The 237,074-nt window shown below is 41.0% G+C and overlaps 5 protein-coding genes across 15 annotated transcripts; 3 read left to right on the top strand and 2 right to left on the bottom strand.

The window, feature by feature from the left end:
• The first annotated feature begins 3,258 nt into the window (after positions 1-3,258).
• On the top strand, positions 3,259-122,455 carry KIF13A (kinesin family member 13A). 4 transcript variants are annotated; one of them, XM_087764395.1, is made up of 40 exons: positions 3,259-3,779; positions 4,098-4,188; positions 49,488-49,500; positions 57,009-57,069; positions 66,423-66,515; positions 67,023-67,203; positions 68,245-68,332; positions 69,638-69,772; positions 70,311-70,423; positions 75,427-75,538; positions 76,026-76,238; positions 77,805-77,915; positions 79,075-79,209; positions 80,374-80,504; positions 83,876-83,962; positions 84,070-84,236; positions 89,942-90,152; positions 94,877-95,039; positions 95,702-95,842; positions 97,516-97,665; positions 98,184-98,348; positions 99,011-99,184; positions 99,734-99,885; positions 100,006-100,138; positions 100,262-100,408; positions 101,414-101,452; positions 102,764-102,863; positions 102,955-103,081; positions 104,122-104,177; positions 105,251-105,375; positions 106,398-106,574; positions 107,578-107,670; positions 108,496-108,648; positions 109,060-109,137; positions 109,683-109,730; positions 110,189-110,300; positions 111,241-111,392; positions 111,935-112,039; positions 119,477-120,572; positions 121,461-122,455. In XM_087764395.1, exons 1-40 carry the CDS (start codon positions 3,725-3,727, stop codon positions 121,745-121,747), a joined length of 5,970 nt encoding a protein of 1,989 aa, XP_087620521.1. In that variant the 5' UTR covers positions 3,259-3,724; the 3' UTR covers positions 121,748-122,455. The 4 variants fall into 4 exon arrangements, with proteins under 4 accessions (XP_087620521.1, XP_087620499.1, XP_087620506.1 ...); XM_087764373.1 differs by lacking the exon at positions 111,935-112,039 and having other exon boundaries at positions 3,260-3,779; XM_087764380.1 differs by lacking the exons at positions 101,414-101,452; positions 111,935-112,039 and having other exon boundaries at positions 3,260-3,779.
• A 2,626-nt stretch (positions 122,456-125,081) lies between these two features.
• On the top strand, positions 125,082-134,841 carry SIRT5 (sirtuin 5). Of its 5 annotated transcripts, XM_087764475.1 has the most exons (11): positions 125,082-125,610; positions 125,770-125,908; positions 126,059-126,243; positions 126,340-126,478; positions 129,000-129,133; positions 130,675-130,900; positions 131,457-131,544; positions 132,496-132,549; positions 133,471-133,594; positions 134,429-134,544; positions 134,699-134,841. In XM_087764475.1, exons 4-11 carry the CDS (start codon positions 126,358-126,360, stop codon positions 134,772-134,774), a joined length of 939 nt encoding a protein of 312 aa, XP_087620601.1. In that variant the 5' UTR covers positions 125,082-125,610; positions 125,770-125,908; positions 126,059-126,243; positions 126,340-126,357; the 3' UTR covers positions 134,775-134,841. The 5 variants fall into 5 exon arrangements, with proteins under 5 accessions (XP_087620601.1, XP_087620592.1, XP_087620583.1 ...); XM_087764466.1 differs by lacking the exon at positions 126,059-126,243 and having other exon boundaries at positions 125,083-125,610; XM_087764457.1 differs by lacking the exons at positions 125,770-125,908; positions 126,059-126,243 and having other exon boundaries at positions 125,083-125,610.
• Positions 134,842-135,052: 211 nt separating this feature from the next.
• On the top strand, positions 135,053-139,086 carry NOL7 (nucleolar protein 7). Its single transcript, XM_087764489.1, has 8 exons — positions 135,053-135,288; positions 135,380-135,440; positions 135,510-135,568; positions 135,778-135,809; positions 136,878-136,965; positions 137,631-137,752; positions 137,833-137,910; positions 138,667-139,086. Exons 1-8 carry the CDS (start codon positions 135,131-135,133, stop codon positions 138,732-138,734), a joined length of 666 nt encoding a protein of 221 aa, XP_087620615.1. The 5' UTR covers positions 135,053-135,130; the 3' UTR covers positions 138,735-139,086.
• Positions 139,087-139,510: 424 nt separating this feature from the next.
• Positions 139,511-182,547, bottom strand: RANBP9 (RAN binding protein 9). 3 transcript variants are annotated; one of them, XM_087764418.1, is made up of 14 exons: positions 181,627-182,543; positions 173,004-173,115; positions 160,452-160,504; positions 158,283-158,450; positions 154,100-154,122; positions 151,905-152,089; positions 150,978-151,090; positions 149,556-149,664; positions 147,953-148,143; positions 146,024-146,171; positions 144,254-144,327; positions 141,690-141,841; positions 140,892-141,003; positions 139,511-140,495 (listed from the first exon to the last, which is right to left on the bottom strand). In XM_087764418.1, exons 1-14 carry the CDS (start codon positions 182,102-182,104, stop codon positions 140,365-140,367), a joined length of 2,049 nt encoding a protein of 682 aa, XP_087620544.1. In that variant the 5' UTR covers positions 182,105-182,543; the 3' UTR covers positions 139,511-140,364. The 3 variants fall into 3 exon arrangements, with proteins under 3 accessions (XP_087620544.1, XP_087620537.1, XP_087620553.1); XM_087764411.1 differs by having other exon boundaries at positions 144,206-144,327; positions 181,627-182,542; XM_087764427.1 differs by lacking the exons at positions 139,511-140,495; positions 140,892-141,003 and having other exon boundaries at positions 141,710-141,841; positions 144,160-144,327; positions 181,627-182,547.
• A 10,471-nt stretch (positions 182,548-193,018) lies between these two features.
• MCUR1 (mitochondrial calcium uniporter regulator 1) lies at positions 193,019-235,235 on the bottom strand. 2 transcript variants are annotated; one of them, XR_015706270.1, is made up of 11 exons: positions 234,879-235,235; positions 233,941-234,054; positions 232,335-232,438; positions 229,891-229,992; positions 228,183-228,224; positions 225,798-225,869; positions 222,183-222,236; positions 220,516-220,630; positions 209,370-209,479; positions 198,270-198,448; positions 193,019-196,554 (listed from the first exon to the last, which is right to left on the bottom strand). XR_015706270.1 is itself a non-coding variant. In XM_087764363.1 (9 exons), exons 1-9 carry the CDS (start codon positions 235,147-235,149, stop codon positions 219,172-219,174), a joined length of 930 nt encoding a protein of 309 aa, XP_087620489.1. In that variant the 5' UTR covers positions 235,150-235,235; the 3' UTR covers positions 217,693-219,171. The 2 variants fall into 2 exon arrangements, 1 of the variants encoding a protein (XP_087620489.1); XM_087764363.1 differs by lacking the exons at positions 193,019-196,554; positions 198,270-198,448; positions 209,370-209,479 and adding an exon at positions 217,693-219,227.
• Positions 235,236-237,074: the final 1,839 nt, after the last annotated feature.

The following is a 237,074-nucleotide window of genomic DNA, read 5'->3' as shown; positions in this document are numbered from 1 at the left end:
TCCTCTTCTCTGGCTCCTGTGACACGAGATGAAGTCAGACACGCAGGTGACAGCGTGCAGCAGTCAGGCCCAGCAAGATATGCGCTGAGCAGGCTGCTGACAAGATGGGTATTCTTGGCAGGCACCATGACCTTTCTCTCTGCCCTTCGCCGAAGAAAGGAGGTCAATGGAACACTCTGCCCTACCGGTGGGGCTTCAGGCATCAACTCTGGGCGCACAGCGTCGCTCCCCCGTTTCCACGTCATGAAATAGAGCAATCGGTCCTCCTGCTCAGAACATATGGGAAGACATGGGCATGCCTTCATGTCAAATCACATTATCTGTGTTATGCCTTGGGAAGATGAGGAGCAGTTGGAACTTCCCACTAGACAAAAGTAAGGAGTGATATTTTCTTTATGGTCGTTGCTGAACTGTGGATCGATGGACAAATGTATGGAAATGCTGAAAGGGAAGAAACAAAAATGAAACAGATGAAAAGCAAGAGACAAAGATTCAATCCTAGCCCTAGTGAAGCTGCAAAATTCCTGTTGACTGCAGTGGTGCAGAACCAGAACAAAACAGGGGGTGGAAGAAAGCAGGGACAGGACAAGGAAATCAGGGAAGGATGGCTTCAGATGACTTTGTCCCTGTGTTCCCATCCCTGTTCCCCTCACCCACCATCACTCTCAACTTTCTCCGGCTCTCATCTTTTTGCATTGCTGAAGCAGTAAGCTGTCATTTCTCATCTGGCATCTCCCATCCATCCATCCATCAGCATGTCTGGGATAGCTGGCAGCTAATTCTGATGGGTGAACGACCCATCAGTATCCCTCGCCAGCTCCCACAGGGCATGTAAACTGATCAAGCTAACAAACGCTGACAGGTGAGAGACATTCATCCACAGTTGCTACCGGTAGCAAAGACAGAGATGTAAAAGGTTCCATATGGTAGCTGTGTTCGATGGGGAAACGCAATGCCAGAAGAGAAACGTCTCCTTGGCCTGAATTGCACTCACTTCCTGCAGTCCTTCACAGGTTGCTCTTTGGGCTACCTCACGATCTCATGGGGCCTCTGTAACGTAACTCTCCTCCTATTCTGCCGTAATGCCAATGGTTTAGGGGAGACCAGAAATATATTCTGCTACATGCATGCTGCCTAATAGATGATGTCGGGTCATGGTACAGATGTTGCCAAAAGCCCTTCCTCAAGAGGACAGAAAAACTTGGTGGAACCAGCACCTCATTCTTGGCAGTTGTTTTTCAGGGCACGTTGATGTGAACGAAAGAGCAAAAATCCTTTTCCCAATTACCTAACACCAGGAAAAAATCAGGACTTCACAAGAAGAGAAAAGCTAGAGTCTATATTAGAACAAACTAGGTCACATCTCCCTTTTCAAATGCTTTTGCATGGATGGCTTTCTGTACCTGCAAATGGTAGAATATAATTCACAAGCCTATTGGAGACATTAGTGAAAATTTCTTCCCAAGACTCTTCCCACAGCCAAAATCATAGTCAATCTCATAAAGGCTCCCTTTAGTTTCTCTTCAGCTAATAGAATTGTTTTTATTTAATCTTGCAATGATGTAGTTTTTCCACTAAGAGGTGGAAAATTGAGACGGAAGGGAGTATTTTCCCTTCCATCTGTTGGCTGTCTTCTCTTTCCCAATAGCGTCCAAGTTTCACTGAACAACTCCATTTCTGCACAGCCATTTCAGACTTCACGCCTTATCTTGAGCCAGCGCTTACTTTGATCTGGGTTCTTACAGTCGACAGTCATAAGTAGGATGTCTCATTTCAACATCGTTCCCTTTCTTTACTCGTTGAGCCACATGCTTACAATGCATTTCATAACGAACTTCATTCCTTACGCCTGCTTCCACAGCCAAGAAATCCACGTGCGCCAGCTTCTGCTAGTGACGTTCTCCAGATGCCCGGCTCTATTTGGTCACATTTCTCTTTTGCTGCACTAAATGCATTCCTGCAAGCCGTGGCCGTTTGCGGCAGCTGAGCCTCCCCCAGAGACATTCCTCTCGGTCGCTTTGCAGGGCCCTTCTGGCTGGTGTGCTGGCAGCTGGGGGGATGTCGATCTTCTAAGCTCCATCCGTTGTTTTCACCTCTGTTTGAAAGGTCTGCTCTTCCTTAGCGCAGCTATCTATTCATCATTTGTTGTTTAGCCCATTCTCCCTATGGTGGTTTAGCCACAGAGTAGACAGAATAATCCCACTTGGTTTTGAGCCTGTCTTTTCTGTAAAGAAAATGTTACAGGCATCGCTGTTGTGCACTGGGATTCCTGCCAGTTAGCTGCATCGATGATAAAGATTGATTCTGTGGAAGATATTTTACTGAAGCTAAGGAAACACTTCTGGGGAGAAAAAGTTTTAACAGGACACTTCAAAAAGAAGGCTATCCTGAGATCATAAGCCTACTGCAGTGTTAACTAAAAATCTTTCTCGGCTCGGAAAGCCAAATCTCGCACCCTTGGAGCTCGTGGTTGCTGGGGTAATGCGCTGCTGTTTGTAACGCTTTGCCCCGACGCTGAACGCGCTGCTCGTAGATGGAAACAACGCTGTCCCGTGGCCTTTGGGCAGGCACGTGTCGACGGCGGCCCGTCACCGCCTGGGAAAGCAGTACGGCACGAGCGGCCTCAGCGCCGTGCGGGCAGCCCTCTTCCCAGGAGGGGAAGCGCGGGCTGGGGCTGGGGCTGGGGCAGGGCTCGGTGCTCCGTCACCTGGAGGCGCAGCACCCAGGTCACCCGTGCCAGCGCCACGACCGTGCCAGGCAGGTCGGTATTTTCTAATCGAGCGTTGCGCGTCTTTTGTCAAAAAAAAAAAAAATCCCCGAGCGCCAGGACGCTTAGCTCGAGGCAGTTTGCGGGCTTTTCTTTGTGGCCTTTCCTCGCCACAAGGGAACTTGGTGTCCAGCCGGACAAGCCAGCGGGGTTGTGGTGACAGCATACATCTGCACAAAGCATGGCGGAGGCTGCCGGGAAGGCCCTGAGGGCAGAGGGACAGGGACAACCCCTCAGCAGCCCCGCTGCCGCCTCGGCGGGCCCCAGGTCAGGCCCTCGCCCCCCAGCAGCCCCCCCGCCAGGCCCGGGCAGGCAGCGCCAGGGCACAGCGCCGGGCCCGGCTTCCCCGGCCCGCTGCACGCATGCGCGGGGGAGGGCGGCAGCGCCACCTTCCCGCCCTCACCGCCACTGCGAGGCGCGGCCCCGCGCGCATGCTCGCTCGGCGGAAGCGGCCGCCCGAGGAGGGTGGGGAGTCGTCTGCCCCCCCACCCCGCCCCCTTCCGAAGGCGCTCGGGTGTTTACGTTCCTTTCCGGCGCCCCGGCCTTTCTCTGCCCCCTCGCCGCTTGCCTGGGCGCCGCAATCCCGGCGGCGCGGCGGGAGGAGGCGGAAGATGGCGTTTGGGATTGGCGGGGAGGCGGCGGCAGGCGCGGCGGCGGCGGCAGCAGTTATGCAAACGAGGCCGTCGGCAGCCCGCGCCAGAGCCGGTGCGGACCGCGGCTGAGCAGGGAGGCGACTGGGGCTGCGCCACCACCGCCCTCCCCGGCGCCGGACCCTCCTCCTCTCCCTCCCTCCCTCCCTCGCCGCCTCTCGCCTTCCCCGCCTGCCCCGGCCCCCCGCCCTCGCCCCGGCCCGGCATGGACGTTGGCGCTCCGCCGTGTCGCTCTGCGCGGCGCTGCGAGGCCGCGAGCCGCCGCTGAGCGGGGCCGCCCGCCGCTCCCGAGAGGGGGGGGGGAAAGATGTCGGACACCAAGGTGAAAGTTGCCGTCAGGGTCCGGCCGATGAACAGGAGAGGTAACCGGCGGGCGGCGCTGGGGAAGGCGGCGGCGGCGGGGTCTCGGGGCGCGGAGGCGGCCGGGGGGGTGTGGGGAGGGGGCGGCACCGGGGCGCGCCTGAGGCGGGCGCGGCGTCCCCCCGCGCCCCCGGCTGCTCCCCCGGGCCGGCGGGAGGGTAGGCCCCCTCGCACGCACCCCCCGCCGCCCCTCGCTCAGGCAGGGCGGGGAGCCTGCCCCCGCCGAGGGGGAGCCGGCGGGGGGCGAGCTGCCCCGGCGTGCCGGGGGAAGGGGGGGCGCTCCCGCCCTGGGTACAGCCCCCCGCCGTGTCGCCTTGCAGAGCTGGACCTGAATACCAAGTGCATCGTGGAGATGGAAGGGAACCAGACTGTGCTTCACCCTCCGCCTTCCAACACCAAGCAGGGAGAAAGGTAAAAACCCAAGGCGCCGTGCCCTAAATAAAGACCCGGCCCCGGTTGCCCTGCCTCAGCCTCGCAGGCGCTTCGCCTGGCGTTGCGAGGGGGGCGGCGGGGTCCGGAGGGTCTCGCTCGGTGCCTTTCGGGGCTGCGGCGGCGAGGAGCGGGCAGGGGGGAAGCGGGCGAGGGCGAGCTCCGGCCAGGGATTGCCGCCTTGGGCTTGCGTCCCTGGGAAGTAAGGGCCAGACCTTCCTCTTTTGGCTTCCTGAGTGGAGTCGAAGGTACCCAGATCGGGATGTGGAGAGAGGAGGTTCCGACCGGCCTCCCAGGCTTAAAAGCTGATTCTTGATTAACTGCTCAAAAAAATAAGCTGTCGATTAGGTACGGACTTAAACTGGCTGTGCATGCTGCTTTCAGAAATTTCCCTTGAGTGCAGGCTGCTAAGAACTTGATGTAACCTGTGGGGGAATAAGACGCAGAATCTGAATTTTAGGCTAGTGATGGTACTTTTTTTTTTTAAGTTTGTTTACTAGGTTTTAACGTATTTGCGTTGGAAAGGCTGTAATTTCTAGATCGTTTATTATTTCAGTGTTGTTCTGTGAAGTAGCCTATGAGAATATGCTAAAATAATTTTGAAATCTGGCATTTAGTTGTGATGCCCCAGTAAAGAATACCCTTGCAAATAATGCAAAATACTAATGCACTAGACTGTAAAAATAGATCAGAACAGGAAAAGATTTCTTTCCTTTGTGGGAGTGTGGGGAAAGACAGGGAGGTGCAAAGGGAATAGTTATGTTGTATGCTTATCTCTTCAGTTACCTGTTGACTGCTCAACTTGAGTTGATCTGTTAAATGTATTTAATGCCGAGGAGTGTGAAATCATTTGCACGGTTATAGATTTTTATCTGAACACATTCCTACTACTCAAGGTTTTATTAAGAATATTTTTGATCGAGTTCATAGTAGTTATGAAGAAACTGTAGTGTGACACCATGGGGTTTTTTCAAAGGTGGTACGTCACGCTTTTATAGTTCTCCAGCAGAAAAGGTTGAGACCTTTTCTATTTTTACATGTCCAAGATGTGAAGGTGCTTCTCGTGTTAATCCACATACTGGAGTATAGCCGTAATCACACCAATTTAGTTTAAATCCAACCTATATTGTCTTCAGAACCATTGTTGTGGCTAATGTGCTGGCCTGGGTCTTGAAAGATCTGTGCTTGTTTCCTGCCCCTTTCACAGATTTTTGTGTGATCTTCTACAAGTCATGCTGCCTCTGTGGGTCTTAGCATCCCATCTGTAAAATGGAAATCTTGTTTTTCTTGAGACTATTCCATTTTAGAAAGTATGAGGGTTTTTTTCCTCCTGTTTATTGAAGTGTATATATGGCCTCTGTCATAACACTGCTATAATAAGAATAATGTTAACTCTTTGAAGTGAGTGGATGTGACAGGTATAAGACATGAAATACAAATACAGTTTACAAAGCAAGAACAGAATTAAGATTTAAAAGTCGTTATTTCAAGAGGCTAAAGAGCCTAAGGGCCAGATGGTTTAATGAAGAGCCTGTAACGTGTGAAATTTGCGTCTTGTGCACATTGGCCTGCAGGTATTCAGTGAGACTGTGCAGTGACTCTCTGTCTTTGAGAGCTTGTGTGGCTTGTGTTTATCTGGCTTTAATACCTGTAACGTGTATAAATTCTCTTACTTGGTTGGAACTGGCTTCTGGTTGTGGGCATAGAGCCTTATGGGTGAGCTGTGACGCTTGTGTGCGACCTCACCGTCGAGGGCTGTGTTGGCAGGTGATAGCTGTCCTGCTTGCAGCCCACTGTGAGGCTGGAATTTGGCCAGCTGTTCCATGTGTGACTTACATGTTTGAAGCAACTGCCTGATGTGAGTGGATTGGAAATACCAGTGAGAAATACTGATCAGAAGTAACTCAACGCTAGTGCAAGCATATAGCTTGGGTGCCTTCTAAATGGCAGATGTTGCATGTAACCTGTTGAGATGCCTAATAGACTTTCTAGTGCCTTGCGAAGGTCCTTACATTTTCTTTGGTGCTAAACTGTTGATTTCTATTTTTTTACTCAAGACAAATAGTTTTAATTTCTCATGATGAAGAACAAATTCTGTTCTTCTATGTGTACGCACCGTAAAATGTCTGTGTAAACTGGCTCTGAATTGCTGAGTAGTTGCTGCTTGTACTTGGATTGATGCTTTGGCAGGGTTAGAGATGTCAAATGGATTTTTGGTTTTCTTTGTGTGGCGTGTTTTTATATAGCTCAACTGGATTTTTCTTTCAGAGCAATCATGTCATTGCAAAAATGATTTCACTTGTTAGGGTGATTAATTGGTCTTTCTCTGCTATATTGCATTGTTTTAATATTCTGTTTAGTCTTACCTTTCCCTTTTTACATTTTATCTTTTTATATGGAAATTTCCCATTTCTAGCTGAATGGAAGTACAAGTTTGTACTGCACTTCGGAATAAGAATAAGTAGCCTTCTAAAGCAAATTTGGTTTCTGGGGCTGCTTTTCTTAATTGAGCTGAGGCCATGAGACTATAGGGTGTGGGGGTGGAATTCAGGACCATGCTTTTTATTTGCTTTGTTCTCTTAGTTATAATTTTAAAGGTATTGACAGAATTTTCTAAAGTAAAATCAGATAACTCTCTAATAATTATAATAATATAAAATTTGCTCTCAGAAGAATATCCATGGCTAGGAAGGTCAAATTTTACTAGCTTTGCCTATTCTGTACGGAGTTTTTGAGTTAAATCTAAGTTCAGATGCATGCTGTTAATCAATCTCTAGGTTTTATTACGGATATTTCTCGAACATTTTAGATGGGCAAGTAATGATAGTTTTACAAGTGGTGAAAAAAGCTTAAAATCTCTGGCAGTGCTGTCATTTGTCCAACTTCCGCTGTTGTATTGGAGGTAAAGCAATAAGTGATAACCATAAATTAGAACAAGGTTCTGACTCCATCTTCTAACTGCTAGGCAACACAGCATCTGCACCTTAACAAACACAGCTACAAACCAGTAATTGTTATTAAATACAAGTGTTCTGGTTTTTTATAAGCAGCAGACCTGCCGTTCCCCACAGACACAGGACTTTTAGCGTTCTAAACTAACAAAAGAGGAAAACCAGAACGTAGTAAAACTGAACAGTCTGAGCCTGAAGGGCACAGGAAAATCTTTATCGACTGAAATAGTAGGAGACAGAGTTCAGAAAGGAATGGTTTTCATTAGCTGGTATCAGGTATAATCTCCAGTGCTGGCAAAGTTTTTGTAAGTTGGTTGTTGGACTTCATACCTTTAACCCTTGTTTTACTGTTATGAGTAGCGGTGCTTTCCTTTATAGCTGCCTAAGTGTGCTTGTGTGTCGTTTCAGCTACCTCTCTCATCCATTTCCTCCCAAAACCACTATAGATTTCCCTTTCTTCCCCAGAAGAAAATCTTGTCTTTCTGGGAACCCTCTGATTTTTTTTCTGTCTTCACCTGGGAATCTGAATTTCCTTTCTCAAAGTACACTCTTCCTGAAAAAATTGTTCTAACTCACAGTCTTTTAGAAATGGGTATTACGTTTCAAAGCCAATTGTATACATCCTACTGTCTTGCTATAAATGTTTGTATTTGGTTGTTGGCAATAAGGTACAGTATTAAAATGTAACTACGAGATAATTAGAGTATGGAATTACACACAATCCTTCAAAATATTTGAGTAATTTTTTACAATGGAAATTTCACACCTCTCTCTAGGTTTATGAAAGATTTGACTTTACGTTAGGGATGTTATTTTTTAGTAGGACAAATTAGGTTTTGCCAGGTTCCTCCTCCGCTTCTGATTGTTAAAATATGCTTTCCTCCAACCTTTCCTTTCAGCTACGCTTTTTAATGCATATGGTCTGAAAAGAAAAGTTTTATTTTGGTTCCCTGACAACAGTTCTTCATGACATGATTTTTCCTTTAGTAAGCAAAATATTTGTCTTGACAGAAATAAACAAGGAACTATGGAGACAGTAGAACTGAAATACTATTTCAACTGTAGTTTTGACTGCAACAAAAATTCATCTGTTGGGCAATTTATTCCATTAGAGCACAGCAGCTTTGTGCAAACTTTGCCTTATTAAAAATCTCGGGGCAGAAAATAAGAAAGAAATCATCAGTGTGTGCAGCTGAACTTAAAATTACCACTTTTCTCCAAAAGTATCTTTCTTGCCTGGCTTAACTCTTTTTTTTAAGAAAAAACATTTTATGACTTGCTTACTCTCTCTTCCATCCTCATTTTGGTAACAGACAAGTAGCACCAAGGCCCAATTCTACGTAGGTAAAACTCTTCTTATTGCTCTAAATTACTAAAGATTCCAGAATATATGGGGGCTTTTTTGAGTAGGTTTAAGGTCTTTAATAAAACAAATAGCTAGGAACAGATGCGTGTATGTGTGTCTATCTAGTTTTTGTAGGTCATGATACTTTCAAAGATGAATATCTGAAGCACAGATTTCATCCCTAGGCAGCTTGTCGTAAGACTCCTGTTTCCAGAAAAGAGCTATTGCTCCCCCTGCCTTGGAGGAAACAGGATTTTGGATGGTCTTTAGTACATAGTCCTACATGTGGTGGTTGTGGCACTTCATCTGTTTTGATACGTTGCTTTGAATAACATGAGAGATGAGAGAAGAGCGCTGTTGTAGGGAGAGGATGCGCGTTTCTGGTAATGGTCGCGTTTTTAAACTGAAACTTGTGGAAGCTGAAATAGGACTGCTGCTAATTATTTCCATATCTGAAGGAATGATCAACGATATCATGTCTTTGATGTGTATACTTGAAATTAGCACCTGTCTGAGGTAGATCATAAAATCATAGCAGGCAGCAACTTTTTGTCTGCAGGAAATTGTAAAAGTAATCTGATTTTGACCTCTTCTGTTAACTTTCCTGTTAGACATCAATGTTCAGGATGTGAACTGTTAGCTTTGAACCTTTACAGAAGAGCTGTATTTGAATTATGAAGTGTGTGGTTGGAAAATGGCATTTTGGAGCTGTTTTTTGCATTGCTTTAATTCATTCATGCCTCAGATGGGACACTAGATGCAGTTCCTTGAAATCGCTGTTCTTAAATTCCATGTAATTTGAAACAAAATGAAACACACAGTATTGTGGATTACAAGTTTGTGGGATGGCTCTTGGTTCTTCCTGAGGTAGCCTGAACTGTGAGTAAATGCAACATCCATTATTTTACCATGTTTATAAGATCCAGACAGCTGTTAGGACCTTGTGCTTTGGTCTTTAAATGGCATTGCTAGAGGAAACTACCACTGGAGGCTGTTGGGATTGTGGATAAGCAGCTAGTAGTACTTAGCTGGCAGTATTTCAGAACAAAAATAGATAAAGTGTTTGAAGAGAAGGAAAATTGTGCTTGGTATTACCATGTTTAGGCAATCATTGCTTTGTAGCCGTTCTCTGCTTTTGGACTACTGAGTATTATGTTCAAATATTTCTGAGGAGAACACAGTAAAATGAGGTTCAGCTTTGAACTTGTCCAGTTTTTCTGTTTTATGATGTTAGAAATGCCCACACTGTGGAACATGAAAAGATTGGTTAAAAAGATTAGTAGGCCTTTAGACATGCTTAGCGCCTGTGTTTAGAAGAGACAGGTATGCATTCGCTTGCCTATTACTGCAGACAGAGGTGTTTTTTGATATATGGATTACTAGTCAATACACCTTGAATAAGTTGTTTATTGAAATGAATTATGAATTTTAAAAATGTGCAGCTCTTTTAAAATGGAATTTTCTTTTGTCCTCTTCTTTGGGGAGATCAGGACTAAAGGAAAAGCTTTATTTTCACCTCCTTTGCCCCCTTAGTCTAAATAGTAGAGACAGCTTTCTTGTTTTGAAAACAAGATTATCTTTGCTCTGTTGTGCATCTGGTAGGTTTATTAAATGTGTGTGTAGTAATTAGATTCACTGTAATTTAATAGTTTAAAAAATTAAAGTTAAATGATATTTGTAAACATTGCAGTGACCCAGGTGTGGGCTACATTCAGAATACTTCAGGAAGTGCTTAAGAAGTCCCTGTTCTGCAGAACCTGAGCTCAGAGAGAAGCGGCGCACACCAGCTGCCCTGCTGTGCGTGTCTGTGCATCGCGCAGAGCTGGGGTGCGAATCTTGGTACAAGGTTTTAGGGATACAGCGAACCCCTTCTTGGTCTCAGGCCTGCAGCACAGCATGTGCAGGCAGGCATCTGTGGTTGAGGGAGTCAACACGGTGCTACTTCCAGTAATAAGGTTAGAGCTAAATCTTTAAATTGACAAACGCACTTGTTGCTGTTGTGTTTGAGACGTTACCAGATTTGAAGTGCTTCACTCTACGCTTGGGTGCAGATTGAGTAGCAGTAGCTGCCTCTGGCTGTGTTGCCGGTGTCTCTTGCATGGACAGGCTGTCCTTAATGGTGGGAAAGTAGTACAGTGTCTTTGCTTATTTGGCCCGCCCTGGGCATGGGTTGAATCTATTAATGGAAACAATTGCTGCCTACTATAGCGAAATGCCAGCTGCTGCAGCAATGCTGTGCAGATGCTGTTGCTTAACTGAATAACTTCTCTGATTGCTTGGTTCCTTGTGTTTTGTGAGGATGTCTGTTACCAGCGGCAGAGTGTGGAGACGGCTCTTTGAGGAAGTGTGAAGGTGTTGGCTGGAGACAGTGAATTTTACATCTTCAGTAAGTGCAGCCTACAAAGAAGAGGCCCCTGCTGTGCAATGATGTGCACCGCAGGACTCGGTGTCAAGTTAACTTGAGACCCGCAACACCAAGTTAACTAAAACAGTCATGCTGTTGCCTGGAAGTGATGTTGCTGGTGTGTCTTTTTACAAGAGACAGTAGAAGGGATATAAGCTTGTTCACTCAGTACCTGACTTTGTATGTTGATATGAAATTGGTCATCAGTTTGAGATCTGCTGGAGCTTGAGCTGCTTGTGTGTCTTTACGATCCTTCTGTGGCATGTGATGGGTGTTCACTGGGAGCTGAGGGAGGAGCTCGGTAAATTAACAACAAGCAGACTGAAAATTTGCTGTATGAAGGTCAGTCAGAAAAATGCATTGCTGACGGGAATTGAAAATCAATGACGTGAGCTCAAGATATCCATGTCGGTGAAGAGCAGGAGTTACACAAGCTGTTTTCAATGCCATGGGAGGATGTCCCTTTATGTCATTTCTTGTTTTTGGGGAAAAGGGAATGAATAGTTTTCTGATGCTGTTGTGCTTTGTTAGTGTTAATTAACTTCTGCAGTTCTGGCCTTTATTTTTGATAGTTGCCTCTTAATCTAAAAATAATAATTAAAAAAACCAACCCTCAGTCACCAAAACATCTGATGAAATTCATAACCGTATCCTGAGCTAATGCATTCCTTAGTCATCAGCCACAACCTTTATTTGGCATTTTGTTACATTCTAAATAGAGATATCCTCAAGCATGTAAATGCTTACCAAATACATGTACATCTTCTTCGGATAATGTGAAGTTAGTGACTTGTAAGGTGCAACTTTTTCAGTGGGAGGTAATCTGAATATTTTGTTTCATTTCACATAGATCACTGTAGGGAAATCTATATGGTAACAGCCCCTTATAGTCACTAATGATTTATCATCCTGTAATAGCTTATTTGCTATTTAAGTGCTATAACTTAGGGCAAAGATTTATACCACAATTATTCTTTTGACAGATTAAGCCATGAATATATTTTGGTGCCTATTAATGGTACAGTACTTATTTTGAGGTATACCAGTCAGCACAGCAGTGGAAAGGTGTGTCTGAAACATTGCTGTGTGCTTGTGTTAGTGCATGGTAACTGTCATGGTTAATGATGATGCTGATGATACGTCAAAGAGGCTCGCTGTGCGCTAGCAACAGGAGACGTACTTAACGGTCTGTTTCCTAGGTGCGAGCCCACGCCAAGCCCATGCTGCTGCCTCTCCATGTTCAGTAACAGCATCGATAGTAGGCTAGTACTGGCTTGCTTTGAGATTCGTGGCGTCACTGCATCTTCTTTTTGCAGTGTATGTATATTCCAAGAATTTTAAGCATTTCATAAACATGAATCAAAGCAGCTGCTGTGGCTGGAATGGCATGCTTATCTCTGCATGTGTTTATGAAGATACTGTTCAATGTGTTTAAAAAACTACCAGGATGCATTGTTAACTGTAAACTTTCTAGAAAGCAATTTGATGCTTTGTTTTAAAAACATTGCTGAAACTGTCAACGCTTAAATATTTGTTCTGATTTTTTTTGTATTATAGGATATTTTAGACTTGCAAATAAAATGAAAAAATGTACATCGTATCCTGTTTATTGAGCTTACATTTTCTTAGTTTATTCCACAGTCTCTTTTTAAACATAAATGTCAATCCCAAGTAAGTAGTGTTCAAAAGCCTCCAGGCTAGATTAAATTTTCTTCTTCTAGTGTAAGGCTTCAAAATTCTGAATCTATCTCTTGAGCTACTGGAATAATTTTTTAACATTAAATACAAGTATGTGGAGCTGTCTGTTTTGCTTAATATTTCTTATATGATGACAAGGAGCAGCAGATCTTAGATAAGAAACTGAAGTACTTGATACTTCTTCCCACGTGGTTTCCACTTCTCATCTGACTTCGATTAAAATCATGTGCAGTGTAGCTGAGAAGGCCTTTCACAAATTTGATTCTTTCACAGTTGAATGAAAAAGAATTGGGTGAGGTGGAAGGGGAAGTTTATCTGCAAAATGAATGGATTTGTACAGTGACTGGCACTAGCTGCAATGTAATTTTTAATACTTCAGAGTTCTTATTTTGTTGATTTTTTTACTTCAAATTTATTTTGTCATTCAAAAGCCAAGGCTTGTTTTACAGTAGATGAGCTTTTGCTAAAGATAAGTCAACAGAGCATTCCAGTGGAGGCTCAGAGCTGGTGGAAGTTTTCTACTGGCAAAGCTGCTTTACAGCCCTGAATGAGCAGCATCCTGGTCTGCTTTGGAAAGTTTCTTTGTCAGCATCTGTCGATGTGAGTTTTCTATGTATGCAATGTGATGTAAGTCTGCAGCTCTCCAGACTTGTTTTGGCTCAGTAGTGCCACCTCCCTGAATGATGCAAGTCCAAAGCCTTTTGATATTTTTTGGTATTTTTTCCTTCCTGTCATACCATGTTGTCATTCCCTATTTTGAGATGTTTCTAAATTTCCTTTAGACTTGAAATGTGTTTTCAGATAACTTTATCTAATAAAATCAGGCTGAAACAAATTGGCCATTTGGTAAAATAAAGAATGTTTCTGTATTCACTATAGGCAGCTGAAGACATGAATACATTACTTATGTATCCTGTGAATGCTCAGCAAGAAGTAATTGAGTTTGAGTATGTTTTTTAAAGAGAACTTTGCAGTTATCTGAACTTTGCAGGGAGTAAGAGCAGAAACCAGTTGCGGTCTTCCTGCACTTTGCCGTTGTACTGTATTGGGATAAAAAAGATGGTTCTGAAGGTGGTGTTAGAAGTGTATCATGGAACATCATCCCAGCCCTCAGGTTTTGCTGTCTTGCAGCTTCTTACCGTGACCACAGCGGATATGCTATTCTGAAACAAACTGTCTAGAAAAACAATCTGGTATTTTCCGCACTGCCCATTACCTTTAAAAAGAAGAAAGTTTTGAATAGTTCTCATTCTTCTGGTGTTAATCTAATCCTTGTACCTGCATTCTTGATTGGAGTGCCCTTGAGAAATGCTGCTTCAGTGTCTACAGAGAAACTGACGCACAAGGAAACGCAAAAGATGGCTTGTTAATGGATTTGTTGCTGACATGGTGGAATACAGGGAAAGGATACTTGGGGACCAGGACTGGAAGGATAACGAAAGGCAAAAGAGAGGTACGGAAATGGATACCCAACAACATGATGAAACTCCTCAAAGCACACGTTGGAGGAAGACAAAACAAGCAAACAGCAAAACCCAACAGCATCCAATAAGCTTTTTTCCATCCTACTGAAAATGCGAATGAGAAACCGCCATTCACTGGGGTGGTACTACAGTCGTCTTGTGTGTTCTGGTTGAGATCCAAGTTGAAAACAAAAAGGAAAATCAGTTCTTGTAAACAGACGATTGAACACTGGACAGCTTGCCCTGTAGTTGCCTTGTCAGGAGCTTCCAAGTCCTTAGTATGTTTATTGTTTGAGGTGTTTATAACATTGCAGCTAAGTTCATGCCATATTCCTAATTTTCATTGCATAGTTGTAACACATATTTTAAGACTGAATTTTTACTGTTTATTATATTAAACATTTGTCGTGATTGAGAATCTGTGTAAATTGGCTGTGAAATATTCCACTTGGAAACACTTGTGTGTCCATCAAAAGGACAATGAAAGTGTGTATGAAGATGCAACATGTAAGTGTTCTCTTAAGGTCTCTTTCAATGGAACAGTATCTTGAATTTTTTTTAATAAATTCAGTAGATGTTCTGTCCCTCTCAGCATCCCAGTTCCATGGTTGGATTCCCCCTTACTGTCAGAAGTACTGTGTACTGAAGGAGGGGGATGTCTCGCTTCCCCATGGTGAAAGTTAGAAGTTAGCTCTTGCAAGTTGTTTTCAGGTGCTCAACAGGGCATAGTGGATGAATACTGAACCTGGATAGGCAGCAGTCTAATCTCTCCTCTCTTGTTTAATTGCTCTTTGGGGCAGCCTACATGCTCTCAAGTAGTTTTTGAAGTCTCAGTTTTGCAGATGTGAATGTGGCGATGGGAAGCTTTTTTCCAGAAATACTAATAGTATGCAAGCTTTGTGCCCTTAGTGTAATCTATCCTTACTGCCATCTACACTTACAGGTAGAAGCTTTGCATATCCTTCAAGGACCGTGGTGTACCTTTATTTGGAATTTCAGAATGGCATCTTGCAACTTTGTACTAGTTTAAACCCAGAAATGCAGATCTGCAGCATTGGGCTGACTGAATGCCCCTCGTGTTTTGCAATGTACATGTGTTTTCTGAATTATGGTTCTTCTGGTGCATGGTCTGACCCATATTATTGGTTGCTATTTGAGAACTTCTTACCTGAATAAGGAAGAAAGCAACAGCTTATGTGCAAGATTGATCAAATAGACTTTGAAAATACTCTTGCACTCACATGACCAAGGTGTAAAATGAGTTTTATAAAAATCTCTCCAAACCAACTCAATCTGTCGTCCTTTGTCAGGAAGGGTGTTGTAGGATGTCTTCTGGAGTATCTCACAGTTTAAACGCTTATGGTATCTGCATCTTCATCATGGTTCAGAAAAGATGAGGGCGAATGAGTCACGTAAGTGACCTCTTGCCTGCTTGCCTTTGCTGTGATTAAAAAGGGAAAGTAAATGCTAGGTCTCTGTCTGCGGACTTTGAAATGAGATATTATAAAATGGAATTGCAGAACTGAATTTTGAGGGAGGAATTTTTCATCAGCAGTGTATATAAATGAGAGAAAATAGAAATACTAATGATGCCGTGCAGTTGTTACGTAGGAAAAGAAAAACTACATTAGCTCATTTTCTTGTTTTCAAGAAACATTTAGGAGTCTGACAATATGTTGACTGGTAGCTGTAATGAGCAATACCAGAGTTCGGTGAGCTCAAGGTGAGTGTTTGATTAGACTAGGAAACTTGCACGTTGTTTCCAAATAATAGTGGAGAAGCTTTGTACTTGAAATACTTTCATAATTATCATTCTGCTTTGCATCCAAAATAGAAGGCAAGTTATAGATTCCCTACAGAACTTTTGCTCTAAATGGAAGGAGCAAAGGGTGGTATGTGGTTTTGGTTGTTGTTTTTGTCTTAAAGTTCTAGATTGGGTAATTCATGATTCTTTTAAAAATCGTGTTACTTTTTTTGTTGTTGTTGTTCTCTCGCTATAGCTGTTCCTGCACATGAGGCAGGTCACTTCTTTGCCCCAGTACTGTTTATCTAAGAGCATTTGAAATGGGATGCTTGCCTTAGCTGCGGCTTCTCTTGTAGCAGGTCCTTCTACTCATGTCTCAGTTTGCAGATGTAGTAGATGAAAATAAATTGAACTGGTCTGGAGTTACTAATCAAACAACATCACTTTTAGCCGTTTTTGGAGTAGAATGGCTGTTTAAGCAAAAAGGAAACATTTGGCTCCTTATTACATTGAAAATGGTTCAGAATTGAGTGCTGCTGCTGACTTCTATTTAAAATATTAGTAATGATGGTCAAAGTGGGAAGGCTACACTGAAAAATTAATGTGATAAACTTTGTGAATAATTTTGAACTTTATTCTGTATTTGTCAAACATGAATTTTGTTTTCAGTATTGCTGCTCATCTACTTTGCTCCTTCACATTCTTATCCTAATATTACTAACCAAAAACTGCCGACCTCAGTAGTATTTGCCTTCTTGAATTGCTAATTAATGTAATGCTTGTCAGAGTTTGGAACCTGTGTACCCTTTCATATGACTTTTCATGGTGTTTCAGACTGAGTCTTTCTTCCCTAATAGATGACTTCTCATTCTCTTCTAAGGTTTTTTGTCAACTTTTTGAGAGACCACATGTAATTCTACTTTTTCTTCTAGCTTGTTTTGTGTAACTCTATTCGCTATGCAGGCAGATCTCTAGGTAGGTCATTTAGGCTGTGGGTTATTTATGACAGCGATAATTAGCTGAGTTGCAGCTCCTGAAACAGAAGAATTGCGTCTCAGTGTCGTGGAGGTTTAGCTGATAAGCTTTGCAGGGCCTCACCTCCTCCCATGCAGAATTAGGTCAGAAGTCTCAACGCTGGACTCCCACAGCCTGCTTGCACAGTGGAAATACCGGGTGTTCACCAAGGCTTCGTTAGCCTGTGCTGTACCTGGTGTTCGTGGCTGTCCTCGTGAACTTGGAAATGGGAGGAGGTGGCGGTGACGGAGTCAAGAGCAATGCCAGTGATCGGGAAGGGCAAAAAGTAGGTGGGTGTGGGCGTCCACTACTGTCTCACTAGGTCAGATGCGGTGCAGGATGAGCGCGTGTTCAGGTCATGAGGCCAAGCTGATGGGCGTCTCCTAAAACTCAGAGTGCAGGCGCTCGCTGTACAGAGGTAACTAATTGACTCCACAGTGTTGATTTGGTGTTTGGGAGTGTCTGCAACATGCTCCCAAGCGTACACTCTCTTATCTGGGGTTTTTTGTTGTCAAGAGTGTTTCAGCCTATGCTCGTTGTGAGCAGTAGACCTGATCGCAGATAACAACACAGATGGTAATGAATGGAATTACAAGGCTGTGTATGAACACTTTAAGTCAAATTTAAAGTACTTCGTTAGGTATTAGAAACAAAGTAGTTGAAAAACTTTACTGAAAAGTGGGGTAAAACTCCCAGTTTGATTTAAATACACCTATTGACCTTACTGATTGAGCTGAATGTTAAATTTAAAGCATGGGTATTTGCAGTACCAGGAAAAGCATGACTTGCGCACGCTTCTTATCCCAATGCAGAAACCTAGATCTCCCTTTTAACTGCCTCTGAACAGATGCCAGCATGGGCCACAGACTGTACTGCAGTCTCTGGGTTAGCGTGCAGATGTCTGGGCCCAGTAGCCAAGGTTGACTTATCAGCGTGCGGGCTCTTTAAACATACACAGCTAATCTTTATACTAAACCTCACCATTTCTGTGCAAGCATATCCATAGATAAAGCTTATGCCTTTCTCTGTTCTTCTCCAATTTAACTTTCTTCTTCTTTTCATCCTCCTGACCTTCTACCTGCATTCTGCCATGCTCTTTAAAGATACTATTTAAAGTGTTACCTGCAGAAATGATGGGGTTTCAGAATAAAGAGATTGAGTGCTGTTAGCAACTCCTGGCAGCACTCTGCTGCTTATTCTAAATTGGAAGCTTTGATTACATTTAATCGTCTGCTGTTGGTGTGGTAGCATGTGTGTGTTGCTCGTGTCTCAGCTCCTTTGCTTTCTGTGCCTCACTCTTTTGAGTAACTTACCTTGTAGTACTCACTGACAGTGGTTGTTATCAACTGCTTTTTATTTGTATTTCTGTGTGCTAAGTGTTAAATATCTCTCTCCTGTTCTGAAACTTGCCAGTGCTGGCAGCTTGATTTTGTTGTAAGATGACCATGTTTCCTCATTTAGAGTTTGGTTGGGTTTTTTTTTCTGCTCCATTAAGGCAAATCTTATGAGGGAATAATTTTTCTTTTTTCACAATGCAACTGTGCTTAGCATGCTGCTGCTGAATGGGAGCTAAAACACTCGGCTAGACCCCAGTGAATTTCTGCAGGGTGATACAGACTCTCATGTTCTCAAACTCTCCCTCCCTTAACTTGGAGTGCTCCTTTGCTCACTGTAGCCAGGCTGGGGCTGTGTGTTCATTTGGTACCTAATCAGGTGCTCTTCACCACGTGAAAGTCTCCATGCACCTTCTCTATTTTTAGACATTGGCTTGTCTCTTTGCCACTCTCTTGCTTTGTTTTGTGCCTGAGCTAATAAAAGCCTAGCTGGACTCAGCATCTGCTTTTTGTCTGCACAATAAACCTGCCACATGGATAAAATTCTCACAGGTAATGGCAGTGGGAAGATATTTCAAACAACTTCTGCCTTTCAGTATAATAATACAGCAGTGTTCCACTCTCTGTAAACAAATGATCATAAAATGAATTCTGGATATAAACCTGGCTCTGCAGTCTGAGATCACAGCTCAAAAAACATTTTGAGGGGATAAGACCATTGGCTGCAAGGCGAGGAGGGGAAAAAGATTCAGGGAGGACTTAAATAAGAATGAATGATTTTTCAAGAAAGAAGGATTATCATATCTTTAAAATATTTGAGCTGTAGATAGACTTCGGGCTATTGGAGTAAAATTCTATTGAGAATACCGCATGTTTTTTGAACACGTCGCGTTTTAAATGTAAAAGTGTATCTGGAGAGAAACAAATTGTGTAAGGAAATGACTATTTTCTGACAGTGGTACGCTGTGCAGGCTGCTGGTCAGAGTTCAGGATGCCTCCACTTGTGTATTTTGTAAAGATTCCTGTGTGATGATGTCTGCCATCAGTAAATGTAAGAGTTACATAGTGTAGGAAGTCAGTTTGGGAAGGTGATTATGATGACTGGCAATCTTTGACTAAACTGTTTCAAGAATTTGGTAACAAAGTTGCTTAGTTCATCAGTATGGCCTTTAAACTATGGTAAGATCTGAAAAGATGCAAAATCAAATTTTTGCTAATAATTATAGCCCTCTGGAATTTTAGAGGCTAGATTCTTAATCTCCTTATTTCCTCTTGTCAGTTAATTGTGTCTGTATTGTCCATCACCATTGCTCTTGGAACTTAACATCTGTTGTTGTGTTGGAAAGGAGTGGACCTGTCAACCTTTCCCATAGCAGCTTTGAGTACAAGAATAGTAATTTTGCTACCAAAGTCAGCGTGTTGCTACAAATTCACTGGGCGAGTTCTGTGGAGAGAGAAGTTGTTGATCTCAGGTAGACAGTTTTCGGAGCAAAATTATCTGTAAGGTCATCTGCTAGGTGCCTATTTCAAGCACATTACTGTGCTTTCATGCAGAGCAATACATGGAATAAATTGATGAGCAGAGGTTTAGTGAAGCATGTGAAAGGAGTTACAGAAGTAGTTGGGCTCGGCACACTTCTGTGAAATGCTGGGGTTTTGGGCAATGGGACAGGCTTGAGTTGAAAACTGAAATAGATTTTTTTTTAATGCTTCTCTTAAAGTTACATTTTAAACTGTTTTTGGTATCAAAGGCTTAAAAAACTTAAATACTTCTTTTCAGAGTTGTTAAGTTTACGGGTCAAAAACCAAAAAGAAGAATCCAGAGACTTTAGTAAGCAAATGTAATAGTAAGTTAGACATCCCTGTAGGTTAGATACAAGTTTTGATTTCAAAAGACTGTAAAAACAGCACTTTTTAAGTATTTGATATAATGATTTTAAAGTAGAGACATCAAATAGCTCCTATTTTCTGTCCCTTTCTAGAATTGCCTTTTCTGAGCACTCAGTTCTCTGGTGAACTCAAAGGCAGGTGAAGAATAATCAGATCTGAGCATGTTCTTGCTGTCAGAAGGATATTTTTCATCATGTTCCCCGTTTCCTTGAACAAAGTATTCCATTTGTCTTTATTCTGTAAAGATACCATCAGTTACAAGTAATTAATAGGGCAAATCAGATTATGATCTGTGGGTTTTCTTTTTGAGAGGTAAGATGATTAAAATGTCTATTGTAGTCTAATAATTACCCATATGGCAGATCTGACCTGAAGTTCTGTTTCTGAGGAAGAAAAACATATTGTGGATGCTTTGTCATGTTGAACATTAGAGTTCAGAAGATCGAGATATGAATGAGTGCTGGAATTCAACAAAAAATGTGTTCAAAATTGTCCTAATCACTTATACCTTACACACTAGAATATCTTTCACATAACCTTGAAATATGAAACATACATTTCAAAGGGGTTAAAATAATTGGTCAAAGCGGCAATGAAATGACGAACCTTTCATCATGTAGCTCCTCCAAATGTATTGCAGGAGTACAAGGGAGAACATATCCCATCTATTTAATTCTTTTTTAGCAACCTGGAAAGGTAAAAGACTCTATTCGCTCCAGAATAAATTCAGTTCACAAATTGCTTCAGGAGACTTGTCTGGTAGGCGTGGATCAGCTATCCAATAAGGTATTTTCCTGACATTCTTCTTACTGCAACATGTTAATAGTAATGAGTATAAAATAACAGCTTTTTCAGGGAATAGATAACAGCTAATTTTGATTATACAGCTGTAGATTTTTAATTTACACATGACTGGAAGGAAGCCTGGGCCTCCAAGCTATTTTATGCATCAGTGCTAAACTTAAAATGTAAAGCTGCCAAAAGGAGCAAGTAGCAAAAAATTAAAAACAAAAGAACAAAACCAACAAAAAACAAAACAAAACAAGACCAAATAAAAAACAACAAACCAACCAAAAGCAAAAATTCCACATGTGTGTGTGAGCTGTCTTAAGTGTCTGTGGGCCAGGCAAACTTTGCTACCTTGCAATTGCTGTTTCCAGCTACTGTGGTTCAGCTGATTCTTGCTAACTTCATTAAGTCTGAGCTTATTCATAATATTGAGATACAGAGAATTAATGGCTGTTTACAACCATTACTATACAACATAAAATAAATTATGCAGAGATAAAATCTGTGAAGGAAATATTCTTTGAAGGCAGTTTATGCACTGAGCACTAGGTTTGCCTAGTGTTAAATCTTTAAATTTGTGTAAAAGGGAGGCTTCCTCCTCCTCACCCGTTTCTGTTGACTGGTTTTGGATGTCTGTAGTTCATGCGGCTTCCTATTTTATAAGATGATCATGAGAGCTCCCCAAATCATGACACAGAGATTTAATATTAGACTCTTTTATTGGAGTTCTCCATTGTTACAATCCCAGCTTTGCTCTTTTATTGACTGATCACATTTTGTGTTGACGTCTTATAAAAATCTGACATAGTGACTTCAGATCAAAGCTGCTATCTGTCTTTCTTGGAGTTGCTCAGGTTATGGTGTATCAGTGTTGGGAGCGTGGTCATTTAAGTTGAGCATTAGGGAATCTATGAATGAAAGCTGGCAAGCTTGATTAGTCCTCTGGTAGTGGTGTTGCCTTCCTTCAGTTTCCATACCTACAAAATAAGGTACGCTACTGGTTTTCAAACTGCACTGCACCTCTGTTGGCAAGGCACGTAGAAAGAGCCATCAAGCACATAAGTTTTAACTGACATTTGTTTGCGGTGTTAGGAATATTTTAGGGGGGTAGGGAAGATGCATTTTTAGAAGGCATTGCAATGGATCACCATGGGAGAGGTCAGTCCTTAATTTCAGTGCAGATTTATCAGACAGTTTGATGTAGTAGCTTAGACGTAAATGTTTGTGATAATTGGAAGTTATAAAATCAGATGAGGTGGCTCTTTAGTATCTTTATCAACATAGATTCTTAAACCTAGCCACAAAAAAATCCCTGTATTTAACTGTACTGTCTTATAATTGTTAGTGTATTAAAAACTAGTAAAACCATTCTGATTTCATAATAGGAAAAGGAAAACCTTTAAAAAATGAAGATAGAGAAGAGTCAATATTAGTTTAACTTTCATTTAATAAAAAGCACACAATCTGACCCTTGCTTTTGGTTTGTGGCATGTTTTCAAAGGCTGAAAGATCTTTACTGATTAGTGTCTTTACCACGTTTAGGAAATTTTTCACTTCCCTACTATATATTCCAGTTGTTCCTGTGCAGTATTAACCTTACAAATCGGTTGTGAAGGGGGAACAAAATGCTGACAAACCTAACGTGATGCATGAGGTATGGGTTACTAAATAGAAATACATGAAGAAAATTGAAAAACAGCATTACTTTTAGCAAAAGTTTTACCTATTCCTTCTGAATGATACCTTTTTCTACATAGTTCATGTGAGGTGCAGTGCTGGTGAATTCCTTGAGTTGGTAAGAGGTCAGATTACTTTGGCATAGTAGCTAAATCTCTCCTGTGCACCTTCTTACTTCTGGCTTCCTACAATGAAATGCTGCCTAACTTACTGAGGACTGAAGGTTTCAGGCTTTTTCTGCAGAAGAGTGAGCAAATCTGTAGACAACTAAGTTAGACTGGATGAACAGCTGACCTTGAACTCAAGTATGATGAGGTAGTGCTTTGCACATCAGCTGAAGTGATGTCAGAAGTTACTACCCTTCAGCTGTTTAATACTGTGCCCTGAGAGTTAATTTCAGTGTTAAGTAGTTCTCCTCTTGACAAAGAGGTGCTTAGTAGCATTTCAATTCATTTTTTTCAAGTGTGATACTTATAAAATGTTTTAATTAAAAATATTACAAAAATAGGTATTTTAGTTTTGCTAATGGTAAATGAATAACTTCACAGATATATTATACCAGGAACAGAATGTACCAAAGACTAATACCTAAAAGCTCAAGTTCAGTGAAGGGGGGGCAGAAGCGCGTAGTTACTTAATTATTGGAAGAAACTGCTAAAGGGAAGAAAGAATGTAGCTGCAAACTTGAGGAAACAAGTTAGGTCTGTTCTTTTGCCTTTGACCATCTCGCGTTTCTCTTCTTTATGGATTATCTGGTGGGTGAGATAAGTCAGCCTCCTTTCTGAAATGTGGAAGGCTTTGACCTGCTGCTGCTGTGGACAAAGCCAGGATGGTGGTTGCCGTCCTCTGGGTTTCTGGTGTCACGGAAAATGTCTTTTGTCTTCAAAGCCTGCACTAAGAAATACACCTCCAACCTTTTCTTTCTTTAATACTGCGTCTCAAGGTGCTGGTGGGGTGGGTATTGGCAAATCAGGAGGAGTATAATATGAAAATTAAAAAATGAACAGTTTCATCTGAGTCACAAAATGGGATTTAATAGGTTTGAGAGGAAGTATGCGATAACACATTTTGGTAACAATCAAATATAAGATGGTTAATTAACCTTTTTTCATTGTCCATGTCTATCAGCTAGGACCACCTTCTTTTAACAGTAGCCTTTTCTTTGGTACTTGTCTGCCCTGGATATTTGGGCTCAACAGTTTACTGAAAGATCAAAATCAGAAATTACTTAGAAATACGGCAAATGGACGCCTCATGCAGGCAGAAGAAGGTTGACCACTCTGAGACAAGTACTGCTTTGGACAGAAGCTGTAGAAGGACAAAAGGTAGAAGAGCATTATGGATTATGAGTTGTGTCTAGAGGGTTTGTTACAAAATGTGTAGATGAGGAAGAAGAGTAGTTTAGTTCTTGGGGTAGCATGACAGAGTCAAGAGCTGGTGACAGTTCACAAGAGAATATCTACTGCACGTGTGCATTTAATAAATAAGATAAAGTTGCACATACTCAATTAAACGGTTCAAGTTGTGTTTCCTTGGTTTTGGTGCTTACTGATGCCTACAGTAACATTGCTGTGACATCAGGGAGAAGGGAGGACGGAAAGCCCACTAAAATTGTGGTTAAATTTAATTTTTAGTATCTCCCAGATCATAGTCCCAGAATTCTGCAATTTGCAAGCAGGGGAACATAAAATTCCCTAGTGTGTATTTAAGATGATGGATTGCTTGAGTGTTCTCCAGTAGTTTGTCTCTTGTCTGCTTAAAATATAAAAGGACATGTAAAATCTTAATCAGTATTCAATTAAGTATTGTTTGAGAGACAGAAAAACTCCTTCCTGAACACTTGCTTCAGAGGTGCTTATTTTCTGACTGCCTCTTGAAGCATTAGGGATGCCTCAGATTTTAGAAATTTATTTCCGTTTGTATACAGAAAACAGCATATTGTCTTGATGTAGCAGCTTTTCATTTTTTTAAGTCATTTTAGCCCAGTTGATAGGCACATTTGAAAAAAAGAAGTAATTGCAATGCTTTGTGAGATTGTTATTAAAAGCAGGTGCCAAATAAATAGTTGTCCTTTTTTTTTAAGTGGTGAAAAGGTCCTGAGAGACCTGTAGTCACTTCTCTGAGATAAGCAGAAACTTTGCTATACAAGGCTGCTGTTAACGAGCTTGACTTTTATTATTGCCAGCTGAATAAGCAGCTGAAAGCAGCTAACAGAATTTCATATTAGTCTTATACCAGCTGGAGTCAGCACAGATGGCAGTAACAGTTTCCATCACTGGGCAAAGATAAATGGCTGCTCTGTTGTAAACGTGGAGGACAGTTGAATAGAAATCCCAAGTAACACATTTGCTACTACTTATTAAGATGTGTTCAGTATCTGTAAGACCAAGTCCCGAAGCAAACAATGTTAAATTTCTGTGAACTTCATTGTTATGGACAACTTTGATGTTAAGAAAAAGCACCTTTTTAATAAATAATGAACTTACTTCCAGAAGACAGAGAAGTGAAGTGTTTGTAATGGGATGAGGTGTGATGGTGCGTATGTGCAGTTACAGTAAATTAGAATCATCCGTGTCTTGGATTTGGAGGAAAAAATGGAGACTGAATTGTTGGGGAAATGTTTTCTTTTTCTTCAGCTTGTGGCAGAGGTGGAGAATAGAGGCAACATCTCACACAGGGGTTGCAGGAGATTGCAAACAGAATGGTCAGTGTTTAGCATTGGAAGAAAAAATCCTGTGATGCCCACTGAAGCTTAGATGAGGTGATTTAGTTGGAATTGGGTCAGAAGGCGCTGGTTTCTGTTGGGAAGGGAAAATTGCTGTAAATCCCTTATCACAATTTTCTGAGATTATGGAAGTAATTTGCAGTAATGAAGAATAGACAGCTTTTAAAATCTCTCCAAGAATTGATTTGCAAAAAAAAAAAAAAACAAAAAACAAAAAACAAAAAACCAAAAAAATCATGAAAGTAACTTGTCTGTTTTTGCTTTCCCTGAATGCAAAAACATTTGAAATGTGTTCTCTGAAGAAATGCATCTGCTTGTGTGTTGGTTTTTTTGAAGTTTATTCCATTTCTTTTTTCCCCCCTCTAAGACATGAGAAAGTAGGCCTTTTTAGTCATGCTTTATGCTCTTACTAAGTTTGGAGGTTTTGTATTGTATATTTTGTATCTTTGTCCTATTTAGCACTTAAGATATTTTTGTTCAGCATTGTTTTAGATCCACAGGTAATACCATCAATTCAAATAACTTTCTGTACTTGGTGGTGAGACAGCTGTGCAGAAAAGATTCTTTTCTGTTATCTTTGAAAAGTGAGTAATGAAGTGAATAATAAAGATATACAAAAGTGACTAGCATAGAAACAGTAGTAACTCATTAAAAAAAAACCCAACCCTTCAGACTTAACTATTTTTTTCAGTTATGGCATGGAGGAGAAGAAACCATAAAATAATTGCTTTGACTGTGGAGCTCTTTGCAGGATGTGGGTAAAGGAAACAATCGAGCAAGACTTGGAGAGCAAAGATGGGCTTTTTCCTTGTTCCCTGCCAAAGCGTCGCCAAGCCTTTCCTTTGCGGTAGAGCAACATTCAGAAGCTCTAGCACCTCATGCAGCCCTACGGGTGAAATGGAGTGAGCATATATATTTGGTACGGCTTTGAATTACAGTTGTTCACATAAGGTGTTAATGGTTCGGATGACATCTTGGAAGAATATTTCTAAGGTTGAGGTGTTTGAGAATTCTTAGCAATTCTCCCACTGTTAATAATCTAGTGTTGCTGTTGGCAATGAAAGAAGAGTGAAGGTAGGCTGGGTACAGGTGTGTCTGCTGCTGTTGGGTGACCAGGGCACTTAAGGCTCTGTCTAATGTTGCCATGTTGTGCCTGCCTTCTGGAGGAGAGTTACTGTGAAGGGATTAAATTCTAACTTTGGTTTTATGTTCCAGGCTGTGCCAGGTTTCGGTACCAAGGTGAGGTGTGAGACCAGTCATCTTTCACTCAGGGAACTCTGGGGTACACTTCACTATGGCTTCCTGGGGGACAACCTGGATCTGACCATGAAAGTACAACGGGGACTCGCAGATTGCTAAAGGATAGTCAGTGTATGGAGTACACTTTTTTCTTTTGTGATTTTTTTTTTTTTCCCCCCATACCTCCCCTCCCCCCCGTTCCTTCATGTGGAAGATGTGTTTCTGGAAGAGTGATGAGGAGAAGAAAAACTGTTTCGAGACAGCTCTTCAAATGGACCATGTAATGAATTTTTTTGAAAATAAGCTTAGAGAGATTTTAGGTTTGTAAAAATCTACTTTTAAGCTGCTCAGTTAGTTGGAAATGACTGTTTCACCCAGATCTTCCTGTATTCTTTTCCCTGCTACTACCTCCCCAAATTAAAACATACATTTCCAAAATCGCTCTTGCAGTCACTTGCTTATATGCCCCTCTGAAAGCTTAACTAGGAGCTAGCTATTCATATGGCAGTAACAATAGGTTTACTTTAGATACTCTCTAGGACTAGCATTGGATGGATTTTCTTCCTTCTTTGCAAAATTAGTGACCAAGATACCAAGTTTACCAAGGGTGCTGTCATTTGTCTATTGTAGTTTTTTATCCTAAACTGTGAAATTGATAAAATGGGACTTCAAAGTTCATGCTGGTTTGGGACCTGATACGGCATATGAAATTTCATTGCATTTTGCAGTCCTATGGTTTTGTAGATAGGCGCCTGTCTACATTGGAAGACTGCACAATAGGGCAGAAGTACCATCAGAAGCAGAAATAATGCTGTGTGTCCATGCTCGTTGTACTATTCAGAATTTAGATATTTTCCTGAAGTTATCTGTTGTTTGTTTCTCTACCTTTTAAACAGAGAAATAAACAATCTCTTCTTTCTGGCCTTTGATTAGCATAGTAAATAAACTTAAGTTGCATCACTTGTTTATACAGGTCTTAATCGGGACATTTTTCACAGCTTTGCTCCATTTCTACAGAGCGTCCCTCTTACCGTAATTCAGTGTTGTGTTTGACCTGAAGTATGAAGCTCTCGTGGGAACAAAAGGTCTGGAGGATTGTTCAAGGACTGGTTTGCTTTTGAAGCAGGATTCCTGGTTAGCTTTCATGCCAATAGTTAGACGATGCCAATAAGGAAACAATTGCTTTTGCTGATAATGGTTCCTTCAAATGCTTGTTTGGGGGTGTTCCTTCAGGAGGAGGGTGCGTGCTTTGATGGAGATGATTACAGCACATTTCTATCACTGTTTTACTGAGGAAAATCTTTTGGGAAAATATTAATCATCTGTGAGGCATTACTACAGTATAAGAAAGAAAAGCTCCTCTCCTGTGCCTTACATATTTAGATGATGCTGACTGTGGAGTTTTTGTGTTGTTTGTGCTGTGGGTTAATCATTAATGTGTAGTGTGTGTGTGTGTGTGTGTGTGTGTATATATATATATATATATATGTATGTAACGTGCCCCGGGACACAGACACATGAGGCAGTTAACCCATGGCATTTCAAGCTCTCTGTTTTGAAAGATTGCAGGCACCTTGTGAAACCCCTAAAGGTGATTTGTCTGTAGATATCGGACTAAGTATATCTCTGGATGAATTCAGGCTGCACTTCTCGTTCTTAAGTTCCTGCCTTTCAAGGCACAATCTTCTGTTTCTCATATTTCTGGTAGTGTCTGGTTTGCATATACACCTGACTTAGTTAGACCTTACCCTTTCTGCTCTGGATTCGTAAAGCGTTATGTCTTTAAGTTCTTGGGAAAGCTGGTAGCCAAATACTGAAGGATGATGAGTCTAGCCAGCCATTGGGTTATCGTTCATGTTACTGCAACTGTAAGTGCTGTGTTACAGTAGCTTTTTCTGCTTTGTTCTGATACATTATGTATTCTCCCTGTGGAACAGACCAGATGATTTACACGTCCTTTTCAGATATTTTTGGGGAAAAAAATATTCTCTCACCTTGTATTTCTTTAATATTGCTCTAAAGTCTGATCCCATTATATGAAACTCTCTATCCTTGCATATCCAGACAGATCCAGTTGCTTCTTTGGCCTAAACAGATTTGTGCTGAATTTCCCATCAAGATCACTGGTGGGTTGCAGAGCTCTCCTGCGCACACCCTTATCTTCTGTTCATCACATCTGACTGGACTGTTGCTCTGGAAACCGTTGTAATGTCACAAGTGACTTCATTATGATTAAATGAGGGGAAAGAAACAGAACAAAAGAGCACATTCCCGTTTCAACATGCAACTTGGAAACTGAAACTCTCACATACTTTCTCTGGATTTCAGAGCACTTTTTCATAACAGGACACAGATCTGTCCTGCTAGTCAGGAATAAAATTATAATTTGAAATTGCTATTATTTATTTCCTTTAAATAGAGTCTGTAATTGACCAACGTAGTTACAAGGATAATTGTTTTAGACTCTATTAAAAGCTGTGCATGGATCTGTCAAAAAAGAACCAATTAGTATTTACACTTATCTCTGCCCCTCACAGAGACTTAATTAGTTGTCTTAAAGACTAAGAATGCTTTAATTTCCAATTATATCTGGGATTATTTTCTATTTATCTCTAGTATCTGTGTAATATTTGAGTTTCTGAAGCAGGTCTGTAACTGCGACGAAACAGAAGATTATAAAAATGTGCCAGGATGCCGCAAAATTATTTGGCACTGGCTCAGGATTGTTACTGATCTAAAGGGAATTCTGTCTTTCGTGGTTACTTATGTGTTGTGTGGTTTTTTCTTTTTTTTTTTTTTTTTTCCCCCCTCAGTTCACACTTAATAGCTTGTCTGGGAAGTTTAAATCTTTAATGCTGTGTGGTTAATAAATAAAACTTATTAATGACTAAAAAAGTGGAATAGAGTTATGGTTTTCTAGACCTGTCTTTTTCTCCCTTTAACTCTCTAGAAGTTGCTTGCTGAAGGTTACCCAGTCTCTACTTTTCTAAACAGCAAACTCTTGTACCCACACAGCTTGCATTCAAAAATGTGTAATGGTTGGGAGTCAGATCAGTGATTCTTGCTTGAAGGTGAGAGGGAGGAGATCAGTAGCTCTGCAGGGGTGCCACCGCTCCCTGGCACAATGGTGTGGTGCCTTTGCAGTGCTGGTTGGATGTCCAGTTAATTAACCCTGACAGTCTCACTGGTCCTCGGCTGCGGGTCTGGGTTACTCCCTGGTTTCTGTAGTAGCGCGGTGTGCTGCTCGTCACGTGCTGGTGCTTTGCTGGGAATCTCTCCAGAACTAGTTTCTGAGCTGTGGCAGCCCGTCCTTGTTCTGGGTCTTACAATAAAGGGGGCTGCCGGCCGCTTGCTGAGGGATGCGCGTTCATCTGCGTCAGTGCTCGGAGCGCTCCTTGCTCTCCTGCTTCTGTGTGGAGGTGAAATCAGAAATAGGTCTGCAAAAGTTTAAAAAGGCTTGGCATATACGTTTCCATTAAGACTTTAAAGGTAATGACAAAGCTGAGGGACATGCGTACCAGGAGAACTGATTTCAGTCATGTTGCTCCCAGGAGCAGCTTGATAGGCGCCACCGAAAATTAAGATAATGAGTGTGGGACACGTGTTTAAACCCATCTTTTTTTTTTCTCCTTCATTTGACTGACTTTTTTATTGTTACTGGTTTGTTACAGCGAATGAAGTAGTTGACCTATGGGACAGTGTAACAGAAGTGGCTGAAGTATAGAAAGTAAGTGGGGTGGGGCATGCTACAGAGACACAAGAGTAGTTTTTTCTTTGGCTATATCCATATGAATATGGACAAATAGCAAATATGCTAAAATGGACATTTGCAGCCATTGAAAGTATTAATAACTTCAAATTTTATCAAGTAAATGTCATTTTCTTCCCTAACAGTGTCTTCCTTTTTTGGCAAAGCAAAATGAGTAAGCCTATCCTGAGTAATACATGAATTATCTTTTCCATTATCTCTCAGGAAGTTCTGATTGTTTCTGAAACCTTGCGCTCTACTGATCTGCTACCTGAGGAATGTGTCCACTCCCTCTCTTGTATAAATATGTGGTGTAGCCATTAATATGAATCTGTTGTTCAGTTGTTCTTTCTGGAAAAATAATTAACAGTATCAAAACAGTGTATTTTCTTGTACAAAGCAATCATTTTCTCTGAATGCATGTTTTAATAATCTATGTAAGTAGATGTAGATGAGCATCTTATCTTTAAGAATCTTTGCATAATATCATGTGTTCCATTGCTTTTGTTGCTGGAATCGTAAGTTAATTTCTGAATCATAAATTCTGATCACAATATGAAGGCAACTACTTAGTCATGCTGTTTCTGAAGAAGCTCTGAAGTAGGACTTCGTTATCAAGGAAATACTGCGAATACGTGTATTCCTGGATGAATCACATACTGGTAACACTGACATGCAAAGTATACATCTGTTCAATCAAAAGGCCATCACAGTAGTCCTGTGAATTATCATCAGTTTAATAAATGAGATAGGGTGTGTAAATAGCTATTCAATTCACAAAATTCGGGCAGACCTATTTTCATTGCATGCTGTTACTGAACATATTTAAGTTGATATTTTTAGCAGGTGCAGATTGTACTGAGGCGCTGTAGTTGTGAGAAGCCAGTTCTTTCTGAATTGCTATTTATAGGCTGGCCTGGAATGCTCACATGATGATATCGTTTGTAATCTTGGGTATTTATATTGCCAGCGATGCTATGGCAAAGAGCTTCTCAGTATTTCCATTATACAATTCTATTTCCAAGCCGTACACCTAGTGTCTAACATAAAGCTTGGCTTGGAGATTGAGGATGTACCTCCTCTGCAAGTGGAATAAATGCTGTCTTCGTATTTTTGAAAGAGGTATGTGGTTGTAATGACTTGTATATTTCATTATCATGTTGCTACAACAAATGTTAAAACACATGGAAGCTAAAACAGGATCTGAAAAGTATCCATGGAAAAATGATCAAAGAATAGACAGAAAACTGAAACTTAAGTATTGCGGTTTGTATGTGAAGTCACTCTAGTACAGTGAAGTTCAGTCAAATGTCCAAGGGACAAACGGTTTGGAGCTCAGTTAGTGAGACCCTGTTGAAAATACAGGCCAAAATTAATGTTGGCAATATGTCAGCATTTTGTTTCCAAGTGTTTCTTAGTTTTATTAGCTTAGGTTCCCTCCAGTTCTTTAGCACAGGGATTTAAAAAAAAAAAAAATCTTCATTTGAGGAGAGTAGAAAAGGAGCAGAAAATAATCAAGCTGGCGGGAAAAGAGTACCACTTATATGTAGTTGTAATAAAATATGTCAGGGCAAAAAGGTGAAAACCAAATTTTTTTTGTCAGCTGCTTAATGGAATTTTTCTGTCTCTCTTCTTCCTATCCTGTTATTTTTTTCGCTGTCCTTTCTGAAATGGTTTGAATTGCTTACTTTTCACTTCAGGATATTGATCTTTGGTTGGTTAAGTGAAGTAAGGCTTCCTTGTGTTTATCTTGGATTCGGGCCTGAATTTTGTGTTTTCTACGTTTACTAACCTTCAGTTTTATTCTCTAATATCCTTTCACCAGCTTAATTTACAGCCCTGCAAGGGATGAAGAAGCAGCTGTGTATAGCAAAGGGTACTTTTGTGCATTTAAACCTGGGCTTTGCAAGCAAATGGACCCGGTCCTTCTTAAGTTTAGTTTAAATTTTGATAAATCTTAGTGGTAAGCTTTTGGATGTTGAGCACTAGCTTTCTGTTTTAAAGAATGTCTTTATTGCCACGCTAGTCTCAGTAACAAACACTGTGAGGGAGGGGTTGGACATTTTTGTGGAATCTCCTATCATCTCTTCTAGTTGTTTTTATAAAGCTCCAAAAGCAGCTTCAAAAATCCACCTGAATTAAAAAAAAAAAAAAAACAACAAACAAACACATTTACTAATAATATGCTTTCAAAATTCTCAGTCACTCAAAAGACATATTTTCCCACCAGTTATGAGTAGAATCTCACCCATGATATTCTCAGAGCAGTGTATTGTTACAACATTGAACAAATTGTCTTAAGACAACAGCAAATATGATACTTGAAAAAAGAATTTTTTTCATAATTAGGCACAGGCTTTTAAACTTGCCTTTGTGAAGATTTCTCCCGACTACGATGCACAGAGCAGTATCTCGGTGCTCCATTCCCATTTGTTTAGCGTCACACCGCTGTGATGGCACTGCTTGTCAAGGCAGACTTTGAAGAGACAATTTTATGGTTGCTCTTTGCCTGTCTCTGCTGCTAACAAAGAGAAAGGTAGCCCTCTGAAGTAGCACAACGGGGGGATAGAAAAGGCGGTAGCTGTGCTTGTGCAGAGCACGAGTCCACAGTGCTGCCACTGTGGGGTCTTGTGTCAAGATTTCAGTTGAGGGGCTGCTGATGCATCTGTGGCCCTTTATACCCCTGCTCGCTAGCCCTCACGCTGCTCCAGCTAGATCCTGCGAGGTAAAAGTTGGGGATAACGAGCGCTGTCCCTTCTGCTGTCTACCACTGTGGTACACTGAGAAATTGCCACTGATTGCCATTTTCTTCTGTAAGGAAAAAAGAATCTTTCTCTTCCACTTGTCCTCCTGTTCTCCCCTTCCCCTGCCCAAAAGGTTGAAGAACTTATTCATTGTGCTTGAAGTAAAGAATGAATTCATTTTAGAAGAGGATTTGAGTGTGGGATCCCCAGTAACCAAAACAAAGTCAGGAGGGGATTTAATGAGACTTTTCTATATACAAAGGAGGCTTTCCCTCCCCCTAAAGGAGGTAGAACAGTACTGATGATTTTTCACTTTGACAAGCTGGGGTTGCACTTGATTTGATGTATGCAATGTTATCTTCCAGAGAATTTTTTGAATGAGAGAGGGTTAGAAAATTCTTGGTGCTTCCTGCAGTGCTCTAAAAAATTATCTCTATTTGTAACTGCCCGAGAGTCAAGAGTTACTGTTCTAAAGTACTGTCCTGTAGCTAAAGTACTTACTTTAAATATGATACAGATTAGTCTAAAAAAGTGCCATTTGGAAAAGCTAGGTTTCTATTAAAAGGTTACTATTTTTATGTATCCTTATTTTGTGCAGTTAACTTATTTTTGGCTTAGCTTGACAGTAATTTTTATACAGCTGATGTGTAACTAAAGGAAATGTTATACTGAGCTTTCGAGTTTTGGGTTGTTAGGGGCAGATTCCATTGCCTAAAAAGAGGGCATTTAGATTAGGAAAGACACATTAAATATGAAATAACAGCTTTTCTGCTTTTCTGTTGACTAGTTAGCTGTAAGTGTTGCACAGAGGAGTAGGTACAGGTGTCTTTAGTAAGACATGCAGAGAACATGCATTTTTGTGGAAGGTAGCACAAGGTACATTAAGTAGAAACAGAATTGCAATCCCAAAATGTAGTCACTCAGTTTATAGTGTAGTAATGTAAATGAAAAGCTGTGTCTGTATTTGAAGGAAGCTTTTGTGTGTTACATTTGTCTTGATCTTCAGTATTCAGAATGTGAGGGACAGAAAAGCTAGGATGCCTGTAAAATTTTCCATTGCAAGCTATTGGGAAGACAACTGAGAATAAAGCAAATATCTTTAGTCCTTTAGATTATGAAGCAAAAATAGTGTCTCGAGCCTTGCTTTTTCCCTGGACTATTATTTCTTGGATGTAGCTTTTGAATTGGATGATGGCACAAATCTGCTTGCAACGTATTTAAAAGAAGTACTGAATATTGCTTCATGTCCCAAGCTTTAGATTTTATTGTGCTGACAGGTCCTCAGGTAGAAGGATATTTTTGCTGTATTTCACAGCTCGGTACTGTTATTTTGGTTTTGGACTTCTGTATTGCCTTTTTTCAAATTGCTGCGGTTTTTAATCTGCAACATTTTCTTCCGAAACAGTGGTAAATGGTGTGTTAGTAATGGCTTCATCATTTCGGATAACTGGAGAAAGCTGATCAAGGGGTTCTGCAGTTTTATCAACACTGTTAATTTAGTTTAAAAATTAGTGTCTAGCAAAAGTATTGATAGTGTTTTTAAGAGTCAGACTTAATTATTTTCTACAGTGCTTTGCAGCAATTCCTGTATGAATGGTATTGGGTGGGTGATTTAGCTAAGGTCTTGCACTTGATTCTTTGTTCCCTTTGGAAGGGATGTATTCTTTCTGCAAGTTTGCTTAGCCTCTTTTTACAAAGACTTCTGGAAGATTCAAGACTCAAAATAATTTTACGGGTTCCAGTGAGTTATTTTAAGCTAACAAGGCACTAATGTTTGCGCTTCAAGTGTTTTGGAGGAAAGGAAGTCAGTCACAACCCATGGACTGTGACTTTTGATTTCTCTTGGTTAACAGAAATCACAGACCCAGCAGGGATGAGCTACGTGTCCAACTAAAATCTTCTCCCGCATGCCTGCACACCTTGTGTGGAGCCCTGAAGAGATCTCTGCTTGGTCTGGTATTTCTTCTTTTACAAATGCACTGGAACAGAGGTGAATACTGGTATGACAGAAGACGGTAGCAGCACTACGCTGCTGCTGTTAGTGTGCCAGCCACAGAAAGTTGTGGGAGGACCTTCAGGTGGGTTGTGGCTGGCTGATAAACGCAGAGCTCTTGTGACCTTACGTGCTCAGCGGTGGTTTCTGGACTCCCTGTTCTCAGGAGAATCATCTTGGAATTATGCGTGTTGGAGGGGTATGGTTAGCGATCTGTACATCTATGGACAGCAGGAGGAATGATTTACTGCCTGTTATCTTACAGGAGCTGTGGGACTTTGCCTTAAATTATCAGGAGATGGGTTCAGGACAAATACAAAGATATGCCCATAATTAAACTGCGGACTTTGTTGCAGGATGGTGTCACTTTTAAAAGTCTTGTGTGATTAAAAAATGGTTAGGTAAATTAATATGGAAGAAAAATCGTCGAAGGCCATTAAGCTCAAACATAGTGGTTAATTCTGTCTGAAGTTTCTCACTGCCTGTGTCCTGCAGCTGCGCTGGGCTGCTGCTGAGTTTTCTGTTGTGTTCGTCAGGTGGCTTGATTAAAGGGTCTGATGACTGCCAGAGGCAGGATCTGCCCCTTCTGTGATATGCCCGCGGCCTAGCAGTCAGTACAACTTCAGCTCTCTCTCCCCAGGTTCATGGTCCCAATTGCACATGGACATTTGCTGTGCACATTCCCTGCATTGGTACAGCTGGTTTCTGGTTCTGTGAACTAAAAAGAATGGCAAAGGAAACTAATGCTCCCCCCCCCAACACTCCAACCCCCCTCGCCCCGTGTTTATCTGGCAGAGGCACAGCCAAATGGGAGAGACTGTGGCACGGAGCTGGGAACAAGAAGCTGGAGAAGAGCAGAAACTTCTTCAACTGGCTTTGCCTCTTGAACAATTACAGTGAGGTGTTCTTAGGGCAGCTGTTGCCAATGTCTGTTAGTCTGAAGCTTACTCATTCTGCCTCAGACCTGAAACAGCATACATGCTTCAAACCCTACCTGTTTTTCCTCCTCCCCCATCCACTGCAGAGATAAAACTATTTTGCCTGCAGCCTAATTAAAGATACAATCTCTGCTTTCAAAGTTTCCCTTTCTCTGTTTCTGAGATGTTCTCAGACGAATATGCTAGCTAATGTAGTTCTTCAGCTTCCAAAAATTAAGCAATTTCTATGGTTCTTGCCTCTTCCTTTCTTTCTGATGTCTAATGCAAACAAATTTGTCATAATTCTTCCCTTTGTAATCCACAGAAGACCTAGGCAATGGCTCTTCAAGAGTACTGTAGGAATATAGCAAAGGCTAAAGAGACTTATGCTTTCTATGCAAAAATATTTTTGTTTCTAAGAATGTTCATATTTTCCAAACTGTTTAAATGCAAATGTTACTTCGTAAGCAATGCAGTATAAATACAACATAGGAGCTATGCCATTCTAAAAGACGCTTGGTAGACCCTCTTTTGGAATATTCTCTACATTTCAGATTCACTCTGTTTTAAGAAATATGAATTCAAACTGATTTGAAGTTAAGATGGCTAGAGGACTGCAGAACCTGTGTACTTAGAACCAGGAGAGAAGTGTAACGTATATAGCGTATGTAGAAAGCTGTGTTAGATTGAAGTGTTGAGTTACAGGACAACGTTGGTACAAGAACAAATAAATGAGATTAAATTTGTTCAATATCACAAATCGGGAAAGCTTTCTGGATAGCAGGAGAATTAATAGCCTTCCATGAGGCAGAACAACATAACTGACTTTGAATTGTTCAGACTCCATCTCCAAAGACTTTATGGCATTGTTGCCTGTGACAGCTGTAGACTATATGACCTGGAGATCCTTACTCTGTGTTTTAGTGCTTTATTCAGCCAGTTAATATATATTGGCAGATGTGACCTCACTTTTTAGCTGTAAGAATAGACATAACTCATTTTTTGTTTCTGTCTTTTCAGGAAATACTGAAAATCCATTTCAGTTCTTGGGTGGTTATTTGATCACATTAATGACTTGTGCACCATAATATTGTGACCTCTTTCTAGACTTTCTTAAAAACCACCAATGTCTAAGAAGTCTGAGATGACTTCTGTTACTCTTATGCTATCTTGTAATGCTCACTAAAACTGCATTCTAGCTGTGCTTGTGATCCTGTGATTCATGTATCCACATTTACTCTTTGAAATCAACATTTCTTATATCAAGAACTGCTTGCAATACTTGATCTGGAATTTTACTTTTGAGTTACAATGTAACATTGCTGTTTGTTTTAAAAAAAAAAAAAAATTGCTGTTTTTATGGGGCAGAGGCCAGCTGTTTGGTGTGTATTGTATAAATTAAGTCTATTGTAACAAAACAAATAATTATAAATTATGCCCCTCTTCTGAGTTTGAATGCTATACTACAATTGCTTGCATTTAGCTGTGACCTCATTCTCCACTGAGGCACTTCAAAGCTGTATCTGTCTTCCCTTAACTTTATAGACAGAGCCTCTGTGTAAAGTCAGCAGTAAATCAGCTTTGTCTGTTTTAACTATTTATGATATTTCTGACTTGCACATACAAACTTTTTTTTGTGAAGAATTATTTGAATTTGTACTTTATGCCTTCTGGCTCTTACTGAGTTTTCTTTCAGTTTGTCTTTTAAGCATTTCATTTGCACTGGAGCTGTGCAGAACCGTCACTTTCTTAGTAATGACTGTGACCATCTGCTTAGAACTAAAGAAAATAAAGATTAACGTAAACCTTCTTTATCTACCACAGCAAAGTAAAAATTGCTACTGCGATGTTAAAGTCGTACTGTCCAAGCTTGTTCACTGAAAATCAATAGGCAAAACCTGGATGCCAGTCCTTGGCTGATAACATCACTTGATGGGCACAATGAATAATATTCTTCACAGCAGACTTGACTGTATCTTTTTGGAGGTGTGAAGACACTTCAGGCATAAAAAAACATGTGAAACCCCACTGAAGGTTGCTGGGCTGCCACAAATTTTATATTTTGTGTTGAAAATTTCTTTCTGTGAAACTGAGATACATGAGTTGGTGTGGGGAGCACATCATCTAAGGATTTTTAGAGGTGGCTTTTATTACTTTTTTTAGTTGACACAAGTCTGGGCTGATAGTAATGGTTACAAATTCCTGAATCACAAACCTTGCAGATCATCTCTTATACTTATGTTCATGCTGCTACTCTATGGTTGAGGTTGGTCGGGACCTCTGGAGGTCACCGGGGCCACCCCCCTGCTCAAGTAGGGCCACCTAGAGCCAGTTGCCCGGGACCATGTCCAGGCAGCTTTTGAATATCTCCAAGGAAGGAGACTCCGCAACCCCTCTGGGCAACCTGTGTAAGCACTCGGTCACCCTCACAGTGAACAAGTGTTCCTGATGTTCAGAGGGAACCTCCCGTGTTTCAGTTTGTGCCCCTTGCCCTGTCACTGGGCGCCACTGAAGATGAGCCTGGCTCAGTCTTCTTTGCACTCTCCCTTCAGGTATTTATATACACTGATGAGATTGTCCTGAGCCTTCTCTTCTCCAGGCTGAACAGTTCCAGCTCTCTCAGCCTGTCCTCACTGGAAAAAAACTTCAGTCCCAAATTTTTAACTTTTTAATTTTTTAATTTTTTTCCTGATTCTATTATTCTCCAGCATCTAAAGCCAGGCTTTCTTAAGAACGTGAATTCAACCATTAATGAAATCTAGAAAAATAATTTACTTAATACTGGATTCAAATATCATTTGGGTCTTTTACTCTGTGATCTGTTGAGGTCATATATTCCAGTCATAAGGTGATCCTTGGGTTTCTTAGCCCTTCAAAGATGTTAGACTCTTATTGTTGCTACAGGTCTAAATATTGCCTATTGTGTTGTATATAAGTGGTGTTGTATTGGGTTTGTATGGCAAAGTTCTGGTAGCAGGGAGGCTACAGGGGTGGCTTCTATGAGAAGCTGCTAGAAGCTTCCCCTGTGTCCGATAGAGCCAATGCCAGATGGCTCCAAGACAGACCCACCGCTGTCCAAGGCCGAGCCCATTAGTGATAGTCCCTTTGGGATAACATATTTAAGAAGGGGAAAAAAACCCCTATGCAACTGCAGCTGGGAGAAAGGAGTGAGAGTATGTGAGAGAAACAGCCCTGCAGACACCAAGGCCAGTGAAGAAGGAGGGGGAGGAGGTGCTCCAGGCGCTGGAGCAGACGTTTCCCTGCAGCCCGTGGTCAAGACCATGGTGAGGCAGGCTGACCTCTGCAGCCCATGGAGGTCCATGGTGGAGCAGATATCCACCTGCAGCCTATGGAGGACCCCACGCCGGAGGAGGTGGATGCCCAAAGGAGGCTGTGACCCCGTGGGAAGCCCACGCCGGAGCAGGCTCCTGGCAGGACCTGTGGACCCGAGGAGACAGGAGCCCACGCTGGAGCAGGTTTGCTGGCAGGACTTGTGACCCCGTGGGGGACCCAGGCTGGAGCAGTCTGTTCCTGAAGTACTGCACCCTGTGGAAAGGACCCATGCTGGAGAGCAGTTCATGAAGAATGGCAGCCTGTGGGAAGGGCTCACATTGGAGAAGTTCATGGAGGATTATCTCTTGCGGGAGGGACCCCACAGTGGAGCAGGGGAAGAGTGTGAGGAGTCCTCCCCTGAGGAGGAAGGAGCGGCAGAGACAACACGTGATGAACTGACCGCAACCCCCATTCCCCGTCCCCCTGTGCCGCTGGGGGGAAGGAGGTAGAGAAAATCAGGAGTAAAGTTAAGCCCAGCAAGAAAGGGGGGGTGGGGGGGAGGTGTTTTAAGATTTAGGTTTTTATTTCTCATTACCCTACTCTGATTTGATAATAAATTTAAGCTAATTTCCCCAAGTCGAGTCTGTTTTGCCTGTGACAGTAATTGCTGAGTGATTTCTCCCTGCCCTTATCTTGACCCACGAGCCTTTCATTACATTTTCTCTCCCCTGTCCAGCTGAGGTGGGGGAGTGATAGAGTGACTTTTGCTGGGCACCTGGCATCCAGCCAGGGTCAACCCACCACAGGTGTGTACTTCATTTTTCAGTCCAGGAAAATGTAGGGCTCTTGTTTATTTTTCCACAGTGCTAGTTGTAGTGGTTGCATGGAAGTCCGGAGTGTTTGTTGCTCCTCTCATTTATACCTTATTATATGGCACGTGATGAGGAGGTGGTTGTCCTTACTGCCCAGTGCACGTTGTTATATACATAACATAATGCCTGCTAGAGAGGTCTTGCCTGAAAGTTTTGCCGAAAGAAAAAAGGAAATGTTTGTGGCTCAAAGTAACATAACATTTATACAAATTGTCACAAATTCACAGCTCACAGGGGAAGGGGGAGCCTGTTAAATTTTGTTGGTCTCTCCCCTGTTGTATAGGATGTATTCTCTGACAAAGTATTGAGCCCAGTAACTCATTTACGTTTCTGGTATCTACCAGAAAGGCATCTAAACTCTGTCTGAAGCCCACTCAGATGGAAAATCTGTGAGTGCCATTGCAGTTGCCACCCTTCTCTGCTGGAAATTATCTGTTCTCGGATCCTAGAAATGAGTTCAGGCTGTGCCTTCCCCTGCAAGGTTCAGTAACTTAGTGCTTGATGTCTTCTCTTTGTGAAGATTGTTAGCCTTGGCAGTTGTTCTCTTTTTGTTAACTGATAAACTTGGAGCACACACTGTGAAGAATTTTTCTAGCCTTTGGGTAACTTTTGTGGTTCATTTCATGGCACTCTAGGTTACTAGAGCTAACTAGAATGCTGCCTAAGCTTTGTAGAGATCAGTGAAGAGATCTCTAGAGATCTCACTTGTATGAGTGCTATATAAGAATAAAGTCTCCTCAGTACTTTTAGGTGTTGGTCTTGCAACAACTCAGGAGACCTTATTCACTTTGTTTATGTAGAGTTGATTTGAGTTTACATTCTTGGCATATTGTTCCACACAGTAAATCTTTTTTATCCCATGAATCATCATCATCTTCCTCTGCATAGTGTCCACTTTCTGGCAAATGGTAGCAGTTGTTAACGCTGTCTGTTAAAGCCAATAATGTAATCTCAAAGTCGCCAAAACAGCTGGTGTTGCAACCAGCTGACATAGACTTTCTTCTGCAAAACCTTTTTAGTGAAGTGATGGAAATTGTTATGCTAATGTGTATTGTCATCAAACCTGGGGAAAGCTTTAATTTTGAATACAAATTAATGAACAGTATTTTCTTTCTGATCAGTTAGTATAATATTTCTGTCACTAAAAACACATTCGGATGAAACGAAAATAGTAATTTGTGAATTTTGCTTAGTCTCGGACACCTTTTTCATACTATAGTTACATTTAAAGAATGCTAAAATGTATTTGCAGAACTGTGGGAAAGGACGAAGTGGTGTGCCCAATTAGCATCTCTTGAAATCTCATTAGTAAGATAAAATAGATGAAATTTGAATGATAATTTTCCCTGTTGTGGTAAAGGAATGTGACAGTGAGACTTGGGGGTTCTTGTCTGTTGTCCAGCCTGAACACAGGGTCAGGACTGTTGCACGTGTATCTTCAGAAACTTCTCAGCTATATCCTTGTCCTGATTGAATAACAAAGAATATGCTTACCTCCCAGTAAAAGGAGTGATATTTTTTTTCCCTTTTTTCCATTTACTGAGGAAAGTAAGGTGTTACAACCAAGGTTCAGATCCAGTTACTCGGTTAACACCTACGGTTTAGTCCTTTCCAGTACATAGTCTTTCCACTGACTAGAGATCTTCTGTCTTGATCCTCGTCAATGAAGCTGCTAATCGCTGTTCATCTCTTTGTAGCAGATTGTAATGCGTGAGTTTTGAACAGGCAAACTAACAAAGTGAAATTTAGTTTATGAAATGCTACATTGCTTAGCAAACCTCCTTCACATGCCTTTGAAGGTGATCTCTTGCAATAAATACTGTACATAGTGATAAATAGGAGTGTATTTTTCCAATAGCTTTGAGCACTGCCTGCAGAAGGGGCGTATCTTCAGTGCAGCCTAGTGTTTTGATGGTTCTTACAGGCAGCATTTCTGAAGGAATTTCTAAGGAGCGGTGGCGTTGAAAGGGAATGTTTTCCATTGACGCTGGAGGCTTATGAGGGAGTTAATAGCTGGGAGCAGCTAATCCAAGTGACTGGCTGGTTGGGTGTGAGAGTTGCAATAGAGTTTGTGCACAGAGTTGAAATGCCAGTTGATGCTCGGAGTGTTTTTCTCCTCAAGAGTGCTAGTAATAAATGTAACAAAATAAATAATGGGTGCCTAATAAATGCCATGGTAATTTTATTAACACTTCTAGCATATGTTTCCACATACTTTCCAGAAATACACGATGTTTTGCTGTGACAGCAGTTCCATTGCATTCAGGCTAAGAGTCATTCATTTGAGACTAGTCTTCTGAGCTACCACATGTTGGCTTCTGAAATCATATTCTTTCTCCTCTCCCTCTTTTCTTCATCCCTCTGAACCTGATTAGTTAGTAAAAATCTCCTTGTTTAGATTCTTTCTCATTCAGTTTTATTGAAAAGGAGGGGAAAAGAATCAGTTTTTTAAAAGGGTCAGGACTACTTGGTGAAGTAACTACTGCTAGTAGGAATCATTAAGTAGAATTGCATTCCTTTGCCATTTTGTTATGAGGCTAGTTGGATGTTAATAAGAACGAGCTTAAAATACTTGTGATTGTGGTTATGCTGTACTTTTGATAGGTGTAGCAGGTTTTTATTGCAATAACTAGTGTCTTGGATAAGCTTTCAATGAGCGTCATTAAAGACTTGTGGAAAATAGATTATTTAACGTGGTAGGTTCTGGAGAGGGTCTCAGCAGTCAGGATGGAGTTAGAGCTCTTATCGCAGAGCAGAAAGACAATTTTAGTCAGTTTTTGCCTTTTCAGTGAAATTAAGCAAATTAACTGAAATGGAATAATTTTTTTTTAAAAAGCTTATTTTATGTGAGAGCATAGGTGGAGAATCTTTTTAAGTGAACTTTCTAGTAAAGTGATAGATTAATCTTTCTGGTTACGGGTGGTGACGGTTCTCCTAAGCTGATCGCTGTTTCAAAGTGGCATGCTGTTGCACGTAGGACAGGTATCAGCCCTTTTTCAGGCTGTCAGCAGAAGTTGTTTTTACATGAACACCAAGGCTTCTATGTAAAGATTAGAACCACTTGAGCTTCAGAATTGCTGGCATTGGAATAATAACAATGCCTTGGGCACTAAAAACAGGCAGAACTTGGGAGCGAAGGTAAGTTAGGGACTAGTGGTGTTCCAGGGCAGTTGTTACTTTCTGTTTTCCATCTTGTAAATGTCAGAATATAATGCTTTTCACTTATTTTAATGAGCTTGTGTTGGTTTCATAACCTGTGGTGCCTTTTTTTTTTTTTGGTAGTTCATCACTGCTGTAGTGAATGAACTTAAGTTCTTGGAATGGAACCCTGTTAGGCTGAAATATCCGTGCATTTTCTAGGTTTATTTCGTGTCATGGAAGTCACTCTGCTACTGTAACGTCTATTTTGTTTAACTTGCACTGCAGTATTTGTCATTTTGATTTCAGTGTCTGACTTTCCTCTCTTTGCCTGTGGTAGGTTTGCAGTGAGTAGCACAGCTTCTTGATATAGTGTTTCCATAAAGCATGAGAGCGCGACGTATTTTTACAGTATGCCTGTGTTTCTGGTGGTGGTTCTGATTATGATCAGCTACTACCTTATTATGCAGGCGCTTGCTCAAATTGCTTTACATGTTAAAATGTTTTTCTCTTGCTGTTCTTCAAAGGATTATTTTGTCTATAGAACAGACTTTTGCTGGGTAGGAGGATTAAAGATACAGGACACGTGCTGCCCACCTTATGCAAGAATATAAAATAACTATCTCTATCTGTGTATGTATGTGTGCTCATACAGTATGTAAAGTAACTCTTCCAGGAATCATAGTATCGAATTGTGGTGCCAACTTCATTAGTGAGCTCTGCAGGAGGTGCCCCAGCCAAGCACAAAGATAGGACACTCTTCCCCTTCAGGGCATTGCCCCTGCCATTTCCTTTGATCTTCTTCTGCATTTAGAAGATTGAAGGGGAAAATGGGCAAATAAATGTCTGTTTTCTGTGTTCTTTGTAGAGAAAATGGTGTACTGCCAGTAGTTTGCAGTACGTGATCATCTGAAACTGTTAGTGTGGCAAACTCCGATCTTTTTCTAGATAGGTGCTTTTGTTAAGTAGTACAGCATCCATTAATAATATATAGGCATGCTTTTTAAGATGCTTGGTGTCAAGCCTGCAAGTAGCAGCCTGCAGTGATAAACTATGAGACAATGAAGGGTCCTAGAGCTGCGTGATCTTACTGTGAAGGATAGGAGAAACATCATCTCTTTGCTTCTACATAATTTACGTTGTTTGCAGTTAGGAGTGCTGAATGTCTGCTGTCTCTGCTGCAGCCACTCTGAAAGCCTTACATACACGGATAAACAAACAACGCAGTTACTTTGATGGAGTAAAGCAAGGCGCGCTCGATACGATGGTCCTACCACTGGTTTGTTCCCTTGCACTCTTCCTCTGAGTGAGGCAAACAGACGCTGCTGGTGATAATTCTAAGCATGAGTTGTGAGGCAGCCTAATTTAAGAAACAAAACAAAATTTAACAACACTCTAGAAATATTACAATATTTGTTTTGAACAGCTGGTCTTTAGATTCCAGGGATGCTGGAGCAGTGGTGAGAGAAGAGATCATGCTGAAATTGAAGAGGGGAGGAGCGCAAAGCTACATCCTTGCGTATGCATAAAAGCATAATAAGTTTGAGAACCTGTTGTGACTTGATGTAACTGGGAACAGGCTGTAGACTTGTACAAAGAACTGATTAGTCTTCTAGTATTGCAGAATTCTCAACAGAATAAACTGCATGTGAGGAATATGTAGAAACCAAATTTTTGAAACTGTGGCTGTCAAATGCTGTTAAAGAGAGTTCAAAAATAAATGTGGAAAATATTGTTTTTATCTATCGGGATGATCTTTTCAATTTGCTGATCTTTATGCTTACAGAGAAAAGAAGAAAAACTGTTTTTTCAACTCATCATATAAAAGCCTGAAGACTTCTCTCCCTTTTCTAGTATATTGATAGTTGCTTGTAATAATTCTTTTGACCAGTGATCCTGAGGAGTACATTGATGACTGTGTAGCCACTACGTGTAAACATTTAATTACATATTTGGGAAAACAGTGAGTACCATGAATTTGCTGTGGTTGCACATGTGATGAGAGCAAAAAAGTATTTCAGACTCAGTCTCTTAGAAGATGATTTCTGGTGTAGTCAGTTTAGAAGAGCAAGCTGCAAAGCCACGTGGTTCATTCATCATCTGCTATAGATACTGTGTGTGGCTACTTAACATAGCTGGTTATGATTGCTTCGTCTTCATTAACTAATTGTGAGAAAGGAAAAGAATCCACCAAATAATTTCCAAAATGTGTAATAATTATAGTACAATTGTGACCTACTTGGCTTCTTAGCACAGCCAAATTGCAGATGAATTGGGCTGTGTGGGTGTTGTTCCAAAGAATCTTAAGACCTGTTTTTCAAAGATGCCTTGTTCCTCTATCTCCTTCAATGTGGAGTACCTGATTTTACACTTAGGTTCTCATTTTTAAACATAACTTTGTCCCTACTGAAGGTGACATTGTTAACTGGGGGTGGGTGGGGTGATGAAACCCCGTTATATGGAATGGGGAGAAAAAACAATTCGTTCAAGTTTTTTGATGTATAAAATGTTTTTCCTTCTGGTAGAAGTGGCATTTGGTTGGGAATGCTGACAACACTTGCTAAGGGACAAAAAACAGGTGTAGTTCTGAAAATGGTTAAGTCTCTAAGATGACAGTACTTCTGGATGCTCATAGTGCAAGAGTGTCTTCTGTTGCTTCCTGTTGCATGGGACTAGTTTTCTACTCGGAATATGTAATGCCAATTTGTATCAACTTTTGATATGACAAAGGGAGACTCCTGTGAAATAGTGTAAGTAGTTAAAAAAAAAAAAAAGAAACAACCTTTTCTGCTGTTAAACTGCTAGCAAAGTGCAATCCTCTCATCGTGTGCTGTCATGGGCAGTGGGTAGATGGTGGAGAGAAAATGTGGATGCAGTCAGGAAAAGTTCTCATTTATGTACTAGTGTAGAACATTAGAACTGGCATTTTGTGAATTATTTCTCTTAGCAAATGTGAGAAGCATTATGGGTTTAGTTTTAGCAAGAGACAACAGGAAAAAATCCTGTTTGCATTGGCACAAAGCTTTCTAGAAACTGGTTTTCTCTATCTAGGTAAAAATTTGAGGTACCTATGCACTCTGTGATCTTGGTGTGTGTTAGCCAAGCAGGACAGGAGAGGCTTAATACACTTGTGAAATATAATGCCTGAGTAGATTCTAGGAGTAGACCTCAGCAGATGTACTTCTCACTAAAGTTAGACTATAATTCTAGTGGTATTTTACTGAAGTGATGATGGTTTAAGGACAAAGGCAGGAGGAAGTTCAGAAGCTCAGTGGGCTTTGTGGTCATTGGAATTCGTACTTTTCCTCTGACCTGTGAGAGTATTTTTCAGGCTCTTGGTGGTATTTGCTTTGGTTTTGAGTTCTAGGCATGTGAGAAAAGTCAGTCTTCCATCTGAGTGTGCAGATGGAAGATGCCCTTTGTCAGGTTAAACCAAAATCTGCTGTTGTGCACATGCATTACAGGGTTAAGTTACTCTGTGATAATTTCCTGAAGTGTACTAGCTGTCCACTTTAGAGGAGATTTTGTTGTCATTCAAAAGGTATGCCTACATGTTGTCATTCACACCAGGGATGATTAAACATGGAATTAAAAATTCTGGGACATAAAAATTTTAATTGTTGTATCTCTGTGATCTGCTGTCTGTCTCTGCCCCCCCGCCTGAGCTGTGACACCGAATCACCATGTTTGTATGGTCAGTGTTTGGTAAAAACTGAGACAAATCCAATTATTTATGAAGCTGAAAGCTGCTGGTTTCTGGGAAAGGAAAGAAACCATGAAGCACATAAAAAATAAAGTAAAACAAAAAATTTATGTGAAAAATTGATTGAGGCTAATGCAGGTTTTATAGCACATCTTTAAGCTGCTACAGATGTGATTTCTGGTAAACTACAAACAGTTCTTTATTTATTAGTCTCAGTCCTTTGATTGAAGAAAGTATTTCGGAGTGTCTCCATCTGAATTACTGCCAGGATAATGGTTACAGTGAATTGGTTAACTGGAATTTCCAAATAGCTTAAAAAAAAAAAAAATCTATCCTGTGAGACAATATAGCTGACTTATTCCAGAGGCCCTTCATCGTGTTTCTGCTGGCGATGCTAGCAGGTGACTTGTGGAGTTGCTACTTTGGTCTTAATGGCCAAAGAGTTCGGAGCAGTAGAATGTGACTTATGGTAGGAAGCTGCAGCTCCTTGTGCTTTGAAATCCAGGAGACCAGTGATGAACATCTTGCTTCCAACTGGGAAGCTCTGCTGTTCACCAGTGCTTTAAAAAATCACTATTACGCTTTTCTTAAAATGGGCATCAGGGGAAAATAAGAGGAAACTTCCTAGAAGGTAGTGGCTTGCATTGCTTAAGTAAATATCTTAAAAAATGTGTCAAACCATTTGTTTGCTTCAGTGATGTTCTGTACCTTTTCCAGTCGGGGCTTATAAGAATGATCTCAGAAAAAACAGTTGATAAACTTTCTGTTGGTGTTTACTTCAATTAAACTCCTTAAGGCTTCTGCTGAACCTGTACAGCAGTCTGTCAGGAATTCCCTAGGAAAGCTGGTGTATTCTGGAATTGTTTTTCAAGATACGTGTGTATTTAAAAGCTTTGATGACTTCCTTCAATCAGAACTTCTCTTCCAAGTAGGAATTGGAAGTTTAGAGCTGGTGCTGGAACTCTGGCTACACAAGCTGATAACGTTGGACTTTCATCACATCTGAAAATTGATTAAAGTGAAAAACATTCAAGGTATAGCTAAATGTGTTTTTCAGTTAGATAAGAGTGCATTCTGCGCAGGTTCTGAGCCACCTGGACATGAGTTAGCTCTGAGCGGAGCCTGTGTAGCCACCGTTAATGAAAGGGTAAGGCTGCAATGCGTGGTTTGGCTCACAGGCAATGTGAGCCAAATGTTTGCATTATACCAGTACTGTGTACCAGCTATGTAACTTCTGGTTTAGGCAGACATGTCATCTAAGGTACGAGCTGAGAGTAGACAGAAAAGATTGCGTAAGATGTGTTTCTGGATTTGTTTCTCTTCAGCTTTTTTTGCTGAGCCATCGTATTGTGGGTTGCTAATAAAACTGCTTCAAAGTGGTGGTATGTTTTGTTCCCCCCCCCCGACTTGGTGGAGTTAGTCTATGTAGTCTGGTGGATGAAAACATGGCTCGGTCCCATGTGTTTCTGCTCTGAGACTGTAACCTCTTAATATCTTTTAATATCTTTGAATTTTGTGTAGTGTGTCTGTTGCTGGGTAGATAGAGACCCTTCATCCATATCCTTATTTTATAAACTTTTACTATGTTCTCTACCTGTGCTGTTTTGTCTGTAGACCTTTCTGGTTGTGTGGTTTTATTCTTCATCCACATTTATATGCTTTTTTTTTCTTCATGTGAAGAGCAAGTGAAAATTTCTTCTGTGTATCACTTCAGTCTTATTTCAATACATAATTTAAACATATGCCTAAGGTTGTAGTTTTCATGAATGGCCTAAGTCAGCCTAAATCTGCACCATATTTTCACCTCCTCTCTTGCATTGGCATTAGCGAGCCCAGGGGCTGCACAGTGAGACAGGGCAGCGATCTCACTTGAAAGCAATCCACCAAAAAACCCCAAACTGACGTAATTTCCTGTGTGGCCATATGGCTTCCAGTATAAGCCTAAAAGCATGTAAGGACAAGTTGAAGTACTCTGAGCTGGTGTCTTTAGTTTCGGGGTTTGTCGTCTCAGCTTTATTTCTGACAGCACTTGTTGGAATTGTGTGTGAAGGATAATGGCGTTTCTGCATTGGCTTCCTATGTTCTGTGTAGGCTTTCTGCGGCTAGGGAAAACACAGGTTTATTTTTCCTCACGCTTCTATAATCTCTACAAGAAACAATCGTTCAACTCTTACCTTGGTCTTGCATGTTAGCGCTGCTGAAGTCAGCGGGGCTTCACCCTGGCACCTTGGTCTGCCAGTTTGCATGCTCGGTTTGTTTGCCACAAAAGATGGGCCGTATTTTGACTTCCACAACAAAGAAAATGGATGCTTGTGTTCCTTCTGGAACTCAGTGCTGTTAGATTTTTATACCTATAAGGGATTTGACATTTTCCTTTCTTTTTAATGTAGGGCTGTATTACTAATTAAGTAATTACTGGTTAAAAATCTGTGGTGTATCATATGAATATCTTCTGATCTGATAATTCTTAAATACATTGTGGATTACAATAAAGTTCAGAGTATAGTAATGATGTACACTGACTTTGTGTCTTTTCTTTTTCTTTGCTCCCTTCCCTTTATATGAATGGTGTATTCGTACTTCTCGTCATCGTTGCCGGTTCTTTTTGCCAATCATCTAGAAAACCACCTAAGGTAAGTATTTTGTCTCTCTTTGCATTTGTACCTGTTGGAAAATGCTGAGCAATGCAGAAATATTGGGTGTGTTCCCGTAGTATGTGATCAATACAGCTTTGATAAAGGAAAATACATTTTAAAAAGAAAATCTATTCCTCATACTTCTAAGTTAAAGACTTCTTCATAATTCCAGAAGAATACATTCTAATCCAACTGACATGCAGGCAAAGCACGTGACTTGTTAAAGCTGTGACCAGGACAAGCCATGATTTTAATGCATTCATGAAAACAGTTGAAAGAGTAAATAAGTATTGTGTGTAAAACACTTCATTGCACATTAATTCGGCTTAAAAGTTAAAATGCTGTATTTAAAAAGTGGCAAAATACATCTAGTAAGAAACAAACTGTTCTTATTTGTAATTGACGATCTTTAGGAGTTAACAATTTGTGTAAAAATGGCCAAAGTGCACTGGAATTCACCTAGAACAGATTCTCTGTGTTGTTTGTAATGCAGGGGAAGGAAGGGAGAATAAGTGTTGTGTATCTGTTGGATAGAGAAGGAGCCTTACTGGGACGGCGAGTACAGAATTGGTACGGGGCTGGTAGCAATGGTACAGTAAAAGGAATGTGTGAACGACATCTTGTCAGCACATGCGAAACTCTGTATTGGTATTTTGCTTCAGCAATTTAATGATAATTTTATTCTTTCTGTTTCTGTTGAATGGTACTTCTTACAGCAGAAGGCTCTGAATGAGGTTTTCTTTTAAATTGTTCTTTGATTTGTAGATCTTCAAGAAATAGTGTATGCAAGTCTGTGGCTTCTGCAGGTGTAGCAGAGCATTCTGTAGGCCTTCTGGGAATAGAAATTGGGATGGATATTGACCTATATAATCTTTCTTAGATGATATCTATCTACTTTATAGTTCAGACAGCTATTGTATATGTATGTGTGCATATATATATTATATATATATATGAAATCCAAATATCTATTGTTTTGATTAATTTTTTTAAGTTCAGAAGAAAGCATCTCACTAAGTGATATGTATTATTCCCAATAGGCAGGGAAGAATGGAACAAACTATTTTAACATTAATTGAAATAATCATATTTGGAAAAAACCAAACAAATACGTAATATAAGGTCACAGCAGGTGAAAATGAACAACACTGATATTGCAGTTTAAAATGGTATGCTGTACTGATTTATATTTTTCCTGGACCTGCTTTTTAGTTTCTCAGGTTTTTTGATAGCATTTAATAAAGTTCTTCTATCAATCCCAGTTAATATATCTAATATTAAAAAGTTTGATAATTTTTAAAAATTTACGAAAAAAAGCAAAGCAGACTCCTCCTTTTTGTTGTAATTTCAGAAAAACTTTTTTACAAGAGGCTTCGTTTTCTGTAGTACATCATTCATGTTCCATTATAGGCAGATAAAGTTATTCTTGATGTTATGTAAAAGCTTAATTATGGCCTTGCATTTCTTTGACAAAAATATAACAGCTGCATGCTTGTGCATATATGCCACATTGTTGTTAGGTATAGTTAGATGGTCATTAACATCCTTGAGCTATAATGCCAAAACTTAAGATGTTGTGTGAAATGTTTATCAGTTTGAGACAGAAGAAGGTTTGTACCATCAGTGGAAGTAGGCTTTGAGTTTGTAAAGATGTAATATGAGATCTGGATTTTTCTTGATTTATACAGTTTTTAGGGTACTGCACATAGTTGATCTTCAAATTGGTATTTTTTAAAAAATGAAATTTCATAAATATTGGAAGTTTCTTTAATGAGATGCTTCATCATCAGCGATGGATAAATTGTGATCTTCGTTCAACTTGGTAGCTCAGAAGCTGTGGTAGGAAAAGTTATATAAGAATATCAGGGTGTTTTGCTATTTCCACAAACGTGATGTGTATTACTAATCTTGGGCTTTTAGTCTAACCTTGTGACAAAGGTAGAACAGTTGTTCTGAGCTGAGATTTGCGAGCTGTGCCCTAGGCTGCCTTCAGATTTTCTGTCCGTACTTCTTTAGGCCTGTGGTAGGTCTTGTGTTTTTCATACAGTGACCAACTTCTTTCTTTTTGGGTTCTTTAATGGCTTCCATTTACACTAAGCTTACCAGTGTAGACTGTTTGCCATTTCCTAATATCACTTGCCATTTCCTTTATCACTTACCTCCATCAGCAGTTGTAGTAGGGATGAAGGAACAGCTGCCTGGTGAATGAAAATTTCCCTTCCTCAGTTCTCCCTTGCTTTTCTTTTTAGCAACCAGGTACCCCTGTAAGTCACCCTACACATCAGACTGACAGCTTCATTGAGACTCACGTGAGAGATGTTTGCACCTGTCCAGTAAAACTTTTTTCTGTAAAAATAAAACATAATTAATCGGCCATCTACCAGTCTGATGGAAATGGCTATTAAACATGTTAGCTACGCATTTACAATATTGTATAGATGCATAGACAGTGTACGTTAGGGGTTATGTTCCGTCTGGGTAATGCATTGCTAAATGCTGGAAGCCCCAGACTCTATCTAGTCTGTACTGAGGATGAGGCTTCAAAACAACTGATACTGAATGTGAAATTAGATTCTTTTCTAAACTAATTCTGTCATTTGGCTTAATCTAGCAAGCAGTTAATATTGGATATGGTACTCATTACCTGTAAGTAGTTCACATAAGTATACTTGCATGTGTAAACCCTTAAAATTATTAATTCTTCAAGCCATTGGTTAGGGGCTTTTAATAAAAACGAGTTCTGCAGAATACTGGTTTGGCTATTTAAAATGTGAATATCCCTTGGCTGTCTCTTCCGATTCTGTGAGAAGGTACTGCTGTGTAGCAGTGAGGCACAATGGCCCTTCTAGTTTAAAATCTGCAATCTCATTTTAAGCCACAGGTACAGGTGAATTTGAGACAAAACTCCAGATTTTTTCACTGACGTGGTGGATGCGTGGGTCTGCATCACTGTTTGCTTTGCTGTGGAAGCCATAACCTCCTAGCTGCCTCGTTAGCAAAACAGTAACCAACAGCTGTCTTAAACTGCTGTAGGTGTTTGCGGAAGAAATCTGAATCAAAGCCCCGTATCTTTTCTTTACTTAAACTTTGTGGTTACCAGAACAAGTCTTTTGTTTCACTTTCAGTAGTTAACACTCTTGAGTATCGTTCTCTGTAACCTAGAAATGGCCTACGTAACCCTGTTACCCAAGGTAATGTGCATGCTTATGGTGACCCTGGATACAGTAGTACTATGATCTAGCACTTCTGGCTAATTCTTTCTCATAACTTTCCATTTTTATGTGTTTGTGCTGTAATGTTAGTGAGTTAAAATTCTTATATGAATATACAATGGGTACATACTCAGGCTCATATACATATTTTTACTATGGACTTCCAGTTGTCCAAGATCTGTCTTGGTGAGCTGTGTTCCTTTACTTGTGGATCTGTCTGTTACTTGACTATTTCTAGATGTCTAAAATGCGATGTCCAGACTTTTTTCCAACTGTCATACCACTCAGACTGAAAATACTATGCAATGTCAAATACTGGAATAATAGAGCTGGGGAAAAAACCCACCCTGTTGGTCTCTTAGCGCCACTCAGAATTTTTGGTTTAGAAGGTACTGCCCTAGTGTGGCAGGTTCTTGGCAGCTTCCTTTTATCTGGCTTTCTCTTTTAGATGCTAGGATGAAGTATGAGGTACAGAATCTTGCAAAAACAAGAAAGTTTTAAGGCTTGTTTGTCAGTTCCCTCTGTAATTTAAAAGCCCAGAGTAATTTTGGGTCTGGTTGTGAGAACTGGCCAGCACCTATGTGAACTTATGTCTGCTGTGGTTGAATGCCAACCTGAAGTAGGTATATATACCTGTCTTTTGTGGTTTTCCCATTTTGCTTACCTTCTGAAAATACGTTAAGCTTCCTGGTACAGTGGCTATGGAATTGACATCACAGAAGCAGGAAAGCAGAAATACTTGTCCATATAGTCACAGAGACTTACTCAAAATGCTTGGAAGAGTAACTGAAAGTTCAGGAAATCTTAGTGGAGATACAGATAGCAATTTTAAACTGAGTTTCAGACGAAAAAACCTTTTAATGTTAATACACCTAAATGGAATACGTTTTCCAAAATGTAGTTAAAACTTATTCACAGAGGGTGCTTGAAGTTTAAAAAATTCTGTTTGTGTGTCACAGATCTCTCTGTTCAAATACGTTTCAATGGTAGTTTTGATATAGTTGGTTGATATAGTTTTGCTATAAGTTGGTAAAGATTTTTGCTTTTGGGTGTTCTTCAAAAAGCTAAAAAGGCATTTTCAGTGCCCAGTAATGCCCAGTTTGAGTATTGGCTGTTGAGTCTGAGACTTCAGCATTAACAGAACTTCTGGATAGCCTTGGTAGGTCATATTGACAGGAGGTTCAATACCTTCTTCAGGGAAATGGATCTTGGGGAGAAAACACTAATTAAAAAAAAATTACTATTCTGCATACTCCTACCGAAAGAAAAAGTAATACCCACCATTTTTGTTTTCAAGGAAGAATAATCAGTGAAGATGGGAGAAGGAAGCAAGCACCTTAGATGAGACTTAGAGGGTTTTTTTCTTCTTCATCATAGCGTAGGTTCTGTATCTTGACCCCAAGTATGCTTGTGTGCTCTTCCTGGGACTGCATGTCCTGCAGTTCCTGCACTGGAGGTCAGGAAAATATAAACTAGCGAGTCATCTCTGTACAGAAAAGATGATCAAAAGGGTCACTTTTAAGGTAGGACGCTGTCCTACAGGCATTTCCCATAAAATGCCTTCGTTATCTACGTGTGAAAGAGCCTCACTGATTGGGACCAAGTTTCTTGCTCCTGTATGCCTTATTTCTTACTCTGTTAGTTCTTGCAGTTGGAATCTGTTTTCCCAAAGGTCTGAGTTGTCCTGAAAATTGCTTTGGTTGGGTGCTTCCTTAAATTATCGTTGCTAGGAATGTTCAAGGTTGCTGTTTTGTCATCACTGACCAAAGTATTTTTAAAGTTTTGCCTGCCTGTTTTAATGGAGAAGGGAGTTTTACTGCAGCTGCTCTTCATGTTTTGCAGATAGTGCATGCCCCAGCAGTTTCCACTTTTTTTTGCCTGACTTTTTTTTTTTTTTAAGTAATCTTGTTACTTCTGTTAGAAGGATTTGGCAATTTTCCAGAACAGATTTTATAAACAGCCTAAGTCCATGTCCTGGCTTTTTATGTTTACTATGAAAACATACTAAAATGCTATATTTACATTTGGTTTATCCTGAGACAGAATTTTTCTCTTCCTATTGCATAATCGTTTTGGAGCTTTTAAAAATCAGTTTGACCAATTTTTACCTTAAAAAAAAAAAAATCCAAATAAAAGCTGCTTTTCTACGAGAAGCACTTGGCTGCAAGCACATATTTTAGTTTTTAAAGTCTCTTTGCAAGATCAGTGTGTAAATTATGAGTCATTGAATAATCCTGTCATGATTTTCCATGTTAACCAAGGGATGAATGTGTAGGACAATAGATTAAATTGACCTACAGTACTGCTGTATTGACATTTAAGTCATTACAGATGAGCATGTGTAGCTGGGTAACCTTTCTGAATTGGGCTGTGTGATCCACTGCAGAAAATACTTAGCTTGAAGGGGAAAGAATGGGCATCTGGTAGATTTGGATCCTTACAAGCGGGTTTTCTTTTGTAATTGAACTGCTTGCTGTTTGATTGTAGAGAGATTAAGTATTGTTACCAAGTCCTGTGAGGAAAATTTCCATAGAAGTGGAACGTGAGAAGAGAAAACTCTATTTCTTGGGCTGTAAAAGTTAGGAAAAGGGTTAGAGCATTCTTACTGGTGATGAAGAGTTCATTATACTTGGATTTGAAGCATGATGAACAAATGCACAAAAGTAATTTAAAATACCCCCTACTTACGTGGAGGTCTGAAGATAAGGTGAAGTAACGGCTGCATTTTGCTTGCAGTTCAGTGGCAAAACTAAGCCTTTGACTCAGTCACGGCAGGGAACGTCCTGACTCACCAAATTGTCTCTTTCTATTTGTGCTGCAGTAAGTGACTCAGACCTCCCTGTTAGCTTACTGTTATGGGTTTGTTTGTTTGTTTGTTTGTTTTCTCTTCAGAAGGGAATTCCAGAACTCATTTCACTCTTGTGGACTAAGTGTTGTCTCAGTATCCAGTCTTCTCTCAGGCCTTTTGATGTGTTTTGCGTTAAGTTGGGGGAAAGGGAAGGACGTGAGGTTACTGTGCTGCCTGGTTTTGTCCTTCTGAAATATTTGCAGCAACGGACATTTTGGGAAGGGTTCGGTTACAAGATGTCTGTAGATTAGATCGCATAGTAATTCTGCAATAGCAGGGAATCCAAGATGTTCTACATCCCCAAAAGCCAAAAGGAAATGACCCATCTTCTTCCTCACTTCAGGGTTTGTCTCACGGGGAATCTGGCGTTTCTGCCAATAGAGCCTGCGGCTTTTGCTCTACACTGACCTGCGTGGTTTGTCTCACTAAGGAGATCAGCTGTTGGAAGACCAGGCAAAGAAAGTCTTGGCCCAGGCAAAGTTTTAATAAAGTTGTTTGGGTTTTTTTCCCCACCTCTTGGGATCCCAAAAGAAAAAAAATAAATAGAATCTGTGTCATTAACTCATCCACAGTCAGTTTACCATGGTAAAATGTGGAAAATACACTGCAGCTTAAGGTGTGTTTGTGGCAATATAAAGCTGTCAAAACAACAGTGTTAAACGTCTGTACCATGACATTCTCAGATGTGCGGAAAAAGTAACTTGGATCAAATCCCAACGTGTTAAGTGGTTTTACAGGACACTGTTCCAGGTCCACAAGCCCACTGAGCACAATATTGAATCTCATTTGATTTCTACCCAGCTGGAACTCTTGACTGAAGTGGTATTAAGTCTTTTCATTAGAGCAGGCTCTGATAGCTTGTTTGTCTAATAGAGCTACATTTTCTATTTGTAGTTTGTGAGCTTCCTCTACAGAGATCCAGTACTGTACTCTTAGTTTAGGCAGGTAATCTGATGCTATTTATTTGCTCCTTAAGGCTTGTAAGTAGTAATGCTGCTCTTTGAGCATTAGAAGTCCAACCCACGGTAAAACTTTTGTATGTCTTGTATTGATGTCCGCTAAATAGTCATCTCACCAAGTTCTGTATATTGAGTCCTTTTGGTGCTGTTTCATTACTGTTGGCAGAAACTTTTGTCAGCATTAGTGCCTGGAGAAGAGTGAGCTAATTATTAGGGTTTGGCTGTGTTTTGAAGTCTGTATTAAGGGATACAGTAAGCAGTATTTTGTATTATGTATAATACAGGTAGAAAAGAACTATTGCAGTTCTGCAACTCTCAAGATTTTCCAAAAGTATTCTTGCTGATGAAGCCTTTTTACAGTTCTGATGTAGGATCCATAGAAACAGTAGAGCCTAACTGCAATTAAACAGTCATGGATTTGTACTGCTTTAAGAGAAATGTCTTGTAGCCAGAGTTCCTAATTTGTCTTTTTATGTGCTTGTACAGGTGTTTGCCTTTGATCACTGCTTCTGGTCCGTGGACGAATCAAACACCACAAAATATGCAGGTAAGCTATTTTCCATACATTTGACAGCGTAAATAACTTGAGAACATATGAGAGCTTGGGCTTTTGTTTTGTGGAGTTTTTTTGCATTTTGTACTGTGATGCTCAAGTGACTTCTTCACAGAAGCGGACTTCTCATTTTTACAGGGATTGAGTCATCTGAGTGCTAGTGCCTCAGTTTAGAACGAATGCAAGCTTTAAGGTGCCTGGTACACTGTTCAGGAGGGATGCTTTGACATCTAAGTTATAGTGTTCTTTTTTTACCCCCTGGAAGAGCCTTTTGTGAGGATTATTTCTGTCATTTAAAACAAAATTTCAGTTCTGCATCAGAAATTACTTCTGACTAATGCTAGTGATGAACCTGTGTTTTCAATGCTCGGTGTTCCTCTGCACGAGAGAGGAATAAAGCATGTTCTCCTCAGATGGTGTGGTTATTTCACGTCTTTCAAGTCATTCATAGTCTGGTTGTTCAGATCCCTAATGTTTTTGAGTGATCAGCTTTGTTACTCCTTCCTCCCAAAAGCTGGATAATCCAGGCAAGATTGCAATCCCAGTAGTTAGTTTCCTCATAACTGGATTTGTGTATTAGTATATTCATACTTTATAAGAGGACTTGTTTTGATAGCGACGGCTCTGAACACTGGGATTTCAAGGCTGTGGTCCGTGGAAAGGAGAAAAAAAACAGCATTCAGTTTAGATATTCATATTATGAAGTTTTGTGGCCCATAAGAAATCTTGAACATTGATAGGGTTAATTGGCTCAAACTTTGAGATCAGTGGTCTAATAAACGAACTGTCATATACTTGTGTTAAAATGTATCTTTGACTGCTGTAGCTTCTGGTATCAAATCCCAAATCTTAGAGGTTAGACTTGACCATAGCTTCCGCTGTATTTCTTGTTGCCTGAGCAAAGATAGGTTTCTTCAGGAAAAAAGGTTGTGCGTCAGTTCGCCTTTCAGTAGCTGTGTTTGCACCAAACAGGTGCACTGCACAGTATTCATGGTTCAGGCTGGGAGAGCCGTTGGAGCACGCAGCACCTCCTTTTGTGCCTGCAGCCTCCGTTCCCTTTTAAAGGAAGGAGGTGATGGTACGCACCCAGATCCTGGCCCCATGTGCCTCGAGTGCGCAGGTGGGAGCTGCACCTATTGGGTGCACCATGGTGCTAACCCACTTGTAGAGAAGAGATAAACCAGAGAAACACCCCTAACCAGTTAAACTTGTTTCTGTCTCTGTTTAACCCATCTCCAGGTAAATTCAGTGGGGTTCTAGGTCTGGTTATTTTTAATTTGAGTCAAAGATCGATTTCTCTAGCCTCTTTCGGAAGTTGTTATTGAATTCTTATCTGAGGACTGAAGTGTTATTAGCTATGCAGATGAACCTCTTGTCGGACTGGACTCTAGAAAGCTGCCACCCGCATCTCTTGCATTTTCTTACTGGCCGGAAAGCTATAAGGTGTTTTTTTTTGCCCATTCCAGGTAATGTTCCTGCCTGGGAAAAAAACAAAACTCTTTTCCTGGGTTTTTTTTCAGAAATATGATAAGAATGTGAGCTTCAAGACTTGCATATAAAAAGCAGTGCTTTCACTGATTTTTTTTTTTTGTTTGTTTGTTTTTTTTTTTTGTCTTGAAGTTAACTTGTGACTTCAAGCCCTCATGGTCTAGAACATAATGAATTTGGCAGAATATTAAAAAAAAAAAAAAATCTGTTTCAGGCCCAAGTTACTGCATTGCTGGCTTGTTCGCTTGCTTGTGCATGAACTGATACTATCCCGTATTACAGTAGCGTTTCTTCTTTTAGAGCCAACAAACCAAATGCCAAAATGGCAGGATGTCAGTTTTTATATATTTGTAGTATTAAGGTGCCCTAAGTCTCTTTCACAGCTTGGCCTAAATTACTGTACTAAACAAAAAAATACGATAACTGGTTTTGGTTGAGGTTTTTAATAGTTCCTTTGCCTCATGGAACAACACCCCGTTGTTCTAGGCACCTTGCAAATATACATGTTGTCTATGTCCAGAGACTGTACCAGAGACTGTTACAGAATTAACAAGCTTAAGACTCCAAACAAGCCACCTGACAGACTGAGTTTTTGAGCTAAACTGTAATATCTTGGTTAGACCCTGGACTACAGAAGGGGTGCTGATCTGGAAGCTAGGCAGATGCATTAAATATTGCCTGCCCAAAGTAACTCTATGTGGATGCGTAAGTTTAATGTCATTGGCAAGAGCAGTGATTAGTTGCACAATTAAAAGGAAATATGTATAAAGCTTGAAAGCGAAGTGCAGAGTGCTTGTAAATGTAAGTAATATATGAACTTCAAGTTTAAGTAAAATTCTTAAAATAAAAAAGGTATGCGAGACAAATTTAATTACTTGAAAAACCCTTTTATCTGCATCACAGAAACACACTGGAAGATGTGACAGCAGAAGGTTTAAGAGATTCTCAAGTACTAGGCTACCCTATCAGTCATCACTCTCTGCAAAACCAAAACATGCTCATCTTGCGTTATATTGGGTAGATGTATTGTTGTGTATATCATGCTATATTAAAGATTTTGTCAATTGGTACGTGGGACATCGGAAAACCCACAGAATGGTGTGCACCACAGACAACATACGTCTGAATTCTGTGTTACAGGATGCTTAAAGCTATCACACATGATTATGGGCTGGTTTTGTTTTTCCCTTTGCTGATTGATCTACAATACTACCGGCACTTATTAATATTGTTTGCGCAAGAGCGAGATTCTTGTTTGGATAAACTTAATCATATGGGTAACTGGTGACAGTTCTCAGGCTGTGGGGGAGCAGGGCTGACCCTGAAATGGGATTAGCCATCTTTTTATCTCACAGAATGAGTTTAGTGTATCTTAATCTTTTTTTGGCTGAAGCTAAGGCTTATTTTATATGTACTAATTTTCTTTCTGAACTCGTATTCAGGTAGTACAAGGGATCTTACTGCAGTTGGAAAGTCACCTTCTCTTTCCAGCATTTGAAAAAACAGGGATTGTTGCTGTGAAAACCTAATGCTGTGTATTTAGGTTCTAACTTGTATTTCAATAACTCCATATGCACAAAGCACTAAACTATCCTTTTTTTTTTTTTTTTTTTTTTGAATGATCATGGTACAGAAGTAGGCTGTTGGTAGCAGAACTGCTTTTTTAGCAATTTTTTTTGCACTGAAGTGGAAATTGGGTCCTAAATTCTAAAACGGTCCAGTAATATCACTGACATAAATAGTGAAGATTACCTTCATGTGAGGAAAAACATCTGGAGAAAGGCATCTTTGTAGCTCTCCTTGCAGGACTGTATTTCTCATGAAGATGGCAGGGAGTCTGGAGCACAGAAGAGGAGTGAGCTCTTTCAGGAGACCCTTGTGGAAGCGGTGCTTTGGTTTTTAGATACTGCAAGAGATGGAGACTCTGTAACAACTTGATATCCCAGCTTAGAGACTGCAAGATGCAAAACCCCCTCTGAATTGCTCTTAAGACTGAAAATGAAGTGTTTATGTTGAAGTGTTTTTTGTTTTAATCCAACCACTTAGCGGGTAGAGGATTACTCTCAATACTGAGGCTGTGTGTTTCTGAACAATTTGTGGCTACATTGTTCCAAGCAGGGAGGGGTTGCAAACCTCTGGGTTTGTGCTGATCATCCCGTGCTAGCTCCTCTGCCTTTTTTCTGATCATTTAATTCTGAAAGACATAACTGGGTGTTTGGCGAGTATACGAGCCTCTTATCTGAAAGGAAAAAAAAATAACCAAAATGGGTCAATGAAATAGGTTTTTGAGGAGGGAGGGGAATTTGGTTATAGGACAGAATGAGTTTGCCTTCATCTGGAAAAGGGATGAGCTTTTCCTGGTAGGCTATAGGAGAGGTGTTTTGAGAGCATGCATTTTGTATTACCATTTGTTTCTTGACTTGAATGGGTCAAGAGTCAGTTCATGGATAAGGACACACCTGCTTGCCTTGAAAAGCTCACAGGCGCAAATAACAGCTCGGCATTTTGGTGAAGGGGAGGACACTGAGAAATTCTCAGAGACGAGAACAAAGAATTCTTTTTACAAGCCTAGACGACAGTAAGAGCCTATTGAAGTCTGCAATGAAGTGGATTTTTAAAAGGAAGGGAAGAAACTCTTCAGTTTGGGAAGGATTCAAGAGATGGTACAACTAACTACAGTAGCACTTAGGCAGGTCCATTCCAAGGACCCCACACTGTATTGACTTGACCGTGGATTTTTCTTAAACTCCCTAAGCTGCATCATATTTGGCCTGAAATTTCAGATCTGTGTTTCTGCAGCCTGCTTTGTCCCGAGAGGCTAAACACCTGACTTTGGGCTAAGCTATAATTTTATATGAAATATATATATGCTGGCCGCTGCTCTTCCAGTGGCTATTTGAGAAGGAAACAAACCAGGCAACTGGCTTGAAGAACAGTACAATTCTACCCTCGTGAAAGATTCTAAGTTGTGGATTTTGAGCAGGCAGGACTGTCTGTCTGTAGTTCAGGCCTATGCATTTAAGCTGTTATGTGGGAAAAGCCTATCCCTGTCTTACTGTTCCCTTGACTTTTTTGGGGTTTGAGAGACTCTACATAGTATGTAGGACTTAATTTTGTGTCACGCAGCTGGCACCTGACCTGTACGTTTTTGGGGAAACTTAGTTATTCAGTATGATTTTAGCACTGTACAGGTCAGGCACTTAAAATGTAGATGTTGCGGCATCTACTTTGAAGCACTCGAGACCTTTTGGTGGATTAAAGCTTTGAACATTAAAGACTTCAGTGCTTTGTCAATACCATAGTGTTAGGCTGCAGTAGTTATGTGATGCTAGCTGTTGTGCTTTTAGGCTCTTGTTAAGGTGAACCATAGGCATCTTTTTGCCAGTTCTAGAGAGATTTTTGAAACTGTTATCTAGCAGAGCTTTTAATAATTCTGATCTCCGCAGATCAAGTTTTATTTTAACTATTAGATCATGGAACCAACTGCAGTTTATTGCTGTCAAGATTTTCTTATTAACATGTTCTGGGTTAGAGATTAAGCCATAAAGAGACTTGACTTTTCAGTGTTGTACATAACAAGTTGTTATTTTGTTCTAGCTATTTTGGCTGTATAAGGGAGGCGGTGTCAGGAACGGCAGCGGTGTGTCATAACGTTGCAGTCATGACCTGGCTGAATGAATCTGTGCTCATATGAGACAATTATCCCTATTTCAGATTGACAAGTTGTTGGGAACTAGAAATACTAGACATCTGAAAACCAGACACTGAAAATAATTTTTGTTACGGCACATCTTGAATGTGTTTGTCACTAAATGAGCAGATCTTAGGAAAGACAATAACTGCCCTTTTAAAAGGGAGTTTTGTTGGAAAGGGTGTGGCCCTTTTTCCTCCCCTCGCTTTTCTTCCCTCTCGTCTCTTCTGTCTGCTATCTGTCACCAGTCTAGCGAACTTGAGAATGTTTAAGATTTATTTGTAGATAGCTTCATTTTACAGATTGTGAGAACAGGTCCCAGGGTTCCTCTAATGCGTAGGTTTCCCTGGGAACACTGTCAAATCAGATCTCCCCATCAGGGCTTCAGAAACTGTAAGGGGATGATTTGGAGGAATAGAAGGGGAAAGAGCGTAGAGATATAAGAAAGAATACTTAAATATCTCATGCTGAAAATGATGTGTGTTGTATCCTTGCATGTCAGGGTATGTATTTATGTTTCTATTTTTAGGGACTTTTTATTATCTTACGTATTTTCCAAATTTAAATGTTCTAATAATTTATGCTGGCTCAGAGATTCCAACTAAGATTTTCACATGCAGCTCTGTGAGTATATAATGTGAAGGTTTTATTTTAGAATTGTTAATAATTTAATAGCCACTATTAACATGCACACTGCCATATTTGCTACCATTACTCTGTTTTATATTTTTGCCATTGAAATACTCAGCCACTTCAGTAGGCAGAGAACATGTGAAAAAACCTTTTAGCTTCAAAGTGCCATCGTAAACACCCTTGATGCGTGGTAATAGCACAAGCATGGCATTTGAAAGTTCGAGGAATATGTGTAGGTTAAAAATGTAAATCTGAGAGGAGGATGGGTTTCCTTTAGCTTTCAGGTAAGTCACAGATACCATTTTGAACACTGAAGTCTTCAATATCTTTAGTATGGTTATTGCTAAAAAAGAAACGTTTATTATCTCGATTTATGTGTTTATGGAAGAATGTCAGAGTGCTAAACATGTGAAAATATTCAGTCCTAAAAGCTGACAGAAAGATTCTTGGGTTGGTCTCCTGCTGGAAGTGGCCTTCTGAGGGGTTGAGAATTATTCATTTGATCTTTTTTAGATGTTTCTGCTGTTGGCATCATGCTTGCAGTTGTGCTTGTCAAAATGCACAGATAATGTCTTGAAGCTATGAAGACAGTTACAGCTGTCCAGTGAAAGTGGAAAAGGTTTCCATATTGTCTTGACGTTGCTTTCCAGTACGTCTTCAGAACCGAGGGGGCATCCACCAGTGTTTCGCAGGTTTTGATTAGCAGAGCATCCCTGCCACTGGGTTAACAGGGTTTCCCACCTTGCAGCATTGGGGGCACTGCCACGTGCACAGTAACTAGAATTATAGAGCATCCAGCAACATGGTCTGATAATCTTTCTCACTGTGTTAGATTAACAGTCTTGCTCCTTAAAGTAAAGGAAACAAGATTATTTAGACTGTGGTCTACAAGAAGAATTCACCACACTTTGCTCCTTTTTCCTCAAAGGGATGAGCAGACAGGAGATCCTGGCCTGTAAGAATTAGCAGCTCATACACTCATCCTGGGCTCCCTGATGGCCTTGGATATGCTTTCCCCAGATGGACTGTGTGTCTGTCGGTCGCCTAAGGCTTGCCCATGTGCTGAGAAGAAGATGGGAGAGGGGACAGGTGTTTTAGTGTCTGGCCTGTAGTTGCCTCTATAAGAGGGTATATGGTCTTAGCCAGCTGGAAGATTGGGAATCCTTGTCTTAAAGACCATAAAGGTTGGTGTAGGGGAAATCTTTTTGTTAACTAAATTTAATTCTGTTTTCCTGTATTTCTCCCTTTTTCTGTAAATTAAGAAAGAAGCAAGTTAAAACCCCTGCTTACCTCTTTAAACACTAGATATCTGTGGAAGAAGAGTCATGGAAATAAGCAAAAGTATTAATTGCAGGCGCTATAGGTTTATTTAGCAAAACAAAAATGCAGTAGTGTAGACAATGGAACTGCATTATTTTTTTAACCGTACGTGCACGTAGACGTAATTCTGTATTAAGCAGATTTTATAATCTGTTTGCAAACCCACTGATAAAATTAATGGGGGAAGCAGTAAGGTTGCTTAATGAAAAATATCAAAATCTCATGGTTGATATGCTGCTACCCTGAACAGTGTGCTACATTAGCAAATGAATAAAATACCCGTAACTGAAGTTTAATATCTTGTGTTCTTTTCTGTGAGTGCACTTAAAAACAAATTTTATTTTCTCCCATGATAATTTGACTGGTTACTATAAACATCACTCTTTAATGACCCATTTGTCCATGTTTGTATTGCTGAGCTCTTAAAAACGGTAATAGAACCATGATTTGAGAGCTATATATCAGTGTCCAATTGACTTTCAATTTTAGTGCTGACTGTTTGAAAATCAAATCTCTTCTGGGGGAAAAAAAAATAAAATCCAGCTTTGCCTGTGAGATTTGAACTGAGTTCCTTTCCTGGTATTTAGCAGTAGGAGCTTCTGTAGGTCATCTTATGGTTGTCGTGGCTGTGCACCGTTTTATAACATTTTGATGTCTGTTTTTTCTTGGGAAAGGAGGTTGCTGGTTTTCTTCTGGTCAGAAGTGGGTAATAAAAGTGTTTTTCCTTTCCTGACAAATGGTTTTATTCTCCACTCACAATCATTATGGAATATATATGCTTTTTTTTCCTTAATCATTATACTCAGCTTCAATCTTTGCTTGATTTTGCATTCTTGCTCAGCAAGATAGTAAGTGGCTCCCTGCCTCTTTGATACTTGGTAACTTCAAAATGGGCACTCAGGAGCTGGCTGGAAAGCAAATTTTTGTGTATTGCACATTCTTATTAAAATCTTCCACTGGTTCATTCTTCAGTAGTTTAACATTCTCTATAGCTATTGCCATGTTGTTGAACAGTGCTCTCAACATAGATATTATAAAATGATCAAATGATCATAAGTCGAATGAGAATTGAATGAATGTGCATGGGGAAGGAGATGGAGTTATTCCAGAGTACAGCAGATTCTCCTCTGCTTTTAATTCCTGTATTCAGCATTTCTGAACTGTGTTAATCCAAGGAGCAGTACCACTTTGGAATTTTAGAAATGCAACTGGAAAGGTACACAGAGACCAACTGACAACTGCTGAAACTTAACTTGCCAGAATGAGAGATGCAGCTGATCATAGCTGTTCAAAAAGTCACCAGGCAGTGAATGGAAGTTTGAAACCAAGCACTAGAAGGTGTATAAATACTGGTCTTAGCTCAGCTCTGCTTGTTTTGGGTGTACACGCAGCTGGTGTCATTCTCTGATCAGAAGTCTCAAAGCAGACAACCCATTGACCCTCTTTGTGGTGTACAAATTCTGAGCCTTCCTATTAAAAAAACCCAACCCCTATGCCTATTTTCATCTTCTACATCCAAAAGATAGAAGCACATCTAAAATTTGCCTGGCACAGGGAGACAATTTTCAGACTCTGAAATTCTGCAGCTGATGTTTCAGACTCTGGATTTGCCAGAATATATCCTCAAACAGCTCTGTTGCAGTCTTGCAGCCTCCTAATATGCACTTCCTGCCTGAGTGTCATCGGAATGCTTTTATCTTGGTTCCAGCATCACCTTGCCCCAGCGTGAATCGTAATAGCTTATGGTGAAACTTGAGGCCAGTTCCCGAGAGGACAACTACTACTGTCTCTAGCGTGATATTTGTTGGACCTCTAATATCCTAGCTCACTAATGGGTTTCATTGCAATTCTGTTACAGAACTCTTTTGGGTATAGTTTGTGATTAAAGAATGTATATTAGTTGCAAAATTTACACTTAAATAATAAAAAATTTAGACATCTATGTTACTTTCTAAGCATTCAACTTATATGACACCTTTTGAAGAACTGTTCCCTTCGTAGAAAAATCAGCAATATATTTAAACACAGAAGTAGCTGTTACACTGGTTTCAGGTAGCAGTTTTGAACTTGTCAGTTGTACGTGAAATAATTCGTTTATTCATCAGTGCACTCAATAGTAAAAAGTAATTTGCAAACCTTTTTTTTTCCCCTTGCTTTCAGTAAATTTCAGTCTCTTATTCAATTTAAAATAAACGTAAAAATAATTATTTTCTAGGTCAGGAAGTGGTGTTCAAGTGCCTTGGAGAAGGAATTCTTGAAAAGGCCTTTCAGGGATATAACGCTTGTATTTTTGCCTATGGACAGACAGGTGAGTCTCCTGTGCTAAAGGGGAAGAACACTTAGTGCACGTGGGAAGTGGGAAGAATGAAATGTAAACATTAAGCTAGATAATATTTAAAAATTGTATTTTGAAATATCACAATGTTATATGTCAAACATTTAGCATAGCCAGTGACAATGTAAAGTTATTAAAGCAGCTCTGTAAATACATTCATAGTTACTACCTGTTGGGGCTGCTTTCAAAGCCTGAAAGGAGTAGTTCATATGAAAGCTTGTTCAGTCTTTTGTGTATGAGTGTGTTCAAAGGGGCCCTGAGTAATGGCCCTGCTGAAAGAAACCTTTAAGATAATTTCTCTTTTTGGTTACCTGTACCTTGTATTCCAAAGAGCAAGCTATCTGTCTGGAGTAGCATGTCATGTTGTTCCGAAATGTGCTTCGGGAGGAATAAAAAGAGAATTAAACCATGTGCTTCATGAACAAATGACTAGCTCAGAAGCTACAGTCTAAAGCATTTTCTTCTCCTTTTTTCCTCTAGGTTCAGGAAAATCCTTTTCAATGATGGGCAATGCAGAGCAGCTGGGTCTGATCCCACGGCTCTGTTGTGCTTTATTTCAGAGAATCTCTGTGGAAGAAAATGAATCTCATACTTTTAAAGTCGAAGTGTCCTATATGGAAATCTACAATGAGAAAGTCAGAGATCTGCTTGACCCAAAAGGGTGAGTAGGTTCATTCTCCCCCACAGCTCTCCTTATTTTTGTCTGAAACTATAAAAGTAGAAATCACTTTTGGAAGTCCTTGAGAAGGTTCTTTCAGAATATATGTTTATACAACTTCTTTAGAAAGGATAGATACCAAACACCAGAAAGAAGAGAATATCCATGTAAAGGCTTGTATATGAAGTAGTAACTGGCGTGGATCAATTTAAATATTAGGATACCATCGTAATGATGCAAACAAATACTCTATGAAGTAGTTCACCACCAGAAAGCAAGACTATGTACAAGTAAATTCTGGGGTATTTTTGCCATATGATCCAGACCGTATTCAAGTAAGCATTTTCATCAACTAAAAGGAGTTTGAAGCTTTATTTGCAGCTTGGTTCTACTGGTTTAGACATTGAACTTCTTGAATGTGGAAGGGTAACACCTCAGAATATACTAAAGGCACTCTTTCTTCCATTTTGTCTACATAAAAATACTGGTTAGGCTCTCTGGCTTGGAGATATCTAGACAAGAGGTAGTTTTAGGGTTTTTTTTGGCTGAACATTGATATACGTGGTATGTATTTTGATTCTTGAACATAATTGCAGTAGGTGAAGAAGTATTCAAGTCAGTTAAAAGGGTAGATTCGAGACTTACTTGATATATGTCAAGAAAGTGTGGAAAATGCAAGAAGAATTAAAGCTTTAGCAAATTGCTGGTGGCAGTGGGGAGGATGCTTTATTTCCTTTTTTGTCAGCATTCTTTCTGCCAAATGAGGCATTTCAGGTTTTCTTCCAGCCACAAATACTGGTGTGGGAGGATGCATTAAAAATAGTTGATGTATATAGATTAAAACCAGTTAGATTAATTTGAGTCTTTATTGTTCATTTGAGTTAAAAAAAAAAAATCTGGAAGACTTTTTTCCTCCCGTTACAAGTAAAAGACATAAATTAACTTCAGCTATATAGAAGATTTTTATAATTTCATACTATAATTTTTGTTTTTCAATAAAGTTCACACTAGTGGATTGTGCATAAAGTCTACTTTATTCCATAGGAGTCGGCAGTCCCTTAAGGTTCGAGAGCACAAAGTGTTGGGACCGTATGTAGATGGCCTGTCTCAGCTGGCTGTTACAAACTTTGAGGTAAACCTAAACCAATGACAAATTTATAAATAACACCTATGTACATCAGTAGTAGGAATTTTATAAGAGAGAAACTGGTGTCTATCCAAACATTTTGCTTCTTGAGTGTTTATGGTCTCTGGCAATCGATCTTATCTAATGCTTCAGAGTATTTATTTCATGTAAAAGCATTGGATTTCCCTGTTGGTTAAAAATACAATAGTGGTATCTCTTTATTTTGCAGTTTTCAATGCATATAGTATATACCAAGAACACAATGTTTCCTTGACATAGGGAATACGAAGCTTCCAAAATAAGGATATTAGTCTTCCAGCATGAATTCCTTTGTTGTTGAATACAACCTCTTATTTTATACGGGTATATTGCATGAGGAGCTACAACATGGCTTATATAATTCATAATTTAAATAATGACAGCAGCTGAGCCCACTTGGGTTACCAAAACACATTCGAATAAATCAGTATTGTAGAAGCCAATGAACTGCTATAGCTACAGTGGAAATAATTAAAGCAGTGCGGTTATATGAATTGTGTAGGCCTTTCTTTTTATGAGGAAGCTGATTTGGAAATGTTGGTTTTTAAAAAATGTTCATTCTTTGTGTAGTATTCTGTGGGAACCATTTTGCTTTTTTATGGGGATTTTTATTTTTCTGAAGCGTCTGTGCATATTATAGAGTATAAAAACTGCTTTTGCAGCTTTTATGGTGAATTGCATACTTTGAAAGCACACCTCTGTTCAAATTCTAGGAAACTTTGTTCATACCTAGTTGTTGGCTGATGACTGTTATGAAACTGTCTTGGAAGACTCAGCAAGCACATTATATCAGACTTGGCATAGTCGTCTTTGGTTTTACATGTGTGGGAAGGTACAGGCTCCAAGTGAGGTAACCCTTTGAGCCAATTAAGTAAAGATAATATTAGCGCAATTCAGTAAAGAGACACATTGTGTTCACTTGTGTAAGTAGATCTGTGCTGGCCTGATTACTGGCATTAAAACAATATGATTTGTAATGTGAATGTTGCCAACATATTTCAGCAGCAGATAAGGAGAAGGTGCACTGAATGTAGTTGCTGGGCTTTTAAGTGCAGCACTTGAAACAGAGATGTGATTTAACATCATTCTGTGGAATTACATACCCTCTGTACCAATACATCTCAAAATGTGCAAAGAATTTTCTCATTACTTCTACCTTCCCTTTTTCCTCTCTCCCACAAGTACACACCCTTCCATCTAGATGGGGATTTTGTTCAGCAAGCACTATACTTGCTTTTATCCTAGCATCATTTTTTACTCTTTTTGCTCTAGGATATTGAGTCACTGATGTCGGAGGGAAACAAATCACGAACAGTTGCTGCAACCAACATGAATGAAGAAAGCAGCCGCTCTCACGCTGTGTTCAATATTATAGTGACTCAGACACTTTATGACCTGCATTCTGGTGTATGTATTTCTGTTGATTAATTTATGAAGTTGTGGTGAATTCTTCTTCTTCCCTTCTCTTCCACATAGATGACCTGTTTAGCTGTGCTTCTACCTTTAATGCCATGGGGTCCAATAATCAAAGTAATATTGGCAAGACCATAAGATTGAGAGAACCCTGGAAGAGTGTGGAGGCACGCCAGATAAAGCAAACAGTTGGATCGCTTTTTAAGCTTATATTGCTACCATGAAACCTGTCTTAGGTCTTAACTGCTGCTGAAGTTGGTATGGTTTTAATGGCCTACTCTGCCAGTAAGGTTGTTGATGTTACCACACCGCTGATTCTGGTTCATTAGTGCTTCAGCCCTTTACTATAAAATATATGAGTGACTATAAAAGAGCTATTAAAACTCAGACAATTCCTCTTCTCATATCTTGAATTTGATACTTTAATCCACATTATTATGAAAAACAGCGTTTCATGGTGCCAGTGTCAGATGTGTTAGCACTTTGTGCTGATGTTTCTTAGCTGTTGTTTTCCCATGTCCCATCTGCGCAGAATTCTGGAGAGAAGGTCAGCAAGGTCAGCCTGGTGGATTTGGCTGGGAGTGAGAGAGTGTCCAAAACGGGAGCTGCAGGAGAACGTCTGAAGGAAGGCAGCAACATAAACAAGTAAGACATTGGCATATGCAGGTTTTAAAGCTTAATCTTGTAAGAATCGCTGTTGTTTTCTTGGCCTCCTCTCCTGGTGTGCTTGTCACAAGTCAGCTGAAACGATAGACCTTGTCAGAAGCAGTTTGATACGGCTCTTTCAGCTGCTCTGTGCTAAATGCCGTGTGTTTCCTTACCTTGGCATGGGGACCCTGATTCATACTTGACTCAGATGTGGGCTATATGAATTCTATCTGGAAAAAGTGACAGCAGCGCTCTTTAATTAAGCATATACCTTTTGTGATTCATTTATACACCCTGTCCCTAGGCTCATGTGTTTGTCTCATCATCTGCTCAAGGAAGAATGCAAAGTTGCAGAGTTGAATGGCTTTGTTCCAACATGTATTAAAATATGTAAGAGTATAATTCACAGTTTAAGAAAACAGGATCAGAATGAAGCTGTGTTAGTTTAGCATTGCCGTGGGCATTTGTACTCAAGCAATGACAAGTTTCAAGGCACACTTTTACCGTAATTACTGTGTTATTGCCCAAAAGCAAGAATTTAGCACACTATTACCACTGTCTTAAATATACTAATTTTCCTGGGAAAGAAAAAGTTTAACTGTTACATTAAAAGCTACTGTTTTTTCAATTTAATTTTAAAATGTTACAAGATGTTTTGGTATTCTAAGTTAACAATGACAGCACAAAGTGTGTTTGAACAGCATTCAGACTTAAAATGATTTTTAAATTACTTCTTTTCAGAGTTTGAACATGTTTGCTCTTTCTAGCTGAATTTCTAATCTACTTTGTGTTTAATGCATCATATTGGTAGCCATGCTGGCGTAGTCCTTATGAAACAAAATGGTGTGGCTCTGTTTGCCTAATGGCAGGTATTGTACCTTTACCCCACAGGTTACTAGTTAAAGTCAGATCGGTTTTACTAGAAACAGTATTTGTATTTTGCATAAACAAAGGTGAAATTAAATGTTTCATTCTAATTCTTGGGGAAGAATTCAAATGCCAACTCTGCCACCAGCTATTAACAAATTGCAAGTGTAGCTATAGATACAGAAAGACTTGACTTCCCCCCCCCCCCCTTTTTTTTTTCTATTAGGATGTTTACTCAGTGTTAGACTTTTACAGTATTGATGCATCAGGGGAAGGTTGTTTTGACCATGCTGAACCTCTTTGACCATACATACAGGACTTCCGATGCCAGGACCAAACTTTTCTGTAAAAGATATTTTAAAAAGAAAAGTGGACAGCTCTACATTTTACCATCAATTAAATTATTATATGGTATAAATCTGTATTACTTAGTCTATTTATTCAGCATTCTCTCTTTGAAATCTCTTTTGAAACTGGTAGGTGAAAGAGAATTCTTAGTGCTGTGCTTTGTGTCTTCTGTTAGATTTTTGCTGTTACTTGGAGCTTTAATGAAGTCTGACTTTTACTGGAATCCTCAAAATTGGTATACATGTTCTCTGAAGAACTAGTCTGATAAAACATTGTGTATGATCTTCTTTTGGGTGTGATGTATCTTAGTTATTAGGGAAAGGCAATAGTCTTTTCTAGAGTGATACAGTATACTTAAACCGTATACCTTACTATGTCAGCTCCTTTTTTTAAAATTATTTTTTTATTCTTTTATAAAAAAAGCATAACTTGCATTGGTAGCATGTGCTGTGTTTAATGAGATCAAAAATGGAGCTGCTGAAATTACCTGGCGAATAAATTTGCTGCTCGCACTATGCTTCATTGCCTTGAAGAAGAATGTGGGAATAACATACCTGTTTTGTATTTACAAGGCAGGGAAAATGTACGCTCATCTGTGCATACCAAAACTGCGTAGTGTGACATTCAGCCAGCCTCCGCAGGTTTCTCTGCTCTTTGCTTTCTGCATGAAACCTGGCTAGGGCTCTGGTAGCTGCCGCTTCCATCTCACAACGCACCCTGTTGAAAACACTCTTTCCTGTCTTGGGACAGTGTGTTGCAGAGGGGAGGCGATGGGTTGCTCTCCCACTCACTGAAACAACGGAGAGTTGTCACATTTTGTTAACATCTTCATAAAGCTGTAATAAAGATTACGTCTGTTTTTTCTCAGAGCTGATGCAGAGTTGCCTTGATGAAGGTGCTGGGTGTCTGCTCTTTATTATTGAGGTTTTTGGGGGACTTGCCATACCTCATAGGAAAGCTGGATGTGCTTGTTCCTCCCCAGGACGCGCTAGTTCCCATACCGAGCTGTAGAAACGCGGGTGCTTAAGAACTCTTTGTGGTGTAGTCAAAGAATTTCTAGAAGACAATAGTAGGAGGAAGCAGAATAAACAAGCTGTCAATTAGTGGCTAAGAAAAATACTTTCTGTGAGCAGTCTGCAATTTTAACTCTGATTAGTAAAATCATAGCTGTTGTCATTTTAACTTGAAAATGCAAAAAGAAGCCTTTAAAATGTAGGTGCAGGGGGGAAGGAATGGGTTGGGGCAGGTCTGGCTCCAAGCTGATTTTATGGACTTTTTTTGTATTCAGAGTTAACTAATAGAAAGATGGATTCTGCTCATTGAAGCATTTGGTGTAAACTGTGAAAAAGTAGCTGGAATGGGTGTCCTTTAGGGACAGTTGTTCCCCGCGGTGAGGAAGCGCCACTTCCCTTCGAATGCTGCGGACTCAGGCCCGTGGTGGGAGCGCGAGAGCTTCCCGCCGCCCGCTGGCAAGGGCGGCCTGGTCGTGCCTGAGGAACAGGGACAAGGAGAACAGAAAGTGTGCAGAAATGGCACTTCCCCATGCTCTTGCACCACGTAAGTTCACTCTGCTGCTTCTGACCTGCCTCAGTCCGCCATGCGCTACGGGCTTAGGCCTTCTGGTTGATTCATTATATAAGTAGTGTGAGATAAGATCAAAGTAATGACGGATCTCTGATGCATCATTTGGCATGAAGCAAAGCAGCCGATGAGTCCTGTAATTACTTTGTTGGGCAGCCATTTCTTTTACAGCTTTCTTTTAATTAAACAGCTTTGTATTATGAAATCTCAAGCAGAATACATAAATGACTGCAGTTTGGCTTTTATTGTGGATGTTAACAGTCTTAAAATAAAAATCAGTATTTATAAGGGGCAGAAATATTATCACATCTTTTAATCCTGTGTTAATAAACTGTAGCTTATAATTTCCTGTTTATTAAAATGCAGTTCCTATAACTCTAATTGGTGTTGCAGCCCTGTTGTGAAAGAGTTTTCAGTCACAAGCCTTTTTGAATCCCTGTTCTTCCTGTCTCCCTTCTGACTGTCCTTTTCTTCCCCCTCCCTCGGTTTTTGGCTTCGGTTTTCACGTTTCCCATCATTTCAAGAGGGAAAGAGGAACCGGAGGAAAATAGGCCAGGGTGATTTTTTTTAACTTTATGCTCCTTGAAGGTGGACTCCACTGGGAGCATGCTGGTGGTGCTTTTCAGTTGTGCTGTAGGAGGTTGCTACGGAGCAGCATACAGCATCGTACTGTTTGTTCTGGCATGCTTAGCATGCTGTCATCTCCGTCTGCGGAGACCAGAGACTGGAGGCAAGAACCAATTCTCCCTCTTCCATCCTCCCCCAACAAGCTTTCAGAGGTTGTTAGGCTTTTGTTTAGGTCACAAAGTAAAACTAACTGCCCTTTTTGCTGTGAATTTTTCAGAGGCAAATTAGAAAGTTATCCTATAGATGAATTTACAAAATAGAATGCTCTCTTGGGAGATTAGATTGCCTAGCCTCTCCTTAAATTTCTTTTTCTTTTCATTTTGCTTTCAGGTCTATGCTATACCTTCATATCACTTTGTGCCATAAGCGATATGGGACATCTTTTGTGACACATGTAATGGTTCTTGTTAACACCCTCAGATGTCTTCCTTGAAATATTCTTCCGCAACATTTTTGTCATTTTCTAAACGTTATTTCTGAACCGCTGGTAATCGCAAGCAGCACTAAGGCTCTCTTACAAATATTGTGCAAACACTGCCTATTAACTAAAATAGTACTGCTTCTTTGAAAAGAAAACTCAAAAGGATGGAGTGGAACAGTACAATTAAAGATTTATTTGACTGTCTAATTGTGACGCTGCTGAAGTTTTCCTTGGTAGTTACAAAGAGTAGCTGGATAATTGGGCATGAGTATGACAGACCAGTATGCTCTTGGGCTTCAGCACTGTCTGTTTTAAAACCCTTCAGGCATCTGTTTAATGTTCTCAGGCTCCTGAACCAGCTCATTATCTTAAACATACTCACGACGAGAGCCCTGATGTCACTTAAAATTTACACAGGGTTGTATAACAATTGGATAATATAATGCACATATGCTTTGCACAGGTTGCTAATACAGTTACCCCTGTTCTAGAAGTGCTACATGTACCAAAATGACCGAGTTATCTGTATTTTCTTCATGATTCTAGAGTCGTGTTTGGGATGTGGACTAGTTCTGAGCCATAGCTGGTTTTGTCTTGAGGGTGCCTCCTTATGGCTCAAGAATTGTTCAGTTTTAGTCTGTTGTGGAGCCAGTGCTCTTAAAACGTTGTTTCTAGAGATAGGGGATTCTTGCTGCGCTGCCAGTGGTGACTCGTAACAGTGTCATGAGGCAGCGTCCGAGATAGAAAGATTTTTCGTCTCTGAGAAAACGGAGATGTCTCGTCAAAGGCAGTGATTCTCCATGTGCTGAAGCAGTCTGCTTTGCACTTTTCAAACTGTTTGAAATACCTGAATATTTCAACTTAGTCTTCCTGGAACTTGGTCTTAGTACCAGATGAGATGAAACACTGTAGATATCCATTTTTTTCTTCCAAATACGTAACTTCAATAAATACATTGCTCTGTTTGGAGCAGGGCAATGGGCTAGCTGATCTCCTGTGGTCATTTCCAACTCTAAATTATCCTGGTATTTTAAAAATTGGATGTGAAGTTCTGCAGAGCGTGAATTAAACTCTTTAGCAAATCCCCTTTTCTATGTTTTATTAAATCTACGTTTGGAATACGTCTTAAAGCTGTTCTGTTGTGTTGCATTTATAGATCACTTTCAACGCTGGGATTGGTTATATCATCACTTGCTGACCAAGCAGCAGGGAAGGGTAAAAACAAGTTTGTGCCTTACAGAGACTCTGTACTCACTTGGCTTCTCAAGGTAATTAATATTTTTCATTCACCCTGTTCACAAGATGTCAGCTTAATACTTTGTAGGATCATTGTAGCATACCTCCGTGTACGTGGACTTCTGTTTTGGTTGGGATTTTTTTGGGGTTTTTTTGGTTTGTTTTTTTTTTTTTTTCTAAATGAGCTAAGGAGCTCTTATAGCTATAAGTTGTTCCAAGTAATACGGACAGCTAAGCGTAACGGTGGGATTCGATGATTTTAAGGGTCTTTTCCAACCTTAATGATTCTATGATTCTATGAATTCTATATAAAGTCATATTAGGCTATTTTTAGTTATATTGGAATAAAAGCTGGTGGAGGTGGCTGGAAATGTTCATGGATGATACTGGTTAGTTTACATCCAGAGTACCTTTCAGTGTCTAAATAGCAAGCTTTGTATTTTAAGTATCTTTGTAAAGACACTATGTAGTCTTGGAACAATTTTTAACCCTCAAACTTTCTGTGGATGCACTCTACAGGACAATTTGGGAGGAAACAGCCAAACGGCCATGATAGCCACAATTAGTCCAGCAGCAGACAACTATGAAGAAACACTCTCTACTCTGAGATATGCAGACAGAGCCAAAAGGATAGTTAATCATGCTGTGGTGAATGAAGATCCAAATGCTAGGGTCATCAGAGAATTACGTGAAGAAGTTGAAAAACTGAAAGAACAGCTCTCACAAGCTGAGGTAACATTATTCACAGAACAATGTAAACTGAGTTTCCCAAGGGCGTGTCAGACTCTGGCTGGAAGACTAGCTTTCTTTTTAAGTCTTACAAAACGAGGAAAGGAAGAGTCTTGCACTCTTTTTTTTTTTTTTTTTTTTTTTTTTTTTAATTTAAAATAATCTTGCTTCCTGAAATAAATCCAACATAATGTTTGCTTATTTTCAATAACTTTTAGTAAGGACAATATTGTACTGATGGTGACCCTTGTCAGAATAGACTGTTCTTGAAGAACTTTGTGTCAAGTAGTAATTGATGCAGCACAGATAAGAGCTAGAGTACAACTTCATTCTGTAGACTTACTAGCAGATTTTTTTTGCATTGGTGGACTATATAATTTTATGACGTCAAATGGGAAAGTGTGAAAAGCCGTAAATATGGTATTAGACCACAAAATATGTGGGACATTTCTCTCCTTGACATTTGTGAAAATTGTCAAAACTGCAACACTGAAACCATCAGCAATTTGCTTTACTGCCTTAACAGTTAACACTGAGATTGCTGCTTATCTTAGATTTATACTTCTAATTGGAGAGTAAAGTATTAGGGCAGGATAGTTTACTTGGTGATATCTGGAGAAATTAGGCACTGCACTGTAGGAAAATATTTTTGATCTTTTCAGGCAAGACTCAAAATACTGGTGGAAAAAGAACAGAAGTGTGTCTGAAGGTAAACGTATGGCGTTTAAACTTTACGTTCATTTAAGGAATAGCGTTCCTTACAGGCTGAAATGGGAAAATCTGCTTCAAGAAAAGGAGCCATTAACTTTTTTTGTAAATAAAAATCTGTTCTATGCCATATTTTAAGTCAGAAAATATTATTGTGGCATGTTCTTAATTATGTTGGCGGACTGTGGCTGAACACAAATCAGTAGGAAGGTGTCCAAAGTCTTAGTAATTTTTTTAAAAAGTTTTTTCTCTTATACCTTCTGTTAAAAACAGTTATATAGCGATATAGGCCAGCCTGTTGAATTGTTACTTGGCACTGGACATATTCAAGTCCTTTGCTTTTGTTTCCTATTGTGAAATGAGAAGCTTGTGTTAGCTCCAGAGCATGCCTTCCTTCAAAGATAATCAACAGGGTCAGTCTGAATCTAGGAACACTTACAAAACCAAAATAGGATGGAAGGCTAAATATTGAGAGGAATTTGTATTTGAAACTACTGTTGGAAGAAAAACTTTGCAGTTGAACTTCAGACAGCTAAGACTTAAAGTTTTTAAATATTCAGATATTTTTATACAGACACTGAAGCTTGAGTGGCCGGGACCAGACATTTTGTTGGTTCCATTAGCCTCTGGAGCTATGTCGATCTTCAGCTATTTCAGATCTGGACTCATTATTGGTTGATTCTGTCCTCGTCCTTTGCAAGTGACATGTTTCTTCATCTTCTGTCGTGAAAAACCTGGAGATATAGTTGAAATCTATACTCGTTGCATTTCATATTATGTTGCTGCGTGCAGTTTCCTTGTGCAAGCAGATGTTGCAGTGGGAAAAGTAGCTGAAGTTTTTTGCCAATTTCTATCTTTTAGGCCATGAAGGCACCAGAACTGAAGGAAAAATTGGAAGAATCTGAAAAACTAATAAAAGAGCTAACAGTCACCTGGGAAGAAAAGCTAAGGAAAACAGAAGAAATTGCACAGGTATTTCAGAAATTTTGAGGAGGAATGCCAGATACTCCTATAGTGCAAGTCAGCTGAATTTCATGAGCTTTAGTGGACTGTGCTGTCTTCCCCACGAGCTATTTAGAATTCCTCTGAATTTTTGTCTTTTCCCCTGGTTTCTGTTTTTTTGTTTTTGCTGGGGTTTTTTGGGGTTGTTTTTTTTTTAAGTCTGAATTTCATTAGAATAAATGTAGCTGTGTCATGATATCATTGATAAAAGCTAATATTTGATTTTAAAATAAAACCTCAAAATATGTTTGGGCAGCTCATTTATTTATAAGACTGCAGTGGGATCTTGGATGTGTTTCCTTGAAGTGACTAAGAAAATGAAGAATTACAAAAGGATCAGAATTTTGGGCAGTATTTGTTGCTTTTGCATGTAGGGACTTCTTAACCAGAGAAGGAAAATGTGTATGTGTATTCACTAATATTTGTTCATTATTATTGTACTTAAAATAAGACTTCTGGGTTTCAGTGTACTTTTCCATCATTTCCACCATCTATAGCTTGGAGAACGAGTATTGTTAGTTTCCCTTTCTAGGCCTAATGTTTGAGAAGTGTGCTTTGGTGTAACAACTGTTTAAATAAAAAAAAAAAAAAAGTGGGGGGGGAAAGACAAACCAAAGCCAACCAGCCAAACAAAAAAATCCAACCCCCAAACTGTAGCAAAGCAAGAGATGTGTGATCGAGTAGATGCTTTAGCTGAATTAATAGTAATACTGCGAAAGAATAAACCTAAACTGTGGCATGCTATTTTCTAAATTATCTATCACTATGGTTATCTTTGAAGTAATTGCAACTGAGACTAGTTTTTTAACTAACATAGAGGTTCAAAGCCACATTGTGTTACTTAGGAGTGGCTCTAATAAAATCAGTAGGGCTGCTTAGGTAAGTAAGCACTGCTTTGGGGAAGCAGATGTTTGAGGATTAGATCTGACTTTTACTGTTGGTGTGTAAAAATAAATTCTGTTAAACATATAGTACTTGGCCAATGTCTTCAGTTCTGCTTCTGGTAGCGATATACAGAATGCATGTTCAGCACGTGCATCTTCAGGTTTAGTTGCTCTGCTTTTGTTTACTTGCTGTACTTGTCAATACGTATTGCAGCAGGCAAGATCATCTATTTTTGTGCTTGCAGGAGAGGCAAAGACAGCTAGAGAGCATGGGAATTTCCCTTGAGTCTTCAGGTATCAAGGTTGGGGATGACAAGTGTTACCTGGTGAACCTGAATGCAGACCCTGCGCTCAATGAGCTTTTGGTTTACTATTTAAAGGTAAGAATGTGAACAGGATGTTTACTTGTTCATCGTTTTGAATTTCTGGCTCAACTTGTTATTGAGAGTGTGTTTAGATTTTTAAGACTAGTTGCAGCAAAATAGGATAGGCCTCCTCCTACTGTTAAGGCTTTTGTTCTCCCTTTGCAGTTCAGCTTCATTGTTTTCCTAATTGATCTCCTGATAGCCAACAGTGGGAGAAGGGCTCAGTGTGTGCCAGTGCTGAGATAAATTCTAGCTTTTCCAGACAGGATATGAATAGAATTACCTTTTGGACTGAACTTGAAGGGAGAGCCTTGTGTTAGATGTTTCTTTTTGTTAGTGAACTGAGGATTGCTTTAAATTTTCAATGAGTTAATCATAGAGAGATGATGTTTAGTCGTAATCAGTAAGAGTAAGCATAGTCTTTGATGACAGAAAAGCTTAAAAAAAAGAGAGAGAGAGAGGGGAAAAAAGGCACTGTTAAAAATTTACAGAAATGTGTTTTCCTAGTGCCACTAGCTTTCATACCATTCTGTTTAGTCTTGTGTCAGAGTGAAATAGTGTCAAATACAAACCTAGTAAGTTGAGCTCCTTGTCAATAAGATATGAAAGAATGTCCTGTCTATTTTTATAGTTACTTTTCTGCTTTAGTGGCTGAGATGGGGCTTCTGTATATGAACAGTAGCAAATAAAGCACAACTTCTCTAACAGCAGCAAAGTATTTCAGCAGAATTGACAATACAACTTGAAATTATGTAGATTAGTATATTGAGGTGCTATATAGCTGTTTTCTGAAAAGCAGCCAACTCCGTGCACCTTGTTTTACTATCCATGTTGCCCTCTGTTATGTATGCCTATATGACATGGCTGGTTTTCTTCACTATCTGCATTTTTTGCTTGTATGCAAGCATAGTCTGAGAATATTTTTAAATCAGAATTTGTGTTTCAAGTCCTTTATTTTGCTTTATCTAAAACCGTATACAGATAAAGTGCAGAGCAGAAGAACAGTTTGTGTGTGACCATTACAATCTTCAAATCTGCTGTGGCACCATTTCTGCTCTATAAAAGTGCTTAGCAAAGGAGAGCACATAAATTGTGCAGTCTGAGTGCTTCAGCTAATATTTTCTTAGTTATATAAACAGTGATAGCTTGCTTGTCTCTTAGTAACAGCTTATTTTCTAGGATCACACAAGAGTTGGTGCAGATACCTCTCAGGATATACAGCTCTTTGGTATAGGAATCCAACCAGAACACTGTGAGATTGATATTGCTTTAGATGGAGAAGTTACACTCACACCAAAAGAAAATGCAAGGTAAGGAAGAGCAGTGACACTTTCCAGTGAAGTGTTTGGTTTTCTTTACTAGATGATAACTCGTGTGCATTTTTGTTTTACATAGTCAGAAGTATCTTACCTTCTAATCAGTGAGTAGCTTCAGTATAGGTGACTTAAACAGATACTTAAAAGGGAAATTCAGTGATAAAACTGCGATTTCCCCACACATGTACACACCCACCCACTCTGCATCATCACAGGCTATCAGTGGTTTATCATAGAATCAGAGAATGGTTTGGGTTGGAAGGGACCTTAAAGACCACCTGGTTCCAACCCCCCTGCCATGGGCAGGGACACCTTCCACTAGACCTGGGTGCTCAAAGCCCCATCCAGCCTGGCCTTGAACACTTCCAGGGAGGGGGCATCCACAGCTTCTCTGGGCAACCTGTTCCAGTGCCTCACCACCCTCACAGCGAAGAATTTCTTCCTTATATCAAATCTAAATCTACCCTCTTTCAGTTTAAAGCCATTGCCCCTTGTCCTATCACTAAATGCCCTTGTAAAAAGTCCCTCTCCAGCTTTCTCGTAAGCCCTCTTTAAGTACTGAAAGGCTGCAGTAAGGTGTCCCCGGAGCCTTCTCTTCTCCAGGCTGAACAAGGCCAGCTCTCTCAGCCTTTCCTCATAGGAGAGGCGCTCCTACCCTCTGGTCATCTTCGTGGCCCTCCTCTGGACTCGCTCCAACAGGTCCTTCTTATATTGGGGGCCCCAGAGCTGGACGTAGTACTCCATGTGGGGTCTCACGAGAGCAGAGTAGAGGGGCAGAATCACCTCCCTCAACCTGCTGGTCACACTTCTTTTGACGCAGCCCAGGATACGGTTGGCTTTCTGGGCTGCAAGCGCACGTTGCCGGCTCATGTTGAGCTTCTCGTCAACCAACACCCCCAAGTCCTTCTCCTCAGGGCTGCTCTCAATCTATTCTCTGCCCAGCCTGTATTTGTGCTTGGGATTGCTCTGACCCATGTGCAGGACCTTGCCCTTAGTCTTGGTGAACTTGATGAGGTTCACGCAGGCTCACCTCTCCAGCCTGTCAGGGTCCCTCTGGACGGCATCCCTACCCTCCAGTGTGTCAACCGCACCACACAGCTTGGTGTCGTTGGCAAACTTGCTGAGGGTGCACTTGATCCCACTGTCCATGTTGCTGACAAAGATGTTAAACAGTGCCGGTCCCAGTACCGACTCCTGAGGAACGCTACTTGTCACTGATCTCCACTTGGACATCGAGCTGTTGACCGCAACTCTTTGAGTGCAAACATCCAGCCAATTCTTTATCCACCGAGTGGTCCATCCATCGAATCCATGTCTCTAAATTGGAGAGACAAGGATGTCGTGTGGGACAGTGTCAAATGCTTTGCACAAGTCCAGGTAGATGACATCTGTTGCTCTTCCCTTACCCACCAATGCTGTAACCCCATCGTAGAAGGCCACCAGTGTTGTCAGGCACGATTTGCCCTTAGTGAAGTCATGTTGGCTGTCACTGATCACCTCCTTATTTTCCATGTGCCTTAGCATGGTTTCCAGGAGAATCTGCTCCATGATCTTCCTGGGCACAGAGGTGAGGCTGACAGGCCTGTAGTTGCCTGGGTCTTCCTTTTTTCCCCTTTTTAAAAATGGGGGTTATGTTTCCCCTTTTCCAGTCAGTGGGAACTTCACCAGACTGCCATGACTTCTCAAATATGATGGATAATGGCTTAGCAACTTCATCCCCCAGTTCCCTTAGGACCCACGGATGCATCTCATCAAGTCCCATGGACTTGTGCACTTTCAGGTTCCTTAGATGGTCTTGAACCTGATCTTCTCCTACATTGGGTTTGGCTCAGAATAAACCATTGCAAGAAGGTATTTAGTAGGAATGAGGGGCCATTGCTTGTCTGTATCTTGGGTGGTAACAGGATCACTGAGACACTGCTGGCTATCCTGACCTGTGCAATGGGATAGTAGGCTGTGTCTCGATGGAGGAGGAGAAATTGTGCGTCATGAGTAGTTCCTGTTATAAAGCTCAGTATTTTCTGAGCAAGAGGTGTTTCAAAGATCTGAAAATCTTTACATTCTTTTCTAAATCTTTAATTACTGTTGTGTCTAGTAAATACGCAGTGTGAAGTCATGTTTCTCCTTTTGTTTCTACTTCTGTATTTCAATTATTTTTCATTGGAGGGGCACTGTGGCTTCTCGGGTGGAACTGGAAATGTCTGTCACTTCGTCTCCAGTGGCATGTGATAAGCAGTACCTTGGTCCTAGTTAATAGTCATGCTGCTTGACTGAAATCTGAATATCTAAATAATGTGTAGATTAGTATTAGAAAAGAACCAGAAGTTAGAGAGACACCTTTTAAAAAATCCGATCTCTTTCGTTCTGCCTTCAGTAAAATACCTCCTAGTATTTGCATTTTTCTTCTGCAGCCTACAGTACAAAATTTCAAGCAGATGGGATTCAGATTTGTGGCGATAGAGTTACTGTACTGGAAATCAGTCATTTTGACTGGCAAGAACAAAGGCACATGTCAGTGGAAAAAACATATTTTGTTTTACTTGTGCCTGATCTGCAATACTTAAGTAGCTGTTCTTAAGACACTGTCAACAGAAATTTAGTTACCAGAATTTAATTGGGGGGGGGAAGAAAATCTGGTTTTAAATCAAATGCTTACGTGTTTGTGTTGACTTACTTGAGAGAGACAGCTGAATACAGAACACTGCATCTGAAAAGGCTTTTTTCATTTTACTTAAATTTTTTTCCCTTTTAAAATAAAATGTTCTGCTTTGTGACTTGCATATGCAAAAGTTCAATAGCTCCATTTTTTCTCATTTTGTGATTGAAACCTAAATGCAGATATAGCAGTATACCAGATGTTCACAAAAGTAGACCCATGGTAATAACAGAGACTCCATTTGTTGAAAGAATGAAACTTGGATCTAAGGTTCTTTTCTTACGCTTGAATGCCGAGTATGTTAACAGTACATTTTACAACTGTGTGTTGACTAACTTATATCTTGAAGAGCTTTATCAGTAGGATTTGCATGCAACCAAGTTTACAGACTGTTTATAAGAAACAGGCAGTGACCCAGTTTGAGAAATGGGCGTTTAAAGAAAACCATGCAACTAAAAGCAACGTTGTCTGTATGTTTACTGAAGAGTTGTATCAGCCAAAGCTGGAGGGGAAAGGTGCTTTGTGTTTAGTTCTGACAGTAGAAATCAGACCAGTAACTTTCCCGTTGATTCTTTAGTGAGAACCTAGCAGATTTCTGCATCATACAATACAAATCACTGTCTATAGATGGGAGAAGCAGTAGATCTTGTAGTCACTTTTCAACCTTTTATTTTTAGGATTTCACAAAAGTTGTATTTTCTTCTTTCAGATCCTGTGTAAATGGTGCACTGGTATGTTCTGTCACTCAGTTATGGCACGGAGATAGAATATTATGGGGAAACAACCACTTTTTTAGGTAATAGTTGATATTTACATTCCAGCCTCTTTACATTCAGCCTATGTTTTTTTTCTTCCACTGTTCTGTATAAATTTTTTAGAAACTGAATTTAAATTTTTACACAGAATCAATTTACCAAAGAGGAAACGACGAGATTGGCTGAAAGACCTTGAGAAAGAAACTTCATTAGGAGAGCATGATCTGGATGCAGCTAGTGAAGCTTCTTCAGAACCAGACTACAACTATGAGTTTGCACAAATGGAAGTTATTATGAAGACACTGAATAGTAATGGTAAGGCAGCTGGTTCTTTTGGATTGTCTAACAAATTCAGTGTGGAACTTAATTTCTGGGTAAAGCAAGTGGTACACTTGCTCCAGGGGCCTTTGGAGCATTTTCAGAAAAAGATATTTTACAGAAACAATGTTAAGCACATATATATGCATTTATATGTGCTTAGCATTGTTTTATATATATATTTAAAAAAATACGCACCTAGGTATAAATACAGACACACAGACACAAATTAGCAGTTGGTTTGTGCCCTGGCACACAATTTTATCTGTACATCTGCTGTCCTTTATAGTGCAGCTGAGTTGTAATCATCCTGTCAAATCATCATCTAAGTCCTACTAACCTCTTGCTTTTGCCAGTTACTGCAGACAAAAGGGTGCTCCAGGCATGCCTCGGTTAGTTTCATCCTTCCTTTTGTATCAAATATTACTGACACCATTTTAACCTTAGTAGAAAAACACTGAAAAGATAAGAAACTGATAGTCAAATGGCAGCTAGCATGGTTTTTAGCGCTTGATCACTCTCAATCTTTGTTAAAACCTATTGTGATGCCTTTTTTTGGACAGTATAATAAAATACAGTATATATAAAATAACAGTATGGTATATATAAAATAATATGGTGTTTTCATGGTTTCCAGAAGGCAAGTCATAGTTCATACGCTATAATATGGTATGAAGAAATGTTGAAAAACTTGGTAAACTACTGAATGTTTTGGACAGGTTTTTTAAGACCCAAAATCTGAGAGGCAAAAACCTTGGTTTTTGATCACTGACCAAGAAGACACAGTAGATGTTGTTTCATTGCTTTCTGTTCTCCTTTCTTCGTATCTTCACAGTATTTTAACTGTTTGCTGTGGTTTACTTGTTGAAATACAGTATTTACTTTTTTCTTGGTCTCCTCTTATTCTTTAACTTTCTCTGGTTTGCCATTGAGTACAGCATGATGGTTTCATTTGCTTGATGCTCTAGCAATAGTTTGCAGGGTTTTTTACAGTTTGATTTTAATGGGATTGCTTGTGTGATTGAATTACAGGGTCAGGTCGTTTAAGTTGATGTGAAATTACTGTGTGATAACAGAAATATTCTCGTTGTGGTTCACTCATACCAGGAGACGAATTTCAGATGAATCTGCCATCCTGGTGGTCTTCAGTGTTGTCATCCCTTGTGAAGATTCTGTTGCCTGTCTTAAGGCCTCAAACCATCCTCTATCTGTGCCAAAACTGGGACAAAGGTTTTGAACTTGACTGGCTCATGCATGAGACTGCTGGAGAAATTTGAAAGCATTAATTGATGCTTGATCTGCTTGTCACTAACCAGGGATTTGACTAAACTGTAGCAGTCTACAATGAGTCAGTGTTCTTTGAACAGAGGGTCACATTTTTTGGTTTTCGTGTGTTGTTATCCAGCTGATGGAAATGATTCTTCACAATATTTCAAGTGTCTTTACATTTTAGGTCACTAGGCTTTTTTGATTGTGGTCCAGGCCAAATTTTGTCTTGGTCAGTTGTCTTCTGTGTCTTTGCTCAAGAACAGTACAGACCCTGCTGTTTCATTAGAGCTCTTTCCTCCCTAACACACAGCAAATGTTAGCAGTCCTACATGCCGCACAGTTTCAGAGGCTTCATAACCCAATTATTCTGCTTCTTGTCTCTTCTGCTCCCTCCCACATAGGTGTTGCTTAACTAAGTTGGAGTAGTAAGTGGTAATAAACCCCTGACAAAACAAGTGACTGTGAGGATCATAGGCTGGTCTTTTGATTCGAAGCCCGGTAGCGCTTCCAGGTTCTGTTCTTCTCGATGGTATAGCTAAAATACAGGGTTTTTTCTGACAGGCTTCCAGTTTGTTGGGTAAGAAGTAAAGCAGCAATACCGTTTATTTATTCTTTCTTAAAATGAAAAAATTTAAGGAAGGGTAAGGAATTTTAAGAATGGGTAAGGAAGAAGAAATAACTAAATAACTGAAGACAGTTAATTCTAATTCCATATCCTTTGGAGATGCTGTGGGGGGGAATAAAGAGGTATCTTAAAAATTTTATTAGATAATTATTTTATAGGCATGTATGGTTTTGGGATTTTTCTTTCACATCAGTGATTTGATATAGCCCAAACCAAGAGCTTTTTGTTTTCCTTTGTTTTGGGGATTTTTTCCCCCCCTTGATCTATTTGAGAACAGTAAATAAGTAGCCTATCTTCTCCAGGGGGCAAACACATTTATTTTTATCCCATGTAACCAGTACAACAGTGTCACATACTGCACCCGGCTCCAGAGGAGCTCTGAGGAAAATGTGTAACTTTGAAAACAGCTGTAAAGAAAACACCCAGGGTCTTTCCTCCCTTCAGCTTGTTCGCTTTCTTTGGGGGATTCTCTCAGATCAGCTTTGTACCGCTAGTTTGTGATACTGGTCAAACACAGAATGCAGCAAAGAAGTTTACTTTATTCATGTATACGGTGCAAACAATGTGATTAGTTTATGGAGCTTCTCATTTAAGCAAACAAAACTGTTACAGCTCAGGGTGGGAATTTTGATGAAATTTAGCAAAGCAGTCTGTGTCATAACGTTCTTCTAGCTTGCTTAGAAAAATGCACTCGCGTGAAATCTTAAGGAATTTGTTCAGCATTGCTGTTACTGGATTAACAGATTGCAGATGTGAATTAAGTGACATTGCAGCAAGGTAATAAATGCTGTTCATCCTATGGAGAAAGTACATTCTTCTGGTTCAGTGTTAATATTCTAACATTTGCAGAGGATTAACTGCATATGAATGGTCTTCTCAGGGCCACTGAACTCTTGTCACATAAATATGTAAAGGATTGGGAGTTGGGACTTCTAACACCATATGGAATCTGCTGTGTGTTTGGCAGGCACTGGGTAGAATCATCCGTAATTTATTTGACTTTGCACGAGAAATCCAAAATTGTGGAACATGGTGTTTAAATCTAACTTAAACACTATTGTACTTCTTTTGAATTGTGAAAAAATTGACTGTTTATTTTTTCATCTTCTAACTAGATGGTTCATAATTCGTACCATATTTTGCTTTTTCACTATGAAAGGCTGGGGCTTTGCTGTGTAAAAGCTTTCAAAAGTTAAATTGAAGACTTTTCTAAAAGTGTAAATTTACCTGTTGCCTTCCAATACAAGCATAACCCACCTTTTGTTTTTTTCCCCAAACAGTAGTAGATTTTGTTGAAATTGGGAATTTGTAACTAGGTTCTTACATCTTGTTCCAAATATTTTCCGTGGTGTAATTTGATTCTGTGGTGGTTGTGATCCTGTAAATCTAGGTGGCTGAAAAGGTCACTTTTATTAAGGAAATCTGCTCCCTGAACTCGGAGCTGGTCTTTGAGCAGTTTAGGAAAGTCTCATCTTAATGAGTCAGCCTTAGATTCATTTCCTGTGTTTGCAAACACAATAGAGGGCTTTAATTTCTTCCATGCCTCTTCTCTATCTTCTGCATAATACTCGATTTCTCAACCATTCTTACACATAACTGAAACGATTTTAGGGATTATCCAATAAAAGCTATGCATGTGAAGGTTAATTCCGGTATTATGTGGAGAAGTTAGGAGGAGGAGGATGCAGATCAACATGAATAACTTGATTCGTAGTCTAGAATATTAGAACTTGGTTCAGTCACTTGTTTTTGTTGCACTGTCTGTTTAAAAACTAAAAATAGCTAACCGTCTTTCTGAGAATGTCATGTACTAAAAAGTAATATTTCTGGTTATTTTAAGACACTTTTATGCATCACTGTTTTGCTATTTGGTTGCTGTTTATACTGACTGATTTTTAACTTTTTGTGTTATAATTACCATTGTGGTGGTATTTTATGATGTCTTTGAGTGAAGCCAGTGATTTCTTCCGTGGATAAGGCTGGAGCCACAGTAGCAACGTGCAGTAGTGCCTGTTTTCTGCTAAAAATAAAGATGTGCTTTACATCAATCTTAATATTTCAAAAAAGGATGCTGAGAGGCAAATACAAACCCACTGTAACAACAGAACCCTGGAGATCCTGTCGGCTTCTCTGGCATTTATAATAGGAAGGATTTGTTTTATGAAGTGACTTGCCTAAATAGCCATATATGTTAAAATTGCAGACAGTGAGTTATTTTATCTTCAGCAAAATTGGTCTCAGTAGTTTTAGTACTAAGTAAGTTGTTATAGATTACTGAATACAGTCATGCTACATTGGTTTGCAAAGATACAGGGGACGTGTTTTTTGGGAGAGTGTATGTACATGTTATGGTGACCAACATACACTACTAGCAATGAAAACCCTACAGAGCTTTTCATGTGAATCCTCTATTGCATGCTATAGTAACCCAAATTTTGTTTCATGTAGCATGGTAGTATCAGGAAAACTTGTACAAAATCTTATGAGGACTGGGTTTTGGTAGTGAAGGCAAGATGGTTCATAACTAAATCACACTGACATGTTTTCTGGTTTTGGTTGGGTTTTTTTTGTTGTTGTTTGGGTTTGTTGGTTTTTGTGGTTGGGGTTTGGTTTTTTGGGGTTTTTTTTGAGAAGCACACCTCTAGTTCCAAAGTGGGACAGTATAATTAAATCTAGGTTTGTTTTTCTCCCTCCTTTGTGGCAGATTGGCATCCTTAAAAGTCACATCAGCTCTTTTTTTTTTTTTATTTGCAAAACGGAAGAGGTATCACAATCAATTATTTCAAAGCTCAAGTTTTTTGCATTTGAAAATCCTGGCAAGTCCTAGAGCTGCGATGGTGCTTCCCCTAATAATCCACCATTCCAACTATGGAACTCCTCTCCCTTCCCCTTCTGATGTACAGAATCAGCAATCTGTTAGGTGATGTGCTGTCACTCAGATATTCATCTAGATGGACCTCTTGCAAACCACTTTTTTGCTGTATTCAAGGTTTCAGATGTATATACATGAAGCAGATATATACTGGTAGCATATAGAAGGAGTTTATTCCACTGAATTGCTTTTTCAGAGGTGCAGTCTGGCACTGGACCTAAAACCAGGAACAGACAGCGTGATGTTTCTTTAACTTGAATGCAGTTGAGGTTTAACTGTAGCTGATTGACAAAAGCAGTTGTTGTTTCAGGATAGAGTATCCAGATGGATATTTATTCTGGGTTGATACGGAGGTGAAATGTGGTTTGTAAAGCTAAATGCAGAAGTCCCCTCCAGAATGTACTTTGTCTGCTTCAGTGCTGTGAAGCTCATTGAGGCAATGTGATGTGTGGCTAGTCAGGCAATTTGTTTGTCTCAGTTTTCATCTGCAGCTCTCCAGCATGTTTCATTCTCTGCCAAAATGGAGAAAGTAAATTGCTTTTACTTCCTTAAGTCATTTCCTTATCCGGTTAACAACATCTTCCCTTGTATTTTGCTTTGTTTTCTTATTATTAATTTGTTCCCTTTTCCATCTATTCTTTTTTTCTTACTGGGATCCTGGAACATATTGTAACTTCACATACTGAAGTATGCAGTAGACAAGGGTCTTAAGCATTGTTCTAGCCTCTTTGCATGCTGTATTTTTTTTCTTGTTTGGATTTATTTATTTAATGCAATATTTATTATTTTGACTTTTGTTTTGGGGGGCAGTGGTCATCTTGTGTTTGCAAAGACTCTGGGATATGTTGATTGCTGTTACCAAATAAATAATGAGTGTTCTGTAATGCCGAAATGGCATTTTCTCACTTTTCTCCCACCCCCACCCCCCCCCCTTAGACCCAGTACAAAACGTGGTCCAGATCTTGGAGAAACAGTACTTGGAAGAGAAGCGGAGTGCTCTTGAGGAGCAGCGGCTGATGTATGAACGTGAATTAGAGCTGTTGCGGCAGCAGCTCTCTCCAGAAAGGCAGCATCAGCATGGCAGTGACAGGCTCTCCTACACTGCTCAGACTGCACAGCAGAAAGTAAATCTCTGGACAGAAGAGAGGTGAGAATACTGGAGTTAAAACAAAGGAATTAATAAGAGCTACAAAGTGTGAAAGATGAGGCTTGAACCATCTGTCAGAAACTTATAATATTTTTTAGTAGAGTTGGCATGCAGTACAAGATCTGCCTGCACTAAAGTGTTAGCATTTCATTCAGGACTAGGTTCTGATGTGTAACATGCATACAAGGTCTTCCTGTTTGACTTAACACAAAAATGAAATAAGAATTTAGCTTTTATTGATCAGCATTATAGCAATTTTTTTTTTTTTTTTAACTAGAAAAGTGCTTCTGAAATGTTTGGTTTAGCAATTCTTGTTTAAGTTACTTCTGGAAAGAAGGGAAAGGATAGTGCAGAGGTAAATTTGTCAACTCAAAGGAGTCCCCTAAGGAGTAGTGGGTTGAGGGGTATACAATAAGTGCTGAGGGTATACAATGAGAACACCATATTTTGCAATCTAAAACCATAAAAAATACAGTAAAACAAGAGTCCTTAAATGTTGTATGTATGTGTTTGTAAAAGTAAGCCCAGCTTTACAAGAGGATTGCTGTGTATTTGAGAACTGCAGAATAGTCAAATAGAGTATGTTTGAGCTGTTTAGGAAGGAAAAGGCTTGCCATGAGGTGAAAAGGCCTCCTTCCAGAGGAATAGCATGGCACCTGAATGCAGCCCTGGTGAAAGACCATAATGAATGAGATTTGCAAGGGGAGTTTAAAAAGTGGACTAGGAAGATGTGAGCAGAGTTTAAGCAGCACGTGTGTGTTTGCATGTGGACAATGAGAGAAACTTGCTCTTAGTATCATTGGGAAGAGAAGGATGTCAGCTCCATGGAGAGAAGTCCTAGGGGCAGCAACCGAGATGATTTACCTTTTCAGCATACAAACGAGTATTCTGTCATTGGGGTAATTCAGCAGGAAGAATGACTCGATGTACTAACAGTTTTCTTGTAAGTTTCTTTTTAATCTATTTTCTTTTAAGCCAAAAGCTTCATTATTCACTCAGCCTTTTTTCTATACGTAGTGAGTTTGAGTGTTTTTTCCTATTTTGATTATTTTTGCTTTATTCTCCACCATTTAAAAAAAAAAATCCACGTACAAGAGGAGTCTAAACAAGGATAGTCAAGATTGTGTTGCAGTTTTCAAATTCAGAGTGTTAGAAATAGAACAGATCTTGGTTTAGTTTTCGTGCAAGGTTTTGTTTTGTAATTTCTGCCCAGTTTGGCCTGGGAATAAAAACTAAACAAATAACAAACTGTTGACCAGCAATGACTAGAATGTTTTCCATGGCAAGTATAGGGAGAAGTAGTGCTGTGTTTCAACTTCAATTAAAATAATTGTTTGCGCCTGTAAGAGCTAAAAACAGAATCATTGGGAACTGCATGTGAAGCATTGCAGAGTCATGGTTGGGATTTGCAGGCTCTTTTAGGGCTGCAGAAGGAGTGCAAAATGAGAAACACGCTAGTTGGAATCATTGCTATTTGGAACTGCTTTGAGCACAGCAAGGCCATCAAGAAATGACTGATAACCCACTTCAGTAGCAGAAATGAGAACTGGGCTTACTGGCAAGGGAAGCCATACCTCTAAAAAGATGCAACAGAAGGGAAAAGGAAGTAGCAAAAACTTCTTGCCTGTCCTTGAGCATTGAAAAGAAAAAATTGTAACTGAATCAACTTAAAATTAACCAGCCACCACAACCACGTAATGACAAAAAATTAAAATCTGGAGTGATAGAAAGGCTAAGTGTTCTGCCAGCCTTCTCAGTAGTTGTTAGACATTTCTTAGGAGGAACTGTGCTTTGAACAAGCATTTTTGCCTCTGGATTTCATGGATGAATGCTTTATTCTATATAAACTGTTGAACTACTTGAAGACTGTACTTTGCTGCGTTGTAAAAAAGAGGAGAGTGCTCTTTGTAGCGATCAGTAAGGAGTCTGATAATGTTTTGGTGGCACTGCCGTTGAATAAGCAGTTTCTGGAAGAACTAATTTTCGGTTTCCTGTCCTCCAGAAGATCCCCTTAGGTATGCTTTTTATTTATTTATAGTTCTAGAAGAGGTTTGGACTTCTGCAGAAAAAGGGCAAAAATTTGAATCTTAAATAAGAAACCAGAAAAAAATCTTTGAGGGATTTCTGCTGTAAAAGCGTGGCCACGTGGTGCTGAGAAAGTGTTTACCGGCCAACTGGCCAGAGGGCAAGAAATGTAGGAAAAAATGGCAAGACTGGATGTGAAGAACATGTGAAAGAGCCAAGCATCTGGATTGCACGGGATTTGATCAGTGCAGTTTTAGCTGTTGCTCTGTTGCCATTGCAAATGAAGCTGAGCTCTACCGGATCAGCCAGCAAAATGGATTTGATACGTATCAGATGTAGGCACATGGCTGTATCTGTCAGATCAGCCAGAACATATTGCACAGAGTTTATTCCGGCTTTCTCTTGACTATGGAAGGACAGATGATAACCTGACCTGGTGTTCAAACCTGTTGGCATAAAGTTAGCCCATTGTAACTTTGAAAAAATTTCATTTGTCAGGGTGAGGGGTGGTGGTGGTGTACTGGACCAGAGGTTTAGTTCAGCATATTCTGTATCTGACATTAGGAATCCCGGAGACTTGCAATAACACCTCATGAGCATCAGGTGTAAGTTTCCCTTGTTTGGCTTAAACAATTGTTTCAGGATTTCATGTTCAGTGGGTATTTGCTTTGGTTAATATTCTGATGGAGCTTGTCATATGTGTTGTATGAAATCCTGAAACATATTTTTTTTTTGCTTAAGTTTCTGGAAGGGTGCTGGCACAGCTATGTACAGAAAAACACAACTGTAAGGAGAACTACCCATAATAATTGGTTGAGTTACTTGTAAGTCCTCCTTCGAGTCTTAAACCATTCCTTTCTCAAGAATCTAGCTAAGACAAGATTGGTGTGGGAGCCTCCCCAAAAAGCTCACCAGATGCCGGTTTCCTGGATCAAGGAAGGGACTGGCTGTAGCTGAATCCTGTGGCTCTTACAGCACTCACAGATCAAAGCTGCCTTCTGTTTCTCAGGCTAGGCAGCTGTCTTGCAGTGGTTGCAGGTGTAATGCACTCTCAGTATTAAGTACTATTTAGTGAGTAATTCTTGACTCTACCTTCATTTTCTGGGTGAATCCAACATTACAGCTGTCTGCGGAGTGCGTCACTCCCATGGTCTGGAGTTGCTCATTTAATCTTGATGGCCTGGATAACAGAAGCAAGAGGCAGAGGGAAGGGAATTTTCCGTATAATGCCGGTAGCAGATATGGAGGGAGTGGACTAAAAATACACTGAGAGTAGCAGCTATTTAAGGTCCAACAAAAACCCACCACTGTTGCAAACTTGTGGGTCAGATAGGGGAGAGAGACAAAGCTGCATGTTTTAGCATGTTGAAGGCACTAAAATTCAGGGCTGCTTCTAACGCTGCTGGCCATTCACTGTTTTGGTATGCTATCAGGGAACCAGCAGAGTGCAATTTGAATTACCCAGGCTGTTCTTTTGGATATTTTGAAAAAAGATAGCCGGTCAAGAAGAATTCTGTTGGAGACTGAAAGACATATTAACAGTTGTCTGTGGTTTCTACTATAAAGGCATGCAAAAGATCTAAGCTTATCTGAATAAAGGCAAATAGGCAAACTTTGCCTGTATTCACAGCAAGGCCCATGAGTTTACTTGTTCCTCCTACAGCTGTCCGTAATGTGATGTATTTTGTGGAAATTAGAAGTGTATGTGCACAATGTGTACTGTATTTCAGTAGGACTTTGCATAGAAAAGCTAAAAAATCATACTGGGGAGTGCTCGTCACTGAAATATCTGAAGTTTGATCATGAGTTTTATGAAGATGATGAGATACAGTAGGTGCTGTTGGGATTGCAAAGAAAGGCAGAAAGGGGGACTTTGCATTTGCTCAGAGGATAACCATGATACTTTTAAAAGGCAAATTAAAGATGAGAATCCCAGGTGAGAGCGTATCTTAGTATCGCAGGTATGTGTCATAGCAGGTTTGCCAGATGTTACGTTAGAACAGATTTGCTCAGACAGGCCTTAGAAACCTTTTTGGAATTTGCCCAGAGACTGTTAACTGTACGGAGTGCACAGGCTTTAACCTGTCCTCATTCATCTATTACGTAAAAGGTACTTCGGGTATATAGGACTTAAGATTTTTATTTTTTTCTTTTTTTAATGTGTACACTTGAGATGGCTTAAGTATATGGAGGGAGGTCTGGGGGTCTGTAGCGCTGCAGAGCCTCTAGCTGCGATGTAAAGCTCTGGCCTGCAGTGATGGCAGGTTCCAACATAACGATCTGAGGAAAAGCGGGTTTTATCTAGATGAAGTCTCACATGTTGGGACTGGTAGTTTCTGTGGAACAGGACTCCAGATTAAAGACAAAGACAGCTGCAATTATTTCATTTCTTGAAAATTAGGAATGTCTCTAGGGCTTCTAACAAATCATCACTGTAACAGCTCCCATAGTACTGTGCCCTTTTATTTGGGCATTACTGTGCTAGACTTATCTCAACAGTAATATGTTTGTTTAATATGGGATCACTGCTTTTCCTCAATAAAATTGTCTGGCACTGTTTCATGTTTGCTGACATAGTGCTATACAGGATTTCTTCTTCAACTTGTTTCAGAAAAGTCTTTGTTAGCACCTCTATTTGCAGCTTTCCAATAATAGAAATAGGTTTCTGTGTATTTTTCATGTTACCTACTGCACCACAGGGATGAATTGTTTCGACAGAGCCTGGCTAAACTTCGAGAGCAAATAGTAAAGGCAAATACACTGGTGAGAGAAGCAAACTTCTTAGCAGAAGAAATGAGTAAACTAACAGATTATCAAGTAACACTTCAGATCCCTGCTGAAAACCTCAGTGCCAACAAAAAGGTAATGACAGCAAAGAATGTTGGAAAATGTAGTTTTATGGCTAATCTAAAATATGTAGACGTATATAACATTCATCTAACTTGAGGCCATAAAATGTTACTTTCGTTAGATTATGCATAGGCAAAATATGGGTGCTACCTGACTTTAATATATTGAAAGTGAATATTTATAAGCAAAAATGGGAACGTAGCGTTAAGTATGGCTCTAACTGTTCTTTCAAGTATATGATCACCATATGCGCGTGCAGTTTGTAAACAGACACTTGTGTTCTGTTGCTGTAAAACCTGCATTTAGTAATGTTTGCAAAAATTACCGTTTTTTTGTTACAGGTGCCTACAATTTCTTTGTCTTAAGGGTTTTCTAGTTGTAGTGCTGCTGTAAATTTAATGATAGCAATTGGGATTATATGCTTGTGATAAGTGATTTGATTGAGAGTGTTAATGTTCCTATGGGAATGGTAGTTGTCCAAGAAGGATAAAGAAATCTGGATCCTCAGAGATGTATAGGGTATGCTGTGTTTGAGGATGGAGATAGTATGGCTGACATGCAGAGGGAAGCCATATGTTCTGTATCTTATTCATTTTTAGGAATGCAATTTGAGTGAAGAGTTAAACTACTTACATGCACCTTTCCTTCAGTGATTATTTTTTCCTCTGATTTAGAGGGGTGCAATAGTAAGTGAGCCTGCTATTCAAGTGAGAAGAAAAGGAAAAGGTACTCAAGTGTGGACTATTGAGAAACTAGAGAACAAATTGATTGACATGAGAGACCTCTATCAAGAGTGGAAGGAGAAAATTCCTGAGGTATTGTATATGTTTTCTGAAAGGCATCAGAGATGGAGCTTATTTTCTTTTAACCCCTTCTAATACGTTGTACGGATAAAAGTGCAATGACTTCATATATGAAAGGGTACAGTATTGTGGTTTAAAAACAAACAAACAAACAAAAAACCCCAAAAAAACTATGAATAACGCTAAATACTCAAAATGCCCATGCAGAATAAAACACAGCTATGACCTATTCCATCTTGTATTCTCAGATATCAGTGTGCTGAGGTCAGATGTAATTGTGCCGACGTAGTGACTCATGATACCACTAAGAGCATTTGTTTACCTGGCGTAATATAGGTGCCATGCAGATAGGCACCAACTCTGAATGGAAGCAGCAAACTGCATTAGAAATGAAATTATTAAATTGCGGTCAGTATCAAAGCTATCAAGGATGCTGCTTCGATACAGTCAAAGTGCAGAACACATTAGCAGGGTAGAACTTGATCCTAAAATGTGAAATGTTCTGTAATTTCATTTGTATATCCCCCAACCTTAAAGCATTGAAGAAATCAATTGAAGATACTTAGCCTACATCACTATCTCCATCAAAACAAAGTGGCGTTTCCTGAGAATTTAAGTGGTAGGTTAGCCTTGAGAAAGCGTGAGACTTGTCAAAAGCTTGCTTGTTTACTGGCAAGAGATAGATGTGAGATTTGGTGTTCCAGAAGACATCCTCTAAGTGTCCAGGTGGAAGTGCATAGGAAGTATATCTTGCTGTCTTGTGGCTGATAGGGAGCACCTAAATGACATGTATCAAGAATCATTCTCAAATATGTTTGAACAGCTCTTGTGCCTTTGTTACATGCCTTGGACAGGACAATGGGAATCTCTAAAATCATAACACAGGGGAGGTCAAGCACTTCATCTGTGCCCACTGAAGACAACGATGATTTTGCTGCCGACTTTAGTAAGAACTGATAGCACATCCTGTGAATATATGATGTCTGCCTGAGCCAGGATTGTCCTTGCCATGACCTATGTCGTCCATAATGCATGTGTTCTACGTGCTGCGTAGAAACACGTAGGTCAAATGCATGTGTTGAAGACGAAGGAGGAGGAGAGGGGAAGGAGCTAACAAGTCCACTGAGGAGCACGTATGGTGCTAGGAATCTGCATGAATTCTTTGTGGCCGTGTATGGGGTACTTGCGTAGAAAATGCTGCAGATGTGATCTCAGCCCCGTGGGAATCATAGGAGCACTTGTATGCCTAAGTGGGAGTCGTCCTGCACCGTCCCTTTGCCTTGTAGTGGTACCCAGCAGAAAGTCCACTAGTCTACCTGGGGATGATTTGTCCCCTCATTTAAAAAGAGTAAACAGAGCAGAAAAAGTAAGGCGAAACTTCTGAAATCGGTGGCTATTGTGCTTATTCATGGTAAAATCTGGTTTGTCTTGACATTGCTAAAAAATGTAGGTCATTATATTACTCTTTACCATAGTAAAGAAAGGATTGTATAATGTCTCATGTCAAAGATTTCATTTCAGATTTGTGATGTGCTCCTAGTCCCTTTCTACTTGTGTAACAGGAAGGAACAGAAAAGATGGGTAGTGACTTAATTTTTGTGCCGTGAACTTATACTATGTGGTTATTTGATTTGGTGTTGCCACGCTTACAGTTTTTGACATAACTTTTATGATCTTTAAAACAGATAAGGAAGCTGATTGGCAAAAGAGGTGATCCTTTTTACGAAGCGCAAGAGAATCACAACTTAATTGGCGTCGCCAACGTGTTTTTGGAGTGCCTTTTCTATGACGTTAAGCTGCAGTACGCTGTGCCCATCATCAGCCAGCAGGGGGAGGTAAAGCCAAATAGTGCCCGAACCTACAGCGGGCGGGGCAAACCTATGCCGTCATACCTACGGGGGTAACGTGGCTGTCTGCTGGGAGGCTTCACGTACACCGATTTTTTTAACAAGCAGATGATGCTTAGCATCTTGTTTCCCAGTGAATAAGTGTTTTGCAGATTCCTATGTATGTTTTCTGTTTAATTGTTTACAATTGCCCAGCTACTAAAATGGTAGAATAAAATTCTTGGTGTCAGTGTAGGTAACCGAGCAAAACCCAGCATACTAAGGTTCTGATGTACAGTCATGACACCGTATGCCTTTTCTGTTGTGTGTGAATTAAAAAGGTCAGTAGTTCTGCATACAAATAATTTTTTTTATTCCTTTCTCCTCTTTTTTGACATTGTTGCTTTTCATTTGGTGGTTGAGAGCTGTTGAGTTCTGTTTCTGCACACCTCCTAGAGTTAGATATTTACCATCTTAATGTCTTTAAGTCCCTTGTGCACAGGTTCTTAGTATTTGTCTTGCCTTAGGTTGCAGGACGGTTGCATGTTGAAGTAATGCGAGTCACTGGGTCTGTCCCAGAACGTGTAGTAGAAGGAGATGACTCATCTGAGAACTCCAGTGAGAGTGGGAGTCTGGAAGTCATGGATAACAATGGAGAAATTATTCATAGAGCAAAAAAACTCTCCTGCAGGGTAAGTGAGCACATATGAGGACGTTAACAGTTTCAGGCCTCTGTAACTATGTAGTTGGTCTGATGTAAAGTACTAAGCTATGTAGGCTATTGCTTGCTTAAAATTCTCTAAAGAGAATTTTCTAAAGAGAAAAGAGAGACTTCTCTTGTTCCAGTTCAGTGTAGGTCAGTCTAACTGGCTGTGGTTGCCAGTGGCTGAATTAATTCGCGTTAGTTTCTAGTATATGCAGGTCTACATCATAAGTACTGACATTACAAGGACTGTCCTTGGCAGACGCAGAAGGGGAAACAGTTTTTCTGTGTAACCATCTCCTATGGTTTGTTTGATCATCTAATGTAGTATCTGTGGGTGGTGTCTGGATTTCATTTGTTCTGTGATGAAGCTCTTCATTCTCCACTTGAGCTTATCAGCTTCCTCAAAGAAAACATGTACATGGGTGGGCTAGTTAGATGCATGTAACTGCTTTCCTTGCCATCTGCATTTCTGTATATGCAAAATACAGATTTCCTCAATAGGAGCATCTTTTGGAAAGCAATTGGAGGCGTCCTTTAAAAATTCTTCTTGGCTGTTGGTACTTTTGGATTAAATATTTAGTTTTTGAACAATTTACAATTGAAGAAGAAACAATGATAGTTATGAGAACATCTGTTTTGTCTCCTCAGGTAAAAATAAAAGAAGCAACTGGGCTACCACCTAATCTCTCCAATTTTGTCTTTTGTCAATATACATTTTGGGATCAATGCAAGTCAACAGTAGCAGCCCCAGTGGTAGATCCAGATGTGCCTTCACCTCAGAGCAAGGATGCTCATTTTACAGTGGCCTTCTCTCACTGTAAGGTAACTATTTTTATTATGAACTAGTGTTACCAGGAGGATGGTATGTTTGAGATAAGCTGTTTAGAATTTGAGCCTTGTTTCGCTGGGGGAAGAAGGAAGGAATCAAGTCACATAACTAATGACTTTTGACTATACTTTAGAATGCCATAATATTTCACTTCCTCACTTCTTCAAAATGCAGCAAAATGAAAAAAACCTTTTAATTAGTCTTTTAAATTCAGATGTCACCCGTAATGCATGGGGGTAACTACAGTTTATATAATGACATCTTATTATATACTTGCTTGGTAAGCTCAGTAACTTAAAAAAGATCATTGGAGCTGTGACATTGCTTTTATGAGAATTCTCAAAGCATGAAATGCAGAATGCAGAAGCAGGAATTGCTGAGGTGATATGTTTCACAACTTTCTTGACCAGAGTAAATCTTTATGATCCAGACTGTAGAGTTTTACCACGCAGGTAGGTAGTTGTTTGGTGTGTCCTTACAAACTAGTTGAGGAGATTTGATATTTCATTTGATTGGATGCGATTTGTTTTTCTCATTGCCAGGACTATGTGGTGAATGTCACAGAGGAGTTTTTGGAGTTCATTTCAGAAGGAGCTCTTGCTATTGAGGTGTGGGGTCACAGATGTACTGGCAATGGCAGCTCTGTTTGGGAAGTTGATTCTCTTCATGCTAAAACTAGGACGCTGAGAGACAGGTACAAATAAATTGCACGTGAATTGCCTCCATCAGCTTTCCAAAGGCTTTCTAATACTTGTGGTGCACAAAATACAGTTTGGTGAGGCAACCATTAGTTTTTGTGGGGATGTCTTTTTAGGTGGAATGAAGTAACTCGAAGAATAGAAATGTGGATTTCCATACAAGAATTGAATGAGATGGGAGAATATACTGCAGTTGAACTCCATCAGGCAAAAGATGTAAACACAGGGGGGATTTTCCAGCTTAGGCAGGTACGTATCTTTTCCCTGTCGTCTTACTCGTGCTTAAATTGATTCTTGATTTTATTCTTAGTTTCTCTCTGTTTTTCTCTCTCCCTCTCTATCTTTCTTTCTATTTCTCAATTACCTGTTCAGGGTCATTCTCGCAGAGTTCAGGTGACAGTGAAACCCGTACAACATTCGGGAACATTGCCTCTCATGGTAGAAGCAATTCTTTCAGTCTCTATAGGTGGTGTGACTGCCAGATCAACCAAACTGCAAAGGGGCTTGGACAGCTACCAGGTAGGACAGTTACTTTTTCATGTGTTTGATTTATTCTTTTGGTTTTATTTTGCTGTTCTAGAGCCAGCCCAACATAGTTCCATAAGGGACCTTAGCACACTGATACACGATATGTAATTTTGCAGTTTTACATGTGTTCAAGGCTAATATGTATAATGTGAGCATATGGTGCTAAATCTGCTTCTTTTTTTGCTTGTAACTCACTGTATAACTGATAAAGAGCCAAGTATGGTATTTGAGTATACACAAAACAGCAGCAATATGGAAATTGTTTTTACCTTTGTGTGTAGAGGTGATTAATAGTAGATGTCTCGCTCTATTATTTCCCTCCCTTACAGGAATGGTGAAAGTTGAGGAGGGGAAAAGCAGGAAAAAAAAAAAAAAAAGAAAATGAATGGAGAAAATCTTATAGTGAAGATACTGTTTATCTTTTCAAAAAGGACTGAGCTGTTACTTGATCACAGAGATGTAGCTATCACTGAATGTGAAAGGGCTATTTCATTTAGGAGAAAAAGTTCTTAAGTATAAATGGCTTCAAACCGATACTGGACAAATTCATATTGGAAATAAAGCATGCTTTTAACAGCAATGGCAGAGAATAAGTGGAGTGGGCCACCCAGGGAAGCAAGGTGTCTTTTGTCAGAAGGGTTGTGTTCAGAACCACAAGTAATTATATCCCTAAGTACAGATGAAAATGTCAAGATTGGTGATACGCTTGCTCAGTCCTTTTTCTGGCACTGTATTCTATGATAATTTTTTTATAAATATGTTCACTAATACTCAAATCGTGGATGAAATGCTATAGACTGTAATAAAAACAAAAACAAACCAGCCTGTTTCTACCTGTTAATAGACTTTGGCTATTTGAATGTTAACATTTTAACATTTTACACATTTGTTTGTGGCAGAAATGTTTGTATTCATTTTTTGGGGTACTTCTGTGAGTTTCTGTTGAGAGAAATGCATGTTCTTTTGTGTTTTACAAAATTTATTTTCTCCTACCAGAAGGAGGAGGATGATGGTGGTGATATGGATAGTTACCAGGTATTGCTGCTGTTGCTGTCAATCCTGTGGCATGGGGCACAGCTAATGCTAATAGCCAGCAACTTCCAAATGAACAAGCGTACTGGAGCAAGCAAAAGCGGCTTTGAAATATATATATGCTGTGCATTTAAGAGGCTACCTGGGCTATAAAACACTGCTATTTCAGTTTACCTTGTGACTTTGTACTCTTGCAGTGTGCTCTCTTCTCTAGTACTCAGCAGTCAGCTCTCCTAACTGGCTACATGAATTGCTATGTGCATAAAAGCCTAGAATGAAATGAAATTAGAATGAAAACAGTTTCCAGTGAAAATCATAGGGAAAAGAACAACCACCTGCAGTTGCAGGCATCTTTCCCAACCAAATTATACAGCATAGGGTTTTTTGTTTGTTTTCTAAAGAAAACATCATAACCTTTTAAGTTGTGTAGTTTTCTGAAATGCTTGTGGGAGAGAGGGAAGGATGTGAGTGTGAGGAATACAAATGCTTCAGTGAAGCAATTTTTTTGCCTACACAAAACCAAACCTTGAGCCTGTGTTTTTGTGTGATAAGTAAATATAGGACAGTCACAGTCTAGAAAGCATAACAGGAGAATCATTTAAAAAGCAATGAAGGGCAAAAGAGGAAATGCCTAAAAAGGTAAAACACATTACAGATCTCTGCGTGGAAGTCTTATTCCTAATAGGCAGCTTTACAGAAGTAAAACCAGTTAGGTGAGAATGCTGACATCCCTTAAGATAATATATGAGGTTTTACAGCAATCTCAAAGATACCAGTTAGATACTAACTTCTTGTGGGCTGTTTATGCACTTCCTGACTTATCACAGAGAAGAACGAAACAGATTTTCTGTGATACCATAAAGCATGATTGCATGACGGGTTTTGTTTGCATGAGAAATCTTTTAATTGCACTGACAGCAGCTGCTAGCAATGGAATCTTGTGCAGGTTTGAGGGCGTACTGACCTGTCTAATCTTCAGGAGAACTTATGATCAACTGATGATACCTGTTTTTCCTATACCACATTCTCTTAAAAAGCTTGATTGCCACTTCTGTGAGTAATTAGCCTATATTCTCTTCAGCAACTGAGGCAGTCGCATTTTCTTTTCCTCCTGTTGGAATTTGAGACTTGAAAGCAATTAAGCTTCCATTCATGGGTGATCAGGTACTTAATCAGTGTGCATGTCATTTGGGGAAAAGTTTTCTGCATCATGCAAGCTGTTTAGTATCAATTCTGATGAAATTATCAAAAAATTCACTGCCCTCTGATCTTAACCACATAGCCTAACAACTTCCTTTTCTCTTTCCATGGTAGGAAGAAGATTTAAACTGTGTACGAGAGAGGTGGTCTGATGCATTGATAAAACGCAGAGAATACTTGGATGAGCAGATTCAAAAGATCAGCAATAAACAAGGTTTAAGGCTTAAAGTCCCTGTCATAAGTACTTTATTCCCTATACCATGGAAAATGTATCTCATATATAATATTAATCTCTTTCACTGTAGAAAAATCTGAGGATGATATAGAACGAGAAGCCCGGCTGGTTGAACAGTGGGTAGGGCTGACAGAAGAGAGGAATGCGGTGTTTGTTCCAGCACCAGGCAGTGGAATTCCCGGTGCCCCCGCAAATTGGTATGTTCAGAAAAACCATTGGAGAGTTAGCTTTTTCTGCACGAACATTGCACACTACAAGGTAAAAAAATCTGAGGATGTTTTAGAGCTTGCTACTTTTTCCTGTGATGCTACCAATTACACTCAGCTGGCAGAAGGCTAGAAGGTCAGGAGCTGGTTTGAATGTAAGAAAGGTTTGCTTAGTTAACATATTACATAAAGTAGCTTTGAGACAGCTTTCAAGGTTTGAAAATCACCTTTGAATTTAGCATAGTATTTTACACTTTTTCAGAATTCTGGGAATTATCCTGTAGTTTGACTCCTTTCAGAAAAAGAGTGGTTCAGAAATGTGAATAGTAGAACATGTGATAAATTCATTCATAAGGGGAGGGAAGAAATTCTGATTTTAAAGGATGTGTTCTCTTTTTCTCATTCAGTTTCGTTTAAATTTGTATTTTAACTAAGGTCATTGGAACTGACGTGCACAAATGAGGAATGCAACATGTTAGGTTTGGGAAAGTGTGGACAAGAAATATGGCTCTAATCAAGTGTACACTGATGTCTCTGATAATACCTAATATCTCTTCTTCACTGGGTGAATGATGTAGTGATAATCTTTCCTTGCCCTTTTTTTTCCATTATCCACCTGAAGTGTGCTGCGGTCATACAGCGAAAAGTGTATTTATTGATAATAAAGACTATGCCTTGCCGGTAGTTACACATCCAGTTGTTTGAAAGGTTGCTAACCTTTATGTATGAGGTGACTACCACTAGTTAACATTATAAGAAACAGAACAGGATGTTTAAAACTTGTCATCCTCATGGCAACTGAAATGGGCTGTGCGGTGTGAATTAAGTTTTGGTAAAGCACTACATTTAGCTGCATGTGTAGATAAACCAAACGTTGTCTGTGCAACATAGGCATTCAAATTAGCCATCAAAATGTTAACAGGTTCAGTTGTTGGTTACCGTTAATGCGAGTCTTGCATGAAGAGCTGTTTCCCAGATTAGCTTAGGTATGTATTTGCCTTCCTTGTTGACAGTAGTTTGTTTTGTTTCAGGATTCCACCTGCAGGAATGGAAACACATATACCTGTCCTCTTCCTTGATTTGAATGGTATGTTGTAATGGCAGATTAAGAAACATGGGCGGGGGGGTGGGGGTGGGGGGGTGGCAGAAATTAGTTTGGATCAATAAATTCATCAATGGAAGAATGACTCTGAAATGTCTAAGAAATCAAAACAAGTCCTAGCAATGGCACTGTGATATGGCCTGTAAAATGATTTTTCTTCTGATTCCATATCTGTAGAGGATTAAAGAGCTGGTTTAATGAAGAGTGTGTTAGGACTCTACAATCAGTGTTTTGTTAGAGAATCTAAATGTTCTCCCTGTGAAGGTATTTAGTTTTACATGCAAGACTATTAATATATATTCTTAGGACAGATATACTTACAGATACACTGTAAACAACAAGGGATTAGAGTTAGCACCACATTTAGCGACTGTTTAGGAAACAAATCTCTAAGTATAAACTTGGACATAAAGCAGAGGAGGATCCACAGGCCTCGTCACATCCAGCACTAGAGTGGGCCACTAGAGATGTTTATATAGGCAACACATCAATACCTGTGTTAGAAGCTGCTTTTAGAAACAATATACACTCTTTCCTTTATGCTCACAAGAAGTGGTTTTATTTGTTTTTTCATTATCAGAAGAGATTAGCAGACAGAAGATCAAACAGGATATTTAAACAGATGGATGGATCATTGCACAACTTTTTTTGTTTAGCTAAAAGCCTAATGTAGTCAGAACTGCTTTTCTCAATTTAAAGATTCCCTGATATATCAGAAATGAATTAACTAAGAGATGAACTGGTTAGGCTGACAGGTAGATAAATCAGAAATTTTCTGGCTGGGTAAGTTAATGTTATGGATACCTAGAAATAGTTTTGAATTCTGTTTAGGTTACGTGAGAATGTGTTCATGCTGAGCCTTAGCCTGGTTTTACTTCCCTTCTTTTGTATGCTGAAATTGTCTTCAAAATATTGCATAGTAATAAGATAAATTAGGATTAAATGTATTATGAAATATGGGTAGGTCTTTATTAGAACTTTGTATTACAACTTTGCCTCTATATATTAATATCCTTTGGTATAAAACTATTTCATTCTTTGCACATTTGTTTCATTAGCTGATGACCTCAGTGCCAATGAACAACTTATAGGTCCCCATGCATCAGGAGTTAACTCAATACTACCAAAGGAGCATGGGAGCCCATTCTTTTATCTGCCGATCATAAAACACAGTGATGATGAGGTAAATTGTTAGCAAGCCTCCTTCTTGACAATTGCAGCTTATGTTAACACTTTTCTCTGTATGTTTTATTTCTTACTTGTATGTATTTAATCACTATTATTATTATTATATTTTTGTCTTAGAAGTACCATCTATATCTAGTGCTGCCTTTATTTTCTGGCCTATTTGTTTAAAATTTAAGAGGGTAATGACTTGTTAGCCCTTCTGCCTTATCTCAGAGGTGACAAGTCTTAGCTCTTCTTGGTAAAAGCGTAATTCATCTGCCTGACTTAAAATCCCTTCTTCTTTCCTCACTCCTTCATCATTCCTCTTGCAGGCTCTTGATTCTTCAGAGAAAACTACTTCATTTATTGTGCACACTAGGCAAAGCTTAATGTTTAAATAAAACTTTTTCCTTTGTAGTACACAATTAACTTTTTTTAAATATAAAGTTTGGGAATTGTTGGAAATGAGTGGTTCTGAATCCATTTTGGAATTTCTTAACTCATTTCTTCCACCTTCTGTGCCAACTCAGGCCGTTGCTTAAGAGACCATTTCCAGAATAAACAGGATGCCGAAGCTAGGGAGGAGGCAGGGGGAAGGAAAAAGATGTTCTGCAGGATGGGAGCATGTTTATTCGGTATAGGCCTTTATAACCTAATCCAATACAGGTCGAAGATTTGCCATCTAATCTGATGAACTTTTAATAACGTTGCAATAGGATTTGTATTCCTTCCTCCAGTCTTGTTTCTGCTTTCCTCTCCGCCTCCGTGTGAAGACTTCCTTCTGAAGCAGCGTTTGCACAATGCAGGGATTGTGCTCACGCTTGTGTTCCCCGATATCTTAGCACCTCTTCTATGCTGCTTCCGATAAATTCCTCACTATGAAAAGGGGGTTTGACCCCGTTTTGTTCAATGATGCTTATTTTTCTTTCATTAAAGAACTGCTTTACTTCATGTTAAATCACTGCAAATTATACCTTTTGTCAGAGTAATTGAGTCTTTGATTTCCCTTTCCTTCCTCCATTTCATTTGTCTGCATAGGTTTCAGCCACCGCTGCTTGGGACTCTTCTGTCCATGATTCAGTGCACCTGAATAGGGTAACTCCTCAAAATGAGAGAATTTACTTGATAGTGAAGACTACTGTGCAGCTCAGCCATCCTGCTGCAATGGAACTGGTATTACGCAAAAGGATTGCAGCCAATATTTATAACAAGCAGGTAAGAAGTTAATATTTTATTGTTATTAATTTTGTTTGATATCCTTAATTTTATGAATGTTTTCTTAGTTGCTTGCTTCATTTTGTGTAAGTTTGGTCCCTCCAATTCTTATGAAAGACAAATGAAAAATAGATTATTATAGGTTGCAGTGAAGCTTTCTCTGTTAATTACAAACTAGGCTTGTTTCCCACCACTACCCAAATTTATATATTCTCTACCCACTTTTACGTGATGATAGGGCGTTTACTTTGGCCATAAGAGTGGTTGCTGTTCCCCTTTGCTGCTTCACGGCTTTGGACAATGAGATGCTCTCTGAAGTCATGTTCCTTTCTGTTTCCCAGATAATTGAGACCAAGAGCATATTTCAGAATTGCTTCAGATTTTGCAGTGCAATGCGGGGGGGGTGGGGGGGGGAGCACAAAACAGCTGTTGTACTACTAAGCAACTTACTAAGCAGCTGAATACCATGCCTTTTTGTATTTGTCGTGTTGTCCTTTGCTAGTTTTGTTTGTCTAAAATGCCTTATTAGATGAAAGTTAAGTGTACAGTTAGTGATGTAAGGGCTAACTAACCTGACCATGAAGCATGCTAAGCTTGTGCTGGTTACTGTTTCCGTTACTGCTAGAAAGCAGAGTTTTATGCTTTGCTATTGCAAAAGAAATTTCCTACCTGTTGAACAGGTGGCTGTCAAAATGAGAAGTATCGGTGTCTGTACATTAGAGACTTCTTACAGCCACAGTTTCTCTGTTACAAGTTACTACACGAGGATAGAGCATCAGTGCAAAATAGGAGGAAAATATTACTGATTGAACTTAGTAGCATTGTATACTGAGCGCAGGGCTGTAAAGAGTACTTAAAGGATCATTAATGCTAAAAAAGAACTTATGGTCCTGAAAAATGTGCTTTTGTGGTAAAATAAATTTTTGCATTACGACCTATTATTTCTTAGAATGTCATAAATAATCTTTGTCAAAACAATAATTGAAAATTACTTTGTTTCTAGAGTTTTACCCAGAGCCTGAAAAGGAGAATATCCTTGAAAAATATATATTATGCCTGTGGAGTGACCTATGAAATAGTATCCAATATACCAAAGGTAAATTATACCATATTTCTCTGGTAAATTAACTGAAAGGAGCAAGATGACCTACTGCAGTGGGTGATACTGATTGGGAAGTAAATGTCCTGCTTTGCTAAGAGGAGGAAGCTTGCCAAAGTGTATTTCCTGCAGTTCAGTGGTGAGATCATGTTTATCTTTAAACAGTTGAAAACTGTAGGGATTTTATTTTCTCTTCTACTGTGTTTAACTGTTCTTGTAGTAGAACTATTTTTGAAATCATATTAGCGTCTACAGAGAGAATATAGAGGGTACTCAGAGGGCTGTTCAGGTCAGTGAAAACAAAGTTCACAGGATATAAACTGCTTTTTATAGAAAAAGCTTGTACAAATTGTAAATCTACTATAAAATTTATTTTAAAGGTACGCAAACTGGACAAATGAAAATGTTAATAGTCTTGTCGCCATGTAATTGTCACTTTTGTGCAGTAGTAGTTAAAATTTTAACACTAGGGAAATCGCAGAATATCTAAGATTTGGGAAGGAAGTTGCACTTACTTGCCTAGGAAGCTGTCATTAGTTAATCCTTAACATATGCGATTTCAGGTTATATATGCGTTATTTCTAGAAGTACATTGCAAACGTGTAAAACTTGTCCCAAGCGTGCCCTCTTCTTAGTTCAGCATTGTTTACATCTGTATTGAAAAGTCCTGGGTCATTGATTATAATTAGGATTACTGATTAAGTTAAGGATTATCGATTCAAATTAACTTCTGGATTGAGATGGTCTAAAGAAGTGAATTAATACGTGAAAAACAATAGGCTTTAACTTTTAAAAACTTCAATAGTGTAACTTGTAATTTAGGCTACAGAAGAAATTGAGGATCGCGAGACCTTAGCGCTGATGGCCGCAAGGAGTGAGAACGAGGGCACGTCCGATGGTGAAACGTACATTGAAAAATACACACGTGGTGTGCTGCAAGTGGAGAACATTTTGAGCCTCGAACGACTAAGACAGGCAAGGAAAAGTCACTTCTTGCACCTTTTCAACTGGATTATGAGAATTCCCATAGAGATGATTGATCTTTTAAAAATATTAAGTGTTCGTTGTTTTTTAGTTCGGGGTTTTTTAGAGAACATTGGACAGGTAAATGTAAGACTAAGTTCCTTCTGTGAAATACAGAATTCTAATAGTGGTGGGTCTAGTAACCATAGCTGGCAATGGTATAGTATGCAGAATCTGAACAGACAAAGGCCAAAGAATGAATTTCAGATGCAAATTTTGGTGCTTGTGTGTGCAAATTAAGATTTGTAGATGCAAGCCCTGTTTGCTGTTGTTAGCCGCACTGAAAAAAGTTTCTATCCTGCTTGACGATTTCTCACGGGGAGACCATGGCATTGTTTTTAGCGTGTTCTTTTCTTTACACAGGCAGTCACAGTCAAAGAGGCACTCTCCACCAAAGCAAGAAACATCCGCAGAAGCATCAGCACTCCAAATGTCCACAATGTAAGGACCCTTTGTCCTCTGGTAAATTAGTACTAATGGGGCAGGGGTTGCTCTTTGTGTGCTGATGTAATGCTTGCATAATGTGATATGGGAATGATTACTCTGAGCCTGGACTAACCAACCTGTAGGAAAGTTGTCATGAATGAAAATGAGTCACTCAAAACCCCTCCCCACAACTGTCCATCCTAGGAGATGATAAAGTTGACAGGGAAGTGGGAGGGTTGGTTGAAACTCTTCTTCTTTTATAAGAATATTCATTTTGGAAGTAGTTTAGGGTGACGGTTGCCCATATTCAGATTACTTTTGCTTCAAAGTCCCTTTAACTTTTTTCATAGTGTAAGGGATAGTTTCCATTTGTGTGCATTTTGTGTTCTCCTATCACCTGCTCATACAGCACAAATATAGCTCTCCTTATAAATAATCTTATTTGAAGAGGGGTAACAGAAAAGTCATTAGGACTAAATGATCACCGTGTTTCCTCAAGGCATTATATTTTATAAATAAAAGGTAGGCATTTTGTCATTCTGCCTGTTGGTGTTCTGTAGGTATCCTGTAGCCGACTGGATCTTTCTGCCTGTGATGAAGATGATAAGGTATGTAAATGTGACAACAAATGAGGCACATTCTCATATTTCCCCCCCCGCTTTGAAGCAAGATGTATTTGAGAACTGAAAAAACAGGAAAACAGTATTTTTAACAGTATGTTTACATAATATAGCTTCAAAATGCTGCACTAATTACGTATTATTTTGAATTAAGCCTTCTTGTCCTTCTCTGCTCTTCATATTAGAATTGTAGAAACTGGTATTTAAGAAGGGGGAAGTTTTGCTAAAACTTAATATGCTTCATTGAAAAGCTAATTAGCTTCTAAACAATCTATTTGTGTGAGACAGAAAATTGTCTTAAGTCAGTAACTTGACATTCCTTCAGTTTGTTTTTCTTAAAAAAAAAAACACACACACACAAAAAAACACCTACCTTTGAGTTTATCTATTAATTTTTCCATGTTTGCCTTTATCAGCATGCATATTTATGTATTTTTGTTTCTTAGGGTTGGTCTGAAAGTCACCTAGATATATCTGACTGTTCTTCCAGTTATCAAGATGTATCATGCTATGGTACTTTACCCAGGGAGTCACCTCGCAAGAGCAAAGATGGCAGCGGTGAGACTTTAAAATATATACGTAATGACAGTGTTTGTGGTTTTTTAATTACTGCATTAAACTGGAAATTAAATTCTCAGTGCTCTTTTCCTACTAAATGCATTATCCAGCTTCTTGCTTTAGCAGCTAAACATAATCTGGAAGTAGGGGAGAAAGGGCGAAATGCATGAAGACATCCAGGAAAGGATGGGAAGTTGGGGGTGTCCAAAAAACCAAGAGGAGGGCAGAAGAACAGCTAGATGTGAATCAAAACAGTAGAAGAAACAAACAAAAGAGAAACAAAAAGGAGCTGCTGTTATTTTATGAATTTGAAAATGAAGATGCTTTTGTTAAAATGGGAAGGGTCCTTTTGTAGGTTCTTTACATGATTTGGATATTTGCTCTGCCGTGTCAGTGTGTCACAGGTGCCTTATTTTCTTCAGGTCAAATTTTAACACCCTCTTTGATCAGGCAATGCAGGTAGAGATACTGCTGCAATACAGTGGGACTGAGTTTATTCATTGCTTCCTTGCCTGTAATTTCCTTTTTGATCATCCCGGTCGTGCAGCATTGTTGGCTTGGTTCCAGGGCAGAATTGCAGTGTTGTGCCCAGGTGAGGCACACGAAGCAAAGAGCTGTCAGTTCCAGTTTCAAGGACGCTTCCCACTGTTTTTATAACTGAGATGAAAAGAAGAAATATTGGAGCCTCAAAATGGAGGGGGCAGATACTGCTATTCTCTGCTTCCTTTCTGTTTCCAGATTTCTCAGAGGGGCGTAATCTCGCCTTGTTGAGCTCTGCATTATCTCACGCTTGGGCCAGTGGTTGAATACTAAAATACTGACATTTTCCTGTAGCCAGCAGCTTGCCAAATGCATGGCTTAACCCTCAGTTATTTTGAATTATGCTCTTGCAGTCAAGATATGGAGAACTGAAATACAATATTTTTGCTTTTTTACTTAGGTGCTGTAGCAGAGAATTCCCATGCTTTAATGGCCAGTCCTTTTAAAGCATTTTCTCCTCAGCCACCGAAGTTTTTCAAGCCCTTAATGCCGGTGAAAGAGGAACATAAAAGGAAGACCCCGCTTGAAAGCCGACCTCTGCTTAGTCAAGAGGTAATCTTTGAAAACCACCTCTTTTTTTTAAAGAAAATCAAGTGATTTTGTGTACTTGGCAAACCGTTTGCAGTATGCATCTGTTGCAATAGAATTTTGTAATTCTCTGGTAAAATAATCAGGCTGTTCTTTATATGTGGTGGGGTTTTGGTGGCTTGTTTTTTACCTGAAACACTGGGGGGTTTTCTCGCTTCTTGGTAAGTATTTACCTTTACAGGGTACTTCTGTTCTATTTTAAAGTAACAGTAACCTGCATTTTTTTTCTCCAGCAAAATGTTGGTGTGTGTTTTCATAGATAAAATGTAATTCTGTGAAACAGTGGTCTAAGGTGGTTATTAGTCTGACCTTTATTCCTCAACCTAAAACTCTGTTGGGAGGAGTGCATGAGTTTCTCTACCTATTAACTTGAATTTTGATGTATACGTGGTTAGCATGGGTGTTTCACTTCCATCACGTCTTCATGCCTTTCTAACTGGCACGCATGTGGCGCTGTGGTCAGAGTTGTGGTTTGTGTGATGCGTTGTGTGTCTTAACCTTTGCAGAGCATGCCTTCATCTCAGGTGCACTGCGCTCGCTGCGTGGTGCCTTCAGGAAGTAATGCCAGCAGCATGCCTGTAGAAAGCAATAGCGTACGCGAGGAAAAGGTTGTAAGTTTTCTACCGGTTTCTGCTACGAGGCCTGGTGGTGGGCTGAGGGCCGTTTGGTGGTGGGCTTAAGGCACTTACACTACTGCAGCAGAAAAAAGGTGTAATGTGGATCTAATCACTTGTGATTGATTGTAACTTAATGGTTGTAATGAACAGTTGCATGCCTGGCTTGCAAACGCAATCTGTCATTGGAACTAACTCAACAGGGTTTTTGCATTTTGGGTTTTTTGTTTGGTTGGTTTGGTTTTTGTTTGTTTTGGGGGTTTTTTTGTGGTTTGTTTTTTTTTTAATGTTCATACGTGATTTGTCTTGTGGGGTGGGTGGGAGAGGGGAGGCTTTAGTTTTTACAGGGCACAAATGATCAAGTAAAGGATGGTTTAGTGAACCATGTTGTCACTCTAATATACCTTGTATGTTACCCAGATTTTGTGACTATACCCCAGAGTAAATGGAATGATCCCATTTGGTGTAAGTAACTATGCATTCAGGTGTTGGTACACTATAAAAAGTTTCTCATTGCCTGACGTGGAAGTAATATGACTAAAATAAGATTGCCGCTCTTAATTAACCTGCAGCCTGTCCTCATCATAATTCAGGTGGTGAATTGAGGTGGAGGGCTTTCATTTTAATCTTCACCTGCCAAATCCTATTCTCACTGCTGCTTCAACAAAAAGTGTATCGTCATTTCTGCTGTATGATGGACTTGGTTTTTGGGCTGTGGAACATGGCTGTAAATACTTGCTTTCATCAGAGCTTTAGATCTAAAATTCAGAACCTTCAAATTATTTCCCGTAAGTATTATAGGCCTCTTTTTACCACAAAGTGCTAGTGGTGGATTCTTCCTATTCAACAGTTCTTTTCATTCCTACCATACAGCCAAGCCATTAAAAATCTCTTCTGGATGTCTAATGTTATTTTGTAGGTTGTTATACCAAAGCATCCTGAGTGTTCTGGTGTTTGTATTTGAAGCTTGGCTGCTAGTTTTGGGTAGCAGCTGTTTTATTCTCAATGGTGTTAATTTTCCATAAGGTAGCTGACATGCTGACTCACACAGAGTCACTGATACAAATAGCAGGAAGGTATTTGGAAGACAAAATCATGTAGTGGGTTGAAAAACATCCCTTCGAAACTAAATCGTTACATTTTCCATAGCAACTTCAGGGCAGTTTCAATCTCTTGAGTAAAAACAGGGTCCCACCCCATGCATGCCCTGAATTAACCCAGGCATTTGCCCCTGCTGCTTTCCAAAGATAAGCAGGAGCTTTCAGAACTGGAAAAGGGCAACATCCTGCGCCAGGCTTTTCCAGTTAGAATGGAACTAATTCATTGAGCACCGTAAACCTGCTGTAGCCAACAGGGCCGTGGAAAGAGCTGTTCTTTCAGTTCTCAGCTGCTTGCTCCTGCCCTTGCACTGACTTTTCCCGTGCATCAACAGAGCGTTTTGTTGGGTTGCATAGTAAGTCAGATCGAGGGACCTGATCCATCCAGCTGATGGCTAGGCTACCATGGAGTTATATTTCATTTGGATCTACTCCCCTGTCTGATCGCCTTATAGACGCTTGGGTGGGTACCGGGGAGGCAGGCAAGAACTAGCAGCTACTCGTAGGGAGGAGGCTGAGATGGCTACTTTGCGTAGCCCTGCCAGCTTGCGGCGCAGGGTTTATCAAATGATGGCTTCTGGGTTTTTTTTTTTATCACTTTGAGAAGGAAGCGTTTGTACGATGTAGGCTTCCCAGGATACCCTGCATTTTTCAGAGCTGGAGCAAGTCTATGTTTTAACTAGGCTGGAATATGTATTTCACAGGTTTGGATGAATAGTGCTCTCGGAATGAGTTCAGAAATGACACTAGGGCAGCGTCATGGCTCCACATGAAACTTCAGGTGGCTGCTCCTCTCTGTCTGATTCAAAGTGAAGGTTTCACATTATTAATCAGTACTGTAAATGATCGCTCCAAGGCACAGAGCCTCATACTCCTAATTGATCACTGAATGATTGCTGCTGTTTCAGGTGTGATGCTCACTTGCGTCTTACAGCATGTAAAAAATGCCGTAGAAGTAAAGCGACGAAACATACGGGAAGCTAGCAATATTAACTCAATTAATGTTCTGCATCTAAGTAGGCATAAGAATGGTGTTTGGCCTTTTTCTCATGTTTCTCTGGGATCTATTCTTAACTTTTCTTGAATATTGAAAACACATCTGTGAAAGGAAAGAGGAAAAAAAAAAAAGGCAGTTAAAAATATTTTTATTCAGTTGGCCTGAAATAGAGCATTCAGCCTAAAATTTCAGACAGTACTTCTACATGCGTTTAATATTGCAACTATTTCAAAACAACATGACATAAGGACATGTTCTATATAATATGTGAGTACAGTCGAATATGTTAAGGTCAGATGAAATGTTTTCATATTGAGTGTATTTGAATACTGCCTGTAATTAACGCGTCTAAGGGGGGTTTGGTTAAGAGCAAATCCTCCTAGCAGGTGATGGAAGCACCAGTGGTTCAACCACTAAATAAATATTACTGATTTTTAAATGAGTAAAATGGGAACTAGCATCTTTGAGGTTACTTGAGAGGTATAATTTAGGCATTTGAAAACTCGGATACTTTAACTCCACAGTATGTTTGTTACAAAGCAGGTGTGGGGAAGCTGCTCTGTGTTCTTGCTTACTTTGCTTCCGTTATTGCTAAATCTTGATGTATAGTCTTGTCTCCTTAGTTCTTGCTGGCGCATTCTTACTGTTATCAGTTCTTAAATCTGTTTTTCATTATAGTCTTTCTGTTACTTCCCAGGGAAGTGGCTGCAGTTTCTTTACCAGTTTTTCAAGGATTTTATCTTTATTTCTACCAATAGCCTGAGAAGTACAAGGCGGCTTCCTTCTTTTTTTCCCCACATCTTATATCCACAGGAATTTGAAGATCCCTGAAATGGCTTTGTTTCTGGAATTTCCCAATTGGAAAGCTCAAGAGGAGCTTTGAAAGGAAATATTTCTTGTCCCCACAAGGGGCACCTTTTTTGTCTGTCACAAGGTGATGTCTCATCACCTATTTGCAGCATTCTTCACAACCCATGTTCTAGTAGTAAGACCGCTTCTCTGTACCTTAGCTTTTGTATTTATGATGAGAGATAACCCTGAAATGACACACGACTGGCAATGTGGTTACTTGTTTGACTTCTCCTAATCAAGTCACCAATGTCTGTATGCCCGTAGAGCCATTTCTCAGTTACAGCGCTTCTTATCCAGTCTGATTCCGAACAAGGACCCTGTGTGTGCTAAGATTTTTTCCAGTCAAATGAGGAATCTTGCAGGACTCAAAGGAGAAACAAAGAACTCTGTTATAAAGATGTGTTTTGCTTTCAAGTGGATGTTTAGCTAGTATTGACTAGAAATGCTTCCTTCATGAAATGCTTATCAGTTTGGAGTTCACGTAATATCTTAAACCCACTGTATTTGCTAAACACTAGAGTTTGTAATATTTTGAAAACAAGAAACTACAAGGTTCTGCACAGAGCAAAACTTACTTTTGCGTAAGTAATAAGGGTGAAAGGGAAGGAGTAAGCAGAAAATTGAGAAAAGGTCCTTCGGAGATGAGCAACAAGTATACTCCAATATGCAAAAAAGACACTTTACATAATGCTTTAGTGCTCGGAAGGGTATTCATAGTCTCAATAAAGTGGATAGGAATTTTTTCCTTGACTTTTAAAGGGACTGCCTGTAGATTTCAGATGTAAAGAACAAGATTTTCAATAATAAAAATAATTTTCAATAGTCTTGTGTGACATTTCATAGCGCTATCACTCGTCTGCAGAGAAATAAATAACTGTAAAATAAAGCCTTCATCCACATTCCGTATGAGAAATAACTCTGAAGCAGAGCTGTAGAAACTAGTAAGCAAAGAATGCCAAGCCTTTACTTGAGCAAATATTAATAATCTGAAATCTGGTTGGATTTGTCAGATAGGCAAGTAGAGGCATCTTCTTCAGATACTGATTGCTCTGCCAACAAAAATTTAATATTATTGGAAATCTTGATTCAGCTTAAGAGGCCATTCTGCTTGGGTAATATGATTGAATTACGTCTGCTATGAGCTTGAACATGGTAGGAATGAAAATGAGACCTTGTTATAGATAAGGGCGATAGCGAGTAATGATCACTTAAAAAAATGCAGGATAAAAGAAGAGTGAAGTAATTTAGAACATCTTTCCAGATCTTTTTTTAAAAAAGCAAACAAACAAAAACTGGGGAAAAAAACCACCTCCAGGTTAGGAGAAAGGTCTTGTCACGTAAGCATGTGTTTCCTAATATGTGCCTATGAGGATGCTTTAGGTAATTGCACTGCTGAATGGGGCAGGGGAACTGGGCCCAAGGGACTTGGAGAAGGCCAACGTACTCAATGCCTTCTTTACTTCAGTCTTTATCTATAAAACTAGCCTTCAGGAATCCCAAGCCTCTGAGACACAAAAGTGTGGAACAAAGATGACTTACCCTTAGTAGAGGACCACCAGGTTGGGGAGCACTTAAACTGCATGGTTGTTTAAGTAAACATACCCACGAGTGCTGAGGGAGCTGGCTGATGGTATTGTAAGGCCACTCTCAATTATCTTTGAATGTCATAGCAATTGGAAGAGGTACGTGAAGACTGAAAGAGAGCAAACATCACTCCTGTCTTCAAGAAGGACGAAGAAGAAGGGTTCAGCTAACTCCAGACTGGTCAGCCTCACTTCTGTCTGTGGGAAGGTGATGGAGAAAATCCTCCTAGAAAGCATTTCCAAACCCATGAAGGACAAGAAGGTGACTGGGAGTAGTCAGCATGGATTTCCAAAGGGGAAATCACGCTTGACCAACCTCAGTTGCCTTCTGCAATAAGGTGACTAGCATGGTGGAGGAGGAGAGGGCAGAGGATGTTGTTTACCTTGACTTTAGTAAGGCTTTTGACACTATCTCCTGTAACATCATCATAGATGGGCTAACAAAGTACAGGTTAGATAAGTGGGCAGTGAACTGGATTAAAAACTGGCTGAACAACTGGGCCCAGAGGGCTGTGATCAGAGGTGCAAAGAACTGTTGGAGGCCGGTAACAAGCGGTGTACTCAGGGCTCAATACTGGGGCTGGTACTGTTCAACACCTTCATTAATGGCCTGGGTGACTGGACAGAGCGCACCCCCAGCAAGTTTGCAGATGATACAAGACTGGGAGAAGCGGCTGATACACCAGAGGGTTGTGCTACTATTCGGAGGGACCTCAACAAGTTGGAGAACCAGACAGGGAGAAATCTCATGAAGTTCAGCAAGAAGAAATGCAAGTCTTGCATCTGGGGAGGAATAACAGCAGGCCCAACAGTACGTGTTGGGGGCTGACCGCCTGGAGAGCAGCTTTGCCTAGAAGTACCTTGGGGTCCTCATGGACAAGCTGGCCGTGAGCCAGCAGTGCGCCCTTGCGGCAGAGAAGACCGACAGTATACTGGCCATCACCAGCAGGTTGAAGGAGGTGATCCTTGCTCTCTACTCACCACTAGTGAGGCCGTATCTGGAGCACTGTGGCTCTGGGCTCCCCAGTACAAGAGAGATATGGACATACTGGAGAGAGTCTGGTGCAGGGCTACAAAGATGATGAAAGGTTTGGAACACCTGACATAGGAGGAGAGGCTGGGAGAGCTGGGACTGAGGAGGAGGAGGAGACCAGGCTCGGGGGCATCTTGTCAGTGCATAACAATACCTGATGGGAGGGAATGAAGACAAGGCAGACTCTTCTCAGTGGTGCCCAGGGACAGGACACGAGGCAACGGACACAAAACACCTGAGATTCCATCTGAACACAAGACAACACTTTTTTTACTGTGAGGGTGGTTGAACTCTGGAATGGGTTGTGCAGAGAGAGGTGGTGGAGTCTCCATCCTTGGAGATACTCAGAAGCCACCTGACTGGACACGGTCCTGGACAGTCTGCGCTGGCTGACCCTGCCTGAGCGGGGGGTTGGACTAGACGATCTCCAGAGGTCCCTTCCCGCCTCAGCCATTCTGTGATTATTCTGACACGTGCAAACTTGAACAATCCTGTTTGCTGTCCGTGTATTTGAAGCTTTGTTGTACAAAGTTATTTGAGCAGTCTTGGCTATTATGAAGTATAGGAAACCTTTCCAAGAGGATGTTGGTCTTAGACTCGATGTATTGGTTCTCAGTGCATTGGTCATCTGGTTAAGTATTGTGCTTTTCCTTTTCCATCGGTGGGTCGTGGCAGGTGTCTGAAAGCATCGAACTACTTTAGATATCACACAGGTTCTGCCTTGATCGGTAATTGAAATCCATGATGCAGATAAAGGAATTGAGAAACAATAGGTGCTTGAGTTCCTCTGAACTTTTAAGTACTTCAGCAGTTTTCATTTTTCTGAAAATATTATTCTTTCTAGTAGGAATTTTCTGTAAACTAACCGTTTTTAATATATACGTATATATGTGTGTACACATAGATATACATGTGTATATATACACATATGCTTACATATGCATATATATGTATAAATAAATACATATGTGAAAAATGAAGTACTTAAAAAAGCATCCATGTGGAGTCCTGCCTGCAGTATTTTATGTTGGGGAGCAGCCCAACCACATTGCTGGGGTTTTTCTCAGATGCATCGTGACAGACTGAAGTCCTCAGCTTCAGGTGGGCTCTGTGAAAGCCACGTTTGTGGGCTGATCACAGTGCACCAGCACTCGTTATCAAAGGGTAATTCCTGGAGGTACCCCCAGATTCTGCCAGGTTGATTAGCGTCACTTACTCCCCTGCAAATGTGTACATGTATGCATACAAATGCTTCCTTGAAGATTCACTGTAATATTTGATACTTTTGCCTTTATTTTCAAACATCATGAACGTGTTCAGGTGCGATAGCTAGGGGTAAGCAAAATTATTTAGCCTCACTGGTGTCAGATTAATAGAAAATCCCATTGTGCGGGATAGTTTTTAATAACCAGTATTGCAGTGCAGACCCTGTAAGGCCTCTTCCATTTGTGTTTATGCTTATCTTGTTATAAGTGGTCAATTAGCTCTATAGAATACCTTCAATAGGTTTAATTAGTCTAAATCATGGGGCAAAATGGTTTATAATACATGGCTTTAAAAAACTGAGTATGATGAAAATACGTAGACAGACGACTTTTTCGTGTTGTGAGCTTTCTTAGGCCAAACTACTGCTACAGATTTTCTGAAGTATTTAGAATTTATCGTTATTTTCTAAAAATTGAATAGCTCGGTGTAGACAGGATATGTTCCCAGCAGCTCTTTTCAGAGGTGTCTTCCATTCTTCAATTAAAGAATATTAAAGGTATATATTTCTCCACGTTCAGAAAGGAAAAAATCAAGGAAGGTTAGTTAACTTTGAAAACTTTACTGTTGTAGGTTCCTAATGCCATGCGACTCTCTCTTCTTTTGCAGGACTCGGAGGAGGAAGACAGTGAGTTGGAGGCCATTAATAAGAAGCTGATAAGTCCACAAAATTTTCAAAATGTCCGGCCTTACGTACCGGAGGAGTTTGCTGACTTCAGTGTTTACAATGCTAGCCTGGAGAACAGGGAATGGTTTTCTTGTAAATCAGACTTCATGAGTTCACGTGTTCTTGAGAAAGAGGTATCCCGCAGCCCCACCACTAGCAGTATCACTAGTGGCTACTTTTCCCACAGTGCCTCTAACGCTACTCTGTCTGACATGCTTGTTCCCTGTAGTGATAGCACAGACCAGCTAGCCAGTCACACGAAGGAGCTGGACTCTAATGATCCCTCAGGATCATCTCTTGCACATGAGTTAAGATCATCTTTGAACAAGGAATGTCGAGAGTCAGAAAAGGAGTTAGCCAGAGAAAAGTTACCACTGAAAGAAAACAGTGCCTTAACGGAACAAGTACCACTGTCCCTCGATGCCACTGACAGAGACTCTCAGCAGTTACCCAGAGCTGGATCATTTTCAGCTCTAGGTTCCTTGGACGGCAAAAATACCTGTCGTACAATTGAATTTTCAGCGCACGAAGCAACGGTTGAGCACACGACGGACATTCTGGAAGATCACTCCTTTACGGAGTTCATGGGCGTCGAAGATGGAAAGGACTTTGACCACTCGACAGCTCTGCAGTCCTCTTCCCTTGTGTCCTCTAACGGAGCGAGCGCCTCAGAGTTACCCCGAGGCACTGACCAGGAGCAGAGCACGCGCGTGGGCCAGCTGAGCTCTGCAGCAGCAGCGGGCGACCAGCTGGCAGGCGCTGTGGAAAGCCCTTTGTGTTCTGTACTGGTAAAAGAGACTTCAGACCGTGAGACTTATCCCGATACTTCCGTAGACGATTTTATGGGGAAGGACCACTTGGATGGTTCCGACTGTGAAGAAGGTGCTTCTGCAGATCAAGCTCACGTGTTGCCTGGCTGGGTGGCCGTGGGTGAACAAGTCTGTGTTGGAAGTAATAAGACGGGCACGGTGAGATACGTCGGAGCAGTGGATTTTTCAGCTGGAATCTGGGTTGGAGTTGAACTAAATGTTCAGCTGGGTAAGGCTGTGCTCTGGGTTATCTCTGCAGCTAGCATGATCTGCTTGTAAAGTTGCATTACAATCACACGCTGTTCAGTCTCGGGAAGTCCCTCCAATTTCATGTAAGCTTGGTATGATACACCCCCTTCTAGGCTTTCCGTTTACAGGGATGCTCTGATGAATTTTTAACTGTCTTAACGCCCTGTTCTTCTTGCTTTGTGCAGAATAATGCTTTTGCATGTTGTGGTAGTTCCTGTTGGTACCCATCTGTTTTCATAGATCAGAAAAACAAGCAAAGCCTAAAATTGGCAGATTTTTTTTAAGTGAACGTGCATGTTTGTGGGCAGTACTAACAATGGATGTCACTTGTCAAATAGGTTTGCTGTCTGCAGCTGTCAGAGATTTTGTTTTTCCCACTGGGGAAAGCTTAATTATAGAGCACAGGTTTTCTTTAACTTCAGTTCGGTGGGGTCAGAAAAAGTCAATGCTCTGCAAGTGTTAAGAGACTCCTACAGAAATGCTTCAGATCTTTTAAGAAGATTATGTTTTTAGTAGTTTAATAGATATTAACACTGATACTAGAAGTTTCTCTGGCAGCTAAGTTCTAAGCTTTGTAAGCTGTTGGTTTCGAAGATAGTTTATTTTGTAAAATGAACAAATCTTTTGACTTTTTAAACTGTTAGTTAACAAAGTAATATTGTGGGAAATCATCCTTTTGATCACAGTTCAAGCCCTCCTGTCCAGGTTTTGTTCTCCCTAGGGTAGGGTATGCATCTGGCTTCATCAGTCAGCATTAACAATCTTGGCTATCAGACAGATAGCCAAAGATACTTCCACGTCGACACTAGAATTGCATGTGCTAATGAAAGTACCAACAATTAATTCCGTGCATTTATTTTCATTGAAGGGAAGCATGATGGAACTGTAAAAGGCAGAGAGTACTTCCAGTGCAAACCACGCCACGGTGTCTTTGTTCGTCCCGGGCGCCTCAGCAAAGCGCCAGCTTCCGCAAGGAGATGGAGTAGCACTTCACGGTCTCAGGCATCTTCCACTTCAGAGAAACGGAAAAGTTCTGTGCTTCAAGGCTCATCATCCTCTCCTAAAACAGGAGGAGAAGTCCTCTGCCATTCAGGAGATGCAGCGGCTTCTGCTTTTTCTAGGAAACAGGAAAACAGGAAATCTTGGATTAACTAAACTGCAGTATTTTTGCACTTACTACACGCATCACTGCGTAGAGAACTTTATGGATTTTTGAAGCTATTGTACATTTTAATCTGTCCATACGGAATGTGTATTCTCTAGAGTCCTTGACTTAATTCTCTAATTTTTTATAAATTATATATATATTATATATATATATATATATATATGAATGTGTATCTATAGTTTGTCTGCCAGCGGGCAGATACGGCTGCACACTAAAATACAGTTAAAGCTGATCTGTAGATAACTGAGGTACTGGACTGTTTGTTACGCAACAACATGGGAGATATATTTTAACAAAAAATATTTTATTGTGGAAAAACCAGGATGTAAATCCGTATTTGGAAAAAAAAAAGCTACAGTTTGCTGTTCTTAATTACCAAAGAACTTGTTTTAGGCCGACACATTTGCTGTTTATATCTTTCTATTGTAAATGTTTTAACTGATAACTTGGTGCCATGTTTCCTTCAGTCACTGGGCACCATGCAGCCTTATGCTCCGTGTTTAAGCACACTGAAATACCCAACTGCTTCGTATTTTTTGTCTTCCTAGAGGCCTGCCACTGTGCTGACTTGGCATTGGATTGAAATGACTAACAATGCCTGAAGCTATACGTCTGGCATTTCATCTGGTAACATAAGCCAGCCGGGCAGTTTGACTGCAGAACCGGTATTACTGCAGGGGTGCGAGAGGACGACATTTGGGGGTTTTGGGGGGGTGGGGGGTGTTGGTTTTTTGGGTGTGTGGGGGGGGGAATGGGGAAACAAAGAAGCAGTAAATGGATCATGACTGCAAACTTTGCACTTGTTACTTGCTGGTTATTATCAAGATGAAATAGAACCTGCTAAAGTAATTTTAATCTGTAAAGTTTATTTTAATAATGGGAATGATGGAGGGATTTGTGTCTGGTGCTCATAAATTCCTAAGAAGGTTGTTCCACATGTAGATACTGTAGATGCCTGTACAAGCGTTCTGGATATTTGTAAAGTAACACGGTAAAAAATGAGTGAAGTGAATGGCCTGCTGTATCTGTTCTTCTTTGTTTCGTAGTAAGTTTTGATTGAGATACCTGGGACCTTACTGAAAAGCTGCTGTTCTTTCTTTGATTGTTGTGTACAGTAAGCGGACTCTTGTATTTTACTATTTACTGTAAAGAACTGTAATTTATATACTGCCATACTGTATTTAATTGGTACAGACCTACTGTGTGTTAGAATACAGACTGTTTACTTGGGATTTAAAAAAAAAAAATGTTTTGCTTGTATTTGGTACGATTAGGTTTCACGGTCAAGTAGTAAGCTGTTTCTAGCTGACGGTGCAAAGTACTTTGTAAAAATGCTGAAGGGGAATACGATTGGAGTGGAAGACTGGATGGTATTAGTCCGTTTTAACACTGGCCGGTTCCTGCAGCGTTAAGAGAAGAGCAGCCCCTGCGGATACACATTCCTCACCTGCTGCTTTCCCCTCCCTGCAGGGGGGGGGAGCGGAGCCGGGGATCTCCTGCCAGAGAGGGGCGTTACGTGGGTCAAGGGGAGAGGGGACGCGTTCCTGGAAGGCAGACAAGACAGGCTCATTGCTAAATATGTGGATGCCTCAGCTGAGTACAGCACAGTTGGCAGCTGGGAGGGTGACGTGCTGGGGGGTGCGCAGTTCAGGGTACTCGCCCTTGACACAGCTTTTGGCCCCGCTGAGGCAGGTTTCTTGCATGTTAATTGATTTTGGCGGAATGGGTGTCTCTGCAGAGCACGTCACACTTCTGGTGTCCAGCTAGAGTTGCTCTCGCTGCATTAAGGATACTGCTGCTGGAGGAAATCACCATAACAGAACACACGCTTTCTGCACAGGTGTGTTATCAGGCACAGATGATCCTAGAACACTGCCAGGTACCTGCACCCAACACCGTGGTCTTCAGGTTAATTTTAGATGCCACTTTAATCTTTTTATAATGCTTTTTAGAGAATACACACTCATACGTGTGTGTGTGCGTGCACATGTTTGTGTAAACATATTTGTCCGAGGCCGCTACAAACAATTTTGAAAGCTAATGTGGCCATTTTCTTACGGCAAAGATGCAGTATTTGCACCAGGTTAGCATCAGCCGAACTAGGCTCATCATGGCTTCGGACCTTTGAGAATACAGAATGCCTGATGGCTTAAGAAACACCGGAATAATTTTGCTTCTTGGGGTGTGCAATCTATACGTGCCAAACCTGTACAAGCCAACCCAGCTCTGTGCTGCACGCATTTCACATAACCTGTGCTGTCGTGACTTCTGTTGTTATTGAAAGACCTGTACTTTTGCAAACCTCGCATGTTAATGTGCCCTGCCCTGGGTTAATGTAAAGTGAGGAAGAGCATATCTAACGAGTGTGATGAGGCAATGTGGAAAGGCAAGCATTGTAGTTGATTTGCTCCTCAAACTCTGGTACAGAAACACAGAAGCAGTTCTTTTATTAGTAATATTAGACTAGTAGTTTGCTGTCTTGAACTTTGTAATCAGTGGAATAACGTTGTGGTGATAGTCCAACTGCAAATTGCCTTTTTTTTTTTCCTAAATATTACCTTAACCGGCATGTAAAATACACTGCCTAATAAGCAGGGTGTACAATCCATACTAAGACCTTGATTTAAAAAACCAAACCAACCCTGGTCCTAACACTGAATAATGTAGGGCAGAGCCAATCCCATCCCTCATTTGTCTGAGCCACCAGAACAAACCTGTCATCTCGGCGGCTTCCCCAGTCCAGGTTTTTCTGATGTTGACCGTCGGGACAGTTACGGTGTCGAATGAGATCATGCCGGCCTTTATCTTGTTTTCTGCATTTATCATGTGTTGTTTTTTCAAGCGTACATGCCTTTATGGAGATGCAGCCAGCGCGCTCAGAGAACGGCTGTTAGAGCCCGGCGAGCAAAAGCACAGGGTTTAATCAGTACTGCGCGCTGCCTCCAGCCTTCTGCCGCAAAAGGCTTCCTTCATGTTTGCAACTAGAGGCAGATCATTACATGCCGTGGTGATGTCAGTAACCAGAAGTGCCACGAAGCAGTGTAACGAGTGAAACGTGGGCTGCAGGCTCCCGGGAGCGGCCGCTGCTGGGTGTTCTCCCGCCCGGCCATGGTGTTGCCTGTCCTGTGCCCTGCGCTTGGGGACCGGGTGCAAGGCAGAAGCTGCTCCCTGACTGCGTGGGCTGGTCAGCAGGTGGTGGACTTCAAAGAGCGCTTCTGCAGCGTCGTGGGACTTGCCTTTCAGCCTTTCCCATCTTGGGGTACGCGTTTTGGGGACCTCTTCACCTGTTTAGCTGGGAATTGGCAGAATTGAAAGGGGGAAAAAAAAAAAAAAAAGTGAAATCTCGGCTTGACTGAAAAGGACTAAAGAGATTTAAAGTTGATGGGGAAGGGTGGAGAGGAAGAGGCTGGATGTTTCTGCAGAAAAACAAGCTAAAACCAGCTTTCCTTATAAAAACTGGGAGCTGGGGAGGTTTAATGCTATGAATGTGCAAGCCGTGTTAGCATAGCAGCATACAGGAGTTTTGAAGGTGAACGTGTAAACTGCGACACTGGAAAAGCATCCAGCTTTTCAGAACTACTTGGGCGTAATTTAATTTAATGACGTCAGACGTCGAAGTGCAGCGTCGTGGCTGACCTCGGCCTCCATCCATCCCCTCCTGCCTCTGCTCGCACCCCCGGTGCCGGGCGGGGGTTCTGCGACCCGTGAACGGCGAAAGGCGAGGCCAGGCCGGGGCGGAGCGGAGCGAAGGCCCGGCCCCGCCGCAAGCCCGGGGCGGGACGTGCGGAGCCGCACGCCTCGGCCTCAGCGCCGCAAAGCCAGCGGCCCGTCGCCGGTCCCCGCCGCTGAGGTAAGTACCCCCGGCGGGGAGCGGACCCCAGGACTCCCCGGGGGCCTGGGAACCGGACGGGCGGGAGGACGGAGCCGAGCCGAGGGGGAGGCGGCCGCCGCCGCCTCCCCCTCGGCTCGGCTCCGTCCTCCCGCCCGGTTCCCCTTCGCCCTTCTGCAGGCGGGCAGCCGCACGTACCTTTGCCCGGCCGTCGGGTCGCTCTCCCCTTCTTAAAACGGGACCAGTCGTATCGCGGGAGTTGCTTTTGCAACGCTGAACGAGCGTCGTGGGAGTTAAATATCAGACAAAATCCGCGACGGTGCGTTTTCGTGCGTTAGGGAACGTATTTTGAGGGCTCGGCGGTCTCTGAGCAGAAGGAAGCTCTTCGATTCTTAACTGGAAGCAATGCCAGGCAAAAGCGGTCACCCTCTTTCGGGGGTCTCAGATTCGAGACGTCTGTGTTTTGCAGCACGGGGAGGGGGCGGAATTGAAGGTGCTGCCGTAGCGTTTATCGTCAAAAGGGAGACGCAGCAGCCCTGCCAGATCGCGTGGAACGATTTATCGTCTCGTAAAACAGAAACACCGTGGCGGCGAATACCTCCAAAACGTAAAACTATTTGGCTGAGCGATGAACAGGAGAAAACCGTGAATAATGTTTGTACCTGGCTCGTTATGGGCAGTTCCTTACAGGGAGCTTGCAGAAATACGCTCCCTAAACGGGCCGCTTGCGTTTCATTTGTTTCTTCTCAGGTAACGCGTTTCCGAGTGATGCTGATGAGTCTCCTTCAATTTACCGCTAGAAGGTTGGTTTCCCAAGCGTACTGTGGACTGAAGGCTGCTTCTTCAAAGAAACAGAAGTTTTGCTTGGAAATGGCTCGACCTAGTTCAAGTAAGACATCTCTCTCTCTCCTTTCGTACCCCGGACAGGTGCTTAAGCTCGATTTGAAGTTCTAGAAGGTTTCGTGTAACAGATGGAATCGATAGTTTAACGCAAAATGTTTAGAAGAGCGTGAAGTTGATTTCTTTTTTTTTTCCCAGCTGCTAAAATTTATCTTCTGTGGATAGTTCCAAAAACCCTTGTATAGTTGCAGTTAGTGTGGTTGCCTGGTAATTTGGTTTTAGTATTTATAATTCATGCACATAAATGCGTGCTAATTAATTGCATTCCCTTTTCGTAATCCTAATGGGCAATAAAAGTCACTCATTTCTTTGCACAGGAATTATGGAGGGCCTCGAGCATTTGTAACAACTCGGGAGCGGGGTATTGGGTAACTCCAGGAGCTTTGTTGAGTCTAGTAGTAGTAAATACCCTCGTTTTGTTTGTTGGGGTTTTTTCTTGTTTTGTTTTTTTAATTTGAGGATGTGTTTTAATTAGAAAACCACGCACAGAACTCCGCAGGTGTAACAGTAAAATCCCTAACAGTTGGGCAGCCAAGGTGCGCTTGCTTTTTCCGCCCCCTGGAGCACCAGTGTTTGGCTGCTGTCAGAGACCGGAGGCTGGGCTAGGGGGACTTTTGGCCTCATCTTGACACGGTCACGGGCTTTGTCAGGTTTGGTTGACAACAGCTGATGGGGCATCGGAATCGTAGTGTTCTCTGCCCAGTTCTATGGCGCTCGTGCTGTGGGTCTGGGGACTTCTCCAGTAACTCTCTCTCCTTATAAAAACTTCGCGGCCTTTGGTTTAAAAAAAAAAAAACAAAAAAAACCAGCACCACATGGTGAATTGCGAAGATTAGGGTTGTGATCAGCAGCTCCAAGTCCAGCTGGTGGCCAGTCACTAGTGGTGTACTGTAGGAGTCAATACTGGGGCTGATACTATCCAACACCTTCATTAACGACCTGGATGATGGGGCAGAGCATGTGCTCAGCAAGTTTTCAGATGATACGAAGCTGGGAGGAGTGGCTGATACACCAGAGGGTCGTGCTGCCATCCAGAGGGACCTCGGCAGGCTGGGGACACAGGCCGAGAGGAACCTCATGAAGTTCAGCAAATGGAAATGCCAAGTCCTGCCCCTGGGGAGGTATAGCCCCAGGCACCAGGACAGGCTGGGGCCAACCTGCTGGAAAGGCCCTGAGGGTCCTGGTGGACACCAAGTTGACCATGAGCCAGCGATGAGCCCTTCTGGCAATGAAGGCTAATGGGTGTCCTGGGCTGCAGTAGGCAGAGCATCTCCAGCAGGTGGAGGGAGGTGGTCCTTCCCCTCTGCTCAGCCCTGGGGAGGCCACACCTGGAGTGCTGGGTCCAGCGCTGGGCTCCCCAGTACGAGAGAGATACGGAATTACTGAAGTGAGTCTGGTGCAGGGCTACAAAGATGATGAAAGGTTTGGAGCACCTGACATAGGAGGAGAGGCTGGGAGAGCTGGGACTGAGGAGGAGGAGGAGACCAGGCTCGGGGGCATCTTGTCAGTGCATAACAATACCTGATGGGAGGGAATGAAGACAAGGCAGACTCTTCTCAGTGGTGCCCAGGGACAGGACACGAGGCAACGGACACAAATTAAAACACCTGAGATTCCATCTGAACACAAGACAACACTTTTTTTACTGTGAGGGTGGTCGAACTCTGGAATGGGTTGTGCAGAGAGAGGTGGTGGAGTCTCCATCCTTGGAGATACTCAGAAGCCACCTGACTGGACACAGTCCTGGACAGTCTGCGCTGGCTGACCCTGCCTGAGCGGGGGGTTGGACTAGACGATCTCCAGAGGTCCCTTCCCGCCTCAGCCATTCTGTGATTCTAAAATATGTTGCTTTAAAATTAATATCTGAGGTAAACTGGAAGAGATCTTTTTTTTTTGTCTCTCTGTAGCTAACCTGTTCCTTTTTAATCTTGTTTTTAGAAAAATGCAAAGGAAATTTCCAATCTTTGTCCCAAGTTACTTTACCATGCAGGGAAAAATGGAGGGAATATACATTCAAAACCAGAACATACAGTTGCAAACCTGGAAAATGGGCAAGACGCCTCAGAAGGAAATGCATTTTCCCAAATTACCTTAATTTTGAAGGTGATACTATGTACCTAAATGTAATTTTTTTTTCCATCTCAGGATCTTGCCTTACAATTAGGAAGCAAACTGTTCCTGGGCGGTGCTGGTGGCAGCAGCTGTTATCATGGTAGCATCTAGTGTGGGGTTTTAGTTTAAGGCTCTGTCTTTCAAATATTGAGTATATTCATAGTTTAATCCATGTTGCCCCACTGGGCTCGCTCATATGCTTTTCTGAGGATCTCCAGGAATTGGCCTTCAAATTCCAGTATACAGAAACTCAGAAACAAGTTAGTGTTCTGAAGCTGAAGTCACGGGAGGTGCGTGTGGAAGCCGTTGCTGGATTGTTTGCCAGCGCTGTCTGTATGGCCTCTTCTGTAAAAGTATAAGTGTTCGAACAGCCGTTTGTTTTTCCTTCCTGCGCGTAGGCATGGCTGACTTCCGAGAAGTGTTTGCCAAAGCGAAGCATATAGCCATCATCACAGGAGCCGGTGTTAGCGCGGAGAGCGGAGTTCCTACCTTCCGAGGGGCTGGAGGTTTCTGGAGGAAGTGGCAAGCCCAGGTACGTGCTGGCGGCACCGGTGCTGCTCAGTCCGCCGGGCAGGTGAGCGTGCAGAGTCAGAAGCAGCTGGGTACCGCAGGGTGGACGCGCTCCCGTGGCGGTACGGTGGGGGCTCTGCCGACAGCCGTGTCTGCAGCTCTCCCTCGTGCCCTGGGGGGTGCTCTGTGCAGCTGCAAATTCTTTTCTGTTGTTTGGTTTATCGGTTGTTTGGGAAAAAACGATGTTTTTGCAGACAGCTCTGGGTCTTCCTACCGTCCTTGTTTTCTTGCTGCCTTGCAGCTCAGCTCTTTGCTCCTCTTTTGACACCCTCACTGTTTTCCTACCTCGTGGGGCCTTTCCCGTTTTAAACTCTCTTAAGAACCTTTTACCAAAATAACAAAGGACAGAATCAGTGATACCAACAAGTTGTTTTCTTTTAATCTTGGTTTCTCATAACACTCTTTAAAAATGTTTTAGGATTTTTTTTTTGTTTGGGGGCAGGGTTCCCCACAGTCTTTCACTCTCCCACAAGCTCTGTCTCTCTCGCCGGTGTGATCTTGCCAGCGTTGGGAGCCGCTGGGGTGGGAGAGGAGGTGGAAGCAGCCACTGCGGGGTGGAGTGGCGCAGCGGCCCCCACCCAAACGTGCGAGGTGTATAGGTGCCTCGCGCGTCTGATCCTGCGTGGTGCTGCGGATGTTTCAAGCAGCCGTTATGCTGTCAGTAACTGCCACCCCAAACGCTGCAATCACGTTTGCTTTCTTTATGGTTTTTAATGACAGCATTCGTGAAAGATGTGATGAAGTTAAAAAGGGCTCAGAGAGATGAGTTTTTCAAGATGGTTTGAATCTAAAGATGCATTTTTTCCTTTCAGTGACTATCGATTCAAATAACGCATGCGTGTGTATAAATGCCTGGTCCTTCTGCATCAGAAAGCTTGCATTCAGCGTTTTTATACCAGTAGAATTGTGCATTCAAGCATTAGACTGAGCTACTCCTCGTTTTACAAAAAAAAAGATAAGGCAAAATTGAAGTTAGTGTGAAAAGCAGAGCTTAGATTTTACCAGTACATAAAAGACAAGGCATTAGACTTTGGTTTCGACAATGGCTGTAACTTGGCTTGTGTTACACTTACAGCAGAAAAGAAATTGCTAGCAAAGGAAGTAGATCCACACGATGCTGAGTTTTATGGCTGCTGCGGAAAAGAGAGTTTTGAATGCCAAAAACCGTGTGCATTGAAATAGCTCATCTTCCTTTATGCTGTGCTAAACTCCCAATAGTTCGGTAAGGCAGCATAGAATAAGGTCTGAGCGCACTATGTAAAACCATGTACCGCGCTATGGATATCAGTTATTTCCTCATTTAACAAGATACTTTGACGTGTCATCCTCGTAAGGGCTATTGACCTATATTCTTGCCAAACTGCATCTGGTTATAAATGATCTGCTTTTTATTATCGCGTTACGCTGGTAGCAGTGGAAATGGCAGTGTGCTAGGAGGCTTCATCTGGGGAGGGGATTTTCTTGCCCTTTCGTTGGTAGAATGAATCGTTACGTCTTTTCCAGGAGCTGGCTACGCCAGAGGCTTTTGCGCGAAACCCTTCTCGCGTATGGGAATTTTACCATTACCGCCGGGAAGTGATGTTGAGTAAACATCCAAACCCTGCACATATCGCCATTGCGGAGTGCGAAAGGCGACTGAGCAAGCAAGGAAGGAGCGTTGTGGTCATCACTCAGAACATTGATGAACTACACAGAAAGGCAGGCACAAAGCACCTCTTAGAAATTCACGGTAAGAATCAGCTTACCTGTCTGCTACAGGCCAGCGAACCTGCGGGGGAGAAGAGAGAGCAGGATAAGTACTGGGAGAAAAGAAATGTTTCTGATTGAAGGGGAGAAGTAACAAGCAGGAGTCATCTCCCTCAGTGATAGTTTAAATAATGATTTTCCTCTGAAATACTACTACGAGGCTGTGTATTACTCATGTGGTGAGGTAGAACAAGGTGACAAATCACCGCTCAGAGGGACTGTCGCTGTTGTTCACGGCGGCCTTTCGGCTGAAAGGGCTGCGTCTGCCTTTGCTGGGCCCAGTCTGTGCTTAACTATGACGCTGGTCACCTTGGGTCGCTGAACAAAAGCGTGTGTACGTGCTGTTGTAAATAGCATCTCGTTCACAATGCTGCCGGGTTTCAACACTTGGCCGTTACGTTCGTGTAGTAAGTTACTCACAAGGTGTAGTCTTCAAAGTCAAATAAAGGCCGTCTGGGATGAACGCAACCTTTTTTTTGTGCAGCCGTGCCTCAGAGCTATCGCTTGATCCCTGATGTTTTCTCTTTGTGTGTTTTCAGGTAGTTTATTTAAAACTCGATGCACCAACTGTGGAAACGTGGCGGCGAATTACAAGAGTCCAATATGCCCCGCATTGGCCGGGAAAGGGTAATACATCTGCCTCGTAAACTCTCTGTATTCCCTACTTTCAATAGAAAAGGAGCCATTTTAGGAGCGTCCAGGAGTTTTGGCCAACCACCCCATTTTCCTTTAGTAGTATTAATGCTTAAATTTTACACAACTGTTTTGAAACGTGAGTATACTGTTCGGTAACTTCAGTGAGAGCCCGTGATACCGTAAGTCTGTGAATGAATAACTGTTAACCTCTAAGTTAGCACAACATCCTATATGTTTTAATTAGAACAATTCCAGATGGCCTGAAACTCTCATATCGGACATCAACTAGTTGTACTCTTTGAGAATGCGTGTTTACTCCCATCCTCCTCACCTTCCAGGTTTTTTTATTAAATTGGATGCTTATTCCTTAAATTGGACTGCCGTCACTCGATACATGGATTGTCCTCCTCTGCATCTCTTGAGCGTCTAGTAGCTTTTGTCCTTCAGCTCATCAATAAGATTCTCATCATTACAGGTCTCAAAATGCAGATGCGTGAAACAGTCAGGAGGGAAACGTCACTTCCCAGGATTTCTGCAACTTAAAAAGCTGCAGAAGCCGCCTTCGGTCTCCTTTTTCTAGCCATTCTCTTTCTTTCACCATTAAAAATAAGGGGGGAGGTTGACGACACAGGCATATGCTCACAGATTTTTAGGGTTTTTTCCCTTTGCGTTTCACCAGATCTTTAGATAGCTACAGAAATACGTGTTGTGCCTTTGGCCGACTTTGACCAGCTTATTACAGCTGTTTAACTCTGGGATAATTCTGGACAAACGCCTGCCTGCCCTGTGTGTGGTATTTCAGGGTTGTAGTAGAGGTTGAAGTTGGCTGAAGTTGCAAAGATTCCTTGATTGGAGAGTGCGCTTTAGAGAATACTGAGTTTTTATTAATATATAAAGTGCACTTTGTACGGTTGAATATGTATTTCAATTTTGTAATTCCAGGGCTCCAGATCCCGAAACAGAAGACGCCACGATTCCAGTTGAAGACCTTCCTCAGTACGTATGGACTGCTTTGGCTTTTGCTGTTGCCTCTTCATACTTTGCGCGTCTCAAAGGCTTACATTACTGTTCATGGAATTTTGGAAGGACACAGAGACATTCTACAGGAGAAAAAGGCGTGGGGCTCTGCCCCAGAGAACTGAGTCTGAAGTTACGGGGGGCAGCAGACAAGAGGAGCGTGTACTAGAAGTACCATGCTGCTAGAGGGATCGCATGCTTGCGTACTTGAGCACCCAGCTGAAACATGCCTAAATTCATGGGGGTTGTAATAAGTGGAGGAGAATTTTAGTAAGAAACTAAAAGCGCTACACGGTAAACATGTTGTTACTTTGCAGGTGCTACCTACTGTTAGTCAGTCTGGAATACCGTGCTGGGCTACAGCCGCTGCATAGTCCCTTGCAGACATTAAATGTGCCACGGTGCTTTTTATAATGGCGGAAGCTTTGCCTTAGCAAGTTGCAGGTGCAAGAAGCCGCTGTATTTTTCCTCTGGTTCCTAAGGAAAAGAGGCTGAGGCGATGCTTCTGTCTTTCCCTTCACTTTCTCCTTAAAAACCTCTTGGCCAGTTTGTTAAAGCTGGTGGAGGCCGAGGTCTGTAGCACATATTATGTTTCTCAGCTTCATGCATTTCAGGAGCAGAGTAAGGGGATTAAGTATCCGAGTTGAACAACCGCTCAGCAACCCGTTCTGTGTGACCAGGCAGCACGTGCGTGCTCCCCACGCGCGCGTAGCGCGGCCTCAGCTGCCTTCCGTCCAGCACGTGGTAGAGGAGGGTGTGGGGAGGGCTGTGGAGGAGGAGGGAGAAGGAGCGAGGGCAGGTAAGACACGTCCAAATGAGAATGAAAACTGCTTTGCCGTTCTGCAGCTTGAAACGTCCGCGTCAGCAGCCTGACGCTGTCCCTTTGTGATTTTTAAACAGGTGTGAGGAGGACGGCTGCAACGGGCTCCTCCGCCCCCACGTTGTGTGGTTTGGTGAAACGCTGGATCCTGACATTCTCACGGAGGTTGAGAAGGAGCTTGAGATATGCGACCTCTGCTTGGTAGTGAGTGAGGCTTCTGTCACCTGGCCTCTTAACCGGCAGGGAAGCGCCGCGCTAAAGAGGTTGCACCTCCTGGGTAAAGGAGATGCATCTGCACTTCCCCGAGGCAGCTAAAAGCCCCCGAGGGACTCTCCAGTGTCAAGTGTAAAACATTAAAAGACCGTGAAGTTTGAAAATTTACGCATACTCCTCAGAAGTTAACAAGTTCGGCATGTGTGCACCTTGCTCAGCTGGCATCTGCAGTCTGCATTGTACACAGCTGTTAGAGGTTCAAGTGTTAGAGGTTCTCTAATATTTGAATTTCTCAAACAGTGAAAACCAGGATTATTTTGATGCCCAGTTTAAAAAAAAAAATTACAGAATGGTGTAAGAATGTAGCTAGCTGTTACCATGTGCTGCTTTTTTTGTGAGGTTGTTGATGTGCCATGTAGGTTCCAGACTGCTGACCAAAACAGTTGCTCAGAATCTTGTGTACCCTTCAGAAAATAATGATCTCAAGTAACAGAAGGGGCATCTTGTGTTTTTTTTCCTGAAAACAAAGTCTGCCGTTTGGTTTCTGGGATTTTTTTGTTCATCTAGTTACAAGCCCCAAACAGGTTTCTCTGGGTTGCCTCAGAGAAACAATTGCTAGCTCTTAAGCCATGTTAAATAGCTACATATGCAGTGTCACTAAATATAGACATTGATTTGGTTTCCTTTCTGTAGGCATCTTCCATGCTTCAGTGGTTTTGCAGATCCGGTGTTGTGGGAAGGGTCCTTACCTTGTGGGTTGGTTTGGTTTTGTCTGTTTAACTACTGGCCTGCTACACTCGTGATTCTTTCGCCCTGTCCCTGCAGGTCGGGACCTCCTCCGTGGTGTATCCTGCCGCTATGTTTGCCCCTCAGGTATCCGCCAGAGGAGTGCCGGTTGCAGAATTTAACATGGAAGCTACTCCTGCTACAAACAGATTCAGGTAAAGCTGCTCCGTTTTAAACTAGCAACCTTTAGTCCCCTCCATCTTCATTGAACTGCTAAAATGCTTAGAAAATTTTTAAACAAACGTGATCGAGTTTTTTCCCTAATGCTTAAGAAATTGCCCGCCCCTTCACCCGGCTGCTTCCTTCCAGGTTTCACTTCCCGGGCCCCTGCGGGACCACTCTGCCGCCGGCGCTGGCCCGCCACCAGACGGAAATCATCTCCTGAGCACCTCGGAGCGGCCGGCGGGGAAGCGCCGCGGCCGGGAGGCGGGGGGGGGGGCACGGCGGGGGCTGGGGAGGGGGTGGGCGAGAGGAGGCGGCGGGTCTCGCCGGGCTGTCCCCCCCCTGCTCCCCACGGCAATAAACGGGGCGGCGGGGGCCCAGGCCGGGCGGTTGGGCCCGGTCGTCGCCGCCGCCGCCGCCGCCACCTCACGCCGCCGCTCTCCGGGCGTCGTCTGTCTGCGCACGCGCGGCGGGAGGGCGGTTCCGAGCCGTTGGGCGGGAGGGGGCGGGGCGCGCGGCCGGGCGCGACGGGCAGGGAGCGCTTCCGGGGCGGGGGTCAGGCGCGCGGCGTGGGGGGCGATGGCGCGGCGGCAGAAGGCGGCGGGCAAGCGCGGTCCGCCCGCCGCGCTCCTCAGCCCGCCCTCCTCGGAGGACGAGGCCCCGGAGGAGGTGTCCTTCGGCGTGGCGAGGGAGGCGGCCGAGACCGAACGGAAGCTCGTGGGGGAGGCGGCCCGCAGGTACGGACGCTCAACGGCCCAACGGCCACCCGCGCGCGAGCCCTTTCCCCGCCCCGAGGCCGCGCTGACGGCGCCTCCCGCCTCCCCGCAGGCACCGGGAGCTGCTGAAGGAGAAGCGGCGGCGGCGGCAGGAGCTGTTCACGGAGCAGAAGGTACGGCGGCCACCCCCGCTCCCCTGCCCGCCCGCCCCGCCGCCCCGCTAACCCCCCTCTCCCCCGCAGAAACGGAAGCTGCTGCCCGAGGCCGTGCTGCAGGAGCTGGCCGCCGCGCCGCCCGCAGGGTGAGGGGGCGAGGGCGGGCGGGCGGGCGGGCGGGGGGTCTCGGTGAGCGCTGCCGGCCGGCGGCGAGCCCCTCCCGCCCCTGGTGCGGCCCCTTCGGGTCCCGGCGTTGGGAAGGCGGGGAGGGGGGCGGAACGGGAGCGGTGGCGGCTTTGGGTAAACGAAGGGAGCGTGAAGCGGGAGAGTAACCTGTCGCCTTCTGACTCCGCAGGCCCGAGGGGGAGGCTGCCGCAGATGACCCAGGTACCCTACGGCGCCTCGTGCCGGCGCCGTGCTCTTCCTCCTACCTCGGGGTTTCAGCTCTGTGCTGGAGCTGCGGTGGGGTAGCGCCCCGGTACGGAGACCTTGTGAAAGCCTGAAACTTGAACAGACGGGACAGGTGGTCTGTTGTGGAGGAAAAACACCTGAGGAAAAATCTAAAGTTGCACTTAATCTGATTCTTGCGCCTTTTACAAAAGCTGTTTGCTGTAGAATGGTTTCCATTAAAATAGCCCGAGGTGTTGAAGGAAATAATGGGCAGGTGTTATAAGAGAAAAAGCAAGGGTTACCAGAGGGAGATTAAAATTTAGCGTTTGTTTAAGTTGTAAAGGTTATTCCTGGATAGAGTTGCTAATTGCCTTGATACTTTACGTATCATACTATGATTTAATAGCATCTGTAAAAAAATTAGGTAACGGCTTTTCAAATTCTGAACTAGAAAATCAGGAGTCTAGAGTATTCGTGACTCCTGTTTTCTAGCCCTCTTCATCTGTACTTTGGAGTACTTTAAAAAAAAAATTCCTTTTTTTTTTTCAAACAGTTCTCTCATCCATACCTCACATAATTATACAGCTGGATGGTGTAATGCTACTTTTTCTTCCTTTTGTTATTGCTGTAAAAGAAGCTGTTGGCACAAACAAGAGATGAGCTCGGGATGATGCTCTGGCTACTCAGCCTCCATAGTACTTACTGAATCGCGCCGAGGCTGGACTCCCCTTTGCATGTTACTCGTAGCTGTTGCGTTGCATTGAATTTTTGTCCCGCGATGAATCCCATTTTGTGTTGTTGATGCCAAGGAAGGGGAAGGCTGGCCAGCAGTGCTTCAGGTGGCTCCCCTGGGGCGTGCTTCTTCCCCTCCCGCTCACAGCCCTTCTGCGAGGGCAACACCTTCTAGCTCTTACTAGTCAGAGCTGCTGAAAAATGCCTGTTGGAGTTAACTAAAGACATGTTATTTTTCACAGCCTAATTGTTGTTTCATTCCCCTTTCACTTACACCTCTTGATTCATAAAAGTTGGGGAAATTTTTTCTGTTTTCTATTAAATTTACTTTAGGTAAACCCTGCGGAGGTGGGGCTGAGAAGCAGAGGCAAGGCCAGGTCCAAAGGCTGGTGAAGAAAGACAAGGGAAGAAAGGGTGCCAGGTGCGCTGGGAGGAGGTCCAGGGTGTCTGTCCCCCTGCCTGCTTGGGGGGGCATCACAGCGGCTGTCCCGGCCCTGTGTAGGGCTGTACTCTCTTCTACACTTGATGCTCTCCCGCTCTTCCTCTGATTGAAAGCGTATTTATGTGCTAAAAGCGCCTTTAATATGCTTCTGATACAGCATACTTGTAAAATATATATATACACACACATATATAAAGCTCTACAATATAAATGTTATATGTTATGTATATATAACAACTGCTATGAGGTAACTGAGCAGTCATAAGCCCAGCAGTAGACATTCTGTTATGTGCTGCTACAGGTCTGCTTGTTGAGCACCGAATTCCTGCATTTTTGTCTGTGTCCCGTCCCCCCCGTCCCCCCCCCCGCCCTTGTTTCTTTGTCACGGATGTCCCTATAGAGGAATTGCACCATCCTCTGGACTCCCAAGGAACTACTCAGACCACATAAAGGCACATGTTGACAAGTTGACAGTCTTAGTCCCTTTTTTTTTTTTTTTTTTTTTTTTAAATACTGCTGCAAAGTTTGGCTGAGCATCAGAAACCAGCGCCGGCCGCTGTTGTGCTCAAGTAGCAAAGCACCGACTAGCGTGTCTGTTGTTCTGTAACTGTGCTACAGGGATTTACATCTCTTGATTTAATTAGGTCAAAAGGAAAGTATACAGCTGTGTGCTTAAAAGATCAGAGTTTAACAGGCCTCCACCAAGACGCTGCCAAAGACTTTTTAAACACTCATCTCTACGGACCAGACACCAACCGGGCACAGGGTAAGCAGTTTTCCTGAGGTGTGTCTGCATCTATATTTGTCTCTGTTATGCTTAGTAATTAACACTCGTCTCCATTTCAGCAAATGAATTTTTTTCCCTTGAAAATAAGAAGAACCCAGTCAAAAAAGCTGCAGTTCAGTTTGTGGACAAATCTTGGGGTGAGTATAAAAAGTCCAAGTAAGTACTACATTATGTGGTTTAAGGTACACTTTAAAAAAAAAAGAAGCTTTACCGTGTTACAGACGGCTGTATCTTGCTCTCTTCTTACTCAAAGAACCTGACAGTAAGGGAAGGGCAGCAGGGCGCTAGAGCCTGAGTGGGTGTATGAGACAGAACTTGAAAAAATGACCTCATTTCTGGTACATTAAGAAGCAGCATCTGGGCCTAGAGCCGTGTTTGCTGCTTGAAATAAATACTAATTGTTGTTTCAGCCTACAAACCCTGAGCTGTTGGAAGTAATTTCAGATACGTGTAAAACTTAAAGCAGGGATGCCAAGATCCCCGAGCTTCTGTGTGAGCAGAGGGAAATCGCGCCTGTTTCTCCTCATAAAAAATGACATTACAGAAACGAATGGGGCCAGACTCGCACACGCCAGTGGTGGTTAGAGCCACGCTCTGCCACACAAGTGCAGTGCGTGAGGCTCACCGGCGCTAGCGGCAGCAGTCACTGATCCTCAGCAGGCGGTCCGCTTTTCAGCGGTGAAAGCGCTGCTGTACCTTCTGACGGAGACTGGCGCAAGTCAGTACCCCCGGCCAGTGGAAGCCAGCTGTTGTATGTGAACGATGATCGGGAGTTTATCAACTTTCCAGTCAGTTCTGTTCTGCAATGCTGCAGTTATCAATGGATTGCTGCTTCTCCAGTAGATGGGCTAAGGAAATGGTAACTAACAGCTTTTTTTTTTTTTCTTTTTAAGGGCAAGAAAAAAAGCAAAAAGCAGCAAGGTTTAAAAAACGCTGGCTTTCAACACAGATTAAAAATTGAGTACGAAGACAGCTTTTTCAGAAGATGCTATTAAGGACTTTACTGACAGTTAGTCTCAAGACAACAAGCGTGGTTTTTCCCCACTTCTCCAGCACTGTTCTGCTTTCGGCTCCAGCCAGCAGACGGCACTGACCTTCACAAAGCCGTGCCCGAACTGACCTCCCTGTTCTCTTCCCTCCCCCTTTCAGCAGCGGTCAGGGAACGCAAGAAGCAGCTGGGCCAGGGCAGTGACTGTGCATCCTTAGTACGGGCTGACAACAGCTGGTAGCTGGTGTTGCGACCAGGCCTGTGGAGCTGGGTGCTACTCCATGAGGCAGCTCCTTTGCAGAGAATAAAGAGGAACGAGGTTGTACTTGCTGTTCTGGCTGCTGCGTTTCTTACAACAATCCACGATTCCTGCTTTCTCAGTTACTTGCATTTCTAAAGAAAGGCTGTATCCTAATACCAGAACCATGAAGTCAGTTCCCGCAGCAGGGACACTACTGTCCAGACTGATGATTACTTTCAAGGAGTAAGGTTTTTTTCCTCCCATCTTCAGGGAGTACTAAGCTTGCTGCAGTGCCTTGGCTTTGCCCTGCTAGCAGGGCTTGCTTCATGGCAACAGCACAGTAAGCCTTTGACAGCCCAGCCGCTGCAGTGCTCTGATGCAGGGAAGCGGCATCCCCGGTTCCACCAGCGAGCCATCCTTCTCAATTCACGGGTCTGCCCGAGAACCGCTGTTCCAGGACAGCGCTCTAGAACCAAGAAAACGTAGCATACAAGCCCATGCTACCATGTATGTAGAAGTAAGTTTTTAATGGCTGGTTAATTATGATATCACTACATTTTATTGCAATATAGTACTATTTAAGCACTTTTAAAAATGCAAGGTGTACAAAGATTAAATTAAGACTGTAAATTGACTAAATATTTGGTTTTTATATAAATAGGTCATAACCACACTGTGTTGACATGTAATACTGTTATAATACAACAGTTAAACTGGTGAGTCTACACAACAGAAGCTGTCCGTAGTTAAACAAGGAAACAAAGTTGAAAAGACCATGTTAAAACAAAAAAACCTACTAAGATCAACAGGTTGGGATTGTAAGTAGCAACGAACATATTCACTCAGCTCCTGAGTAATTCAAGTTTTACAGTACACATTAAAAAATATCATTTCTTCCCATCAACACTATATATCCAAACCATCAGGTGTTTATGCATTTCGCAAATTACACTGATTGAACTATGTAACAACGGGGGTGGAGGTTGGCAAGTCATTCTGCTTGACGCTTACATCACCCACATGCTAATACAGCCATGTTTTCTGTTCTCCCGTCCCGCCACAAGGTAGCGGGATTTTTGGTTTGTTTTGGACAATCGTTTAAAGGATTGGTACTTGTCAATTTGGATGTCTGACGTTATCAGTGATATTTTCAACTCTTAGTTGTCTAAGAGGTTTAAAGATGGAAATTTTCTCCTAACACTAAGTTAGAAATCATTTGCATCATGCTGTAAACTAGGAAGCAACATAAAGCGACAGACTTGTCCTTAGTACGTAATTAAAATTCCAAATTCCAGTCAGCAGAGCTGGTCTACTTTCCGTGTTGAATACGCCACAACACCTTTCAGATCTCCAAATGCATAGCTAGTGTAGGTAGTCTTCCACCGTGGCGAACGCGCAGGATCCGATTCCTGATCGAGCCATCAAGCCTAGACACTGTGACGCCTGTCCCATTGCTAGGGCAAGCGGCGGTTGCTTTGGCAGATTGTGAGTCTCTGAAAGAATCACAGTGGCAGTTAAAATACCTGATTCCTTGCCCAGTATGGCACTGAAAACGTCAATTTTAAGCTCGATTAAATCATTCGTTTCAAAATTCTGTGTTTGCTTGCAAAGTTTGCTCTTACAGCAAGACAAGAGCAGGAGCAACCAAGTGACATTTTTAAACTCCCTGCACAGCACCATTATTGAACAGGCCCATTTTCACTTTGAACGACGACGATTACGTCTGTTACATTAATACGTCCCCCAAACTACCCCTCTCTCTTACTAAACGAGCGTACCGTAACACTGTTGTACTTTGTTCGTCGCTCAGCCGGCCCAGGACTAAGCCCAGCAAACGACGGGTGGCGAGCAGGAAGGAACGGCACGCCGTGCCACGCGTGAAAACTCACCTAGTATTGCACTATTAAGTACAGAGCACACGGGTTCTCTTTGTATCGGGTCAAGCTGATTTCCAACAGGGCTGCTCCAGGGATCCGAATAGGCAAGTAAACTGAATGCATCCTGTGGAAAGATGATTTTTATTGCATCTCGCAGCTCTACTGTCACTCTACTAGTGAAAACAAGGACTATTTTCTTCCCCCCTTTTGATTCAGAATCACAAAGGTGATTCTCAGTGTCCTTCATCAATACGAAAGGATAAAAAGAAATTGTAGCAGGACTTGTTCCATTTTGAGCAAGCAGTGCTTTTTCCCAACAGAAAGACAAAAGTCAGCAGTATTTTAATAAGCGATGGGGAAAGAGAAAACAGACTGACAACTGCACGCAGTCAGTCTCTGGCAGGGGAATTCTCCAGAGCAGTCTCAAATCAAGGTAAACTAATTAACACAGAGAGTACTAAAGAAAGCACATTTTAGGCATCTGTATCAATCCTCTTTCTTGCAGTTCATCTAGCACTAGAGCTGAAAACAGCACTTTGATTCAAGAGGCCAACCTACATGGTCAGAAATGAGAGAGAGGGAAGTGCTAAATTCATCTCTGGTTTCAATTGTATTACAGTATGGAATTATCTTCCCTGTGAATGTGCTACACAGACAAGACAGGAGACAGTGCTACACCACAGCTGGCGAGAATACTGCTCTCAGACAAAAAAAAAATTGCAAAGTTGAAGCGGAACGGTATTGCAATGCAGTTTCTGCTGGGCAGCACAGTTATTCACCTTAACCCCACAATTTCAAGATCAAACATACCTTGAGCATTTTCTTATTCGCTGTGTTTTTGCCACATTCTCTTCTTAGTTGCTCACTCATTGCTTGCAATTCTCTTCCAAAATGGATCATTCTTTCGATAGCCGCTTGGCTGCCACCACATAGCTGACGTCTTAACTGACTTGAATCTACTTCTGCAAAAATGATATCGTCATCATCACCGCTAATAGAGCCGACAATCACAACCTAGGGATCTAGAGAATCTGCACTGATTTCACTCAAGAGACACCTGCCTTCTCAGAGAGAAAGCACGTCGGGCCAGCGACCTTGGCATAATGTGCTCCTACACCGAGCACCGCTGAATTGCTCCTCGATAAACATTAAGAGACTTAGTTAACGAACAGCAAAGGCTGTCTACAGATGCTGTGTATTTTGCAATGGTTAATTTTAAACTAACTAGACTATAAACCTAATTTTACCCTAAAATTTTATGGGAGTTTAAAATGAGTAACGACAACAATAAAAGTCCACACAGTTCTACCTTTTTAGTTCTTTGGGACTTCGCTTCTAAAGATAGTCTCTATTAGCAGTTCCGGATTTAGCCTAAAAAACCCTGAGCTTCCCAAACAGCCACGATGGGTGTTGCTACAAGATGATCATTTAGACTGTTCATACTCCTTGTAGAACACAGTAGCTTAATAATTTGGACATTTCAGGCTTCTTCAGTTATCAGGCAGAACACTACCATCCATTTCTTTACTGTTCGCTCCAATATTCCCCAATACTAGTGATTTAAAAAGATATTAATGCAGTTTATGAATAGTAAATCAACCCTTGGCTTCTCTAAAAGTTCTGCCTCTTTGAAATTTACAACTAAAACAACCAGTAAAAAACCCCCCAACCCCCCACATTTATCCATTCCTTGCCTTTTCTCATCAATGGAATTAAGTTTTGAATCAGAATTCTGACGTACACTTTAATTACAAAACCATTCTTCTTTCTGATTTTAACACTGCTATCTAATGATGTATTTTGACCACTATTTCAAACAAGGACTTGTAAGTGACGACTTGTTTTTTCTTAGATGTGAGCATATCGCCTCTGGAAAAAAAAATCTGCCTACTAAACATTACGTGCACAGCACTAGGGAGAATATATAACTATTTCAAAAAGCAAAAACACCACCGAAAAAACCACCAAACTCAAACTGGGGGGAGTAAACAATGTAGGTTGAGGAGCCACATTTCTTTTTTACAAAGGTGAAGCACCCCCAAGTCTGCGAGCAGTGGTGTTTGTTGCTAGCTGCAGCCCCATCTAGGACATGACTTTCCAAAGGCAGAAAACAACTACATTAAAAAAAACCAAAACAACTAACACAAACAACTCTGTGCCCTGGGCAGCTGCTTCACGTCTGTCACAGCAAGCCTCTGTGGAAAAGGCTGCAAGAGAGTGAAGAAGTGTTTTGTTTTTTCTGTCACAGAAATGAGGCCTTGTTATTATCCGGTTTCAGAGCGCAATGCAGGGAAACAGCCTGGAAATTGGAATCTCCCCCCCTCCAGCGCTGTAACAGAATTCTATTCGCTTTTCCACAGTTACCTAGGATTTGCCAGCAAAGCTGCGCGACCAGCAGCAGCACGTGCCCTCGGCACTGTGAAGCGTTCATAGGTATCTGTAAGTACTGCTGCATTCTGGAAGTTTACTGGCGATATCCAGAGTTCCACATTTCATTTAAACTACCTATTAATTGATGTCCGGTTAAATCACTTGTTTGAGAAGATAGTTCTGCAGCTGCAGAAATGGCTGGGCTGGATTCTTCCACTTCTTCAGACACAGCCAGCAGTAACAACCGTTGTCTAAGCTCCGGCCTGCGCACGCTTCAGTGATCTGACTGCCTTTACTGGACAGGGACAGGTAGCACCGTAACCGACAGAGTAAACGGTATCTTTTTAGGGTGTGCCGGCAATCAGAGGGTATTTAAGTACTCATTTGTCACTAACAGCAACAGGTATGACTGAATATAAAGCAGGTTAAGTAAAGAAGTTATTTTTTAGACCACAACTATGTAAAACAGGGTATTTTTTCGGTGGAAAACTTTTTAACATCTCACAGTTCCCAAATATAGCTCTTTTCTTGAGCATTTAATATTAGCACTTTGCATTCTTCAGTGCAAGTGATTTGGCATTTCTCCTCTTACCGTCGGGTGCAAAGATGCCATGAGAACCGTGACCGGTAAGAGGACTGGGGCAAGAGGGAGAAACCATCTGCCAGCCCTAACCCCCGTGTGCCATGCAACAGGATGTTTCTTCTCAAAGGCACTTCCTTAGAAATGGATGCTAGCTTCAAATCCCTAAGTTACCAATTTCCCCTCTTCTCACACTGACATTGGGCCACCTAAATCAGTGGTTACAAGGTTTACGTCTAGTAACAGCAAAACGAACAAACAAAAGGAATTAAGACTTGAGCGAATATCCCTAATTTTCAAGCTGGGAAGCATTGCAAGTAAAAACATAACCTTGTTGCCATCACTTAATAAAAATGTAAGAAATATCACTGCAGACCCATTTCTGTGTCACATTCTTCCATTTCGTGATCATGTTTAGAACTACCATTTAGGAAGCCATTGGATGAAGTCTCAGCAACCCCATTGGAGTAGTGATCTGTTTCCATGTCTACATCGTTGCTGAAAAGAGAGTAATAAATAAAAGTTTTACTCAAATTTAAGTTCTTAGGGCTATCTTCTTCACAATTTCAGCACAGTACTTCCTCATTTTGGCTACCGAAAAGCTGCTTTTAAATATCACCAAGTTAGACCACAGGTTTTTTCCGTAGCAACTGGCAAGACCAGAGCACCAGTGACATTTTAAGGCTCTCAACTAACATTAGCATTCAGTAAAATAACACTTTCAGATGCTGAAAAATTAAACACGTCCACCATTATTCAGGAGTAAGTAGTGTAAGACTTTCTAAATACACGCCAAAAAGTTCTTACCTTGTTTATATATCCGTACATCCATAGAGCTGGAGAAAATGCATTGAGAAAATATACTATTCCCACTTTCTTTTTTTAAAAAAACCACAGTTAACTCAATATACAGCCTACTTTGAGAATATCCTATTTAGGTAAATAGTTCTTTCAAAAAAAAGCCTTGATTTCTCATTTAGTCTCAGTGAAATGACAGGGAAAAAGAAGAAAAACCCAAAGCAAATACTGAGTAAACCAAGGCGCTGAAGAGATACTCAGAGGCAAATTCAGGGCATACGACTCCTCACCACACTTTGCTCGCCAGCAGGCCGCAGCAGCACTTTTAGAAAATGCCAGCATGGCTTTGGGACTGAGCTTTGCTGACAGTTACATCCTAGCCTGTTCTATTTTGTCACGGAGAATGACAACCTAAAACCTCTCTCAAGACCAAAAAGATTCAATTTAGAAGTTTAATATCTTGCTTCTAAGCAACCAAAAATACTCAGCTTCCTTTGAGGAAGGAAACCAAAAGGCCTCTCTGACTGGGCAACACTGCAGCCAAGCAATTGCCTTCCTCCTGTGAGAAATCTCAAAGTTGCCTGGACACTGCCAGGCGTTCTGGCAGAGGCAATTGCTGATGCAAATACAAATAATGAAGTTAAAAAGTAAATTGGTACTCTTACTCCCCTCCCCCATCATCACTATCCAACTAAAATACTTTGTGTTATCACCACCACATCATCACGTCATAGTTTGCAGTTTTGGGAATCCATCCTGGACAATGCAGCCAAGTACTGTTGTATTTCACATCAAATTAGGTTCTGCTGCATCTGTGCAACCCAGAGCTTAATATTTACTGGTTATGAATAACCATATTAACCCTGGTTAATACATCTATTTTCATTCTCTGAATTGAGTGTGTTTGCACAAGTGACAGTGATTGGAGTTGGCAAACAATTATTGTGTATGCAACGGAAGGGAGTCCACATTTCACATGCATCTCAGTTGTGTTTACTTTGCAGATACTGCCACAAACGGAGAGTATCTGGAAAACTTTTCATTACCTACACGCAACATGCTTAAATCAGTGTCAGTGGCTTAAATTAAAGTCCCAAGTGCCAGAGAGCTAGCTAATCTTCATTACGCAACGTCAAAACTGACCATAAATAGCTACAAGCAAGGTAATTTATTTTTGTCTGTTGCGTTTCTTTAACCAAACAGGAGAAAACAATCTATTGAACTGGAGAAGTTAAAACAAAAGCACACTAGAGTGATCACAAGCTGTTGGCCCCTTACACTGTATGTTTTAACTGTCCTTGAAAAAAAAAAAAAAAAATCACATCAAATCCCACTGAAAACTCCTTTCGGCAATATAAGCCTTAATGTAAGTTAGAAGCATCTGAAGTTTATTCACCTGGAATAGCTGTTAACCTGCTGTGATCTTGATACATTTATGTTGTTGAGCTCTGGTACATTCAAGCTGGTAGTCGTGTGTTTACTGTGACAGTACGATTGATGCGCTTTATTTGATATTACTCCATTACTGCAACTACTTTCAAACCCTGAAAGAAAGTTTTAATAATTGTAATCATCTACAAACTTATTTGAAATTACCGATTTCTAGAAGTGAAATAAGTATAGCTTAATTGTTTCTGGTCAGTAAACGGTGGATTTGCCAAACACAAACCCAAATACTTCGCCTCCGTGTTTCAGATATTTGAACCTCTAAGGCTCCTACAGTGCAGAAGTTAAGCATTTTTTAACAAGTACTAACACATCCATGAGAAGGTTCTTCAGTTGTACTTAGACACCAGTAAAACAGAAAACTGCATCAACTTAGAACAATTTTCTAGAACTGATACATTGTTTCTAAAAGATCTGAAAATCTTTTCTAGGCCGCCATAATCATTATGAATGGAAGCAGACATGGCATCTTACTAATTCCTAATCACATAATTCTCTTGATAAATATGCAGTAAAATTCAGTGCTGAAAATACTTTGCATGTTGCTACACTTAAATACAACCTCCCTCCTTCTCCATATAATTACTTTAATTGTTAATATTGTGCTTTGCTAAATAGAATTACACCATGCTGTGAAATTATGATGTCTGGCTAAAATCTCTTCTGACCCTTCTAAAATATAATCAAGAAGCTACTATTTGAAGCAAAGATGTAATTGCCAGTTCTATCAAGCCCAAAAGCAGGAGCCCCCTAGTATCTTCTAATATAGAAACAGGTCACAGGAAGGGCTCGTTATAAACAAAACAGTTGCTGCCATTCAGGAAATCCCAAACCTCAACTCTCATAATACATTCATCAACTTGCTTATTAAGTGGTGCCTCTATTTTCAAAATTACAAAGTTAGGGGTGCTTTCTACAATACATCCCAATAACCACCTGCTCAACAAACAGGAGATCTGAGCGGACCCCCACTCACACACCTGACAGCACAGCCTTGACACAGAGGGAAGAAAAGCGAAGCTGCTGCCTTTCCAAGGGCAGCGGGTATTCTGGTGGCCAGGCGACGCTGGCTTCCTACTCAATCCCACCGAGGGGAGGGGGGAAGCTGCCCCCAGTCAGCTCCAGTTTGGCTTTAAGCATGAAACAGAAGTGAAAGCTCATGGCCGCTGCTACCTCAAGAGCCTTGGGTTCAAAGATGACACATTCACGCACCATTTTAACATGCCCAACTTCTTCTCTGCAGGGCTGCTTTGGAAGGCACGGGGACCTCCCCACAGGCATGGGGCAGCTCTGAACATTCAGGGCTTCCCACCGAAGCTTTACCACCACCTAGACACTCTCAGAACCGTTTCAACTGTGCAGACTGAAATCTGGCTGCCTGCAGAAAGCCTTTTACCTAACCCCACCACCTAGCTTCTGGTGTTTCCTACGCAAGGGCAGCTGTTCCTACTACTCCATAAATACTATAGGAAATGGATCGTATACACCACTTACTGGATGTAAACCACCTTGCCCAAGTCATAAATCATCATCGAAAGGACAACAGAAATTTGTGTCAGAACCTTCCACCTCCCGGAAGCAGCATTTCTTAGAAATCAGTGGCAACCTGCTTTGCAAACCCTTAGTAAGACCAAGAGCACATGCAAAAAAAGATGCGATTCTGTTTATAGACTTTCCCACTTCCCTAGTGACTGAGAATCACATTTTAATTATTAAAACTATATTTTCATACAAAGCATTCATTATCAACTCTTAAGTAAAACAAACTGTACTCTGCGAGTACTTGTAACTTTTCCCAATACTTAATTGTAAAAAAATACCCCATCTGTATGGTGTGGTATATCCAAATCTATGTGGTACATCCTCCACATCAACTTACCGGAAAAGTGTGTGCTGCTCCCTTTGCCTGTTGCCAAATTGTGGATATTCATTCCATGGCTGGGACTCATGCTAGGACTACTGAATGATCGTGGGCTAACAGGGTAACTATCCTGAGATTTTGGACTGTGGCCTCCCAAACACCGCACTTCACTGTCTGTACCATTCACCATCTCTATAAACTGGCGCACCCTAAACAAAAGGCAAAAAAGTTAAGCTAATAAAACAATTTACACATTTCAATTTACCAACGATAGCAATGACTTCATTTTAGTGTTAAATATACAAAAAGTCTGACTCAACAAAATGCTGGATGTCAGTAATCCAATCATCAATAAGCTTTGGAGTATTCAGCCAAAAATACACAATTACAAAATTCGTGAGGGAGGAGAACAGGAATATTATCCTTCGAGGACAGACTTTGTCAATAAGTCCTCAAAGTTTAGAGAGCTAAACTATATTTGTTTTTGTTTTAACTGCTTTGTTTTATTGGCAGGGGCAAGGTTATTTCTTGAGAAGGATATGTCGTTACGTTGTCATGTCTGTCATTTCTCTCAAAGTAAATGAGAACATAGTTTGACTGTCTGGAACAGTAAGCATTAAACGGTAACTCTTAACATTAAACATTTGCACTAGAAAACAGTTTGAAAAGCAAGCTCATATACAAACCTTCCCTTTAGAGGCTGTTGCTCTGTCAATTTTATTTTAGATAAGGAGGTTTTACTATGGACTTTAAGGAAGCTCAGAACTACTGCTTTATATTTTAGGCTTGGATAGCCTCAATAGAACAGGCAAAAATTAGAAAGACAGATTGAGAAAAAGGTAACATACAGTTGACGTTATCGAGTGAAGTCTTTCATCAAAATGTTCGCATTTTGTGAATTCTGTGATAAGTCTGCAGTACTATCACGTGAATTCTGTTCAGCACTTGAGCGTGACAGACTTCAAACACATTCCAAGGTACTTAACTGAACACAAAAATTAAAGTGCTTTGTTCTTATAGGAGATAACAGTTTTTTTCCGCATTCAACACTACAATGCGATACAAAATTCTGGAGGATCAGCGCAGCTGGCAAGTAAAAATGCCAGAATGAAAGTGACTATTGTGTGCCTGGGAAGCCACGAGAACTCTTTGGGATTATGGAATTTCCACAGTATTAGCCACAGGTTTCTAGTGAAGTGACATGAGTGAAACAGCTCACTGAAACTGGTCTTTAAAGTCAGTCACCCATTTGGAGGAACAGACCAACTTATGCCAACAGGACTTTTAACCTTCTTGAATATGACACTGTATCAGTTTACGTTTCAAGTTCTACTTGACACCCAAACTGATTAAAATTGATTTAAAAAATGACAAAACTTAGTTCTAGAGAACAAGACTACAGTGAGATGTGAATTATGCTGCAAAACAGGACCTTGATGACAAAACCTAGTTAAACACGTAGCAAATAATACAGCATTAAAAAAGTGAACTATACACATTTTCTAAAAAACGCTGCTTAACTTTGTTTAAATTTCTGTGAAAGCTTTAAATGAGTAACTGTCTTGTCTCAGAAGGTACTGTGCCATCTATAAACACACATCTGTATAATTTGAAGACTCACTTTAATGCAAATAAGAGATTAGGATTTCTTTCTAGTAAACTTGGATACAACTGTTGTGTTGTTTCAATGGCTTCTCCCATTCTTCCTGCTAAAACCAATTTCTGAATTCCTGTTCACCAAAAAACAAATAAGAGATTAGGATTTTTTTCTATTAAACTTGGATACAGCTGTTATGTTGTTTCAACGGGTTCTCCATTCATCCTGCCAAAACCAATTTCTGAATTTCTGTTCACCAAAACCAACATCAGTTAAATGGACAGCTTATGGATTAATACATGAAAATTAACGATTAAAAGACACTGCAACCATCAATCAACAAGGATTTTTCCTCTTAGAAAAAAAATTAGTGTAAAGAAAGATCATGCTTCCTTAAAACGTTCAATAGGAAAATTTAAGAACTGCACTCCACCTGCATGTATCTAAATAAGTACTCAATACTTTTATTTATTGCCAGCATACAACTACTTTGTACTCAGATTGCACATTTAGAGCTAGATTAAGATTGCAGCCACTCTTCTGCGATTTATTTCTCATTTTCACACCTTTATAAATAAGTACATACCAAACTATTGTCACCCAAGAACCTCCAAATTGCATCCCACTCCCACAGATTCAATTTTGACTAAGGAAAACAAAATTTAGTCTCTCTCACCTACAACGTGTACTTCAGTCAGGTTGACTAAAGCTTTCCACAACAGTCCCTGCTTTAGCTGATGCTTCTGCTGCTGTAACCTGGCACAAGTCGCAAACAGCCTCACGGCTCTATCCACCAACAGAGAAACTGATCCAAATGAAAAACAGCCCAACGAACGGGTTGTTTTTCAACCAGAGCAGTTTCCCCATGTGGTACGTCGTGAAGTCACACAAATGCTTGTGTTCATGCAGCAGGGATTTAAATGAATGGGGAAGGCACTCTTTAATCAGGCGGCCAAACAGCACTGCCACAGCAAGTCAGAACTGAACTGCTGTTAGTTCTCCTTGTCCTCTTCCCCCTCACATCTGTAAGCAGGAGAACTCAAATTTGATTTAACTTACAAAGCATTCTCTAAACTCTACCCCTTTTCACAGTTAAGATGAAAGTCTAAAGTTTGTCAAGACTAAGTTTTATATTCCTGTTTGTGACTGACCATTAGCTCTCACAAACACTCGTTTAGAGACTTTAAGTCAGATCACAATTTTCCATTCAAGAGAAAGACAACAGGTAATTTACCACATTCCGCCACATCAAACAAGTTCCAAAGCGTTAGTGCGGAAGTTCATCTTAACCAGCTGTTCATACGTGTGTAACTTTACATGACAGCAAAGAATTGTACTATGGAGTAGTGCTGAAAGGGAATTCTACAATGATGCTTAAGAGAAAGTTTTATGTAATATTTGTTTAAGGGAGGGAAAAAAAGGATGTAACGTGCTTTCCAGCCTTACTTTGTCTATTTTTAATGGAAGCTAATTCTTCTAGCACAGTCTGGTCTGTGGATCTGGCGAATGCCTCTGCTGTTGCACAGTATCCATGGTGAACTAAGTAAGATGATACCATTCTAAAAATAAACAAAAACAAAACCCAGAAACACTCATTAAATACAGGTAAGAAACCAAGAACTTCTTGAATGTAAAAACCCTTTTCTGAAAAAAAGTGACTGAATTAAAGAATGTTACTTGAAATTCAGAAATTTCTGTACAAGTCAGACAAAAGTAATTCAGTTAAGAGCCAGTATCTTCTTCAAAACACTGTACAGAAAAACAATTTAAAAAAATCAAAGTATCACTTTATGATGATGAATTTTAATAAAAATGATTCATCACCCAACGTTAAGCTCAATTAAAATATTACCTGCTAATTAGGTTTCTTTTTTTGCTCGTTACATACACTGAAGTGAAATTTCTGCACACTAATTTTTTGTTTTCACTGAAGAAATAAAAAATGCAAAGCCACAACCACCATTTTTCCAAGTGAGACACTAATGAGATACAAGTTAACCTGGCACGCTGAAGGCTGAGAATGCAAAGGGAAACTTCCAGAGCCCAAAGTATTAAAACTGCCCATTACGACCATGGCAATTTTTCTGAACTCCCCAATCCACATTAGACAGGTCAAATCGGAATGGAAGGCTTCCAATCATCATTATAAACTCTTAATTATTCATGATGTAGATAACTCTTCCCCAAACATCTATTCATGCTCAATTTTATAGGTTTATCAAACCTGTTATGTTAACAAAACTATTTGTACTCATTTTTAATACAAGCTGTAGTTTTTTTTCAACAAGACAATAGGCACAATGTTTTAAAGATCTCTGAAATCACGTAATTATTAATATTTTTTTTTTAAATGAACAATATTCAAAGTCTTACTTCTGAATCATTGTTTGCCACTCTCCTTCCCGATCTCCTATCGGAAATCTGTCAATCTGTGCTTGAATTTTCGTTCTCCATTCTCGCATATAGTCTTCAATATCAAATACAAACGGGTGTTGTCCAAAATTAGCATCCACAACCTCTCCTGGTGTTTGAAGCCCTACTGTAGGGTACAAGTTTGGCTGCAAGAAATTTTTTAATTAGTTTTTTCCTCTTACTCTAAACTCCTCACTTTCTTTTTTTTTCATCTCTGTAATAATATCCCCACTGCTACTAGTAGTGTGAAGAAGCGAATACCTCTAGACCATCTGTCCAGCAGTTAAAGCAACTTCTACCAATCCAGCAATACAATGACTAATTCGTTTTATTCCCAGTGGTCATAATTTTTTTATTTTGAAATAAGAAAGCCTTAGTGATCATTCCGTTTCTCGTCAGAAAATGCACTTTTAAAACTCTGCTAAAGTTTACAACTTTTGGTTTCAATTTTACAAAATATTAAATACCGATTTTTTAATGATTTTTAAAGACCAGGATTAAAGTTTCTTTTAATAAGAGAACAAAAATTAAACTTACAAAGTGGGCCATTTTCCTTTTGGGGTGAAATACTTAAAACATCGCTGAATTTTAGTGGTAAGAACTGACAGGATAGAGAACTCATTAGCCTCAAAGTCCAAGTGTAGCGCCTAAAAAGAACTGTAACAGTGCATTGAAGTTCTCGTGAATTCCTGGACTTGTATCTAGAAAAAGACTTTAAAGCATTTATTGTTGTCTCAGTTTTATTTTCTGCTTAGAGATTAGGTCTCCATGCAAATTTGAAATATGCCAAATATGAGAAAAATAAAATCTGCCTGTTGGGATTAAAGTAACTTTCGTAAATGCAACTAGCATCTCAGCAATGGCAATGCAATCAGTTGGGGTTTTGGATGGGGTCTTGTTGCTGTTTTTTTTTTTTTGTTTATAAATATACCTATATCATATTTACACGGCAATCAAGGGTGGTATGGTATAACGGTATACTGATCTACAGAACTATATGCTAAATAAACTAAAGCTATCAGTAAGAAGTTATCAACATGCAGGTCAGTAGGAACACTGAAACCCAGTGAAATTAAAGAAAAATACTCTGGTTGTTAAAACCGTGCCCAAGCCGATCTTGCCCCCCCCATTTCCACTCCCCCCCTCCCCCCTTTTTTTTTTTAAATAAACCTTGCTCATAGTGTTACCTAGTCTAGACTAAACAACAAAGCACAAGTCTCAAATCTTTTAATAATATGAAAACAATCGATTCTAATGAGGAGGGGTCCAGCTTCTAACTTCAGATGACAGCGTCAGTTTTCCTGTGCTGGTACCGTGTGCTAGCAAGGAGCCTTGCTGGCATCCCACAGATCTGGGAGAGCGGCAGTGCCTTCCTACACGAAGCACCCAACCCTGTGGCGGGGCTGAGAGGCGCCCTGGGTTATTGACTTCATTTTTCCTTAGTATCTGTCCTTGCCTCCTAAGGCCCTAGCAAACTGAGTAGCTGGCCAGATGGAAGTGCACCCTAACCAGATTAAATCAGAAATGAAATGGATGAGAAAAAAAAAAAACTAAGTGCAGTATCTTGCCTGTACCAGTAGCACAGGGAACACATAACAATTTTAAGGAACATACAATTTAATTGACTGAAAAGCTAGAAGACTTCAGATACTTGCAGCTTTCTTAAAAAAAAAAATTACTCTGGTATGTTTAATCGTATGAACAGTATAGAGAAAGATTTTGAAAATTAGGCATCAAGCATGAGTTACAGTGACTATGTCTTAAGTAGCCAGCCTTTCTGCATATGATACACAGCTGTACACACATGCACCGTGTTGGTGTTTAATATAGCTTTGACTTTGTACACAAGGCCTGCATGTGTCGAACAAAGTATGTAATAACTACTTGTATGTATTGTTTTCTGCTAAGCTTCCATTAGAACTGCCTGTTAAAAACCTGAAAAGGAAAACCCCTGTGAGGATCAGTGTAAAAACAAAAAACTTTTTGCTTCAATTAACAAATCACCACTGAAACGATAAGGAGAAATATCTGATATTAAATTGGTTAAGAAGATTATCATTGTATTTTCAAGAAGCATAAGTAAATGCAAGTTACATCTGAAACATCTGTTTATAATACAAAGGGGAAAGCTGTTTGAAAATGCACTAATATCTTACCGGTAAATCTGTGAAAGCGATGCCTGTAATGAAGAGAAAAGTAAGATTAATTTCCATATGTCTGGATTCTAGCCTCCTTTTCTTAAGTGTATCATTATAGGTTCAGAAAACTCACCCAAACCATCTCAGAAATAAGTAATTAAGTATGGTGACATCCATGATGCTTAGGCGCAACTGATGTGCTTCAGTAATAAAGGGCAATATTTGGCAAAAAGTAACTGTCATTCAAAAGTACTCAATTTTCCCTCAATTTTTCAAAATATGGCGTAAGATTTAGCAAACATCACACAGATATGCAGATGAGAAAGTATGAAAATTCTGGCTACAGATTAAAATTAAGAGGAAAAATAAGAATATCTGAAGATATTTTTTCACTTGCATGTCTTGATGCTGCAACACCAAGACTAAAGTGTCTTTTCTTGTTTGCTATTACTTTTCTTTGTAAGTACGCATTATCTTTACATGAGCAGCACATGCCTATAATACTCCAAACTAGTCTAGTAAATGTTTCACTCTAATCCACGCCAGGGTGTTTTGGTTTTCAAACAGAATAGCTTAATATCTTGTTATATAATTACAAGCCTCCATCTACCCATAAGACCAAAGCAGTGATTTTGCTGTCTCGGGATCAGAGAAGAAATCTGACCTCTATACACTTCAGGAACATCACGCAATTTGGGGCGGTGGGGGGGCGGGTATCACTGCCTTTTCAAATTTAAGATTAAAACAAAGCTTTTAACCTTCTGTCCTAAATTCCACCCCTGCTTTCCATCTCTGTTCTTCACCAAGATTTCAAATCTCAAGAGCATCTGGATTCCTTACTCACATCTTTGATACAAAAGCATGACATATAGAGTGAGTCTGTTTCCTCCCATCACATCTCAAAACTATCATTTTATCTATTACCTGTTCACACCCTAACTTTTTCTAAGCTACTACCACTTTCTCTGTTTGGCATATTTTGACATCTAACTCACCCTCTTCCAAAATAACCATGGCAGTAGGCAAGATAGATAAACGATGACCGAGTGCCAGGTAGGTATTGGGGTTTTTGTGTTTTGTTTTGTTTTCAACCCAGGATTTCACACTTGCATAAATAATTGCTTAGCCCTTTTTGTAGCATCAATACTCTAGACTGCATCTATGGCCTAGAGAAGAAACATAAATGTCCTCCAAGTCATGATTGTACAGGAATTCTGAACAACTAGCAGCAACAACTCAGCAAGACAGCCCAAATTTCTAATTTCTTTTTCCCCTAAACACAGAATCAATTTTCCTCTGTCAGTAATTCAAGCTAGCAAAGCCCAGGACAGCAGAACAGCTGTCGGGTTTCGTTGCAAAATCCAGAAAGTGTTCGTCAGACTCTGTCTATGACAGACGACATTTTGCTAGCCTCTCCTCACCTATGCCATTCTGTTCTCCTCTTTAAACAGACTTTAATCACTTGGAGTGTTGTTTCACAGTTGGCCTAATCCAGTCTGCTTTAAGACTTCCACTGAAAGAGAAGGTTCTGCTCCTCCCTCTTCAGCTCTTCCAAGCATGTGACCATAAGGGTCATCAGAAAACCAGTGTCTCTTCAGTTGATCAACAATCTGATCCAACTTACCTGCAGGCACACTGTTACCAGTTCCAAAAAGGGAATAAGGTAAGACTACCCTTCTCAGCTTTAACCCAGTTAAAGATTAGGGTAAACACAACATGAGCCTGTTATCTTCCATTTTGACATATACCCTGAAACAGGGCCAAAAGAAACAACTACACAGTGCACGGTTCAAGTATCCCACCGCCATAGGTGTCAAGGTATTAAGTCCAAGTATATAGACTCATTCAATTTAGAAGAAACATTAAATCATGATAGAATAGAATCACAGAAGAAGCCTGACCAACCTAGTGGCCTTCTATGATGGAGTAACTACATCAGTGGATGAGGGAAGAGCTACGGATGTCATCTATCTGGACTTCTGTAAGGCCTTTGACATGGTGCCCCACAATATCTTCCTCTCTAAATTGGAAGGATACGGATTTGATGGGTGGACTGTTCGGTGGATGAGGAATTGGCTGGATGGTCGCATCCAGAGGGTAGCGGTCAACGGCTCAATGTCCAGTGGAGAACAGTGACGAGCGGTGTCCCTCAGTGGTCTGTACTGAGGCCGGTGCTGTTCAATATCTTCATCAATGACATAGACAGCGGGATCGAGTGCACCCTCAGCAAGTTTGCAGATGACACCAAGCTGAGTGGTGCGATTGACACGCCTGAGGGACGGGATGCCACCCACAGGGACCTGGACAAGCTCGAGAAGTGGGCCCATGGGAACCTCATGAGGTTCAACAAGGACAAGTGCAGGGTCCTGCACTTGGGTTGGGGCAACCCCCGGTATCAGTACAGGCTGGGGGATGAAGGGATTGTGTGCAGCCCTGCCGAGAAGGACCTGGGGGCACTGATAGACGAAAAGCTGGACACGAGCCAGCAATGTGCTCTCGCAGCCCAGGCGGCCAAACATATCCTGGGCTGCATCAAAAGAAGCGTGGCCAGCAGGTCGAGGGAGGTGATTCTGCCCCTCTACTCTGCTCTGGTGAGACCCCACCTGGAGTCCTGCGTCCAGCTCTGGGGTCCTCAGCACAAGAAGGACGTAGACCTGTTGGAGAGGGTCCAGAGAAGGGCCACAAAAATGATCAGAGGGATGGAGCACCTCTCTTATGAGGAAAGGCCGAAAGAGCTGGGACTGTTCAGCCTGGAGAAGAGAAGGCTGCGGGGAGACCTTATTGCAGCCTTGCAGTACTTAAAGGGGGCTTATAAGAAAGATGGGGACAGACTTTTTAGCAGGGCCAATAGCGACAGGGCAAGGGGTAATGGTTTTAAACTAAAAGAGGGTAGATTCAGACTGGATATAAGGAAGAAATTTTTCACAATAAGGGTGCTGAAACACTGGAACAGGTTGCCCAAAGCGGTGGTAGATGCCCCATCCTTGGAAACATTCAAGGCCAGGCTGGATGGGGCTCTGAGCAACCTGATCTCATGGTAGATGTCCCTGCCATTTGCAGGGGGGATGGACTAGATGGCCTTTAAAGGTCCCTTCCATCCCAAAGCATTCTATGATTCTATGAAGTTATTACTTGGAATTGACCTCTGGAGACATCTAAGCTCTGGTCTGAATGGGGGCAGGAAAACTCCAAAGTTAGATCTGTTTGCTCAGGCCCTGAGCAAACAATCAAGCAGTCTTGTTCTGAGAGACAAGGAGAAAAATTCAAACCATGTCCTTCCCCTTACTACTCTCCAAACCTCTCTCATGTTTGGCAATGTGAGAACACAGAACAGCAACTTCAAGAGTCCCTATCTCAATATCCTCCTCTTTCATTTCAAGCTAGCCTCTCTTTTCCTTATCACATTTCTACCCATGACAAAAACCTTATTTCTTCTTTCTGAGCTTTATCCCTCAAGACTTCCTACTCCCCTCAGCACAATTCCAAGATCTCTTCCCAAGCCCTTGGTCTCTCCTCAGTGCAGGAAGTAGATTTTTTTTTTTCCTTCTTTCTTTACACTCTGTGTCTCTGCTCATGAAATTGTATTAAGTAACTGAATTATTATATATATTGCATCAAATATTTTATCTCTACCCTCTCCTGACATCTTCAAACTCAAAAATTGTCTTGCAGTGTTGCATAATACTAAAATTTACCACAAAATTGTAATGGACTTAATTTTAGCACAGCTTGTATAATTCATGGCTTTAGCCCAACTATGCATGACTCCAGACTGGGAATCCAAGAGACACTGTTCTCCAACATATGTTCAAAATAACACCCATCCAATGTAAGGTTTTAGCGAAGGCTAGGTGTCCCCCATACAGCAGCGATGAATTTTACCTACATCCATTCTCCATTTCTCCAATTCTGTTAATTATCTGTTACCTTATAAACATCAAGTATTATTTGTTGATTTAGTAGCAGAGTTCATAAATGCAGGTCCTATGGAATGGGATGCTAAGACAAATCCTTCCAAATTCACAAGGAATGCTAGTGCAAGTGGCACACAAGAAATTATTCTTCCCAATTCTTCAATTAATATATTTTGAGACTACCAAAAGAACTATTCAAACACTGTGCTCCTGACACGAAGAGAGTTTCAGATTTACAACAGACTTACAGACATAATGTTATCAGTAAAGATAACGTTTCTCCATACCCAAGCTGTGTCCATTCTTTGTGTAGAAGCAGGTATTATTGATAAGGTTGACACAACAGCCAATGACATCACCCGTAGTAAACGTTGGCCCGTAGGGTTGTCCAGTTCCAGAGGAACAGAACGAATGTCCATCATCTCCATGGTAACCATATGAATGTTTATCCCAACCTAGAGAACAAAAGCATTTGCAATTTATTAGTTTGCTTTATTACGAAATAATGGAAAGAGTATGCAAAGTTAGTATATTCTAACCAGGTTAATACGGTTAATTACTATGCTCAGCTTTCTGCTTTCTAAGATTTCTTATCTAATGAACAAATCTGTTTCATTTAAAGAAATGGCAACTTCTTTTATCAAAATGGCTGAACAGGTACATGACAGGTACTGCAAATTCAGATAACACATTCTTCTCTTTAAGTGAACACACAAAATTACCAACACCAAAAATATAATCAGCTACAACTTTGAAATTTGAAAAGCTATATGCAGATCTGACATATCCCAATAAAGCAGTAAAGATTCTCCTGTTCTTCCTTTCATCTTGCAAAACTATTGCTACCATATGTCATAATCAAATTCTTCCTGGCTAAAACCCAAACATGCATCTCTGGGGAAACACATTTCTACTCCTGATTATTCTCAATGACTATTCAGCAGCAAACAGTCTCTGCGCAATAGCAGAATCTTCAGACTATAGTGTCATTAGCTTTGCTGCCCCTAAAAAAAAGGGGGGGGGGGATATTATCAATACAGGTGAAAGTCACAGCCAGCAGGCAAATCATTATGTATGCAAATATGGTGCTAATTTTGCAGGTGAAGAAGCTGCAGAAACAGTTAAGAAGCTTCATATTGTTACACTAGTCAATGAAATTCACAGCAAGCAATTTTAGTCTGAGCTCATTTAAAAAGACCTGTCCACACTCTCTGTAATTCAATACTAAACAAAAACACATAGAAAAGGAGTACACTCTCAGACACCACAGAATCTTCCTCGTAGATCTATTAAATGCCTATTCAAAATAATATAAAGCATGACTTTAACACAAATAGCCAAATTTCACACACAGACATATATATACACACACACACACACGAGCATTCTGACTATAAGAATTTATACTGACAACTCAAATTATTTTTAAAGAGTAAAAGGTTGTGGGTTTATTCTTCTCTCAAGCTGCTGCCTAATAGGTTAATTTGACAGTATTTTCCATACTTAGGTCCTTAATCTGTATGATCAGTAGCTTCAGCTGGCACCACATTAAGCATCTCTCAGTAAATTAAATACCCTAAATTACTGCAGTTACATTGATTAGTACTATCTTTGATAATTATTTGCAATGCATCCTAAATCATACTCAAAATAAACCTAGTGCCACCCACTAATAATTCATCACCCTTAGTTGGGCTCACAGTGTAACTGGGATTTGCCATCATCGTAAGGATCTCCACCAGAACATCTGGGTGAGAAAGTAACAATGCAAAAGCAAGAGAGTACAGATACTCTCAGGTCAATTCAACATGATGTTATACTTGGCTAATAGTAACAATTTCTAAAAAGTCAGGGGTTTGTTTGTTTTGAATATTTAAAGATATATTAAAAAACCCACATGTACACACACAAAACTTCTTTAAATACTATACAGAGATACTGCAGACAGTTGTTAACAAGACAGCATCCCTGACTATGCAGCTCAGTGGAACAGTCAAAACTTAAAACTACGCTACACATCCTTACTATTGAGGTTGGAAAGGTAACAGTAAAGAAACTGACAGTAGGAGAGCTCACTCCATGTTTGACAGAAAGTCTTTATCATAGTAGCTCATCTTTATTGCTAGAAATTCAGTTTACAGAGCAAGGAAATAGCTTCATTTTTATCAGGGAACACGATGAAAATTTTAAAATTTGTTTGTTTTCTAAAAAGCATCTGCATAATGTTTTAAGTAACACTAAGCGTTGAGGGAAGTAGTACAGGAGCAAACGTACAGTAAAAGCTAAACTTTTTAGCCGCAAACTTTACGTAATTCAGATAACAGATACAACATACAGATGTCATGCTACACTCTCTGTTGCTTACCAGAACCTTCCTGTCAAGGTCAAGCACATTTTAAAAGACACAATTAATCAATGTCAGTCACTTATCAAACATAATAAATACTGAAACATACCTGGTAGTCTGTTCATGTTCACACCCTGTGCTGAAAGCCCAATTCCCATGTAACTGTAAAAATGAAAGAACAAAAAAATAAATTTATCTGTCTCTTACAAAAATATATATATATGTGGGATACTGCCAAGAAACACTATGCTGATTAATCATATACCAAATAAGCTGCTGAGAGGTCATTTAATAGTGGCATAACAGCAAGGGAACCAAAAAGTAATTCCTAGCATATACGGTTTAATACAGACAGAATCTGTCCCTGCAGGAGGTAAGGACAACTTTCTTCTCTTTTAGGCATCCTGGGTTATCGATAGAGAATACTGATATTAGCCATAAAGTTTAAATCATGAACGAAGAAAAAGGCCGTGCCTTATTTTGAAAGTAGGGGTAAAGCTATACACATACCAATTTCATCATCTTCAACATACCTAATCATGTTTTGCAGACAATCTGGAATGAGTAATTTTACAAAATAAATGCAAAACTGCATTTTTTCAGCAGCAAAATGCATCCTTGCACAGCACTTACGAAGAGATCACACTAAACCATTAAAGGCCTGGATCATAGAGTAGAATGCTACCTTGAGAAATTTACCAGCAAGGTTACTCAGCTGTCGGCAATCTGTTGGCAGACTAAAGAGGGAAAATATTTTTACTATACTAACCAGTAATCTTAAGTCTAAATAAGTTATGGCTAGGTCAATAAAGTCCAAAAGTCAGCTTTACAAAAAGGTAGTTTTAATAAAGTCAGTGTCTAGTACAATTGTTAACAATTTAATAGCAAATACTGAAAAGTTGAAATGAATGATCTCCCCACCCCCAAATCACACTATTTGAAGTTAGTAAAATCAATTTTGCTTCTGTTTCTTAAGCAAAAGTCATATCATGACCAAGATGACAGGAATCCAAAAAGAGAAACAGCATAATGAAAAGCTAGGCTTTCACCAATCCCCCCCTGCCCAAAATAAAGCAACCCCACCAACAACAACTAAAGACAGCATCCAAAAAAATCACCTAAAATAATTTCCTAGTTTATCAAAACATTCAAATAATTTTGACACTAGTTCAAATTAGTTAACATAAATTTGTCATTAAATAATAAATAGACTGTATAAAAAAAAATACTCACCCATGCCAATTTGAAAATAGTTTAAGTCAACAAACATGACCTTTGTATTCCCATCTCATAAAATGCAATATTAAGCAACTATTCTACTAGGAAGTACAGGTTAATCTGCTATTTTAAATACATTTCACATAGAATGAAACTGAGCAGCAAATCTCAGAAGTCACATGCTTAATTGTGTACTGGGCTTTCTGCTTTTTCTGTTGATCACTTCCAACAGTTACCTTACCTGCTTCTATGTTTGACATTTACAAAGCCCTCCTCTGATAATTTCTAATGTATGATACCATCTTCCTCTGCCTCCACGATACCAGCATGAAATGGAACCTCAGAACCACATATAGCAGATATTACATTTAGAGATACTGGAGAGCTGAAGCAAAGGGCAACAAACAAAAGGATTAGTCTTTGCTGCATTGCTAGTTACATTACTGAGGCATCACTGCAGCAGCAGAGTCAATGAAACAATTATAAATGAAAGCAACAAGTGGAAAACCCTTGATTTTGTCTTAAATAATAAAGGTAGAGTTGTTTTTAGCATAGTCCGGAGTTTGATGCATGAAGCATTCTCATGTAAAGACTGAAAATCTGTTACTGTAAAGTCTCCTGTTAAGGAGAATTTAGAGAATGGAAATTTATTTTTGAAAATAATTTTAGATAACTTAAAGAACTCCACCGACTGCAAAAAAGCCTTTCAACGTGAGTCATATTAAAAAAACCCTTCACCTCAATCAAAGTTTCATTTCAGTATTCTTATAGACACAAGATGAAGGTTACACAAAAAATGTAAAATGTTAGATAGAAAATCATCATCTAGGCAACATTGTGGTACCACCTGTTTTTTCTCCCTTAGATATCATACAGTCTGAGCCTCCTCTTTGACTTAGTAACAATTGTAAACATGGACCCACTGTATTTAATACAGCTGGGAACAAGGATTCTTCACCCACTGGCAATGACTAGAAGGCACTAGGCACTGACACCATCTCAGTAAGAAGACGGATGTTCAACAGTGTATATTTTTCGCCAGGATTCACTTATAACTACTTGCAATGTTAACACCATTTCATCAAGGAGACTTGGTATTAATAGAAGCTCAAGTAGTAGTAGATTGAAACATTTCAAATAACTAACACCTTTACTACAGACATCTTTCAAAAGGAAAAAGGAATGTCTACAATTTACGGTTTGGAAGTGAGTGAAATTAAAGGCTCATCAATTAAGCTAATTTATTATTTGTTATAGTTGATGGATAGCTAATCTCGTGTTCAACTAGATATAGCACACTATAAAATGAGGGGGGAAAACAGTACCATGACAGATAAGCTTTATACGCTCTAAAATTCATCAACAGGAGTTGTATTTATGCCAAACCACTACACGTAACTTTTTTTTTCTTTTCCTGACACCTGTAAGCTTCGTAGGCTTAAAAAGACTTCTTTGTTTGGTTTTTAATGAATATTTAGGCCCATATTTAGGTCCAGAGTCATCGTTTGCAAAAAGACTTGCTTCAGTGGGAGGAATTACATAAATTGTCCTCCTGTTTGCTTCCTTAAGGTTCACATATCACGCGCCTCAGAATCAGAAGAACCGTGGCAGAGCCATGCATTTCAGTTTTCCTCCCTTAGTCCCCGATAAAAACGCAGGGCAGCACAAGCAGCAGACATGCTAGCACCCAGGTGCAATGCAGGCCCAGACTGTTTGCAGTCAGTTCATGATGCATTTCCTGCTGTCCTGTCACACAAATGGGTTTGGTCTAGGAGACAGCCACAGGCGGGAAGAACGGGTCCACTTAGACTATGTCACACCATAACAGCAGCCCTGGGGAACACAGAGGTGTCAACACCAGGAAGCAGCACGCTCCCTCCGACATGTAGCACCTTCCAAAAATGGACATGACACAGCACGGTTTGAGAGATGGGAGAGGGTGAATACTGGTGTGGTTCTGATGCCGCCTCCCTCATCACTTCCCTCTGTACCTGGGGACGGTGCCTCCACCTCAGCTCCCTGCCCGTAGACATCCCTGGCTGCTGTGGTGGTAGGATCACTCACCCAGGCAGACGGAAAGCAGCGGCCTGGGACCCTTTATGTTAAGAAGCCCCTCTCTCTGAGCATTTTGGTCCCACCGATTGCTACGCATCACCTCATTGAAGTGCCCAAGTCTTACAGGAGCTCATAAAATTGCAAACAACATGTAAAACCACTCATGGAAAACATGAAATCAACTGATAAGAGACTGAAATAAGAGACTATGGCTGAAAACCGATTTAAAGTGCAGCCAAATTGGTATTAAGGACCAAGAAAGCAAGCACATCTTACATACTCTTGCTTTTTCATTTCAAATTGTATTTATTCTTGTTCCAGTTCATTAAAGACATAGATTACCATTTTAGTGCCTCAGCACATCTTACATTTCACAACGGCAAGCCATACAGAAATTTTTAGGGATACTACAAAACTAGAGAGTTTAAAGTTTGCTGAATTTTCAACTTTTTGCCAAAAAGCAAAAAAAAGTCAATGTCAAAAATACAGGCACTATGATACCTATTTTTTTCCACTAACACACACTGAAAAGCCTAGGCTTCTCTGCAGTGGAATAAATAAGAAGCAGCAAGCTCGCAGTAACTCTTTTCTTTTCAAGTATCTTTCCAGTCAAAGAGCTAAATTCACATTTTTGCTGGAGCCTAAAGTTTCTACTTGGATGCTTGAACAGACTAAGTGTGAGAAATAAAAAAAACAGAACCAAATAGAAGGAAAAAATAGCAATAAGAGATGGTACAGAACTGGAAACTGCTAAAACATAAGGAAAAAGAAAAAAACCCAGCAATTCATATAAAAGATACACAATTCTGATTTTTACTTGCAACTGTTCCGTTAGATCTTTTGGCCGCTGTATTGAAGGTGTATGGAAGATCTCTCAATATGGAAGTTGATAATAATCAGAATTCGGGTTAATTATATCCTATCCCACCCATTCCATAAAGAGGAATACAGAATCTCAAAAACTATACCAAATCACAGGTACCTTAGAAGGCTTACTAGTGGCTAAAGATAAATTTAAGTTCTAAATAACCAATTCTCTAGTTAAAAAACAAAACTACAAAAATATCCCGTACTGTATTTGTAAAGACAAGTAAAGTAATTTAACATATCTTTAAGTAATGAAAAAAACCCTAACAGCTTCGCTACCACAGAGATTTCATTAGCAACCTGTTATCTGCAGAGAGTCAAATTCCTTCTGACTTTCACTGTGCCTACATGTTCTATTAAAGACGGTATAACCCATGGAACTGCTACATCATGCATCAAAATCCAAGCTCTTTTGGCGATGATGAAAGTAAATAATCAACCTGGTATACTTATCACCGACATGTTATACATTTAAAGAAAGAAACTTCAATCATATGGTGTTAAAGCCTAAGTTACCATAATATCTGTAAGGAACCCAAGTCCAAGCACTAACAGATGTTTACACCCATAACTAAGGCAACCGAAAACATCCTAATGTTTCAAATGCATTGACTACTACGAAAAGTTGAATTAACACTGAAAAAAACACAGGCTATACAACAAATGCAGTTTCTTTTACTATCAAGTTTGTATCTCAGAAAAGGGTACAAGTAGAAAAAACTGCAACATCTAAGAATTTTAAGACTAAATGATCTTCTAAAGGGCCTTCACAACTGACTCGCAAGGATGTAAGTTTGAATATTGTTCTATAGTTTTTCTACACTGTCTTCACTGACACTATACTATAAGGTCAGAAATACAGCACACTAAAAAGGTATCTAAATTTCATCTTTAATATAGTTACTCCGCATTAAAATTTTGTAGGAATATGCTAATCCAAGATTCTTATTGTCTGCACAATCACAATAAGAAATGAGCTGTTAAATTTTTCTCTATTTAAATGTTTCAAAATATGCCATAGACAGTTTGAGCCTTTCATTTCAAACTGAAAACAAGTTTAATTTTATGGAATGTTTCCAAGGAAACATGATAAACCCAGGTTTCAGATTAATCCAGTTCTACATAGAGAGGAAAAAACAACAAAAAAAAAAAGCCAAGCAGTCATCTTGCATAGTGCTTGAAACTGTTATTCCTGTAACATTTTCCTTGTGATTCCTATGTTCCCAGGAAGATTCTCACTTACTGACATCCCTCTTGCTTTCTGAGGCTGCACAATTTTGTCTTGTGACACTTCTCCCTAAGCACCAAAGCCTTTTTTGGGGACCATACTGTCAGAGAAGAATAGTTGCATAGACCATAATATAACGTAAGTCTGGGCTGCAGTAAGATTATCATCTATACACTAGATTTATGCGAATGAACCTCATAAGAAAGAAAGAACTTAAAAGATTTTGCAAGAAGCAGGAACCAAGAAACCAAATGTATTCTCTTGCCTTTCTTTTTAAATTAGAAATCTTCATTTTAGAAAACATTAACATGGAAATAAAACTCTCTTGTTCCAGTTCCACGTATTCCTGACCAGTTAAACCTCAGAATAATCCTCTTACACATTTAGTTGCTGTTCAGTTCTGTCAAATGTCTGGTCTCATACACTCAGGTAAAAAATGAATTACTGCTACAGTTTAAGAAACGAAACACTTGCTGATTCATGATCCAATCTCTTCTTGCAGCTGCTACAATTCAAAGGAAGACACTAATGCAAGAAAGCTACTTCAGACTTTATCAGATTCTACTCATACGCAAGTACTCCGCTAATAATGCCACAAGATACACTTGGATGTAAATAGAGACTGACTGAGTGTAGTTTGCACGTTGTTGTAACAAATGCCTGTTATTGTAACAAATAACTGCTGGGGACATATCAAAACTGTAAACGTAGGTCTTAAGACTGCACCAAGTTTTTACATGAGATTAGTAGTGTACAAAACAAATACAAACAAAACAGCAACTGACAACGTTCTATATTTTGTTTATTGGTTTACGATTTTGTTGCGAACAAGAAGATGGGTATACTGGATGCTAAAGGAAAAGCCAACTTACTGCAACAGAAACAATTTGCAACAAAAAAAGGATTGTTTCTGTTACACATACATGGCTCTAGAAGACAAAAAAGCACTTGTATTTCACAAACATCACTCAAATGCACCAAAACAGCTCAGGCTAAACCATAAGGCATGGGTGTCATGAAAACTCAAACTTAATTCTCATGGTATTTTTGGTTTGGATAGTTTTTCCTTTTTTGATTTCTTCACCCACTTCATCACATACACAACACATACTACAAGATACTGCCAAAACAACAGATGACTGATTGTATGGCCACTGTTAAAAACCAGCCATAATCCAACAGGTGTCTAAAGCCTTATTAACACTGCTTTACCAAAAATATACTGATTACTTGCATGAGTTGCTGTAGTAACATTTTATTTTAGTGCAGAACATTTAGCAGAACACATGCCATATAAAGCACGCCCATGAAGATCTGCATCAGTACAACCACACCACAGACTAAACAACCATGCTCACAGAAGTGTAAGCTAAGTGCTGTGTGCTAGAAGACTAAAGCCTTTCTAAACTTAAGTTTTCATTTTTTCTTCTAGATGGCTTACCACTTCCAATTCTTGTTTTCATTCGTCTTTTAAAAAAATAGCGCATCTGCTTAGAGGATTCTGCATTTTAAGCATACATCTTCCTCAGCTGTTCTAAAAGCACTAAAGACTGTCTAGAAGTAAACAGCATTACTGTCCTTTGCCCATTGCTAGTAATTGTATTTACAACTCAATGAATAAGATAAAGAATGGAAAGAAACTCAAGACACTGAGGATAAAGGCATTTTCCCCAAAAGTTCGTTTTCCCTGGGAAAGAAACACATGAAAAAAAATCTCTCCTCATGAAAGATTTAAAAAACAAAAAAGCTGCATTTAAACTAAAATTAAGTGGGCATAAGCTGGTACCATGACCCAAAGTAGCATTCCCACCCTCCTGGGCCCAGATGCTCATTTCTGCCTCAAGTTCCGCTCTCTTTTGCTACCATAGCTACTCATGAAGCGATATAAACAGCCATACTGGGGAATGAACCTGGCTAAAAACTAACTCAGTCTCGAGGTCAGCTTTTGGAGAATGAGCTACCCCACCACGTCTGCCATGAAGCTGACACAAACAGTCACAAACTGGGACAAGGGAAGTGAACTCAACAAGTGTTCAGAGACTGCTTCTTCTCATGGCCAAATCACCGCAAAGTCTTCAAGCTACAGTTTATAGTTAAGAATTGCCAACATCCAAAAACAATTGCCCTGACTGGAAATGAAGAGATACATTACAAGAACCAACAAGCCCAAGACTGAAATTCATGTAGAAATGCATTATCACTCAGTAAATCATACACACATAAGCTGTTTATAACATAAAATAATGGAAGGCAGCTTGCTTCTGAAAGCCAGGTGGCCAGTGGATACCCTTGAAACAGCCCCTTGGATAGCGGAACCAGCGTATGCTTACGTCCAGTATGAAATGCCAAAGAGTGCAACCTGAGGTTAAAGCAAAGCTCACAGACTCTCAGCCGAGAGAGATTACAGACGACTCTTCACCGGTAAAGAAGGATACCCACGGCAACAGCGCAAAGCCATCGGACTTGTAGTTTACATAAACTATGACAGTATCATGCAAGTATCTTCAGTTGTGTAAAAGACGGAAATGTTAACTGGTATCTGAAATAAAATATTAACTGTGGGGCTGTAAGGCAGATGCATTACCGCTCTACACAAAGCGAGAGGACCTAAACATGTAAAAGACTAGCACAACTGAACTTAGTAAAAAGCAGCACAAGAAAACTGAAATCAAGATTTGAGAGAGACTGGAAAAAGTCTCATTTGGATATACCTACCTAGCTAAGAGAATGGCCACCATGGTGGTCATTTTTGGAAAGTGAGGGGACAGTATAGTATTAGAACAGATTTAGAGACTAAGGCTTACATCTCCAAATCAGAAGAACAGATCCATAGGACTTAGCACACTCTTGTTCATTCCCATTCCTAGACCGCCAATGTAGTTTGCTTTAATTAAGCTCCTATTCTAGAAATTTAGATGAAACTAAAACCAGAGTTGTATGGAAAAGGCAATGCCATGCCTATATCTCACTCCCTCGAGCACCGTATTAAGAAAGTACAGAAGAAAAACTACATACGTTACTTCCACTTCTCTGGTAGATCAATTACAAGTGAGGGCTGTGTTAAGAGCTTACAAAGGTTTAATTTAAAGTTAGAACTATGTTTAGCTTCCCCAACTACATCAGAATTTTTGACAGTACTTGCTGCAATACTTTGCGTTAAGTGACACATATGTGTATTTATTTATTTTTAAATTAACTGGAGATTTCAATAGAGATGCAGATATAATTTATTGCAGTTAATACTCTCCTTCCTACCATGCTTTCTAATCATCACGTTGGTACTGTTCCCCATACTTACACCCATTACTCATCTACTCTTATCATCTCCAATTGCTCATGTCACTGTCCACAATGTTCCACATGAAGCCAACCAAAACAAAAGCAAAAGTGTATAAAAGGAGAATGTAAATAAATAGAAGTCCTCAGAATGCAAAAGACATAAAATTAAGAAAGAAAACTGAAGAAACAAAGAACAACAGAAAATATTTACAGAGCAACATGACAGCCAGTTAGCACTTTTAACAAGAATTTATTTAAGATAATTATTTCACATATCTGTACTGCAGCAGCACATGAAAGATCTTCGGACTCTTCATGCCAAACACTGCTGTCGTGGTTTAACCCCAGCCAGCAATTAAGCCCCACACAGCCGCTCGCTCACTCGCCCCCCATGGGATGGGGGAGAGAATCACAAGAGTAAAAGTGCAAAGACTCATGGGTTGAGATAAAAACAGTTTCATAGGTAAAGCAAAAGCCGCGCACACAAGCAAACCAAAACAAGGAATTCATTCACTGCTTCCCGTTGGCAGGCAGGCTTTCAGCCATCTCCAGGAAAGCAGGGCTCCATCATGTGTAACGGTTACTTGGGAAGACAAACGCCATTACTCTGAACATCCCCCCCTTCCTTCTTCTTCCCCCAGCTGTATATGCTGAGCATGACATCATACGGTGTGGAATAGCCCTTTGGTCAGCTGGGGTCAGCTGTCCCCGCTGTGTCCCCTCCCAACTCCTTGTGCACCCCCAGCCTCCTCGCTGGTGGGGTGGTACGAGAAGCAGAAGAGGCCTTGACTCTGTGTAAGCACTGCTCAGCAGTAACTAAAACACCCCTGTGTTATCAACGCTGTTTTCAGCACAAATCCAAAACATAGCACCATACTAGCTACTATGAAGAAAATTAACTCTATCCCAGCCAAAACCAGCACAACTGTACAAACATCAAGACAGTTTTTGTTTGAATGATATTTCAACCTTATTGCTTTTATTAACCTTAATTCTCACTTCCCTTTTTCTCATGTGTTACCATCAATTGCTGCATGGCCCTATCACCCCTCATTGAGGTATCAAAAAGCAACTTCACTCTTCATCTGCTCTGCAACACCACCCTCCATACCCATCTCTTACTTCCTAGTAAGCCTGCTTTCGTGCTTTCTTCTATGTGTCCATAATGCCTAGAAGCTGACCATCATGAACATCTGCAAATTTAATGTATTATCCAGCTTCAAATTCCTGCTCGAGACTGTTACCCTCCCAAATACGTAAAGAATTTAATGACCTAGGTCATTAGTGTGACAAAACTAATGCTGTTCTCGCACACAGACAGCTACAACAAGCTATACGGGAAGCCATGCCATATCCATGCCCTATACTAAAAAGGGCTATGCTCCTTCAGAGGAGGAGAATAATCTTTGTGATTGCCCAGCAACTTTGAGATACACAAGATCATATTCCAGCAGCAGTGCCATCAAGCGCTACAGCAGCACAAAAAATAAATCTCCTAGGCTAGGTTTTTAGTAAAGGTTTTTGATGATTTGAGGCAAGTCATGCTAAGTAGAGCACACAAGCAAGAATGCTGTTAGACTTTCCCATTAACATAGTACATAGACTAAATACTTTAAGCTGAGTTTATTAAAAAAAAAAAAATATATAAGTAGTAAAGGTTACTACCAAAGGGAACTCCAAATAAACACCATTAAATTATCCATTGACATTTATGAAAGTTGAAAGCTATATTTCAGCTTGCAGATAGATATCTGAGTTGCCTCAGGTAGTCTAGGATTTATTTTAAACAGTACTGTAAAATACAGCTGTCATGCTTCCACAGCCAGGCTCAGGCCTTGAGAATAGATGCTTTTGCAACAGTAAGGCATTTTAACTAATTGACCCTGTTAGTTACATGCTGGTCCTCTACAGATATGGTCTTCCTGAACTCTGTTCCCAAGACCAGACACCAAGTAAAGAAGAAAAAAAACTGGTAAAAATCTACCTGGAGCAAGCCATGTGAAACACAACAGGCAGTAAGAAAGAACTAATAAACCCTATCAGATGCAAACTGGTTTCTATAGACCTACTCATATATCTCTGCATTAAATTCCTCAGTTTACTTATTACAGAAGAATTTATTAGTTTGAATGCAGCATAACATTGAACCGTAAGAGATTCACACTGCGTCTAGTCAAAGACCTCTTGGACCCGAAAACATCCAGTGAGGCTCCACATGTCAACTCCTGCTCTTTATCAGCTAAGCTAGATTTGGCTTTGGCTCTGTGCACAGTATTCCTCAGCATCCATACTGTATTATACAATGAAAAAAATTAACATCTCGGCTCATTATGCAGCTAATGTTTCATGAAGTGACACTAAAAAAAGGTCACAAGGCTGAAGCAAGGACATGGCAGTATATATTATCATTAACTGGAAAAAGTACCCCTCCATTTTTTAAGCAATCTCAGCAGGCAACTTCACAAGTCTTACCTATGTACACCTCATAAATAACCATTTAAATTACAAAACCTTGAAACACTCTACTCAAAGGTGTTTTCTACTCTTGTAGGATTGCCCTGAGTGGCCTACTGAATTAGAAATTCCTAAAAAGCAACACAAGGAGGTCTAAGGTAAAGTATTAGAGGAGCTATGTAAAATGACATCCCCACACACGGACACTTTTTGAAAGTCATCACTTCAAAAAAGCTAGCTTCCAAACCAAGCAGGCAGAAATACATTTCAGGAAGAGACCTGTGCATTACTAGCACATCACAGTAAGAACTTCTCCTTAACTGACAGCAGCAGGGCAATTTTTAAAAATGTTTAAAAAACAAATAAAAAAAACCCACAAAAGGCGTTCCTAAAATTGATAGCAAAACATTACTTGAAACACTAATTTCTATCATCTCAATTTAAAAATAATTAGGTCTTCATAGTGTGACAAAAAGAACTACAGACATAAGTTTTTCATAGCAAAGAAATCTCTCAGGGATAACTTTTGGAAACAGAACTGATAACAAACTCATAAATGCCCCTACAAGGCAGCAGCAGTACTGAGAGGCTATTCTTTCAAAATATGTCTATACAACACTATAAGCAAAACAAAAAAGTTTGAATACTGTTTCTGACTTACAGAAAGCTTACAGAACACTGGGAAAATGAAAGAGAGAAACAGCAGCAAAACAGACAAAGGAAAGACAAAGGTACTGAACTTCATCCAGAGAGCTACGACACAGTTATTGTCTCTCAAGATTTATTGTCACAACACGACACCAGCGTCTGCAACATGCTTGTACAGTACCTAGGACAAAGACATTCAATCCTGACTAGAACCCTGAAGTAGAACCACATACTACATACTACATATACTACATACTACAGTATAGTAGAAAGAAGTATTGCTTATGCACTCCTACATAGGCAGCATAATCAATGTCTCAGGATTAAAACACACCCTCCACCAAAAGCAGTGAGAGATGAAAAGGAATTAAAGTGGTCTAGCAAAGATTTCATTAGCACTTCAGGACTTTCCCAGGTGAGATTCTATCTGCCTCAGTAGACTTAAAAGCATGGTATCACCGGTGCTTCAACAGATTCATAATTCAGATGGATTCTGGGAAGCAGCTGCTGCACTCACTCATCAACTCTTGTTCTTTCCATAGGGTGACAAATTCCCAGGCACCTATTCAGAACATTCCCCTTTATTCTTATTACTGGTCACCAACAAGGAGCCTTAAGAATAACTTTCCGTTTTAAAATTGATACGACACCCATGAAAAGACTGCACCGAGGAGGTAAGCTGGTCTGCTGCACACCCTAAAAACTTCCAAAAAATTACGTAAAAGTCTGTAAAGCCATATAGTCAAAACCCAACACCTTTAAAGGTAAAAGCAGGGTCAAAGTATAGTCATTCAAATGCTAACTTCTCTGTCAAGAAAAAACAAGAGATGCTGTTATGGTATTTATTGTGTACACCGATTGGCGAGACAGTATTTCAAGTAATAATTAATTAATAATGGACTCAACGCTTACCCATCTCTTCCTTTGCTGACAATTTTAACTTCGAAATAGTATATGCCACAGGCTGCAGGTATAGGATGCGTAGCTCGAACAGAAGCAGCATCTTTTGGAGTTTTTCCATGACCTGAAAAACAATTGCATTCAAAACACAACAAAAATGTATTTTAGATAATTGCAGAAGATGACTCAAAAGTATACAAACTAACTGCTCAAAACAGAAGGCTTATGTAATGGGCAAACAAGATACAATATTCTAATCAGCATCATTTTTATGCTAGAATATTGTCTTCCAACACTAAGTTGTCATTGCAGGCACCTGCATTGCTACTAAGCATGCCATGAGAAGTTCTGGATATACTACTCTAAAAGGTTCTACAATTATTTGAAGGGAAACTAGAAAAAAGTTTCACCACAGTAAGTAACGTAATCGACAAAAGCCCACCTGGGTTTGAAAGAACTGTATGATTTCTCAAATGCACAGGGCTTATTCATTTTTCTAGACTGAAACATGACATAACAGAGTTTAATCTAATGCTTAGTGCTTCTACATCTTCAAGTTTTTTTAAGACACTTTAATTCTAATGTCCTTCAGAATAAACATCAGTCATTATATAGAATGTACGACTCATAATTCATTTCCATGTTCTGAATGTTATTTCAGAACAGCATTAAGCGCTACAGCCTGCAACTGAGCTAATGCAGCTGCTACTCCTTTTTAAGGCTCACTCTCTATCAGCTCTGCCACAAGAAGAATGCCCAATGCCAGCTCTTGTCTACTCTAGGGATTTTCAACCTAAACCCAAGAGCCACTTGCACGACACTAAGACTAACTCTTCTCAACCTGTCACCCTCTTCACAGCCCTTTGCTCCAAAGGCAACTTGGAAGCAGGCTTTTGGCCAGATGGCTTGTTTTAGCAGCAACCTGTTCAAGCAAGCTCAGTCTCTCCCAGGCACACCAAAATCCCTCAATTATTTTGTGAAAGTCACACACAGGGTCACAGGACATAGTTTAAAAAAATTAAAAAAAAAAAAAAAGCGAGAGAGCAAGCAAGGTGGAAAGTATATTGGATCCTGCAAGAGGTATTTCAATAAGATGGCAACCAGGAACAGATTGTCATTGCCCTAAGAATAATTCACGCAGATCCCATGCCCAGTCTCTGTGCGGATCTGAGGCATGATGAAACGAGATGATGGTTTTGAGTGTGCTGTACAAATCACTTGGGCTGCAGCACTCCAGCTGTCATCTCCAGTCCAGACATGGAGGCCTACTACACCTGCATAGCAATTGATCTGCATATGCCAAAAAAAACAAACAAAACAAAACAAAACACAACAACAACAAAAAAACCCACAAAAAAACCAAAACCAAAACCAAAAAACCCCCCACTCCTTCCAGTGGCATTAACACTGGAATTACTGCTCAGACACAGATTAATCATGTCTCCTATGCAGCCAGCCCGGTCATACAGCAAGGAAGAAACTGCAGGAAAATGACAGCATATATAGCCAGCCAGAAAGATCAGGCAGGCACAGCTGACATACACTACTGAACCTCTATCCACAGAGCCCTCTAGCGTAAATGTTGATAAAACAGTAAATGCTTATCTGCCTGTAGAGCTAGCACCAACCATCTCTTACCAAATGGCATATACTCAGCCAAGGAGAACTCTCCATTTCACCATGGCCACGTTTGCATCCAAAATTTTGCTAAGCACAGCACGAATTCTTCACTCCTTGAGATTAGGTTTAACCTACAAAGTTTTTCTCACATAACTAGTTCACCTCAGTGTGTTACTACCTTAAGGCAACTATCCAACTACCTTACTTTTCTGGGTGCAAATGCATCACTCACTTCAATATGTCATTACTAAACATTTTATATAAAAAGATCCTTCGATCACCTCACGGGTTTTACAATATTAAACTTATTACCTACCTTCTGCATGTTGTTTTCAGAAGTCTCATGTGAGGAGAAAACAGTAATTTACTCCTCCATACGCAAGACAGCATGTGTGTTTTATTGTTCACCACTTTTAAGTTATTTCCTCAAGCTGTGCCAACCAAAGTAATAACCAAGTACATAACCTTAGAGCGTCCATAGGTCCGCTTCGTTTTCAAGTGCTGGTAGCTCACTGTTTAGCTACTATAAATTAGATTATCATTCCTAAGTATGCAGAAATCCTTCAGCTAAAAGGCACCCAAAACTTTATGGGCAGAACATTAAGCTCCTGAGAGGTCCCTTAAATTCAGATAGCCCTGATTAAATGATGCATTAGCTAGAGGGGGGAGTGGGAGGAAGGAAAGATACTTTCTTTTTAAATGTCCTTAGGTTTTTACTTTAAAACAGACTGCAAAGAGTTCCCTTGGTTACTCTATGCACTTGACAATCTGTGTAGTTTCAGTCTGAGTCAGTGTCCTTATTTGGGCAAGTCTTCCACATAGAAGACTAAAGTAGGAGGAACTAGCCAAATATTATTGAAAATGTACATCTATTACCCAGCAGACTTTGTTTTGTGAAATCACAATCTAAGTGTTTGGTAACAATACCAATTTAAGGTATTCTTAGCACCTCTTCCTGAAACTAGTCCCCTTCTCCCACCCGCTCCCCAATCCAGGCAGCTATTTGCAAGGACATACCGTGAAACAGATTGATTAGCTGATCAGGCTTTAAGAAACCTACCAGATTTTTTTTTAAGCAGCAGATCAGTTCCCTGATCCAGTTCACAACACAGCCACACACAGCTGTCACACTGCAAATAAGAGGTCGACATCAGGGCAGAAGTAACAGGATACCTTACCAGTATTGCCAAACACTTCATGTGGTGAAGCAACATGCTTGGGGAAGTCAGTGCCCAAAACTACCTTCATCCCATTAAAACAGAAGACACCCTAAATTTAGAACTGCTGTCCTTTTAAGATAATCTCCTATGAATCCCATTTTACTACTTGAGTATGCTGCTTTTATTTGTAGTTACATACAGTTATTACTTCTAACAGCAAATTCAACAGCATCAAGCGGTTAACTACTTTCAAATATTCCAAATACCTCTACATTGTCTCAACATGCTAGTGCAGACTTCCAGTACTACCAAGCTACGCTGGATGACATGAGGAGTCAAGAGATACTAGTTATCAGCCAGCTTTAAAAGAAGAAAGAGGCTCTTCACAGAGCAGGTAGTTGAACTGCAAAATAGGATATTATAGATGCTAGTGTTTAAGTGGATGCTGGGCAAGCTTCTAGAACAGAAAATAACTGAGAAACTGCCTTCAGCTCAGGATGTCCTTCAGCTTAAAATGGCTGGAAACCGAGAGGGGAAAACACAGATACACCATGTAAGCCCAACATGTTTTTAGATTTTTCTGTAGGCACTGACTTATGGCCACTGTCACTGATGGGACACTGAGCTGAGTGGCCCATTAGCCTGACATTATATACTGCTGCCACGTTCTCTGGTAACCTGAATCCCCGTTTCCTTACTTGTGAATAAAAACGAACTTCGACATCCAGCTCTGAACTTCTGAATTGAAGGCTCCAAACGCCTGAAGCAGATCATATGAACGCTGCCCCGTGTTCCCTGGAACAGACCTCTTTCACAGTTGCAAGCTATAGCTGAAGTATTTAAAAGAATACTTTTAAAGTATGTATTATTTAACACTAAAAATTAATCATTTTCAGCATTAAAAAGAGAATCCTGCAAACGGATGCATTGTGGCAGAGAAGGGAAAACAGGTGTGCAAAGCTTGAACTTTACACTGTAAGCCAGATCATAGGTAAGTTCAATTACCAGAATTGTTTTTGATTGGGCTTTCATTAAAAGTGCTTAACAACCAAGAGTCGGCCATGCTTAAGGAATAAAGCTTTATTTTATTTTTCAAGCAGTCATTCACACTGATGATTTTTACTAAAAGTAGTATCATCAGTCCTTTAACAAATTAAATTGAAATGAATCTTAATTTAAATTCCATCTACTTGAAAAAAGCCAATTCAGATAAAACTATATTTGGACAAGCCATTTCAGCTTTCAAAAGTATAATCTTTGAACCTAAATCTAAGTGTGTAATGCATATGCACCAAATAGTCCAAAAGAAGTCTATGGAAGTGTCTACCTAGACAAAAGCAAACGTGTTTATACAGTTTAAATCCTTAAATGAAGTTTACACAAGCTGAACTGCAGTTATTTCCAACAGGTGGTTCAATGACTTGCTCACACTGCCAAAAATAAAATAATCAAGGCCTAATCTTCTGTTGAGTTCATTAGGAAAGTTTCACTGAGACAAGGAAAAAAACAAAAAAATATGTGTGCAAATTACTGATTTTACTTCAATTTTTTTTCCCAGTTTAAAAAAGCAAGGTATCTCAGAGCTACAAAGGTGTCCAAAACAGTCATACTGTACTGTACTGAATGTACTTCAAGTGTTTTCTGCCAGAAAAACTGACACCATCCTTGTATCACTGAATGACAACACAGAACTATTACTACAGAATCCTCTTATGTTTGTTATAGAAACTGGGATGCATAGTTTGCACTGAAAAATATTTTTTTTCTTTAGTTTGGCACTAGAGACAGTTCAAAGGCAACTGCATTGTAAATAAACGTCTGGCTAAGATTTCCTGGCCTGCGATACATTAGAAAAAGTTCACGCAATGGCAGCTTACTCAAAATTGCATAACTTTCCTCAGCTTTTTTTGGACAATCGTCACAAGACTAACTTGAGTGAAGTTACTACAGGACTTTCCATGATTTTAGCACTGATGATTAAGTCTGTTTACCTAATTCTGTATATAGTTTCTTTCATGGTTGCAATCTGTGTTGAGTCTGTATTTTTACCTCCTTATACTACATAGCATAGATTATTATCTGCTGGAAACTGAACTTGTCTGTCCAGTGGAACGTTCACATTACATACAGCATTTATGAAACCCCTGTTTTTCAACAAGATCCATGTGTTAATTCTGAACAATTTAGAAATATGTAGAAATATTTTTTAAAATGTCTTACCTTAGCTACATATTTTGTGTGGTAACTGCTTTACATGTGGTGTACACTTGCCTGAACCCTTATGCTTTCTTTACCACTTACCTACAGCTCAGAGCTGTTCATATTACAATTAAGTGCAATGACATAAATTTTTTTCTGATACTGTTTTTCATGTCTCCCTTACACAGATACACTGCGAACAACAGTCACTAGGACAGTGTTAGCTTTCTATGAGCTTGCTCAGCTAACTGGCAGCAACACAGAAATGTACGTCTGTCCATCTAAAAAACAAAAATACCCTTGGGTGTAGTCTGTAATATATTACAGTATCACTAATGCCAACGTGTATGTATTTCATATCCAGATTTTGACAAAGCTTCCTAATCAAGAGTCAGAATTTGTAAAAGTATACCAGAATAGCTCACGGGAGAACAAAATTAGCCTCTTCTGGTAAACACCACCACAGTCAATGCATCTTCCCTTTAACCACCTCCCCATGTATGTTTTCCTTTTTAAGTAACACTATGATTCTGAGAGATTACACAAAAGAGCACTGACCCTTGGGTTTTGCTGACCCCCAACAAAATTTAAAGAGCTGTTATCCTGATGCTAGACTGTACTCATTTCTTTAAACCTCCACCGCTTGATCAATGCCTGGTTTTGTGGCAGTTTTGATTTTTAAGCACTCTCTAGGATGCTTGCAAAAAGCTTCAGGTCCAGAAATGCAGTACACAAAGCATCACAGCTGCAGCGGGTAGAAAGAGACATCTCCTGCAGCTCATGTTTCCATACAAGTTGTCCACTGGTATGCAAGAAAATGAAAGGAATCTTCAAAATTACATAGAAAGGACCATCATTCCTCTCACAAACCAATGAAACAAAAATATCACTGCTCACAATACATCAGCACATTGAAATTATGAAGCTAGTTATACAAAAAAATTACTTCGAAAGCTTTTGCTCTGATTATTCCACCCCACCCATTTTTTCAGAGGCAAGTATCCCCAACACATCCAGGGTGGAAGGAGAGCGCTGATGTTACCACTTTCTGCCTCCTATCAGTCACAGACAGGAGAAAATTACTCCAGAAAAACCATTCTATAGCCAGAAATCTACAGAGGCAGCAGAGAAAGCTTAAGTGTACAAGGTACCTATACTACAGTAACAGAAAACAGTAAGAATTGCTTTTGATTACTGGCTTCTTTGGGCAGATCTGTCTTCTCTCCCTTCCCTGAGTATTTTGGTCAAGAATACAACAGATCTTTATCCACGTGTGATTCAAATTTCCTTTCCAAAAAAAAGCGTCTACCATTCTTCCACGACTACTTAGATAACTTCAGAAGCGCTGGAAGTGCCAATATTCCACAACAAGATACTTGGAATGCTTTGAGACCTCTATTTGCAACTCATTTGTAGAAACAACATTTCACAGGGCTAAGCACATTCTTACCTGCCATCTTCCCTTATTCTCCACACTGAACCTCCCCATTTTCTTCCCTTTTATTGTATTTTTAGGGCTGAAGGATCCAGGAGGGAGAAAAGGCAGCAGATGTTTCAGTGCTTTTTTCCTTAGTTCTCAGGTAGGAATGCCCTGATACCATTCATTCCTTAGCCCAGTCAGCAACTCCAGGTGCCAGGCTGGTAACATATACGTGGGGCTGCCCTAATAGCCACCTTCATTAAATTACCAGGAGAAAAGATGGGCCACTTAAGAGGCCACTCACTCCCATTTGTAGTGAGCAGAAAAAAAAGCGTATACATATTATATTGGCACCTCTCCTTTTCACAGTCCTCTGGGCTAATCTAGGAACTCTTCAACCTTCATCACTTACTGTTATTTAAGAGCTAGAGTAAAGCTATTTTATTATTATAACCTACTAACTCTGCTTTATGACTTCTGGTAGAGTACCCACAGTATTTCCTGTTACCTATACTTCAGAAACATGCTGAGCCTCTTGTAATTTCTTTGAGGTAATGAAATTCTTTTTTTAACACTAAGGTAAAGGAAGGAAGTGAGGAAAAACAGGAATGGCACAAAGAAAGCTTGAAAATATACTTCTACAGTTACACTGACAGACCAGAGAGGTTCCATCTCTAAATTCTAGTTCATGAGTAAAAAGAGTTGGTCAAAGCAAAACAAACCAGCAGAAGGACTTGATGGCCATAAAGCTATGATCATCTTATAAGAAAAAAAAAAAAAAAAACAAACAACCCGCCACCACTAAGCACCAGAAAATACAAAATGCTTCTAAAAATACAAGGTCATAAAACACTGAACAAAAGCCAGGAAATTCAGAGTCAAGTATTAAATAACATGTCCTTAAATCACTCAGTGCCTCCCAGAAACCTGCTCTATAGTCATCAACCTCCTTTATTATCTTTGTATGGTGCATTAAACTTAGCATTTTTAACAGAGTATTTTGTATGTAATAATAAAGTCTCTATTAAAAAAAAAAAAGTCCCTGAGAGTACATTTAATCCTTTCATGGCAGCCAAATCCTGCCATGTGTTTGTGTTGCCGTTTTCCTCCTCCGATTAAACAGTAGTATGTTTATCGAGATTTCACTTGAATTTCTCCACTGTAAACTCTGAGAAAGGGTAATTGCAAGGTTGTTTTTTTTCCCCTCCCATTCCGTTCATTTGACTACAGACTGACAAAAGATCCAGTTCTTCACAGCCAACTCAGAAGTGGCTTTGAATCCACAACACTTCTACTTTAGGACTTGGGCCTAGAACACCAGATGTGTCTGTTTTTTCAGGTCAGAGTGTGCGCTTATGTTTCCAGGTTTTATGACATTTCATAACAATCAACCCAAGTTTTTCTTCTGTTGCCTCTTGCTGATTTATAGAAATGCATACTCTGATTTTTACCTTTTCTTTGAAAACCAGTAACTTTAACTATGAAACATCTAGGCAGAAAGTTATAAAGTCACCTTTATTAACGTAAGTCCTATTGTCACTGCTTCTCTCAAACCACTCTGTAGTCCGTACAATAGTTAGGCAAGACTATTACCAGTGACTTTAATGCCATTTTTCACAGTTTAAAAATAAACCGTGTTTTTCTCTGTGCTTTCCCCTCCCGTCATTTCCGTGTTTAATAGCTTAACGCTTGCTGCTCTTAACTCCATTTAACCCTTGCTCTTCTCGAGAGAGAGAGATGAAAAAAAAAAAGCCACTTCTTTTCTCGCTCATTACCATAAACAGGACACGTCATGCCGATTCCCCTTTATTCTCCTGCCTCAGACCCAAACCTTCTGGTGATACCTGAATCCAGGGAGGAAGTCTCGGAGTTTACATAATGCCCACTCCCGAAGCATAAGGAGGCGGGGGCGGCCTCTTGCCCCCCCCCCCCCCCCCCCCCCCATCGCGACAGAAACGGGGTGGGGGGGGAGGGGAAAGGAGAGAAAAATAAAGCTGAAATCAGGAAAAACAAGACCCTTCTCTGCACGCCGCGGGCCATTTCGGGGATCAGAAAGCAGAGGAGGAGAAGAAAGAGGGAGCGGAGCGTGTGTTATTTCCTGTTATTGTTGCTCCTGCGCCCACTGCCCGACGGAGGGGTCGGGCCGCTGCTCCCCGGCCCCCAGCCCCCGGCCCCGGGAGGGCCCGCGCGCTCCGCCGGGGCAGGGGGGGTCGCGGCGGCCCGGGCCGGCCCTCACCTTTGTAGTGTACCCGCAGGTTGTTCTGGGAGAGGCCGATGTAACTGAATTTGTCCTTCGGGCTCCAGGAGCGGGGCAACGGCGTCTCCTGCTCGTCCACGGCCGGGTAGAGCCTCTTCAGCCGCCGCTTCAGTTCCTTCTCCTGCTCGTTCAGGGCCGGGTCGCCGTGCGGGAACGGCGCCGGGGCGCTGGTGCCGCCGCCGCCGCTGCTCCCCGCCGACAGGCCCAGCGCTGCGCCGGTACCGCCGCCCCCCGTGGCCGCGGGCCCGCTGCCGCCGGCGGCGGGTGGCGGCGGCGCAGCGGTGGCTGGCGGCGGCGGCGGCGGGTGGAGCAGGAGCGCGGCGGCCGGTGCGGGGCCGGGGTTGGCGGCGGCGGCGGCGGCGGCGGCAGAGGGGATCCCCGGCGCCGGCGGGGGAGCGGCGGCCGCCAAGGGGAGCGGCGGCGGCGGCGGCGGCTGTTGTTGCTGTTGCCCGGACATCCCGGCTCCGGCGGCCTCCTCCGCCGCCAGCACCTCCCGCGGTCGCGACTGTCACCGGACGGGCCTGGGGCGGAGCGACGGGCAGGCCCGGGCGCTGCGGAGCGAGGCGGGCGCCGGCGGGTCTGGCCGGCGGGTCACCCCCAACCGGAGCGTCTCGGAAGGGGGCGGGGTGGGGGGGGCGATGACGACGGCGGCCGCGGCCCCCGGGGCTGCCCGATGGGAGCGGGGAGCGGGGGTTGCGGCCGGGCCGGGCCGAGGGAGCCGCGGGCGGCGGGAGCGAGTGAGGCGGGGAGAGGAGCGGCGCCGCGCGCCGGGCGGAAGCGAGGCGGGCGGAGAGCGCGCGCCGGGCGCCGCGGCGGGGCTGGCTCCCCCCGCTCCCTCCCCTCGCGCTCTCTCTCTCTCTCTCTCTCTATCGCGCGCGCGCGCCCCCGCTCTGTCCAGCCCCGGCGCGAGGCGCCGCCGTGCGTCCCCCGGTCAGCTGAGCCCGGGGCGCGACGGCGCGAGGGCGGGGAGAAAGGGCGGAGCCTCCGCCCCTCGGCGGGCGCGAGGCTGAGCGGTTGGGCGGGCGGCGCGCGCCGAGGCGCGAGGGCGGCAGCGGCGGCGGCGGCGGCGGGAGGGGGTGAAGCGCTGAGGGACGGGGGGAGGCGGGAGGCGTCGCGGCGGCGGCAGCAGCAGCAGCAGCAGCAGCTTGTGCCGCCGTGGGTGATGACGAGTGGAGAAAATAGATGGCGACAGGCCGGTCTGGCGCCGGGGGTGGCTGTGAGGCTGCCTCCTGTCAGGCCCGGCCCGCCTCTGCTGACCGCCTCCGGGCCCGCGGCCGCGCTAGGGGAGGGGGGCAAGGGGACGCGCCGCCTAGAGCGGGGCAGGGCGGCCCACGGGGGACGGGAAGGCTTGGGAATGCTTCCGCTGGGCAGGACAGGAGGAGCAGAACAGGGTTCCTTGGGGGGGGGGGGGGGGATGCTCGGGGGGTCTTTTCCTCCTTTGGTTTGTGCTTTGAGGGGTGTTTTTGCCTATACTTAATGTCATTGGTTAATCAGCGGTTGCCTGCACTGATCTTTTCACATGGCAGCGATGAAGGAGAAACATCTACAGACAGGCAAGCATGACTTTGAAAACATCAGAAGAGGGAAGGGGATTTTACAGGCAGGTCTAGAACCTGAAATGTTGGGCACTTCACAAACCATTTCCAGCTGCCGGCGTGTTGAAGAACAAGTACAGAAGCAGGAAATAGAGGAGGTTAATTACGCTTCACCTGTGTGAAATGGCTGGTGAGGTAATGCAGGTGTGACACTCACAAAGGCTTGTGAAAAGCTGAACATTTCTCGCCTATAGTCACCAACATACTCTGTCACATGAGACCGCTCCGTGATGTCTGGTAGCATCTGTGGCTGGACAAAATGCAATTATCTAAAAATACCTTATCAAAAGGAGCTGCAAACTGTACAAGAGTAGAAGTGCCTAGGATGGATGTCAAAACACATACTGCATCATGCCCGAGGGTCAATTGTACCTGGCACTGGTACGCTGTTTCCCACTAGATCAAAGTTTGCTTTCTAATATCTAGAAGTTGTTGTAAACCATAAAGTTCAGAGTTAAATTAAAAAAAAATACAGTATTTCGTTAACATAAACTTTGGGGGATATGTTTCACAGAATCACAGAATGGTTTGGGTTGGAAGGGACCTTAAAGACCACCTGGTTCCAACCCCCCTGCCGTGGGCAGGGACACCTTCCACTAGACCCGGTTGCTCAGAGCCCCATCCAGCCTGGCCTTGAACACTTCCAGGGAGGGGGCACCCACAGCTTCTCTGGGCAACCCGTTCCAGTGCCTCACCACCCTCATGGTAAAGAACTGCTTCCTTATATCTAATCTAAGTGTAGATGTGTCTTAAGTTTTTTGAATTTCAATAAATCTCCTGCCATAGCTACTTCCTGAGTCGTGGCTCCTTTTTAAGCATTCGTGCGACAATATTTCATGTCACCCATTTTGAGATTGCCGCCATCAAGTTCCTGTTTCTCGTACAGTAAGACAGGAGAGCAGGTGTTTTTGTGCTTAATTCTTAACATCATTCCCTACCTTGATTGCTTTTATCCTGCCATGTACCACCTTCCTAGGATAAATAATCCAAATCTATCACAACATTTGGTTTTATAAAAGCCTTTTCCCCCAAACATCCCCGCAGACAGACTCGTCCACATCACTTCTTCCGAGGTAGGATATACTGCAGACTGTGCCAGAGGAGAAAATAAATTCCGTTATGTAGAGGTATTCTAATACTCGGTATTAACCAGTATGTTATTTATTTCTCCTGTGTTCTATGAGCTTATTTGTTTTCTGACTAGAGCTTCGCGAGGATTAGAGAGAGCACGCAGATATTTACATAAATGCCCAGTTTCTGCCTTTCGGTTGGCATAAATGAATCGGAACTTGTCAGATTTAGAAGCGGTACTCGTGTTGCTCTCTAGCGTGCGTTATTTTGCATTTTCAGTATTGAACTTAGTTCACCATTACATGATCCATTCTTGTTTCTTTAGGACTTCCTCGTCATCACAGTCCCCCCCCCCCCCTTGTCTTGCTTAACTGAAATAATTGTGACAGCTGCAAATTTTCCTATCTCACAACACAGTCCTCTTTCTAGATCAGTGGTACACACAGCGACGATACGAGACTTGCTACAGAGCCCTGAAGCAGGCTGGCATTAACCTTCCGCCATCGCAGAAACTCGCCGTTGAATTCTGCTCTTTGTTTTCCATCTCCAGTTTTTGATCCGCGATAGGACTTTTCTTCTTGCCCAGTGATTACTTAGCTACTTCAGTCGTCTCTGGCTTAGGGATTTAATCAAAAGCCTTTTGAAACACTGTAAAATGTGAACTAGTCCACCCAAATCTCTTTGTTTTTTTTTTTTTTTGGGGGGGGGGTGACACTTTCAAAGAATTTCGATAGATGGATCAGCCAGAAGTTATTTTGCTTTGCAGAAAAGCCTGGTTAGGCCTAATTTCATATGCAGAGATTTTCTTCTGTATGCTTGTTTTTTATTTATATTTACTTCTAGTGACCTGTTCCACCAAAGAAAATGCAATCCAAGCGTTCCAGCAACAGAGGGTGTTTGTTTGGCCTCCTGTTGGACGTATCAACAGGGTGTCGACATGTCAGACACGGGTTCTGATGTGAGTGTGGGCCGTCAGTTCCCTCCGTCGCTCCGGGACCCAGGTCCTCCAGGCAGAGGTGCTGCACGGCCATCAGCTCGCTGTCGGTACGCCTGTCGGCTCTCCTTGGGGAGCCCAGCGCCCGAGGAGAGGGGAGTGCAGCCCCTGACCGACGCCCTCCAGGCAGCGTCGGCAAGAATAAAGCTCTCCCGCTTGCACAAGCGCGTCCTCTTCTCACCACGGAGCGTTTCTGCGTGGCCTGGACATTGCTGAGGTTAATTTGACTCCTGGATCCTGTGTTGGCTGCTCTCTGTGTTTTCATTAAGAGTGGGTAAGGGCTGTGGCCACCTGTGCCGGTGGTGCCCATAGCATTCTGGCTGTCGTCAAGAAACAGAGGCAGGATTCGCCTTGGGAGTCTATTTCTGTGCGTGTCCTTGTCCCCCCTGTAGGACTGAGCCCCTTCGTGACACACGCATTTAGTACGTGCGCTACGGCTGCCAGCCCGACAAATTTCCAGCCACTTTCTCTCTGAAATCTGATGTCTCCCGTTTGTAGTGATGGTAACTGTTTGCTGTTCTTTGTTTAGTATTTCTCCTGGTTAAGTTTTTCCAATGCATAGTTTCTTTGTAACTGTTTTGGAATGAATTTTCCCTGCTTCCAGAAGCTGCTTGGAAATCAGCAGTGTGTTATTTATTGTTGTACCCACTGTTCTGAATTACTGGTCCTAATAAAAGAAGAAAACCACTAAGAAGTAGGCTATAATATTTCAACATTGTTAAGGACAGAGCTCTTCAAACTACCTGGAGGATTTTTTTGCTGAGCCCTTTGCTATTTGGACTATTTTTTTTCCTGCTAATTTAATTGCTCATATATAGGATAGGCTTGATGAACTGACAAACGAAAGACTTGCCAAAATGAATCACGTATGAATTATAGGCCATCATCAGCTATTAACTTGGTTGAATCAAATGGTAATCAAGTTGCAATTTACAGTATTACTATATTGCTGCTCACACATAACGCGGTGCTTCTGCTTTTATAAAACTGAGCAATCCGCTAATAGAAATAACTTTGTTGTATGAGTCAACTATACCTCTGCCTATCTTAGACTAAGAGTGATTAGAAATCTCTCTTGTTTGCCAATGCTTCAGTTGTGGTATTTTCATATATATAAAAAAACAATATATAGGGGCGGGGGAGAGAGAGATCGATCTTTTTAGTTTTGGTACTTGAACACCAGCGTGCACACGCAGAGAGAGCAGGCTTGTTCTCTGTATTCTGTTCTTACCTTCCTGGCACGTACATGGCCGCTGTGATCTATGGAGACCCCCAAACTTTACAGAAGTATGATCCACTCTTCGTACAAAATCTCACCAAATTTAATCTCTATAGTCCGATTTCTTTGAATTTCTTTGCATTTTGTTAATGAGTTTAAAGTTTATTCATAGTTAACTTCATGCTTTTCTTCCAAAGTTGTTATTCATAGCCCTGTACCATATCCTCTTTCCACACTGAAGAACAATTATTTTTTATTATTTTCTGGTGCATAGGGTGGGGTTTTTTGCCCAGTATTAAAAGGCAGTTTAAGGAGAACAGAAAGTCTGTTCATCAGGATAGATCATAAATAGAAGATTTTACAGTTTCCACTGTCTGGGCTACTGTACTGTACTGTATCGTATTCTAACTAAAATGTCAAAATGAGCACAGAAATAAAATGCCCTCCAAGCTGAACAGAATGCATTTTATTCACAAGACAAATTTGTGCGGGGGCAGGCTAGAAAATATGATGAGACACATTGGTTTATTCGTTTTGTGAAAACAGATATCAAACCATAACACTATTAGAGAAGGGATTCTCAGCTAGCGGGTCAAGATCCATTTCTGAGTCATCACGAATTTCTGCCGAGGGTGGAAGCAAGTTGACATGATTTAAATGTTGAAATATAAGAAAAACCATTGAAGACTGACTGAAAAAAAAATTACAGCGGCCAGAATTTCTACAGTAAAAGAGTTTGTTTGGCCAGATCAGCCTGGACTAAAAAAAATCCCTTTGTGGTATGTAACCCAGTGAAGTGAGGCTGAAGGACGGGCAAAGGCGCCATGAAAGAAGACGAGAGCTCACCGTCCAGCCTGCTTGGGCTAACGGGCTGAAGCACTCCGCGCTCCTTTTCCCCTTGCCCTGGCTGGGTGCATCGGCAGCCCGACTCCTGGGAGGGTTCCAGTACCCTTTTAACCAGCGAGGGGCAGGTGGGTCACAAAGCTAAGGCGCTTGGAAACCGCTCTGTAGCCGGGCACCGTAGGACATCATCTTCTCCCTGCTGCTTAGGGTGGAAATTTATGAGTTAGGCGCGCGCGGTAAACATTTTAAAGTTCCCCTGGCAAACCCGGCCGTGTTTTGTTTCCAGTCAGTGCATTGGTAGGGTGCCCATTACCATAGATGAGCAAGCTCAAAGACTGCAGGCTTTCAGAAACACATGGGATGCGTCAAGCTGACCCACTTCTTGAAAGCCAGGCTAGGCCTTTGTGAAATGTCCCGTACTTGTTAGATGTTAGGATGTCAAGAATGTTTAAGTCTCCACTGACGGGATAATTATTGTTATGGTGTTTGTAGAGGTGGGAGGGCCCGAAGGGAAAGGAGGCCAAAAAGGAGAATCAGGAAGTGAGATGAGTAAGGCTCCAGGAATTGCACACAGATGGAGTTTCGTCGTGCTTTTTTCTTTAGCTCACTTGGCTCTTCAGTAAAATAGATGTTTACATATGAGAACCTATTTTTTTCCTCTCTGCATCTCTCACACCTACAAATTCAGATGTTCCACATGCTAATCTTAGTGGCAGAAGTAGATTTTAAATGGACTTTAGGAACGTGAAACTGTCAGGTGAAAACACTGAGTTTTAATAATTTTTAGTTATTGTAGCTGCTCCCAGTCCTACTGCCAATCTGTAGTCTGCCTCTTTCAAATCTGTTCCAGGGAAACAAGTTAGCATGAAATCCTGAATATCTGCTGAAATCCTGAAAATCTGCTGCCTTTGTTAGATAGTAGTATTTTACTGTACAGGACTGATCATTATGTTATGATTTATGGAATATGTTAAATATACCAGAAGCCTGTAGGATGTACAGACAGTTGCCTCCTTTTATTTTAAGAGTACAAAAACATGCATCTACAAAGCACATCGTCTGACAAAATGCAAAATATTTTTCTAGCTTTGTTCAGTCATAGTAACCTTGCATGACAGAGCAATTAAAATATTTCAAACAAGGTCATGATTTTGCAGGTGATTGTTTTTAAGATTAGCTCACCATTATACATGCTGTCATGATTGCAATGTATATGCTCAGAAGCTTGGAGGAAGAGCAGCTTCCTGTCCTAGTACATATTATTATGATCAGCAATTATTGTTGTTTGCCAAGCCACACCTATGCTAACCTCTGTCATCAACAATATTGTTTAATCAGCTTAAAAATGACTGAATCTTATCTGCTTGGCAACTTACTTACGTTGCAAACTTACCTGTGTGAGGATGCCATAGAGTATGATATGAAAATCTTTAGTATATAAAAGCCGCAGTGTTGTCACTGATTTGTGACAGGTGCATGGTACTGCTCCCCTTGGAAGTGTCTTAATAATAGTTAGTTTTTCTTTCTAGGAATCAAAATGCTGAGAAAGACTGAGAGGTTATCTGACCTCCTCTCCCTGGACCAGCTATGCCAGGCACTTGCTTAAACTCTTCTTAAAACCTCCTGAGACTGATACGCTAACAGGTTTCTTTTGTGTTTTAACTAGTAACGACATAAGGGAATGCTGGAGTGGTTTGAAAAATAGATATTTAATTTGGATAGTCTGAAAACTAAATGGAATACAAGCATTTCTGTTGCTTCAAAAATGTTTCAACAGTGCTTTTTGAAACATAAAATTTAAGTTTTGATCCAGATTTGCATTGCCACAGTAAGTGTTCAAAACTCATGAGTCAATGCCCGCCCACAAATGAAGTTGGCTTAAAAGCCCATTTTCTTAAAAATAAGACATTTAGAGAGGATGGGTAGGTGGTTGGTTATTTGCCATCTGTTTTCTGAGCTTGTAGGAGACCTTCCTTTCGTATTTACAAGCTTTTGCCATACCGAAGAATTAAAAACTTGCTTGAAAAATATAAAAGCTGGGATTCTTACTGCAGTCCCTTGACTTCGGCAGCTGAAAAAAAGTATCGAAGGATTTGCAACGAAATAATGAAAATCAGCAACACCTAATTTGACCTGACAGCATTCTTCTCTGTGTTACAGCTTTGTAGAGGAACAAAGAGCAATCTGTATATATGGATCCCCTTATATTTAATATATTTGATATACTTTGAGAAAGGTTGAGGAAAAGTGGGGAGTGCAAATCTTTTCCATCTCAAAAAGCTCCCCATTGTATATTGCTAACTTCAGTTCACTTTTCTGTTTCTTAAGGTAATTAATGTATAATAGCGCTTGTTAATAGGCAACTGCTGTCTGTACTCCCAGGCCCTAGTAGGTTAAGTCTCATGGTAGACACGAATTTATTTTTAAACATAAAGATTGCAGGAAACCAACAATTCAGTGTTGTCTTGGATTTGTCACACTTGGCTAGTTCTTGGTAATTAAAGGTTTTGATAAACAAGTAGTTTGCTTAATTTTAATGGTCTGTGGTTAGGAGTTCTAGGATAAACTTGCTTGTTAGAGACTCCTCATTTCTTCTAGTGAATATGTTATGTCCTTGTGTTAGAGACTCCTCATTTCTTCTGGTGAATATGTTACGTTGTTGACGTGCCAAGCCACTTTGACTAAACTCTGTGAATGCAAGCACCTCCTTTTATATAGTGTCTTACAGTTAGCTGCTGGACTTGTTGAGAGCACAGTTCTAGCAACTCGCAAGTTTACTGAAGTGCCATATTAAATTCATATGGCAGGTAGCATTTATCCCCAGCTTACAAAAGTGCAGTCTATAGGAGGCCCTATGTTGTAGAGAAGGTCGTTCTCTCTAACAATAACCAATAGCATGAAGTTGCATTGGAGAACCAGCTCATCAGTGAGAGCAATACAAATCACATATGAAAATCCTATTCTTAGCTTAATTAAGTTAGATTTTTCTTGTTTGCTGCACCAGCCAGCCTGGATTTTTAGATGAGAGTCCATGCTAAAAAAAAGTTCATTTGGGACTCTGAAGAACCTGAAAATGCATTTCTAAAAGTTGTTGCTAGAAGGGTACGAACTGGTGCATAGAGAGACGTGTTTCAGTTCTGATTGACGTAAGGTTCCTGGGCCACACAGGCCTCTTAGCCAGCGAGTGACATGCTGCGGAAGCGTACCAGAAGCCGTCAAGCACTACGATTTCTCTCTGGAGAAGGCTTGGTCATGGATCATCTGGTGGTGAGTCTTACTGGGAACAAATCTAGTATGCCCAGTAAGAGCGTTCTGTGTCAGTACTAGAAGCAGGAATCATCGCGCTGACCAGCGCGTTGGGTATCTCTCACCTAAGTTCTCACCTCGGTTCTGTCAGCAGTTAACGGAGAAAGACGGGTACCTGGGGGACACCTCTCCCAGTCTAGCACGTTTGACAAAAACAGATGAACCGGTCACTGCTTAATCAAGCATTCTGCATTGTGAAAAAAGTTATATGTGAGCGTACAAATGAAGACCACCAGGATGCAAGTGCACTCAGAGGGAAAGAATTAAAGCCGCAAAGCTTAATCCAAATTAACATGTTTCTTATCGTTACGGGTGCTTGACTTTGAAACCTTTATAATGTCTTACAATATTTTTACAGGCATGAGATATTTACTTGAAACTCACTGTATGGGAAATTTAAATCTATGCCATTTTAGCCTAACTTGGGGGGGGGGGGGGGGTTGTTTGCTTTTAGTGATTTCTTTTAGTACATATTTGGCTTCTAGAGACAGCATATTGTTCGAAGCATGCTTTGGCTCTGCAAAACCTTCGCCTGCAGCACGAATTCCTTTATTTGATTCAATTCAACACAAAGGTCTTTACCTGGCCCCTGTGGGTCCCCTATGAGCTGTTAGCTGCCACCAAGCAGCCTCCTGAGAGGCCTGGTCAGCACAAAGCCAAGCTGCGTGTGCAGCCCAACCTGGCGCACAGGTGGCCCAGCAAGGAAGAGCAGCAGTGGGTATGCGCCGGCTCGCCCTCCCACTTCCCTGCCTGAGCTTTGCGTCTGAGCAAGGAGAACAGGAGGTAGCACTGGCAAAATGCTGAAGAGGTGGGACCAAAAGCTGCTGAAGATGTGGTGCAGCTGAAGTGAGATGTGACTCAGCGACATGTCATCGCTGGCTCATAGGAAGAGGTGAGATAGAGCTTGGGCAAGAGGAAATACACTTGCAGAATTAACCACTTCATAGGAAAAATAGCCTCTTCACCTCAGTTACGGACATCTCAATTTTCTCCGCTAATCTAGGAATTGCTGTTCGTGGTATGAGACACTAATGCTGGCCCTAATTCTCTTGACTGCCCCTCATCTCTAGGATAAGATTTGACCTTTTGCAGACTTGCTACTTCTTTGCAGCATTTTCTCTCTGCCCTCCAAACCTCAGTCTGTTTTCTGCATTGAACTTTCCTGCTCTGTATCCTTTCATCTCTTTTTATGCAGAAATAAAAGTTCCTTGTGGGCAGAGATGCTTATTTGTCTGTTATAATTTATCTGCTGTATGGGAATCACGTAGTTATATAAAGCAGTAATACTATTAATAGCAGAGAAGGCAGCAACTTCTCTTTCAAACTTTTAATACAAATTCTCTATCAATTTAAATGGAAGCACAAGCCATAATTAAAGTGGCACAGTCTTATGTACAGAAGGAATATTGAATCACAGTGAAAAATGCAGGAAAAGGAAGTAGTATAATCACGTCTACCCTCAGAGAATATAAATGAAGCCGCACAAATCTTTTAAATGTTCCTTGGTCAGGTACGCGCTTACAGCTTGATATTGGCTCAGGCAGGATTGATCTGAACTGGACGACAAAACCAGCAAACATTGCTGGGGCAACAGTGCAGGAAAAGTTTAGAACACCTCCCCGCTGTAACGCGGAACAAATCATTCCTCGTTAGTGAACGGCTGGTAACAAATGTGTGTGAAAGCAGTAGTTAAAAATTGGCCAGCAAGAAGTGCCAAGTGATGGTTATCTGAGCTTATGTTTTTTGGCTCTGGCAACCAAGGGTTCTCTACGTTTCTGAAGAAATGCATGCTAGCGATGACATATCCAGCAACATCTTTTCAAGAGGTGGTACTGAAGATGGACATCAATGCTGCTGTACGACAACTCTTCTTCCTTTTAATATGGGTCCTAAAAAGCAGGGGAAGGTAGGAAGAGGAGGAAGGGTTGTATGCAACTAGAATTAGCCCTGTATTTTATCAAAACCCTGTACAGTTTCTAAGCCTGTTCAAGAATGACCTTTTACTTTAATTTTTAACTGAGAAGAAAGGATGCACTGTACAGGTGTAATATCTAGCCTCCCATGCTTAGTGCAGAACTTAAAAAGCATGGTAGGAAGGGGCCAGGTATCTACTACTATGTTGAATTTAAAGACATTGTCAAATTAACAAGGCCTGAATTGTTATTCTATTTATTGACTTACCATTAAGTGATATAACATTCTCTTCCACATCCTGAAGGTCATTACCACAGTATATTTATTTTGGCTTCTCAGTGATGTCGAACATCCAGTACTGTGCCTTTTACAAACACATACACAAAAAAAAAAATGCACTAACTCATGCTCCTTCAGTGCTGCCAAGAACATAGCAAAGTGTAACCAAGCTGCATATGGTTTGACTGTGGTAAAATGTCCGCACCCTGCCTACACTACAGGTGTAGCTCTACTGGAAGAAACACCCCAACTAGGTTTCAAGGGTTGGATAAAATCCTCCGAGGGGAACTTGAGTGCCTGGTAGAAGAGCTGTCCTCAGCTGGCTCCAGTTTGATTCCTCTAGCTCATATCCTGTGCCTTAAATAAGAGTTACATTCAGTGTTGTGGTGCACAATTCTGATCTACTTACATGTTTTCCTCCCACAATTATGAAGCAGTAAGGAAAACCTTGTGACCAACAGTGCTTTAGTTATGAAAATCAACAGATGCACAAGACAAATTCTTGAATTTGGCATTGCAAGATGATACCCTTAAAATAAACATTAAAACATTAGGCACTGCACGGTTTTGCCTTTGTTTACTGGGCCTCAGATGATGGACAGAGCCTTGACTCCAATTCTGCAAAAATCCCTGACTAGCAGCTCCAAAACAACAGTCCTAGTCCTGGTCCTCCAATCTCGCTTGTGCTAGTAGGATTTTGAACTCCATTGGATTCTCACTGCTAAGTCAAGCTTCACATTTGTGCATAGCTTATCAGGTATCAAAGCCAGGGCCCCATATCTGAACGGGAATGGAGATGTTTGCTGCTAAGGGACACGCAATGTTTCAACTATGCGGTGCGTAACGGAGGAAATAAACATGAGGTAATAAATAAAAGGCAAGCCAGTAGTAATCTGACTAATCCCCCCTTTCGGGGGGATTTTTTTGATATATAATTGAACTCCAAATGTGAACTTCAGAGATAAGATACACTGATTACTGTACGAGATTACTACAGTATCATGATTATATATGTTATGGAGTTGAAAGAACCTTTCCTGTAGCTGATGCTATTTAAGAAAATGTATTTAGTACTAATTTGAATATACTTTTTTAACAGAGGATCACGCATAAGGGTGAAACAGGAAAGACCTTTTAAAATGAACTCATGCATCTCTAGCACAATTACTTGGCTGTTGCGCTTGCATCTCTTTAGACACTTCTCTACCTGATGACATGAAAGTCACTGCAAGACAGATTTAATCTGGCTGGTGGGTATTTTTTTGAAAAGGCAGAGACTACAGTAAACTTTCCTAACTTGACAGACCTTCTGTGTGGAGTTCAGTGAACTCTCAGGCAGGACCGAAAAGCAAGCATCACAGCAAGGCTTTCCTCTCAAATTCAGGCAGTTCTTCCCTACCAAGTCCTGGGGCTGCTGCAATTCAAGCAGCACCCCTGCCTGGCTGGACCGAGGGTGCACATAGTCACAGGCATAAGAAATGTTGCATTTCTTCCCTCAGAGGCCACCTGAAGAAAACAACCAACGAGCAAAGTCTGCACTGACTGTACAGGTTCCAAATAGGTCACAAACATCTAGTTTAAAAGCTTGTCTCTATTACCGTTGTGCCTCTTTTAAACAGGCTGAGGAAAAGAAACATTTGGTGATCGTCTGTTTTCGCCAGTTCTGTTAGAGGTTTAATAAGCACTTTGACAGGTGTTGGTCTCCAGGTTTTCATGTGTTAAAAAAAAAAAAAAAAAAAAAAGGAAAATTCAGTACATAAGTTTACTACATCAGTGAAATTGTTGCTGTAAACAGGGGCTATGAACTATATAGCACCTCGTCTGCAGATGTCCATGTGCTTTCAAAAAGGAAGGGTTATTACCCCACTCTTACTGCTGGGAAAACGGTGGTGAAGAGGTGCAGTGACTTGGCCAGAAGTCACCCAGCTGGCCAGTGTCAAAACTGTGGATAAATCCCAGGACTAATTCTTTATCCCAGAAGCTGCCTCAAAATAAATAATACAGAGAATTGTGCAATGGAGTGTACTCTCGGGAACAGCAGCAGAACATGAGATGAAAATAGATATAACAAACTGAAATACTGGGAAGTAATTAGATTTAAGTAGTAGTAAAGAAACTTTGCTTTGGCAAGGCAAAATGTTAGTTATTAAAACATGCTACATTTTCTAGATTATGTCCCTATATCATGGGTGGCTTTTTTTTTTTTTTTTAAAATGATCAAGGGTACCAGCAATGACTACAGCCCTGAAAAGATAATTTTCCGAAAGCTTCTGGAAGTAGAATAGATATACATTTGCAGACTCTGAATGTAACTGATGGTTTTGACCCGTGTGTGCTAGCTAATGAGTTCCAAATCTTGCTTTGTCAAGTTATTCCATGCTCTCACCAACAGGGCGCTCAGATGGAAGTTAACCCCTGTGGCAAGCATTATGGTGTACAGCCCTCTCGATCTACAGGTGTCTTGGGGCATCCGCAATCCACCTGGACATCCCTAGGCCCTTGTGTTTGGGCACTACCGTGTATACATACTCTTTAGCTCTTCGCTCTGCCTAGGCCGCGTGGCTGACCACACGGTCCCAGGACTAATGGTTGGTTTCCAATGACAGATTTCCCGCAAGCTTTTTTTGCGGCTCTGGTATTTTGAGTACTCTGAACTTCATTCATCCCTTCAGAAAATCGGTGGAAGCAGTCCGTCCTGAAGGAGTCAGCTCCTTCAGCCCTGGGCAGTAGAAGAAATGCACGGATGGAGATAAAGTAATTAACATCTACTTTCATTTATCTATGTAATTTTTTCCTCACTACTCATCACCATTCTTTTCCATAAGATTCTCTTGCAAACTCCTCTGAGTTTAGGCAACTGCACACAACTGCAAATCACACACAGTCTCTGATATTCATCTTGTTTCTTCTGTTTTTCTTGCAAACAGCCTGCAACACCTTCTACTTGTCTCTTCAGGCCAGTCATATCTTTAAAATAACCTCATCAGGTAACTGAAATCCCTCAACATGGAATATGTTGCTTAGCTACCTCCAAGCTGAAGGTCAGGCTTAAAAACTACTTTGCCCTGGGTTGCAGCCGCATACCTTTTGGGTTCTGTGTGAAGAGATCATTAAGGTTTAGTAACATTTGGCCAGCGCTTCGCCAGGAGCCCTTGGAAACACAGCCCAGTGAGAGGTTGTATGCCAAGAGCAGAGTCAATCAAAGCAGAGTTTATGTCACACGCGCAGAGGTATGAAGATGCGAATATTGAATGGGCTGGGATGGATTCTTCAAATCATTGCACATGTTATCCTAGGGTATGGAGCCAGCTCCCTCACTGACCCTTCCCCACAGCAGCATCGTCATGAAGTGCAAGTCATTAAGTCTCCCCGGGCTATGCTCCCCTGCCCTGTGCTGCAGCAGGGAGACCGGTCCCTCTCAGAGGCGGTGGGACGGCCCCACAGCGAGCCTGGGGGCTGCGAGGTTACCTGGGTGGAAGAGGGCTGGTTGCTGCCCACGCCTTGCTCAGGCAGCAGGCTCTCCCCTTGCAGGAGTGCCAGGGATCCCGCCCCAGTGCGCACGTTCCCCAGGACGCCAGATGAATTATGGATGAGTCAGCCAGAATTTTTCCACGCGCTTCCGCTGCTGCACGGCGCTCATCGCCAACTGAGCTGTGGTTTTCGACCGCTGTCTGGGCCTAATGCTTCTAACATTAAAAAAAAAAAAAAAAAGAAAAAAAAAAAAGAAAATTGCTCTCGGTTTTCTGACAGAGTGCTCCATGGCAGGGCGCGGGGAATCCCAACGCTTGTGCGGTGTCAGGCTCCCGCGTCCGTACCATTTTGCTGAACAGCCTACCATGTGTTAGAAATCATTTGGTCCTTTCTGCCTGCTTTGCTCCTCTGTCCCTCCCACTAGCAGAGTGTATTGACAGAGTCAATTAGAAGAGACAGCAGCAATGCTGAAACTGATTTGAATTTCAACCAGGATCTGCTAGCAACCAGAGCTATGTACAGAGAGCTGAGGGCAGGCGGTTACCCAAGGACCCAGTGACTGCCTGGGTACGCTAAAAAGTCTTTTTTTTTTTTTTTTTTTTCTCCCCCCAGTCCTTAGCTAGATTCAGATTAATTTCTGTTTAGCAAATGTTGATTTCTTTTGCTCTTCTTTGAGCACATGAAATGTGTGTGGTCTTAATTTGTGATACTAGCATCATAGAAAAGAAACAGTCCAGTTCTGGAAATATTTGCTATGAGACAAAGCACAAAATCCTTCTACAACAGCATTTGATGAGTCCTCTCAGAAAAAGCGTAGCTTCTGTAAATGCTTGCAGTGATAAAGCAGCGCTGATGTCAAACTATACAGCATGGGAGACGAAGCATTAATTCAAGCCTTATTATAAATTTCTATTATCTGCATTCAAGTTGCATCTAGAATTCCCAATCAAGACAGGCTTCAGCTGTGCTAAACACTACATCCATAGAAATGACAGTTTGCGCTTTAAAGCACTTAGCGTCTAAATAGACAACGTGAAATAAACTGGTGTGAAGTCAAAGAAATGAAAGACAGATCCCTACTGGCTCTTTACCTAGACACAATCAGTAGGCTACTTGGCTGCATTCAGAGAAGACTGAACTCTACATTTATCTTCAGACAGCCTGAAAACCCGCTGATTTCAATGGGAGAGAAGCATAAGAGTATTCTTCCCTGAATACACATATGACCCCAAATCCGGCCCTGAGGGGGAATTTGAAGATGAATGACGTATTGTTTTACAGACTAATGTGGCAGAGATGCCACAGGAAGGAATACAGGACAATGACGCTTTTGGGAAGGCCATAACCAGCATCTCCTGGAATTGCTCATAGCAGCAAGAGTCCTTGATTTGCACGATCCTCCCTTAAGAACTATTCAAACGCAGATGTCCCAGTCAGCCCTTTTGAGTTCTCTGAGCTCAGCTAGTTGCATTTGGCCCTATTTATGTAGCATATCATCTCAATTATTCATGCACACATTTCATGACACCTTTGCCGTAGTGATTAAGAGGGCTCCTGTGGCTGTTAAGCCAGAATATAATCCAAGCACAATACTGTGATGAAGTTAATTGGTCTTTACCCTGAACTACTCTCTCCATCTTATTTCTAGCCCTCAATCCTGCCATGGGATGTGGCTGTGTCTTTGTCCGTAGGATGACAGAGCCACTTGCAGTCAAGAACCTGCACTGCCTACTGTTTGTCACCCGGTTTCCTCTTAGTCTTCAATAAACTAAAGCGACGGATCGTAAGTCTCTTACCATAAATCAGCTTTGCTTAGATATCATGTAACTCTTATTGCTCCTTTGTGAAGCCTAAATTGTCAACATCATTTCTCTCAAGCGTGGGCACCAGAACAAGACACACTATTCCCTTAATGTTACCGTAATACCACCTCTTTACTCCTACGGAAGGTATTCTACATCCCGGGATCACATCAGCCTCCTTAGTCACCGCATTGTTCTGGCAGCTCCTGTGCTGCGGGTTGCCCACGTGACGAGGTTTGTCACTAATTCTTGGAATCCTGTGATTCATTCAAAGCTGTCTGCACTGCTGCAGTGAGCGCGGGCCCTCCTGCAAGCGAGAGAGCAGAAGTCACTTTAAGAGCCATCTTTCATTTCTTGCCTCTTGGCCACATCAGCATAGCACTCGCTGAGGTGGCCACAGGCAGTAAGGTGTGTAGCAGTTCCTCTGCAGAGCACTATTTAAACATTCTTGTTGTCCTATGGGAAAAAAAAACAAAAGAAAACAAACAAACCCAAACATTCAGTCACGTACAATTAGTTACTGAACAAATTTCTGTATTGGTCTGAAATACGTGCACTGTGCCATGCTGCAAAGGTGCCGTAGCCCAAGGTTTCCTGCGGGACACAGCAATGGCATCACTTCCTTGAAGAGGAGGTGGCTCCGTTCTTTAGAGATACAAGTATCTCTCTGAGCAAACAAACAGAGCTAAAAGGTGGGAATTAAAGAATAGTTGTCTATTTTCCTTTCAAAATGAACATTCAGTCCTATGTTTAGAAACGTACGTAACAATGCAAGGTTTCTATATGCACATTTATTTACCCAGAGAATTTTATTCTACCAGTTAGACAAAAACAAATCAAAGAATTACAGAAGTAGCTGTGTTGTGTGTTACAGGTATTGTAGCATAATGGTATAAGCCAACGTAATATAATACCTTTAGTTAGACAGATGAGCTTTTAATTACCAGGTTTGAAGACAAAATTCTCAAATTTCATTTCTCTCATTTCTCAAATATTCCATCAAATTTTCCAGCTTAGCTATATGTTGGATCTAAGAAAAATTAATTATGTTCATGCAGGATATAAATGTATTGCAAAAGACTAGAGCGTGCAATGCTGCCCTGCTTTTAACTTCTCTTGTCTGAGATTACAGAGCCAGGGTCCACAAAATTAAAAAATAACAGTTAAAAGACAGTAGGTTGGCTGTTTAGCCTGGGAACAGGTTGCTGAAATTTGGATTCAGCTCTGTGCCAACAGATAAAGCATGAAGGAAAAGAAAAAAGGAATACACACACACAAAAATGTATCAATGTAAGGTCACTGCAAGCCAGAGTAGAGAGTGCCAAAAGTTTTCTGAGGGAACTTTGTTCAAAGGATAAAAAACCCCCTCACTTCATTTACAGCAATAAATTGGAATACAAAATATGTCATAGCTTACATATTTGCATTTTAATAATAGTGCTGGAAACTGAAACATATGTCAGTCTCAATACAAAATAGGCATAAATTCATCTCAGTTCAGTACCTGCTTATCCCTGTCCTGTGGTTCTGGTACCAGAGCCAATATCACCTGGAAAAAAGTAACACATGCTCTGGGTCAATTTGTAGGTGCTTCATCGTGCCTCACTGTGACAATTTGGGGACTGTGCCTGTGTGTAATTTTTGTATTCTGATTTAAGGTAAGAAATTGGCGAGTTACCAAATGTCTCCGCGGATGCAGAGCTGACCTGTCAGGCCCATGTCACACAATTTCCAGGGACAGGAAAGCAGAGAGTTACTAGAACTCAATTTTGAGTGGGAGCATTTTTGCTCAACTCCCATTTTGAATGGGAGCATCTTTGGAAAGTCAGATAGCTGGAGGCTGAATCAGTCCCGCCGAGTTTGCCTGATGGTCAGGAGTGAGGAATGGAAGAATTTTCTCAGATGTGGAGCATGGACCAACATTGAACGTGGTGGATTCTTCAGCACTGTGGAGTATGGCGTGACGATGCAGCTCTCTGACACCAACCAGGGCAGCCCTGCCTCCCCCAGGCTGTGCTTGTGTGATCCTGTGGTGGGATGGCTCACCTAGCTAATCCAGCAAAAAAACTGCTCACCTTCTTTGGCGGAGTTAGTTTTCCACTAGTTTAGGTCCCTTGAAATCCTTGCTGTGAGAGACGATGAGCTCCGGTGCCACGGGCAGGGAAGCCGCAGGGGTGCACGGCTAGGAAGGAGGTGGAGTGGGATCGCCCCTTTCGGCGGCGAGTAATTATTGGATCAGGTGAGCTGAGCTGTCTAATCCCACCGTGGGCCTGACAGGCTGGGGGTGCACTCGGAGGCACAGAAAGCTTGAGCAGGGGAACAGAAAAGACAATCCTCCTTTCATAGCACGCCAGTTTAGCTGTGAGCTCCAACTTGCAACTAAAGAAGTTTCCTATGACTTGGAGGAGAGCAGAAGGCTTCAGTGTCTCTGACCCCAGGCCAAAGAAAGCTCAGAAGACTCAGACAAGGCAAAACACGTAGATACTGATTACTTTGCACAGATCTCTGTATTCCATGAGCTGTGTCAGTAGGACATGATCAGTGCTAGCACTCCTCAAATGCATATGCCCAATTGTTTCCACAACCATATGTCCATGAAGAGATTCTCTGTACTCAGTAACTCAGTGTTACTTTATAGGAAGAGAGGGACAAAACCTGTACTTGAGCTAATGGGGAACGTGGGGTAAAGGGAGGAGCAATTACGTTTCAGGAGCTTGTAGGAGCCAAGCTGTAAGAGGTCTCATTTCCACAGAGGGGTAACAGAGGGTTTCTGTGCAAGAAGGCAGGGATAGAGCCAGCTCTGCGAGCTGCTCAGATTAAACACAGTGGGAGAACACATGGACCCAATACAGCAGGAGAACCATCACCACCTGGGAACAGGCCTGTGTGATAACCGCAGGGCCTAGCTCCACCTCTTTTTCATCATAATTTTTCTGTGGTGAAATATTCAGGGCCCTTTTGGTCCAGCCTACATCTGTATTTCCTGAGTGAAATGAAATATGACCCCCCACAAGTCCCCCCGTCCAACAGGACCTCATTTACTTTACGGGGAAAAAACGATTTGCAGTCACTGACCCTATTTTTCCCGTTATGAAATCATTTATCAGTATGCTAGACTTCGCCTGCTGAGCTAACCCACATTAATAAAGCAAAATGCAAATGATGTGCTTGTCTCTGCTGACCCTGACTTTGAAAACTGGTTTTTCTTTCCCTGCCTCTCATCCTTGACAAAAGAGACGCAGGCGTAAGCTTAGAAGTCAGCAGGTACAGCTGCCTGTCTGTCAAGTGACCTGAATCCCACTTTTCATTACACAGACTTTCAGTACAGTGGATACTGAGAATTGGTGATGCTGAAGGAAACGATAGATGATGCCAATTAGGCTAATTAGATAGTTCCATATTCCTCTACCAAAATCTTTCCCTCCTTTCCCTTAACTCTCTCTCCTTATGGTTAATTCTTCCCTTCCATCTTGCTGGTTTGTCTGAAAACCAGCTTTGACGCTAAAGGATGTACGTACATCCATCAGGTTTCAGACAGTGGAAAGAAAAGTCTCTGTAAACATCTTCCCTACCCATGCTGGCAAGCTCTTTCTCCTATGACTTCTCCTTCTTACAGTGCACGACTGCATAGACCATTTCCTAAAGATATTAAGACTCACAGCACTTCTCTTTCACACACTCTTAACATTTCTCTCTCTCTCTTGTTCCCTCTGTCTTTCAGAGCCTCCACTAACTTCCCTCTAGCGTGCACACTGTTATTCTCAATATTCACATTTCCCCATTTCCTTGGTTCATCTCTCACCAAGACTAATACGACAACTCACGTACAGCATGTACTTGCATTTCTGACATTCTGCTATCTACTCTCATTGCACCACTGAAATTGCTCTCGTGACTTCTGCTTCCTTAAATGATGTTGTCTTTATTTATATCTCCACTGATCCCTGTCACTTACTTTTGTCCTCTCTCTGCCAACTTTATCTTTCCTCTCGACACTTTCTCTCCTTGCCTTTCACAACTCCATCCTCACTTCTCCCTTTTGACAGCTGAGGCTTCCTTTTCCATTCCTATTCGCCATGGCAATCTCAGCAGGCTTTCTCTCTTCTGCCTCTCCCCGTGGATCAGTACCCAGTCAGGCTGGCAGCATTCTGTGTCCGTGACGTGTGCATTTATCTTGGTCTCTTCACCCATCCATTCCTACATCTTAGCCACTGTGTCTTTGCCAATTCAACCTTCCCATGGCTGCTGCTGAACTTCTGAGGAGCCCCCTGAAGTGCTACTCCAGTCCCTCTACTCTGTTTATAAGCATTTTCCTTCCTTTTGTCCTACCCTGTTGCCTGGAGGCAACTAACCAAAGCCAGTCCTACCCCAAGGTAGCAGGACTGTGTTCAAGCTTTGCAACCTTTCCTCTCAAAGTCACAGCACTCGTGTATGTTCCCTCCCTTTTCATCTCCCCTACATCCATATGGGAGATATCTGGAATTGCACCTTCCTCCCTATTACAAACCAAAAGTCAATACAACTATTCTTGCCCATTTTCTCACCTGTTTAAATCCTTCCCGACTCCCTCTTTTACCATCATTCAACTTCTCATTCTCTTCCTCCTTCACAGTCACACCCTCTTCTGATCACTTCTTATCATCGTGCCATGCCATGCCTTTCTTCCTCTGCTTTATCTGTGATGCAAACATTAATCCTTGTAAAATTTGTTGACACTCCTTGTTTCATACTTCTTTTCATTCTGCCTGAGTAGCTATGCTACAAACCATAAAACTTGGGCAAGCTCTCTTCCCCTCCCTCCACTCTGCCCCTTTCAGGTAAACTTGAAGAGACTAGCTAGGAAACTGGAGTTAACTCCTAATTTAGCAGCCTAAAAGAAAGAAAAAAATGCCCAAAAGTGATTAAAGAACAATTTGATAAAACTGAAAAAAAAAGTTTTTAGTGGTTGGGTTTTTTTTTTTTCCCCACTGAGGGATTAAAAAGTACAACGAAAAAATAAACAGAAGTTGATGAAAGTCAAGCAATCACAAATATAGAAAAGAATCTATTAACTGCACTGAAACAAATATTAAAATATTTTTAAAGACAATATGTGGGATAGAAATTGTGGTTGCACTGCACTGAGAAAGGAAGAAAATGGATGAGACGGACTTACCAGGCTAACAAGCTTTTTTGCCTAGTCCAGCAATTCCATAGTCTGTCTGAATTTCTGCCTAGTGCTTTCTAATTTAGGGCTTCGTGCTCTGAACAGTGCTGTTGTATGTAACTCTGTTAATGGCGATCTAAACAAAGTGGTTTTGCAGGTTTGGAGTCCTAGAGCCTGATATTCTGTAGATGTAGCTCTGCCACCTCTACCAGAAGCCATATGAATGCTCATATTTGCAGGGGTTAACCAGTACCATAAAACCTCCAGTGACACTTCTGCCTAATACTCAAGGCAATGAGCAAGGCTGAATACGAGTTTGGATACACTTGAAGATGAGTTTTCTCTCCTTCCAATTTTTAAATCAATATCACCTTTGAATTCTGAGCAGAACAAATGAGCTGTAAAATGTATCAATACAGAACATATCTGTGATCAAACACCGCCTTGGGCACTGCGCTTTGTGCTAGCGGAGCACGCAGTCTAAATGATGGACATGACACACAAGAGAGAATAAAGCAAACCTAGGCAAGGAAAGGGGCGCAGCAGAGAAGGCCCGAGTTACAGAAATATAAATATGTAGTTACTCAGTTTAGTCACGCATGGAGCTAGATAGGTTGCTTTATGAGTAAACATGCTTACTTGTCAAATGACTAATCAGCCCATTACAAACAAGAGCTTCTCTCATGTACGGAAAATAGCAGGACACCTGAAACAAAAGTTACGCGTGTGAAGCTTTTTCTAAAACTGGCCAGCAAAATTTCTCTTACTTAGGGGATTTTTATCATCCTGTTTTTACACGGAGAACTGTGTGCTGCTGCAACTACATCAATATAATTAAACCACCGTGAATTCCCTAATAGGGAGGCTGATAAGCTGTATAAAAGGGACTTACACCAGCCTATTCTCATTGTACGTTATATCAGTGTAACAGGATATATAACATACACATTTTTATAGATATGAAATGCTCCACTTGGTGCTCGAAGATAAAACAGGGAAATCAAACACTGCCCCAGCAGGGGCCGATAGCATTGCCATGCCTGCAAGGAGAAGAAAGCTGTGCTCCCCAGAGAAGGGGGCTCCTGGCAGTGCAGAGAGGCTCCCCTGTACCAGGGGGCTCCGGGAGGCTCCAGCTGTGGGGAGGGAAGCCCCAGCCCAGAGAAAGTGGGGTGGGAAGCAGGGGGAGCCCCTGCTATCAGCCACGTCCCAGGCTGGAGCCCGGGGAGGGGGGGGAAGCAATTTCACGAAACATCAGTGGAGAAGCTAAAAAGCCTGGAGGGCGAGCGGGGCAAAGCCTGGATGTAAGGGAGGTCGGGAGAGCGGTGGCTGGTGGCATAGAGGAGGCTAAAAGGAAAAGTTCCCTGTAACTCCCCCAGATAGCTGTGAGGCGGGGGGGCAGGGAATCAAGGCACTCCCTGGCAGCTGTACAGCTATTTTGGTCATTAAAAATAAACCCGAGCCTCCCCCTCCCCATGACATAGGGCAAGACAAAGTGACTCAGTCTCTCCCTACAGGAGCAGGTCTCAAAGCAAAACATCATCTCATTAGCACAATAACCTAGGTTACTCATCCACAGTTTCTGCAGGCTCCTTCCAGATCTCCTTCTTTCTCTGGTGGGCCGTTTATTTAGCCCCAGAATGCTTTACTCTAAATTAGGACTGCTGTCACAGCCATTCAAGAGACTTAATCTCCCCAGAGTTTGCATTCCTGGCTTAAAATTTGCTGCAAACCAGCCTTTCTCCCCTTGCAAGCAAGGGGAAAGGTTTCAGCTCGTGCCGTTCACAAACCACTTTCTGATTTCTCACTAGGCATGTGCCACGACAGAAAAACATGGTTACTTGAGCGGTGTAGGGAAGGGCTAGGAAGACTCTGAAGCACTGCGCTACACTCAGTCATATGTATTAATTGCTTTAATTGCGGTTAAATCTGAACTCCAGACAAGGCCTCTGAAGCCCACTCTATTCTTCCCACCTTGATACTTTCTAATAACAATGCTAGCACAACTGTGAGCATCAGCAAGTTTAAAAAAAAAAAAAAAAGAAAGAAAAAAAAGAAAAAAAAAAAAGAATGGATTACTTACAAATGACGAGGCAGGAAACAATGTAAACCAGTTTGACTAGGTGCGACTGAGCAAACATCGACAGACTATAGCAAGTTACTGCAAAAGTTGTACGAGACAAATCCCGTCCCCTTCATCACCGTACTGGACGAAGTGTTGCTTTTAGCAGGATCCCCTTGACTCAACCTAGGACTCGCGCAGCCACATTATCGGGACGCAGGCCTTGCCAGTGGGTGTATTTTAACCTTTTAATGACAACAAAACACCTTTTGAGGTGTTTGGTTTGAAAGTGGATCTGAGCTGCTGGACTGTGAGCGTACCAATGTGTTAGGTTTGACCCAGTGTAAAATTTCTTAGCAGTTCAGCTGATGACTGGAGCTAATTCATTAGTCATCGCACATATGCAACACAAACTTTATTTTAGCCTCAGAACACAAAAATGCAAGGTGAACAAAATCATAAAGTCTTAAAATTAGGCTCCTCTGTTCCTCCACCAGACACACCCAAATAAATTAAACCAACAATGTACCAGGAACAAAAGACTATTTTTCGTCTCTTTTTTTTGTCCAGGATACCTTGGAGTACTAATTCGTATCGTGTACAAAGAGCCTGTAAAAACTTCTTTCTAAAATTACAACAACAGAAGAAATTAGGTCAGCTACTAAAGACTAGGTTGGATATAATCAAGTTATAGCACCCCTGGGACACAAAAGGTAGTGCTTTTTGCATTTGCATTTTGTCACCTTACACAGCTTATTGCTGTGGGAGTAATTCAAGGCAAACAACATTACGACAGGATTTGCCAAAACGTTGGAAAACTGTTTGATCATTAATCGCATTTGCTAAGACTGCGATTAGGGTAATTGCTCTGTATTTCTTTTCACAAACCCATTGTCCATAGGGGAATCAGGACGGACTATCCCCTACCCCCAAGAAGTGCTGCGCTGCTTATTTGGCTCTTTGTGCTTTTTTTTTTTTTCCCCTGAAGCATCAAATACTTGCCCCTGAAAAGGCACAATACTAATGGCTGGATACTGAGTAGCCCAGTGGTAGCATCTAATAAAGTAATATCTGTTTCACTGTAATTGTATCTCATTTCTAGGTGACTAGTTATTCCTTGGAGTGAATTTTCAAAGTAGGTAGCAGTGGGAACATTCAGCTGGGGTTTGGATGGACTTCCATAAAAGCTGAGCTTCTGAAATATTACCTAGTATTTAAAACCACCTCTTTTCTTCGGTGTGGCTAGTGGCAACAATAGCACGCAAGGTCCCATGTTGTGTCAGTGGCTGTCTCATGTATTAATGCTGCCCCCCCCAGTTTGGCTCTAGCTTCCTTTTTTTATTACAAAACTGCATAAAAAAGGTTCTTGTCTGAATCTGAAGCAATATTTGAAAATTCCATTTTAATTACTAGCACATGCATTTCTGTGACACACATCCCTGTGGAATCCGGGCATTGCTACTTTAATTTAGAAGCACTGATATCATTGTAATGAGCATAATAGAGACCTTAGACTACATAAGACAGAAAGAAGAGCACACCTCCTATTCTCTCTCCCTGCAGATTAAAAAATCCCTTGGATACTACAGCATTCCTTTGAACAGCGGCTGTAAAAGTTTTCTTGTGTTTTGTTATTGGTTTTTTTTTCTCCCCTATGCTTATTATTTCAACAAGTATGTATAAAATGTGCTCAGTTTACAAGAAGACAAAAAAATCCTGTTCTTCCTGTCAGTGCTACAGCCTCATCCTATGCTTCAGAAATCCACTGGATTCTTTCCCTCTCAGATCATCGGCTACAAGGGTTCTGTAGGATAAATTTATGCCTTGTTTACATTGCACAACAACACTGTCTTCAGGTTCTGCGCAGTGTGTGTGCACAACACGGCATTGCATCTGGCTCATTTGTTCTCTCTGTTATGTTGTTTCTGAAGAGCCAAGAGGATTAAAAAAAGCAGCAAACATTTGATGTTGTTATTAAACCCAGTTCATCTGACTTTAAGTAAACAAAGTAATAAATCTATTAAGAAATAAGAGGCTACTTTTACAGTTACTCTCCAGGAGAGACCCATGCCTTCAGGAAGAAGGAGAAATTGAGGAATTTTATGCCGGAGGCATTCCTGAGAAAGGTAAGGAGGTATGCAAATAGAAATCTAATCTGGTTCTGACGTATGTGCTCGGGCAGAAAGCTATTGTTAGACAAACATGTTGTTCCTGAGCAGCAGAACTAACGAAGCCTGATTTTCTACGGATTTGTGTCCTTTGTCCCACATCTCCTTCTCCTTTACCACAATAATCTGAGCTCTCCTCATGCCTCCGATGACACTGTCACCACCAAGAGACAACAAACTCTGGGACTAGTCCGGAGCTGTAAAAATACTCACTGTCAGCACGTGTGTGCTGACTGGCCAGCTGGCTGGCAAGCAACATTTAAAGGCTGAGATCCTCTTGCCTTTTCTTCAGTCAAGGCAGCAACCTGACCCTCTGTCCCTTATCCTGATGCCAGATTTTATGAAATGTTTAGGGAAATAAATTACGTCTAACATTATCGCTCTTTCAACTTTAGTCAAAATCTGATTTGCCACAGGGTAACAAAAATTATTAGGTACAGGACAAACACTGATTGCGTAAGCTTTGTTTCCACAGGAAACTAGATTCAGAAGTTCAGCTACTTTTCTCTTCTTAAAAAACAAAAAAACCCAACAGGGCTAATTAGGAAGTTTTCCCACAGTCATTTTCAGCTGCCATAGTTTGCGTAAGAAATGGTGACTGACCTGCTATCTCACGCTAAAAGTTAATGTCTGATTTATTTTTTTAATAAAGAAATGTGTGAAAGCTTCTATTGCCGCTGCTAACACTGAGACCTTTTATATGGCTAAGTATTTCCAGTCCACTGCACAATCATTATTGCCCCTTTCCAAAGAAAAACATGCTGCCTCCTCTGTGGTCTGCTCTCTGTGCACCTCTCCATTCCCAGCTTTAGGAGAGCTCCATTGGACTGCATCCACACGCTGCCTGGACTTTAAACTACATTGAGCAATAAACATTGTCTGCTCCTAGTGCTCCCTCTGGCATATCTGCTTGAATCATGACCTTATGTTTTGTTTTTGTTGTTTATTCCAGTTTCTTCAACACACACTCCCACTGCTGCTTTACCAGGCTGCCAATTAAGAACCTTCTTTAAAGGGCCTTATCTATTTCTCCCCAGCAAACCTAAACAAAGAAGTAAATGACTGAGGACAGGCAAGCTGAAAGCTTGCACCTCCCAAATCACTTATTTTCCTCTCTCCATCACACCTTAACATCTCAGTTACGACAACTCTTCTACTGGCCGAGGAGGGCAGGACACAGCACTTCAGGAACAGCAGATGTGCATCATTTCACCAAAGGCGAAACACGGCATTGCCAGCAGCGTGGGGCTACAGAACAAAGCATGAGAAAACAGAGGCTTGCAGTGCAGTGTTGCAAACATCTGAGAACTGGATGATGACCAGCAGCTGGAGTTGGTGAACAGGAAAGGAGCAGAGGTTACTTGTGCCATCGAGATACCAGGAAAGGCTTCCATTTTACCTGTTTCCCCTCAAAATGGCTGCAACTTCCTATCAGTCTCAGTTGGGCTGAGGCCAGCTGTTGAAATGCTGCTCTAGACCTCCAGCAAGAGGTCTTGCAGGACCAGGACAGTGAGGAGCAGCAGAAGTACCCCTAGGAGGTACCCAAACTGAAAGCTGTGGTGACATGAGTTGGCTTTTGCAGTTTCGGGCCGAGTAGGGAAGGGAAGGTGCAGATTATAGAGGGAGGTCAAGAAGACTGTAAAACAACCAAATTGCTTATGGGCCTAGGATTTTGGCACTCTACGAAACGGCTTTTACAACAGTGTGAGAAACTCCTTTGTTCATACCAGGACTGTGCGTACAGACGTAACTGCATGGATAAACACTAGGGCTGGGCACAGTGAATGTAAAACAGGGCAGATGTCTCCTTCCTTGCCCACCCTGCACGTGTGCACACACATATATAGACACTTACCCTTTTTCACCTTTGGACTTCTGGGAGCAGGACAGAAGCTCCATTGAGGTGTAGTGAGGTAGAAAGCAGCAGGGTAAAGACTTTTCTGGGATTGTTCATCTGCCAAGGACCTAGCAGGAAGGGAGGATAATTGAAGCGCAAATTATCTTTAGCTATAATTAGATGTTCACATATATTAAAAATATCTTTAAAAGATTATTTCAAGATGAAAATAAGGCTTAGTGCACTTCAGAATCAAGATGTTTCCCCTTTCAAACTCATGCTATATCGAGGGGAGTAGCCCATTAGTGCTGTCTTGAGTTTTACAGCAAGTTATCTCAGATGCATTGGCAGAAGATTAGAAGACTGACCCCCCTCAAAACCTTTAAAAATCACATTTTTCATACTCATTGAACACTAGGGCATGACACGTGTTTTTTGATCTACTGAAATGACTGTTAGAAAAATGCTGACATAGTCCTGACACTTGAACCAGTGGATATAATGTTGTTACAACTCCACTAAAAGTTTCCAGCTAGCCAAAAAATAAAAAGCATTTCCCTCCAGTGTTTATATAAACCTACAACAGAGGTAAGTTCCCTATGGAGTCCCGTCTTTGCTAACATAAGCACCACACAGTATAATGTGACCATGTTGGTTCATGCTAGTCTTCCAACCAGATTTCTTGTTGCTGCTTCTACTGGACCACCATTCCAAATCCCAAATTCTCTGCTGGTCAGGAACATCTTTTTAATTTCCATCCTAAATGTACTTATGGCAAGTCTGTGTCCTTCACCTTAAGTAATTCTTTCCTTTTCCTTGTGTTTGCTACTAACATAGTACCCTTGACAGCACACCCAGGGTCAGCCAAGCTTCAGTTTTCATTTGTGAGGCTAAATAAATCAAGTTTCTGAACATCTTAGTAACCCTTCTCCAGAACACCTATAGTTTGAATTGATCTTTCTTGAACACTAGCGAACAGAGCTCTTTTTGTCTTCCCATCATGAGGTTACTTCTGAACCGCATTATCTTCAAGTTAGATTATGTGGAACCTGAAGTCAAGATCTGTTAGATCTATTGTGTTTCTTTTGCCTGCGAAGTCTGTTATACAGTTATTACCAAAGAAAGCTGCCAGATTAGTCTGGCACAATCTACCCTTGGTAAAACTGACCTTTTTATGCAATTTTCCTTTTACATCTCCAAGTATTCTTTCCTTTATATTATTTGAAAAGCCCCCTATACTACTGGAAGTAGCAGTCCAAGGTAAATCAAATTTGAAGTGCTAGGGAAAGAGCTCAGAGAATCATAATTGTCATACAGATCAAATGTGGCTTCTTAAGTCTGACGAGTTGACTGACATTGATCACACACCAAAACGAACGAAATCAAGATTCTGGCAACAGCCTACGTCAGTCCACTGCATCAGTGCAAGAAACGTCGTCTGCGTAATACCTAGCTGTACTTAGCTGTATTTATCAATCTCCGTCACAAATGCTAGTTACATATTTGATGAGCAGTTTCATCGATCTGAGCTCTATGGTAGCAGAGACCACAAATTAAAAAAAAAAAAAAAAGCAACCTGCGTACAGGTCTCTCAGGACAAGGTTTAAATAGAGCAAATCTATTATGCTGGCTAGCTAGGGACTCATTACTGAATCCACCATTCTTTGTCTTTGGAAAGGCTAGAATCCATTCTGGGAGAAAAGCCCTTCAGCCCTCGGGATCCCAGCAAAAGATTAGAGCCTCTTTTTATCATTCAACAGTCCTATTTCATCCCCACTGCAGAAAAGATTATGCCAAGGCCCATTGTTTCCTATCCTCAGGCAGGCTGGGATCTCTTCTGAGAGGGCAGAATTTCTAAGTGCTCGCAGCCCTGGTAGGAAGCGCTATGGAAAATAGGCAGGAACTACCTTTCTGCTCTTAAAAGCTGGATTTCCCCTCTATAATTATCCCAGTAGAGGCTGGAATTTGGAGGACGTATCTGAGTGTGGGACAGAGCGAGGCACAAAGGCTGGCGCTCCCCCCCTCCCCCAGCCCTCCGTGGAGCAGAAAGCAAGGCAGCTCCTTTCTCCGGCAGCGCAGATATCTTTCCCAGCAACAGGATCGCTGTACGCTCCGTGCGATGATTTGACGCTGACATAATGCTTCCATATAATCTCTGAACATGGGAACTTCGGCACAGACCTGTGAAGCCATCCTTGCCTACATAGCTGCTGTCCAAAATTGCCTCGTAACTTAGCAACTAACTTGCTACCTGCTATCACTCACAGGCCTTCTTTAACATTACCATTTCTTGAGCTTTTCCCTTTCAGTATGTGTATGTATTTCAAGTATTTCCCCCCTCACTTGCAGTGCTTCAAGAAGCAACTTACTTTTCTTGGTTTTGGCCTTTTTTTGGCGCTCTCTCTACAGTCATTCCATCTCATGAACACGACTACAGCTCAATCTGACTTAGACTTATCACCACATCACCTAGCCCACCCGGTACTTCAGTTAAGGGTAATTAGCAAGGAACAATCATCCTTTGGTAGCTTGCAATCAGGACTCAAACAGTACGTTAGAGCAACATAGATAAAAGATCTAAATAACAACCAACCCCACGGCACACGTTTAAGTTATGTTTTTCCTACCAAGCCTAACTCAGCTTATGTAAAACTTCACCTATTTGCAATAAAGCGTTTCATCCCAGGAGGACAGAAGAGCACGCAAAGTAAGCCTCCATTTTCTGGATGAACACGCTGCTACCACCAGTTAAAGGAACAGGCAGCTACACATGCTGCGAAGGCAGTTATTAAACAACCTTCTGTCTCTGTCGCTGGGTTTTCTCCAGGAGCAAAGAGGAACTGCATGTCTTAACCTTCATTTACGGACCAAAGTAACTGGCTTTGCTTATGTCTTCTTTCACTGTTGCTACAGTCTTATCTATTTGGTATCTTAGATATTTATACAGTACACAGACTTCTAGCACACCTTGCAATTCCCCCCCCCCATATTTGTATCTGTTTATACATGATCCTGTGGCTTGTTTTATTCAGAGATATTGGAGTACCTCAGGGTCTTGTGGTTTTGCTGCATGTGGTGATGTACTAACAGTGTACAGAAATATTTAAATTGCTACTTGAAATACAATTTGTACAAAAACTTAAACAAGCATCAATCAGGAGATTGATCGTGAAACCTTCATATAAATAAGCCTTTAACTTCAGTGAACAAGTAAGGGCTTGCAAGAGAGCCTTTGGTCATATTTTAATGCATTAAACACCGTTTCGTTACGAAATACATTAAATCCCTCATTAAGAACAAACTGAAAACCAACCCTTCCCTCCTCCAAATCTCTCTAGAACACCTTGGGGGGGGGGGGGAAAGCTGGAAAACAATGTTGAAACTACAAATGGCATATAAAAGAATCCAAAACCATATTTATTAAATGACAGATATTGAATATTTGAAGTTAGGAGCTGCAAAGGAAAATGAGCTAGGAGTGCCCAAGTACAGAACCATGCATTTTTTTTCTGTTAGGTAACAGCAGAAAAAGAAAATACCTTTCAAAACACTGGCATTTATGTAAATGGAGATGAGGTTTCTATCAAACATCTACCTTTCACTGTGAGCGTATTTTTGCTTTGTTAGCTGATGACTACCACTGTTTTCTCTGTCAAACAGGATTAGCTTCCTTAGACGTTCCCACCCCCCCCAGTTAACCACACTTTATGAATCATCAAATTTATAACTTGTCAGGTGTGGTCTGACACCTTAGGGCAAACCGGGACCCTGTTTCAAACAAGACAAGTTAACTACTTAACAGCTTAGCGGACAATATGCCATTAACTTTTCTGAAGTCTTGGATGCACTTTTACTGAATAGCAAAAAGAGAGGGTAATATCTTAGCATAGCTTTTTTGAGAGCTGTGGTCACGGGTATCCCCAACTTAGATTACTAAAAATGAAACAAGTCACATAGAGGAGCGTGCTGCAATGCATAGACTGGAAGGTGGCTAGGAGGATTAAAAAAAAAAAATCACCTCGGAAGCTTCTAAAAAAGCTTAACTTTTAAACAAGGCTCCTTTTCAGAAGAAAAAAATACGAAAATCTGTACAAGAATTCTCCTACAGACTTGTGGAAATGCGAGCCTTATTTTGCATTTTCCCCCCCTCAACTTTCATAGAATTTCAGCTGCTTCTTCAAAGCTTCCCAGAACCCAGTACTTCTGAGCGATACTGCAATGCGAGTACAACGTGAGACAAGGTTTAACCAACCACACGAAAGAAAAATACTGAGCGAAAATGTAAAACCCACATGCAGCATCCACACCAGCCTTGCTGAGTCTCATCTGTGCATCATCAGTGGATAATTTTTTTAGTATAGGCTCATGCCTGTAGCTTTTTTTGGCCTTAAAAGCTCAGTGAGGAGCTCAATAGCTCAGAGAAGGCGGCGGTTAGTGCCTTGGCCTAGCTGGCATCTAACGAACAGAAGGGAACTCTGCACGTAAATCACAAGCCATTAGAACTGACTTCTTTGAAAGCCACGATATAAAAGATTATCAAAACCTCCAGCCACTCTCTGGATCTGGTTGCGGTAAGCAGTCTTTAAAAGGGAGCTTCTGAAGTGGCTTTTGTATTTATTAGTTTCTTGCATCACTGGGAGAACTTTGTAAATATATAATGCTTAGTACACCTTTCCAACAAGAAAATAGATCCTGGGTAAAGGCAGGAGAAGGATTGGGAGCGATACAAATTATTCTGGGCAAAATCACAATCAAATTACTAGTTGCCTATTCATGGAGTAACATGCATTGCTGACAGTCCTACATAGAGGACTGCAAGATTTCTGACAACGAGGAAGGACCAAAGCATGCTGGAGGTGAAAGCATAAACAGCATAAACGCTGAGTTTTACCCTTCATGCTGAGAAATCTGCCCTGCTTTCCTTCCCACCCCCTGCCAACACAACTATTACTCTCCCTATTGGTTCTGAAGCAAACCCTGGAGCCCTGTACACAAGCTTGATTTGACCAAATTCAATTGCCTGCTCTAAGTGTGCCATTATTATATTCATGTACCATACAGTTCTGTTTAGAGTTCACACAGAGCATGTGCCGCTTACCTGCAGGAAAAAACAAACAAACAAACAAACAAACCACAAATCCAAAAAACCACAACACACCACCCTTCTTTCTTTCCCTCGCTACGTTTTTACGCACGCAACAAGAGACTATTCGTGAGTCGTATTAGTCATGGCTCCAATCAAGCTGATATAATTTCAGAATACAATGGGGAGCCTAATGAACTCTAAAGAGCTTGATAGGGTGCATATCGGAACAGCAAAGGGAGGTACAGTATTTGAAATATTACAACACATTAACGTGCCTCACTACGGAGATAAACATTGGCCCAAGCCGCAATACTCTGCCACTCATTTCCAGTATTTTGTTTTTGATACCAGCTGGGCATCCTCCCAAGAAAACTGGAATCTTCTTCCTTGGAATGGACAGATTTCAACGGAACATTATGCAAACACTGATAGCTTCCCTCTATGATCTTTATCTAGTTACAAAACTGCACGTTAAGGATAAGAGGCAATTGCTCTGACACAGAATTTAAGTGTAAAATAAAGAATCAACACTACTGCTTTAAAATGTTTGGTAATAGGGTAAAAAAAAAAGGTGTTTTAAGCCAAAAGAAGCTTTTCTAACAGAGACATAGCAGGCTTTCCATCTCAAAGAGTATAAGCACTTGTTTCTGATTAAAGCAAACGCCAATAATTCCACACACCTATTTGATTGCAAAGGAACTTCCTATTTAGGGGCTGAAGAAAATTAATTGCTTATACACACAACAAAAAACCTCCCATTAAAAAAAACAAAAAACAAAACCACTCCACAACAAAAAGCCCTATAAATTCAAGATACAGATAACTGAAGGAAAAAAATGATTAAAAAGAAACCACCATTGTCAAACTGATCAATATTTACTTTCTGAAGACTTTTCCCAATATATTAAAACATTAAAAAAAATTATTAATTTTGCAGTGTACTTATTCTTTGAAAAGAGACTTTACACAGCAGTTTTGTTATATATCAAACTATCTTGCAGAAATCATAATAAAGGCAGTTGACTGGATTCCTGAAAACTCAGTGGGAGATGCAAAACTAAGTCTTGCTCACACCTTGCAACCAGTAGTTCACAGGAACTAATCACAGGAGTTTAGCTAACTTTGCTGATTAAACCCCCCCCCCCCCCCCAAAACCCCCCCCAGTTTTCCCGTGCAAGGTCTACAAGACCGAGGCAGCAAGAGAAAGAAAAGTCCACTGAAGCAGTATGACTCAAAATACCTAGAAGGTAAAAGCACACCTTCTCCGAAGTCAATAGGAACTGTTACTAGCTGCACGGGGCTAGGATTTCACCATGTATGAAAAGGGCAGTGAAGCGAATATTCACAACTAGAATAAGGCTTATTCTAGTAAACCAAAACATTCGTGGTTAGGAAAAACTGAAGCAGATTTCATACCTACGTTAGAAATATGTTTCTGTTTGTCAGCTCATGGTTTTAAGTACAACTCTACAACTTTCTGGGAAATGAATGATGCAATCAACACTTCCAATAGAGAAAGGGCTAGACAGCATGTGATTTAACAGTAATAAAAAACTTGAAGCAAACAATTTAGCTAATACATACCAGTGAAAAGGACACAGATTTTTACTGAAAACAAGAGGGAATGCAAGACAGACAAGCAGTTAAACTCAGTATACTCCCACTAACATCTTACAAGTAAATACAGTTTTGTAAGAACTCTGGATCTCGAGTTGTTCTGCAAAACATGAAGAAGCTTTGCTGGAAAACCTAAATTGCTCCTAAATGGAATTATTCTCAATCTCCTTCCCCAAAAGGAAATAAATCCTTAAAGACCCCCCTGTCTTTGCTGTGTGAACGTGGAAGTTCGTAGAGAAAAGTCACAACTAGTTTTAACACAGGCAGGCTGCCACTCTTACATACTCTCAATAGAGACGGGCTCTCCCTGAAAGCAAATCAGAGCTGGAGCTCAGCTTTAGCTGCATCCTCTGTTCTTGCAAACTAACTTAAAGGGAAAGCCCGAGAGATCTAACATTCCTAGATTAGATTTTTTTCTTCTATGCTTTTTCCTGCCAGGCAGGAAACGAACAGATACCTTTCTGAATCAAGGGGGAGCTACTGCAGTCTTTCACAGCAGAAGTGGTTTCATGGTAAAACAGTCCCATTTAGTTTTCACTTGCATCTTTTGAAAGAGCTCTGCAAATTAAAACTAAAAATCCTAAGTCGGAGGACTGAAAAGTATTTCTGTACATTTAGAATTGCTACCGATTCAAATTAAAGACAATATACAGCATGACACAGAAAGAGTCTGACAGAAAAACACTTGGACAAATGCCAACTTAGGTCTCCTCTTTATGAAGTTAGTGACCATTTGACACTCAACTGTTGCTTTTCAAGAGAGATTTAGTAGTACGCCCTGATGCATTTGCTTCTCACCTGTACCAAAAGGCTCATTCTTTGAGTTTAAATCTCTCTCTGAAAGAATTGGTGTTTTGAAATATATGGAGGGATTTTCTACCTTTTTGGAATGCCAATAAATACACGTGGTACACATGATGAGTCTATGTTAGAAAGATTGCTAAACTGATCTTTAAAAATCAGAGGAAACGGGAGAAGATTTTGCACCTATGCACATAGGATAGGAATAACAAGCTTTTACATCACACCTGAAGACTTTATGGGCTAGGAAATAATTACTATGTTCTATTTATAGTGTCCTTTTCCCGAATGACATATTAACTTTATTCTTTCTTTAGAACACTCACCAAGAGTGCTGGTTTTCCTGACACTTTGCATAGTATCTATTTTTTAGCAGGATAAACCCTATATTTAAGATTAGTTCTATCTAATTATTTTAGCAACTATTTATCAGATGCTCAGGCATAGAGGCAAAGAATGTACTGATTACATAGACATATATAGAATCATCTGTCCTGGGAAGATAAGAACCAACACTGAACTAATTCCAAACATTCAATTATTGCTTGTCTAATTTGAGAAAGTGTCAAGTACTATAAGTTTGTACAAAATATATTTTTTAAATAAAAAAGTGAAGATCTTGAATACAGATTAATTCAATATAGGAGGACTGTTGAGTTATTCTGCAATAATAGTTTTTCTTACATTATTGACTGTTTTTTCCTCTTCAGTGTGTTCGAGGGGCTGCCAACTTCGCTAATGCCTGGCTTAAGAGAGTCCTATTAGCAGTGACTTACCTTCAAACAAAGATATTAAATTCAAATTAAGAAGTTGCATTTATAATGAAAACTCAGCATATTCTATGAAATATTCAAAATTCTTTATTTCAGGCCAGTATAGTATTGTTACAGGCACGCATCTCTTCCTCCGCACTTGCCCATGATCAAAGTTGGCACTCCCAACCACCAAGAAAGTTAAATGGTTATTACAGTACAGGCACAAAGTAGCCAAACAGCTTTACTGTCATTAAGCAAAGCCATGATTGTGCTCTAACAGCATTTATTACCAGTGCATAGATTGTTCTCTCTTCCTAAGAGCAAGCAAGAAAGGGAAATTTCCCTTAACTGAAGGAAGACAGATGGCAGCTCTGCCACTAAAGCAGCCATTTCATCAGTGGAAGAACGACAGATATCTGGATACACTGGATGCCTTCCTTCATTGCTTTCACTTGCACTTACTAGTTTACACAGGCTTGCTTAGAACTGGATTAAACATCCTTGCAGGTTTCCGTTACTGCTTTCATTATTATAAGCACTATCAAAGTTTGACATTTGAAGAACCAACAAGATTTATTTTTTTTAAAGTAAACCAACAAAAATCCCAGAAGACTGTCAGTATTGCAGTTCCCTCACCTAAGGCACTGCTTCATAACCACCATTTAAAATCTCTTTCCGTTCTAGAAGCATCAATTCCCTTCCATCAAGAAGGCAGCACCAGAGACACTTCGTATCACTTAACTGTAAATTAACACAACTAGTGTACTTTACTGCATTTCAAACTTCCAGTTACAGTGGTAAAGTTAGCAATTAGCATATGGAATGAGTATCAGATACTTATATGTACCAAAGGCAAGTTAGTCACAAAAACCTCTACAAATGTATTACAAACAAAACTAGCAGCAAACACTGCTATCATTACACAGTACTCTTTCATGAAACATGACTGATTGGACGGCCATCTGGAAAACAAGCTAACTGTAATGTTACAAAAATAGCAAAACAAATATTTGATCATAGTAACTGTATGAACAAGTGTTAGAAGGAAGGAATTAAGCATGATTCAGTTAACGCAACTTCTACTTATACAAGAGTGCCTCCAAGCCACAAAACATGTAGTTTCAGTTTTACATTAATAACCAAGACTTCAGTCTGATACATGCAACTGACTCCGGCAAGCATGCCTGAATAGGCAATGGAACATAATTCCACAGATTCTTCTCTACAGTGTGCAGCCCCGCACCATTGGTACGAACGCCAGTCTTTGCTTACATGACACTTTGTAGCAGCAAGGTGTACTGCAGTTCAGAATGGAGGGAAAAGGCAGAAACGCGTGTATCATGCTTTCATCAGAGGTAAGTTTCGGAATATGCATGATATGTGTACAGTTTGTTTCTAGGCACATCTTTGGTTACATTCTCAATACAGTCCGCTTTACAAAAAAAATAAATAAAACAGTCAAGACTTGGTTAAAGTCCAGGCAAAGGTAAAATTTCTTTTTTTTTTTTTTTTTTTTTTTCAGAAACCAAGATGGTAGAAGTCCCTTTAAATGGATGTTTTATTATATCCATAAACGATAAAATCCCAGTGCTACAGTAAGGCATGTAAATACTGAACCTGAAAGAAAATAAAAATGGGGAGGAAAATGGAGACAATAAATCATTAGCTCTCAGAACATTTCTTCAGAAAGCTATGTACAAATCTTACTACAATACTAGAAGTGTAACCACCACCCCTTCCCCATGTAACAAAATAAGGTTTTTAATTTACAACAAACAATTTCAAGGTGGAAGAGCACAAAAATGACAAATAAGAAGGAAGGAAAAAAAGAATGCAGGAAAGCTGGGCTGGAAAACTATCAAAAGGCTGAAAAGAAACCCTTAGTTGCTTACCATTCCAAAAAAGATCAATATGGCAAGTTACAGTTGTAAAGTGAGGAAATGAATAACAGCATTATTAAATCACAGTCAAGTATTCAGCAAACAAATAAATGAAAGCTATCTTTAACGAGGCTTATCAGTTTGCAATTTTTAAAATTTCTATTTAAATGAAATCAACTTTTGGTTTCTACATATACACACAAAAGATTTCACTTCAAACACAATGCAAATTTTTTTTTTTTTCCCATGCAGAGTTCAACATGTTTTTGAGTAGGGTTGGTGGGGGAAAGAATTTCCTCTCATTTTAATAAACTGCCTCTTATTTTCCAGTAACAGTTCTCTCTGAAGGATATGCCTGAAGTACAGTACTATGAACAGACGTGATTGTACTTGTGACAAAATCGATTGTGAAAGAATAATCAGAAAATCTAAATCAGAAGAATAATTTTCTACTGCAAACCTGCTTATTTAATAGCACTTCACACTCAGTAGAAAAATGTCAAAATATTAGTTACCTAGGGCAGTAAGTAGGTGCACACACACACACACATATAGTATTTTTCTAATACACGTGCCTGAAAAATGTAAGTTTAAAGAATATGTGGCGCTCAACAGTCAGAAAAGCTAAAATGTTCCATTTTGCTTATAGCCCTCCATCAGACAGATGAAGAAATCCTAGAAATGCATGCAGCAGGCTGCTTTTATAAATTAAGTCAGGCACAGAAGAACTTTTTGGCCCTTGTTAACAAGCAGTCTTTTAGATTTCTCATACACATTATTATTACAGTATAAAGCAGGGGAAAAAACAAAAAGTCATACAGCCATAGCCCATGCAAAATACAGTTGCGAATCACAGGAAACTTTATCTGGGTTAAGTACACAAATAAGGCTGCTAATCTTGACCGAGACTATTTCAAGTACGTTTTTTAATCAGGCCCTTTATGCATACAGTCAATTGAGAGTTTGCCAAACATTTAACAATGTTTAATAGTTTCACCATCAGAGACAACCATCAGATTCCTTACCTGCTAAGTACTTAATATTATCAAGTTTGTGGGATTCGAGCATTGTTTTCAGATCTGCAACTTCTGTGTCTATTTTTCTGTCTGTTTGGGTCAGAGCTCGATCTTGTTGTGCATGCTAAAAAAACAAAGCAACAAAACGATGGAATTTGAACAGTTTCTAGTTTATTTAGAAATTTAACCCATCCCTGCAAGTTGTATTTTTGGTTAGGGCCACAAAAATGATCAGAGGGATGGAGCACCTCTCTTATGAGGAAAGGCCGGAAGAGCTGGGACTGTTCGGCCTGGAGAAGAGAAGGCTGCGGGGAGACCTTATTGCAGCCTTGCAGTACTTAAAGGGGGCTTATAAGAAAGATGGGGACAGACTTTTTAGCAGGGCCAATAGCGACAGGGCAAGGGGTAATGGTTTTAAACTAAAAGAGGGTAGATTCAGACTGGATAATAAGGAAGACATTTTTTACAATGAGGGTAGTGAAACACTGGAACGGATTGCCCAGAGCGGTGGTAGATGCCCCATCCTTGGAAACATTCAAGGCCAGGCTGGATGGGGCTCTGAGCAACCTGATCTGGTTGTAGATGTCCCTGCCAATTGCAGGGGGGATGGACTAGATGGCCTTTAAAGGTCCCTTCCATCCCAATGATTCTATGATTCTACGATTCCTCCTGAAATGTATGTTAATTTGAGCAAGTTCCTTCCTAGCTGATTATATCCAAGGAATTGAATAATTTGGTGAACTCAGGAAATTTATATGATTACATGTTCCTTAACACACAATCTAGAAAGTGGCAGAACTGGATGCCTTCTTATCTCAATCTAGGAGAGTAAACATTAACTTCAATCTGTCGTTTGGCCTACCGACATTAAATGCACTGCTCAGTTATAAGAGTTGTTGAGAAGTCTAAGAGCCTTTTGTGACAAAAAAACATACTGGAGCATAAAGATTTATGGATCATTAGAAAAACTGAGAATTGGTCTTCTGATGTAAACAAGCATGTCTTCATCTTGTAATGAATTCTACCACAAAAACAGCTACAAATTCAGAATCTGATTATGACAGAAGACAGAACTTCTGTAAAAAAAATGGGATAGAATTATTACTCAGAAAAGACTGAAAGATCAAACTTGTAAACTGAGAACAACAGCTGCTGAGTTGCTGATATTTTCAAATCAGCGCTACTGAAACATTGTGAATCAGTTAATGATTTACTGCTACACATCTTCCTAGGGATAATTCCCTATACTACAGAAAAGAAACAAAAGGAGGAGGAAGTGCTTGGTAAAAACCTCCTCTAAAGTGAAGCCAAATCAATCTAACAATGCGTTTCAGTCTTACTGAACGTGAGGGGGGGGGGAAATTAATTTCACAAACTAACATTAAGAGTAGAATTCTGTCTAGAGAAAATACTACATGTGTGAAGTTTCAAAACAAAGTGACCACAGTGTATATATACATGCAGAGGGTCTAATAATATATATATGAAAGCCTTTTTATTCTGTAGGCACTTCAGTTATCTGCACCAATATGAAAATACACAGGGAAATAATACAGCACAATAACATTTTGTACATTAAAGAGCCTAAAGACATGAACAACTCCAAAAAGAACACAAGGTCTATAACACAAGTACAAAAAGATTTGCTGTGTAATAAGCAGCTACCAAGTTCTTACCAATTCCACTATTTCTGTTCTCATTTCAAGTAGTTTTCTTTCATTAAGTGAGTACTAGAGGGGAGAAAGAAGAAAAATAAAAAAAGATAAATGTGATATTGTCATTGAACTTTTTCCCCCACACTTAAAAGCATACTTGTTTGTTTCCAAATTCTGTAGAACACTGAATCTGGACAAGATGATTGCCTGACAACACTTGGGAGACAGTATTGTATGACAATTGCTGCTCTTCTGAAAAGCACAATTTAGACAGGCGTTCATCCACACCTCTGAACTGTAAAGCGCAACAAGTCCATTAGACACATCTTCTGCAAAAACTGTATATATTAATAGGCAGCTGGAAGAAAGGTTGGCAGATTTGCATTTCTGAAAAACAGAGACCTATGATTCTAAACAGTAACTCTGGAAGAGTTAACTAATCCATTGAGCATACAAGCACAATTAAGACTGAACCATCTACTGTTTTCAGGAAGGGGAGTACAGTTTAAAAAAAAAAAATCATATCAAACTCAGCTATCAGAGAAATGTTTAGCCAGCACTGCACGTGCTCACCATTTGTCTTGTTCTGACCACCATTTCATGATATATTTGCTAAATATAGAACATTTGTATCTCACACTAAGCCATTGATTTGTGGAACATCAGAAGTTGTGGCTTATTTTTAAGTTATAGCTCTTTGGGTTCAAGGAAAGTTAAATCCCAATTAAAGCAGCATACCTTTAAGGCAGGTTACCTTTCCGACTCATGAACAGGCGTGATTTACCTTGACATCTATAATGGTTCCTGTCCCACTACTGGAGCAATTCAATTATTCACAGACAGCTGCTGAACAGTCTATAGTGCAGAGTATTAAGGTCATCAGGCACCCATCTCAGAATCCTCAGTTACACAGCAATAACCTCATCTGTTGACATTCCCATGTGGAAAGTTGCTTTATTTTGCCTCCACTCTGGAAGCTTATTCCACTTCAATATTAAACTCAGATTAATCTACATAAATGCCTCAGCACTGAAAAACCCTCCTTAAAGATCTAGAGCGCTGTCTGGACTTTTGACTGATTTAAAGATGAAGTGAAGAGATAACAGGCTGCTACAAATGTGGAAAAATGACATAACAAATGACAGCATATCTACAATTAATGAAACAGTTACTAGATGCTGCAAAATGAAGAGAGGGACAAAAAAAAGAAATTCAGACATTTTATATAAGTATTCATTTTTCAAAGTGGTAAGATGGCAGAATATTTATAAAAGAATCTAATTAAAATTATGTTTGAGGTGAAATTTCACATAAGAACTAGACCTCACATTAATAAACTGATCATCACTATCAGAAGAACCATGAAATTTAAAATAAACAATTTTATGGATTGAAATAGTTCATCTGTTTTACTTTAAACAGATGCTGTTAGCCAAATACACATTTTCTGAATAATTTCAATTCTACAAGCTTCTTTCTTGTTGTTTGTATTTGTTAAAGTTTTGCTTTGTGGCTAGAACTCTCTAGGTCAGACCCAAGGATTTTAAACTTAGGTTTAAGACAGTGAAATACACCCTTTTACTGCAAGGCATCACCACACATCTGTAATAACACCAGTGCACAAATAAAAGGAGCAAAGACAAGGTTAAACTCCCTCCCTGAAATTCATTGAGGAGATTTCCCCTTAAGTCCATGTTTTTTACAGGGCAGAGAAAATGCAGTTTTGTCAGATGCGTCTTGAGATTTTTAACAGCAAGCTTAGAGGCACTGTGATGCATGAACACATGAATATACACAGAATTTTGTACCGTACTTCGAGTTTTTAAATCACATCTGTCTCACTGCAGATATAAATCACAGCATAAACACATGTGCATTATGCAATGTAGGATTCTCCCAGAAATGTGAAGTGGAATGAACTAATTAAAAGATGAAGCATTTAGAGTTTGAAACATTGAAGGCTGCCCACGTCAGTGTTGACAAATTAAGATATTCTTCTTCAGTACTTATTCCAAGCAAAACTGAAGGATAAGAACATTTTACCTAGTGCTTCAAGTTAAACCAATTTAAACTTAGGACATTTTTCTTCTGAGTAGTAACTTATTAAGAATGCACAGTAACCTCCAATTATCCTGAGTTTTATTCTCAGAAAGCTAGATATTCACTCCTAAGTCACATTACAAGCCACGTAAATATGATAATAATGCTCTGCCTACTATAGAAAATAGTGGATTATGTCCCACCCCCAGCTCAGCATATATGCTACAACCTGCTCCCCATTCATCTGCCTTTCTTCTTTTCTGTTCATGCATGGCAGAGCTGACAATTAAAGTGGAGGAGTGGGGGGAGGAAAAAAAGAAAAGAGCAGTTTTCATTGAAACCATGAAATTATAGTTGCACAACAGAACACAAAGTTGGTCAACTTTCTTAAGAAAAAGTTGACATGCACAGTTTGCTTTTCCTGGGAGGCAGTCAAAATAATGTAGTGTTCTGAGCAACAGACAGAGTCCAGATTCCAGGATCCTACATAAATATACAAGAAAACACTAGTGCCTCATTTATCACTGGTGAAGTGGTTTTAAATAGGTTTTGTAAGCCCAAAGTATTGCAAAGCTTACGATCTACAGAGTTAATACATTGCATATCATGCTTTTTTAAAACATTAGCATAAAATATTAACCTTTAAACAAGAATTCTACCTGCTCAAATTGTACTTTATTCAAGCATGTACCATGGGATAATAGACTGCTAGTCATTATACCAAATCACTGACACAGCCGTTACCTAAACTAATCATTGTGAAAAACTTGAAGGGGCACACACAAAAGATAAGTCATATCTACTTGAACAGTTCTTATTGTCTAGATTGAAGATACATATTAAGTCTTCACTATAAATCTGTGAAAAAGGACTGAATAAGAAATAAAATTAACAGAAAAATGTCATTAAAAGATCTTTCTATTTAGAAGATGCAATTTCTTTGAGATCCTAAAAGCTATTAAAAAAAGATCTACAGGAACAGAATTCCATTTGGAGTGCATATGTAGCAAAATGCAAAAACTTGTTATTCTTCTAATTCTTCATCTACATTATTCTAATTTAAAATCACATCAATTCAGTTCTACCAGATATTTCAAAGTTCAAAACAATCTGAACCAGTACCAGTTACAATTAAAAAAAAAAAAAAATTACAACTATTTTCACAATAGGTATTTCCTGACAAACTAGCTACACTATAAATTCACTAACTATAGGGAAATAAAACATGTTCAATGATGATAAATTTAATGAAATGTGTAAACTGAATTAAGTGTGAAAATAGAGAAAGAGATATAGTAATAACATAGAAAACCTCTAGGCAGCTAGTCAGCATATTTAGATTAAATATCTAATATATTTCAGTGTAATGTGTTAATCCTGATATTAAAACAATATCAAAATAGACAGACATACAAAACCAAACATGGCACCTTGTACTATAGCAGCATAAGGATGAGTAACTTGGATTAGTATCATTCAGCTTCAAGATGGTATTATAGATTAGTATGAAAACGCTCTTTGGGCAAGATGCTCTTACCCAAATTTGGAGATTACTCACCATTTAGATGTTTCTAGAAGAAAGTAACCAAAACTTACCAATTCTTTTACTCTGCTCTTCTCTAGGTTTAAGTTTAATTTATTATCTGCACGAACTTTGGTAATTTCATCCTAAGGGGAAAAAATTGATAAAGCAGCAAGCAAGATTTTCTATTTAATCATAAGCAGAAAAAAAACCCCAAATATATTGTGCCTTTCTTTACATATCTCAGGAATCAAGCTTCTCTCCAATTAACGTACTGAATTTTCAAAAGTATAAGTATTCCTATTCTTCCCCCAGGAACTAGTCATGTTCTATAGTATGAATTGGATATCAGAGTCAAAAAAGAACAATTGCTTTTAAAAGCAGAGCACTGAGAACAGCAGTTAATTGAGAGCACATCCTTCTATAAATGCTGGGAATGTTTCATATATCCCATAACTCTCTCTGATTTCTAGAAATCCATGCCGAGGTATATGTGTAAGTTGGACTTCCTCCATGAACCAATCTTGAGGCTCAAAATAACTTTAAAAGCAGTTTCAAACTTTCTAATGTAAAAGAAAATCTGTTTCTAAAGACTACATCTAGGGCTTTCAGAAAAAGCTACAGACATTTTAGAAGTCAGGAAACGTTTATTATATTTTTAAACATGTAACTTTTTAAAACTACCATAAGTTGTACACTTGCATTTTACTTCATCAATAGCTGCAAGTGATTCCTGCTTTTCTCAGTGACAGCTGCCATTTTAACGCAACCTCTTGGCAGGAATTCCAGCCAGCTGACAGTTTGTCATGAGGCAAACTGCTGATCAGATGAACGTGTGGGAGAAGCAAAGGACTGCTGATGTTCTGGGAGATTCTACTATTAAAAACAAGCAAGCGTCTCTCAAGTAGGCCAATGTCAACTAGTCAAGAGTTCATTAAGTTAGTATGAACAATAACTAGACTCAATTTCTATGTTTGAATTTTTGAACTTTAACTGGTTTATAATTAGATGTCATTACAACATGATACATTACAGTTTAATGAATCAAAAAATTAGAAATTAATTTTTCTTAAACTTGCACAACATTGCATCTTCTTGTCTTTTAGAGGAACAAGTACGACCAAACATAATTCTCACAAGAGCAAGTTATTTTATATTTACAGTTAAAAGTAAAATTTAAAGACATCTAGCTTTTAAGAAAAGATGATTCAGATCCTTGATGCTCTACCACTAACTCATTTTTATGCAAGTAAAACCATAAAATAAGTTACAATTCAAAAATTAGATGCCAAATGTATTTTAAAATGGTATTCTGAAAACCCAGATGCATTAAGCATCTCATAACACAATATAAAACATGCAGGATTAGCCTTGAGAAATTTATGTTCTCCTTTTGGAGATGGCAGTGCAAAAAGAAATTGAAGAGAATAGGAAAGAAATGGCACGGAGGCACTAGGCTGAGTTTGACCACATTGTCAGCTAGCTCAACAAGTCCAATATACTGCCAGTTTCATGGACAAATCCTAGGGAAAGGAGAATGCTCCGTCCTTCCAGCTAAGAAGGACATCATAGCAGGAAACAGCAGTTCTCAAGTCAGATGACCATACTCCCTAAAAACAGTCAATGTTTCCCAGTTTCCAATCTTAATCACTCTTGCAAGAATGTTTGTTTCTCTGTAAAGGCTGCTTAAGACTCCACACCCATTGAAATAATAGATTTTAAGACAATCTTGGTTTTGATGGTAGAAGGGTGTTTGGAATGCTATTCAAGACAAGCAAACCATGAAGAACAGAAACACAGCACTGGTAAGAATAAACCTGATAAGAGTAAGAATCTGTATGATGATTAACACACAGTAAGTTTTCTCCAGAGAGAAAATGACCTTGCAAAGGTCATTTGCTCCCAAACAAATGGGATCAAACATAATGGTCCCAAACTTAGTGGCCTAAAGAAGCCATTTAAAAGCTATTTTAAATTCTGGACAGCTAACAGATACGTCTTCAGACAAAGAAATCCCCAACCAACCAACCAAAAAACCTCCAACAAAAACACCCCAAACCAATTAGAAAATGTTGTAATTTTAAAAGTATGTTGCATCTTTATATGTAAAAGGCAGCCCTAAATGCAGAACTTCACTCAGCCTTAACCATGACATGGCAGTTAGCCACTTTCTGAATCTAAATTAAGGACACATAAGTAAAAAAAAAATCTTCAGTTAAATTTTTCTTCACTTCTTGTACCATTCACAGTTCTCTGTCACCATAAATGAAGTATGCATGAAATTGTTTTTGCTGCAGCCCAGTGTACTATCAACTGCAATTTCAGTATCCTATATATCACAACAATTAAGCACAGCTTTTAAAATAAAATCTTGAAAGCAACAATTATTTTTTATTTAAAGCAAACTAGAGAGGTGTTAATTCTTAATTATATCCAAAATACATTATATATTATCTTACCATGACTTGCTTCTTTATCTGCTGGAGTTCAAGTTTTATTTTCTGGGACATTAGAAAAAAAATGTACACTTTATTACTGTATATAAACACATAATCTAGAAATACTAATGAATTTGCTTGATCAGTAGCAATGACTATAATCCATAATGTGAAAAGGAAGGCAAAATGAGTGTGGTTTAACTCTATGTCCTCAGTATGTGTATAGATATATGCATGTGTATACACACGCATGTTTACCGATTGCTGTGCATTGCCAAACAACAGCACAAGACAGAAGCTTGCAATGTCCCACAGCAGTAAAAGTGGCCTGATGCATAGGATGGTATGAGCAAGAGTAAACCCAGCAAACCAAGGGAAGTGATTATTTCCCCATCCTTAGCACTTGTGAGCCTGCACTAGAAGTGCTGCATCCAGCTTTAGGCTCCCTGGTGAAAGACTGATGTTGACATACTGGAGCGAGGCCAGTGGAGGGCCATGAAGATGATGGGGGGCTGGAGCACACTATGTTGGGGGCAGGGGGAGTGAGGAGGTGAGAGAGCTGGGTTTGTTCAGCTTTAGGAAGAGATGGCTAAATGGCAATCATACTGCAACCTGCAACTACCTAATGTTCTCTAGAGGTCTTTTCTAACTCAAATTACTTCACATTACTTTAGTTCTTTCAAAAGTTACATGAAATAGGTATAGCTGTAGCATCTTCTATTAACTCTCTCTGGAGATCATCCAGTCCAATCCCCTGCTCAAAGAAGGGGCAACTAGAGCAGGTTGCTCAGGGCCATGTCCAGTTGGGCTTTGAATATCTCCACGATAGGAACTCCACAGCCTCTCTGGGTATCCTACTCCAGTGTTCTACCACCCTTAGAGTAAAAAGGGTTTTCTTATGTCTAAACAGAATTTCCCGCATTTTGGTCTCTTCCAATTACCTACTGTTCTGTCACCAGACAACACCAGGAAGAGCCTGTCTCTGTCTTCTTTATACCCTCCCTTCAAATATTTGTATGCATTGATAAGATCCCCACTGAGCCTTCTCTTCTCCAGGCCAAACAGTCCCAGCTCTCGCAGTCTTTCCTCATGTCCGATGCTCCAGTCCCTCACTGTTCTTCATGGCGGTTTGTTGGTTTCTATCCAGCATGTCCACATCTCCCTTGCACCGGGGAGCCCAGAACTGCACCCAGCACTCCAGATGAAGCCTCACCAGTGCCAGGCAGAGAGGAAGGATCACCTCTCTTGACCCACTGGCAGCCCACCTAATGCAGCCCAGGCAGGTGTTGGCTGCCTTTGCCACAAGGGCTCATCGCTGGCTCGTGGTCAGCTTGGTGTTCACCAGGACCCTCAGGACCTCTTCTGCATAGCTGCTTTCCAGCTGGTCAGCCCCAGCCTGTCCTGGTGCATGGGGTTATTCCTCCCCAGGGGCAGGACTTGGCATTTCCATTTGTTCAGCTTCATAAGATTCCTGTCATCCCATTTCCCCAGCTTACTGATGTCCCTCTGAATGGCAGCACAACTGTCTCGTATATCAGCCGCCTCTCCCAGCTTCATATAACCTGCAGACTTGCTGAGGGTGCCCTCTGCCCCACCAACAAGGTCATTAATGAAGGTGTTAAACCATACTGGCCCCAGAGCCAACCCCTTGGGTACAAGACGCTTTTTTACATCATTAGAAAAAATAAGCAAGTGCTAGAATAGCACTTTCCAAGATAGTAATTTTTACCTCATTTTCTGAACGAAGTGCTGAAAATTCACTTTTTTCCAAAATAATCATGTCCTTTTTCACACCACCAATATGGGACATTACTTGCTGAAGTGCAATTTCCTTTAAAAGAAGGAAAAAAACCCCCTCAAAACATATCATAACTATGATGCTTTTTCTCATCTGTGCCTACAAGTATGATAGGCTATTTTGGTACCCTTAAATTTTTAATTCAGCAATTTCAGATTGATTATCTGAGTTTCAGAAAGCAAGATAAATTAAGTGACAGTGACAGAATAAGCAAGTTAGGCTCAAACGTTGGTAATGTTTGACAAAATTAGCAGTGCTAACACAGATCAGAATAATTCAATTAATAGCCTAGGCAACAGTTTCTTCCAAGTCTTCAAACTCTTAAGCTCGCAAAGGCATTAGGGAGAGAAGATGAGTCTCTTAACTAAATGAGGAAAGCTGGCCCTCAGACCAAAACTCCTCAGTGCAACCATACTCTTGTAATTACCTCCTTTTTTACCTCCCCCTGCAAAGGGGCTCGCTCTTCTTCACTACTCAGAATCATGCACTATACATAGACTTTTAATTGCTCTTCTCAGTCTGTTATATTGAGCTGACAGAAGACAAACAAGAATTCTCTGCAACTTTCAAGGATGGAAAAGTCTGTAGACTTTGTTCTAGATCCTAATGGTAATAGCTACATTCACAACTTTCCAAATCCTCTTCCAACTCGTCACTGTCTTCTTACATAAGCTCTTATGCATTCAAAACCTATAAGGAACTACAGGTTCTATCATGTTACCCAGAGTTCATGGCACAAACACCTCCTGAGCTGCTTCCATACAAACCTGCACATTTCAATCTTAATGGCAGAAAGTCACCTGAGGGTGGAATCTACCAGACAGTCTCAGAAAACATCTACCATCAGAACCAACAAAGAAAAACCTGTCTACTTTCATTCAAAAAAAGCTGGGCATAGAAGGAGGCAGAGATACAATGACTGTTTATTGTAAAATATAACCAATCATGGGAGAAAAGGTCCCTTTAACATTGCATTCTCTGATTGACTGTGGAACAAGTTCAGCACAGGGGGAGGAAGCTCACCCATGTCTGCTTTGCCTGGAATCCAGGAGGTAGGAAAGATGAGCTGAAGCCTCCCTAGATGGAACGTGGTGCAAAATCCAGGTATTCAGCTTCTTAATGTCTTGGCCCTACTGCCAAGACTATTACACTACGGAGACAGCAGCTGCTGTTTTCTCACATTTTAAGACAGTAGCCTTATTACTATGAAATAAGTTAAAGCCTGTGTTCAGAAGGTGACTTGGGGCCCTGAACCCCAGCCTCACAGAGCAGCCCAAGAGGTTGTACTTCAGCTATGCTTCTTGTCAGCATTGTCTATTTGACTAGCTTACGTGTCAGGGAATTCCAGCATACCAGATATTGTGAATCCCATTCAAAGATGCCCAAGTTCCACATGCAGTGAATCGTCTTACTCTGAATTTCAGTTTCATTTCTGGAGCCAGATGCCTAAGAGCTCAATGTAGCAGTATTCAACACTGTCATGTCCAATTCCTTAGATGGATCTATCTTTGTATGACCTGACAAAGGCCCCCCAAAAAATCACAGCCAGTATTAGAACAAGAAGCTTTGCCTCTAGACACAATTATTCATTAAAACAACCATTCCCTCACAAGTCAAAGCTAACAATTCCGCTCAGCTGTACGCAATTTCCTGGTAGCCAGGAAGGACCTCTGTAGCTACTCAGCATTATCAGTCCATTTCCAAGCAAGCTTTCTTCACTTCCTCACACCAAGATGTATATGCTGGGTAGGTTTAGAGGATACCATGAACAATGTATGCACCAAAGGAAAAGTGGACAGATTTCAATATCAGCATCCAAACTATACGTGTTTCTATATGTTACCAGTGTGTACAACCACACCAGTCATGCCCTAAAAACATCACACAAAAAAAGAAATTCAGCTCAATTCTAATCCAATATAAATGCCATTGTGACACAAAGAGATAAATAAAAAGGTACCAGATAACAGGGTGGTAAATCACTGAGGGAATCTGTACTTCCTTGTTACAAGTCTACAAAAGAATATAAGTAGGAGCTGTAACTATTCAAATCCACGCGTTGAATACCTCCTATGTCTGTCTAAAAGCCTTCTGAGCAATTCTATTTCATGCTACAATAAGGCTGAAACCAAAAAACTACCTGTGGTTTGCATACCAACTCACAGTACCTAAATCTCAAGGTCCACCATAACACTGATAGGTATTTGATAAACTCAAGACAAAAGTCACTAGCCAATAAATACATAGGCATGTTTGTTCTTCACCTTCAAACTTTTAAAATACAGTGCCTAATGGTAACAAATAGCAACATATATTTCATTAGCAGGCATACCAGATTTTGATTAATTCAACCCCACCATTGTCTTTGAGCTAACCTGCTGTACTTTGGTGACCATGTCCTTGTAAATCATATCCAGGTTGGTGTTCATAATTTTCACTAACGCAGATACAATGACCTCCGACTGCTGAGTAGTGAATCCTAAGCAAAACAAAATGCAACAACATTCAGAAAGAGACCTAAATCTGGACAGTTTACAGAAATGCCACTTGCTAATACTCAGCACTACGCTAAAACGAATGTCAGTTATGAAAGATAATAAAACATACTCCTCTTGATCCAGCACTAACAAAAGAACACAACCAGCCAGTACATCCAAGTTCCTCCACTCCAAAATTTTGTCTGTGACATAGTATAGCTGTTTCTGTAGTACAGCACTCTTACAATGTCAGCAGGATAAATGCTAGAAATTTTCTAGAAGTATTATGGAATGTCATCTCTCACATGTGGTTATTTCTGTGAGCAAGAATTCTGACCCTGAAAAGCAGATACCTACTTTCGGTATACTATAAATCTTCAGAACCACTGAAGATGTGTCTAACTCAACAATTGAAAACAGAGCTAACCGCTCTGATTTTCAGGCCTATCAGCCTCTGAGTCTGTATTAAAAACCTTTTAAACTGAAGATATTGGAAACTATTGTAAAACATTGTCCCTAGAAATACTCTCAACTTTTCCACTTTCAAAATGTAGGAGTAAAAATGTCATGAACAAGATTTAACCATTATGAAAAGAAAGACTTGCAAAAGCATGATTGTTTCAAACTAACTAGCAGTTAAGCGTTAGAAAGCAAAAACGTGGTCTGAGAGTGAGTTGCTTCCAATAGCTGAGGTGATATAATAGTTTGCCACCACCAAAAGGAAGAGATACCCCTCCTCTCTCTCTCTCTCTTTTCTTATCCCTCCTCCTGCCAGTTTGTATGTGTCCTGGTGCTCACGCAACAGCTCTGTGAGCTCATTGAACTAGCGTCTCGGAATACCAATCAAGCAAAAGAGGTGCAGAGTTTTCTGAGAACGAGGCTGGCACATGGAAAGAGATGAAGCCACGTGGCAGGGAAAAGGGACTGGGATCTCTCCTTTTCAGGGATGGAGAGCTGTCAGAAGTCAATTCAACCGTACCGAACTTCACCTTAAAGTACCCTCCCCACCTCAGCAACATTAGCAAGAATCCAAAATAATCTATTCCCTTATCTATGTTTTAGCATAAGAGCAGACATATTTGATACAGTATTCTGCATCATAGCCTAATACCTGCATTTTACATAGTAGTCCATATTCAATCTTATTATAAAACACCGTTGAATATTCAAGGAGCGATACACCAAATATGTAGGAATCCAATTAATACAATTTAAAACACTACCTTGAGAACTGGTTTTTATTTTCAGTTCTCAATATCTAATTTCTCTTTAGCATTTTTAGTTACCAATAGGATAATACATTATTCCAATCAAAGTTATATAAGCTCACTGTTTCCTTTTGGAAGTAGAAAAAACTTACATGTTCTTACCCAGTATATAAGAAAAAATAAAATCTGTAAAACTGAAGCTGTAACATCACATGGCAAGAAGTAACAAACTTTGTAAACTAAAAAACCACTCATGAAGTGACATTAAAAATAGGTACCCGTTTCTAGCAAATTACCATTTTCTTCCAGGAGGCATACCAGCGCATGAGTGTCAAAAAAAAGCTTCCTATTTCCCAGTAAGGAAATATTCCCTTTGCTTTGCAAAGACGATGATGCAGAGATGCTTACATCTGAAAAAGAGATAAACAAAACTCAAGTTATTTTTAAGAAAGAATATGTAATCAACATGTTTGCTTTCCAGGAGTTTCCCTACTACCCCAAATATTTTTCATTTATGACAAAATATTAGATTGTGCATTGAGATTATCGCAGCTTGCTTGAAACTGAAGGGGTATCTTACTAACAAGCTCTACACACAAGAGCTTTGAAATAGAATACAATGCTACTGCTGCACTTCTGAGATGCTCTCCAAGAATACCCAGTTCTAGAAAAATCCCACCAAGTGTCAGGGTCTTAAAATTGTTCCTTTACTGTTATCAGCATAAAATGTGGAAACTGTGAGCACTTCATAGCCTTGAGGGCTAAATCCACAGAACTCTTTCCATTCTTTGTTAACGAAGCAAACCTTCACTCGTTGCCCTTTAGACACTAAACTGCTATTAGAAGAATTATTAACACATCCCCCGAATATCAGTGTTACAGAAATCATACATTCAGGGAAATTTAATACCAGTGCATGAACTAGTGGACAGAAAGAATGTAAGATGGAACATGAGGTAAACTGTCAGGAGGCAGAACTATCTGTCCTCAAAGACATTATATTTTAAAACACTTGCGTGGGCAGAAAATATGGCTATGCCTTAGCTGTCTTACTCAAAGATCAATAAAAAGTAAGTAATTTAAGTCGGGGGCGGGAAGGGGGGAACCAGTCCTAGTAATTACCCCTACGGCCAACTCACAAAGCTGCTGCTGACAGGTCCCTGCAGGCCCCGGGCCCCCGCGCCACCGGACTCCCGGGTACCCACCCCGCCACCCTCCCCCTCCCAGCTCTCACCCCGCTCCCCGCAGCGGCGGCGACTCTCCCCGCCGGTCCCGCCGACGCGCCTTCCCCACCCCGCGCTGCCGTTAACGGCCGTAACGGCCACCCCGCAGCCGGGCAGCGCGGCCGGGCGCTGCCAGTCGCCGAGGCAGCGGCGCGCGCGGCGGTCACGTGAGGCAGCGGCGGCGGCGGCGGGCGGGAGGGCGCCGTCCGCGCCGCGCGGCCGCAGCAGCAGCAGCGCCCGCCTCCCACCGCTCACAGCCGCGGCCGCCTGACCCCTGGCCATGGCCGCGCCACCCGGTCCCGACGACGGAAGAGGGAAGAAGGAGGGAAACCGCTGCTGCTGCTGCTGCCGCCGCCGCCGCCGCCGCCGCCGCCGCCGCTAGAATACCATTGCTGCGCGCACGCCGCCCCGGCGTCTCGCTTCCGCTGCAGGCGGCGCCTCACTTCCGCCTCCGGCACGTGGCAAAACAGGCGGGTGACGCCGTGAGCGGCGGCGGTCGACTTTATGGGTCACGCGGCGGCCGCGGCGAGGAGAGCGGCGCGGTCGGGCCCGGCGGAGACGGAGACTGCCTCGCTCCTCGGTGTTCCCCCCCGGGGGCCGCGGCGGCACCGGCACCCCCCGGCTCCCGTGGGCCGCGGCCCTGGCGTGCTGGGGTGCCGGCAGTTAACCGCTAGCGGCACAGGCCCTGCCAGGCGTCGCGCAGCGGCGGCACTGCCGTTTCCATCCTTTATTTGAGTGAAAAGAGAGAGGGTTTGGGGAGGGAGGGTGGTCCCGGTGCTGCAGGAGGGGCACGGGCCCACCTCGGACCCCGGCCTGAATAACAGACGTTTAGTAGGGAAAAAAACCGCATTTCAGACAACTCTGTCATTCTGTAACAATACTGAGGTTTCGAAGTTATTAACTGAGTCTTTTGCGGAATTAGGCAACTCGGCGGATCTAAGAGTCTGGAGCTTTAATCATTAAATAATTGCTGTAACCATTGGAGTGGGTAAAGTCTGCTGTGCTTGCAGTTCTGCTGAAAATACGGGTGTGCTTTTTCCTTACCTGCTGCGTTTCTAAAACAAATGCACTTAATATTTGTAAGGAATGAGAAGAGATCGGTTCGGCCCACCGTCATTTCCTCCAGGCAGCACTTACTTCAGAGCAAGTCTACTTTTTCCGTCGCGTACTTGTTGCCAAAAAGCATGCAGCTCCTTTTCTTCTTCTTACCGGAATCAATAATTATGGTAAATCGGTATGGAGATGGACTCGTTCAGCTGTATCTATACAAAGGCAGGTGAACCGCCGCGGCACGTAGCGGTGCCACAGCAGCACGGCTTGTCGCTGCCGCTGAGACGGTGCGTGTACACACGGCCAGCGACTGTAGCAGCAATTCCCTCCAGCAGCTGTGGTGATAAAGCAGAAGGGTAGAAGCCATCACTGTTATTACAAAATAAACTATAAATGTTACTTCTGTATGTCAGAAAGATGTTACTGTGCTTGCAGACTAATCCTACATGAATAGCCGTTTCTCGAACCACTTGCAGTGTACGAGTTCAGGGACACTGGTGGGCTCACCAGCGCTGCCGTGCTTGTTTTCATTGTAAGTAAAAGCAGAAACTTGCCTAATGTGCATTGCATCTGCTTGGCTGTTGTATGCACGTTGCCTGGCGTTAGCACAGCAGTAATTCCTGACATTGGTGAGTCTGCAGGCAGTTGTCTTTTCATCTACGGATGATTCAGAAATTGGTGCAGTGTATTTTCTTTGATACTCTTTCTTCAATGATCCCTTTCAAAGCCCTGCGCTAGCTACGGCAATTGAAAGGCGAAATTGTGACTACTGAAATATCTCCTTTTATATCATCCACCGGTTTGCATTTTGCAGTTGATTTCTGCGCTTGGATATGATGGCAGACAATGTGTGCAAGAAGTGCTGTACAGATGGAGGCTGAGATTGCAACTGGAGTCAGCCCATTCAGGGTCAAATACACCCGCACGTGCTGGCTGTCAGTGCCCATTTTTGTCTTCCCTGTGGGAAGCAAAGTTACTACCACTAGCTACCGAGAGCTCCTGGCACAACTGTCTTTCTGTCTTTGTAACAGAGGTCAGCTTGTTCATTTTTTTTTCCCTTTCCAGTGTCATCTTCCAGATCCCCTATTTCAACCTTGTCTGTATTGAAGATTGTTACGTACTAACCAGCAGGTAGATTCACTGAGTGCTGGAAGCAG

Source organism: Nipponia nippon, unplaced genomic scaffold (assembly GCF_047370975.1).
Source record: "Nipponia nippon isolate SJK-2023a ecotype South Korea unplaced genomic scaffold, ASM4737097v1 scaffold_1, whole genome shotgun sequence".
In the NCBI taxonomy this organism is placed as follows: domain Eukaryota; kingdom Metazoa; phylum Chordata; class Aves; order Pelecaniformes; family Threskiornithidae; genus Nipponia; species Nipponia nippon.
The sequence above is the reverse complement of the archived record's forward strand: the minus strand, read 5'-3'. Positions and strand labels throughout refer to the sequence as shown.

Excerpts from the sequence above, each read along its gene's own strand:
- MCUR1 (XM_087764363.1), bottom strand. The coding sequence starts at position 235,149 with ATGGCCAGGGGTCAGGCGGCCGCGGCTGTGAGCGGTGGGAGGCGGGCG. Across the intron at positions 234,055-234,878 it reads CCGCCGCTGCGGGGAGCGGG|ATGTAAGCATCTCTGCATCA; the intron begins GTGAGAGCTGGG and ends TCTCTTTTTCAG. Across the intron at positions 232,439-233,940 it reads ATGCCTCCTGGAAGAAAATG|GATTCACTACTCAGCAGTCG; the intron begins GTAATTTGCTAG and ends TGTTTTGCTTAG.
- SIRT5 (XM_087764438.1), top strand. The coding sequence starts at position 125,995 with ATGCCAGGCAAAAGCGGTCACCCTCTTTCGGGGGTCTCAGATTCGAGA. Across the intron at positions 129,134-130,674 it reads GGAGGAAGTGGCAAGCCCAG|GAGCTGGCTACGCCAGAGGC; the intron begins GTACGTGCTGGC and ends CGTCTTTTCCAG. Across the intron at positions 132,550-133,470 it reads CCAGTTGAAGACCTTCCTCA|GTGTGAGGAGGACGGCTGCA; the intron begins GTACGTATGGAC and ends ATTTTTAAACAG.
- KIF13A (XM_087764395.1), top strand. The coding sequence starts at position 3,725 with ATGTCGGACACCAAGGTGAAAGTTGCCGTCAGGGTCCGGCCGATGAAC. Across the intron at positions 57,070-66,422 it reads AAACACCACAAAATATGCAG|GTCAGGAAGTGGTGTTCAAG; the intron begins GTAAGCTATTTT and ends ATTATTTTCTAG. Across the intron at positions 75,539-76,025 it reads TACTCACTTGGCTTCTCAAG|GACAATTTGGGAGGAAACAG; the intron begins GTAATTAATATT and ends TGCACTCTACAG.
- RANBP9 (XM_087764411.1), bottom strand. The coding sequence starts at position 182,104 with ATGTCCGGGCAACAGCAACAACAGCCGCCGCCGCCGCCGCCGCTCCCC. Across the intron at positions 151,091-151,904 it reads TGGCAAACAATGATTCAGAA|AATGGTATCATCTTACTTAG; the intron begins GTAAGACTTTGA and ends GTTTATTTTTAG. Across the intron at positions 149,665-150,977 it reads TTCCATTAAAAATAGACAAA|GAATTCAGAAATTGGTTTTA; the intron begins GTAAGGCTGGAA and ends TTTGGTGAACAG.
- NOL7 (XM_087764489.1), top strand. The coding sequence starts at position 135,131 with ATGGCGCGGCGGCAGAAGGCGGCGGGCAAGCGCGGTCCGCCCGCCGCG. Across the intron at positions 136,966-137,630 it reads AAGGGAAGAAAGGGTGCCAG|GTCAAAAGGAAAGTATACAG; the intron begins GTGCGCTGGGAG and ends TGATTTAATTAG. Across the intron at positions 137,911-138,666 it reads GTTTGTGGACAAATCTTGGG|GGCAAGAAAAAAAGCAAAAA; the intron begins GTGAGTATAAAA and ends TTTCTTTTTAAG.